The sequence below is a fragment of the Diceros bicornis genome, chromosome 6, assembly GCF_020826845.1.
Source record: "Diceros bicornis minor isolate mBicDic1 chromosome 6, mDicBic1.mat.cur, whole genome shotgun sequence".
Taxonomy (NCBI): domain Eukaryota; kingdom Metazoa; phylum Chordata; class Mammalia; order Perissodactyla; family Rhinocerotidae; genus Diceros; species Diceros bicornis.
This window is the reverse complement of record NC_080745.1, coordinates 46,468,685-46,757,042: the sequence shown is the minus strand read 5'-3', so window position 1 is coordinate 46,757,042 and position 288,358 is coordinate 46,468,685.

The window sequence follows — 288,358 nt, the reverse complement described above, 5'->3', positions numbered from 1 at the left end:
ATGCAAGAATTAAGTCTCACAGTCGTGAAGAGAATTGTATGGAATTCCCAGTTTCTATAGTCTTTAACTATTGTTAAATATATTGAGAGCAAAAGAAAATTAGTGTTTGTAGACTTTCATTAATCTGTACCCAATGCAGTTACCTTCTATGTCACTTACTATTGCAAACCATTGCAAGATTTCCCCTTAGTTAACCTTGACTCTGTCAGCATCATCTGTAGAAAAATATAGTAACTATTTTTAGTTATAGTTAGCTTAAACTATAGTTTAACTATAGTTTAACAGTTTAACTATAGTTAAACTATAGTTAGTTTAGTTAATTATGAGCATTAACATATTTTCTATTGGGTATATACTGCTAATCCCTTTCCAAAAAAGGCTCTGAGGAAGCTAGCCTTTGAACAATTCCTTTCCGTTTATAGACAGCTGCATCTGATTTTTTTATTAGACTCTCACAACAGCCCTGTTAATATATTTGTTATTGTGATAAATTTATGATTGAGAAAATTGTCTTGGAGTGGTCAGGTGACTGGTTCCAGACCACATGGCCTCCAAATTCCACAGCCAGGGGTCTAACCGAGATTAGCATAATCCAGATGCTATATTCTTTCCACTCCACCACGCTGCCTCCTGCAAACAGGCAGTAGTGGAGAAGATTTGTAAAAGATAAAGAGTCGCTTCTGCTTTTGTAATTAAGCTTGAGTCCATGACCAGGAACTCAGAATTACCAAGAATTTATGAACATGCTTAGTTTTTATGCATTCTCACTCAACAAGCCCTAGACTTTACCTAGGTTACATGGTCATCACAGAGCAGCTGGCACCAAACTCTTCTAACATCGCAGCAAAACCTGCTCTTGAAACATTCAGAAGCCCATATGGTCCTGGCATTGTCCAAGGGGACCAATATATCCTATATATATATATATATATACCCAATATATCCAAGAGGGACCAATATATCCAAGGGGACCAATATATCCCATGTATCATATCCATACCATATATACAAAGTACTCCATAATCTGGAGTACTTCATCTGGTACATTTGGATTGGAATCTGCTTCCAGCTTTGTCAGCTGTGATAGTAGGATCATTAATGACTTTAAAAATCTCAAAACAGTCTGGAAGCCCAATCTCAGGGAAATATCACGTATCATCCTTAACAATAACAAACAAAACTGAAGCTGATGCTTATACTCAGGCGAAAGAAGCTAGTATCCTTTCTGATCCTGAATGGATCATCCCAGAAAAGCCATGGGTAGTTTGTGTTCTTTAATTTTTCATGATCTGGGGCTCAGAAATTCCTCCACAATACAGAGTCTACACTCTTTACCAAAATTATAAATAGGTCACCTGGATTTAGATTAGAGAAAACCATGCTTACTTGGATAAGGGACCAGTATGTAAAACAACAGGATCATGAGCTAGTTTCCTAAGGATAAATTATAACTGGAAACAAATGAATTAGGGGAAATATAATGACATAAAATTTTATCTCCTAAGAAGATACCTCATTGTAATTGAAACCTAAGTCATGTACCAGGTCTAAAACTTTTCATTGTTAAAGAATCTTCAAAAGTGTCCTCTAATCTAAAAGCTCTCATTTAAAAAATCTATATGAGTCTACATGTCAGACAGATGTGGATTCAAAGTAGAATTTTCTAATTTCCCAGTTTGAAGAAGTTATCTAACTTCACTGGATCTCAATTTCCCATCTGAAAATGAGAATAAGAGTTGGTAGCTTTCAATATTGTATTTATCACGCATAGCATATGGTGAGAGCTCAGCAAATGACAATTCTAACATGATACCAAGTCACAAGAGAAAACATCATTGCTTTGGGCTGAAACTCATTGTCACAGTTGTAGGGTAGACATAAGATAAAATTTATTCTTTAGAATGAGGCAAAAAATGAAAGTGCAAGTTAGGCTACAATTTCATGCATGAGAAGGTTACATCACTGTGATGACTTGATGTATGGTACCCTCAGACCAATATAACTATGATCTCCATTTCAATTTTTTTTCTAAATCTGTAAAATAAGAGTTGGTATAATTTTTAGGCAGTTGACCAACCCACCTAAAAGTTGGTCAGCCATGAGAGAATATGATGCACATGGATAAGGTTTTGGGGATCCTCTTTTTATCTTCCAAGGGATATTGCAACCTATGAGCTAATCCCTCAAAGTCACCCACCTTGTGTGCCATTCTGGAACCGTGAGAGGAAGAAGGGATGGGATAGTGCAGATGTGTCACCGCTGTTGAGACTGGATGAAAAGAACATCTTCACACATGATGAAGAGCATATTTATAGACAGTTAAATCATAAGTATCCTCTAGGTTCCACACGTCTCAATAATCTTTTAAAATAATTGCTGCCACTTGAGTAATACTCTCAGAAAATTACAAAGCTGTCAATTTATTCTCTAGCTTTTAAAATTCCATCACCCATTTCCCTAAGGTAAGAGACTATAAGGTCTTAAATCTCCAAAGACAGGAAGTCACATTTGCATTATATATTACATTAACATTTTCCTCACTTCCTTGGTTAATTTTACAGAAAGTAAGTATAGACTTTTAGTTCATATTAATGTAGTTTGTGATTAATTATTCTCTACTTCATTTGGATTTTTTTATTGGTAAAATGGACATCAATGTTGAAAGAGGTTCAGTAGGGTAGAGCACTTTTATATTCATTTGCCACAAATTGTCTTCCTTATTACTTATTATAAAGAAAGAAGTACTGTTTTCCTAAAATTTTGAGGTTGCATGTTTATTTATCAAAACCACACTTTATCTTAGCATGCAGTTTTCAAGTTCATCACTTCAGCACTTGCTATAAGTTTTTTTTAATAGTATGTGCAAAATGGCTATTTAATTCATTGCTTTATAGAAGTATCTTGTAGTGCAACTATATGTGGTTCAACAACACTATTATACAAAAACCTTATAACTTCAGTTGAATTTTTCTTTCATCAGACATGTAAGTGTAAGTCTAGCAAAACTTAGTAGGATTAAGCTTTGTTAAAGCAATAGCTCTCTATCTGGCTCTTCTTCTCTTCTTTGCCGTATGTTGTGGAATGTTGAATGAATAATGAGTGAGGTCCACACATCACTGGGAAAGCCTGGAGTGCCAATTTTATGAAAATGTGTCAGAAACTGATTTGTCTCCAAATGTCTGTTCTTCTTCTTCATTACTTAGAATAAAAACATATTTTAGCTGAGCATTGGGCCACTCAGGAAAATAAACACATTACCACCCTCGCAACTCCCCTGCAGCTAGATGGGGGTGTGTTACTAAGGTCTGGCCAAAAAATGTAAGCAGAACAATCATATGTGACTTTCAGGATAGACCAGGAGGCTGTCCCTTCTGCCCTCCTTCTGTCCTCATATGCTGGAATGAGGTATGATGCCTGGCTTTTGTGCAGCCATATTGGCCCATGCAGTGATAGCCACGTGTTGAGAATGGCCAAGTAACCAGAGTGAAGGAGTTGGGTCCCTGATGATTGTTGATTCTCTGCATCAATCTTGGACTACTTACTTCCACTTTTCATCTATATAAGAATGAAAGACCTTTCTGTATTGTTTAGCCCTCGATATTTTGGGTCTTTAATAGTTTGTAGCTAAATATATTCCTAATAGATACAAAAGATAACAAAACACAAACACACATATACAAAAAATAATTAACTAAGAAAACCTGAACCCATCTAATATAACGTAAAAACCATGGTCAACTAAAGTACAAACAAATACAATAAATTATAAATAATATATAGTGAGCCTTTGATAAAAACCGAAACCACGAGTTATAAAACATGTTTTTGTTCTAATCTGATGTGGATGTCTCTCCTTTTTTTTGCCTAAAGTTTATAGATTCCTTTTGTGTGTCTCACACTCTTCTTTTTTCCACACCATTCATCAGTGGGCAAAACTTCTTTACAAAGAACCTTAAATATGAATTAGGGTCTCAACCCACAAAGCCTCAACACTTAGATATGTAATAGAGATTCTTTAGCCCCTTCGTTGCTGTGATAATCTCCAAAAGGTCTGTCACCAAGTCTATACCCAAGAATGGCCCCTTGCTCTATTCTAATAAGCTTTCTGCTTACTGCATCTCTGAGACTCTACTTCAGGTCCTGCTAACTCTGAAACCTGCCCCTATCTTTTGTTCCATACTTTATAGATGAGACTTTTTTAAGGCTGGGAATAGTGACTTCTAGATTGAGTCAGAGTTTAAATAGTCCCACTGGGCAGATGCATAGATGTGATGTGATTTTCTGGTAAAACAAAAAATATATATATTGTCTGATTGCAGCCCATGGTTCACTTTTGTCAATTTATGGCTACTCTAATGCAAGCTACACAAGCAGTGCACCTTTCATTAATACTGACATGCAGTCTACTCCCAAGGCACTGAGTGGGTCTCCAATCAAACCAAATGCTCACCTTCCCCTCAGGAGTAGACTTAAACAAGGTGAGGCAGGATAGAAATGGAGTTCAGGATCTCAGCCGTCACTGACATCATGACCGCAAGGCTGCCTGCCTCTCTGCCTTCTGTTCACATAGTCCAACACCAAAACAAACATAGACACCTATTTATTTTGAAAACAATTCAGGGTAGCAGGCAGACTAATGTAAAAGAGAGAGGCTACTTTTGTTGGGATCTTCAACATCAAAGAGTACTTCTATTTTTGCCTTTCACGATGTGGAAGTTTTTAGTATTTCAAGTATTTGTTTCATTGCAACTATTTTCCTGTGCCTTACTTTATTTTCTTATCCATCCCTCTGTGTACAAGAAAGGAAATCTGTGGCCTTTTTGAGATCTAAATACTTAATTTACTTCCTAAATCCTAATAGCCAAATTGTACCAGATATTTATCTCTACAATTTAATTTATAGGAGAACCCAGGCTTTAAATCTGTGTACTAGCTTTTCTTAAAAAGCATGCTAATACATCTTGGCTGAAAATCATAACAATAAATTAAATTTTGTTAATTAGATTTTTTTTGATAGATATGGTTGCACATAGCACTTCAAGAAGTCATCTAATCCAAGATAATTATGATTTAATTCAATTCAATCCAAAGAATGTTTGCCAAAATGAAAAAGGCACTGTGTTATCAACCTGAGATGTCACCATCAGTACAACCTAATTAAACGTCTAGTATTTCTTCTGATATGTAGAGGGAGAACACTGAAGAAGCATAACACGTCATCCTTATCTCCAAAAAACCTACAGCCATGGGAAATATATAAAAGATATTCATGCATAAAACCTTCAGATAACAATATAAGACAATGTTGACATGATAGAAAGAGACATCAGACATGTGAAATTTACAACAAGTAAATTCAACGTAAGAAAGATTGGAATAGTCTGAATATTAGGTCAAAATTTTGTGGAACAAGTGAAATTGGACAGGGAGGAGAAAGTCAACTTCCACTGGTTCCTAGAAATGGCCCTCTTTTTGAGTCATCAATGATTATGTCTGTAGATAGCATATGTCTAAGTAGGCGCTCAAAATTTAAATTTTTTCACTAAATTGTAAACTATATGAAGACACAAACTGTATCTATCTTGTTCAGTGCTGCAGCTTCAAGACTTTATATAGTTCCTGGTGTATGACAAATGTTTAATATTTCTTAAACGAATAAAAGAAAATACATACTAATTTTATAAAGAACACTCCTACATATATTACAAATAAATTACTATATTTGGAATAAATGTTAATATTAAGAATACAAACACTGGAGAAGCTCTGCCACTTATCATTCATATGAGTTAATTTTTCTGTGTCTCAGTGCCTTCATCTATAGATTGTGGATAATCACAATGTTTTCCTCGTGAGGTTCTTATGCAAACTAGCTCTTAGAAAAGTGCTTGGAATATAGAAGGTGGTATCTAATTATTATTTTTGTTATGTTTTTATCATTATGGGAAGGAAAGGCCTTTCCTTTTTTTACCAGTCCTCCTAAATTGCAAAGATCGCAGGGTATTATTTATACTTAAGCCTTATCCCTAAAATATCTAATAAAATGAACAGGCTAATTTGATTCCGAAAAATATCAAAATATTAATGTCATTTTTATTCAGTGCCTTCAAGAAATATTTATTAAGTGCCTATTATTAATTAACTTAATTTTGAACTAGAATTCATATTTTACTTTCTTTTTAACCTTCATCACCTAGTTTCTTCCATGCCCATCCATCTCCCTGGATAGGAAAGCAATATAGTCAGATAGTAGAAGTGAACAGGCTTCTTTGAGAATAACTAGAACATAAAATAACCATGTGGCCATTAATTCAGTTAAGAGATATGCTTTTGTAAAATGGAAAACTGAGATAGTTACCAAGATAATGTAAAGGAGAGACACTTATTTCTCAGTTTCTCAAATAAATCTTATACATATGTTTATTTAGGGGAATGTTAAAAGATTCAAATACTTGTTTCAAATCTACAATTCAAATTGTGTTAGTGGACAGGATGACAAGCAAATCTCTTGTCAGAACTGAGATATCTAAAGAATGCTTATTTTCTTCCTTCAAAAGAAGTTTTTCTCACATAGGGAATTAATTCTTAAATACACTAGATTGTAATCTGAAATATAATGCCACATAAACTCTTAATACGCACACTGGTACCAAACGCAGGCGCCAATATCCCTCCCTTTGAATCCCTCAAAACAATATGTCGTGAGTGCTCAAATAATTTCCACCTATATTTTGCTGAAGCCATGCTGGTTGTTGATATAGGAAATGAGAGGGCTAATGAAAGGGAACTGAGAAGCCTATAAAATTAGCTAAATCAGATAAGCTAGAGACATATCTCATGGGGAAAACAAAACTTTAAAAATACTCATATATATTCAAATCATGAGAGCTGAAAGGATCATTCATTAGTATTTAACCTGGATGTTACTTAGTGACATGGCACTTCTCTCTCCACCATCTCACTAGTTGAAATACATTCAGAACAAAGAGGAATACTCTGTCCCATGTTCTAGCACACTTTATCCAGAAGAGTCTGGAATACACTGCTCAAAAATGAATCATTCTTTAATGAGTAAATTAATCATAGGAAAAGTAACAGGACAACCATACTTTTTGTTATTCCTAATGCATTGTGCAAATGCCTGCAACATAGTAGGGTTTCATTTGCTGTTTGTAGAATGGTTGGGTGACAGTCAATGAAGCAAGTGCCAAAGAGTCACAAGTGCACAGACATGAGTCAGTAAAAGTTTAAGGAAAAGCTATCCAAGAAATCATATTTGGCAAATAGGCAAGAATCAAAGTCAAGGGATAGGAATATGATAATAATAGCAGCGTTTTTTTTCAAATTTCCTCATTTATCCCTCTCTGTTACCCCAGGAACTTATATTCTCATCCCCATTTCAGAGATAAGAAAAGTGAGCCATCACAGGGCTGTGAATTTGCCCAGCCTCACATAGGTTGCCAGAACCGCAGTCGCTGTGGTACACGGAAGCAGAACAGCAACAATAGCAAGAGCGTATAAGCAGGTAGACCCAAATTCACAGAGATCAAGTCAGCCCTTTAATGAGGTCTGAAATGACTAATAATAATGCTAAAAGCCTGCTGTTTAAACTATGTAGAATTGGCCTCAGCTCTTCCCTGGACTATGATACCAAATATCAATAGATTTGAAACCTATATTTAAGTATATTATTTTAGCAATTTCTTGACTTTAGTTGAAACAGAAATGAAGTAACTTCCCTCTTAAAAAATGTTCAAAACATCCAAATAAACTAGTGAGGTACAGTGGAGTCCCTTTGAAATGTATTAGAGCACAATTCATGACAAAGCTTAATCCTTGCTTAAGAATGTAATAATTATTGATTCGTTTAGTGACAAGTACAATATGTCCTTTATTTTATTTAGTTACCATGTATGTACTTTATTTAGTTACCATGTTTAGAAGAAGTGTCATAGTATACTCACAGAGGCAGGGTACCTTGGTTAAGGTGCTTAAGATCACAATCAAACTGGGACCAGCCCGGTTGCATAGTGGTTAAGTTCATGCGCTCTACTTCGGAGGCCCAGGGTTCGCAGGTTCTTGTCCCGGGAGCAGACCTACACACCGCTTACCAAGCCATGCTGTGGCAGCCATCCCACATATAAAGTAGAGGAAGATGGGCACGGATGTTAGCCCAGGGCCAATCTTCCTCACCAAAAAGAGGAGGATTGACAACAGATGTTAGCTCAGGGCTAATCCTCCTCACCAAAAAGAAAAAAATCACAATCAAACCATCTGGGTTATAGTACTTGCCAGCCGTGTGTCCTTAGAAAAAAGCCCTCAATTTCTCTGTACCTCAGTTTCCTCATATGTAAAGTGAAGAAAATAATAGTAACTATTCCAGAGAATTGTTGAGAGAATTGTATAAGTTAACACATGTAAGGTGCTTATAACAGGAGGTGGCATATATTAAGCATTCAGTAAATTTTAACAGTTATCATAATTATTACCCAATCTAAGTAAGCTATAATATGATGGAGGTCTATTCTGTTTCCAAAACGTGAATGGACTCATTAGCATTAAATAGTATAGACTATTAAAAAATAAAAGATTGGTACAAGAATATACCCAACTTGGAAGCATCCATCTTTTTCATTTTTGTTTTTCATACATTTGTTATATTTTAGAAAGGAGGAGGAAGAGTAAGAGACAGCTTAGAAATTGCCACAGTGAGAAATTTCAAAGGTTTAGAGCATTGTCTATATAACGTATTGGTCCATTATCCACTTTGCTTATTTGCTTTTTTTCTTGCTGATATTAAACCTTTGAACCTCCTTTCAAATCACCAAATCATTTTAGGAATAAGGCAGGATATATATTAAGTAATTTGTGAGTTAAATCATGCTCTATTTTGATGAAATTCACCAGGAAAATGATCATTCTCTGCTTATCCAGGGTCCCATTACATCGTCAGAGTCTGAAATGTTTTGGAATGCGTATTTTCATCTCGTCTATTGGACTCATGACAGTACGTTTTAACACCCAAACTATACTCACTAGTTTACAAAACATCACAGTTGAAACCATGCCAGTGAGTCAAAGGGAAAAATTTTTTTTACCCAGACTGGTTCATGGGGCTAGTCTGGCAAGTCAGTTAATGTCTGAGCACATATTCAGGGTCTCTACAAGCTCCTCATTGGCCAGCAACTTAAGAGCAAATTTATTTTAGCTCATTAGCTGTTGTTGATGAGGTTAAGTTGAAAGTACTTTCACTCAGAATAAACTTCTGTAACACTGGGAAAAAACAGTTATATAAAATATACTTTTACCTAACACAATGTAAGGACTAAATCAAGCTTGCTTAATCACGCTAAAAATCAAAGTTTGTTTCAGTCCCAATGCAGACTACTGAGCTTGAATCACTGGGGTGCCATCAGAGACTAAAATACCTGGATTTTTGTGTGTGTGTGTGAGGAAGATCAGCCCTGAGCTAACATCTGCCAATCCTCCTCTTTTGCTGAGGAAGACTAGCCCTGGGCTAACATCTGGCCGATCTTCCTCATCCACTTTATGCGGGAGGCCACCGCAGCATGGCCTGACACACGGTGCGTCCGTGTGCACCCGGGATCTGAACCCGGGTCCCCAGCAGCGGAGCGCGGGCACTTAACCGCTACGCCACAGGCCCGGCCCCTGATAATTTTTAACTATACACAACACATATGCTATCTGGAGCCGGTCCTCACAGCTAATGGGAACACTTGCACAGTCAAAAGATCATTTCAGAAAAAACTGATTCATTTTAGCTCTTGCCTCATTATAGCGATATCAAACATATTTACCCTCCCTCCTGAATAATATGTGACCCTATTGAAAGTGGATATGGCAGACATTTTGCTGGTGAAACTAATGAATAAATACATGTTTCATTGACCCTCGTTTCCAAGTCCTTCTTCACCCCTGCCCTTAAGGCATTGCCCATATTTGTTGTTAGCACACAACAAAAGCACCACAGGATAATCATCCTGTCACTTAAGAAGCAAATACAACTTTCTTGGATGGGATCTTGGTCTCTAAGTGCAATGCAGAAAGTTTCAAAAGACAGAACTGTTTATTAATATAAAGAAATTATGATTTCTCAGGAGAAATATGCATAGTCACTAAAAACGAAGACAATTAGAAATTCAGCCCATTAGTGGTAAAAGGCAAGCTGCAAAAAACTGATGGCAGAGGAATCCTAAACTCATTTTTCTTGATCTTCTTAACCTCTTCCTACTAAATATTTTTATTAAGCTGACAACAAGAATTACTAATTGACAGTTGCCATGTTTAATTTTACCAAGAGAGGGAGAGAATACACACACACACACACACACACACACACACACACACACGACTAAGGGTGTAAGTTACCAGAGAAATAGCCAAAAGGAAGACAGCCAAGGGAAGAAATAGAAGCTTTTGGAAGCCTGAATAATGTTAATCCATTGAATAAATGACATCAGAAAAGCACAAATGTCAAAACAGGTCTACAACCATCAGTGGATGAGATAAAGTTGATTATATAAAATTGAGAACTGAATATACGGAAGATTATGATTTTACTGACATCAAAGACAACAAATTTAAAGAACAGATTCTTGAAGGAAGTGATTGAAATGAGATTGGATGATAATCCATTTATAAGGATTTTTTAAAACCACATCAGGTCAAATAAAAGTGAGTGCCTACAAAGGAATAATCTGACAAGGAAGGGACTAATTGCCCTCTTAGCTTTTCCTGGATACCAGTTTTATGTTTCTTTTTGGGCAATTTTCAGCCCATGGAGTTAATATTATACTGAGAAATTATTTAGCAAGGTATATGCTTGAGATTTTTAAATTCACTGCTTTTACTGAACCAGGCTATATTCATAAATCACTGTTCCCATGCCACCTTACTTTTCATTTCAGGTCCAGTAAATAGTCTTTGGGTGTTCTCACTAATGTCCTAGTCAATTTTCAATTCTGTACAAATGCAGAAGGTAAGATATTTATCAACTAAATGTCAAAATTACATTTTGAATTAGCATGCCTTGCATTTCTGACCTCTGTTTTCACCTGTACTTCGTTTCATTTTTAAATAGTGTACTTGTGCTTCAGGTACAGTATTTGCAGAAATTCAAATCTCTAAATAAAAGAATTTCTTTGTACTTTTATGCATCTGTGATTATAGGAAGGTTTACAAATATACATGTTTTAGTATCTTTAAAAAGGAAAGGCTTACTTCAGACTTTTAAGCATAATTATTTTTCCATCCCAGAAATTTCTTTTTTAAAAAAAAGCAGTATTTTTTTTAAAAGCAGTATTTTTGACTTAAGTAATTAACATACAATAAACTACACATATTTATTATGTACACTGTGGTAAGTTTTAACACACGTAAACGCCATGAAATCATGACCATAATCAATATAATGAACATATCTATTACTACTCAAAACTTTCTTTTACACCTTGGTAATCCCTTCATTTCACTCCTTCTTGCCCCACTCTCCCCAAGCAACCACTTATCTGCTATAAGTTGGTAAACATTAGTTTGCAAATCTTAGATTTTTACAAAAATGTAGTCATACATTATGTGCTTTTTTTTGTATAGGCTTCCTTCACTCAAGTAGTTTGAGATCTTTCCATGTTGGAGCATGTATTGAGAACTCATTCCTTTTTATTACTGAGTAGTATTCAATCATGTAATATATCACAGGTTGTTTCTCTATTCACCTTTTCATGGACATTTGGGTTGTTCCAGTTTTTCACTATTAAAAACAGAGCAGTTACAACATAGTGTATGTTGGGACGGGGGAAAATCTCCTTTCTACCCTTCTTGTGTTCTTACGGCTGGACTAATAGTAAAATTGACACAAGATCAGATTGACAGGAGAAAAACCCAGTTTAATACATACATGTTGGAGACCATAAAGAAATGATGCTCGGAGAGTGAACAAAGCAGACAGTATATATATCTTTTACACAAAGAGGCGGTAAATTTGTGAAGAATTGACAAGACAAAGAAACTTAGGTTTGGGGTACATAATTAGCGAGGAATTTAAGCAGAGTTTAGGCTTGAGGTAGGAAGATTTGTTTATGCAGGCCTCTCTGTCCAGAATTGCCTCGCTCTGGTGACAAGGATGCAGGGAGACACATTTCACATGGGAGATTACGTCCTGCTTTCAGGGGGAACAGAGACAGGAGGGTCAGAATGCCTTTTTTGCTTCTCAAGAAAATTTTAATTCAAAATTATCAATATGCTATTGTGGGATATTTTGGTGTGGCCTGCCCTAGGCCCCAACATGTACAAGTTTTTGTGTAAACATAGTCTTTTAGGAGTGAAATGGCTGGATCATATGGTAGGTATGCATTTAACTTTTTAAGAAAATGCCAAAAGTTTCCCAAAGTGATTGCACTATTTCACTGAGTGCAATCTGTCCAGACTGTAAGAAAGTTCCAGGTGCTTCACATCCTTGACAACATTTGGTATGGACAATCTTTTTAATTTTAGACTAATAGATGAGTGATGGTATCACATTGTGGTTTTAATTTGCATTTCCTAATATATAATGATGGGATTTTGATTGAATTGTTTTGAATCTATACATCAATCTGGGGATAGTTGGAATTTTAATAATAATAAATCTTCTGAACCATGAACACAGTATATTTCTCAATTTCTTTCAGAAATGTTTTGTGATTTTCATTGTACAAGACTTTCACTCTTTTTTCAAATTTATCTCTAAGTATTTCATATTTTTTATGCTATTATAAACACTATTATTTCAATTTCTGGTTATTCATTGCTACTATATAGAAATAAAATGGATTTTTATATTGATCTTTTGTCCTACAACCTTGGCAAACTGACTTATTAGTTTTTGAAGCTTTTTCGTATAGGATTTGCTACATAGATGACAATGTCATCTGTGAATAAAGGCAATTTTACCTATTTCTTTTCCATTTGAATATGTTTTCTTTTTCTGCCCTTTTTGCTATATAGAACCTCCAGTACAATATCAAATAGAAATTGTGAGTGGATATCTTTGTCTAGTATTCGATCTTAGGGGTACAGCACCCACACTTTCACTATGTGGTATCATGTCACCTGTGGGCTTTCAATATATATCCTTTATTAGCTTGAATAAATTCTCTTATACTAGTTTGGTGAGTTCTTTTCCCTAGAACGAACAATGGATTTTCTTTCAAATGCTTTTTATACATCTGATGAGATGATCACAGTTTTTCCTTTTTAGTTTGCTATTATAATGAATTACATTGGTTGATTTTTTTGAATGTTAAACAAATCTTGTATTCCTATAAATCCTAGTTGATCACGAAGTAGTATTCTTTTTACTTATTGGTGGATTCAGTTTGCAAATATTTCTTTAGAACTTCACATTCTCATTCATGAGGAATATTGGTTTGTAGTTTTTTTTGTACTGCTATTGGCTGATTTTGTGTCAGAGTAATTCTGGCTTCATAGAATGGGTGGGGAGTAGTCTCTTCTCTTTTCTGTACAAGTTTTGTAAAACTGGTATTATTTCTTCCTTAAATGTTTGGTAGAATTCACCAGTGAAACTATCGAGATGGGAGTTCTCTTTGTAGGGAAGTTTTTATTTTTATTTTATTTTTTTAAGTTTGTGTTTGTTTGTTTGTTTTGGTGAGGAAGATTAGCCCTGAGCTAACATCTGTTGCCAATCTTCCTCTTTTTGCTGAGGAAGATTGGCCCTGGGCTAACATCTGTGCTTATCTTCCTCTACTTGATATGTGGGACGCCACCACAGCATGGCTTGATAAGCAGTGTGTAGGTCCACGCCCAGGATCCAAACTTGCAAACTCCAGGCTGCTGAAGTGAAGCCCGCAAGCTTAACCACTATGCCACCAGGCCAGCCCCTGTAGGAAAGTTTTTAAACTACAATTTCAATTTGTTTAATAGATAGAGGGCTATCCAGGTTATCTATTTCAGTATGAGCTTTGGTAATTTGTGTCATACAAGGAATTTGTTCATTTTATCTAAATTGTTAAATTTATTGGCAAAAAGTTATCCATAATATTCTCTTAATTTTCTTTTCATTTCTTCAGGATCTCTAGTGGCGTCACCTATGTCATTCCTGATATGGGTAATTTATGTCTTCTGTCTTTTTTTCACAATCAGTCTGGCTAGAGATTTATCAATTTTATTCATCTTCTCAAAGAATTGGCTTTGGGTTTTATTGATTTTCTCTATTATGTTTCTGTTTTCTAGTTCCTTGATTTTTACTCTCATCTTTGTAATTTCCTTTTTTCTACTGATTTTGGGTTAATTTGTTCTTTTTTCTAGTTTCTTAATGTGGAAGATGAGGTAATTGACTTGACACTTTTCTCCTTTCTAATACAAGTATTTAGTGCCATAAATTTTCCCTAAGTATGGATTTAGCAGTATCCCACAAATTTTGATATGCTGAGTTTTAACTCTCATTCAGTTTAAAATACTTTCTAATTTACTTTTAATTTTTTCTTTGTCCCATGGGTTATCTACAAGTTTGTAAGTTAGTTTCAAATATTTGGAGTTTTCCCAGGCATCTTTCTGCTGATGATTTCTCATTTAGTTCCACTGGTGTGAAAGAACACATGTTGTCTGGCTTGAATGCTTTTAAGTTTATTGAAACTTATTTGATGACCCAGAATATGGTCTATCTTTGTAAATGGTCCATTTAAATATTTTTAAAATATATATTCTTCTGTTATTGAGTGGCATATTGTTTAAATGTCAATTAGGTCAACTTGATCTATCATGTTGTTATATCTTTAACTTGGTTGATCATGCTGCTGTAGTCTTACTGATTTGCTGTGTTCTTGGCCTGTCAATTATTAAAAGAATGGTACTGAAATCTTCAACTATAATTGTGAATTTTTCTGTTTCTCCTTACAGTTTTATCTTTTTTGTTTCATATATTTGAAAGCTCTATTATTAGGGGCATAAACATTTAGGCGTATTATATCCTTTTGATGAATTGTCCTTTTTCTCATTATGAAATGATTTCTTTACCTCTGATGATATTATTTTCTCTGAAATCTACTTTGTCTGATATAAATATAACGCTGCAACTTTATATTGATAAGCGTTAGCATGGTATTCCATCCTTTTAATCTATTTGCATTTTTGTATTTGATGTATGTTTATTATAAGCAGCATAAAGTTGTGTCTTACTTTTTTATCTAATCTGACAATTTTATTAATTGGCATATATGGATCATGCCACTTCAGTAATTATTTATATGATTATATTTATATCTGTCACCTTGTTTGTTTTCTAAATGTCCCTTCTAGCCTTTCTTCTCTTTTTCCTATTTTCCTGCCTTCTATTGGATTAATGGAATAATTTTATCATTATATTTTTTTCTCCTTTGTTGGCTAATTAGGTATAGCTCTTTGCTTTCATAGCTCAATTGTTGCTTTAGGGTTTATAGTGTACATCTTTAATTCATCACTGTTGGCCTTCAAGTGGTATTATGCCACTTCACATGCAGTATATGAACCTTACAATAATATGCTTCCAATTCTTCCTCCTAACTTTGTGCTATTGTCATGCATTTTATTTTTACATATGTTAAAAATCCCACAATGCTATAATTTTTCTTTAAACAGTCTGTTAGTCTGTAAAGAAGTTATTAAAGGAGGAAAAAATATGATATATTTACACATGAGGTTTCCATTTCCATTGCTCTTTGTTCCTTTGTGTATATCCATATTTCTACTTGTTGTCATTTTTCTTCTGTCTGAAAGATTTACTATCGTATTTCTTATAGTATGAATGTGCTGGTGGTGAATAATTTTTTGCTGTTTTTGTCTAAAAGAAGTCTTTATTGTACCTTCATTTTTAAAAGATATTTTTACTGGACATAAAATTCTAAGTTGATGTTGTTTTCTTTCAGTACTTTAAAAATATTGCATCATTGTTTTCTCACTTATATTGTTTGCAACAAGATGTCTACTGTCATCCTTATCTTTGTTTCTCTTATGTAATGTCTTTCTAATCTGGAGTTTTTAAAAAAATTTCTCTGGGTTCAACTGTTTGAGTATGATGTGCCCTAGTGTAGTTATGTTTATGTTTCTTTTGCTTTGGGATCACAGTGTTTCTTAAATTTGTGAGTTTATTTGGAAAATAATTCCTTATTATTTGGAAAAAAAATGCTTTTATTTCTTCAACTCTTTTCTTTCATACTCTTTCTCTTCTCCTTCAAAGATTCTAAATACAAGTGTATTGTGTCTCTCGACGTTGTCTCACAACACTATCCTCTGTTCATTTTTTAAAATTCCCCATGGTAAGCTGAATAACAGCCCCCAAAGACATCCAGGCCCTAATACCTGGAACCTGTGAATATTACCTTTTGTGGCAAAAGAGAGTTTGCAGACTGATTAAGTTAAGGATCTTGAAATGGGGAGATTATCTTGAATTATCTGGGTGAACCCTTAATGTAATCACAAGTGTCCTCCTAAGAGGCAGGCAGAGGCAGATTTAACACAGAAGAAGAAGGTAGTGTGACCACTGAAGTAAGATGCTGTGCTGTCTGCTCTGAAGAGCAAGTGAGGGCCCATGAGCTAAAGAATGCAAGGAATGCAGCTCTAGACGCTAGAAAAGGCAAGGAAATGGAGTCTCCTCTAAGTCTTCCAAAGAGAGTACAGCCCTGCCATCACCTTGATTTTGACCCAGTGAAACTGATTTTGACTTCTGACCTCCAGAGCTGTGAGAGAATAAATTTCTGTTACTTGTAAGCCATCAAGCTTGTGGTAATTTATTAAAGTAGCCATAGAAAAGTAATACATTCCCTGTTCTCCCTGTGTTTCATTTGGGATAGTTTCTATTACCAAATCTTCAAATTCACTAATCATTTGTTCTGCAATATCTAATCTGATGTTAATCCCAATCAGAGGATTTTTCATCTCAGACATTGTAGTTTTCACCTTTAGAAGTTCAATTTAGATCTTTTTCATATATTCCGTATCTCTATTAACCTTTTTGAAGTATGGGCTACATTTATAATAACTTTTAATGTCCTACTCTGCTAATTCTAAAATCTTTGTCAGTCTGGGTTAGTTTCGATTTCTCAGTTTATCTCCTCAATATGGGTAGTATTTTCCTGCTTCTTTGCATGAATGGTTATTTCTGATTGGATGCCAGACATTCTGAATTTTACCTTGCTGGGCATTGGATATTTTTATATTCCTATAAATATTCTTGAGCCTGGTTCTGCAATACACTTAAGTTACTTGGAATTGGTTTGATCCTTTTGGATCTCGCTTTTAAGATTTGTTAATTGGAACCAGAGCAGTGATCAGTCCAGGGTTAATTATTCCCCTCTGCTGAGGCAAGCCCACTTTGTGTTCTCATATCAGTGCCCCATGAAACTCGAAGGTTTCCAGTCTGTGTGGTGGGAACAGGCACTATTCCCAGTCCTGTGTGAGTTCCAAGCCCTGTTACCTCTAATCCTTTTGCTACAACTCCTCCTATCCAAAAACTCTACTCTCCATCAAACAGAATAATTCATTATTTCCTAAATGCCTTCTGATTTTTCTTTCCATGTTCCTACCAGGAATGTTCCTCTTTCTTTTCTGCATGATAAACTACCATTCACCCTTCAAGATTCATCTAAAATTGTACTTTCTCTGTGAAGACCTCCCTGATTGCCCTATACACAATGGATGTGCTCTCTTCTAACATTCCTTAGAACTTTGTGCACCCTTGATGCATAGCACTTTCCATATTTTGTGTGTTTGCATGTTTTCTAAAAGCATCTGACTATCCAATAGATAGCAAACTTCTTGAGATCAAAGATCACATATTATTCATCCTTGAATGTGTAATCCCTAACAGAGAACTTAGTTATTGCTCATTAACTATTTGTTTTTATAACTACTTTTGTCATTAGCCCTTCCTCCTCAGATCTGATATATCAAGCTGTACAATGGAAAGCCATCACTTATGGATCTGACATCCCAAATGCTCCAACCCAGACCTCTCATTGGAGATTCTCCTTGGGCTTATTCTATTTATTCCACTACATATTGTCCTCCCCACCCACTCTCATCCAATAGGATTTATACTATTCATTCTCTTAAAGTTAGCGTCTCTATTTCTTCCAAGATGAAATAAACATGACGCATAAAAAGTATTCGTTTTCTAATAAGAACATGCTTTGGCAATCTCAAGGCCATTCTTTCTCATGATGATGCACTTGCATTTTAAAACTGGCAAAATGGAGACATCATTATTTGTATTGACAAACTCATAGCAAATATTTTAATTCGCAGAATTTTAGCCCACACAGCCAAGGCACATGGTTTCCTTTGAAGACTTGTAGATAAGATATTAGGGAAGAACAAAGCCTGATGCACCTTTCAAATAGCATTAGATAGAAGCTGCCTAATCAGCCCATAATTAGAGACTTCGATAATAAAACTATGTCTTTGAAAGAAATTGGGTCAGACTAAAAATTAATCAGATTAATCAGACTTAAGGAGACAAAGAATTATACTGATTGAGAAAAAAAAAGGGTAGAAAAGGTGGACTTATCCTCTGTTCCTTTCAAAGACAGTTTGTACAGGTAGGTGTGAGGCAGGCAGGAAGCTGGCTCTGAGCCGGGAGCGAGGTCACTCCAACAGGTGCAGCGTCCTGATTACCAGGCAGGGGCTCTCTGGACGTCCAGCACTCCCCCCGGCCCTGACGGAGAGTAGCCCCAAGCCTCACTCTACCCTCATTTGCATTGAGGTTTTGACCCCCCTTTTGGGAAATCACCATCATGACAGTTCCGGAGATGCCTATGTAAGGAAAAAAATCCCCCACTCCTGATATGGGGGTGGACACAATGCCCCCATTGCTCCACCTTCCAAGGCCCTCATGCACCCCAAGACCCCCACCTCCATAGCTCCCGACCACCACTACTTCGGGGCAGCTGCTCACCTGGAGCCTGCCCGCCCCTCCCCTTGGGGGTGTACTTGCACTTTGCTAATAAATCCTCCTCAGTCAAAACTTCTGCTGTGTGTCTGCTCTCAAATTCCTTTGTGTCTGTGGACCAAGAACCTGGGACACACTGCACCGATCTGACTGGTGCTGGAGACAGGTGCATGTGAAAAACACATGAAATATCATAGCCTCAAACATATATTTCTTCATGGCAAAATTTACCTAAACCTCCAGGTTGAAACTTCAAGCAAAGTTTTCTGCAAACACATAACTGTTTCAGACATTGGACATCAGCTATTTCATTGATCTAGATGGAGAGCTATGGTTTACATATTTAAAACTTTAATATCCAATTTGTCTTCAGTTAACCTCTCTTCAGTCTTCTCATCTTAATAATGTTCTTAAGAACACTGATGAGTGGGGGGTTCTTCAGGAACATAACAATACTACCTTTTCAAATATACTTTTCTTTCTCAATGTCATCTTTAAAATAGTCAATACACTTGCTGCAATTGGATTTGGAACTAAAGATCCCCTTTAAATTCCAAAAGGCAGTCGCTAGGAATCAGTTGACAATTAATTTTACTCTCCCTAGCTATTAAATTAGCCAGGATGTATGGATGTGGTTAAGCCTAGGGAAAAAAAGCAAAAGTCAAGACTTCACAGGGAATGTGATTTGCCTAGGTTTACGTAGTAGTAATAACACTTGGCCAGCCCCTTCCTCCCTCCTCTTAATTTTTCACATTACCTCCACCCCAGTGCTTTGCCTTTCCAACTACCACTATACTTGTTCCTATGCCTCCCTCCTCTTTGACAATTCACTGCTGTGCCCATCTAAGGGACCCTCCCTTCATACGATGCTATTTCCGACACCTGCTCTAACAAAGGTCATGCTAAAATTGAAATTAAATCTCAAATCAAGCTGTTTATTTAAACTCCCCTCTAACTTTTCAGAAATAGTAAAGACCACTACTCCTGCTCAAACAGCAGGCTTTAATTTCATTTTAATTACCTTCAGAGCCTTCATTCAAGGTAAATTTCACTTGGTTAACGCATAATTCATTCTCTTGCTGCTTTAATTGATATCCTAAGTATTTATTTTGCCCGGTGGCCTGTTAACTTTGAGAGCTGTTGTTAGTCTCTGCTATTCTGGATTCACTTGAAATCTCCTCAGGGGTCGAGGAAACCATTTCTATTGTATAGTGTGCATATTCAATCATTTCTTCTAAAGTCAGGTCTTACCTCCAACCCTTTCTTATTCCTTCTTTTCTCCACCCTGCTCCATACACTTCTTCAATTTGTGATAATTTGCATTCAATGTTTTTTTATGAAGGAAAAGAAGATGTTCATTTATCTGAGTATGGGCCTAAAAGTAACCTTCTGGGAAGCCTCCCTTTTTTAGAAATATGACAACAGTGAGTAGTGAAAATGAAAACTAAAATGAAAGCAAATAACTTGATGCCCAAAGGGTAGACATTATGTCAAAATCTATAGAGAAATAACACTTCACCAATATCTGCAAGTCATGAAAATGCATACAATTTTGTTCTCTATTAGAAGCCTTGAACTTACTTTCAAATTGTTCTCTATTTAGGAAATATTTTTATGATATTTTAAATAATTATTTTTTAATTTTTATTAAGACATCTTTTTATTTTTTTCCTTTGTGTCTTGAAATAAAAAGTGTGCATGTTTGTCATAAACTAGGGCTTAAATTTGCTGGTAATCCTCATCATCTTCCCCTCCCACGGTAGATGTATAATTAAAGTTTGCTCTTAATCCCTCCTTACTCTGCTCTTCAGTTTCCCAGTGATCTCCCAGTGTCAAGGTGGCTACCCACCCCTCAACACCTCTCAGATAACAGTAATAACAACAGGTGCTTATATAGAACATATTTTGTGTCAAGCACTCTCCTATGTGACATGTACATTTCATTTAATCCTCACAAACACCATAGGAAATAGGTACTATTATTATCCCCATTTTACAGAAGAAGAAAATGAGAAGTCACAGGGAAGCGAAGTAACTTGCCCAAAGTCATACAAGTAGCAGATGGCAGTGGTAGGACTTGAATCTGGAGGTCTGGATCTCTGAGCCTGCGCTACATAATCACTACCCTGTGCCTGTCACCAGTTCATTCACTTTGACTATGACCAGCTGTTTTTTATTTTGCTCATTTGCATTTATTTTCATTTTTTAAAATTTCTTGGGGCCGGCCCGGTGCCGTAGTAGTTAAGTTCACGCACTCCACTTCGGCAGCCCGGGGTTTGCAGGTTCGGATCCTGGGCATGGACCAATGCACTGCTTATCAAGCCATGCTGTGGCAGGCACCCCACGTATCGAGTAGAGGAAGATGGGCATGGATGTTAGCCCAGGGCCAATCTTCCTCAGCAAAATGAGGAGGATTGGCAATGGATGTTATCTCAGGGCTAATCTTCCTCACCAAAAGAAAAAAAATTCTTGACAACTCATATCCCAATCCTCTGAAAAGATTTCCTCAGTCAAATAAATGTAAAGTACAAAGTGTAATTTTGTAATATTTCTGAGATATTTTTCCCCCTGAATTTAATATATGATTTATTTCCTTTCAAATGAAAATTTGATTCTATTGTAAATTAGCATGGAAATGTCTTTAAAATTATATTATTTTTAAATGCAAGCAATATAATACAACTATATCATATAATACATTGTATGGCTGTAGCTTTCTGACATTTGTCTTTTTGTTTTCAAAGACCATCTAGAAAGGTTTTAGTTTTTAAAAAATCATAAGCTCTCATAGTCTTTCTGGCAAAACTAATGGTGAAATACATAAGATCATGAGAACGCATGACATGAGACCTTTACCAGGTCAATGGTGTATATTTGATTTGAGCTTTTTTTCCAAAGCTCATAGTAAGACTTTTATAGTTTTTCTAAATCAATTTTTATTAACTTAAAAACATATGTGCCTTCAAACATAATTCCTACAGCCTTAGGGAACTGCAATAACTTAACAAGTGCTAAATAGCAAACAGTAACCATTCTCTCTGTTACCAGCAGACACTCACTCTCTTACTTCCTGCGTTATCTTCACCTTATGTCAGTTCCACATTAAGACTAATAGCAGAGAATTGTGCCCATAGCTATCACGTCATATTGGAATTTCTTCTATCCTTCAAGTTTCCTCCATTCTTCATGCTCCTGACCCAACTCATGAGTTTTTTTAAGCATAGTATTGTGCTCCATTCCAAACTCAGTGTGTGCATTTGAAATAGTCATGTGACTTTTCTTTTATATGAGAGTATAGCACTTCACAGGATTTTGAGGGGGAAGGAGTTCAGAACAGGCCTCCCCAAGATGTGCCACTTTAGCCTGTGAAATATTTTGAGCTAAAGGCAATCGAGATCCTGTAGGCTCAAAAGAAACTTTTACCTCTCCCTTAAGGAATTTAAATTGGGGACCTTGCCCATAATAAGAGTTATTACCAAAAATAACTTTTTATGATCTATCCGTGTGGCAGGGCAAACGTCTAATTAGTGAACATCTGCTCTTCTTATCGTCCCATGAATTACCCTCCTCTCCTCTAAAGCCTCAGGCTCCTATCCCATTTCCTAGTTCAAAATAGTGTAAATACCTCATTTTACTTTTCTGTCTCTGAACCTTTCGTGTGTGTAGGGTCTCTGCCCCACTCATGTATGTAGGGTTCCCCTGTGTACAAAATCAATTAAATTTGATTTTCTCCTAATAACCTATCTCGATTTAATTCTTAGACCAGCCAGAAGAATCTAGAAGGGTAGAGGGAAATTCATTGCTCTCCCACAGGGTTAAATGATGTAAGGGTGTTTTGGCATTCACTCCCTGATGTCAATCGGCATGCCACAAACATATGTAAAATGAATAAGTATAATCAGCTTGTAGGATTACAAGAATGTCAGTCGTCCTTATTCCCTTCATCATTCTCCAAAGCAAGAATGTTAGGGGTGTCATGGAAGGAGAGGGAATTTTCCTTAATTTTCTAAGAGGACTTCCATTGCCCCCACTTCTCAATAGAAGACCATCTTTCCATTAACATTTTCTGTACCTGCTCTTTTCTTTCTTGTTTCCTATGCCTTCTTTTTGTCTTATATTTTTTCTCTCCCTAAATTAGGAATTTATATTAAGATTTTACTTCAGTAATGATTATAGGACTTAGTAAAAAACTTTGTTTATTTAATGCCTGTTTTATTAAGGGGATCAAATTTAAGAAAAAGAATTAGCACAGAACTCTATATATATATCTTTCCTTCTCAGCCTGAATCTGCCTCATTTCTAATCAAAATAATTTCTAAAGGATGGAGAGCTTAAGCAACACAAGTCATCCTAAGTCAGGAGTTGTGGTAAGTATTATGGGTGAGTTAAAGAATGTGGAGGAGGAAAAATAATTTTCCCTCTACCCTTCTAGGTTCTTGGCTGAGATCCTCCTGTAATAAAAGACAAATTAACAGGAGAAAAACAGAGGTTTAATAACATGTATACCTCCTATACACATGGGAGATACCCAAGAAAACTGAGTAACTCCTGGAAATGGCCCAATCCATCACCTTAAATACCTTCTCCAGCTAAAGACAAAAGAAGATGTTGTGGAGTGGGGAGCCAGTTATGGGAGAATTTGAGGGTATGGTTGTTACGCAGATTTAAGTCTCTGCCATCTCCACTGACAAGAGTTTCTAGAGATTTAGTCATCCTCCTCTTCCTGGTACAGAGAGGAAGATACCCTTACAAATGGAGATTTCCCTTATAAATGTAAGTGTATCTTACAGAAGGCTAACTTCTACTCAGTTTTCAGAGCTTCTCCCATGTCTGCTGTTTCTTAAAAATAATTAACCTAAAATAACCCTTACCCCAATGAAGCATATTTGGGGGTGACAAATTCTGCTCTCCTTCAAGAGCTATGAAAATATATGTAACGAGAGAGGAGTCAAGATGGCGGCGTAGGCAGACTCGGAACTCACCTCCTCCCGTGGACACAGCCAATTTACAACTACTCGTGGAAAAATTACCCCTGAGACAGAACTGAAAACTGGATGAGAGGAACTCCTGCAACAACGGACAATCCTAACTGGGGTAGAAGAGGTAGAGACTCCCTTCTGGAGAGGAAAAACGCCACCTTCACAAGCCACAGCGCCTCACGGCCGCAAGGAGCAGCTCACAGGTACGCAACCTCCCTGGAGGCCCGGGGCCCTGAGCCGCGGAGCACCCCAACTGTGGGCATATTGTGGACCCAGCACAATCGAGACCAGCGGCATAATATCTGACTTTGCCTGCTACTAAAACACTGGGGAGCACCCCCAGAAAACCTGGTTCACAAAGAAACTAAAACTGGCTCTTAAAGGGCCCGCGTGCAAACTCACCCGTTTCAGAAAGCATCCTAAAATCACCAGAAAGAAAGGTGTACAGTGCTTTGGTGACAAGACACTCACCTAATAGGCCCTGAGTGCATCTCGGTGAGGGGTGAGACCTCTCCAGGGACTGGGACATTGGCGGCGGCCATTGTTGTGGCCTGGTGTGGGCGTGCTGACACAGACGCCATTGGAGTTCTCCCTGAGGCCTGCTGGCCCAGGGTCTGCCTCACCCCCTAGAGCACCGATTTAATCCAGCTCAGCCAAGGCAGGCAGCCCACCCTAGAGACTGGCCCCACCCAACAACAAGCCCTCAGGCAACTTGTGGGCCTGCATAGATTGGTGACTGGATTCTCTGCAGCCTGGCAACTGAGCCGACTTGAGCAGGGCAGGGTGTGCACAAGGAGCGGGTGGAGAGTGTGGGGCGGTGGCAGAGTGTGTGGGGCTCCTGCCGTGGAGAGACTGGGTCCACTTGGGGAGGTCGGGGCACTCACACGGGGCAGGACTGTGTTGACTGTGTGTGTGGACCTGTGGGCGGCAGGGTTTGTCAGCTGCAGAAGACTTGTGCTTCTCAAAGACCCACATAGGAGGTTTGCTCCACCTTCCAAAACCTGAAACAATTGGGTGCTCCTGTGCCTGAGGCCAGCCCCACCCAGCTGCAATCCTCAGAGACCTGACAAGAGACCTAATAGGCTAGAGGCTTACAGCAATTGTAAGGCCCTGAGCCTAACAATCTGCCACGCTGGGGGCCTACTCACTTAGAAGAAATACTGCAACACAAATGTGGTATTAGAACTTGCAGCCAACTGTGCTGGGGATCCCCACACCTGATAAAGAGACTGAAGGGCCCACAACAACTACAAGCAGCTGAGCATTACAACAGCTGGCCAGGAGCATAACTCAGCCTCCCTGGGCGCCTACAGGGAGAGCAAACAGGCCACAGCAGAAGGATACACGTAGCCCACATAGGGGTCACTCCTGGAACATTCAGAACCGAGGGAAGCACACTGGAAGCCTCCTAAGCCATCACTTACATAAGGTCACCTATCCAAGAGCAGGAGACGTAGCTGACCTACCTAATACGTAGACACAAGCACAGGGAAAGAGGCAAAATGAAGAGGCAAAAGAATACATTCCAAGTAAGGGAACAGGACAAAACCCCAGAAAAGGAACTAAGTGAAACAGAAATGAGCAACCTACCCGACAGAGAGTTCAAACAAAGAGTGTTAAGGATGCTCACTGATCTGGGGAGAAGAATGGATGAACTCAGTGAGAATGTCGACAAAGAAATGGAAGATATAAAAAAGAACCAATCAGAAATGAAGAATACAATACTGGAAATGAAAAATTCATTAGAGGGACTCAAAAGCAGAGTAGAGGATACAGAAGAACGGATCTGTGAGCTGGACGAAAGACTAGAAGAAATTACCTGAGGTGAACAGGTAAAAGAGAAAAGAATTCAAAAGACTGAGGACAGTCTAAGGGACCTCTGGGACAACATCAAGCGCACCAACATCCGTGTTATAGGTGTCCCGGAAGGAGAAGAGCGAGACAAGGGATCAGAGAATCTATTTAAAGAAATAATAGATGAAAACTTCCCTAACCTAAGGAAGGAAACAGACATCCAGGTACAGGAAGCACAGAGAGCCCCAAACATGATAAACCCAAAGAGGCCCACACCAAGACACATCATAATGAAAATGTCCAGAATTAAAGATAAAGAGAGAATCCTAAACGCCGCAAGAGAATGTCAAGTTACGTACAAAGGAAACCCCATAAGGCTATCAGCTGACTTCTCTGCAGAAACCTTACAGGCTAGAAGAGAATGGCACGATATATTTAAAGTGCTAAAAGGAAAAAACTTACAGCCAAGAATACTCTACCCAGCAAGGTTATCATTCAAAATGGAAGGAGAGATCAAAATTTTCCCAGATAAGCAAAAATTAAAGGAGTTTGTCACCAAGAAACCAGTGCTACAAGAAATGTTAAAGGGACTGATTTAAGGGGAAAAGAAGAGGCCACAAATAGGAAAAATTATCTATTTCCATGATTAGAACGTAATGGATACAAATGCACAACAAAGAGGTTAGATATGATATCAAAAACATGAGGGAGGAGGGGAGTTAAAGAGTAGAGATTTCAGACAGAGGTCAAACTAAAGTGACCATCAATTCTGTATAGAAGAAGAAAAGAACAGAGAATGACTACTAAAACACTGAGAAAAAAAAAAAAGTTAAAAAAATGGCAGTAAGTACATACTTATCAATAGCTACTTTAAACGTCAATGGACTAAATGCTCCAATTAAAAGGCATAGGGTGGCTGACTGGATAAAAAAACAAGACCCATATATATGCTGCATACAAGAGACACACTTCAGACCTAAAGACACTCACAAACTGAAAGTGAAGGGATGGAAAAAGATACTCCACGCAAATGGCAATGAAAAGAAAGCTGGCGTAGCAGTACTCATATCAGACAAAATAGACTTTAAAACAAAAACTGTAAAAAGAGACAAAGAAGGGCATTACATAATGATCAAGGGAACAATCCAACAAGAGGATATAACACTTGTAAATATCTACACACCCAATGTAGGTGCACCTAAATATATAAAGCAATTATTAACAGACATAAAAACAGAAATAGACAGTAACACAATAATAGTAGGGGACTTTAACACTCCACTTGCACCAACGGATAGATCATCCAAACAGAAGATCAATAAGGAAAGATTGGCCTTAAACGACACACTACAACAGATGGACCTAGTAGATATATACAGAGCATTCCATCCAAAAACCGAAGAATACACGTTCTTTTCAAAGGCACATGGAACATTCTCCAGGATTGATCACATATTAGGCCACAAAACAAGTCTCCATAAATTTAAGAAGATTGAAATAATACCAAGCATCTTTTCTGACCACAACGGTATGAAACTAGAAATCAAGTATAGGAAGAAAATCAGAAAAGCCACAAATACGTGGAGATTAAACAAAATGCTACTGAACAACGACTGGGTTAACGAAGAAATCAAAGAAGAAATCAAAAAATACCTGGAGACAAATGAAAATGAAAATACGACATGCCAGAATTTATGGGATACAGCAAAAGCAGTTCTAAGAGGGAAGTTTATAGCGATACAGGCCTATCTCAACAAACAAGAAAAATCTCAAATAAACAATCTAACAATGCACCTGAAGGAACTGGAAAAAGAAGAACAAACAAAGCCCAAAATCAGTAGAAGAAGGGAAATAATAAAAATCAGAGCAGAAATAAATGAAATAGAGACCAAAAAAACAATAGAAAAAATTAATAAAACCAAGAGCTTGTTCTTTGAAAAGATCAACAAAATTGACAAACCTTTAGCTAGACTCACCAAGAAAAAAAGAGAGAAGGCACAAATAAGTAAAATCAGAAATGAAAGAGGAGAGGTTACAACAGATACCTCAGAAATACAAAAGATTATAAGAGAATACTATGAAAAGCTATATGCCAACCAATTCGACAATCTGGAAGAAATGGATAAATTCTTAGAATCATACAACCTTCCAAAACTGGATCAAGAAGAAGTAGAGAATTTGAATAGACCAATCACCAGTAAGGAGATTGAAACAGTAATCACAAACCTCCCCAAAAATAAAAGTCCAGGACAGGTGGCTTCCCTGGTGAATTCTACCAAACATTCAAAGAAGACTTAATACCTATCCTTCTCAAACTCTTCCAAAAAATTGAGGAGGGGGGGAAGCTCCCTAACTCATTCTACGAAGCTAACATTACCCTGATACCAAAACCAGACAAGGACAACACAAAAAAAGAAAATTACAGGCCAATATCACTGATGAACATAGATGCAAAAATCCTCAATAAAATACTAGCAAATCGCATACAACAATACGTTAAAAAGATTATACATCACGATCAAGTGGGATTTATTCCAGGGATGCAGGAATGGTTTAACATTTGCAAATCAATCAACGTAATACACCACATTAATAAAATGAAGAATAAAAATCACATGATCATCTCAATAGATGCAGAGAAAGCATTTGACAAGATACAGCATCCATTTATGATAAAAACTCTGAATAAAATGGGTATAGAAGGAAAGTACCTCAACATAATAAAGACCATATATGAGAAACCCACAGCTAATATCATCCTCAATGGTGAAAAACTGAAAGCCATCCCTCTAAGAACAGGAACCAGACAAGGATGCCCACTGTCACCACTCCTATTTAACATAGTACTGGAAGTCCTAGCCAGAGCAATCAGGCAAGAGAAAGAAATAAAAGGATCCAAATTGGAAAGGAAGAAGTGAAACTGTCACTATTTGCAGATGACATGATTTTATATATAGAAAACCCTAAAGAATCCACCAGAAAACTTTTAGAAGTAATAAACGAATATGGTAAAGTTGCAGGATACAAAATCAACATACAAAAATCAGTTGCATTTCTGTACACTAACAACGAAGTAGCAGAAAGAGAAATTAAGAATACCATCCCATTTACAATTGCAACAAAAAGAATAAAATACCTAGGAATAAACTTAACCAAAGAGGTGAAAGAGCTGTACACCGAAAACTATAAAACATTTCTGAAAGAAATTGAAGAAGACACAAAGAAATGGAAAGATATTCCGTGCTCTTGGATTGGAAGAATTAACATAGTTAAGATGTCCATACTTCCTAAAGCAATCTATAGATTCAATGCAATCCCTATCAAAGTTCCAACAACATTTTTCACAGAAATAGAACAAAGAATCCTAAAATTTATATGGAACAACAAAAGACCCCGAATAGCTAAAGGAATCCTGAGAAAAAAGAACAAAGCTGGAGGTATCACACTCCCTGATTTCAAAATATACTACAAAGCTATAGTAACCAAAACAGCATGGTACTGGCACAAAAACATACACACAGATCAATGGAATAGAATCGAAAGCCCAGAAATAAACCCACACATCTATGGACAGCTAATCTTTGACAAAGGAGCCAAGAACATACAATGGGGAAAAGAAAGTCTCTTCAACAAACGGTGTTGGGAAAACTGGATAGCCATATGCAAAAAAATGAAAGGAGACCCTTACCTTACACCATACACAAAAATTAACTCCAAATGGATTAAAGACTTGAATGTAAGACCTGAAACTGTGAAACTTCTAGAAGAAAACATAGGCAGTACGCTCTTCGACATCGGTCTTAGCAACATCTTCTCAAACACCACGTCTGACCGGGCAAGAGAAACAATAGAAAAAATAAACAAATGGGACTACATCAAACTAAAAAGCTTCTGCACAGCAAAGGAAACCATCAACAAAACGAAAAGACAACCTAACAATTGGGAGAAGATATTTGCAAACCATACTTCTGATAAGGGCTTAATCTCCAAAATATATAAAGAACTCATGCATCTTACCAACAAAAAAACTACCAACCCCATTAAAAAATGGGCAAAGGACCCGAACAGACATTTCTCCAAAGAAGATATACAGATGGCCAACAGACACATGAAAAGATGTTCAAAATCATTAACTATCAGGGAAATGCAAATCAAAACTACAATGAGATATCACCTGACGCCCGTCAGAATGGCTATAATTAACAAGACAGGAAACAACATGTGTTGGAGAGGATGTGGAGAGAAGGGAACTCTCATACACTGCTGGTGAGAGTGCAAACTGGTGCAGCCACTATGGAAAACAGTATGGAGATTCCTCAAAAAATCAAGGATAGAACTACCATATGATCCAGCCATCCCACTGCTGGGTATTTATCCAAAGAACTTGAAAACACCAATTTGTAAAGGTACATGCACCCATGTGATCATTGCAGCGTCATTCGCAATAGCCAAGACTTGGAAGCAACCTAAGTGCCCATCAAGGGACGAATGGATAAAGAAGCTGTGGTATATATACACAATGGAATACTACTCAGCCATAAGAAACGATGAAATCCAGCCATTTGTGACATCATGGATGGACATTGAGGATATAATGCAAAGTGAAATAAGTCAGAGAGAGAAGGTCAAATACCGCATGATTTCCTTCATTAAGTAGTAGATAATAACAACAATAAACAAACACATAGGGACAGAGATTGGATTGGTGGTTACCAGAGGGGAAGGGGGGAGGGAGGAGGGTGAAAGGGATAATTCGGTACATGTGTGTGGTGATGGGTTGTAATTAGTATTTTGGTGGTGAACATGATGTAATCTATGCAGAAATAGAAGTACAATGATGTACACCTGAAATTTTTACAATGTTATAAACCAATGTTACTGCAATAAACAAAAAATTAAAAAAAAAAAAAGAAAGAAAATATTTGTAACAATTGTCTACTCCAAAAAGTGCCAGCTCTACTTATCTCTCTGACAAAATAAATTTCCTCAAGCCATAAGGAGGTTATAATATAGTATGAATAAAACCCCACATGGGGTCATCCTTAAGAACATTTCTTAATATCTTAAATGTTGTACCAAAAATTAAAACAAATCGTATTTTGACAGAAAACAATGTAAAATGGGGATTTTCAGGTTCTGAAAGGAATTGGGCATTGTTCTGCCTCTCAACCAGAGACAACAAAATGACACTATTGTTAAGCCATCAAAAAAGTCAACATCCTGATTTAAACCTTTTGGTTGGTTAAGGGCAATTAATTCATTACCCTTTCTCCACGGCCACAGTCCCAGCCCAGTTAAGGTGACAGGTTTGGTGTAACTCTAAGGTTTTTGGTTATATGGAAGTCATCTTCTATCCCAGAGAGAAACTCGCCAAAGAACCGATTGGAATTGAATTTCTTCAAGGCAATGTTTTAGGAACCCACCTATACCCTATAACTTCAGTGTTATCTGAAACTTTTCACGTACACGCATAAAAAGCACACATAGGAACTGCAATAGCTTCTTGCAAATCAAAGCTTATTCCTAATTACTGACCAGGTCCAAAACACAGTCTTCTCCTCATTCCTACTTTCTTGATTTCTTATTTTCTTCCTATCTTCCTTCCCTCCGATTTTTCTGTCTGCCTTCCTTTCCTCCTTTACCCTTCCTTTCTTTCTTCCTTTCCTTAGAGGTAGTGTCAGGGTGGAGCAAAATCCGCTTTCTTCCCTCTTTGTGTTCTTATGGCTGGACTAATAATAAAAGTGACACAAGATCAGATTAACAGGAGAAAAACTCAGTTTAATACACACATATTGGAGACCATAAAGAAATGGTGCTCGGAGAGTGAACAAAGTAGGAAGTATATATATCTTTTACACAAAGAAACAGTAAATTTGTAAAGAATTGACAGGGCAAAGAAACTTAGGTTTGCGGTAGGTAATTGGTGAGGAATTTAAGCAGAATTTAGGCTTGAGGTACTAAATTAGCAAGGTTTGTTTATGCAGGATTCTCAGCCCTGAATTCCCTTGCTCTGGTGATAAGGATGCTGGGAGAGCACATTTCCCATGGGAGATTTATTTCCTGCTTTCAGGGGAACAGAGACGGGAGGGTCAGAAGGCCCTTTTTGCTGCTCAGGTAACTTTAATGCAAAATAATCAATATGCTATTGTGGGATATTTTGGGGTGGCCTGCCCTGGGCCCCAACAGTAGCAATGAATAATGGATGAAACATAGATTCTTGGGACCAGCCCAGTGGCATAGGGGTTAAGTTCGCACACTCCACTTTGCTGGCCCAGGGTTCGCAGGATCATATGCCGGGCACAGGCCTACGCACCACTCGTCAAGCCATGTTGTGGCAGGCGTTCCACATGTAAAGTAGAGGAAGACAGGCACAGATGTTAGCCCAGGGCCAATCTTCCTCAGTAAAAAGAGGAGGATTAGCAACAGATGTTAGCTCAGGGCTAATCTTCCTCACCAAAAAGAAAAAAAAAGATGCAATGTATTGACTATGAGATCTTCAGCAAATTATTTACCCTTTTCAAGCCTTAACTTCCTCATCCATAAAATGGAACTAATAATGCCTAGATCACAGAATTATTGGCAGAATTAAATTAGACAGTGGTTGTGAAGAACTTGGAATATATCAAAAACTCAATACATTTAAGCCATTATTTGGAAATATCATTTCCTCCTTGCTTTCTACATCCTTCCCTTCCTTCTTTTCCCTGCCTTAAATACCGTATGAAAGGCACAGGCTAGGTTTTGTGGTGAGAACAGAAAGAAATGCTGGTTTCTTCACCCAATTAGTTTACAATCTACTAGGGAAAATAAGACAATAACAAATATGGTTGAACAAGGCAAAATGAAACGCTCCAGGTATTATAAGACAGTTATAAATAAGGAGTCTTTGGAGATAAAATTCTACAGAAGCTGACAAGGAAATCAAGAAGAATCATCTCTTTACCTTTCTCTCCCTTAATAGCAGTAATAGCTGACAGTTACTAAGTGTGTGCTGAATAATGTGTCTGTGCCGAGCAATTTTATGAGCCAGCTAGCCAGTCAAAGTTCTTGTTTAGAATTTGCTTAGTTTTAAGATATTCTCTGCACAACCCGTCTTCCTCAAGATGAAATATTTGGGCTTTCTGGATGTTTGGATTCTGGATGAGCTGAATGAACTGCTGTTGATTTCATCCAAATCCAATTCAATAATAGTAGAATCTCTCTTTAAATACCTCCTTAAAACAGCAAGAAGATTGAGGCTGGCCCAGTGGCATAGTGGTTAAGTTCACGCCCTCTGCTTTAGCAGCACAGGGTTCACATGTTCAAATCCCAGGTGCGGACCAAAGCACCACTCATCAAGCCGTGCTGCGGTGGCATCCCACATACAACATAGAGGAAAACAGGCATGGATGTTAGCTCAGGGCCACTCTTCCTCACCAAAAAAAAAAAAAAAAAAAAGCAGGAAAACACAGGGTCCTTTTTTCTCCTGTTCATCTATTTTACTCAAGTTGTGCTTTCTTTTCCACTACTATTTGAAACCTGAAATAAATGAGCCTTTGCTACTAACTTTTGCTTATATAGAAGCTCTTTCCTTTTGACTCATTTAAAACAGCCTTGAGTCAGTAGTAGAATTCATAGCTGTCTTTCACACTATGCCTAACATATACTTTAGCCTCTCATTATATTATTTTCAACTGTCACTTAATTTGGTCAAAATAGTCATGAAGAAAATAAAATTTTTATTAAACCTCTCAGAATCCAAGTGGACAATTCATAGGTCATGAGGTTTGAGTGAATATGGTGGAAAGGACTTATGAATCAAAGAAACCTAAGCCCAGGTGTTGTTTTTTCTTTTAATAAATGTTGATCTCAAGCAAGTTCATTCATTCATTCAATCAACACACATTATTGGGGGCTTACTATGAACTGGGCATTATTCTAAGGAATATAGCTGTTTGCTTGATCTCTCTTATGCTCAGCTTACGAATCCGTTACTATCACTTTACTAATCTATTAAATGGGACAACGCAGGGTTCAGAATATAGTCTCCACCTGAAATGACAATGTTTCCTGGAATTGCTCTGTGGAAGCTGAAGTTCATGTCAAATTTAATACAGAATTACAATTTATGGATACAATATGGGGGTAATAACAAGCCCATTTTGAAAACAATCCCCTTCTTATTTTTGCTTCCTTTTTAATGCAAAATTCTTTAAATAGCAATAATTTGGAGTCCCAGAGCAAGACTGGCATCCAGGTTCTGTATAGAACATAATCTTATAGTTAAAAGTGTTTTATAATTGATTTCACAGTGGCAGAATTTTTCCCAGTGGTGAATATCATTATCAAAACACTCTGGCAATCTTTGTGATAAAATAATAATAATGACTGGTGGAGCTGTAAAACAAAAGAGGGAAAATCTGAGGAGAGAGGGAGGCCATGTGTTTTATGTCAGCCCATGGATATCAGAATAGATATGACAAAGAAACGCAAGTGTCATGGAACTCTTAGTAACCCACTACAGGGTGGTCCTTGCTTTCAGAAGCCAATTTATAAAATTCCCCATTGATGCAATGGTAATCATCCAAACTATAAAAGCATTAACCTGGGGTCTCTTTACGTAGCCAGCTTCCCTAGTGCATTTCAAATAAAGTTTGACTTACACCTGACTTTTCAGAGCAAGGGTATAAAATGAAATAAACCTCCAGTTAACTTAGTCTCTACAATTCAATTTGGAAAAAGATTCATGTTTTCAGATATACTCAGGGAGCAGCTAATTATTGTTCAGCTACAGACACATTGACCTTGAAACAGCTATCACAGAATTCCATCAGCGTTTTGTCTGCCTCATTGTAGGGGGAAAAGAAAAGACATGATGGGTGTAATGGGTGGAAGTAAGACATGGCCTCATCTTCAGTGTTTTGTACACATGGGGTGGACTAAAGTTCTGGGAAGGAGCACTCCTCTTCCCTTTCAACTCGTTGTTTCCATGCAAGACTAGATTGGAGGCTTCCTGGTGAGTCAGTTATGAAGTTTCTAATCTGTTCAGAAGAGAATATTTTTTTTAAAAAAACAACCATATCAGTTCAACTAGCATAAAAGAGCCAGGTGACAGTGATAGCAAACCAGTCTAAACTCATAAACAGAAATATGTTCAAACGGGCTTAGTATCTCAACATTTGAAACTAGGACAAAGAGCTCATTTAACGTTAGTAATTTTCAAACCATTCATCTCCTATTTTAATACTTGTAGTAGTTTTTTGTTTGTTTGTTTATTGCAGTAACATTGGTTTATAAAATTGTATAAATTTCAGGAGTACATCATTATACTTCTATTTCTGCATAGATTACATCATGTTCACCACCCAAATACTAATTGCAACCCATCGCCACACACACGTGCCGAATTATCCCTTTCGCCCTCCTCCCTCCTCACTTCCCCCTTGGTAACCACCAATCCAATCTCTGTCTCTATGTGTTTGTTTATTGTTGTTATTATCTACTACTTAATGAAGGAAATCATACAGTATTTGACCTTCTCCCTCTGACTTATTTCACTTTGCATAATACCCTCAATGTCCATCCATGTTGTCACAAATGTAGTAGTTTAAGAGACCAGCTTACCCCAAGACTAGATAATCCTATCCTCTACAATGTCCTTGGCAGGGAACATAGAATAATTAGAGAATAACATCAGAGAAGAAAATAGTTAGGGGAAAACTTAGACAGGCCAAATGCAGGGTAGAGGTTTGTATATCCACAATGTGGGGAAAAGGATGGCCCCATCACATAGTCAAATCTTCATGGTCAAGGAGAGGTGTTTTGAGTTTCACTGAAGATATGCAGTTTTCCTTGGTGACTACACTAGATTATCATTTAAATTACCACTTCAGAGAAGCAATGGGTAATGTCATTTGTAACCACTTTGGATAATTCCTTACATCAATTTCAATTTTTCACAAATTGGAATAAAAATAGCTTTAGAAAGGAGCAAGTTTTATTCAAAAATTGTCTGAGAAAAATATCTACATGTCTCGACATGCTGGACATTGCCAATAAAAAATTCTTCATTAGAATGTTCATAAGATAAAAATCCATCATAGAATTAATCACTAGAAGGAGCTTGCATGCATTTTGTCCCATGTCTTTGGGCATCACAATGCAGTAAAAGATGCAGAAGTCATAATGAAGGTAGGGGACAAATTACCACTGTACTTAAAGAGGTAAGTAATAATCAAGGCTATACTCTGTAGGCCATTAACAGCTAATTCTAAATAAGTGTTGCAGACTGGAGATGCAATGGGTCATCAGAGGGAAAGCAGATAAATCTTTCCCTTTGATTTGAAGCAATTAGGCAGGCTTCTCAAAATTGGTGGACCTATTTTTTGGACCTTGAGAAAAAGGAAGGCTTCTGACAGAGATGTAGAAATGTGGGCATCCCAGATTGGAGAACAGCTTGAATATTACAGAGGAGGAAGAAATTTTCCTCTATCCTTCTAGTTTCTTTTGGCTGTTAAAGAATTAAATTGACATGAGACAGAATAACAGAAGAAAATCCAACAAAGTTTAATAACATATATACATGGGAGAAACCCAGGAAAACTGAGTAACTCACCAAAATGGCCAAAGCTACCACCTTTAATACCAACGTCAGCTAAAGACAAAAGAAGATATTGGGGGAGTGGCTTGGGACTTCAAAGGGGAGGCCGGTAATTCACATGGAGATGGAAAAGCAAATATTTGATAAACAAATGTTTGCCATGCCATGCAGAGACAATGGGACAGGGAGAGGACGCTGATCAAATGGGCCTTGCTAGGTTCCTCCCTGTCTACCACACCTTGTTCATATTATACTATAGTTCTCTATGGTGATAGCACCTTCCCAGAACAGGCCTTCTATTTTAAATTCTTTCAGGCAGTTATGGAGAAAGTCAAAGTTTCTTCCTGAGTCTTTTGTTCTTAAAAATAATCAAGTCATAGAGACACATTTAGGGGTAGAAAATTCTGCTCCCCTGCAGTATAAATGTTGTATCATGCCGAGTAAATAATGCTAACTGCTATAACACAAAAAGATGACAATTCCAATGTGTTAGCACAATAAAGCTTTGTTTGTCACTCATGTTTCTTATGTGAATTCTGATATGGGCAAGCTCCTCTCATCTATCTTGGTGTTGAGTCATTTACAACACGTAGCTTTCAAGTTTGTCTTTTAGGGAAAGAGAGAGAAGAAGGAGGCACAACAGCTTCTAATTTCCTTAACCTGGAAGTGAGTCATGTCACTTCATTCACAGTTCATCTGCCAAAACTAGTCACTGGGTCCCTTAAGGAAGGGGTATAAGTCAGGGAAGCACTTGACTATCCGGGGAGCAATCACTGTGACAAGTTGGGATTTAAAAAAAATAGTTTCTTGTTCTAATGAGGGAGTAACAGGATAAGAACATGAAAATGTCGACTGAGTCAGAATGCACAGATCTTTTGTTAGCAAGCTGAGAATTTGATTTTATCTTGTAAGTAACTAAAAGCAATTCAAGATTATTATAATCCAGAAGGTATAATAAATGGGGACAGTGTGAATGGGAGTAAAGCTTCATATTCCAGATTATAAAAGGTAGGAACAAACAAGGTGAAACAAACAATTGCCTCTCTTTGTTTCTTCAAGACTGAAATTATACGTGTACTTGATTCCCTCCAGGCCTTCACAGCAAACCTCTGTGTATGTGCAACAGAGGGTGTGTGTGTGTGTGTGTGTGTGTGTGTGTGTGTGTCTGCGCGCGCGCAAGCATATGATTCAATAAATATGCGTTGAGAAACAAATACATGCCAGAAATTGTTAGGTGCTTAGAATACATCACTGAACAAAAGAGACAACATCTCTGCCCTGTGGCAATGGGAAATTATCTAATTTTTTACATCCCTAAGCATCGGAATGACCAGGATATTACACTCTTATATGCATGCTTCTATAAGGAGCAATTTACCCCAAGTCCCTCTAGTTTACATCAAATAACCTCTTCCATTAAGGACAGTGCATGTATTTTTGAAACAAAGATTACTCGAAGCAAAGATTATTGATTAAGCAGAGACTAATAATTAGCTAAAACAAAGATTATTGAGCAAAGACCAATAATCTTTGAAACAAATACTATTGAGCAAGTGGAGAAAAATAGTCTCCTCTTTCCCTAAAATCTTGATCTCAAGTATTAAGGTTTGATAAAGCCCATCTGATAAAGACCATAGGAGCAAATTTACACTCTAAAGAAGATAGGTTTATTTTCTTGCTGCAACAAGGAGGCCACTTCAGAGTAACTATGTAATCACTCTCATCAAACAAAGGAAGAGGCAGGGTTCTTGTAGGATTCGAGGGAAGGGTGGAGTTTAGGTGAAATTTAAATGAAACAGAGTTTTGATTGGCTCAAAGCAAAGCAAGGGTTTGATGTAAAGAGGTGTACATCCTGTCTGGACTGCAAAGTAGACTCAAGATTCTGTTACTTCGGAAACTACAAAGTTAAGATAAATTTAGAATGTTATACATAGAAACCACTCACCTATAGCTCTAAACATGGGTTAGCAATGCTAGTTGACTCAAAGTGACTAAGATCCTCTATGCAAAATGGGCTATTCCATTCTTACTAATATGGTTTCCAGATAGCAAAGTTTCTAATAGTCTATGATTTTAGGAAACAAAATAATTTCTCAGCACTCAGTTCTTTCGTTAGTCAACAAAATCAGTTTTTGCAGGTTCATAGTTTCCTCATTCTCACCTGTATTAAACCTACATAAAATTACCTCCTAAGAGGCAATGGAGAATTATAATTTCTATCCCCTTCCTCTACCCAATATCCTCAATATTCGTTGAATGCCTACTATAAACTAGTTTCTATACAATAAATGGAGGGAAAAAAGCAAAAACTCAAAACAAACAAAAATTGTCCCTGCCTTCAAGGAGTATCCCCTCACTTCACGTAAAAATGGTAAATAGATCACATTGCAGGACACTCTTTAGATGAGGTGATTTCTCTAAGTTTCTATATATTTTGTTGACCTGACTGATATAAGCAAAAGACCAAATGATAATTTGTCAATGTTGCCACAAGCAAGGATCCTAAAACCTAAAGTGTTGGTTTCAAACTGGTCCTGCTTTGCATGGCCAGACATAATGAAATTGAGGATACGTAAGAGTGGAAAACAGCTTTGGCATTGGGGGAAAGGAATGTATTTCTCAACCTTCCCACAGTAGGAAGGACATCTCTTTGCCTTCAATTTATCTAATTACTAATCATCTTTCAAGGCTCCTATGTGGTCCCAGCTTCTCTGCTAATTCTTTCCTAACTACCAGAGGCCACACCGATTTCCCTCATCTATGAGTTGTTTTTGTAGATGGGACCAATATCAACCAGTGTAAACTCCTTATCCTTCCTAAGTGACTAATTACTAAAGTTCTAAAGCAAGCAGGCTTACTGATAGATTTCGTGTAGTATAATTATTTCCTTGTTAATATAATACTGCATAAGTCACAGGCAATATGTAAAGTAGATCAGCTTTAATTGCTGTTCACCTTTGTATTCCAAGAAACTAGCTAAGGGAAATTCAATAAAATTCTGTTGACTAGATGGATGGGTAGATAGATATAATTTATTGCATAGTTTGTAATAAGTAACTTCATGCCCCTTTTGTCAGATTATATTTTTTAAAGTGGCAATAAATGGAAGTTTATGTACTTGCAAACATTTCAAAGTCACTGATCCAAACAGAATCCTGGATTCCCGACATTTAAAGGGAAACCTAAATTTCATTCTTTACTCAGGAAGGGTAATGAATGGTCTCCTTGAGAAAATGTAGCTAATAGGCCTAAATATATGGCAAGAATGGGATAACTCAGGCCTCAGGAAAGGGAACAGGAAGGAGATTTTAGGAAGAAGATTTTTACTGCATGCAAAAGATTAACCAATTTAGCCTAATTTTTTAGGTTGAGATAATGGAACATAAGTTAGGAGATCAAGTGAAGAGGAAAGGATGGGATGGGAGTAAGGAAAACAATTACATGGTGGTGGTGTTTTTAGTAGAGGGCGTAAATTTGGCAGAAAAGTAATAGGCATAATAACAAGCTTTCTGTTGCTGAATCTCAGACTTGGCGATTAAAAATTAGCTTCTAGACTACTACAGATTGATCACGTCAATTAATAGTAAGGGCAATCATTCTTAATGGTAGGATCTATCTTTTCCTTTTTGGTGTCATGGGCACATAACATATAAGCGCTGTCTTATGGAAACAGTAGTTTCTACCTGCTTCTCTTAATTGCATTTTGCCCTGAGTTTGGTATGAGTCACACAGACTTGCTCAACAACAAAGAAAAAGAGCTTGTGCATATCTGTCACTCTCAGGGAAACACATTCAGAGTCAATCTCCTGAATAGCTAGGAGAGAAGAGAGCCCACCAGTACCCTTAAGTCTAGTCAGTGGAAATCAAAATCAGCTAGTTCCTAGCAGATTCACCAGCTCCACAAATGAAGCACATTGTATAATTTGAACCCAAAGATAGATAATACTGAACAAGATAGTACTCGACATTCTGCATGAACTTGCCCTTCCCTTCCTCTCCAGCCTCTCCTCCTGCTGATCTCCCTCATCCTTCTCTGCTTCAGTTCCTAGTGGTTTAACAGGTACTTTTCCCAGGAGGCTCAGCTGTAATGTGGTTCTTGTGCTTTGAATCCCAAGATAGCTACAACTAAAAAAGTTAACAGCCTCCAAAGATTCCACGAGCATTGCTTTACACCTCTGCTGTAGTTCTCCTGCTTTTTATTATTGTTAGTTGCTTTGTGTTCTTCCTTCTAGGTTTCTTTAGAGCAGTGCATGTATGTCTCACTCACTTTGATATCATCTGCAATGCCTCTGAAAGTGCCCAGTGTATTAAGCACTGAACAAATGCTTACTGGATTTAATTAAATGAAGACAGGAATGTACACAATTTCCAAAGTCAGCAGATAACTCTTTTTGCTATTTTTACCATCAAGCAGTCTCATGTCTCAGAGGTCACTTGAAAACACCAAACTGAGGAATTGACTTCTGGTCATATATCTTCTAGGATGTTTTTTCTGCAACTGATTTTCCCTAAATCTGTTGTGCTACAATTACTGACCTCTTATTAAAACTTACTTAAAGCCCCAAGGGGGGGAATATTGAAAATGAAGAAAGAATCTTTTTATACTGTGGACAGAAAGAGGCCACGAGGGAGCCCAACCTGAAGGTCTGCAGCCTCTTTGGGAGCAGCTGAGGGGAGATAGAGCTCAACCTGGGAGCTATGGTTCCCCATCTAATGTGGGGTTAGTAAACAAAGCCAGACACCCAGAACAAATGATGATGAAAGTCAAAAACCAGCAAAAAGTCCAATTGGAAATCAGATGTCTGAAAGGGTGAAGTTAGAAGTATGCAGTCTAGGATGCAGCAAAGGTAACTGTTCCCTGATGGTTCTCAACCAGAGAGGATGAGGCAAAATTCCTTGGGGAGTTTTTCTTAGATCAAATTACAGATCCCTCCTACCATCAAGGGGCAGATCAGAATCTCTGGGGAGGAAGATCTAAGAGGTGTATTTTGAAATTTTCATAATTCAAAAATTCTAATTAGTACATTTCCCCTATTCAATCCCCCCTATACACAGCTCTTCCAGTCAAGAATTACTAGAGTAAATAAAGAAGACACAGTGAGTATGAGACAGTTTATCATAGTGGATAAATGTTGAGTTCTAGAGGAAGACTAGTAACAGTTTCATCTCCACCTGGTAGGACATGTGTAACTTGGAATAATGTACTTAAACTCTGAAATCCTGTTTCATTTTCTACTGACTAGGGAAAATAATAGTACCTGTGAGGACTAAATGAGATGATCCTTCCAAGGCACTTGACACAGTGCCTTGCATAGAATAAAGCTCAATAAATATTGGCTGTAAATAGTAAGGGCAAGACAAATTATAACCAAAAGCAACACACTATGGTAGTACAGGGATTTGTTCAGGGAAGGGCACCGGTATAGGTAAGGAAATGGAAATGGAGGTAACACAGGCATCTCCAAGATGCAGCCCTCTTCACAGCCAATGAGCCAAAGCCACCAGGAAGCTATTTGAGGTCAAGGACAGTCCCATGTTCACTAGTTTATCCCCTGTACTTACCATAACACTCAATAAATATGTTTTTTTGATAAATAAAAAACAAAATTAGCCCTTAGCAGGCTGTATCGTATGTCAGTACAACATCCCCATTTGAGCAATGCTAAGCACAACAAAAGAAATCTGAGGTAGCAACTTGTAAACCAAGCCAGAGGTCCCAAACACAGGCAATGAACTTCACAGCCAAGGTGTGAGTCACCTGAAATCATAGGAAATAGCACTTCCAGCAGGCTTCTCTTTAGTCATGTTTAAAAGAAAAGGAAAAATCAGGTAGAGGCCACAGATTACTGATAATTCTGTTCAAATAGAGTAAGTCTTTTCCCTCTCGGCTGTGGGTTTCAGTAATAAAGACATCTCAGCAAACCGTAAAAGTTCACCTATACCCATTATTCAACACCTTGATTCCCCTCATTCCTTTCTGCACAAGACCTAATATTAAGACAAAGAAATGTTTAGGTCCACATACAGACGGTCCCCCACTTACAATGGTTCCATTTACATTTTTTGACTTAACAAAAGTATGAAAGCAATATGCGTTCAGTAGAAACTGTATTTCGATTTTTGAATTTTGATCTTTCCTGGGCTAGGCTATGCGGTACAATACTCTGTCCTGAGGTTGGGCAGCCACGGTGAGCCGCAGCTCAGGCAGCCACGGGATCACGAGGGGACACAACTGATAAACTTACAACCATTCTGTACCCATACAACCGTTCTGTTTTGCATTTTCGGTACAGTATTCAATAAATTACGTGAGATATTCAACACCAGTATAAAATAGGCTTTGTGTCAGATAATTTTGCCCAACTGTAGGCTAATGTGAGTGTTCGGAGCACATTTCAGGTTGGCTAGGCTAAGTTATGATGTTTGGTAGGTTAGGTGTATTCAATGCATTTTTGACTTAAATATTTTCAACTTAAGATGGATTTATCAGGACACAACCTCATCATAAGTTGAGGAAGATCTGTGGAATAGGCTTCGAACACCCAGTCACTCAACAAAGGTTTACTGGGGTGCTTCTTGTGTGCACCTGGTCACCACTTGCTTGAGGAAACCACTTAATGTTGAGGAAATTATTAAAATGATCATGAAAGATATTGATATATGTAAACAATAATAAGAAGGTTATTTATAATAATATTAAATATTATTGAATGTTGAAATTTTTATATGAGTTGGAAATGCGTAACTTCTCTTTGATTTTATAGACTGAAGAAGAAGCTCTGAAATGATATTTGACTGCCATTGTCTAATAAAATTTGAAGTATTGCAAATGCAACATGCATATTTTCATTATCTAAAGCTTGAATGTACTAAAACAATGTCAGAATTTACATGCAGTGTAACAGAACTGCTGACAGACAGGTAGAGCTTTATTTAGACCTCTGTTAGTGCTTAACTACTCAGTGAAGGGCCAGTCTTATCTCTGGGGATAGTATCTTTCCCATGCTCTTTGTGCACACAGATTACACTTTAACTTTACTGGGTATTCATTATGCATAACGGTTGATTAAGCCCTCTGTGGGAACCATTTCAACTGCTCTAAATAGAGTTATTTAAGGCTTCCTCGTTCAGGGAATTTATACCGATTTTTTTCCTAGACGCAACTTTCACAAAAGATTCATAAATTCAATGCTTTTAAAGCAGACATAGGTTTCAACAAGGTGATTTATATTTTCTAGTGGTTGGTCAAAAAATATGTCATAGTGATTGTGGTCATTTTGCCAAATATTCTTGTTAGTTAATTTGTTTTAATGGTATCTATAATGTTAACACTGGACATTACCAAACTTAATTCAGCCTTGCTTAAATTTAACTGTTGGAAGTAGGGGAAGGGGTACTGGAGTGGAAATAGCTGATAAAAAAAAACTCAAAATCCGTTAATGTTGGTACTGTATCACACAGGTGCATTTAGAAATCAGGATCTGACAGATGATGGTATCACATTGACAATGTTTACAACAGCAAAATAAATTTTCATATGGCTCACTTGACTATTCTTTTTTGAAAATAACCAACATGAAATGTCACCCTAATCACTGACCGATTCTATCATTATATATAGACACCATTTAAGAGCAACTGTGAATTTCATATCTGATAAATATTGTCATGGTGATTCTTCAAAGCACTTATCATTGGAACCATCCTCCCACCATGGGCAACACAAGTGGTAGAGAAGTGAGATTGGCCCAGGGCTATATTAAGAAATGACCTGGGGTGCCATTTCATTTCATGTGCTGGTACATCTCCGGGGTTCTAAAACACCACAGAAATATTATAAAAGTGATCATCATAACAGCTACTACATAGAGTGTGCTATGTGCCAGACACTTTTCTAAAATATTCACATATATTAACTTATTCAATAGTTACAACTCCATGAGATACACACTACTATCCCCATTTACAGATTACGAGAAAGTGAGGCACAAGAGAAGATAAGTGACTTGTCCAAAAAGAATGTTGCATTTACCAGAATTCCTCTCAGGTCAAGTATTCTCTATTTTGGGGACGAACATTTTGATCAGCCACTTGGAATAAGAAGTGAGATTACCATTCTCTCCTAAACCCAAAAAACACATATAATGGACTTACTTTAAAAAGAAGGAATGGTCACTAATTACACCTCAAGAGGGTGGGTCACGTAAAGTCTAGGGCTTTGGTTTTGCTGAGTGGAGTAGGCAAATTTTCTTCCAATGCTCAGCTAATTAGTGCCACATTACTCCCTTCACTCCACTTAGAGAGAAGCCTTGGGTTTTGAGGGTGGTGGTGTTTCTGCTGCCTATATTTATCTCCTGTTCAGAAACACATTGGGCTTTGCCATTGTTCTTTAGATTAAGAAGTTGGGGCCAGATGAGAAGAATAAATGAAAATAAGAGAAAAAGATATAATCTCACTGTCAAATTTACTTTGTAAACTTCCCACCAACGCAGATACGTCAAAAGAAATTGTCCAGGAGCCAGCCCAGTGGCATAGCAGTTAAGTGCGTGTGCTCCATTTCTGTGGCCCAGGCTTCGCAGGTTCAGATCCCGGGCGTGCACTGATGCACCGCTTTTCAAGCCATGCTGTGGCAGCGTCCCATAAAAAGCAGAGGAAGATGGGCATGGATGTTAGCCCAGGGCCAATCTTCCTCAGCAAAAAGAGGAGGATTGGCATTGGATGTTAGCTCAGGGCTAATTGTCCTCAAAAAAAAAAAAAAAAAAGAGAGAGAAAAAAAAGAAATTGTCCAATGTGAAAAACAGAAAATAAAAAAGTTTTATTTTGAACAAAGTCTCAGAAGACTGTAGGACAAATTTAGATGTACCAATATATGTGCAATAATAGTCATAGAAAAAAGGGAGAAAAAGAAATAAGAAAAATTATGTAAAGAAATAATGGCTGGAGATTTCCCAGATTTGATGAAAAAAATTATTATATAGATGCAAAAATTTCAAGGAAGAGATGCACATCTAAACACATCACAGTCAAGCCACTGAAAGCAAAAGAGAGAGAAAATCTTTAAAGCAGCAAAAGAAAAATGACTCATGACATGTCAGGGAACAACGATATGATTAATGGCTAACTTCTCATCAGAGGCAATGGAGGCCAGAAGGCAGAGGAAGGACATATTCAAAGTGCTGGAGAAAAAAAAAATCTGTCAACAAAGTAAAACTATCCTTCAAAAATGAAGGTGAAACAAAGATGGTCATACATAAATGAAAAGTGAGATAATTCATTTCTAGCAGATCTGCCTTACAAGAAATACTAAAGAAAGTCTTTCAGGCTGAAAGAAAATGACACCAGACAGTAACTTGAAGCCAGAGGAAGAAATAAAGAGCATAGAAAAGAAAAAGAGGTGAGTAAATAGAAAAGACTATATGTTTTGGGCTGAATGTTTGTGTCTCACCCCCTAAATTCATGTTAAGATTCTAACCCACGATGTGACAGTATTAGGAGGTGGCGCCTTTGGGAGGTGCTTAGATTATGAGAGTGGAGCATTGATGAATAGGATAAGTGCTCTTACAAAAGAGACTCCCGAGAGCTCTCTTGCTCCTTCTATCATGGGAGGATGAAGCAAGAAGACAGTTGTCCATGAAGTAGGAAGTGGCCTTCACCAGACTCCAGATGTGCCAGTGCCTTGGTCTTGGACCTGCCAGTCTCCAGTACTGTAAGAAATAAATGTTTGTTGTTTATAAGCTGCCCACTCTATGGTGTTCTGTTATAGCAGCCCAAAATGACTAAGACACTATATAAATATATATTTTGTCTCTTCTTCTCTTAGTTTCTCTAAAAAACAATGTTTGTATAAAGCAATAATTATAGCACTGCTAGATTAGGTTTATAACATATATAAGTATAAAATATGTTAATATTAGCACAAAGTACAGAGGAGAAAATGGAGTTATATTGAAGCAAAGTTGCTATATTTTACCAGAACTACATTAGTATTAACCTGAAGAAGATTCTAATACGATAAAATGTATATTATAATCTTTAGAGCAATGACTAAATAACTCAAAATATATAGTTAAAAATCAAAAGAAGAATGAAAATGGCACATGGAAAAATATTTGCTAAACAAACAAACAAAAAGAAGACATTAAAGGAAGGGGGAAAAAATGACATGAGACATACAGAAGAAAATAAAAGAGCAGCTATAAATCCAAACACGGCAATAATTATAGTAAATATGAATGGACAAAATACTCTAATCAAAAGGCAGAGATTGTCAAATAGAATAAAGAAGCAGGATGCAACCATACGCTGTTTACAAGAATACACACAAAAAGGTGAAAAGTAAAAAGATGGAAAAAGACAGATTGCAAAATGCAATCATAAAAGAATTGGAAGCATTATATTAATAGTAGACTAAATAGACCTTAAGCAACATTCCTAGAAATGAAAAGTAATTTCATAATAATAAAATGGTCAATACATTAAGAAAATATAAAAATTATAAAGGTATATGCACCTGACAACGAGTTCCAAAATACATGAAGCAAAAACTTACAGAACTGAAGAGAGAAACAGACAATTCAACAGTTATAGTTGAATATTTCAACTATATTTACTCTTCTCTTAGTAATTGAAGGAACAATTAGACATAAGATCAGCAAGAACATTAAAGACCTGAACAACACTGTCAACCAAAGTGATGTAACTGGCATTTATAGAACACTCTACCAAAAAAAGAGCAGACTATGCATTCTTTGCAAACGTACATGCAACATTCTCAAACCACGTGCCACACCATGAATGATATCAGACTGACCATCTGCAGAGTCACTGTGGTTTAAGTCAGTTTGTTGTGATAGAATGAGAACATTGGGGCAGTCCTGGATTTGAATCATGGCTTAGAATTTACTAGCTATTAAATTTTGGACAAGTTATTCAAGGTTCCTAAGATTGTGGATGACAATATTGCCTACTTCACAGCTTATTGAAAGAATTCAAGATAATATATATAAGTATAGTGTATGTGAAATGGGAAGTGCTCAGTAAAAGGTAACTATCATTGTTATCATCACCATGAACACCCAGAAGTAGCTGTTACTATTTACTTATTTTGCCTTTTTAAGCAAGAAGTAGAAAACACCTTATCTACTATAAATGATGGGATGACAACCAGTGGAAACAAAAATTTGATATGGGATGGAGATGAAGTAATAGCAAAGTATGCTTCTGGTAGTTGAGAATACAAGCAAGGAGAAAGAGCCAATAAAGGAAGAAGTGAGTAATCTCAAAAAAAAAAAACCCTGGCTACTTTATACATTTATACAGAATGGAACTTTGAAGTTGTCCCTTCTATCACCTTTGGAAGAAGTTATCAACCCAAGTTCTCGAGTAATGCTCAAAACACACAAACACATAAACATTCATCCATGTGCATATACAAATATCCCACACATACTTAATTCAAACACTATACTTAATAACATCCCTATAAGTAAAGGCACTTACATGAAATATTTTTAGTGGAAAAAAGCAGTCTGATTAAATTAATATTTCAAATCTAGCAGTGGAAAAGTCAAGAATACTAATTTGTATAGCTGAATTATTTCGAACAGTAACTATTCTATTGTTTTTTAGCAGAAGAAATCTGAATGGTAGAAAGGAGCTTGGTAGTGAAGAGTCCAATATACTAAACATATTTCCATATATTGTGAGTCTTTGAGCCCAATCACAGGCTCAGTTATTAGCTTTAAATGTTTTATATTATGGTTTCTGAAGGCAAATGTTATTTTAGAATAACTAAGAAGTAAGTATTCAGTGAGCTCCATTGTTCATTGTAGGTAATTCATTAAAATGCATATACATTCAATCATCTCCAGTCTAAGAATTTCACATAGCGTAGTGCACAACAACAAAAAAGCTGATTTTACTCCTCTCTAGGGAATCAGATTTAATTATCCTTCTATTTCCCTTTGGGGCTCAGGCAGGAGAAGAAATGAATTTCCCAGGCTTCTCCTGTCCCTTAACCCTTACTCGCAGAAATGAGGTGAGAATATTTAATAAATCAGGTTTTCTAACAGCTATAAAGTGGTTACCTTATCACAAGTCAAAGTTCAAGAATTATATTCCAAGACATGTAAGAGGACAAAAATCCTCTAATAAAACATTCCTTAACTAGCAGTTTTATAAGATATTAATAGACGTTAAATGAAAAAAACAATCTCATGGATGAATAAGTTTAAAATAATAAGGTTGAACAAAGTTGAACTACTTTTTCTTTCTCAATTTTATTTTCCTTGTGTTTTCTTGATACAGAACGTCTCTGATTTTTTAATGAATGCATGCACTGTGGGAATTTCTGAGAGGCAGGTATAGAATGCACTATCTCCCAAATTTGTTTGACTAATGAACCCAATTTTTCTGGAAGATATTTTGAAAACTGTTGCTTCTGTTCAACTCACTCTGTACACAAAAGGAAACTGAATTTCCGAGAAGTTGCTCACTCAAAGTCACAGGTAATTGTAAAACTAGTACTAGGATCCAAATTTTCTGTGTCTAGAGACAAAATTATTCTCATATCAATTCTCGTTCTCCAGCTCATCTCATGGTCTGTTTTGAGAAGAATTCTACCTTGTCTTATTTTAAATCTTCAGAAAAAGTTTTTTACATTATAGTGAAAAATATCACTTCTATACTTTTATTGAGTGATCAATTGAATCAGCTTCTGAAGAATAAGAAAGTGGCTATAATTCTTTAACTTTGGAGATTCTCTTTTATCTTTGCTTCCTTTCTTTGTTTCTATAATTGTTCCCCACTTTTCCTCCTACCATACTCCACACTGCAGAGCATGTTTTCCATTGTGTATATAATCTCACATTAGTAAGAGCTTTCTTCTAAATAGTGCAGGCCCAATATTAACCCTAATTAATTATATTTGTCACAGGTTCTGTCTAAATGATAAATCCAGTTGGTTCTCAGGATTATAATTATTTTATGCACCAAACGATGCTAAATATTTTTACATTTGTATTTTTGTTTGATCTTTACAATCACCTTACAATATGGGCAATATTATTAAATCCATTTTATAAATCAGAAAAAAGAAACTTTAAAATGTTACTTTAAAACTTTAAAATGTTACTTGCCCAAGCTTGCACCACTAGTTCATTGTTGAGCTGCAGTCTACACACTGGCAGCAGGACTCCCAGAACTACACTCTTAACCACTCACCATATGGTTGGCTTAGCTTTTAAGTGCTCCCAGCAGTTGAATATCAAGTCACCAAGGCGAGTGATTAATTTGATGTGATGACTAAGAAGACAGAAATAATTACATATTGCAAGATCGATACCCAATCTGTCACTCAACAGCACGTCAGTCTCACTCTTCAGCAAAGCATCATTTTTATCTTCTGTCTCTCCCAACTTCCATACAAGGATGATGATTATATCTGATATCAATAATTTCTGGGTGCATTGCGAATGATCAAGTGAGGTGAATATTCAGCTGCATAATCAGTAAAGCACTGAGTTATGACAAATATTTCACTTTTATTTAATAGCTCACCAGCAGGAAGAAAACAACATTTGAACAGAAAATACCAAAGAATATTTTTGTGGATCAAGATTATTATCTAGTATAAAGAAAGAATTCAATGCCACATTTGAGAAATCATCACTGCTATTCTAATTGATGTGTAACCGGGTCTCATATTTAGGATATAGTTTTAACTTAGAATAACAAAACTTTTGCAGGCAGTTTTTCTTAGTTTGCCCTTCCAGTTCCATTTTCAGCCTTTCTGTGCCCTATTTTATGCCTCAGGAGGCTGACTTGCAAGGACTGTTGTCACTAAATTCCCTTGTTCTCTGGCTTCCAGTGTTCAACCCCTAGGAGGCTCTGGCAGGGGACAGAAGGTAAGAACATAAAAGGAATTTATTCCCCTTATTCCTTTTCTGTCAGGATGCTGTTTGGCAGTGGTTCATTCCTCTTGTCCACAGCCACAACTCTTGTCAGAGCTGTCTTTCCTGTGGGTTCAGCTAACTGCTCCTTCCCCTTGCCATTTTATGCCTAGAAGTGATGACAGCTTTTCACTTTTACTAGCCTGTGTTCCTTGTTGGTTTCCTTATTCCTGTCCATACCTCTATAAACAGCCCCTCCATTAAACTCTTCAGATATCCCTTTGAGTAAGGTATCTGTATGCTAGCTGAAACCCCGACTGATATACCTTGTTTAAAAACAAACAAACAAACAAACTTTAATCTTCTCTCCACTGTGGAAATGGCTTCTAACCACAGTACCGCAAGCATAATATATTCACTAAGCAGTCAATGAGTGTTTGCTATTCTTCCTCGTGTTCAACAACCACACCTGTGACCCACTGGAGAGCCAGCAGACTGTTCTACAATCTATTTGGTGTAACACTGAATTATAAAGGCCTGAATTATAAGAAATTTCTCCCTGAAGGTAAAGTTTCGATGAGATATGAATTGAGTTTAACCGAGATATGAATTGAGAATTAAGAGAAAATACTTTTAGTCACCATGAACTGTCTTCTTTTATTCTCTTTTGAATCAGTTCAAAGGTCACTTCTTTTTTGATAGTTGAAGTCATTTACTAAGAATTATTTTGTCTTAACTACAGAGACTATCGTTTTAATGAATCATGAAAGTCTTTATATCTTAATTTCATCAGGTATAGCTGTAAGAGAGAGTGAAGATATTTCTAATTTTCATACCATACGGGGAAGGCAGGAAAGGAAAAATGAAGAGAGCAAAGGCACAGGAAGCCAGCATCCTCTATATAGCATATATTGAAGGTTTTCTTTCAAAATGATATATTAATTCTTAGAAAACTGTGCTCCAACTCTACTGAAGGAAAATGTAAATATCATGGCACATTCATTTAAAGACATAAAAACAAAAGTTGGACATGAATAAAATCTTCAAATATGAGTCCAGAGCCAGCCATGATGATCTAGTAGTTAAAGTTCAGCGTGCTCCACTTGGGCAACCCGGGTTCAATTCCTGGATGTGGAGCCACACCACTCGTCTGTCAGTAGGCATGCTGTGGTGGCAGCTCACATAGAAGAACAAGAAGGACTTACAACTAGAATATACAACTATGTACTGGGGCTTTGGGGAGGGAAAAAAAAAGAGAGAGAGAGGAAGATTGGCAACAGATGTTAGCTCAGGGTGAATCTTTTCCAGCACAAAAAGAAAAAAGAAACCCAATTTAAAAAAAATGAGTCCAGATTTTTATTATTGAATAAGAGGAAACAATGGCAGCTTTTTAAGATCTTATATTATGACAAATAATTATAAATTAATAAAAAACTTTAACGTGGAATTTTATTTCAATCAGTCTTTTATAATTTTAGTTGTTCAAAAATTTATTTTTTGAGAACTTTGAATTCTTTTTAATGTTATTAGGACCACTTAACATGATTAGTAGGAAGAAACTAATATAATAATAAACATTTACTAGGCATTTATTATGTACCAGGCACTATACTATGTTTTGTATACACTATCCAATTTATCCTCCAAATAGCTAGTAACTAACATTTATTGAGCACTTAGCAAGTGCCAGGTATAGTTTTAAATACTTTACACACATTAACTCATTCAATTCTCACATCAAACCTATGAGACAGGTACTATTATTATCTTCATTTAAAAAATAAAAACACTAAGGCAGACAGAAGTTAAGCAATTTGCTCAAGGTTACACATCTATTAACTGGTGGAGCTGGACTACGAACTTGAGGATTCACTTCAGAACTCATTTTTCTGTTTTTATCACTCCCGTTTTACAATGGAGAAAACGAAGGTTTAAGAGAATTTAAATACTATGTCCAAGTCACACAGCTAATATATAATTGTATTAGCTTACTAGGGCTATCATAACGAAGTACCACAAACGAGATGGCTTAAATGACAGACATTCATTGTCTCAAAATTCTGAAGGTTGGAAATCCAAAATCAAGGTGTTAGCAGAGTTGGTTCCTCCTGAGGGCTGTGGGGAAGGATCTGTTCCAGGCCTCTCTCCTTGGCTTGTAGATAGCCATCTTCATGTTCACATGGCATTCTCCCTGTAAGTATGTCTTTCTCCAAACTTTCCCGTTTTATAAGAATACCAGTCATACTGGATTAGGGCCCATCCTATGACCTCATCTTAGCTTAATTATCTCTGTAAAGACCTGAACTTCAAATAAAGTCCATTCTGAGGTACTGGAGGTTGGGACTTTAACATGTAAATTTTGGGAGGACACAATTCAACCTGTAACAGTAATTTGAGCTAGGGCTCAAATCTAAATGTGCTCTCAAGGTTCTGACGATGCAATGAGATCAATGGAAACCTCATTCTCTTAGCATTTCAAATATAAAGATCACTTACTTACAGTCCCAGGACCCAAACATGTGCTGTGACTAGTGGCAGAGATCAACTCAGACCACTGTCCTCCAGACTCCTTTAACTGGGGACACCATGTTCTTTCTGGGACACAACACTATGACATATACATTTAGGACTCAAATTCTCCAAGTGAAGGAAGATGACAGATGAATGGAATGACCATTTCTCTTCTATTAGTCACAGACCTCTCTTTGGACAACAAATTATGAAACCTATCTAAGTTGCACATCTCTGCTCTTAAATCACTTTATCAATAGTCACAACCCTGGACCAATGGAAGGTCCAGCAAGAGTTGATGTCACCTGTGTAGAAACAACCTAAATTATACTCTAGCCAAAGCCCTGTAAGGACTAAGTGGCTTTAAATTAACCCAAATTAATTTTTCTAGCATTTCATGATTTGCATAAACTTATAGTCCCTTTATGCTAACAGACTTACAGTCTTAATTTTTTTATTTTCTCAAATAAAAGACAGCTTTTCAGTACTCAGCAACTAGGAGATGTGAGTCTGGGGGCGTAAAAAGCGGATGCTTCTTTTATGAAAGAACAGAGACCACAAGGCTGCAATATTCCCCTAAATATCATTTTTTACTTCCCTTATTTATGTATTACTATTATTTTAGGAGGAAAAGAAGAATGCATGCAAATGCTGAGCCAGTATTTTTTTATTTTTTCCCCCCAAAGCCCCAGTAGATAGTTGTATGTCATAGCTGCAAATCCTTCTAGTTGCTGTATGTGGGACGTGGCCTCAGCATGGCCGGAGAAGCGGTGCGTTGGTGCGCGCCCAGGATCCGAACCCAGGCCGCCAGCAGCAGAGCGCGCGCACTTAACCGCTAAGCCACGGGGCCGGCCCCTGAGCCAGTATTTTTTAAGTCTCAGATTAGCAAGCTTTTCTACAAGATTAGTCTTGAGTAGTCCATAAAACCTAAAGTAATTATTTAAATTAGGGCCTAAAACAGGAGATGTACTTTGCACATGCATTTTCAATACTGTTATACTTGTTCATTAGCAAGTGTGAAAATCTCACCATGTGTTTTAATTATGGTTTAATGATAATAAACATAATAGACACTCTGAGGAGCCAAAGCCGACTTTCTCATACAAGTGAGTATATGCTACTGTTTTCTGAGAACCTTGCCATATATCTAGAATTTTGGGGCACTTTGTATACGTTTTATCTAACACACATTCTACCTATTTGTCAAAGCAATTATGCAATATAGTTCTCAGTATTCCTGTTTTATAGGCAAAGAGAATGAGACCCAAAAAACTAAGTAACAGTCTAGGGAATGATATTAACTGTGGAAATCAACATTTGAAACCTAGTTCCTCTTTCCTGGTGCCTTGACCACAGTACAGGGCACCAGGCAGCTAGTTAGGAAGGGCTAGCCTTTGAATTCAGAAGAAAAGGAAGAGTTCTACATGTACCACAGGATCCAGTAGACAAGGGACCCAATCTTGGGACTGCTGCTAAAACATGAGAGGTCAATTCTGAACAAGTGCTCAAGTAAGCCTGCTCACGGAGCCAGGAACAGCACCGGTGAGCAGACCTGCATCTCAGACAGAAACTGCTTTTATTTTGCCTGATTAAAACTGCCTGCAGGTAGTCCTCAACTTGTAGGTATCGACTGCAGTTTAATGAGGATAATGAGACTTGTAGGTGATTCTTTCCTTTCAACAAAGAAAGGGACAGAGAAATGAGTGTTAACCCACAAAGTGCCCTAAATAAGACATGGCAGAGTTGGCAACTTGGCTCTACAGTGTTCCTCGCATCCTCACCGCTCTAGCACTAATGTCCCCAAGAAGGATCTTTCTTTCCAAGAACCTAAAAGCTGGATTCAATTGTTTTTCAGCCTTTCCGAATCTACTGCAAGTCTACAGCAAGATTCCAATTACCTAACGTCTTGAACATTCTGGCTAATTCAAGCCCTTTCCTATGTTGTTCATTTGTTCATCTATAAATATGCTAGAAACTTTACAAAAACAAAAATACTCCTTTCAAAAAGCAGCAATCAAGTCAGTTTTTACTAAATAGGATGTGTAGTACTTCCTAGGCAAAATGATTTTTAGGTGGTTGTAATATGTCTTATAAATTCATGTTTATAACTTATAAATATAGATATTTATAATATTTATAAATTCATGTGTATTAAAAAATACATTTTTTACTTGGAATACACTCCCTATATCTTGTTTAGTCTCAAAATGGTTAAATAATACATTTTTCTTCCTGGTTAGAAAGATTTATAATGGTTCATTATCCTGACAGAAGCCCTGGTTGGTAAGAAAGTTGTTTCTGTGACTGCTGCCCCAGCATAGTATCTATACCAATTTTTTTCTTCTTATAGAAAGTGCTCATTTCAATATCTCTGTCAAGATCCACTGCCCCCTGTAATGACAATGGAGTGAGGAAGAGGGAAAAAAACCATTAAAGATAACTCGTCTGTTCTTCAGATTTTCAAGTTGTTCCTTCAACTGAAAGGTGATTTTGCAACACTGGAAGGAGGCAAGTTGTTGATGCAGTGTTCCAGAGGCAATTCAATCCTTTCTGTCTAATACACACTGGTCTTCTGCGTAAAAGACTCAAGAACACTTCAGACAGTTTCCATTGTCCTGTGGTAATTTAATGAGGTAATCCTGACGCAGCTGGTCTAAGTAGAAAGAAGAAAGGAAGCATTTTTCCTCAAATAACAAAATGGATAAGGTAGTTTTTCAGGGTTTCTTGGTCTGATTTGTCTTGAAGAAAAGTAGAGAAAACACAACTTTAAGGAAAATGGAGGGGTTATTCACAATTTGGAGTTTAAACAGTCATATAGTAAAATGATTCTTCAGATCAAAGCTGCTTTGCCTGTGCGTAGCAGAGGCCCACGCACACCAGCTCAAAGATGTCAGATCTCACTGATGTCATGCGAAAAGGTGAAATTAGCTATCACTGCGCAAGATCAGAAGCTTAGCTGGGGATGGGTACCACTGAGGCTCTACCTCCCTTCCTCTTTGTCTCTGCTTCTCTCTGCACAACATTTCCCTTCTCCTCCTTTTTCTCCCTCTTTTAACTCACATTCTTGTTTTCTCATCTCTTCTTACATTTGGCTTTAGCTTGTCAGGATTCCAGCACCAGACTTTACCCAACATGATCTTTCATCTCAGCTTTCCCAAATTCAAATTCCCAGGAAAGAAGTGTTATTGGATCAACTGGAAACAGATGTCCATGTCCGGTCAAGCAGCTGTTGTAGGGAAATGGGTCAGAGGACACAAATCTGACTACCTGAGTTGCTATGAATGGTTCAATTCAGGAACCGGAAAATACACCTCCCAGCATATCTGCAATATTGAGGAACACCAGCCTCAAATTTAGGCCACCACCTGTCTACAAAGCTAGGGAATTACCCTTCTTTACCTTCAATACTTTCTTTACCATCAATAATGGGGTATATCTCTATCTTGGGTCCCTACTCTGCCTCACAGAGCAGCAGCCTCTCTTCTACCTATTGTGATTGAAAGAGCTACAGATCAACTATAGTAACCCGGGATAGTTCATACCTAACCAATCTGGTTGTATGGCCTTGGTTAAAAATACTTAACCTCTCTATGAGCCTCTGTTTGGGGCAGAAAGAAGGAGAAACTAAACTAAATAATCTCTGAGATTCCCTCCAGACCAAATGTGCTCATAAAACACTTTGTTCTCAGTTATTCTGATAGATTTAGTATTTAACTCAGTTTGGTAAATGTCAGAGAAATGATGACAGCTTCTCTCTTTATAAAAGATTGATCTATTTCCTAATTAACTCTGTCTCATCTCACCACATTTCATCCTATCCTGAACATCACAATATAAGACCACCTCTAGTGGCCTGAGCATGTCAGGAACATTCCTCTGTGTCCTTCTTATTGCTGTTCTCTTAGCCAAGGATGTCCTTTGCACTCTTCTCTGCTATTGAAATATTTCTTATCTTTCAAGACCCAGTTAAAAAATCACTCCTCTCTGCATCTTTCCCTGATAACAAGAATTAATTGTCCTTTCTTCTGAAGCACAATTTACTAATGCATCTCTTCAGCATGAATTTCATTTGGATTTAAACTATATTTACTTGGTAATTTATTCTATATCACTTACTAAGTCATAAATGCCTAAAGCATGTGGATTATTTTTTAGACATCTCTGTACCTCCCAATAGCACCTAGCAAAGCATTTAGAATAGATGTTGAATGGATGAATGAATGAATGAATGAATCTTCATTAAATAAAAATATCTGAAATCAGTAATGCAGCATTCATGAAAGCATAAAACGTTTAACAAAAAACGTTTTGGAAATTCCTTCATCGTGCAATGAGGAATTAATTTTTTAAAATAATATCATCACTCAATCTTGTCAATATTATATCTAATTATGGTCACCAATCCAAGTAACCAGGTCAACAGGAAATCAATTTAATAATCTTTCTCTTCACTTTTACATATGGTTTTGTATTCAAGCATTCAAACGTTTGAAATCAATTTCCTTTGTTCATTGTCATGCATCTTCATGAATTTCAATAGGAGTGTTGTGATCTATACTAAAATTCTCTACAAGGCAAATCTTTTATCTATCCTACCTTTTATGCCTGCTCTCTAACCGTGGGTACCTGACCTTGCTGTATTTCTGACTTCATCCTTAACATCATTTAACCAGTTGCTCTAGTTTCATCTTGTAAAAATGTGGCGAGGTCAGCATGCTTGAATATAATACTGTCACCCCTGCTGACGTGGACTTCTTGGCTATGTGAAGTTAGTTCTATAAAGACAAGTTATAGGCTTCTTTTGAGTTTTGCTCAATTGCATGAATGTATGTCCTCAGATCTCAGACTAGAGTTAAGAGTCTCTTCTGAGGGGCATTTAGAAAATACCAACACCTCAATGCATTGTAATCAATCCCTCATTCTGCTGTATGCCATCCCTATGGCTGCTTAACTTCAAAATGGACGAGCAGAAGATGCTGAGTACCAAGAGGAAATTCGCCTGTGATTTTTCAGATCATCAAGTACTTTATCCAAACTAAGTGGAAACTCAGTTTCTCCCAACAAGACTACTAATTATATTGCTCTGTCTTCACAGTTAGTGAAGACACTGCACTTTCTCTTCCGTTCTAGAACTGGTAAAAAGTAAGATAGGTTTTGAGAATAACTGTGTTATCTTCCTCGAAAACATTTCTTCAAAGTAGAACATATTCTCATCTAGTTAAACTGGTTTATGTTCATGTAGTTGGAACACAGAAATAGAACAATGATATTTTAACATTTCTTCCAGTTTTTTAATTCTATGTTATAAAGAAATGAAAATGGCTTGATTAACCACTTCAATAATATCAGAGATTTGTAAGAGAGACCACAAGTTAGCCCCAAAGAACTTGAAATTGAGATGGCCCTTTGAAGTCAGCAGCAATCAAAGAATATGATTAGTCATGTGGGGGAGTGCACTGAGAGATAGTTAATAAATATGTGACCAAAAAAAGCTGTGAATGTCCAAGGATATCATCTCAAGCAGAAAAAACTAAGATGCATTTGCAGTTGTCTGAAACTTCATCATATGCATTGCCCTCTACAGGCAATGAAAAAAAAAAAAAAAAAAGGTAATGTGACCAGAAGGAAAATGCTCACATCATTTTGAAAAAATGAAAAAAAAAAAAAGATGATATGACCAAAAAGAAAATAATCAGCTTGAAAATAAAAAATGAGAAGCACATAGAATTAAGAGAAAGCACTGTTTACATAGTATCCTCCAGAATGAGAGACTACATCTGGAAGATGTAGGCATTAGGAAAAAAAAATCTGTTATGTAAAAGAAATAAATCATTGGACATCAACATATTCTAAAGAAAAACTCCTTATTATTCACTTGCCTCTGCATTCATTCTATACTCACTGAAATCACCTTCTAATTATTAATTTGACAATAATAGAAGGGTTTACCTGAACAAGGGACTTGAATATTCCAGTTAATGAAAAAGAATATTACTCATTGTAAATTAATACATCTACCTTAATTTATTCATCAGTCTCCCATAAATGTAGTTAAAATGAATAAATTTTTCTTAATCTAAGCAACACAAGGTGCCTTGGCAAACATATGGTTGTGGACATGCAAATTAAGGATCACATGCTGAACCATGGGAAAAAAATGTATAAAGAGATTGCCAAGAACTGAGACCCTCCAACCATCCTCTGTTAATAAAACAAACTCACCATCACCCTCTTTGCCTTTTTACTTTATACTGAAGTATAATATACATTGATGGATTTTCAGATAGTTTTTGATTTGGGACTATTACAAATAGTGCTGCTATCAGCATGTGTGGGGTATATTTTTAAGAGTAGAGTGGCTAAGTACGAGTATGATCAGCTTTAGTAGGCACTGCCAAAAACTGGTCTTTCAAGGAGTTGTACTAGTTTTCACTCTCACTAAAGATATGAGTTACAATTATTGCATATCTTCATCAGTGTTTTATTATCCTCTTTTAGTCTACAATAAATAGTATGCCCCTTTGTGTTTACCTAATACATTGATCTACAGATATTTTTGAATCAAAAAATTATGAACTAAGTACATAATTTGTTGCATCAAACACTGTATTAAATTGTCACTGTTGTAGAAGCTCTCATGATGTATTATGGTAACTGATGCAGAGATTTAGGTAAACATATCTATTCTAACCAATCACTGGTAAATAACAACTTACAACAATAATTTCCTTGCAACTGGCGCTTTAAGGCAAACTAGAAACCTCATTCATTTCTTCAAAGGAGGAGAGAGAAATAACTTTTACCACACTGTAAAATATGAAACTCATTTATTCAAAAAATGTTTTCAGGAACTTTGATTAAAAAATTGAGAAGTCCCTAATGAAAATTCCTGTTTGGCTTGACAGTGATTAAAAGAATACCATCCTTCAGAAGTTAGCTGTCTAAGAATGAAAACCTCTTGTCTCTGAAAAGGAATGTTGAAGACAATTAGGCAAATATGCAGAAAGGGGGAAAGACAAGATTTTAAGCCTCTTAATATGGCCAAAGACTACATTTTCAAACCAAATTCAGCTATTATAGTTATTATTCTACAAATTTAAAAACAACGGCAAAACAAACAAATTAGGTGCACACCAGTTTTCTGATGCTAATCTAAGACAACTGTGACCCCTACTGTCCACTTGTGTTTGCACATTTAAATTCTCAAGGCAAATCTCAGCATTATTACTGAATATTTTTTGAGCTTCTAGTGAAAAAGTCCACTAGGCTGGAAACCAATGCAAAGTCTAAAAATATGCTTCTAATTCTCAAGAAAGAGACAATTCAGTAAAATTTAAAGGAAGTACAAATGTGTCAGCATGTAATAGCTCTATTTTTCCTTGAAGCTTTCCTGCAAACTAACCACAGGCATTGCACCTGTACCTCTCCAGCCCCCATTTGTGTATATCTAAGATTGTAATGTAAAAAGAATGGCTCAATATATTAAGTTAAAAGGGTATATTAAAAAAAACGTTGTCACCCATAGCTGCAACCCCTGTTTTGATTGATTGTTTAGATTTCTTAGTATAAACTTGGGAGTTAATACTAGTTTTCCCATGTAGAGAAAAATGTACTTAATTGTCAATCAAGCACGCTAGTAGTCCCTCCCGATACCTGAGTGGGGTTTTAATGTACCATTTAAAGAGAAAGAGTAAGTGAACATCTCATCAGACCAAAGCAATGTTTATTTCCATATGCAGTTTGGAATGAAGGGTGTGGAAAAAAGGAATTATTTTATTATTATTATTGAGCATATTCTACGTGACAGTCACGGCGCTAAGTGCTTTACACTTATTTTCTCAAGTTAATCCTTAGAGCTTTATGAGCTATTGATTATTATCTCAATTTCAGAAAGTCTGAGTAAATCGTTCATGTACAAGGTGATTGAGTGGAAGAGCCAAGACCAAAACCCAAGTCCGCCTGACTCCAAAGCCCACACTCTCACATTAAACCATCCTGCCTCCCACATGCTACAGTATTCAGGATTCAGCAAACAGCACGGATATCATCAGGTGTAGCAAATGTACCACTCTGGTGGCCGATGTTGATAATAGGGAAGGCTATGCGTATGTGGGGGCAGGGGCTCTATGAGAAATCTCCGTACCTTCTTCTCAGTTTTCTCGTGAACCTAAAATTGCTCTAAAAAATAAAGTCTAAAAAAAAAACAGCACAGAGAAATAGAGGAAGAAAAAGATAATTTCTTCGAAGACCAATAGGACCTATTTTCCTAACTCTATGAATTAAATTTAACAAATATCTATTGCCACTATGTAGCAAAAATGTTGCCTTACTCTAAACAGAAATTGAAGTGTAAAGACATACCATAAAGGGCAAAGGACAAGAACAAGTAATTCCCAAAGCAGAGAAATACCTAATAAACCTTAGAAAACATGCTCAACCTCATTATTATTAAAGGATTGAATTAAAACAATAATGAGATAACAGTTTTCATTTTTCATATGGGCAAAACTTAACATTTGGCCCTAGCAAGTATTGGCAAGGATATATGGAAATTTGTCATGCCATATATGGCTAGTGGAACTCTAAAATAGTTCAACCTATTGTGAGTTGTGGAGCAAGTTGGCAAAGTCTAATAAAATTGAAAATGAATACATCTCATGACCCAGCAGTTTCATTTCTGGTAACATACCCTTAGAGAAATTTTTATACAGAACCTTGTACAAGATGCATATAGAAGCATATTTTTGCAGCATTTTTTGTAATATTGAAGAACTAGAAACAACTTAGAAGTTCATCACTCAGGGAATAGATAAATTAAATATGGCCTATTCATATAATGAAATACTATACAGCAAGTAAAAGGCATGAACCACATCAAAAATATAATATTACGTGAAAGAAATAGATACAGAATGATATGTCTAGGGTAATAGCAAGAATATTCCCATGAACATGACGTGAATGGCTTCCCCTAGAACTGTGCAGTGCCTTAAAGAAGATTTATGGAGATTCGTTAGATGGACATTAATGATTGCTAGATAGATAGATAGATAGATAGATGATAGAGAGAGAGAGAGAAAGTCTGTGTTTGTATGTGCCTTAGTGTATATCTAGATACAGTGATATTTCTATATCTATCTCTATATCTGCCTACCTGCAGGGGAATAATGATGACCAGAAGAAAACACACCAAATTCAAGATAAGATTACCTCTAAGAATAGATGGAAGTTAATTTAAAACCAAGAGTAGTTGTTAAAAAGAACTTTAGTTTTGTCTATAATATCTTTATTTTCTTTATGAAATGATAGTAACAAACATAATGAAATATTAATTCTATTCCAGGTAGTAGAACTATAATACTTATTTTTATTCATTTGAAACAAAACATTTTTTTTTTGTACCTACACTATGCCATCTATCCTTCTTAGTGATGTGAGTAAGTGCAGGATAAAATAGAGAAATAGATCCTTCCCTATGCAGCCCATATTCTTTTTTTTATATTATTCATTTTACTTTTATGTATTTTAATTTATTTTCAAAACATTCAAAAATAAAAATATTTTCAAAGCAAGAGAGTGGGTATTTGTCAGCGAAATGAACCTACAAGGGGAAGAGCAAAAGTCAACTTATACACAGCAAATCACAGAAAATTCAGGAAACATTCATGACACTTATTCAGTACATGGATAGGCATCTTTGGGCTGAGGAACTCAGCTTTATTAGAACAAGGCCACCTCTCTGGCTTACTTCAACTCTGGTTACCCCTCACCTCAACCTGGTTGTAGGCTTTGAAAAGAGATGGAAAGTCAGAGGAAGGAAATCTACTCTTGCACCTTTTATGCTATTATTTTATGGTACCATCACCTCCTGCCAACCTGCTAATGGGTACTGCAATGGCTAACTCTCAGAGCTTGATTTTTTTTTCTCCTTCAGCAGTTTAAAAGATGTCACTCCATTGTCATATGGCTTATATAATTTCTGAAAGGAGTCTGTAATAATTCTTATCTTTTTTCTCTGCATATGCTTTTTTTTCTCCAGCTGCTTTTAAAATGTTTTTCTTTATCCTTGGATTGCAGCAATGTGATGATGATGTGCCTTGATGTGGTATTCTTTGTGTTCATCTTCCTTGGGCTTCATTGAGCTTTGTAGATCTGGAAGATTTTTCAGCCATTATTTCTCAGAATAATTTTTCTTCCCCTCCCCCACTCTTTCAGGGACTTCAATTACACATATGTTAGATTCCTTAATAATTTCTCATAACTCATCAAGGTTCTGTGTTTTTTTCCCAATCACGTTACTTCCTGATTTTCATTTTGGGTAATTTCTACTGTTATACATTCAGATTAACCAATTTTCTTCTGCAGTGTCACATGTGCTATTAATTTTACCCAAAGAAATTTCACTTCAGGTACTGTATTTTTTATCTCTAGAAGTTCCATTTGGTTCTTGTTTATAATTTTCATTTCTCTCCTCATTGTGTTCATGTTTTTGTTTACATCTTTGAGTACATGGAGCATACTTACAATAGTTGTATTGTCCTTTTCTGATGCTATTATCTCTGAATTTCTGTGTCCATTTTTACTGATTTTTCTTCAGGTTCTGGGTCACATTTTCTGCTTCTGTATATACCTAGGAATTTTTCCTTCAATGATGGACATTTTGTATTGTTGAATGCTAGGGTTTTTTTTGTATTCTTTCAAAAAGTATCAGACTTGTTTTCTGGCAGGCAGTTAAGTTATTGCATATCAGTCTGAGTCTTTCAGGTCTTATTTTTTATTTCTTTTAAGTCAGCCAAGAGAAGACTTTACTCTTGGGTTAATTAAATTCCACTTCCAGTCATGACTCTTCTGCAGTCTCCACTGAATGCCCCATGTATTCAATAAAATCTCTCCACTTTGGCTGTGGGAACTCAAGTGATTCCCAGCCCTATATTAAACCTGGGAACGGTTCAGCTTTCAGCTTCTTAATAATTCTTTCCACAGAACTTGTCCTTTCTTAACCTCATAGGGTTTTATCCCAAGCATTCTCAGATCTGTATTCAGCTAAAGCCTCACAGGGGTCTCTATGCAGGTTTCTGACACTCCTCTGTTCACCTCTCTCCTACTGGGTACTATGCCCTCAAAATTCTGTGTTGGCCTCCCAGAACTCTGTTCTCCATATCTTCTGTTTAGGTTCTCTCTTTCTCCTTCACAGTCTGGACATTACCTCTAGGTAGAAAGTCTGGCTTATGTAGAGATAAACTTATCTTATTTCCAAGGATCATAGTTCATACTGCTTATTTTCTAATGTCTGAAAATGCTTGTTTTCTATAGATTTTGTAGTTTTTTATTTGTCTGTGATGAGGGGGTAATTTCAAATCCTCTTACTTTCTTATAACTAAAAGCAAAAGCTGGATTTCTTTTTTATTAACAATGGGAAATGTAGGGTTCTAGCAGGACATTAATGCTACTGGGGAAAATACAATAAGCAGGTAACATTTGATAAAGCATAAGGAAGACAGAGAATTGCTAGAATCAGTTCCTCATGTGGGCAAAGGCAAGAGGATATAGTATTTGTAGAACTGAAGTGGTTTATCTTTGATAAAATCATGGACACTTCATGTGTGTGATTATAGGAAAGGAGGTATTAGAGGTTTGAAAGAAGAGAAGAAAGTATAAAATGATTATCTAGGAAGTAGGAGACTGAACAAACTAGCAAGATGAAGTAAGACTTCTAACCAGCAATAGGGTGAACCTGAGGTTAGTAGTCTTGAATTTTAAATGAGAAAACAAATGTGTGTTTTCAACCAGTCATATACAAACAGTGCAGCTGCAGATCCAAAGGGGGCAAAGATTCAGATTTAACCAGGTCATCCTGGTTAAAGTTTCACTTTAGTCATCCAGAATTATATGCCTTTCTATTTCATTTACTCATTTCTTAATTTATATGTTCGTTCCTTTGCCATATATATTCGTGGTCCCTATAATATAAAAAATGTATCTGCAAGGTAAAGCACACCATAACTTAAATTATTTCATTTGTGTCTTTTTTATGTTCAAGGATTGATAGCCATGCATTGTGTCCTGAAGGATGCTCAAATCTCACCTTTTGAACTCAATATATTAAATAATTTTATTGCATAATTCTAATATTTTTAACTTTCTCAACTTGTCCTGATTTGTGTCTAAGGGGAATAAAATATTCAAGAAAATATACTACTTTGCTTCTGATACTATCCTGATGGTTTCAACAAATAACATAAAGTATATGATGTTCACTTTAAAGTTAGTATAATTTTATTTTTAGGAGAACAGGATTTTTAATCCATAGTAGAATATGTTTATCATTAAATATTTACAGACAGATTGTTTTGCTATTACTGCTTTGTCTACTTATACTGGTTATAGGTAGCATAAATTTGCTATATAATCATTTTGAAAATATCAAGGGACACAGCTGCACCAATCCATTATTACATTACACATTCTTTGGATGTTATCTCATGCATTCCTGTAAGAGTGATTGTAACACAGCAGTCTCAAAGCTGTTTCTCTTTCACTTGAGGTGTTTTAAGAAGCAAGAAATTTTGTAACTTATTTCTCAATCTAAGGATATTCCATCATTTTTGGGGGAAAAGGGAAGACTTCAAGTCATAAAAGTATATCTATGCCCTTTGTTTGCCTTTAACTTTAAATTTATAAAGTACTACCTTTAAACTTATAAAATACTATCAATACATGAATACATATGATTATATAATAAATCAGGATTTGAACCAAATAGAAAACAAGAAATTATAAAGTGAAATCTTAGCAATATCCACACTTTCTTTATAAATCATTTTCCTATTCTCCTAAAGTCATAAATTATAGAAATACAACGAATTTCCAAACTCAAAGTCAGGACCTATGGTTTCATTAACAAAGTAGTGCTATTTTTCTTGAGGAAAATTCTCCTCTGCAATGAAAATCAATTCTCTAATTCTAAAGAACCACATAATTTGAGAGCCAGAATAGGCCAATGCATTCTTCACGTTAAATAGTTTTACACTTTTATTTCTTTGACTGCCTTCCTGAAAATATATTCATTTTTGTCATAGTCATTCTTTTAAATGTTGCACTAAGAACTGTAAATAATTATCCAGAGATGTTGACAAATACAATGAGGCCACTGGAATTATCCATTCCTTTGCACCAAACACTCTACTTAAATTTAAATAATGTCTTTACTTTCTTCGACATCATAATATGGACTCATTTTGAGAAGGTGTTGCCATTTCTGCATGATCTTCCCACTCTTGTCCTCAGACATTTGACTATATGAACTTAGTACAATCCATTACACTTTTTTCACTGTTAAATTTCCTATTATTAAGGACAGTTATTCCAACCTGTAAAGTTCTTTATACTTTAATTTTATTAATTAACATTTTCTGGCTTTTGTTCACAAGTATAATAAAAATGTCTCTTAGTCAATGATTCAAGATATATTTATTTAGTGTTTTCTGTGTTTTAGGCACTGCTAATCATACAGATTAATTCATCCCTAGCTATCATAAGGTTTACTCTTTATAGATTTCTAGGTCTTCATCCAAGTACATAATAAAATTACCGAATGGAGCAGATTCATGGCTCAGCTCAGCTCAAACATCAGTCTTCTGGCAAGTCAATCCTTTCCTCAGAGGCCAAGTGAAGTGTCCTCTGTGTTCCTGCAGCCCAACATGGTCAGAATCCAGTACACAGCTCTCAGCACACGGCACTCAGTACAACACTGAGTTCATCCAGGATGTGTCTTCTCTGCTACTGGATGCTGAGTCCTTGTCTTTTTATCTCACATCCCAATCACCAAGCACTGTGTCTAGCTGTTAGTACTTTCGGAATAACCGTTAGCTGAACTATTGAGCTGGACAAACCACGGAAAGCACAGAGACTTGGAGCATGATATCCATCCACACAACAATACTCTCTCCAGCTTTCTTCCAAACCATCAACTTTTGATTAGTTAAACAAGCTATAAATCCACGTAATTTTCTATATTCCTCTATAGATAGATAGATAAAGATATATATCAATATAGATGATATAGGTAGATATCGAGATAGAGATATCTTTTCTGTAAGACTATTCTAATAAATACTTCAGTTCTTCAAAATTCTGTTGGTCTCTCTAGTCTCTAGGCTCTTGCACATGAAGTTCCTCTGCCTCCCCTTCTCTTGTGACCCCCACTCACTTCACATCTCTGTTGTTTCCTTCTTAGCAAGCCTTCTCTGACCCGCCTTTACCAGAGTTGGCTTCACCTCTCTGTGCCTATATAATATCTTGAATTGTCCCACTATACTACAAGTACTAGTTTTAATTGCCTTATCTTCTAGAGTGTTGGCTCCATGAGGGAAAGTATGTTTATCTTCCTCACTCTCACATCCCTCATGCCTCATAGTGTTGTTATCATAGAGTAAGAGTTCACTAATAATAATATGTAAAATGAATGAACACTCTATACTATTGAAGGCAACTTTCTGGATTGCTTGTAACTCTGATTACAAGGGAAAAATTATCCATCCCTATATTGAAATATGAAAAGCTTCTTAGTCTCACGTGGTTACATACAGTTAAAATTAGAATCTTTGATGTGTAAGGTAAACATGGGGTACACACAGTATTTCACAGTCTGACTCTTCCCACCATTTCCATATTTTATCTCAATATTTCTCCATACGGACTCAAAAAACATTCATCTTTCTGAGTTGTCAGCACTTCTCTTTCTTTCATATATTTTAATGGGCACATAAACACAAAATTCTGAGAATTCCGTTTTCTTTTTACTAAACATTATGGTTTAACTCTTACACTATTAAGTTTGCAAGAGCATATGTCCAATTTCCCAAATGATTGAAAGCTTCCTGGGGGTAGGGTTTGCATGCTGCTTTATCTTCATACATCCAGATATCACAGTGCTCAATCAATATTGCATTAATTGATGCTTAAAAATCTATGAACATTGAATGCTAGGTATTTTTATTTTTCAAAAAAGAATTTATAAATTTCTTTTTTAAATCATAAGAAGCATTAAAGTCACTCTTTTACTTACTTCTTTGTAGACCCGCCCATATGCTAAATTTTGCTGAATTATATATCAAAAAATAAGAATATTGGTATTTTGAAAACATTATATGACTTTATATTTCAGGAAATCAGTTTAAGTTTGGAAAACCCTCATTTTCTTCCTGTCAGTTACTAACAACCTTTTATATTATCCACTAAAATGATCAGTGTTGACTTAAAAAATTCAATTCTTCCTGCAGTTGTATTTCTTAGAACATGACTATATCAGCTTTTTTAATGTTGTTTCTTTTTTCTGTGTTATTATAATACATAAGCACTATTTTGAGGGATGCATAATTTGAGATAATTACCAGGTCTGCAACATAACTAGATGAAGTAAGAGACCTTGTTGTTAGATTGACAAAAAAACTTGAAACTCAGGTGGGACTGTGGACCAGAGCTTCTCAGTTGCCTTCCACACAGCATCACCACGTGGCTTGGGCTTCTTACAGCAGGGTAGCTAAACGTTGAAAGGGAGTACCCCAAAGGCAAATGTTCCAAGACGACAAACTCCTTTGTCTGCATCACATTTACTAATGTTCCATTGGGAAAAGTTAAACCCAGAGTAAATACGGGAGGGTGTATACCCAGTGGGGAGGCAATGAGAGAGGTCCACCCCAGCCAGGAGAAGTATGCTATCTCTGACTTGGTTTAAAATTGAAGTACATGGTGATAACAAAAAGCAGACCAACTCTCAATTGATTTTATCATTATTTTTAAGTTGTCTACAAACAATGCCTATGTTCTAGGGCAGACTGCCCCCATTCCCTTTGGTACACCATTGGGACTATAAAAAGCATGAATATTGGAGGCATAGTTCATTTGGGGCTGCCAAAGTAGCAGTCTATCACAATGTGAGAGGTATTTTAAGGCAAAAGTCAAAAAGTTTGGGCAACTGATTAAATATGGGGAATAAAGGAGAGGAACAAGTCAAAATCTACAATGAAGAGTGTCAAATCTGAACATCTTAGGATATTGATTACTTCTCAGAAATGAAACAAATAGTAATAGTCCTGAGGCCAGGAGGTATTTTAGTAAGATAAGATGTGTTTAGTGTAAAATGCTGATAAAATGTGCAGGTGGAAGCTTCCCAAAAGTAACTGAAAATATGCTGTAATTTATGTTAGGAGGGAAAACTAAAAACATACGTTATCTGTATGAGATACTAAGCATGGAGAAGATGAGGTGAAGATAGTTGAAGCACCGCAGGGGTGCTCACATTTAAAAGCTAATTAGGAGGAAAGTGAATCAGGAAAAATGATTAGTGAGAAGGAAATGGAATTAGGAAAAAGATACCAAAGAAGGAGAAAGTTTCAAGAAGTAGAGGATAGTTAATTGGGCCAAATGCTAGGGGGGAAGGTAGTAATAGTGATATTCAAAATAGGCCAATTAACTTAGCTATTGGGATGTCCCTTCCCACAGAACATTTCAGTTGAAGAGTGCAGAAGAGTCAGATTACAAAGGTTGTGGAGGAGGAATGATGACAATCTAATAGTAATGTTACTGTACAAATGGGGTTCTCCTACCCGATGTGCATTAAAAAAAAAAGCCAATATTACAGCATCATCTTTTGGGAGAAGAAATGTAGGTTTATTTTGCAAGATCAATCTGCAAGGAGACAGGGGCATATGCTCTCAGATCTGTCTCCCCGATCCAGGGCTTGGGGGCACAATTTACAGGATGAAGGACAGTGCGGTCTGAAGTGTGGAGATAGACGATTGGAGGTAAGGAGAAGTGAGGTGACTGATGATCTGTGCAAGTGTAGTCAAGCTTCATGCCTCTTCATTGGACACACGTTCACAAAATGGCCAAAATGGCGGTGTTACTGTGATCTGAGGGTGGAGTTTTTAACTCCTTGACATCAAAAAGTTCACTTTTTGAGCATTTGCGCAGGCCCAGTTAAGGAGTTGGTGGTCTAAACCAGCCTGAACTGGACACCGGGTCTCAGTCCCTGAAAAACCACTCTTAATTACTCTGTTGATAAGATGGGGCCAGTTGAACTGGTCCTGGAGGGCCCACAGTTACAATAACAGCACCTGGCATTTGAGTGATCACTATATGATTCGTATGGGCTTAACACAATATCTTATTTCATACAACAACTTTGTAAGGCAGGTTAGAATAACCACATATCATAGTGTCAGAAAAATTATCTGAAATGTGGAAACAGGTAAAAGAGATGACTGGTTTTTCTTTTCAGTGCAACACTAGACTTGACTTTTATTGTCTGAGCAATTTACAAGTTTCAGACGCAAAGATTACTTTAAAGATTTTTGCCCAAGAGAAACACAAATAATTTCTGTCTGGTGGAACAAGTAATGTCTGTTGGACATTAACCAATTTGGTGTCTAAACAAGCAGTTTTCTTATAAAATTTGTCTTAAATTGTTGATTATTCCTAACTTTTCAAATGCTCTTTTGCTGATTCTAAAACCTTACCTGTTCCCTCACTGCAGTTTTCTGGAGGGAGTTGTTGTCAGTGACTGGGAAGGTGGAGCCCCACCCCACCCCCCAGGTTAGAGATGCTCATATGCATATCTGGGTTCCTAACCCAGGCACCCTTATGGGGGAGGGGGCCGTGGCTAAAGAACTTTTCTCCCCTCTGACTCAGTACTTGTCCACTCCTAGCCCTGCCCCCTCTGTCTATCCCCAGACCTGGGGTTCGTAAAAATACAGGACCCTCTTGTTCAGAGGCTGTGAGATAGTTCATCTGTGCTGCATCCATCTGAACCTCTCCAGGTGCTGTTCCGTGGAGGAAGCTGGAATACCGGGAAACTAGTGCCTCTCTTTTTTTGCCTCTTGCCTGCACTGTCGTAATAAGTGAATGAAGACTTGATTGTTACTTTCAGTTTGGAACATTAGTCTCATTGACCACCTCCACACCTGGCAGCCATCATGTGCAAAGCACAATATTAGCAACTTGATTAAGCCAGAAATTTCTGATAATTATGGATACTGAGAAAGGAATACTGAGTGACAAGCGAGTTTCACATATTGAGGTATGTGGGGTAACTATTCAGGTTCAAAACTGATTCGGCTTGAACTGAAAAGCCTGACTTATGGCCTGTCAAACATACTTTGTACATCTGCTTAACCATTAAAGAATGCACTCTCTTAAGATAAGAATGCATACTTCCCCTCCTACACCCGGATTAGTCCCTTTCCTGACATCATGTTCATGTTGACCTGCTAATTTGCAACTGGATACCTCTTTGAAATTTTGATGAAAATGTATCCTAGGTGTGTTTAGTGTATGTTCTTTGTTCTAAAAAGATAGAAGACTGTATTGAAAACCATGCTTCTCCTGAACGCTTTCTAAGGCCTTCCCGGGTTATCATCCTCACTCTGGCTCAAGTAAACTCACCTTATTTCTCTTATCTATAGAATGGTCATTGGTTATTTTGCATTGACATGGTTAAGGAAGATGGCTTAAAAAAATAATGATAATTAACATTTATTGACTGGTTACTTTTTGCCAGTGTAGGGGAGGAAAAATAATTTTCCCTGTACCCTTCTAGGTTCTTGGCTGAGACTCCTATGTAACAAAAGACAGAACAACAGGAAAAAAATAAACAGAAGTTTAATAACATGGATACCTCCTGTATACATGGGAGATACCCAGGAAAACCGAGTAATTCCCTGAAATGGCCCAAGTCATCACCTTAAATACCATCTCCAGCTGACGACAAAAGTAGACACGGCGCTGCTGGGGGGTGGGGGGTGGGGCAGTTATGGGAGGTGACCAGGAAAAGCACAGTAAACAAAGGCGTGGTGTTATGCAGATTTAAGTTGTTGCCTTCTCCGTTGATAAGAGCTTCTAGAGATTTAGAATCATCCTTCTCTTCCTGGTACAGTGAGGGAGACGTCCTCACAAATGGAGATTTCCCTGATAAATGTAAATACACAAAAGGGTAACTTCTACTCAGGGTTCAGAACTTCTCCTGTGCTTGCTGTGTCTTAAAAATAACCAGCTTAAAATAATCAATATGCCAAAGAGGTATATTTTGGGGTGGTATATTTTGCTCCCCTTCATCAGGCATGCTGTTTCTCTTATAAAGAGTCATTTATTATTTATTTAATCATTACAGCAGCCCAAATAGGTAGCTGTTATTGATCTGCTAACTTTACAAACAAGGGACCTGAGGTTTGGGTTAACTGAGTACTTGCCCACCTCACCTAGCTAGTACTTGGTAGAGCCAGGATTTGAAGGCCGGTGACCAATTCCTTGAGCCTACACATTTAACCAAGAGATTTGATGATTGCCTGAGGTATTTGCCATCAAGGCAGAGCAGGGTAAAAGGAGTTGATGACAATACCATCGGTAAGACTGATGAGAATAATCTGAACAGAAGAAAAAAAGGAATAAGTCTGGAAAGAAATGGGAGCAACAGAGATACACAAATCCAGTGCCCCCTTTCTTAAGTTACCAACATATTGCCAAGTAAACGGGGGATGTTTCCACCTGTACATGAGTTTGGTGACAAGAGTAAGGAAGTGGTAGATTAAAATGTAAGGGGAGACTCGGGATCTGGAAAAGATACTTTTTAGATTGAGTCCAGAATGTGTACATGCATTCTGGTACCAGAAAAGAAGTGAGCACAGAGGGAGAAACTGATGCTGCTGAAGAGAAGAAAGGAAAGAGAAGGAGTTCTGGAGAAGGAAGGAGAGGTGGGGCCAAAGCACAGCGGAGAAAGTCAGCACTGTAAAGGAAGCTTACTTTTTTTTTCTAAGTCAGGAGGAAAGAAAGGGGAATAAGCAAAAGTGCAGAAATAATTAGACAGCAGGGATGGCATTTTGGCAGGTAGCAAGGGGTGGAGGGATGAGGGAGTTCTCACTCGATGACCTCAATCTGCTCAGGAAAATGGGAGACAAGGTCATGCGCTGAGAATGAAAGGATTTGAGGTTGATTGGCAAAGACAGGACTGGAGCAACCACACAGGTGATGCATTAGGCAGTGAACGTGACCTAAATAAAAGGATGCTAAAATGCAGAGAGAGCAGCAGAGTTGTTACTTGGTCCAACAGGGAAATCTGAGACTGGAATGGATAAGGGGTTTGTTGGGGCCCAGGCTTGGAAGATCCTCAAAGTGGTCATGGGAGAGGGAAAGCGAGCCTGAGATTTGAGGGTACTGAGAAAGAAGTGCCTCTGGAATGCCCGGCCAGAGCATCCAGACAGGTGGAAACAGCAGTCTGGGTGTCCCTGCTGTGTGTCCCACAGCATCCTGTACTTCTGTCATCACAGCTTTTCTCCCAAAGGGTCATAACTGTTTATTTTGTAAGTGTCCCCCAATTCAACTGTAAACAACCCGAGGGCAGGAGTTGTGACTCCCTTGCTCACTTGTCCATGTCCAACATACCGCACAGCACTTTCCTCCCATGTAGCCAGGGACCGAAAAATAGTTATCTGCTTGGACTTTGACCAGCCATATTGTAAACCTTCTGGCATTTATGCTGTTCTGGTTCTAGTCACGTCTTCTCTCCTGGGTTTTTTCTCTGCAAGAGGCTCTGATTCTCATGATTTGTATATGTCCTGACTTTGACTTGCCTACCTGGCTTTGTCTAGTACACTTGTCCTTACCTTTCAGACTGAGTATCTGATTCTGGAATCATTTTTCTCTCTTGGTTACTAGTTTCCAGATACATCCCTATCTCAGATCATTGCTTAAATTCACTGCATGTGCTGCCACTTTTATGCCTAGAACTGACTATGATGCAGTTACATCAACATGACACGAGAAGAAAACATGGTGCTGAAACGTGGACAGCATCTGGAGATAGCACTAAGCAGGGGAGAGTTAGAGTCAGGAGAGAGAGCTTCCAGCTTCTGGCATCAGTAAAGAACGTAGAAACAGAGCTCGGAAATATATCAAAGGCTGAGAGCCAGAGGTCAAGGAGGGAACAGATAGAGAGTGGAGTCAAGGGTGACGAGACGCAATAAATTAGAGAATAAATATGACCTTGTGGGTCAGAGGAGAGAAGGCCAATGACCCGTGTAGCTCAAATAGCTCAGCTCTGGCATCTGACCATTTTTGGGAACAAAGAAGTAAGCCTGACACTTGAAAAGAGATCATATGTCCTCAATTATATTTATGCCCATAAGCATGGTACATTGTAATTACACCAGGGGAGCAATGGGTTCAGGGCTGTTCTAATATCTAGAGTCAAAGGTGTGAGTCCACGCATTCACAAGACATTTGTTGAACACCCACTGTGTGCAACTGCGGATACCCAGAGCAATAAGAAAGGCACAGCCACTGCCTTCAAGAAGTTTACAATCTCAGAAAGTGAGATGTGTGAATATACCTTGGTCTAGGGGCACTAGCCTGCACGCCCTTTAACAGCCGCCATGCATCCTTGAGGCCGCTTGTCTGGGCTATGTGCCAGCACTCATGATGATAAGATCCGGGCTTGGCCAACCCAGCTGTTTCTGGTGGGATAATTAGCACAAAGACCGTGTCCATCTGAGGGAACATGGAGGCCCTCGGGGGGAGCTCTGGTTCTTGGAATGCGGGTCATACGAGAACCATCCTCCTTGGCAAGCACGCAGCCTTTGTTCCTCTGCAGACTTAAGTAAGCTTTTCTCAGGGGGCGGTAACGATGCACAAATCTATGTCCAGCCAGCGCCCCCCTTGGATTCTCCCTGTACATAAGTCCCAATAAGTCTATATGACTCGCCTGCCATCTCCAGGTCGTTTCTTCAGTCTCTCGGCACGATACCACTCTGTCTTAGCCCAGCTGGGCGTGCGGCCAAACACTTGGGCAGAGGTTATCTTCAGATGGTAAGACAGAAGGGAGGGGAAACTTTCCTCCCCTGGAGGGATCACGGGGGACTTCTGGAGCAGGTGTCACCAAAACGAGTCCTAAAAGATGGTAGGAGTTTGCTGGGTACGAAAACTCTTCAGGTATAGGAAAAAGTATGTCTTGGAATATGTCACTGTGAAACAGCATGTTGCGTATGGCAAACCATGGGTATTTTAGCATGGTTGGCACATAGAAGAGATATCAGAGAATGACAGGAGGTGAAACTAAAGAAAGGAAGCAGGAATTAGATGATTAGCCTTGATAAGACATCTGAAATTTTATGCTGTGGGTGAAAAGAAAGGTTCCATAAAAGGATACAGGGACAGGAAATTTTCAGCCAAGGGAATAGAGGATTCATGGGGAACAGTGTGCTTTTTCAGATATTAATGGGGAGAATGCAGAAATATGAGCTTTCTGTGGTATTTCACAAAACTAGAGTCAATTTGTAGAATTTAAAGAAATGCTCTACATAAGGAGGATCTTATTTCATGGAGGCTCTCTGGCAATGAAATTAGTAGTATTGTGAGGTAGTGAGTTTTCTGTCACAAGAGGTATTAAAGTAGAGGCTGCAGTTTGCCTCTAAAAGGCACACTAGAAAAGGTGATGTGGGAAATAGGAAAGACAACCAATAATAACTGCTCCAACTCAGATTATAAGATTTTCTATTTCTTCCATACTTCAGAAAGCCAGGATGTTATACACTCCATAGATATTGAGCAGCTGATTGTTTATAGCAAAATTCAAAATTAACTCTGACATAAGCCTTTATTTATTTATTTTTTGTGTGTGAGGAAGATCAGCCCTGAGCTAACATCCATGCTAATCCTCCTCTTTTTTTTGCTGAGGAAGACCAGCCCTGAGCTAACATCTATTGCCAATCCTCCTCCTTTTTTTTTCCCCAAAGCCCCAGTAGATAGTTGTATGTCATAGTTGCACATCCTTCTAGTTGCTGTATATGGGACGCGGCCTCAGCATGGCCGGAGAAGCGGTGCGCCGGTGCGCACCCGGGATCCGAACCCAGGCCACCAGCAGCAGAGCGCGCACACTTAACTGCTAAGCCACGGGGCCGGCCCTGACATAAGCCTTTAACAAGCAGTTTCCAGGCCTCTGTGACTTTGTGGAAATAAACTTATACTCCAAACGTCATCATCCAAAGAACTTAGACTTCAGAGGCTGACATTTCAAGCTAAAGTACAAAAAGGGAAAGCTCCCAAATTATAGATAAAATAGTTCAGCATTCTTAAAAGTCCATTTCATGAAGTTAAGTATATTTTAGCCTTCGCAAAGATATTAAGTCAATTATATTCAAGGATTTTAAAGCTGCCTTTGCGCAATTGGGACTTACAACATGCCTGCGTTCTTTAACAAGAAAATTTTTTCTGTATTCCTCTTAGTCTAATTCCTCTTACTTGAATCATTTTCCACCGAGATTGAGGTGAAAAGATATGTCTACCTTATCATTTTTCACCCCAAATGTGACAAGTTCTCAGAGTTGCATTTAGCTTATCGCTGTGTTTAATAATATACAATTGTTCTTGCTCAGTTTTAATTATACAATTGTGCTCAAATAGATGAAAATCTATGAATAGTCCTATTACTTTTTTAAACTCATTTTTTTTGTCAATAAAAGAGTATTTAACAAACTAGTCATTTGTGTTTCAATGAAATTAACTCATTATGAGAATCTTGGAATTGGTTCTTTAATATTGTTAACGTTTCTCAAGTCTACCTGTTTTGGTTTTACCTGGAATTGCACCACACAAAGTAAATACTGGCTTAATCAGCAGAGTCTCCCCAGATAAACTCTGCAGTTCCTAATTAAGCTAAGCAAAAACACAATACAATCTGGAGAGCTTGTTTTTCTGTGTTGCATTTGGTGAGTCTCCCTTAAGGAAGTTTAACTCAGGAAACTGAAGGTCAGGTCTCTTTGGAGGGTCTGCACCTATGTGGCCATCTCCTCATTCTCCCATCACCAGCTACTTGCCCTCAGAAACTTTTCCTATACTTAGGAATTGTCTAGGGAGAGTTTCCCAAGCCTGGCTGCTCATCAGAATCACTAGGAAAACTTTTTTTTAAAAAAAAATTAGATTTCTAGGTCTCACCTAAGATCTAGAATCATTAGGTGTAAGGCTCAGAAACATATATTTTTTAAAAAGTACCCCTTGGGAAACTGATAGAGCAGATCCATTGACTGATGTGTCCAAACTTAATCAGAGTTCCTTGATAGTTAACTGGTTTTTTTGGACAATTCAAATTCTCTGCAAGTGGTCTCTACAGTTTTCCGGAAGTTCTATATCAAAAATGTCTTCTATAAAGTCTCTCCCTACTTCGTTGTATTGTATTTAAGTTTCTCCAGTGCTCTTCTACCACCTCCGTGGGCTCAACTTTGGGATATTTCCCCATCACTAGCCCTTAAGCTCTGAGATAACATCAGTGCCCTCCTTCTCCGTAATGCCAAACAAATCCTGTCCTCCATACTTCACCATCTAGAAATGCCTTCATTTACTTCCCAGTAAAGCAGCCCTGAACCTGTGCAAAATTTTCTCTTCTTCTAGGCTTTTTTTTTTTTTTAATTTTTAACATTTTTTAAAAATTAACTTTACAAAGTTGTGATTTGTGTAGAATAAGTGCACCCATTTTAAGCGTACCACTTGATGAATTTTGACAAATTTATATACCAGTGTAAGCACTTCTACGATCAAAATTTAGAACATTTCCCAGATGTTCCCCTGTGTCCAATCCCAAACAATTTTCCTCAAGCTCCAGCCCCAGGAAACCTCTGATTTGCTTTCTGTCACTATAGATTAAATTTGTCTTTTCTAGAGGTTCATATAAAATAGAATTATACAGCATGCATGCTTTTGTGTATAGCTTATCTTGTTAAGCATAATTGTATTAGAGTTTTCCAGAAAAACAGAACCAATAGGATATATATATATTTACACAGTCATTTGCCATTAACCCAACAGGGACATGTTCTGAGAAATGCATCTTTAGGTGATTTCATTGTCATGCAAACATCATAGAGCATACTTACACAAACCAAGATATAGCCTACTACACACCTAGGCTAGGTGGTATAGCCAATTGCTCCTAGGCTACAAACCTGTACGGTATGTTACTGTACTGAATGTTGTAGCAATTGTAACACATGGTAAGTATTTGTGTATCTAAACATACCTAAATATAGAAAAGGTACAGTGAAAATATGGTATAAAAGATAAAAATTGTACACCTCTATAGGGCACTTATCATGAATGGAGCTTGCAGGACTGGAAGCCCCTCTGGGTGAGCCAGTGAGTGAGTGGTGAGGGAATGTGAAGGCCTGGGACATCACTGTCGCTACTGTTGACTTTATAAACACTGTACACTTAGGCTACACTAAATTTATAAAAAATATTTTCCTTAAATAATAAATTAATCTTAGCTTACTGTAACTTTTTTACTTTATAAACTTTTTAATTTTTTCTAACTTTTTGACTCTTTTGTAATAATACTTGGCTTAAAAGACAAATGCATGGAACAGCTGTACAAAAATATTTTCTTTATATCCTTATTCTACAAGCTTTTTTTTTTTTCCTACTTTTTAAGCTTTTTTGTTAAAAACTAAGACACAAACACGCACATTAGCCTAGGCCTACACAGGGTCAAGATCACCAATGTCACTGTCTTCTACCTCCACATCTTGTTCCATTGGAAGGTCTTCAGGGGCGATAACATGCATGGAGCTGTCATCTCCTATGATAACAATGCCTTCTCCTGGAATACTCCCTGAAGGACCTGCCTAAGGCTCTTCCTGAGGAAGTGTCACTTTTTTCAGAAATATGTCCATGGTGGCTTGCTGGGTTTGTTTGTTTTTTTGTCACAGATTCACCTGTAAGCAGATAACGCACCATGAACATTCCTCTCTATTAATGAAGACCTTTTGGTGTTGGGGTCCATGTTTTCAAACTTTTTAGGGAGCTCGTTGAGGTCTGCAAAAGCTTCTGCTAAACCCTTCACTGTGAATTTTCTTAGGGGTTCTTCTTCTTTCTTTTTTTGTCCTGTAGTTTCCTCTTCTCTTGCCTCTTCTTCGGCTGTGTGTTCCTGTTCCAGTTCCAACAACTCCTCAGTAGTCAATTCCTCAGGAACCACCTCCGGGAGCTCCTCAATATCATCCTCATCCACATGCAGGTTAAAGTTGTTTGCCATCTCAACCACAGCCTTGTGGATTTTTGCAGCCTCCTCATCCTCAGCAAGGCCTTTGAAGTCATGGACGAACCTCTTGAGTGTCTTCTTCCACATGCAGTTCATACACTCCTTGGTGACATCACCCCAAGCCCAAGAAAGTTTCTTGATGCAATCATACATGTTGTAATCCTTCCAGAATTGCATTAGTGTCTTCTCAGTGTCTTCCTCCATTGCAGCAATAGCTTGGGCAAAAGTTCTCCTCGGGTAGTAGGCCTTCAAAGCTGCTGTAACTCCTTGATCCATTGGTTGGATCAAAGAGGTGGTGTTTGGAATGAGAAACACTGCTTTGATATTGGGATGAAGATCACCAATAAAAGGAGGATGTCTGGGAGCATTATCAATAATAAGCAAAATCTTGAAAGGTATGTTATTCTTTAAGTAGTACTTCATTTTCCTGGCTTAGCAATTCAGGAGGGCATCTTGGAAGAGGAGCTGGGTCATCCATGACTTCTTATTGCTCCTGTAGTACACTGGCAGTGTGTGCTTAGTGACATGCTTGAAGGCCCTGGGGTTTTCACTGTGCCAGATCATTAAGGATTTCAATTTGAAGTCTGCAACGTTGCCCCCAAGCAAGACTGCTATCCTGTCCTTAAAAGCCTTGAAATCTGGCATTGACTTGGCCTTCTTATGTGTAAAAGTCCTTTTAGCCATCTATTTCCAGAATAGGGAGGTTTCATCCATATTAAACATTTGCCATGGCAAGTAGTTTTCCTCCACAATCAGCTTATCTAGAGTTTCCAGAAATTCTTCAGCTGCCTTCACATCAACACTTGCAGACTCACCACTCACTTTCACATTATGTAATAAATAACAATACTCGAATCATTTAAACCACCCACAGCTAGCAGTAAATTCAACATCATAGTTGGGTCCAGCCTTTTCTTTCTACGTTGCAAACAAACTTTTTGCTTTGTCTGTGATCGTTATGGTGCTGAGAGGAATACGCTTCTGTGTCTGGTCTTCGATCCAGTGGTTAGAAGTTTCTCCATATCTGATATAGGCCCTTCTCAAATTTTTCTTAGTCTCTTGGCCTTCACTGAGGCAGATCCTTTAACAGCTTCCATCACGTTCTTCTTGTTTTTCAAGATGGTGTGGAACGGGACATGTGGCCTCTTACAGCCAACATTAGCAGTGGATTTTTTACCCTTAGAGGCCACGATGAACAAAACAACACCAGATTAAACCAAGAACTAGAGAAAATGATGCGGTCAAGAGACACGGTAAACACGAGATGTATGAGGCTGCTGCCAGCATAACACAGCATACTATTTTAAAGTAAACTTTTTTTTATAGGGAGAAAGAGTACACTCTAAAATAATGATAAAAAGTATAGTATAGTAAGTACATAAACCAGTAATATAGTCATTTATTATCATTATCAAGTATTGTGGATTGTACATAATTGTCTGTGCTATACTTTTATATAACTGGTAGTGCAATAGGTTTGTTTACACCAGCATCACCACAAACACGTGAGTAACGTGTTGCACTACAACATTATGACAGCTATGTACATCACTAGGCAATAGGAATTTTTCAGCTCCATTATAATCTTATGGGACCACTGTTATATACACAGTCTGTCATTGACTGAAATGTCATTATGCAGGACATAATTTTATATACATATAGAGAGAGAGAGTGAGAGAGAGATTTTAAGGAATTGGCTCGAAGGCTGGCAAGCCTAAAATCTGTATGGTGGACCAGCAGATTGGACACCCAGGGAAGGCCAATGTTGCAGTTGGAGTCCAAAGGCTGTCTGCTGGCAGAATTCCTTCTTGCCAGGGGAGTTCAGTCTTTGTTCTATTATGGCCTTCAACTGATTGGATGAGGCTCACTCACATTATGGAGGGCAATCTGCTTTATCAAAGTCCATTTAACATTAAGTTAAATGTTAACCTCATCCAAAAGCACCCTCATAGAAACATTCAGAATACTGTTTGACCAAATATTTGGGTGCTGTGACCCAGCCAAGTTGACACATAAAATTAACCATCACAATTATGTTCTAATATTCATTCATGTTTTGGGTATACCAATAGACTGGCCCTTTTTATTATTGGGTAATGCTCTATTCTATGAATTTACCACAATTTATCTATTCTCCGTTTGATGGAAACTTGGATACTTCCAATTTGGGACTATCACAAATAAGGCTGTTATGAGCATATACATATATGTATTTGTAAGGAAATAAGTTTTCATTTTTTTTTTTGGTAAATACTTATGAGTGGGATTGCTGAGTCACATGGTAAATGTATATTTAACATTACAAGAAATTCAATTCTTTTTTCAAAGTGGTTAACTATTTTAAATTTCCAAAAGCAGTGTTGCAAAGTTCCAACTGCTCCACCTTCTCACCAAATTCTTGGTACTTTAAGGTGTTTTAATTGCAGAGATTCCAGTGGTATATAATGGCATCTCATTGTGGTTTTAATTTCCATTTCCCTAATGACTAATTATGTGGAGCATCTTTTTATGTACTGACTGGCCATTTGTATATCTTCTTTTGTGAGGTGTCTATTGAAATCTTAAGCCCATTTTTTTAATTGAGTTAAGTTAGTTCATATTATTGAGTTAAAAGTGTTCTTTATGTGTTCTGGATACAAATCTTTTGACAAGTATAATATATATATATACACACAGTCTTTTAAAATTTTCTTGATGGTGTCATTAAAAGAACAGAAGTTTTTAATTCAGATGCAGTCCTGTTTCTCAATTTTTTCTTTTGGAGTTTTTGTCTTTATGCAATCTTTGCTGTTGGGAAAGAAAAATTTCTTCTCTACCATTATAAGCTCTTCTGGCTGGTCTAAGAATTAAATTGACATGAGACAGATTAACAGGAGTAAATCAAATTTAATTACATACATACAAGAACCCCAAAGAGATGAAGTTCCCAGACATTCAGGCAATTGAGGCTTATACACAGTCCTGAGCTAAGGAGAGGGGAGGTAGGGGTCTAGGACTTCACAAGGGAAGAAGACAATTTACAAGAAGATGGGGAAAGCAAATGTTTGGTAAACAAATGTTTACCATGCTATGCAGAGACAATGGGACACAGACAGGATCTCAATCAAATAGGCCTTGCTAAATTTTCCCCAGTCTATTGCACCTAGCTCATATTCTTTGCAGATATCTCTGGTGATAGTCTTCTTCCTAGAACAGGCCCTTTATCTAAATTCTTTTAGGCAGTTAAAGGTGAGGTAAAAGCTCTTCCTGAGTCTTTTGGTTCTTAAAATAATCCTCACGCCAAAGAGACACATTTTGGTGTGGCAAATTTTGCCCCTCCCCCCACCACCATATTGCCTACCATAGGTCAGGAAGGTTTTATTCTACAAAATTTTGAATTTTTGCTTTTACATTCATGTCTATAATCTATTTTGGTTTATTATTTGTGTACTGCATGAGGTAAGAGCTGATATTCATTTTTTTCTACTAGGATATCCAATTGTTCTAACACCATTTTTGATAAAGCTATTCTATCCCCATTTAATTGCCTTGTCACCTTTGATGAGAATCAATTCACAAATATGTGTGGATCTATTACTGGAATCTCTATTCTGTTCCACTGCTCTGTATGTCTATCCACATGCCAATACAACATTGTCTTGGTTACCGCAAATTTATAACAAGTCCTGAAATCAGGTAATGTAGGGCTTCCAAGTTTGTTCTGCTTTCAAAAAGTTGTTTTTGGTACAGTCTTAATTTTAACTCTAGTTGCCAATGCATTTTGTATTACATTAAGCCCATATTTATTATCCTTTACTTTAACGTTTCTATAGGATTAAATCAATGGATATGAAGATGCATAGGCAGAGACACAGCACTCTATTTTGGTTCTGCATAATTATCCTTTTAAATTTACTTTTTATACATAGCTAAGTCCTTCCATAGTTTAACTGCTTACGGTTTATGTATTATAGTCCATATCATTGCCCTCTATATTGAACTACTATCACATAACACTTTTGCTCCTACTCATTCACAGTGAATCTCTGCATCATAATTGTATTGCCTGTCCCTGTAATCTTCTTTCAAAACTCAATCTCCTCAATGCTTAGACATTTGGAGTTTCTTTAAACCCAGTATACGTGCTGTAAGTGCTGATTTTTTAATCTTAAAGACAGCATCTGAGGTCTAACCTTGCCAGAGCTTAGATACAGAATAATCACCTTTATGACATGTACAAATGCCGCTGCACATTTTGATGGCATTCTCACTGTGTCAGGGCAAATCTAATTTCTGGTCTGCTCTCACTAGAAGCTTTCTTCTGCCTTACTGATTCATAACTTATGGTAGCTGTTAGCAATCTTCCATACAATCATTATGTTTTCTTAAATCATTATGGGTGGTATGTATTCATCTCCAGTTATTTATTTTTAAAATAAAAGCCAAAATAACAACAGGATCGTTGAATTTGGATGCCCTATTTTGAAGGATACTCAGTTATTTATGAGGGATGAGATGAGCTAGGAGAATTGCAAATTTGAGAGCAGAGGGAAAAGAGGAAGAGGAAGTTCTTTGCTCTGGAACTAACAAGAATGGGGTGAAGATCAAAGGAGCTAGAATTCAGAGACACAAGATAGCCTCTCTTATGTATTTTGATTCCCAGCAGTCTTCCCACAGCCTTTTCTCAGTAGCCACAGTGTTGTTATTTGTCAGTACCATCATCAAACTGAACCTAATATGAAAGCTTATGACCCAACCCCACTCACCCCAGTGTAACTGCACAGGTCACTACTTCCATTTCATCCTGCAACTCTACCAGGACTTAACTTAAAAATATAGAGGGGAGTAGAGAATATGTTCTTTCTTCCTGATGGCCTTGTGGATCCCATAGTGCTAGAGGAAATGCACAACACAGTGATCCCACAGGTTACTAAAGCCCCCAGCGCCCACTAGGGGCTGAATGTACACTAAAATTAAACAACAGCAATGATCGAGGCAGTGACTGTGCAGAAAGCTTTAATAAATGCTGAAAATTGCTACTGATAAATGAAAGTAACCATGCTTGCTGTCTGTGAGCTGACAAACTAGACAGAGGGTGAACCACACTCATTTCTATAATCTCTATGAAAAACCAAAATCTATGTGTTTCAGAATCATCCTCACTAATACAACTATTTAATTTCTTGACAAGTCCTAAATTTTAGAATCAAAAGAGCCCTTGGAGATCATCTAATTAATTTTTTTACTGATGTAAAAATTGAGAATGAGAGAGAAGTTAAGTGGTTTGTGTAAGGCCACATACAAATCTAGTCCAAAAAGTAATTAATGCTAGTTTCCTGTTGCTGCCTTACCAAAACACTCTATACCAAAAATATTCTACACCATCATCTTTCCCAGATCCTTTTGGGGATATTGTCTCAAGCTTGGAAGAAGCACAAGAAGAAGAATGTTATTTTTCATTCAATAAGAAGCATGAAATTGGGAGTACTGTCTGAGAGCTGATTTAGAACATTGCTTCAATAAAGTCAAGTGCAATGGAATTAACGATTTTGAGATTTGCATATACGCATTTAATGCCATTAAAATTAGAAAGAAAATTTTCCCAAACTAGAGTAAAGAACTAAATTATCTTCAACTATGAAAATAAAAACCTGCTTCAATTTTCCAGATAAAATTATTTTTATTTTTAAAATTTTCCATCCATTATTTCTGTTTTTCATTTTACTCCACACACTTAGAAAAACAAACTTGTTGAAAGAATCTATCAAAAAAGGATTAATAATAATCCAAGGAATGTTTCATTAATTATATTATATAGGAAATTCAATGCAATGTCACCAAGATCCCCCCAGAATCTTCTCCTGTACTGCTGTACTGGCAAAATGGTAAAGTACGTGGGGCTTTCTACCTTGTACCAGTAGATTCTTTGAAAAAATTATTGTTGTAGTTCCAGGGATAGTTACTAATAATATACTTCAGGTTGCCTAAGTGTACCTCTATGTTCTATCTTAAATAATAGATGAAAATAAAGTGCCCACTTCCAGCACTTACTCTGCCAGGCTGTCTCAGCTGATAAAGAAATTTTTCTTCATTATCTTCACTGTAAGTGGTCTTACATGCTAAACAATACCCACCCAGAATGCAAAACAGCAATCACTATGATTGTGTCAGGGTCTTGAGAGCTTAAGACATTGTGGCATGACTCATTCCTGATCATAACAGCTCATAAAGTTGATGAATAAATACAATTTTTGGCAAAGGAAGGACATCAAGCCATATATATATTAGAATTCTGCACCCAGAAGTGAAAGCTGGGTGATCTTTTCATTAACCATTTACTGTTATTAAAGGACAAAATCAATAACAAATGTATTCAGCCAACTGAAAGGCAATTTGATGCAATTTCACGTGGGGATTTTGTTTTCATAGATTTTTATCCCTCTCCCTCAAATTCTAATTTAAAAAAAATGTGATCTGCTCAAATACAAAACAAATATAAAGCCTGAGACCATTATAGTCTTTGAAAGACATTGAATGAATTCACCTCTTTACAGTTGGAAATGGTCAGACTAAAGCTAACATTTTCTTCAAACCATAAGGCAGTTTATAGGGCAGCAGATTATTGACATGCCCCAAAGCTGGCCATGTGTGTGGTTCTGTTTTTACACAACTTTAGAGTGTTTACCTGAGTGCTACAACCATTTGCAATCTGGTTTTATGTCTTTTTAAAGCCACTGACGTAGAAGCAGTCATCATCCTCTTGATTTACATCCTCTTGTATTATTACTGGCAGTCTCCAAAGATACCCAAAGAGTTAGATAAAAAATGAAATTGTTCGGTCAATTACCAGTCAGCTGGTAATCATGTCAGTTCAGGTGAGCATTCTGCGAGCAGGTCAGGGTTTTATTTACAAAGAATAGCATATTTTCTGCCAGCATTCCTATATTAAAAAGTCTGCGTATCCATCATCCATTTTCAAACCAAGCTATAAGCTATAAACGAATGCTCAAGACTGTCCACAGCAACAAGAAGTCACCTTAATGTAAATGACATTTTTTAAAAAGAACAATACATTCGCCTGTCCATTTGAATTCTAAGACAGCACAAGTTTTATAATGAGAAGCAGCAGTGTTCTCCCGAATTTCCATGCCAACTATCTACTCCTCAGAAGTCATTGCTTTCAACCATTTCTGTCTTTACTTCTGGTTGTTACCTCCAAAACACTAAATAATATGCCTATGTCTTCATTTGTTTCTTTATTTGCTTTCACCAAATTCTGTTTACTCCTACTATAAAAAAAGGAGGATTTATTTCTCTATGATACCTTTACCTTCATCCTTTCCATTTTTGAGAGAGAGAAAAATTTTCAGTTCTTCGATTGGTTGCCTTTGTAAAGTTGAATAAAATGCCTAAAATTCTATGTATTTTGCTGTCAACTTTAAACAATAGCTCAGATGTTCACTATGTAAAATATTTGTCTTTATTCTTTTTTTCTGTCTTCCCAATTATGATCTCCCAATTTTTGCCATTTTCTCTATTTTTACCTTGTTAACATTAATAGCATATACATTTTATTTTATAAACATAATTACCTCATGTATGTTTTGACTAAAAGTTGACTGATTGTAATTTGAAGACTAATAAACAGAGGTTACATTAACATGTCTACATACTGATTGATCCCTACAGGAAAGATGAGGTTGATTCTAGGAAGCTATAGAATAACTGGCTTTGTTTCCTCAACAGCCATCTCTGACGAATAGCAAAGCTAACTGGGCTGTCTAATGGAAGGGATTTGTTGCCTGGGAGGCTAACTTGAGCACGCAGGGTGGGAAACCAGTTGATTGACCGCCATCTACCACCCCACGTGTCAAAATGAGAAGTGCTTCACTTTGCAATGCAAACACCCACCCTAAGGTTCTCCTTTAATTTCTTTAGAACACTGGTTCTCAGTGTGTGGTCCCCAGACCACTAGCAGCAGCACCTGGAACTTGTTAAATGAGTTGTAAATTCTTGTTGTCCACTTGAGACCTACTAAATCAGGAACTCTGGGAGCAAGGCGCAACGATCTGTGTTTGAATGAGCCTCTAGGTGATTATGCGATAAGCTAAGGTTTGAGAACCACTGCTTTAGGGGAGAAACCCCTAGGGTTTTGCATTGAGGTAAATGCCAAGTGGCATGCAGAAAGAGGGTAAAAGGGGTAAGGCTTGATTGGCACAGCTGGTCTAGACATATAATTACCCCTATTGCCTTTTTTGAGCCCCACCCTTCACTCTTGCCTTTTGGACCAGATTACCTAAAGCTTGGATCTTTTATGGGGTTCCTTACGATGATGTGCTGGTAATGCTTATCAACTAGCTACAGAGAAAGAAAATAAAAACCCTGATTTGTACTCGTGGGATGGCCAATTTCAAGCTACCAACATGACATCTCTGAAGTCACATTTGGAAAGAGATGAGCGCAATCACAGGCCAGTGAGACCTGGCTCCACCACGCCACTGGTTCCCCGGGAAAACTGATTCTCATGCAACACTCTTCTGCACGCTTTCAGCTCTTTTTCCTCTACCAACACGCTTTCATAGGCTTTTTGTCTTCCAGACGTTCTGCTGCTATCTCTTTCAACTGTTGACCCTTTAATGCTAAAGATTTTGTCACCTTTCTTACTTCTTTACTAACATTCCACTGGGGTTTTAAATGCATGCATTCACTCTACAACCTCAAAGCAGAAACCTAAAGACATAGTAATATCCAAAGTTTATGACCCATTTCACTGGACCAGGAAGACAATGTGGCCACTCACCAACGTGTTGTTAAGGTTACTGTTTGTATTTATAAATAGACAGTAACTCCCATGGTAAAGACAGCCCTGAAATTTAAGTAGTCCTCTATAGGTTAATCATTCATTTGTTCATCAATAAATATTCATTGAGTCCCTCCTATAATTCCAAGAATGATTATTAGTGTCAGGAATACAAAAATTAACAAAAGAGACTAAAATTATAGTGTTCCCTAAGATTTTCGTCCTGGGGACATTGGGATAACATAAACATGAAGGCCAGCCTGGAACGGGAAAATCATATAAGAGCAGCTAAGAGGAATGTGGTGACATGGAGAGGGACTGAGCCAACATTGCTTTCTCCCTGATAAAGTGGGTTGGAGAGAAATTTATGGGACTGATTATAACCATACAAATCACACATATTGTAAAACAAATATAAAATATATAATGGATATACATTACATATCATTTCTAGTAAGTTTCAGCCCTCAATCATGGCACACACGTCTTTGGTATATCAGATACAGTCATTATTTAGTCAGCTAGACGACAGTGGACAGAATCCTCTAAAAAGATGAAGCTTAAAATAATGTCATCAATCCTTCTGTGACTTCCTTGCCTCGCCAGCAGTGAACTCATTTCCAGATAAACCTCTTTTTGACTCTAGAGTGTAGTAAGTGTCAGCTTCTAGTGAGGGACATGGAGTTGGAGTCTCAGCCTTGGCTGTGCGTCCTGACTTGGCCCCTCTCAGCTTCATAGCCTCAGCACATTCACAACCTCTCTAAGTCGAAGTTTCCTCATCTATAAAATTAATTTGATAATAATACTTCAGAAACTTGCTGGAAGAGTGAATGAAATTATGCAAATAAAGCCGAGGTACACAGTATGTGCTTATTAAGTGCTTGCTATACATATTGATGTTGTCATTCTCTATTCCACTCTATCATACCACAGTCTATGCTGCCTTCCACCTACTCAACTTTAACATTGCTGAATTTTTTTGATGATTTAAACTTCTTTTTCCTTTTTTTACAAAATATGTTGGCATGCTAGCTCTCAAAATTCTTTGATTTATAATAAGGAAAGCATTTCCTTTTCCTGAACCTCACTCTGCTGAGTTCAGCCCCCTGCGCTTGGGACCACACATTGTGAGATTTCCCACAGCAGCCCAAAGGTTCAGAAACTGGCCTTTCCTAATTTGTCAGCTGTTCAGGTGGAGCATTCATTCTCAATGAAGACAAACTTTGGTTCCTGAAGGGGGGAAAAAAATCTTAGTTTTTTAATTATAAAGCACAAATATACATTCAATGTGGGTTGTATGATAAATAAACAAATGTTCTATTAGAGAGTATAAAACACAAAGAGATACACAGTTTATCCATGGTATTAAAATTTCATGGAGGGTAACTAGGAAAAAATTTTTAAGAAGCTAGTTAGAGGGAAATAATGAAAAAAAGTCTGAGAAAGACTAAGTTAGAGAAAAATATTCATGGTTCCCAACTTACAAAGAGGTAAATTGATCATAACTTACAATTTTCTTGGAAAAAATATCAGAAGGTCACAGGGCTTTCAAGTACCCAACAAAAGCCTACTTTACTCCATAATGCTTTTGAATTCTTCCCTGGCCAATCCAGGAAAGAGCACTTCCTTAGCTTCTATAGTGGCTGCTACAAAAGAAAGGAGGCTCTGTAGAGCCAGCAGGAAGAAGGGGCTCCCCATAGTGGTAAATCACAAGAACATAATTTGTAATTCAGGCCTGAACTCAGAGTGGGAAAAAGGATATGCAGTCAGGAGAGCCTAGGTTAGACTGTGATGACCAATGATTTCACTATTTCGGTGGCTTACAACAACCAAGATTTATTCTGACTCATGCAATCCACCTCTGTGGAAAGGTTGTGGCTCTGCCCTATGTCATCTTCACTCTAGGATCCAGAATGTTGGAGCAGCCTCTTTCTGGAATATTAACGGTAATGACAGAGGGAAGCGAACTTGGGGCCATGTGCTGGCTGTTAAACCTTTTGCCCAAATGTGACTCATGGTGCTTCTATTCATATATCATTGGTCAGAGTAAATCACATAGGTAAGTCTAATGTCATTAAATAGGAAGGTTTAATCTTTCCCCAGGAGAGAGAGAGCAAAGAGGTGTGCATAATCATCCAGTCTAGCACTCTTGGAGTAATAAGAATACCTTCAGGCAGATCTCCCTTCCCTGAGTACACTGCATTTTCTATATGCATCGCCTCATTTTATCCCTACAACGAGTTTGTGAGATAGGAAAGGCAGTAGTCATTATATCCATTTACATTTATATAACCGAAAACAAAAGAACTCAGTGTTTGGAGATTTTACTATTACTTAGAGTTATCTGAAAATGGACTGAGTTCCCTTGGGTGGTACTGAGGTCTCCATCATTGGAAGGAGTCAAACAGAACCCGGACATCTACTTTGTGCCCATGCTGAAGAACAGTTTCAAGGATCCTGTGAGTAGACTAGCAAGATAACCTTTAAGATCCCTTTTATCCAGGAGACTCTATGGTTCTGCATGTCATGGAAGTTCACACAGCTATTAAGCAGCTAGTAAGCGGCAAATGTCTTTCTCCTCCAAATGAACATGTATACCGAGAGGGTAAAACAAAGCCCATTGTAATTTAGTGATCTGGCATTCAGGTTCCCCTGCTCTGGTGTATAAAGGTTGGAAAAAGTTTTATCACATATCACTTCCTAATCAGTATGTATCAAATGTCTGTTGTTGGTTTGGTGAGTAAAATGCTATGAATTATTACTAAGCATTATCAAACTTTCTGAATACTCTGGGTTTGCAGCACTGATGTGGTTCTGAATAAAATATAAGCATATTGGCACTAACATGTCTATCAGTGCCCCAGACACAAATATCCTGTTGGGTTGCATGATAAATAAACAAATGTTCCACTAGAGAGTACTACAAAACAAGTAGAATTGTATGCCCTTACTTAAAGGAGAGATTGTCCTTGAGCAGATGAGCTATACTGAGGTCTTCCATTTTAAGGATATTTTTAGAACTTTACAAATAAACAATTCACTTACTGATGACTTCTTTTCCTCCTCTTATTCTCCTGTGAGTTGTAGGCTTTATTAGCACCAATTCTACAGCACTGTGGTTCTAATATAATTATTCGACCTAGTCATCTGAATTTTTACCACTTGTCAAATAAAAATGTAGTATTGGCATAAAAATAGAAAATAAACCTAACTGTAGTCTTTTAAGCACTTTTACTAAAAGAATAATCCCACCATTTTCACCTAATCATTTCCCATTATCAGAGCTAAGCAGGCATAAAAAAATGCAAAGAATGATGTGTATCTGCTTATTGTAAATGCGTTCAATCATTCGTTGTTCATTTCATGGTTGGAGACCTAACACTGAATAATCTTTTTGGAAAATTAAAATAACATTCTCATCTTTCAGGAACAAAGAAAGGTTCAGCATTTCAGAAACTCAAGATCTAACATCTGATGGGGATGTTGGCTCAGCCCATCCAGTGGTTGCTCATGCTAGCAGCTAGCAGCACAATGTTAGCAAATGAAGTTATTCTCAAGCTGGTCCTTAGCCAGTGACCCAGTAAATCATCTTCTTCAAACCTAATTGTAAGTGGAGCTAACCATTTAAAACAGAGTTAGGTTTTGGCTCTCAGAAAGTCAGAAGTCATGAATGGTACCAAACTGAGCAGGCCATCCAGAACGCAACACATCTCTGCCAATATTTTCCCCAAAAATTCCCCTTGAGTTCTGACATGACCTTTGACCTGTGGACACAGCTTGGATATAGCCAATACCAACACCTTCCTGGGAAAACTCAAGTCCCACTGCAAAGCATAACTCATTAGGAAACATAAATACATGTCATTCTGTTTCACTTGGTTTGCTCTGGGGAAATAGTTCTGAATCCCAGAGTGGTGCTTTTCCTAATGTAATAACTGCAGAGGCACACAGAGCCAGAAGAGGCACCGCTACGCTCAGACACAGGAGTCTGAAAGAAATGACTCTATGGCTGAAATCAGTCCAGCTTCTGCAGAATCCACGGGTGATTTTTCTGATAAGGTTTAAAATTGCATTCATTGTATGTATTCGACACAGCCAAGCTCAAATAAAGAGGACAGGGAGAAGATTCATTCCTCTTCAGGAATGTTTCAGATATTTTTAAAAGCTTAGGTGACTCAGAGGTGCTCCTTCCAAAACCAGTTTTAAAATAGAGAGTTAGGAGAGAAAATTAAAGACAATTTACTGAAAAAACAAAATCCCACATTTAATGCTTTAAAAAGTATTGAACTCTTTCATCACGGGAGTTTATGTTTATAGGTTTCAGACTAGCTTCAGGATTGGCCATTTACACCAGGTAAATATACCTCTCTAAACCGAGTAGACCAGATCTCATATTCTGATACGTTGGGGAATACAAAGCAAAGCTTTTTTATTAATATTACTTGATTTAGGTGATTTTCTTGGGATTTCTATTTATATAATTATATTAAAAATTCTATTTCGGTCCTGAATTGCTGCTCTCCCTACAGGTCAGCAACTGCCCTTCTTTTTTTTTTTTTTAATTTATATGCACACACATCTGTGATTAGGAGAACCAATCCAAAGAACAGAAGCAGAAGCCTAGAGAAAAGCAGGGATGCTAGAATAAGTCTTCTTGGGTTTAGATCCCAGCTCTGAAACTTCCTTGTTGGGTGATCTTCAGGAAACCACTTCATCTCTTTGTGCCTCAATTTCTTTTTTTTTTTTTTTTTTTTGGTGAGGAAGATCAGCCCTGAGCTAACATCCATGCCAATCCTCCTCTTTTTGCTGCGGAAGACTGGCCCTGGGCTAACATCTGTGCCCATCTTGCTCCACTTTATATGAGACACCACCACAGACAGCATGGCCTGACAAGAGGTGCGTCGGTGCACACCTGGGATCCGAACCCGGGCCCCCAGCAGCGGGGCGCGCGCACTTAATTGTTATGCCATGGGGCCAGCCCTGTGCCTCAATTTCTTACTTTCAAAATGTTGACTGTGATAATACCTACCTCATAAGGGTGTTTTGAAGTTAACATGGCTTAACATTTATAACGCGCTTAGAACAGAGCTTGGTACCATATAAGTGTTTGTTATGTAATTAAATAAACACAATAGAAAGCAAAGAAATAATCAGAACTTATATATATAGAATTTCATTTAACTTGCACTCAAAATTCATTTAGTAATTGCTATTTCTATCCCTTTTAAATCTATAAAATTTACTTTCTCCACAACTTTTTAACTGCGTGAACTTGGACAGGTTTGTAACACCTATACACCATCATTTCTTCATCTGCAAAATGGGGATAATAAAATAATTCGACACATCATAGAATTATTGTGTGTAATAAATAAAATTATACTGGTAAAATGCTTAACAAAGTGCTTATCAAATAATAAAAACTCAGCACATGTTAAGTAATATTAATACTCTAATTGTGGTCTTAAATATACAATAAATATGATATCTCATATTAGTGATGAATAGATGGATTACTCAGTAAGAGATATTAAAGGCAACCATAATGTCGGAATATAATGTAGTTAGATTTTTACATTATATCTTATCAGAATAAATACAAATGTAAATATTAAACCTTTAAACCTAGTTGGAAATGTAAGTACATATTTTTTTGATCACACCAAGGCAAAAACAAAAAGACTATTTCAGGCATTGGCAAACATCTTCTGCAAAGAGCCATATATTTTAGATTTTAAGGCCCATATAGTTTCTGTTGCATCTACTCAAATTTGCTGTTGCAGCAGCAAAGCACCTGTAGAAAATAAGTAAACAAATAGGTATAGCTGTGTTCCAGTAAAACTTTATTTGCAAAAACAAGCTGAGGGCTAGTTTTGGCTCCAGGGCCATAGTTTTCTAATCCCTGTCGATTTCATCCCAGTGTCCTAACAAAAACCTACATAACATCCAGTAAAAATCACATTGGCTTATGAAGTTTGTCTTATTATCTTGGGTCTAGACTCTACAGAAATCATGAAAAAGAAATAGATAATGTGTTCTCTACCTTTAAGAACTTTGGAATCTAGTCAAGTGGTTCCAAATAGTGATACATGAAAAGTTATAAAAAAAACTACACAGACGTGTGTTTCAAATTACGTATGGTTTATAGTCAACTCAAGTTATGTCAAAGTTTGAGGAAAACTACATGAAATTCAACTGAAAGCTTTCCCAGTGGGATAGTAATTCTATCTGTGGCTCATTTTCCATGGACACCAGCCTGTTTTTCTTCAAAAATTTGAAGGAATTTGAAGATTTAATGTTCTTTCATAAATTGATTCAACCTCTCATGTAAAATATGATACACATTTTAATCCACATCCCTTTTTAGAATTTTTTTTTTAAGAGCTCCAAACGTGAAAATATTCTCCCTGGGTTTTCCCTCCCAAATATCTGAAAACAAGGCAGCTTCGTAATCCCATTTGTTTGTGTTTTTCTCCTCCCATAATCAGACACCGCCTTTCATTTCTTTTGCCTTAAAGAATTGGATGGTAAATTGATTTTCTAAAATGTAAGAATGAGTTATCCCTCAATTAACTTGTTAAATTAAATATCAACTGTGCCATCAAGGAATTCTTTCCTAGTAAACAATTAAGTTTTACAAGCATTATTCTGTCTGTTCATTCTGGCATGACAAATATAACGCTTCAGGCATCAAATCTTCATAAACTGTCTGTTAACATGTAATCTAATTCAGTTTGAGAATATAAGTTTTGTCCAGTGAGAAGGCAGATTCTCCATGATGTACACTTAAGGAATGACAAAGCCGTGTTCTGCTATGAAGCTTCCATTAACCACTTCAAGTCTTTGAAACCATCCCGTTCAGTCTTGCAAGGAAGGTGTGGCTTGACACAATCTCTGATTCCCACAGAGGTCTCTATTTTTTTCCCACCCCAGAGGACAGTTCGTTTTTGACTTGCTTTTCTCCAAGTGTGGTTCACTATATTCCTGCCACACTGGGCTTCTTGAACCCCCAAAGTCACTCCTAGGTCTTTGTATTTACCATTCCCTCTATCTAGAAAACTTTACCTATAATCTTATTAATGCATCTTATTAATGAGTACTCCTCAGGTCTTAGCTCATCTTTAGTCCCTCAAAGTAGCTTTTCCAGATTACTTAATCTAAAGTTGTGACACACACACACACACACACACCCTCCATCAATCACTGTCAGATGGCCCTATTCCATTTTTGTTACCAAGATCTGAAATTATTCTGTTTGTTTATATATGTGTTTGTCTGTTTTACAGATCTCATCACCAGAATGTAAGATCCATGAGAGCATGGGTATATGTTTCATATTCTTTGCAGCATTTCCAGTTCCTAAAACAGAGGCTGGCACATAGTAGGCCCTCAATAGAAGGATAATAGAAAAAAAAAGAAGGAAGAAAAAAGAAAAGAAAGGCAGGCAAGAGGGAAGAGAGAAGAAAAACTAATAGACAGATAGTGGGTGAGGTCAGTCCAGCCTCTTCTGGAATTGCCAGAGCCACATGAACTCTTAAGAGCTCTTCCTTACACTGTCTCCTCTTGCAGGGTAAAAACTCACTTGAGGTTTTAGACGCAGGCTGTTTCTCTTAGGAAAGTCTCCTGCACTGCGCAAAGGCAAGACCAATATGTTAGAGCTGATATTCCTCTTTGCTTCTGAGTTCACACTCTGTGTGTGTGTATTCTTATTCTATTCAACAATTCATTGATTGCCTGCTAGGTCCATTGTTTTCTCAACCCTCTTACTCATTGCTTCTCTCACTTAAGGCCCATGACCTTTCCTCAATCTGCATGTCTCTACATAAAAGAAAATTTGATATAAATAACCTCTTTCTACTTTTTGTTTCAAATTCAAGCAAGAAAAATCAATTACTGAATGATTTTTTTATATTTCAGACAGCATATTTTGTCATTATGGCATTATGGAATTTCTTCCATTAACTTCCTTTTCCATATTTATACTAAATTAAGCAAAAATGTTTTTCAAAAAAGAGATCCCATAATTTAGTCTAGCATTGACCACATTTTCCCCCACCAAGAAAGTTGCAAAATGTTGCCCTCTTTTTAGTATATATTGTAATCACATAGATTTAATTTTTGTGTTAACTGTAATAGGAAAAAAAGGGCACAATTTGGATGTCTAATATGAGTGGAAGACTTAAGAAAATTATAGGACATCTCTTGAATAAAGTCCCAGGCAGCTAATAAATATATGATAATGATGTGTCAGTGTAGCTTTATCAGTTTGAACAAACGTACCACTCTAGCGAGTGATGTTAATCATGGAGGAAGCAATGCATGTGTACGGGCAAGGAGTATGTGAGAAATTTCTGTACCTTCCTCTAAATTTTGCTGTGATCCTAAACTGCTCTAAAAAAATAAAATCTTTAAAAATATAAAAGAAGTAGATATTATAATCAAAACTACAAAAAATTATTTGTGCATGCGATATGGACAAGGACGAGAAGTACCATCAGAGAAAATGATCAACAGTTTGATGCATTTGATTGATGGACTTAGAGATGTCTGTCTTTACTTTTTTATCCTTGAATTAATGTTATCACTAATAATAATTGAACAAAATTGTATTTATACCTGAAAGAAAGGAAATGCCTATCTAAAGTCATTTTCAAATCAATATGGAAAATCTGTTTTATTCACTGAACAAAAACAGAGCTTGGACCACCACAGATGTTGTAGGAATTTACCATGAGGTGTAAACATGGTTTCCGATTTGCAGAGCTTACGATGTAATAGAGGAGTTAAAAGACATGTACAAAAATTACTACTCTGCCAGGTAGCATGTGAAAAAGTTTTAATGTGAACTGCTGAACTGAAGTCATTTTGTATTTCAAAAGTGGACAAGAGAAGGCTTCAGACTGAGGAAAACAGGAAAGTTCCGGGGAGAGAAAGCCTTCAAGTTGGTCCTTGAGAGATGGAGGTAATCTCCACAGATAATGTCGGGAATGAGAGAATTTCTAGTTGAGTGAATGCAATTCTAGCTCTGATTTCCACAGAATCTTATTGAATCATTAGCATGAGCAATTGGTTAGATTTAATAACTGTTTTCTGCCAGAAGAGCAACATTTCAGCCTATCTATGAAATTTCTTTCTGGCAAGAATATACTGGTACAGAAGTTGGCTGCTTTAATAACTAGTATTAGCTCTTCTTGAAATGCATTTGCAGAATCTTGACTCCTGGAGACATTCCACCAAACCCACCCACTCCCATCGAAGATTAACAGTCCTCAAAGCTACATAATGAAGTCAACACTTCTAATCTGATATCACCACAAAATCCTTTTATGTTAATAGGTAACTCCTATTAACACCTTAGCAGTATAATAGAATTAAGAGGCATTATAGCATAGTGGTGAAAAGCATGGACTGTGGAGATGGACTACCTGGGCTGTAATTCCAGCTTTCCATCTACTAGCTGTGTGACCCCGAGCAAGTTACTTAACCTCTTTGTGTCTTAATTTCTCATCTGCAAAATGCTACTGATAACAAAAAACTTCCTCATAAAATCGTCGTAGGGGATCAAATGAGGCCCTGAATGTAAATTCCTTAGAACAGTTGCTGACACATGGTAAAGCACTAGGTAAGGGTTATCATTAGAGCAGCCTTCTCCGGATTCACTATGGGAAAAGCAAGTTCCTGAGATACAAGCAAATGTAAGTGGACACATCATTGCTGGTATAAAAATCCAAGAAGGCTGCTTCACCGATAACTGTGGCGCTTGGACAGAAGCTTCTGCTTTCCCCTGCAGCAGAGGACCTCAGGAATGAGAGTGGCATGCTCAGGTATATGACTTGCTAAGTTTGAGATGCCAGTAGTACAGACAGTCTGGTATGTGCAGTAGACTGCAGGCCATGTGGGTTTCCAGTCTAGAGCAAAAGACAAAGCTTTTAAATGAATTTCCACCGTTTCCTCTCCTTTGGGCATACTCCTAGTACGCTAATGGCTTTACAACTTGGATCCTGCACCCTCTTGTCTGTTCTATTCCTAGGGACTGGATAAGGCTTGATGATCTGCTGAGAGACTTCCCTAAAGCAGCCCTTTTTTTTTTAATGCTCTATGCACATGTGGATATTCCCCATTCCACTGTGATGGCCAACTCTGATATCAATGGCTGTGTTCTACTGTCTTCTACTGCTGCTTCTTGCCATTAACGTATCTGTTATACCTGCATAGCTGGCTGATGCCACTTTCCACCAGTGGGCAAATCAAAGTTCCAGGTGCTAGACCTGACAATATGTACCATCCCCCTGCATATATGACTGAGGATGCCCCTGGAAACATTCTCCCCAACGCTGACAAATTCAAACATGGTCCAGTCAAGTCAAATGGACCTGGAGTTTGGCTCTGGGGCTGGAGCTGGTTTGGTGGCAAGCCCAAGCAAATTTGACTGAAAATCTTAAGAGGCGGAGGATTAACCAGAGGCAAAGTTTTCAGAGAACACAAAGGCTCAATGTTGGGAAGCTGAGATCAACCATCAAATTCCAGAAGTCTTCTTGAGGCACTATAGATCCTTTGAACTGCTGATCCTTCTCTGAGAAGTCTGTAGGCGTCTTCTTATTTAAACTGATTATAACTGAAATGTTGTGATAATGTATTATCTTGGCTTGGACAAGAAGCCACATGTGTATTCCAGTGATTCCCAGACTTCTCTAGCCTGCAGAATGACCTGTTTCTGCTGATCAGGCAGGTATGGAAAGGCATGAGGGTTCACTGGTTGATGCATGTCCCTGATTGACAACATTTATTTGGTTCTCAGTTACCCGTACCTAATGACATGCTCCCATCAGCAACAGTCACACACTGGGTAAAACACACCCTGCTATGGATTGAATGTTTATGTCCTCCCCACCACCTGAAAAATTCATATGTTGAAGCCCTAATCTCCAATGTGATGTTATTTGGGGGTGGAGCCTTTGGGAGGTAATTGGGTTGAGATGAGATCATGAGGGTGGGCCCCCATGAGGGGATTAGTGCCCTTACAAGAAGAGGAAGAGACCAGAGCTCTCTCTCTTTCTGTCATGTGAGGATACAGCAGGAAGATGACCATCTACAAACCAGGAAGAGGGTCCTCACCAGACACTGAATCTGTCAACATCTTGATCTTGGACTTCCTAGCCTTCAGAACTATGAGAAATAAATTTTTGTTGTTTAAGCCACCTAGTCTATGTTATTTTGTTATGACAGCCCGAGCTGACTGGGGTCAGCCCTCGCCTCCCCAGGTCAGCATAATCTTAGAGCATTGAGTATATTGAAAAAGATACCCATGGAATCCTGATACTTCCTATGCTATACCTCTGGGAATCACTGTTGTGTACAAACGTGCCTAAGAGATGCTTATGAGTTACTAGTTAATCTGCCTGTGCATATAAAGATATTATAACTTTTTAATATGTAGTACCTTGTTTTTCTTTCTCTCAGTGAACTTAAAATACTGTAGCAGAGTGAAACTCAATAAGTCAAACATCATTAAGTGGCAGATAGAAATGTAGACTTCAAGAACGCTTATGTTTAGATTATTTCTCCTTTCCATTTTTCTGTCACAGGACTTTGCTATGTCTAGCAGGTCTTGCAAGACTTCAGTTTTCCAATCTCTACTATAGGGACAATGATATCTTGCCCTATCTCACAGTTATTAGAGAGAGCAAATTAGAAAGAAAAATACAAGTGCACCAAGAAATGTATAAAGTATTCTATCTAACTAAAATGGAATTTTCTTTAGTGTAATTATTATCATTATTACTATCAAGAAAGTAGTACTTAATTTTTAAAGTTCATTGTTTCACTAAGTCACTGTTGACACAAATCAATTCTATTAAGGGGGCCAAAGAGAACAAGAAATAGCCCTTCCTAAGTCCTTTACTAGCAAACACTAAATTGATATGCAAATAAATATGATAAATAGTATGATAAAAATAGTATTCACTAATTGCTTTGGCTTTGACCATAAAATAACCAAGCCATTCAGTGCAGTAATTTTCATGCTCCATCTCCAAACAGTGCAAGTGAATCAGTTGTGTGATACACAATATCAATCATTACATCTGCCACCCTTATAGACATTGCCTAGGACTCAATGCTTCAAGCACTGTGTTTATTTCCAAGATGATATTAATTACATAACAGTACTTTTTCCCTTGGGCAATTTGCTCCTATTTATCAGAGAACAGGAGAAATTCTGTAGTTTCTTAGTTGGGTGAGTGACTGTTGACAACCCTTCAGAAGCATGAAGAAAGTCAAGTTTTGAAGATCTGCAGTATAAACATAAGCATAGCATCGCCCCAAGAGATAAGAAACCTTGTGCTACTGAAACGGAATCAAGTCACTGGCAATATCGCAGCAAGCACACTGACATATTTTTGTTGTTGTAATTTTATGTGGCATTCTCTGAGGACATGCAGTATATGTCACACTTCAAGATTGCAAGTAATTCCTTAACCTTTAATCAAGAAAGCTGAAGAACGTTCCCCCCACCCATTGCCCTATTTCATTAAAAAGAAAAAGCTTTTGCTTAAAACTTAGCTTTGTTTGGAAATCAAATTATCCATTGTAAAATAACATTGAAATTTATAGCACATTAAAAGTATTCTCTCTGGAATTATTTTCATCATATTACTGAGAATATGATATTATGGGTGACTCAGTGGAAATAAATAATTGACTAGCAAGTTATAATGTCCCTTTCTGAATTTGACTGCGGATCCTGAGATATTATACACTGTTACGGGGGGGAAGACTTAGCATAAGAGTTAACTTTCATGAAGAAACAGAAATCTAAGCATTTGAATATATGCAGAATTTAAAGTTATCAAGTCACAGACAAAGTAGCTAGTAAAAGATAATTTTACACGTGTGAAAAAGCCACTGATTGATGCTCATTATGTGTCACATGAGCTGGCTAATTTATAGTTTGTCTTTGAAAAATGGAGAGATTTTTAAGGGCAAGATAGGGCCTGGCTGGAGTGCCAAAAGTAGACTTAAAGTTCAGCTAGCTTTCCAAAGATTCTTTAATGTGAATGTTATTTTTACAATCAGATATAAATAATAAATACTTTAAGTGATCGAGTACCTTTGCAAATAATGTTTACCTTTTGCATAATGTGGGAAATTTTTCTAATCATATTTGAGTCAGTGAACTTTGTAATAAAACATTTCTACCAGAGGTCTAAAATCTAATATATAAATGTATAACTGTCAAAGGGAAAAAAATTTCCTCAATTCTATGACTTAAAAGAACTAACCCACCTCTACACCCTACATCTAGTAATCACTAAATGTCGGGTTTAAAAATTTATCAGGCAGGGGGCCGGCCCAGTGGCACAAGTGGTTAAGTGCGCGTGCTCCACTGCGGTTGCCCGGGGTTCCCCGGTTCAGATCCTGGACGCGCACTGACACACTGCGTGGAAAGCCATGCTGTGGTGGCATCCCATAAAAAGTGGAGGAAGATGGCACAGATGTTAGCCCAGGGCCAGTCTTCCTCAGCAAAAAAGAAAAAAAAAGAGGAGAATTGGCAGATATTAGCACAGGGCTGATCTTCCTCACACACAAAAAAAAATTATCAGTCAGGGTTCAATTACTGAAAATGAAATGCATTCTAGCTGGTTTAAACAGAAAGGATACTGCATCACTGGCAGAATTATTAGGTGACTAAATAACAGACCACAGTGCTGAGCTTCCAGAATGGACTTTCAAAGCCACATCACAGGGCTGGGCCACCAAAAGGCTGCTGCTCCTCACAAGATCAGAACAGCCACTATCAAATTAGAAAGCCACAAGCCTAACTGCTGACTCGGAAACAATCACCTCTGCTTGGGAAGATACCAGCCAAATGGGGAAGCCATACTATCACGGGAGTCAGAAATTGTAACTTTGTCTCTAAAGAAAAACACAAAATTGAGAGATTCCAGCTTCTACACATACCTGATCACAGCAAAAAGCTGACTCACCTTGAGAAACTAATTCAATATCCATTGGATTTAATAATACCCAATCCCACTCTGTATATGGTTCTTAGCTTGTTTCTAAATGTATTTACCTGCCACCGGAGACTATCAAAGTTATTGGACAATTTGTTGAACCAAGATTCCAGGAAAATTCAGGATGGCTAACAGCTATAGATATACCTTTAACATTTCACTAAAATTTTAAGTAAAATCATTAATTCTAGGGTACTGTTCAGAAATCGTGGCACATAAAATTTTACTAACTGGTATGCAGGAACACATGGGACTATGTGTCTGCAAGATCGCAAAACCCAAGAGTTGAAAATGACCTCAGAGATCAGCTGATTCACCCGCTTTCAAGGCAAGCACGTCTAAAGTGTGGTCGCTCAGACTGTGTTTGCACACTTGTTGGTGTGGGGCACTGTGGTAGACACACTGTTAGACTCAATTCTTCACCCCTCCTTGCCATCACCACCACTAATGAGATGGAGTGTATTTCCCTACTCCTCTTTTCTCAAATCTGAAACAATGAGTTTACATATTTGCTTCCACAACTTCTTTCCCATCTTTCATCAACTACAATAGCAGATACTGTTGGTGCCATGGCCAGGTTCTTAGAATCCCTTTAGAAGTTATTGTGTATGTTGCCACTAACAGCTTTCTCCTGCCACTTTCTCTGAAGGAGTGCCCATGGACGATGGAAGCTATCTTGCATGGAAACACATGCAAGGTTATGACTACCCTCGCTTATGTCCAGAAGCCAGTGACTGCTTGGTGTGAGAGGTACAAAAGCCCAACTCTCCTCATAGTTGAGAACTCAACACGGGATCAGGCTGAGGCTAGATTTCCCCTGAAAACACTCCTTGGCTAGCTTGTCTCTCCTGCTTCCTCCCTCCCTTTTGGGTTTCTCTTGAAAGCACTGCTTTAACTCACTATCACAGAAATCTCTGTCTCAGACACTATTTCAAGAGGCCCACCTACAATACTAGCCAGCCCTGGTGGTCTAGTGGTTAAGATTATGTTTTCTCATTACTATGGCCTGGGTTCATTTCTGGTCAGGGAACCACACCACCCATTTGATATACTGTGGTGCCCGCATGTTGCTCTGGTATATAACTCCACCACATCCCTCAAGTGAACCCAACAAATATTCTATAAATATAGCTCTATTGCTCCTGACTTCTTAGAATATCTGTCATTGTCTATACTCTACACCACCAGACTTTCAAAAACCAGCAAGGTCACCCACAGTGGACAGGTTTTAGTGGTGCTTTCAGACTAAGACAGACTCGGAAGAAGGACCTGGCCACCCACTTCCGAAAACATTGGCCATGAAAGCCCTGTAAATAGCAGCAGAGTATTATCTGATATGGAAGGCAAGAGGATGGCACAAAAAGACTGGACAGTGTTCCCCTCTGCTGTACACAGGGTCACTAGGAGTCAGAACTGACTCAATGGAACTGACTACTAAATCTACAATGCTACCTTTCCTCAAATGCATCCTCCGAGATATTTTCTAAGCCCACTCCTTTGCTCAGTCTATATCCTCTAGCACAGGGAACGACAGATAGGAGGCACTCAATAAATGTCTGGAGAATGAGTATCACTGGCACTTTTCATTGAAGATTAAAAACTTGTTGTTATTGTTTTGTAGTTTTCTACGATACTTGAGTTTACTTTGTCCTTAACATCTCCGACCACGGGGTCATAGCTATCTTCCTCTGAATTGTTTGGTAGTTCTACAATATAAGATTGTATATCCTAAATGTATTATATTTCCTGTTAAACATAATTTTCAAACCATAGTATCATAGAACAAAGTTGTTTCTTCCTAGAACTTTTGTAATGCTTTTCTGCAGATTTTTTTTATTAGAAGACAAGAAGATTGTCTTTTCTAAAGGAAAATGTTGCCTTTATTTTGTGTTACAATTTGTGGACTGCAACAGGATTCAATATATAGGCAGACAGATATGCTAGGTAGATAGAATTAGAGTTCTGTAATCTTGGATGAAGAAGAATGCCACCTCCTTTCTACCAGAGCCCATGACAGCCTCACTAGAATAGTTGAAGTATTTCTCATATCCAGGATGTCCTGGGTCCTTCCATCTCTTTTGAGAATGACATAATAAAGACAAGAGATATAATATTGGACAAATACACGAATGCAAGCTTTTCAGATTATATGCAGTGCCATAAGACCCTGGAGAAAGTTGAGGTCATTCATTAAATAGATATTGGTCTTTCCAGCAACATTTCATGCTGGTCTTTTCTACCTTTCTTCTTTCTCTTTTTCCCCATGATACTATTTCTTTATCTCTATGAAAGAACATTTGATTGTAACTTTCTTTTCAGCTGTTTTAAGTTTTAATTATCGTTATACAGCCAAAATTCCTCTGCTAACACTGAAACTATGGTAGCACAAACTATCTTTGCCTGCCTACTCAAGAAAACAGAGGAATTTGAAATATCCCAGGGGTCTGCCTTGGTCTGCCTTCTTTCTTCTCCTGGTTACCATTTTCCTTTATCCTCTTATTTCCCTTTCTATGGTGTAGAGTCATTTTGTATCTTTGGGCTTCAAGCTTGTTACAGATTCCTTTGTAACTAGAGTATAGATAATGACAGATATTCTAAGAAGTCAGGAGCAATAGAGCTATATTTATAGAATATTTGTTGGGTTCACTTGGGGGATGTGGTGGAGTTATATACCAGAATTTAAGGAATCAGATGAAATGGCTATTCAGCAGTGGTAGAATGAACGCAGTATTCAAAAGTAAAAGGGAATACAAAATATTTATGAAGCATTCTCTAAAAATGGGGAAATCAGTAGGATATTGAAATCACTATAAAGCAAAATGAGGGTCAGAGGTTCTTTTTTCATACAATGTTTACAAAATGTGTTACTAAAAAAATTTTAATCAATTTCATTGTAAACATAGAGAAATACGTTTGAAACTTTCATAATGTAGTAAAGCCATACACATAATATGTTAGTATTATTGTATCTTCTATTTTGAACAGTCGCTTTTTAAAGGGAATGTAATTCATTGCAGGCAAATTTGTACTTGTGTTATGTGAATACACAAATTTTGAGCAATGTTATACAGAATTGCTAGTTGCTATTGAGGGAGTAAGAAATTCCTCTAAATGAGCCACATAAAGATAATCCCCATGTTAAGTTGGAAATGACACTCTAATATGATATTTTTTCAAGCAAGTAGTTTTTAGGAAATTTTTTATCTGCTAAAAGAGATTATTAGATTAACGCAAGTTGGTTTTGTTGAATCCTTTTATAGATTGTCTCGAGATATTTCTATCAGCTCTTGAATATATTTTGCATTTCTATAAATTTGTAGTATACATTGGAGGCAATGTCACTGACACATTTGCACAAATCAATATAAAGGGAATGCTTCTAAGGTAAAGAATATAAAAGAAACAAAGTTCTTTATACTAGATGAAAGAGTATTAACAGTTGTATCAAAAATAGCATCACAACTTAAAATGGAGTACTATAAAAACTCTGATTTTGAGAAGTATTTTATTTTGAATATATGAATAAGCAATGTAGTATGATTTCCTCTCTTAAGGGTTTAACATCAAGCCAAGAGCACCAGACAAAAAGCCCAGGATTTGAATTCTTCTGGCAGCTCACAACTACACCAACTTGACATATCTGCTAAGTGTTTTAGATGCAAAATCGACTCTCATGACCACGATCATGGAAAAAAAGAACAAACCCTGCAAGCAAATTTAATATTCACCTTAGCCTGAGAGAAAATCCCTGAGTTCTGGGACCAGAACTCAGATTATTTGGTTGTATTCAGCAACTTCACTAACTGATTGTGAGGCTTCAGACTATCCCCCGAATCTCAGATTCCGTCTGTCAACTGCAGGCGTCCTGCCCATCTACATCACATGAGTGAAGTGAAAATAAGATAAGAAAACAGATATGAGCGTGCTTTGAAAATGTTAACATTAGTAGCAACATTTGGAGGAAGTAGGGCAGGATGTGCTCATCATTTATTCCCCAAATTTAGTACAGCAACTGACACAATAAATATCTCAGTTAACCAGATGATTCACTCCCTTACCACATGCAGGTGTTTGCTCAAATGTCACTTTCTCAGTTACGCAACTAATTATTATGAGATGTGCAATTTACCAAACGTGTGACATGGATCTCCCTATTTCTGCCAGAGTCATTTCTTCTCATTAACATGGCCCCATGTTGCCTCCCATCACCTCCCCCCCAAGAAATATCACCTGAGTAATTTCAATTAACATGCATTTATTTTTTACTAACTATGTGCAAAATCTCATGCTAATTACATTGGTTTTGAGAATGGGTGAGTACAAATATGTTTAATACAAATTCACTTAAGGAGTTTACATGAAGAGTTATAACATAATTCACTATATGATATATGCTGAAAAATATACAAAATAATTTCTATAGAAGTTTAGTGGATGGAGAACTTGTTTGCTGATGCAGTGAACAAGACATCTCCCTAGTGAAGGCTGAATTTGACTGAACCAGGCAAATGGGTTAAGACAGCCCTGTAGAGGGTATTCTCTATAAACTAAAAATCATTGAAATTCACCACCTCTCCCACCAAAAAAAAAAAAAAAAAAATCAGATGAATCTACACTATCTTTTCAAAAGAAGTTAGACCACTAGAAGATATAAGATCCTTCTCCTGACCAAACCTCCCTTTCTTCCCCTGCACCAAAAAAAGGTTAGACTGAATTGTTAAGAACTCTATCTGACATACATGAAGTATTCTTCTGGAAGCCAAAACTCACTTCTAACAATTTCTGAACACAACAAATAAATAAATAGAAAAAAGTAAAACTGCACACATGATTCGTTAGGATTGATTAATGAAAAGTCATTTTCAACTAATAGAACGGACTTTATATTTTTTAAAAGAAAACCTGTGGGCCACTCCCATGGCCTAGTGGTTGAGTTCAATGTGTTGTGCTTTGGTGGCCCAGGTTCGTGGGTTCAGATCCCAGGCACAGACCTACACCACTCGTTCGTGCTGTGGTGGTGACCTGTATCCAAAATAGTGGAAGATTGGCACAGATGTTAGCTCTGGGCTAGTCTTCCTCAAGTGAAAAAAGAGCAAGATTGGCAACAGATGTTAGTTCAGGGTGACTCTCCCTCAGCAAAAAGAAGAAAAACTGTTTTTCTTAAACTTTCACACACTTATGAAAACTACAAAGAGGCTTACCAAGTATTATGTAGGAAAAGATTTACGATTACATTAGAATGTTTTTCTTTAGGATATAAGTTATATTAAATATTGTTCTTGTAGTTCTTGAAAATTATTCTATCTGGCAGTTTTAAATATTTCCTTTATACTCTTTAAATTATTGATACTTTACCAACCTTTTATCTACAAATAATATCAAATTTCAGTGCAACTATTGCTTTTAAAATTACAAATTCTGAATTTAAAAGATTTAAATAGTGATATTGTAGTTAGTTAAATTTCATTTAGTCAGACTGCCTTTATTTTTATATGTAGAAATAAATTTGTGGGAATTGTATTTTAATGGAATGAAATCATACTGTCATCCGAGTTGATCTTTTTTTTTCTAAAAGTTTCTTAGTTCACGTGGAAACATTGCAAATGCAGAAGCATGGCCACACAGAGCTTGGCAGATCTTTATCAGTTGGAATGTGTCAGAAATAGAAGCTCATTTTAACAGAGATAAACCAGGCTGGTTTTAGAAAAGCCAGTCCAGTCAACAGTGCCAAGAAACCTGTGAACTCAAACATCCCCAAGATAACTTTGACACGATACATTTTAAGAGGCAGCATTTTTCAAATTCCAAAGAAGAAGTTATTTCATCTGATTTCGTGAGCATGTCCTAATTATCATACTGATGTCTCCAGGCGGCTGTGACCCCAGGTTATGGCTCCCTAAGGATTCATATCAGGCAACTGAATGACCCCTCATTAGCCAAGGAGCTAAGTAATAACTTTCCTTGAATGGAGTTAGTTTTAGTTGGAAGCGAGGATTTATTATTTCTTTTTCTCTGGTCCAGGTATAAATGATAGTGCATTTAATCTCTACTTTCCTGGTTTTCCAGACACAAAGTTTGCAGATTTATTGTTCAATCCTTGTGCTTTGGTTTTATTATTATTACACAATTTATTTTCTGTTTAAATGAATGGCAAAATTATTTTCTTTGATGAGGAGCTAGGGAATTAAAGCATTAACACTCTGAGAAAAAGATTTTAATTTCTGATATTTATAAGACTGATAAATCTTTCCACCAGCATGCATTGCTGGTGGAAATATAAATGTTATAGCTTTTTTAGAATGCAGTAAGAAGTAATTAATTAAAACTTCTGAGATGTTATATCATTTCTGGGGCATTATCCCATACATAAAGGCACTGCTACAAAAGATACATGTAAAGACAAGTTTACAGCAATGATGTTTATAGTGCAAAAACAAACAAAAACCTAAACACAAAAAATAAGTGTCTATCACCAAGTAAAGGGTTTGAATAAATATTCATCCAACCCACAGTATACTATGTAGCTATTCAAAAGAGTGAGTTGTCTTCAAATTCCAGCAAAATAATAAACTTGCCAGCAAAAAACAAAAAGAAATCTCCAGGTGCCAAAAGCAAAGACGAAGCTGAAAACCAGAGCGGTGGTAGTTTGCCAAGGGTGCAGCCACACTAGGGAGTTATTGGAGCTGGCAATGGCTAGAGGTTCAGGGTTTAACAGCCCCAGAGGACAGGAGAGCAGGCCTCAGGCCTACATCAGGTAGCAGATTGGAACTCAGCACCCTGTAGATACCTGGGTCCTGAAGGGCTAAAAGTCCAGTGCAAGAAACACTCATTACTCAACTCACTGACCCAGGTAAATGGCAGGGAAGGTTTGACAGATGTCTTCAATGCCCTGTCTATGTCTCTAGAATGCTGACGGCAAATGCCTGAGACTAATAAAATGCAATTGTCTGAGGGATTGGTGTGGATTTTTGGCTTGGTGCATAAATAGGGCAAGCTTGAAGTGTTGGAGAGAACGTCCCTCAAAAGTACCCCCAACCAACGACGGGTGGGGAGTGGGTATATAAACATCTCACCATTTTCCCTCCTTTGCTGCGATGACTCTGTGGTAGGTTCTACATTATCTCCAGCAGGATTGTGCTGCAGCTGTCCTCAGTGGTACCCTGATTCTATATCCTAAAAGTGAGAATGTGGGAACTGAGAATAAAGACACAATACCACTTACAGTTGTCAATCTACCTTGACTGGTTTTCTTCCCTTCTTTGTCTCACTTTGGCCATCCCCCTACTGGTGTTATCTGGGATAACTTCCCAAATAAACACCTTGCATATGAATCCTTACCCTGGGGTCTCCTTCTGGGGGCACCCAAACTAAGACAAGTTAGGTCTGTCCTAGAAATGGAAGGGAAAAACAATCCTCCTGTCTACTTCCCACCGGTTTGGAGTCCAAATCTACTATGCACAGGTGGTACCCAGAAATATTGAGCCAATAAATTATTCTGAGAATTGGGAAAAGGCAAGTCATGCACCTAAGGCACCAGACAAAACCAAATTCAAAACCATTCCAGAAGAATGTTTCCCTAAAACTTGTCATATTTACCTTATTTAAAGGAGAACAATTTTCATGCTTAAAATGAGTTTATGACATGGAACTATTAAAACACACAAAGAAACAATCCACCATGAGGTGGAGTCAGAGGACAAAATAAATATGCATTAGTGCTCTCTAAAACCTGAAATAAAAACAACAATTTGAATGAATCCATAAAATAAATCTTTAAAATTATTATAGAGTGATTTTTTAAATTATAGAAACAATAAGGAAAAATACATAATAATATGATGATGATAGCTAACTTTTCTTTTTTTTTTTTTGTGAGGAAGATCAGCCCTGAGCTAACGTCCATGCCAATCCTCCTCTTTTTTTTGCTGAGGAAGACTGGTCCTGGGCTAACATCTGTGCCCATCTTCCTCCACTTTATATGGAACGCTGCCACAGCATGGCCTGACAAGCGGTGCATCAGTGCGTGCCCGGGATCCAAACCTGGGCTGCCAGCAGTGGAGTGCTTGCACTTAACCGCCACACCATGGGGTCGGTCCCAATAGCTAACTTTTCTTAATCTTCATGCTGAGTTAGTCAATCATTCATGGACCAAAGTAATGTGCAATCATAGGTGAGCTAATAACTTGGTTTTCATTTACTATTAATTTTTGATGCTGATACAGAGAAACTGGTTTTCTCATAATAATAAATGTATACATCACCACTCTTTTCAACACAGTACTGGAAGTTCTAGCCACTGCAATAAAGCAAGAAAAATAAATATCAGACATAAAGATTGGAAAACAAGAAATAAAACTGTCCCTATTTGTAGACAACATGATTATCTATGCAGAAAATCCCAAGAAACCTACAAAAAAATCTCGTAGACTAATAAGTGAGTTCAGCAAGTTTGCGGGATACAAGAAAAACACACAAAAAATCAATTTCTTTTTTATATACTAATCTCAAGTGAATTATGTTGAGTAAAAAAATCCCATCTTGGGGCCAGCCCGCTGGCATAGCAATTAAGTGCACGCACGCCACTGCAGTGGCCTGGGGTTCACAGGTTCAGATCCCAGGTGCCCACCGATGCACCGCTTCTCAAGCCATGCTATGGCAGCATCCCATATAAAGTAGAGGAAGATGAGCACAGATGTTAGCCCAGGGCCCATCTTCCTCAGCAGAAAGAGGAGGATTGGCAACAGCTGTTAGCTCAGGGCTAATCTTCCTCACACACACACACCAAAAAAATTCCCATCTCAAAAAATCACACACCATAGAATTTCATTTATATAACATTCTCAAAATATTTTAGAAATGAAGAACAGATTAGTGGTTGGCAGAGGTTGGGGATGGCAGGGAAAGGAGGTTGTGGGAGAGAGGTAGGTACGAACATAGAAGGACAACAGGAGGGATACATGTGGTGATGGAACTGTTCTGTATCTTAACTGTAGTGGTAGATACACGAACCTACACATGTGATAAAATTGCATGTGATAGAACTAAACGCATACACACCTCACGTGCAAATAAGTACAAGTATAAAGGAGGAATTAGGAATAAGACCAGTGGATTGTGTCAATGTTGACGTCCTGGTTGTGATATTGTACTATAGCTTGAAGGTGTTATCATTGGGGAAACTGGGTAAAGGGTACAAGGGATCTCTGCATCATTTCTTACAAATGCATGTGAATCCAGAAGTATATCAAAACAAAAGTGTAATTAAAAAACAAGATAATGAATACTCAAAAAAGGATAGAGAAATGTGTGAACTGAAATATGATCCATTAAAAATATACTTTACAAAACAGTTCCCACTTTTATGTAATTCCTGTCCTCTAATTTAGTTTGCAATAACCTGAACCAGAGAACTTCTAAGGAAGGGTTTACAACCTATGTAATAAAATAAATCACAGTAAATAGCACCACAAGATACCATAGTGACAAAGAACATGAGATTTTGAGCAGAGTGACTAGGTTTAAATTTGGTCTTTGCTACTTCTTGGCTGTATTATCTTAGGAGAGTTATTTAACCTCTCTAATCTTCAATTTCCCTATCAGAAAGTGGGGATAATCATAGTATCTAATTCACTGGGTGTTGTGAGGATCAAATGAAAGAACACATGTAAGGCACTTGGTACAGAGTCGGCACATAGTACAAGTTCATTGAACCTAAATATGGCTTGTGTTTATATTTGTTATGATGTCTGTTCTGGTGGCAGTACAGGTTACATGTGGATTCTGAATTGTGGTTTAATTGGATCTCTCTCTCTCTCTCTTAGACACACACACACACGCGCACACACACACAATTCAATAGAGAAATGTTAGGTAAATGTGATAAGGAAATTCACTCAATTTTTTTCAGACTCCCAGGGCTCTGTTTTATTCCATGGGAGAAGGACCAATTTACAAATCATAAGTCAAGTGTAAAATGACATATGCGCACCAAAATTAATGTGCCACATTTCTGATGTATTTCAGTGATGTTTCAGAGACGCTTATAGGCTGGAATTGAGGAAGCTGCCAGATGGCCTCACTCCTTATATATCTTGTATATCAACATTTGACATCCATTTTTATTTAATGCTCACAACAACACTATGAGGTAGGTACTGTCATCATCACTTTACAGGTGAGGAAACCGAAGCTTAGAAAGATCAAGCAACTTGCTCAAGGTTAGAGAGCTAAAAATCTTAAAACAAAAACCTAAACACACCTCCATCTGACCCTAAGCCAATATTCTCAATTATTCTATTAACATCAAATCATCAAATTTGATGTTTGATCAATCATCATCATTATTGATCATCAAATAACTAAACATCAAATCAGAAATTTATAAACTTTTGTAAATATTTCCCTTTCTTGTCTGTGAGGTGAGTTGCCTCATATAGGCAGTATTTCACAAGACGATAGATGTGTTCCCAAAGTTTAAAACTTGACTTACTATAAAAAGAACCATTTGGTAAATGCCACAGGAGAACTAATCTATTTGCACACATCTGAGTGTGTCCTTTTGTAATGAAGATTTTATTTGCCTTGTAAATTTAGATTCTGATATATTATGCTTGCTCAAAATATAATATACTACCTTATGACCAGCTATGAAAACTCATTGGGTTCTCATAAGTGAACCAGATTGGTCTAAGGCCTCAAACCCTAATAGGAAGCAGAGCAATATCCTAAAGTGTATACATGGTTTTGATTCCTAACTTTGCCCCTTTAATGATAACCTTCTTTGTGCTACACACGTCATATGTCTTGTCCCATTTTACCCTTACTGCAACACTTTAAGGAAAGTACTTTTTTATCCCCATTTAATAGGTGAATAAAATGATGTTACAAGAATTCATGAACCTGCTTAAGGTCACAAGAGCTCAGAGTTCAGATTTCAGGGTCAAGCTAGGTAGTATCACTCCTCAGCAGTGCTTGTAATCACCACCGATTCACTGACCCTTCTGCCCTCTCCTCAGCAATTTGTGTCACTTCTCTAAGCTCCAATTTGCTCATCTATTAAATTTTAAAGTAATACCTTCCCTAAAAGATGTTTTTGAGAATTAAAAGAGAGAATGCATGTAAATCGCCTTAGAAGGAAATATAGAATCTTCCCACCTCCCATCACTGCCACCATAATTGCCAAAAAGTGTCCACCAATAGAGAAATATGAACTAATGAATTGGTTCTAAATATATAAAAATAGAAGTATAAATAATATATATTCCTCCTGGGGCTGTTAGAATGGAAAGTTAGAATGTTCTCCCTGGCTCGCACAATATCAGCTCTTTCTTTCTTGGCCCATTCCTACTCCCAGAGCTGGAACTTATGCCAGATAGCTTTGAATGTGAGCATCTGTTTGCCCCTCCATCAGTCCCCACAAAGCAGTATATGAGCTTGCTATTGTCCTAGTTAATCCTCTGAACATGAAGAAAATTCCAAGGAAATTTCCTTGGAGTTCCTTTTTTATGCATGGAAACACTCGTCCTTCTGTCACTACTCCACCATCTGGCGATAAATGCTCTCACGAATCTGTGTACATTGTTCTAACAAATACGCCCCCATTTTTGCACAAAGGAATAATCTGGCAATTCTGGTTCCAAACAGGGGGACTAATGAACATGGGACATAGGGGATATACAAGCTTGCAATGACCCATCGAGGAAGACTGTGAGCTTCGGCCCTGCAATGATTCCACAGAACACTGATTAATATAGAGAAATATAAATAGTTGTCCACGTACAGTGAATGCTAAAGACGACAGTGAGCAGATGTCTTTCCTTATTCCTTCAGAAGTGATCATCTGGTTTCTCATCGCTTCTTGACCAGCCAAAGCCCAGGGTCCCCAGGTCTTTTCCTTACATTTTATCTCAGAATTCTCTTTACCTTCCCAATCCTCTCTCTGTGACAGCTCTGACTGCGAACTTGGAGAACTGTTTCCAGCTGGTGACCAGGGCTTTTCACCAGAGTGCACTGCCAATATCAAGCACATCTTGGACTCTATATAGAAAGCCAATTTAAAATTTTAGAACCAATTCAAATTTTTAAAACCCAGAACCACTCATCTCATTGACTGGTATTATTTTGTATACGTTTATATACATTCACTCGGGACCAGGAACAGAATATTATTCAATAAATTTTGAAGCAATGAATGAATATGTCAGACCTAAGCCCGTTCACTAGCTACTGGCCACTAAAAGTGAACAGTAAAGAAATGTTGGTGGACACTTTAGATAAAAGTCTGACAGACTAATGATTTCTGGATTCATTAAGATTTAATTGAAGCCTCAATCAAGATTGAGTTATACTAGTGTTAGTGATTTAGAAACTAAACAATAAAGCTAAAATGTGCAATTTGCTGATGATTTATTCACATTAGACATAAGATGGTCATTAAACTGCCTTAGGTATATTATTTTTGACTCAGAAATAGAAATGAGTACATTGATCACGATTTAACAATTTATAGGTCTAAGTTTTAATTTTATGCCTTAACCCAAGAATTAAATCCAAATTCATAGATAACACTTTAATCAGTTTTTAATTATTTTTAGTTATTATTATTAGTTATATTGGTTATTAGTTTCAACTATTGAAGATTTTTGATATTTTATAAGGGTTCTTAATCTATATAAAATATAAACATATAGATTTAGAACATATTGGTGATTATAACTATTCAGGAATTCAATACACAGGCTACTTTAATACCTTCGGAAAATGAAGAATAATTATCAGTTGTCTAAAGAGACTTTCATTTATCCAATCTTCTTTGAACATCTATATGTGCCACTTACTGTTCTGGGTTGTATGGATTCATTATTCAACAAAAAAAGTCTCTCTCTTTAGGAAGTTTACATTCTATTGAGTAGGACAAAGAAATGCAATCATTACAAGCAAAATTTACCTATTTTTTTACTCATAATGGTTATTTCTTCCTTTTTATATTGTTTATATTTTTGTTCATGCTTGCCAATCGAAATGACATTACAAATCAGAAATCATAATGGCATACCAATGAATAGAAATAGATTTTGATTGAATTTTCCCTTGATGACAACTGATCTCTAGTTTAAGAGGATATTTTGTTTAATTTCGCTAGAATTATTTTTAGTTCTGAACCTTAACATCAATAACAATTGCCAAACTTGATTGATATCTAATTCAGCTGTATTACATTAACAATCTAGATCTGACACTATGGCATTTAATCATGTGCAATTATTTTAAATATCTATGCATTAAATAAAAAAAGATTACTTTGCTACAAAACACATTCACATGAGAATTAATAACAGATTTTGTATGAGTTCATTGCAATTTGACATTTGTTCTGATTGACTAAAGAGTCAAGAGTAATTTGTTCTTTGAATAGCTTGGCTTATCTTAGCAGTCTTATTTTGAAAATATCACCATCCAATTCAATGTTTATTTATGTTTAGTCACATAAATGCAGACAATTGTAAGCCCCATATTCTAAAAACCCAAATCATTACCTTTCCAATCCTTCCCTGATGGCTTAAAAGGAGCAAGATTTGCTAAAATGGCTAAATATCCACTCACAAAGGAAGATAGTAAAGTAATATATCACAGGAGTCCTGCAATATCAAAATATTCATAGTTCCTTTACCCCTGTATTCCCTTTTACACTATAGTATCTTACGGACAGTCTGGTTGACTCAGAATCTCTTATATTTTTATGTCATCCACTTCATCTTTCAAAGTCTAAAACAATAGGTACCATTATCACTTAAAAATCAAGGTGATAATATTTGGTTCAAACATTTCTCCAGCGACACATTTTATGAAAAACACTTGACAGAAAGCAGGGAGTACCGTTTAAAACGAGATTTTTTTTTAATTCTATATCCATTATACCCTCGATCTTTGCGCTGTTGCTTGTGGCTAAAAGCAACAAATTCAGATCACTGAGAGTAGCAAAGCAAAGATATAAACATCTAATCTTTAGGGAGCAACACTGAAGGAAAAAGTGCTCATACCCAGAACATTTATCATCATTTGATGCAGTGAACATGTAGTGTTTCAAATTGTCAGCAATTTTTCACAAGAAGCAACAGCTGAGAAATGCCAAAACCCATTTGATTTGAACCTTTAAGTTTCATCCCAAGATCAGCTTTGTAGAGGAGTTGCCAGGATCTTTTCTTAAAAACAAGCTGTGTTTAATTGTTTGCTTTCAAATGTAAATATTTTTATGGCATTTTAAATTTACAATTTTTCATAAGATCTGTAGAAGTACACCAAATACATTACATCACCAAAATAACTTAATAATCAGTAGAAAAATATTAAAAGCTTTGAAACAGATTTACAAATCCTCTCTTTTAGAGTATAAAAATCTGAAAGAAAACTAAGGGAATCATGAGAAAATATGAGTAGGTGAAGGACTGTGCCAAGAATGGCATGCCTCCTTAAATGTGATTCACCAATGACTTTGGGTTATAAGACTCTCACTAAAAACAGCAAGGAAAGGATAAGAAGATCAATAGCTTAGTTACTCAGAACTTTTAATAAATAACTTATACTCTCCATTTCCTTAGGAGCCTGAAAACAAGTAACAGAACTAGATTGCTACTGCATGGGCCTATCCATTTGAAGGCAGTCAGTTTGGAGTTTGGGAGACTTTAGAAAGTCTTTCTTCATTGCACTATTAGGCAGTGACTTAGGTATTAGGAGACTGTACACATGGGAATCATCATTGTCACCAAAAACCCGAGGAAGTATATAGATAATACTCCTCCCTCAAAGCAAAACAATTGATTTTAAATTCCTCTAACAACTCTATGTGTTTAACTAAAGATATAATGGATTGCTAGACTGAATATTTTCTTATGGTAAAAATCGGAAATAGTATTTTTCTAGACTTAGTTCTTGATATAAACAGCAGTAACACAATTTTTTCTATATGTCATTGATTTTGGTTGTTTTCTTTTTTCTGTACTTATGAGAGGGATGGTGACTAATGCAAAACCCAGTGTCTTTATTTTATTCATGTAAACAGCATATAATGTATGCAGGCATGTTTGACACATGTGACTCCACATAATTGAGTTTTAAGTGGAAAGTGGGCAAATTTCATCCTTTCTACGATTGTGAATTCCAATCTCCATTGGAGGCCAAAAATGTATTTTCTACTACTGATATTCTGGGGAAGCAATTTATCTTGAAGAGAGATCTAAGAATTTCCTGTGCTACAAAAAGGGCAAGGCTTAAAAACATAAATTCATTCCATATAGCTGTGTCACAAAGTGTGAAACCAAGTTCCTCTTGATTTATAACTACAATAGACACCAAGCAGTATATTACTAAAGATACTAGTTTCCAAATATACTTAGAACATATTCTTTATGTCTGGATGTATTTCTTTCAATTGTAGTCAGCAAAATATGACTTACACTTCAACTGGCTGAAAAGGAAGCCATACCCTCTATCAAAGACAAACGGGTAAAGCAAAACTCCCAGATCTTCCTGCAGATGCAAATATTTTAGTAGATTTACCTGGATTCAAGGTCTTTTTCCCAACCTTTATGACAATAAAAAATATGATCTAATGAGAGCTTTGTTAGATTACAAGGCTTTGTTCAAAAATAACATATTGGATGTTGTCATCAAGCAGATTCTGTTCCAATAGGTTATTCTATTGATTTTGAAAAAAAGATAGGTACTAAATTATATAGGAATTTTTGTCGCAAATAACAGGCATCCATCTTGAATGAGCTTAGGCAGAGAGTATATTAATCATAAGGATGCTGGTTGCCTCAGAGAACCCAAGTTGAGGAATGGGGCAAGGCCTGCAACCAAACACCATTGTGACTCTCTCTGCTCTTCTACGTCCTCCTGTCTATAAACCTGCTCTAGTCCTCCCCCCTTTCCCCCTTCCAAAGCCATTTATCTCTTCCCCAAGACCCTCCCCTGGCATCCAATCTTGAATCACTCCCAACTCCAGACCTGAATGTGGTCAATCAACCCCTCTTTCAGAATTTGGGAGCAAGAGTTGAACCTCTAACCTGTAAACTGTGGAAGATTTAAACTGCTGATGTCGTTCTCGTTCATAAGACACTCTAGCCCTCATCTTGGGTGACCCCTCTGCCACATGTGAAGTGGCCAACTACTACCTCTTGGTGAAACTCTCCCTCCACTCCTATTAATAATTCAATTTAACATAAAATTTGCAGAAAGTGGTGGATGTCTCCTCAACCCTGATGGACATACAGATCTAGATTTTGAAAGGACTAGAAGTAGGCAGTGTTTCCATAATCCCTAGTTATTACAGGTATTTCTTGTTCCAAATCCTGCAGGGAAATATAGAACCACAGAAGTGACACGGCAAAAGATCCTCAAAGAAATTTTAAGGAACATGTTTGCAAAGCACATTCCCAAACTATAGGTTAGTGACTCACGACAATATACATGGAAGGACAAATAGGTGGTTAGAGAAATAAATGAAAGCTTAATATGAAATGAAAATTCCTGGTAAGATTTCAATATGAAATTTTAATTGGCTTTAGAAATGAATGCTATTTCTAATGTGTAAATATGGACATACTGACATGAAAAATGTACTTAAATTTTTAATTAGGAGTCAACTTTGTCTCACTGTCAGTTTGGATTATTAGTCAGTTCATAGCTGGTTTTCATAAAACCCCAGTAAACAAATATCTGATAGAATCAAATTCCTTGAAATAATAAAAGAATGAAAGATAAATAAGTTTAAATTTATTTCTGCAAGTTTCTGCTCAGAAGTTTTGAAGTTTATTAATTAAAAGAATTACATAATCCACGTAAATATATTCATGATTGTCATTTAGGAAATTCACGTCTATGGGTACCAAATCTGCATGCTAGTCATAGTCTAATTTTTATTTAATTAAATTTAAGAAAATTAAAAAATTATACAACGAATGTTCCTAAAATCCGTAAACTAGAATAGTTTAAGCATGGTATTGCCTTTTTGGAAGGTTCCTCCAGGAAGACATTGAGGATTAATTAATTAAGGGCAGGATTTTTAAAGCAATTTTAAGCATTCATTTAGCTAATAAATTTTTGATAAATGTGACATTACGCTAACCAAACTGAAATTTTCTTCAGGAAGCAAAAATAAATTAGTATCTACAAAGGCAGTTAGGGACATTCTGCAAAATATTGGAATTATGAAGTCTCTTAAGCAGCCTCTAAAAAACGTGATTGTGAGATTAAAATTCTCTTTTTGCAAATATGAGAAATCCAGGAAGAATTTTTCATGAGTCAGATAATTATTTAAACCAAATGAAATAGAAATCACAGCATCTAGACAAAATCATTTACTTCTAATTTCTTTATCTGATAATATATGCCAACATCACCATGATGTCGTGAGGCTCAAATGACACAATGCCTTGGAAAGCATATGGTTATTTTCTATGTGAGTGAGTGTGTTGCACTCTGTATGTTGGCTATTGCAGAGTCAATGACATATGGTTATCAGATACCATTTCCTTTTCCTCCTGGGCCTACAGCTAGACTACGTTCCCCAGCCTGTTCGTGTGTTTGCATTCCAAAAACAGTAATTCTCTGTTTGAATTTTGCAAATTGATGAATTTTAGGAAAGCGCATTGCATACTTTTTTAATTTTCCAAGCTTTTCATTAAGTAAAAATTGAAATATGAATAGTATGCAAATATGGTACCCATAAGCATGAATTTCCTAAATGACAATAATGAATATTTTATATGGATTATTGCAGTGGTACTTTTAATTAATGCACTTGGAAATTTCTGAGCTATAACCTGTAGAAGTAAATTTGATCTTTAATTTATCTCTTCAGTGGAATGTGAGCAGAAGCAATGTACGCCACTTCCAGGCTACAGCTCTAAAACCTTCTGACCGTCCACGGTTGGCCATATGCAGAGGACCCAGTGCAGGACTCCAAGGCCCTGGAGGATGGAGGAGACACTAAAGGAAAGGAGCCCCGTCTGTAAATGACTGTGTGGAAGAAGACCCACTGTAGACCTGCACTGGACAATCCAGAGAGTGAGAAACAAAATTGCATTGTATTAAGCCACTGAGATTGAAAGTCTTTAGTGGGCTGGCCTCATGGCTTAGTGGTTAAGTGCTCACATTCCAATGCTGGCGGCCCAGGTTCGGATCCCGGTTGTGCACCGATGCACTGCTTCTCTGGCCATGCTGAAACCACGTCCCACATACAGCAACTAGAAGGATGTGCAACTATGACATACAACTATCTACTGGGGCTTTGGGGGAAAAATAAACAAAGACATAAAATTATAAAAAAAAAAAGACAGTTTTTTGTAACAGCAGTTAGCCTACACTGATTTAAGAGCCTGACTTACTTCTAGTTAAAGTATCACTAACTTTAGGGAATAATGAGCTGGAGATTTTAAGCAAAGAAAACCCAAACCCATTACCATGTATGAGAAGTAAGTACACATAGAGGCTCAAAAGTATCATTGTCATATACTGAGTTTTTTTGGTAATAATATGATTTACTGAACTGTGATAGAATAATATTAATAATTGATATTTATTATGCACATATGTGCCAGATACTGAGTAAAGCACTTGACTTGTATGATCTCAATAAACCTTAACATCAATTCTATGGGATAAGCAATATCATCACTCCTCCAACACGAATATTTACTGGGTGATCTTGGGAAAATCACTTCATCGTCTGGACCCCAGATTTCTAAGGTTCCTTTGAATAGTGACATTTTGTAATTCTAACCCAGAATTAGGATGTTTAAAACTGCTCAGAGGGTCCGGCCCTGTGGCATAGCGGTTAAGTGCACATGCTCTGCTGCTGGTGGCCCGGGTTTGGATCCCAGGCGTGCACCAATGCACCACTTGTCAGGCCATGCTGTGGCGGCATCCCATATAAAGTGGAGGAAGATGGGCACAGATGTTAGCCCAGGGCCAGTCTTCCTCAGCAAAAGAGGAGGATTGGCATGGATGTTAGCTCAGGGCTGATTTTCCTCACACACAAAAAAAAGCAAACTGCTCAGATATCAACCTCTTTCTAAATCAGTTTTTCTCATACTTATGTGCTTCTTTCTGATATAGAGAATATTTCTTAAAATTCTAAGTTTGTGAAGTTGGGATAAAAATAAAGTTGGTACCCATACCAGTATGGGAATTTTTATAGTAGAGTAATTTATGGGTTTTTTGCCCCCTTGGAAGAAAACAAGCAAAAAGGTTATTATGTTAAGGATTTAGAAACTGAGTATCTTAGGCTCTCAATGAACAATGAATCAAAGATAATGTGAGAGAAAGCAATGTGAGACCTAGTTTGAGAAACTATTTCACTTGTAAGTTTGTGTACTACTTTGAATCTTAAGGATAATGATATTGAAATACGCTCATTTCCTAAGCATCAGTCTTTAGGTGGAAGGACCAGCCACGAAAAGACTGGACTCTGTCTGACAGGGCAGAAGTGGGGTTTCATGCCTTGGAATGTTCTCAGGGAACATCTTGCTTTTCAGAGGATTATTTGAGACCCAGCTCAACCTTAACATCTCCTCTGTAAACCAGTCAAATAATGGGGTCCTAGAACAAACCAAGAAGGGTCTCTGTACGTTGTAAGTCGCAAGCATTTTGAGAAAAAGATCCCTTCCTAAGAAAATTCCCAGTGGGAATTAGAATATAAGAATAGGGATATACGTAGATGATTGGTGCTACACCATCTTTTCCCATTTTCTCCTTAACACTCAATACATTTATTTTCCTCTTTGGCGGTACTTGGTGCTAATAACTTTTAAACTGAATATAACATGTGAGTAGACACGAGAAAATTGAAATGGGCTGTTTGCAACATAGTAGAGATAATCCAAAAGCAATTCCACTGTAGCTGGATATACACACTTTGTTCACACTCATCTCTTCTGTAAAGCATTTCATTGAAAGTTTCACTATTATCTACACTAGGATTCCTCTTGTATTTTTGTTGTTGTTTGTTTTTTAATAAACTTCTGGGATTGACTTATGGTGTATGTAACCAATCTAAACTAGAATCATGTGCTTCCTTATAACATACCATTTATATTTTATAATTCAATATGATCTCAAATAGTCTTACAGTAGCTTTAGCTTGTTATGGCATTTAAAGCTTCCTATTTTAAACAATTGGAGTGATTTTTAACTACAGCTTAATCAAATTTGTCTTTAAATCATGTTTTCTCATTTATAATGGGCGTTTATAAAAAATAAACTGCTTTCATCTCTGTCATTCAACACTAACCCTGCTTCTGATTGCACATGGATAGCTAGAAATGCCAAGACAGAAAAACAGTAAAATAAAGAAAAGAATAAAAGGAGGATGCAAATCTACCTGGAAACTAACTTCCGTGGGTAAGAACACAATGTACAAAAGGATTCTCATAGGAATTCATTGCTTTCTACAATCACTCTGCGAAAACATTTCAAATGCCATGAACAGCAGCATCCTGTCTCAACCTGGAACTGTCACACATCCCACCTGCAATACACTTGAGGTCTCTTCCAATAATGTTATTACAGGAATAGGAGATAAGGAAACCAGCCAAAGGCATGCCAAATCTGCCTTGGATCAAGTTGAGTGGCAGTAACTCCTTTTAATATGGAAGAGATGGGAATAAGCTTTAGCTTTCTTAATTGGATTAAACCCAAAGGGGAAAGAGGTATTTATCTTATCTACCTTGCTTGTCTAAGCTACTCAAGCTATCACTGTCATCAGAACTCAAGCTCTTTGCCCAGCCTCATATACTCAGCAGCTGTTCACTGCTTGTGTATATTGGTGCCACATTCTTGCTTAGAAATATTTTTCAAAAAACACAGCAATGTCAGAGGTTTCCCACCTGCTAAATGCTTACTATTTGGCTTTTCATTACACTCAGCTACAAGGCACAAATGAGGGATGGCTCATAATTATTTTAAGGATAAATTCTCACACTCCTGTCACAAACTTCTTTACCGGTTAACAGTTCAAGTCTTCGGGTTTTTATCTTTACACTTTCATTTATATATATATATATATATATATATATATATATATATATATATATGTCATATCTGGCAAGGTATTTGTTCACTCAGAATTTTCCCTCACACCTACCCCACCAGAATATGTTCCATACCTCTACATAAAACTATTAAACTAATAAATATTAAACATTGATGAGGAAAATTAGTCTAAATAGATGAAGAGATTTACCATGTCCATGGATTAGAAGACTCAAGATTTTCAGAGATCCGTCATAATTAAAACCTTCTCTTCTTCCAAATACACCATCAGGAAAGTGGAAAGGCAAGTTATAGACTGGGAGGAAATAGCCTCGACATATGTATTTAACAAAGGCTTGTATACAAGATATATAAAGAGCTCGAAAATAGAAGGACAAACAACTTAATAAAAATAAGGCCAAGGACTTGAACATACACTTCATAAACACAGAAAAGTTGCAAGTAAGCACATGAAAAGATGCTCAACATCATTAGTCTTCAGGGAAGTTTCAATTAAAAGCACAAGATATGGCTTCGTACCCTCTAGAATGGCTGCAATTAGAAAGACTGAAGATACTGACAAGTATTGGCAGGGGTGTAGAGCAACTGAAGCTCTCATATATTGCAGGTGGGAGTGAAAAAAGTGAAACAGTTTAACAGTTTGTTAATTATAAAGTTAAAGATACACTCCATATTACTTCTGGATATTTACTCAAAATAATTAAAACACACGTTCACACAAAGACTTCTATGCAGATATTCATAGCAGCCCTCTTTATCATATTCAAACATTGGAAAGGACACAATTGTCTTCAACAGGATCAGAAATTAACATATTTTGGTATATTCATGCAACGTAATACCACTCAGCAATTAAACTACTAATAAAAGCAACAACATGGATAATCTCACAGGCACAAAGCCAAGTGAAAGAAGCAAGAATTATTTTTTTAAATTGCTACGCAAGGATTCCCTTTATATGAAAATCTAGAACATGCAAAATTACTCTATAGTGCTAGGAAACAGGTCAGTGATTTTTTGGGGTGAGTGGGGATGGAGGCCACTGACTTCAAAAAGACACAGGGAACTTTCTGGGCACATGGTAATATCCTATATATTAATTGGCCTGGTGGTAACAAGACATTGACCAGTACACTTAAATGTGTGAATAGCATTGTATGTAAACCATACCTCAATGAAAACCCGGAGGGTAAAATGTAGAACAAACAACACTCTCCTTGCTTACCGGACCTGTGGTCAATCTCTAAGCTTCTAACTCTATGCTACGGAGCAGTTTACTGATGGAGTGAATCTGGAAACACCAGCATTAGTCATCTGTTAATAACAATACACATGTTTTTTCAATAAGATACTAAATCACATGTAGCTGAGATATTTAAATTAAGGAACCATGGGTAAAGTTATAATCCATAAAAAGTAATTATTATAAGGCCATTTCAAAGTCCCACTGCGCTGACACAAATTAAATTAACACATACTCTGATGAAAGAAACCTGCTTAGCCATTTTTTATAGCTGAAGAGCAAGCTTAGAGAACTACAAGAGAAAAGTTGGTTCCACATCATGAACATATCTTGTATACTGGGAGTTATTGAGCACTTTTCTTTGTTGTATACTACAGATGAGAGGTGGCAAATTGGTGGTATGCCTACAGACCTGTTAATGGGCCATACATTCTTGGCCTGCACTATGTTTAAATTTTTAAAAATTATTTGCAAATGTTTAAAATTTTAGAGAATTCTCAAACAAATCTATATTTCTTTCTTTATTTGAATAATTTGCACATTTGGCATGAGAGTTTCCTTCTCATATGCCGTTCTCCCTACTGCCACAGTCCCTACTACTCCTTATGGCTTTTCCTTATACTAAAGCCAAGAATCAGTTGTGTTATTGTTTTCATTTCAGTAGTAGAGTTAACAGGAAAGTGAAATAAATATTTCTTATACCCATATCTATGAAAAAGTGGAAAATGAAATCAAGAGTGTTTCTGAAAAATGGGAATGCACACATTTCTTTACAGTAGTCCTACCTGTTTAAAATGCAAACCAAGCATGTATGTGTCAAAAGAACTAATCTGGCTGCTGTATTCATGATTTCTATCTGGCTACTCTAAACTTACTACAGAAAATTCACTGGAAGGAGTTGGCAATTATTGCTCTCATGGACCTTAGAAGCAAATAACAACTAGGAGCTAAAAACTTTCAGTATGCAATCAAGTACTAAACTAGGTAAGAAATATTTGTAAATGTGGTTTAAAAATTTTTTTCAGTAAAGAAACATTTATAAATGTGGTTTAAAATTTTTTTTCAGAGAAGAGAAAGCTCAATGTTAACTAAAATGTTTGGGAAGTCTGTTGAGATATGCCCTGAAGATTATTTTTAAGTGAATATAACAGATAAATACTATATATGTTTCCAATATGTTTATGTCATCTAAGTCCTTAATATAAGTCATCACTTGCTAGGGAAAAAAATAATGTTAGTAATATTAATTACATTATCATGACAATGTCAACGGAGAAAAATAAATTTATAAAAAAATAAAAGGCACAGAAACTAGTAACTTTGGACCTTTATTTAAAATATTATATGTAACTTCATTTGATAACTCCCAGTTATACTACACGTTGAAGAGTAAGAATTGCTATTTTGTCACCTCAAAACATGATAATTGAAGTAAAAACCTGCCACTGTGTCATAAATAATGTATTGGTAAAGATGTAAAAAAAGTTTCTATGAGACATTACTGTGAAAGGTCAATCTTTTTATATGTATGTATGTGAGTGTGTGTAAATTATTTCAGAATACTTCTACAACCAAAGGGGAAACTTTAACCTGAAACAAATTATGATGGTGGAAAAATCACTTAGGCTCTATTTGCATACTCCGTATTATATTACCTATTGGATAATGGATATGAGATTATTGGATAATGTCTCTCTATTGACTTCATAGAAAGTCAATAAAACTCAATGAAGAACAGATTCTTCATTTTCTAACTGTAAAACCGTGAACTATGAGAATGAAAAAGAATTTTTTTTCTTATCAAGAAAAACTAGAAATATTTTATAGGAAACTGTGTTAAGTATGATTCATTTTTTTGGTTTTGTTAGGTTCTGGTAAGAGAATTTATATATATACGAATGTCTATATCCCCAGAGGACTATCAATTCTAAAATGATAATGTATCAAACTGTTGAAAACTCTTTTTAATGAACTGTAACAGCAATAATTGTGTTTCTCTGGGTCAACTGCATGGCAAATGGTGCATGAGTCAATATATGATGAGACATAGACAATTTATCTTTGTGTGATCCACAAGAAATTCAAATGCATAATTAGATTATCCACGGCCTGTCAAAACAACAAAATGAGTAGAGCTTGTTACTTGAGAAATAAAGAAAGAAACTGAATAAATACGGACCAGGGTTGCAAGTTTCTGGAATGGTTGAGGGGAAAGATGTTTCTTTGAAAAGGACTGGGAGCGGGCCGGCCCCATGGCTTAGCGGTTAAGCGCACGCGCTCCGCTCCTGGTGGCCTGGGTTCACATCCCGGGCGCGCACCCACGCACCACTTCTCCAGCCATGCTGAGGCCGCATCCCACATACAGCAACTAGAAGGATGTGCAGCTATGACGTACAACTATCTACTGGGGCTTTGGGGGAAAAAATAGACAAATAAAATCATGGAAAGGACTGGGAGCTACAACACTAAAAGGGTTATCACGTCTTAAGTTTGCGACTCTAGAGCTCAGATTTATAACTTTCATATGTAATATGATTATAGCTATGAATCATATAAACTGTTACAGATTTTATTATATAATGAGTATATAATATATACCATATATGTCCACTATATATAGTATATAATATAAACTATATATAACCCTACTGTATATATATACTGTATAAGTATATAAATACATTATAGATATATAATAATATGTATGATCAGTATCATGTGCATAGACTAAGACTAGAAAAATACAATTAAAATTTAACAGTGCTTTACTCTGAGGAGAGAAATTTAGGAAACTGAAGGATTTTTAACTTCCTACCATATAAATTTCTGGGTTGTTTGATTTATTATAACAAAAACGAATTACTTTTATAATTTAAAAAAAGATTTCCAAAAACCTGTAGTGAAATAAGCTAGACAGAGAAAGAAGAATACTGTATGCCTTCACTTATGTGTGGAATCTAAAAAAAAAAAAGAACAAACGAACAAACAAAACAAAACAGAAACAGTCTCATGAACACAGGAAACAAATTGCTGGTTGCTAGAGGGAAGGGAGTGGGGGAAGGGTGAAATAGGTGAAGGGAGTAAGAGGTACAAACTTCCAGTCATAAAATAAATACGTCATGGGGGTGTAACATACAGCATAGGGAATATAGTTAACAATATTGTAACAACTTTGTATGATGACAGATGGTAACTAGTTTTATCAGGGTGATCATTTGGTAATCGAATTAAATGTCGGATCACTATATTGTACACTTGAAACTAATATAGTACTGTATGTCAACCATACTTCAATAAAAATAAATAATAAAATTGTTATTGATTTTAAATAAATAAATAAAATAAAAGCATAGAGGGAAGATATACATCAAAATGGAAAAGTCTTTGGGTGGTAGAATTGTAGGGAATTCCTAAAAATCTTCCATTTTTTTCTTTAGTAAACATGTACTACTTTTCAAAGTGGAAAGTAATCAAGATGTATGTTTTAAATGTGCAGTCTGATGCTGTGTTTGTATACATACAATGTTTGCCCGCTGGTCCTCCTCGTGTGTCTGATTTTTCCTAGGCATCTGAGAATGCTCCTAGCCCTTGGTTTGAGTGACCCCTTCATCTTCCTGTCCCCCTCAGGGTGGATCTGAATTCGCGCCTCTGACATCATGATTGAAGACACATCTCACGCAGTTCTTTCGTGTAATAATAAGCTTCACTGCTTACTGAGTCTATGTCTTCAAGTATATTTCTTCAAATTTGCCTACAAAACAAAATTGTTTAAAAGAGTGAAGAAAAATCTTCACACCCTTGGTCTGATAGTCTTGTTTTGTTTGCTTGTGCAGTATTCCCAGAGTGGTAGAGCCTGTCACTCAGCAGTAAACGTCTCCTGCTGTCATAAGCACTCTGGTTTCATGTCTCACGGTTTATGAAGCAGGAGGAGTTTATTGCCTTACACATCATCTCCAGTTGTGAGATTATCATTTACAGCTTAGCCCTGTTTGAAAATGAGAGTGCGGCTCTTCAGAACCACAGGTGGGTATTTTTCTCAACAAGGAGAAGAGATTTATAACATGAAAAGAGGATAAAAATCTTATGCTGAGACATGAGTTTTATTACTAGCCCCAAAGAAAACATCTTTTATTTAAATACTAAACATGACCTGTAATAAGCAAAGATATCAGGACACACGAGTGAAAGTTTGTAAATATTTTCAAGGAACTTATATGAAAATCTATATTTCTAAAACTTTTCCAATTTAGGTTTCCTTAAATTATTTTCCTGTTTTATGTTAGTACCTTTCTGTGTTTTCATGTCATTCATAGATCTCAAAGCATGTAGGAGAGAGCTTTTAATCTCTGACTTCACAGAGAATAAAATAGCCACTCTGATTGAATTAGTGTGACATTGAATGTTTGTACTGCCATGATATAGAGTTCTTTCACCTAAAGAATTTGAAATCAAATATTTTGGAAAGATCCAATTCATGTTTCCAAGAAAACGTGTCCCCCACTTTTGTGTTTTCATTAATATATTATAGATGAGTACAGTGATAAAAATATTTCCCTACACTTAGTAAGAAATGTTTCTTTCCTCAAAGTATCCTCATAAAAAGTAACATTATGTAGAAGTTTCAAAAGCGGGGGCCAGCCCAGTGGCGTAGTGGTTAAGTTCATGTGCTCTGCTTTGGCGGCCTGGGGTTCTCAGGTTCTGATCCCGGGTGCGGACCTATGCACTGCTCATCAAGCCATGCTGTGGTGGCGCCCTACATACAAAAAATAGAGGAATATTAGCACAGATGTTAGCTCAGGGCCAATCTTCCTCAAGAAAAAGAGGAAGATAGGCAATGAATGTTAGCTCAGGGCCAATCTTCCTCAAGAAAAAGAGGAATATTGGCAATGGATGTTAGCTCAGGGCCAATCTTCCTCACCAAAAAAAAAAAAAAACAAGTTTCAAAAGCAACAGAGGTCTGTCAGAAAAGAAAAAGATATAAAAGTAAAGAAAAAAGTAATGTGTGGTGTTGGTGAAGAAAGCATTCTCTTACATTATTAAGGGGAATTTTTCTTTCTCTGTGGCAATGCGGCAATGTTCATTAAGCCCTTAATATATGCAGTTCTAATATTATTTGACTCGTCATTTCCACTTCTAGAAAATTTATCCTAAGGAAATAATTTAAAATATGAACAAGATTAAGCTAGTAGGAAGTCCAATTTAAAAAAATGCAACAGAATTTGGATTTTGAATAATAAATATTAAATAAACTATGCTAAAGGTATGCAGCAACATAATATGCCGTCATTTCAAATAATGTGAGTATGTGATGCCAGTGAAATTTAGTCACAAAATATTCACTGAAAACAAAACATTAAGAACTTTGTACACAGTATGATTTTATTTTTTCCAATATATATACATAGAAAGGTTATGTACAAAAATGTTAACAGTAATTATATTTGTCTCATGGTTTGTCATCATCATCATCACCATCATTATGCTTTTCAAATTTTTGCTGAAGGAAAATGTATTTATATCCATAGCACTAACCTCTCTCCCCTGAACTCCAGACTCTATATCCATATGTTTGTTTGATATCCTGACTTGGAAACCTATTATTCTTTTACTCATTCATTTTTTCACTCATTCATTCAAGAAATGTAGAGAAAGAGCCTACATTATGTGTCAGGCAGTGTTCAAGGTGTTGAGGATTGAGCAAGGAATTAAACAGACAAATACGTCTGCCCTGATGGAGCATACTTTCCAGCAGGGATCTATCTCAATCTTACCACACAGTTAGCGATGTCTTGATTTCCCCTTTAATTTTGTACTCCCACAGTCTTCTCTATCTCAGCAACAGATGTACCTATTAATTGAGTGGCTCATGTTAACATTTAGGATAAATTCTAACCTCTTTTCCCTGGTCTAAAAGATTCTAAACGATTCAGTTCCTACCTGAGTCTTTCATCTCATCTCTCTCATACTACTCTCCCCTTTGCTCATTATACATTGCGTACACTCAACTCTGCTTTCCTTTCAATAAAAAAAATAAAAAACTTTATAGCTGAAGACTGTTTATGAATGAAATAAGAAGCTCATGATTGATACATTAGACTATTGTCTGCAACTAAACCAGGAGCCGGGTCCTGGAACTTCAAAGTCAAAATTGGAAAAGAGATCCAGAGTTGCTCATGTTCAAGGAGGCAAATGAGAGTTTGGCAAACATCTGGCAAACATCTCACCACTTCATCTCTCCCAATACCCACAGACTTACCTCCATTATCTACCTTAAAAGCATCAGTGATAATTTCATAATGTACTTTATCCCGGTTTCTGTCACTCACCATGAAAAGCCCAAGACTCTCAAGCCATCACGTACCCCTGGACTCTAAACCCATAGGGCTCTGTCCATCTCTTTTTCTAACCTTATTCTCACCCCTCTCCAAAGTGACATTTGGAACACAAGGGCAGCCAACAATCTCTTCTTCAAACATTCTTTCTTGTTCAACAAGACTCTGGTTGACTCCTAAAGACTCTTGCAGCCCTCTCATAGCACAGATAATTTTTTCATTACTATGTCCAGACCATTCCTAAAAACTCTCAAGCTTTTGAACTTCATGCCATCAGACTATGCTGTCACTATCCCTACTTGTCAAGTAACCTATAGATCCTTGACTTGCTCCCTCTGACTCCCTGAAGATTTCCATTCCTGTTTCACAGTTACTTTCTCCAACACTACTCCTGACATAATTCTTTGTCATTTCTAAAACCATAAAAATGATTTTTCCAAAACCTGGCCTCTCAGTTCCTTGATCTCTCCTTCTCCAGTAATCCTATCCTTCCTGTTGTCTCATCCACTCATTCCCATAGTCATAACTAGATCAGTGCACAGATGCACTGATGTCATGTCACGTGTGCAAAGAAGGTGATTGTATGGCATGTCAGAGTAAGAGGAGGAGGCTGTCCTTGGGCCTGGAGGTTCTGACCACTCCGGATTTATCTGGCTCTTTGAATTCTTAGATTCCTGGATTAATCACTGGAGCAAAACTGTAAGCAATTTGTGTCACTTTGATTGGAAAGCTCTTTGTAGACCTTTTCATTACCAATAACTTCACCCTTTCCGTGATATTGATTTTAAACATCCCACTGTCTGACCATAGCCTCCAATCATTCTAAACCATCTCTCTAGTATCCAATTGCAATAATTCATCAGCTCCATCAAGAATAATTCTACAATAATCCTCCCACCTTTATCTACCCTTGACTATTTCATGTTCTTACTTTCCTCTTACCCAACTTAAAGTTCATAGACAATCACTATAACCCCACCTTTATGTATAGTCTCAGATCCTCTGTGTCTCTCTCAACTCTACCTTTGGTTAAACTCAGGTCTACCCCTCTTTCATGCCACAGCGTTAAATGCATCTGGAGAAGAACATAGCTGATTCTTCTCACTGTAAATGTGTGATCACTGACCCCAAGTGGATTCTCAGTGCTGTCCAGCAATATATATTTCCCAAGTCATTCACACTTCCACTCCCTCTAAAGTATTATTTCACTGTCTCCTCTTTTCAGACTTCTAATGTCTCTTCTCATATCTGCATCTACAGCTAATGACTCTAGTTCCTGGCTCACCGGGAACACAGAAGCAATCAGAAGATAACCTTCAGGCTTCCCACCACTACATCTAACGTCTATCTGCTACTCTGTCAGTGGACACATAGGTTACAACGGAGAACTGCATCAATCCTATCCAAGGTCAACGTCTTCACTTGCATATTTGATCTAAGCCCCTCCCAACTACTCATACATGTAGCTATGGCCACCATCCCCCATACAAGTAAATAAGCTGTTGTTTCTCTCATCTGGGGGAAAAAAAAAAGAGCAGTTTCTTCAATTTTGGAAAATTCTCAACTCTCTCTTCAAATATTGCTTCTCTTCCCTTCCTTCATTTCTCATCTTCAGAATCTCCTGGCAGATATATGTTAGAGTCGCTCAATCAACTCTCCTGTCTCAAGTGCTCTTTCATACTTGTTAACTCCATCGCTCTCCCTGGGCTATGCTCAGGATGAATTCCTCAGTACTATCTTTCAGTTTACTAATCTCCCTTTAATTCTGTATAGTCTAGAGTTTATCTCATCTACTGGTTTTTTAATCTCAATGGCTATACTATATATTTAAACATTCGCATTAATCATTTTCTCTTCTTTATCCCCTATTTTTATTTCTTATTGGTTTTATTTTATAACTGAAGGATTTTTTTGTTTTTAACAGAAGTGATTTCTTCATTTAACAATTTTCATACCCTAAGCATGCTTATTTTAAGTATTTAAGCCATTTTTATTTAAAAAAAAGTAATCTGGAGTGAACTCACTTTCCAAATAATGATTTTTTTCCAAATATTGATTTTGTTGCTGTCTTCCTCAGCATTATATTTTGTCATTAGTTTTAGAATTTGAGTTTGCAAGCTTTTTGTGGGTGGAAGGATTAGAGTGGAGGGGTTTCATATACTGATCCATCCCTTTCCAAGGAATTAAAGCTACCTGAACCCAGCCCCCAGGCCCTTAGTCCAGAAGCAGACCTTACACTGGCATTTCAGAAATTCAGTCCTGAAATAATTTGGGGCTTATCACCTGACTGGCCACCAAGCCAGTGGTCGGCTTATTCAATTACCGGCAAGAGGCTATCTTGCTGCTTTTTAAAGAGTCGGAACCCCAAGAGTGGATGAAACACAGCTCTTAAGACTGCCTTCAGAAGCAGGAGGAGCCCCGCCCTGTCTCTGGAAGTGAGTCTGGCTCTTGTCCCCTTACTCAGGAGAAACACTTTTAAATCTTGACAGGCACTGTAGGAACTGGATTCCCACACACCACCCAGGAGTGGGATGGCTGGATCATACAGTAGTTTTACTTTCAATTTTTTGAAGAACCTTCATACTGTTTTCCACAGTGGTTGTACCAATTCACATTCCCACAAGTAGTGCACAATGATTCTCTTTTCTCCATATCCTCACCAACGCTCATTATGCGTATTCTCTTGATGATAGCCATTTTAACAGTTGTGAGGTGATAATTCATTGTGGTTTTGATTTGCATTTCCTTGATGATCAGTAACGTTGAGCATATGTTCATGTGCCTATTGGCCATTTGTATGTCTTCTTTGGAAAAAATGTCTATTCAGTTCCTCTGCCCATTTTTTAATTGGATTGTTTCTTTTTTTGTTATTGAGCTGTATGAGTTCTTTATATATTTTGGATAGTAATCTCTTATCAGATTTATAGTTTGCAAATATTTGCTCCCATTCTGTAGGTTGCCTTTCCATTTTGTGGATTGTTTCTTTTGCTGTACAGAAGATTTTTGGTTTAATGTAGTTCCAGTTATTTATTTTTGCTTTTGTTGCTTGTGCTTTTGGTGTCATATTTTAAAAATTGTTGCCTAGACCAATGTCAAGGAGATTTTTCCCTATGTTTTCTTCTAAAGAAAGAAATTTTACAGTTTCAGGACTTATGTTTAAGTTTTTAATCCATTTTAAGTTAATTTTTGGGAGTAGTGTAAGATAGGAGTCCAATTTCATTTTTCTGTATGTAGTTATCCAGTTTTCCCAACACAGTTTATTGAAGAAACTGTCCTTCCCCATTGAGTATTCTTGGCTCCTTTGTCAAATATGAGTTGACCATATATGTGAAGGTTAATTTCTGAGCTCTCAATTCTGTTTTATTGGTCTATGTATCTATTTTTGTGCCAATACCATCCTGTTTTGATAACTATATAGCCTTGGAGTATAGTTTGAAATCAGGAAATGTGATGCCTCCAGCTTTGTTCTTCTTTCTCAAGATTGCTTTAGTTATTTGGAGTCTCTTGTAGTTCTATACAAATTTTAGATTCTTTTTTCTGCTTCTCTGAAAAATGCCATTGGAATTTTGACAGAGATTGTATTGAATCTATAGATGGCTTTGGGTGGTATGGACATTTTAACAATATTAATTCTTGTGATCCATGAATATTAATAGACTTGCTGAACATGGGATTTGATTTAATTTTTTAAATGTCCTAGTATGTGGATTTTATTTCAAGCTTTTAAAAATTTATTTCTGATCTTATTGCATTGTATACAAATAGTAGTATGCAAGACTTCTTTTATTCTTGGGAATTTAAAAAATTTTTTCAGCACTTAAAAATATATGATCAATATTTGTAAATATTCTACAGCTGAAGGGAGAATAGGTGAATGATATAATCCCTATTTACTACATATAGAATTTGAAATACATCTACTAAATAAAACTTAGTAACCATACTATTTGGATCCTCTGCAGACCTACTTTAGTTTTTATACTTAACCCTCCATAAACGGCAAAAACTACTTAATGTCTCACACTACTCTCATGTTTCTGTTTATACGTCTTACATATTTTGATGTTATTACTTGTTATACATACAGGTTCATGATTTTTTTATTCATACTTTAACTCATTCATTTAGTCATGCATTCAACAAGTATTTATTGAGTGCCAAGTACGTATCTCTGTTTGGGGTTCTAAGTGAGAATCAGCGAACAAGAGATAAAAGAGTTTTTTTGTTTGAAATCTCTGTCCTCATGTAGTTTTCGTTCTGGTGGAGAGTAACAGACCATTAAAAAAAGTAAAATGAAAAGTCTGCGAGATAGTGATGAGTTAAAGAGAAAAATAAAGCAGGAAAGGTGGCAGTGCAGGAGTAGGAGGATTGGTCAAGAAAAACAGCAAAAAGTATGTTATTTGATTGCTTATTTGAAGGGAGTAAGAAATTACGAATGAAGAGATCTGTGAGAAAAGCATTTCAGGCAGAGAACACACATCTTTTAAATCTCTTTAATTAATAGGAGAGTATATCTAATCTATATGTATTACTGTAACAAACATTAGTCTGATATTGCCTAGCATTTACTAAATGGTCATTAGAAATATATTTTAGCTGATGAAGTAATAAAAAGTTCTCTGATTTCATAGTTTTTTATTTGTATCTCCTCCTTACTCCATTTGATGAATTGCTTCATTTCTTTTATTCTCACAGCAAGCCCCCCATAAATATAGACAAATTCAGTTTGTTTTTAATTTTCCAAGTGATTGTTAATTTAAATCCAAACAACTTTCTTAAAACTATATTTCTCAATTTACGAACCTCAAAAACAAAGCACAACTTTTTATTCCTCCCCACAAAAGATGAAGAGGGGCCGGCCCGGTGGCGCAAGCAGTTGGGTGCGCGCACTCCGCTGCGGTGGTCCGGGGTTCGCTGGTTCGGATCCCGGGCGCGCACCGACGCACTGCCATGCTGTGCGTCGGCAAGCCATGCTGTGGCGGCATCCCATATAAAGTGAAGGAAGATGGGCACAGATGTTAGCCCAGGGCCGTCTTCCTCAGCACAAAAAAAAAAGAGGAGGATTGGCGGATGTTAGCACAGGGCTGATCTCCTCACAAAAAAAAAAAAAAAAGATGAAGAAAACAGTTATCATGTTACTGCTCTCCCCCCACTCACTTTCTTTTCAAATATTTGCTTGGGTTTTGGGTTTAGTCTATTTTTATGAAATTATTATCCTCATAATATGGAAATCTTTTACAAGAATTTTAACAATTATTTTGTTTCTCACATGTAATTGTCATTTAGATCTTCCTCTGACTTTTAAATAAATTCACTGTTCACCATAAATTCTTTTTGTTTTTTTTTCTTTTTTTGGTGAGAAAGATGGGCCCTGAGCTAACCTCTGTGCCGGTCTTCCTCTATTTTCTACGTGGAACACCTGCACAGCATGGCTTGATGATCTGAACCTGCGAACCCTGGGCCGCCGAAGCAGACCGTACAAGCTTAACCACTCCGCCACTGGGCCAGCCCCCACAAATTCTTTTCATAGTGTGGATTTTGTGAATTTTTTTTAAATTGTATAAATTTTTATAAATTCAGCTGGAATATGCCATCAATAAGCTTTTACAGGAGGTAGCATTGGCTTTATTTTCTTAATTTTAGCACATTTTAAAATATTTCTCTGTTCCCTTTATTTGTGAATAACTAGGAATTTAGTTACAAAATTTTGGGCTCTCATACATTTCCCCTCAAAATTCTGGAGATGTTACTCCATTATCTACTAGACTTGAAAGGTGCTAAGAAGTTTGAGACCAGCCTGATATTACATTTCCCTTTGTAGCTGGTAGTTTATTCTTCCTAGGATAGTCGCATCAGAAATACAAATAATCTATAAGTCAGGTCTTTGCTTTCTATCCTTAATGTCCATTATTTCCTCTTTATCATTTTTGGATCTTCATTTTTTTGCCCTACTAGGGTGGATAGAGAAAGAGAGAGAGCACATATATATGTCTTCTAGCCTGTCCCATGAATGATGGCCTGGTTTTCTCCTGTGTTGATTCTATTTCTTGTTTATAATGAGGTTTAATGTCTTCAGTGGTTTAAGTTTTCTCCTTTGTTTCTTTCTTTAATTATCCCAAGTTCCTTTTTATTTTAATTTTATGCTATTATCTTATTATCTCTTCTTAGATGTCTTACATCTCTTGCTTTCGGTTTTCAACTTATTTTAGAGTCCCTTTTCTCTTAAACTTTCTAAAAATGCACAGAAATTGGTCACTAATACATTTTCTTTATTTCCAAGAGTAAATCATTTAAAGGTTATTATTAACATGTCTTTTGCATGCTGCATTCCTCTGCTTTATTTTCTGAAGAACTTTTTCATAAGTTTCATATATTTGATTTCAATCTTTATCACTCAAATGAGAAGTCTTATTTCAGACTTATTAATTGTAAAGCAAAATTTGGATAGATTCTCCCTAACCTCCTCCCTAATTACCTGAGTACACTATGAATCTGCCAATTAAAGATCTAGAGTGCTGGATAAGACAGATTTGCATTCTACATTTAGTAATCAAGTTTCTTGAAATGAACCGGGGTGGGGGGCGGGATGAGGAGGAAATTGGAGCAGACAGCCATGGAAGTCCAGGAATGTTTCCTTTAACCACTTTTCCTTCAAACATGAATATCCCATCCAGGTTTACATAAGGGTTCAATTCAGGTTTCCGTTTTTCTCTAAATTTAGGGTAATCAGGAGACCAGACCAAATTCAGCGCTCATGACTCACTCATAGGACTCAGAGCCAATTTGTGCAAAGGTCTATGCAAAGATTCAGTCTGAAACCCACTGAATATTTACATTTCATCCTTGCTACAGGTTAGATGATAAATCTCCATTGTTTTCATTCTCAATTGCCTCATTTTTCTCAAGTAGAGAAGTAGACCTCCAGCAGCAGACTTCTCATTCTCCCATGATGAGCCCATGACCCCAAAGATAGTTTCCTAGCTGGGAGTGATTTGTAGAGTCCTTCCGAATGGTCTTCTGAAGGTCTGAGTGTCCTGTAGAGGCCTCATCCACCTCCTGCATGATTCATCATGCTCATAATTAAAGGACATTGTATTGAAGGTCTATGTTCCTCTATAGCTTAGAAAACAAAGTGCAAGGAATTTTAAAATGCTGAGACTCTCAAACTTTTAATTGCTTTAAAATAACTTAAGACATCTGATGATCCATGACTGAGGTAAAGCCTTGGTGATACTAAGCCAAATTGTTTATGGACCACACTTTGAAAAACAATGGGATATTATAAAGAGCAATAGACTTATAGTCTGTCAAAAATGGGTTCAAATCCCAGCTACCACCACCTGAATTTGGACAACTTACCTTCTCCATCCATAAAATGGAGATAATAATAGCTACATCAGAAGAGCTGTAGCATTAAAATAAATGTGGTAACGGAAGTGTCTGACATAATACCTGATCAATAAATGACAAGCAATAGGATATATTGGAATATATGAGGAAGCCATTTGGTGTAAAACTAATTCAGCCTGAACTTGTTTTTCCAAAAGGGCCTGACAAGGCCATTGAGCATGCATTGTATATCTGCTGTAAGTATTTACTATGTCCCAAAGACGAGAACAATGCCCTTAAAGATAAGGATGTAACTTCCCCCACATTGGCATTTCCTTAAGGATAAGCATATCTCTCTAAAATAAGGATTGATTGCTGACCTGCTGTGCTCACCTTGTGACCACCCACCTTAAGACCACAGACCTGCTGTGTTCCAATTGCTGTGCCAGTAAAGCAATCTTGTGACTACTGTAAAAGGGACATTGCAAGCATATGTGATACATGCTCTTTGACGGTATATAACCACTCTGTACACTCCCACTTCCTTGGAGTGCCCCATTCCTTTGTGAAAGGATCTCCCGGGCTATATGGTTCTCAGGGTTGGCTCATAATAAACTCACCTCAATTTTGATTTATAGATTGGTTATGGATTATTTGTGTCTACACACCTAATGCTCAAAAAATTCTTCCTCCCTTCTTCCCCAAATTTGCAAATCTGAACTTAGAAAGTGGTAGCAATAATGGCACATATATATGGACATTATTTTATAAAGGGTAGGGACTTTTTTGTTTTTCTGCCCCCTGTTCTATCTCCAAGGTCTAGAATAATGCTTAACATATCATAAGCATTCAATAAATACTTTTAAATGAATGAATGAATAAAAGGGGAAGATGATTTGGAATCAGGAGAATATGAATTAGAAAATTAGACCTTTTTAAAATTAGTTCCAATCTCTCTGAGCCTCAGTGTCATTATTTTTAAAATAGAAATGAGATTACCTACATTACCAAATCTGAGTAATGTTTACATGAGATTATATATAAATATGTATGTCATTAGGATATTTTTTATCATATAAGTATACATGCTTAAGAATGGCCTTTTATTAACCATTAACAAAGGATGGTCTAAACTGAAGCAATCTTATTTTTCTCAAATAATTCACTATTCCCTGGATGCCTAACATATGTCTAGAAATATCCCAGGATCTATGGGGAAACTTAAAGAGGTAAATAACAATTCCTGCTTCTGAGAAGGAAAAATTGGTAAAATGTGTTAAAGATGAGACACATAGAATGAAGAGCAAGAAGTCCAATATTTTTCACTGGAAAATCTAAGTATCAAGAAAGACTGGATAGTCATTGTTTGAAGTTACGATTCCTGACATACATAATATGAAACAAAAGGTTGCAACAAGTCTTATTCATAACAAGAAATATGTGAGTTTCTCAGCATTATGATGTGCCTACATGGACCAAAGTACAATTTAATTCATATTTGAGACTAAATAGAATATCAATACTAATCTCATGACCTTGGCTCACTTTTCATTTCTGAGAATAAATACCCAAAGGGAAGAGGTGGTGGGAAGTATCTGCACATACATGGCATTTCAGAGAAGTAATCTTCGTCTTGACTCAGTATTTACTGCTTCCAAACAGAAAGCACATAATAATCGTTTTTGTTTCCTAGGCACGCAATTTTTTTATTATTCCAAACAGAAATAGATAACAAACATTACCATTTGTGTCTTTGAGTGCTGGAAAGAACTTTTACCACAATTCATTCATAGCTACTAGTCTAAATCCTCCAACCAAAACATACATTCTGTGTGCCCTATACACACACCTTAACTGTTAATAAGCACTTAATAAATACTTGATAGATTGAAACAATGACACAAACTCATGGAAATTATATTAATGGCCAGTGAGGGGGTATTGTTAGAATATAAAATCATGTTGAAACAAACAAAAACCAGTCTATCTACTCACAGAACGCTGGAGGGGTTATACCCAACTTTTATTTTCTTTTACTTACTGTTTTCTTGTTTTATATACAAACCTGGATGATAAACACAACATTAACTTCATTCTATAGATAAGGAACTTCAGGCTTCAAGGAGTTAATTCTCTAGCCTGAGAAAGTTAAATGACGGGCTCAAAATCACACAACCACTAACTGGCAAAGCTGAAATCAAACCTAAGTTTCAAAATTAAGATTCAAACCCTAACTCCAAACTGAGAGCTCTTTCCCCTCAAAGTCTGGCTGGTAAAGTAGATATGTGGATGAATGATTCCTATTTCTTTTTTGAACAGTAACACTCCAATATGACATTCTCCAGCCACCTCACACTGGCTTTGTACAAATACTCATTTCAGAGATTACTGAGAAATTCTGAGGTTTTCAATTGTCTTTATTTAAACATTGTAATATTTTAGAGATAATACTTCTGTCTGTGCTTATGGTTCCATTTTTTATAACTATAAAGTATATCTACTTGTTTTCTGAGAAGGTCAAGTCTCGAATGCAAAGAGATCTCTTCTGCTTATTAATTTAAAATATGTAGTGTAAAAGATAATCCCAACTAGCTGTCAATGGCAGTTTGCCCACTTTGGAAAAACTGTCCCCTTGTTTCTGTGTATTCTGCTGCGTCAACACTGACTCCTCAAAAAGGGCCAACCTTGCCCAGGCTCCAGACGGGGAAGCTACAACTATGACATGGAGTTCAGCGTCAGAGATTTTCCTCCTAAAAAATCCAGATGTACCAACGTGAGCAGGTGACAAACAGCAGACACCTCCCGCTCTCCTGCCACTGCACTCAGGCACCACTCTGAGAAAAGGAGCTGTTCACTCTTACTTATCCTAAACTGCACCTTTTTATAAAAATTGCTCCAGAGAATATCAGCTACAATCTTTAACCTATTTACTTGTTTTACAGGATTATAAGGGAATACAGGAATTTTTGTACCTTAACTTTTACTGAAAAATATATTAAGGTGTGTATTTAAATTGCCATTTAAGCCTATGAAACTGTATTTTTGCAAATAATTAAAAAAGATTTAGGTTGTTTGGCACTTCTATTATCAAAATGCATTTAAAAACTATCAGTTAACTTAAAAACTGTCGAAAACTGCTAATGACAATAAAACAAATGAAAACTGTCTATTTTTACACAAAGCACTGTACTCTAGACAAGAACCTAAAACACTCGTACCACTGACAGATTGCTTTCGCCTTTTTTTCTAGATTATTTATTAAAGTACGTGAACTTCTGAGGTTAATACTTTTATTAAAATATAGCATATAAATTAAAACAAATATGTTTTGGATCCCAAATAGATTCTCAGTTCTTCACAGAGGGAGGAAATTTATATTATGCTATCTTGTTTATAGAGGAAGGAAACAAAAATCACAATACATTGTTTGATAAATTCTCTCAAAGATCTTTTTTTTTTTTAATAAATGCTCCTATTGAACACTGTACCATTTTGTCTTCTTTGGTTCTGCAATATTTGAGTTTAGTCTTTGTGTATATTTATGAGATCCTCAACTAAATTTCAGGACATTGTTTGCCAGAATGGATTTTTTTGGGGTTTTTTGAGGAAGATTGGCCCTGAGCTAACATCTGTTGCCAATCTTCCTTTTTTTCTTTTTCCTTTTTTTCTCCCCAAAGCCCCAGTACATAGTTGTATATCTTAGTTCACGTTGTTCTGGTTCTTCCGAGTGGGAGGCCACCTTAGCACGGCTTAGCACAGTGGTGCGTAGGTCCCCGCCCAGGATGCAATCCTGCAAACCCAGGCTGCCAAAGTGAAGTGCACGAATTTAACCACTACGCCTCTGGGCCAGCTCCTCTCAAAGATCTTAATAGGCTTTAAAAAGATAAAATTAGAGTGACGTCAGCATCATGGCGGAGTGAGCTTTCCCGTGAATTCTTCCCCCACAAGATACAACAAAAGCAACAGCCACAGACCAACAACGGAATCCCAGACAGTGAAAACCTAGAGCGGAGGGATCCACACTGCCGCACATCTGAGAGCGGAACGTGCTGGGCCCCCGGAGGAAGTGGGGAGAGGTAAGGAGAACTCCGCTCCCTCCCCATCAGATCAGTGATCCCGGTCCGCGTGGCTCCCAGAGAGTGGGGAGGGGCGGCCCTCGGCGGGGAAACCGTGGCTCTTCGGACTCTCTCAGCCAGTGGGAAACTCCCGCACAGAGGACTCAGAGGAGCCACAGGGCTTCCATCAACATCTGAGCACCCCAGAGAGCGGATAAAGAGGGGCAAACAAGAAGCCTCCCATGTCAGGGACCCAGAGGGCAAAAGAGAGAGCTCCCCCCTCCCCGCAACCCGGAGTCTGCAGCTCGACCAGACCAGACCTAGCGATCCGAGGCAGACCTGATCAAACTGGACTGGACCCGTGGATTGCAGCGGGAAAAAAAAAAAAAACAAAAACTGCGGCTCGCAGCAGAAAAACCAGGGCAGAGCGCAGGGGGCTTAGACTACACAGCCCTTTACCAACAGACAGTGGCGGCAGGTGGAAATTGCAACCAGAGACTTCCAGGATGAGGAAAAATAAAACCAACACAGGAACCACAATGCAAAAATATATGAAATCACCAGACCAGAAACAAAATGACAAGCACCCAGAAATCAACCCCGAAGACACAGAAATCCATAAACTAAATGACAGAGATTTCAAAATAGCTATCATAAAAACACTCAACGAAATACGAGACAACACAGACAAACAATTCAATGAGATTAGGAGTTTCTTCACAAAAGAGATTGAAATCATAAAGAAAAACCAATCAGTGCTGATGGAGATGAAGAACACAATGGAGGAGATAAAGGAGAATCTGGAATCTTTAAAGAACAGAGCTGACAATATGGAGGAAAGAATTAGTACTTTAGAGGATAGGAATACAGATATACTCCAGATGGAAGAAGAGAGAGAACTAAGACTAAAAAGAAATGAAGAAAGACTCCGAGAAATATCGGACTCTATTAGAAAATGTAACATAAGAATTATAGGTATTCCTGAGGGAGAGGAGAGGGAAAGAGGAACAGAGAGCCTATTCAAGGAAATAATAGCTGAAAATTTCCCAAATCTGGGGAAGGAGCAGGAAATACCAGTAAGCGAAGCCAACAGGACACCTATATATATTAACAGACAAAGGCCTTCACCACGACACCTAGTGGTAAGGCTAGCCAGGGTCAACGACAAAGAAACAATATTAAGGGCAGCTAGACAAAAACAAAAAATAACGTACAAAGGAACTCCCATCAGGCTCTCAGCGGATTTCTCAACAGAAACTTTTCAGGCTAGAAGAGACTGGAATGATATATTCAAAATACTAAAAGACAAAAACTTTCAGCCAAGAATACTCTATCCAGCAAAAATATCCTTCAAATATGATGGAGAAATAGTAACTCTCCCAGATAAACAAAAGCTAAGGGAGTTCATGGCCACGAGACCCCCACTACAAGAAATACTCAAGAAGGCCCTCAGGCCTGAAAAAAAGAAGAGAAAGGGAACACAAAGCTTGGAGGAAGGAGAAAAGTAGGTACACAAAATCAGAGAAATAGTAGATCTTTACCGGAATAGGTTAGCAACCACTTAAATACTAAACTCAAAGATCAAAGGAAGAAATTCACCAAAAATAAATTTAACCTCATCACTGTAAACACACAGCCACAACACAAGATAGAATAAGGCATAACAAGAGTAACTTAGAAGGGGAAGAGGAAAGTGACTGAATTGACTTAGTATAAGGAAATAGGAGGCTATCAGATGATGGACTATCTCATACACAAGATTTTTTGCCCAAACCTCAAGGTAACCACTAAACAAATAAACAAAGCAAAACCACATATGATAAACAAAGAGAAAACTAGAAGAATCATAAAACAGAACAACCAAACTGAATTGGCAGTCCAAAACAAATGGGACAAGAAACAAAGGAAATGCAAAAGAACCAGAAAATAAGTGACAAAACAGCAACATTAAGCCCTCATATTTCAATAATTACCCTAAATGTAAATGGATTGAACTCTCCAATCAAAAGATACAGAGTGGCAGGATGGATTAAAAAGCAAGACCCAACAATATGCTGCCTTCAGGAAACACATCTTAGCACTAAAGACAAGCACAGGCTCAGAGTGAAAGGATGGAAGACAATACTCCAAGCTAATGGCAAACAAAAGAAAGCAGGTGTTACCATACTCATATCAGACAAAGTAGACTTCAAGATAAAACAGGTTAAGAAAGACAAAGAAGGGAAATATATAATGATAAAAGGGACACTCCATCAAGAAGACATATCACTTATAAATATATATGCACCCAACATAGGAGCACCAATGTACATAAAGCAACTATTAACAAACCTAAAAGGAGAAATCAACAACAACACAATAATAGTAGGGGATCTTAACACCCCACTTACAGCAATGGATAGATCATCCAGACAAAAAGTTAATAAAGAAATATTAGACTTAAATGAAAAACTGGACGAGATGGACCTAGTAGACATATACAGAGCACTCCACCCAAAAACATCTGACTACACAGTCTTCTCAAGCACACATGGAACATTCTCTAGGATAGACCATGTGTTGGGAAACAAAGCAAGCCTCAATAAATTTAAGAAAATTGAAATCATAACAAGCCTCTTTTCAGACCATAAGGCTATGAAACTGGAAAAGAACCAGGAAAAAAAAACTGGGAAAGTGACAAAAATGTGGAGATTAAACAACATGCTACTGAACAACCAATGGATCATTGATGAAATTAAAGGAGAAATCAAAAACTATCTGGAAACAAACGAAAATGATAACATGCCATATCAAACCATATGGGATGCAGCAAAAGCCGTCCTGAGAGGGAAACTCATAGCGATACAAGCCCACCTTAACAAACAAGAAAAAGCCCTAATAGGCAACCTTAAATTACACCTAACAAAACTAGAAAAAGAAAAACAAACAAAGCCCAAAGCCAGCAGAAGGAGAAAAATAATAAAAATCAGAGCACAAATAAATGAAATTGAGACCAAAAAAACAGTAGAAAGGATTAATGAAACAAAGAGTTGGTTCTTCGAGAAGATAAACAAAATAGACAAACCCTTAGCCAGGCTTACTAAGAAAAAAGAGAAAAGGCTCAAGTAAATAAAATTAGAAATGAAAGAGGAGAAATTACAATGGATACCATGGAAATACAGAGGATTATAAGAGAATACTATGAGAAATTATATGCCAACAAATTGGACAATCTAGAAGAAATGGATATATTCTTAGACTTATACAACCTCCCAAAATTGAACCAAGAAGAAATGGAGAATATGAATAGACCAATAACAAGTAAAGAGATTGAAATAGTAATCAAAAACCTCCCAAAAAATAAAAGTCCAGGCCCAGATGGCTTCTCCAGTGAATTTTACCAAACATTCAAAGAAGATTTAATATCCATCCTCCTCAAACTATTCCAAAAAATAGAGGAAGATGGAACACTTCCTGAATCATTCTATGAGGCCAACATCACCCTGATACCAAAACCAGACAAAGACAATACAAAGAAAGAAAATTACAGGCCAATATCGCTGATGAACATTGATGTAAAAATCCTCAACAAAATATTGGCAAACCGAATACAACAATATATTAAAAAGATCATACACCATGATCAAGTGGGATTTATACCAGAGACGCAGGGATGGTTCAACATCCGCAAATCAATCAACGTGATACATGACATCAACAAAACAAAGAATAAAAACCACATGATCGTCTCAATAGACACAGAGAAGGCATTTGACAAGATACAACATCCATTTATGATAAAAACTCTCAATAAAATGGGAATAGAAGGAAAGGACCTCAACATAATAAAGGCCATATATGACAAACCCACAGCTAACATCATACTCAACGGGGAAAGACTGAAAGCCATTCCTCTGAGAACAGGAACGATGCAGGGCTGCCCGCTCTCACCACTCCTGTTCAACATAGTACTGGAGGTTTTGGCCAGAGCAATTAGGCAAGAAAAAGAAATAAAAGGAATCCAAATAGGTAACGAAGAAGTGAAACTCTCACTATTTGCAGATGACATGATTGTATATATAGAAAACCCTAAAGAATCTGTTGGAAAACTATTAGAAACAATCAACAACTACAGCAAAGTTGCAGGGTACAAAATCAATCTACAAAAATCAGTTGCATTTCTATATGCTAATAATGAACTAACAGAAAGAGAGCTCAAAAAGATAATACCATTTACAATTGCATCAAAAAGAATAAAATACCTAGGAATAAATCTTACCAAGGAGGTGAAGGACCTATACAATGAGAACTACAAGACATTATTGAGGGAAATCCACGATGACATAAAGAAATGGAAAGATATCCCATGCACGTGGATTGGAAGAATAAACATAGTTAAAATGTCTATATTACCTAAAGCAATCTACAGATTCAATGCAATCCCAATCAGAAGCCCAATGACATTCTTCACAGAAATAGAAAAAAGAATACTAAAATTTATATGGGGCAACAAAAGACCCCGAATAGCTAAAGAAATCCTAAAGAAAAAGAACAAAGCAGGAGGCATCACAATTCCTGACTTCAAAACATACTACAAAGCAATAGTAATCAAAACAGCATGGTACTGGTACGAAAACAGACACACAGATCAATGGAACAGAATTGAAAGCCCAGAAATAAAACCACACATATACGGACAGCTAATTTTCGACAAAGGTGCTAAGAACATGCAATGGAGAAAGGAAAGTCTCTTCAATAAATGGTGTTGGGAAAACTGGACAGCCACATGCAAAAGAATGAAAGTGGACCATGTGCTATCGCCATTCACAAAAATTAACTCAAAATGGATCAAAGACCTGAAGGTGAGACCTGAAACTATAAAACTCATAGAAGAAAATATAGGCAACACACTATTTGACATTGGTTTTAAAGGAATCTTTTCGGATGACATGCCTACCCAGACTAGGGAAACTAAAGGAAAAATAAACAAGTGGGACTTTATCAGATTAAAGAGCTTTTATAAGACAAAGGAAACCAGAATCAAGATGAACAAACAACCAACCAGCTGGGAGAGAATATTTGCAAAACATACATCTGACAAGGGGTTGATCTCCATAATATATAAAGAACTCACACAACTGAACAACAAAAAAACAAACAACCCGATCAAAAAATGGGCAGAGGAAATGAACAGACACTTCTCCAAGGAAGATATACAGATGGCCAATAGGCACATGAAAAGATGCTCAACATCACTAATCATCAGGGAAATGCAAATCAAAACAACACTAAGATACCACCTCACACCCGTTAGAATGGCTATAATCACCAAGACAAAAAACAACAAATGTTGGAGAGGATGTGGAGAAACAGGAACCCTCATACACAGCTGGTGGGAATGCAAATTGGTGCAGCCTCTATGGAAAACGGTATGGAGATTCCTCAAAGAATTAAAAATAGAGATGCCCTATGATCCAGCCATCCCACTACTGGGAATCTATCCAACGCACCTGAAATCAACAATCCAAAGAGGCTTATGCACCCCTATGTTCATTGCAGCATTATTCACCATAGCCAAGAAGTGGAAGCAACCTAAGTGCCCCTCGACTGACGATTGGATTAAGAAAATGTGGTATATATATACAATGGAATACTACTCAGCCATAAAAAAGACAAAATCGTCCCATTTGCAACAACATGGATGGGCCTGGAGCGTATTATGTTAAGTGAAATAAGCCAGAAAGAGAAAGACAAACACTCTATGATCTCACTCATATGTGGAATATAAACCAACACATGGACAGAGAAAACTGGACTGTGGTTACCAGGGCAGTGGGGGTGGGGGGTGGGCACAAGGGGTGAAGGGAGTCATATATGTGGTGATGGACAAACAAAAATGTACAACCCAAAATTTCACAATGTTAGAAACCATTAAAACATCAATAAAAAAAAAACATAAAATTAAAAAACACATGAAGCAAATGAAAAATGACATGAAATAATGCACAAAACAGTTTGGGTTGCACCAGCTCTGGTAACTGAGAAAACCATGGCACCAGCTGAGACTCTCTCTCTTGCTTTACCCCTGCATCCCTACTAACCTCTCCCTCTTTATCTAGACAGTCTCTCTAGATGTCTCTTCCTACAGCCCTCTCTGGTTTTCTTGCTCTTTCATGCTAATCCTTCTCTATCACTTAGAAACTGCATATGACAGAATGACAGAGAGCTCAAATACTATGGATTTAAACCGGATAAGGCTTTATTTTCTACAGACGTAAGAAGTCTAATGTTGAGATGGTAGCTCTGAAATTATCAGGCAGCCAGACTTCTATTTTTTTGCTACACCATCCTTAGAACTTGGCTTCAGTCTTCAGAGTTGACTCATTTTCCCATTTGGCTACCACAGTGCCAGCCACCATAACTGTATTCCAGGCAGGAAGAAAATGAAAGAATGGAACACAAAAGGAGTCTGCATCAAAGAAATAAGTTCCTTTTCTTTAAAGAGATTTCTGGAAAGTCCCTCTAAGTGATGTCTACCTACATCTCACTGATCAGGACTCTGTCAAACGACCACCTCTAATTATAAAGGAAATTAGCAAATACACTATTTCATTTATTTTAGTATAGAATAGAAGAATGGATATCAGTGAGGCAACCCTTTCTGCTCTATTTGGTCTCCTCCGTCTCTCATACTTTGTCTCCAATCTTGCACTCTACTTCTCTCTGTGGCTTCTATTCTACTACAAGCTCTTTCTTCATAATGGGAAATATGGCAACTAACCTGCATCCCCAGATGATGAAAGCACGTCTCCCTGGTAAGTCTGGCTCAAATCCCAGGGTGCAGTCTGATCCTAGTTTAGGAGATTTGGCCTCCCTGATCCAGCACCAATGGCTAGGAAATGGAGTACTCTGATTGTTCAGTCCAAAGTCAAGTGCCTCTTCTTCAGGCTGGGAATAAAAAGTGTCAGATTAATCTCATCCAAACAACATGGACAGAACAGGATGATCTTGGAATGAAGAGAGACAATCAGCATGTTTCCAGATAGACTGTGAATAATAAATTGAATACAGAATATAATCAAGAACTAAACTGAATGCTTCAAGCAAGGAATATGATAATCAAGGAGATAAACCAATAATGGTTTAAATGATTAATGACAACATCATAGAGGGGTATAGGACTTAAAAATGATTAGTATATTTTACTATTGACTTATTAGTAGGATTTAACTGAGAGCTGATAAAGTACTCCAGATTAGAGAAATAGCATGAAGAAATTTGAGTCTAGTGTATTTGGGTATTATAAATAAAACTCCCTCACTGAAAGGAAAGTACAAGTTGGAAAGTAAAATAGGATAAGCAGGAATTATATTCAAAATACTTAATAACCATCACAGCAGCAGCACAAGCATTCCAAAATATTCACTCTAAGGATACACAAAAAGGTAAAATTACAAAGAAATGAAAAAGATTATATAATCAAAGAAATAATTCAAGAAATTCAATAATTCAATGAGTCTCTAGATTTAAACGACCAAGTGCCCAAAATAATGAATAAGAATACTATTTGCACCAAAGAACATCATTATGAAAGTTCAGAACTCCAGGGATAAAAAGAAAATTTTAAAGCTTCCAAAGAGAAAAAAAATCATCTGACATCAAGAATAAGAATGAGACCGGACTTCTCAGGAGCAAAGTTGGAAACCAGGAAAAAAAAAAGAATAAATACCTTGAAAAATCGTGGCATTATTCTATACCCAACCAAACTATCCTTAAAATAAGAGAGCAGAATAAAGATACTTCAGAGATGCAATGGCTCAAATAATATGTTGCCTGTGCATTTTTCTTGGGAAACTAAGGAGCCCAGGAAACAAAATGAAGAAAAAAGTAATTCCCAGATTAAGGGCTTCATCCTAGTCCAGATTGGAGCAGGAGGACTAGAGCTCTCATAGGGTAGTCTCCAGAAAAAGACAACATGGAACTAACAGACAATAGAGCAGTTTTGACTACATTAAAAATTTTCAGGGGCTGGCCCGGTGGCATAGTGGTTAAGTCTGCACACTGCTCTTTGGTGGCCCAGGGTTCACAGGTTCGGATCCCAGGCGTGGACCTACGCACTGCTTATCAAGTCGTGCTGTGGCAGGCATCTTACATAAAATAGAGGAAGATGAGCACAGATGTTAGCTCAGGGCCAATCTTCCTCAGCAAAAAGAGGAGGATTGGCAACAGATGTTAGCTCAGTGCTAATCTTCCTCACACACAAAAAAATTTTTTCCAAGATATTTTACAGATTTATAGGATGTTTGAGACAGCCATAGGCTCAAAAAATTAAGCAAAAGAAAATATTAGGCCATAATCATTAGGTTTAACCACAAAACAGTGCAATTTTTATAGGTCAAAAATGGTCAAGTATTGGCAATTTCATATGTTCAACCTCACAACCCCCTGCTGTGTGGGTGGAGAGAAGGAATAGTAGACATGTCTAAAATGAATAAATCAAAAGAGAGGAATATATAGAAAATTTTAGCAATTTGGAGTTAAACACCAAAACCAATAGCAAAAGAAGTTAAAAATGGTTGTGATAGAGGAGCAGGGCTGGGGAGGAGGGAGATATAAAGGGTCTAATTTTTTAAGACCTTTTAGAACAATTTATCTCTTAAAACTATGTTCATGTATTATTTTGGTAAAAAATATTTTCTAAATAAAATAAAAACAGTTTGAGAAGTTTAAATTTAATATTTATTTTACAGCAATACATAAAGGGAGACAAAAATTACATGAAAGTATTTTAAATTGTAAATATGCCTATCAAGTTTCTGCTATTTAGCTTTAGTGTACAGGCCACTAATACAAGACATTAAATCAGACTTTTCTGGTGGTCTCAGATTTTCAGCAGGATCTTTAAAGCTGTGAGTAAAGGGTGTGAAGTGCCCACATAGTCTAAAAGAGGTGCCAGATCATCTAGACAGAACTCGCTAAGAGGTGACCTAGAAACTTTAAGAAAAAAAAAATTTTTTAAACATTTGATAAAACGCCATCAAAGCTTTTCAAATGTCTTAATGTCCTTAAAATATAAACTCCTTTAAGACATGCATAAATATTCTTTCCACTAAAATTATACTATTAACAACATTTCACAGAAAACCCTTTTTAAAGAGTAATATTAGAAAGCCTTTTTTCAGAATCTGTAACACCATTTTGACACATAATACACAAATTGCCTGCAAAATAATTTTCAAGGTAGCTCCATTCTAATTAGCACCAGCCCAGAAGTCAAACGATTCTTTATAAAAATATTGAGAAGTAAATTACATTACCATGAATCACATAACCACTGTATAGCATAGTGATAATGTCCCATATATCAGAAATGACAGCCCATTTTCCATCCACTATTATAAAAAGATATGGGTGATATAAAGTCATTGCATTTCTGAGTTAATGCCACATTCTAGAGCCAACCTGTCTCCTACTTTGTCAATTTTTCCCAAATAAAACAAATAAGCCTGCCACTGGCTCATGCAGATAACAGCTTTTATGCTGGTCTATACATTTCATCATTGATGTATTAGGCAGTTCACCAAAAAAAAAAAAAAAAATAGATTTTGACTGTCACTGCTTATTAGGTTTCCCTCCGTTGTTTTCCACAGGAGTTGTCTCTGTTATCAGGAAATGACTGCACATCGCATTGCCTCAAAGGACTCTTCCAAAATAATAGTCTTTGTATAATATGAAGATAATAAGAGAATCTAGCCAGCTCTGGTGGTCTAGTGGTTAAGATTCAGTTCTCTCACAGGGTAGCCTGGGTTCATTTCCTGGTCAGGGAACCATATCACCCATTTATCAGTTGTCACACTGTGGCAGATGTGTGTTGCTGTGATGCTGAAAGCTATGTCACAGGTATTTCAAATACCAGCGGGTCACCCATGGTGGACAGGTTTCAGCACAATGTCCAGACTAGACACACTAGGAAGAAGGATCTGGCCACCCACTTCCCAAAAAATTGGCCATGAAAATCCTATGAACAGCAGCAGAGCATTTTCTGATAAAGATCCAGAAGGTGAGAGGATGGGGCATAAAGACTGAGCAGGGTTCCGCTCTGCTGCACACAGGGTTGCTAGGAGTTGGAATTGACTTAACGGCACTAACAACAATAAATAATAGAACCTACCTCATAAGTCACTGAGAATTTTATATGAGGCTTTACAAAAACACTTAGCACAGTGTCTCGTACATAGCAAGTGTTCAGTAAATATTGCAATTATTAGTAGCACCTGAACTGGAGAATAGCATGAAGAGTCAAGACTGAGGAAAAGGTAGATAAAGCAAGGAACAAGAACTCAAGACCGTGGGGCTTGTCTTGCTGCTAAGATTTGTCTGTAGGCGTTTAAATAGGTAAAATGAATAAAGAGGACTTGTAGAAGAAAGGAAGTAGAGTCAGTCAAAGGCATAACCATCACTTAATATCTTCTACTGAGCTTGGGGTCCTGAAAACAGAGGCCATCATTGTGAGAGAAGCCTCCAAAGATGTTATACAAGGGCTAAAGTGGGTGCCTCATTCTGTGTATTCAAGATTTGCAAGAAAAGTTTTCAGGGGCCTCTCTGAGAGGGCCCCTCCATAATCCCACAAAACATTGCATGTGTAAATATCATCCATTTCAGCTAACTGCTATCGAATTGCAGGTAGCACCCAGTAGGTAAAAACCAATTATCCAACTTGTGAAGATGTTTTACTGTCTCAGTGAGTCTGGAGTACTACAGAAATACAGAAACCCTCATTTCTTTCTTGTAAAAGAATAATTGTTGCACAAAGAGGCTTAGTATAACAAAACCAGGAGAATGGTGAAGATGTGATTTTCTTTTATTTTAGGAAGGATACATTTGCATTTGCTATACAAACATTTCTGAGCCTCTGCTATGTGCAGAACAATGTTAGCAGATGCTCACTTAAGGGCCATATTACAAGAGCCAGCACTCTTCTCTTTGGTGGAATTCCTGCCACTAGATCCAACCCGGAAAAAAGGCACTATGAAGGCCACCAGCCCAAATCCTCAATGGGATCTCAGCAAGCATAGCCATGAAAGGTGACACAGAGCATAAAAACACATTTCTGCTTCTTCTTCTATTTGTTGAACTTAATTTTAGTGTCAAATTCTTCAAAGAGTTTGAGTACAATAAGGACCAGGAGAAAAATTATTTAATTCTTTCAATGGTTTGATAAGAAAAACCTCATTTTTACAGAGGAGGAAACTGAAGGTGTTACTGGGAGACATGGAATTCAACACTAACTCTAAAGCTCTTTAGCTCTACATTATGCTTCTTGCCTGTGTCTTGATTTTTCCATCTATACCAGGAACACAGTGGCACCTGCCCATCACCTAGTAATTTGTTAGACTAAAGTCACTAGATAATTTGACATAAGATACTGTCATCATGAGAATCTGTGATAACTTTATGAAAACTCAGATTCCAGGGTCTCACCCAAGATCCTATTGCATCAGAATTTCTTGAGTGCGGGGGCCCAGGAAATGATCTATTAGGTTAATAGGGTACTTCTAAATTTCAAACTGTTTGGTGAACTACTTAACTAGATTAAAGATTTTTTTGAAATAGAAAAACAGCATTGGTTTAGGAACAAATGGAATCTACTTATAATAGGGAACAAATACAGAATAAATTCCTGAAATGTTTACAGTCAGGAAAGGTGTTTGATTTTGCAACATATGACGTGTCAGAGTCCATGATCAAAGGAATATAATAGGAGTCATTCTGAGGTCATTTTCAAACTAAATTCTGATTTCTTTCTACCAGCATGTCAAGAAATGCGATGGAGTCGTAGAGGAATAAAGAGAGGGAAAAAAGAGAAATACGAAGGAGAGCAAAGTATACAGGGAAAAGAAAACAGGCATCTTGCAGTATGTACTAGTTTTAAAAATGTTAAATTCTAATTAATAAAAAAAGGCAATACACTTCACAAAAATTGTTTCTTAAGCCTTGGTACCTAGGTGCAACCTTTTAACAATAACATTCAGAGAAACTAAGGATTTTTTAAATTAATACTAAAATCCTTGAAAAAACATGCGTAATAGCTAAGGTAAGATGAAGAATATAGAAGAGAAGCAATATACTAAATGCAGATTCAGGAATGTGGGAAGTGGGAAGATTAAGCAGGAAGATTAAGACAAGGACAGAGATCTTTCCTATAGCCACCCTCAGCTGTAAGGTTTTCACTGGGTTATGAAGTTAAGAAAGGACCAGATTGCATATTATGATTATATGCATATATCTATTAAAATTAATAGATTCAGTAAACTACACACAGTTCTTATCATAGATTTCTCTGTAACGATTCACTAGTAATTCTTTTTTCTTTACATTAAAGTCACAAATTAAAGAATCCCTCATGTACTGCTAGAAATCAGATGTTCAAACTAAATTATCTAGGTTCTACTTTTAGCAATGGTTGAGTAAACTCCTAGGACTGACTCTCTCACAGATAACAACTATAAACTCTAGACAAAAAAAAAAAAAATTCAGTGAATATATCAGAGAGCAAACAAAAGCAGGAACATTCATCAGGAGAGCTGATATTTGAAAGAAGGAACTAGCACCAGGTGCATCGCCTGCTTTCAGAGCTTTTAGCTGAGAGCAGGCCCTGTCAGTACCATGCATGGTAGCTAAAACTCCAATAGAAAACCTACTGTCTTTCTAGCTCCAAGAACCATAACCACTGGAAAGTGAGAGAGAAAAACTGGAAAAGAGAGAGCCAGAGAGGGGGAGCCCAAAATTCTATGTATAAACTCTGCCCAAATCTCTGGCAAACCTCTGAAGAATGCACGTGTGGGCAGATTTCAAGCATCCCAGCTGAGGCTAAAGAAACTGAACTAATAACCAAGCCACTGTCCAAGAGTCAGAGCTACAGTTTGAGACCAGTCAAATAAATCACTACCTAAAACAGATTAAATACAATTTAAATGAATAGAGAGATGAACCATGTTCATGGACCAAAGATCTGATATCACTTAGATGTCCATTCTCCCCAAACTGATCTTTCAATTCAATACAATTCCTATCATAATCGTAGCAGGCTTTTATGTAGAAATTGATGAGTGTATTCTATAATTTATATATAATGGCAAAGAACCTAGAATATCCAAAGGATTTTGAAAAAAGAAGAGTGATGTTTAAGGACTTAGGCTACTTGACTTCAGAATTACTGTAAAGCTAGAGTATTCAGACAATGTGGTGTTGGCATAAAGACTGACAAATACATCAATGGAACAGAGTAGAGAGCCCAGGAATAGACTCATACTTATGCTGTAATTTGATATTCCAAAGGAAAAAAAAGCATCAAGCAATGCAGAAGAGAAAGGACATTTTTTTCAACAAAGTGTCCTAGAACAACTGGATACCCATATGCAAAAATACAATGACTCTCCAACCCCTACCTCCCACCATACACAGAAATTAGTCTGAGGTAGACCATAGGCCTAGATCCAAAATTGAAATATATAAAGCTTTTAGAAGAAAACATAGAAAAATATCTTCACCTTACAGGAGTTGGTAAATTCTCCTAGGCAGAAAAACAAAAAGATAAATTTCATCAAAATTAAAATATTTTGCTCTTCCAAAGCTACCATTAAGAAATTAAATTGCTAAATTATAGACTGGAAGAAAATATTTGCAAAACGTGTATCTGACAAACAACTGTATCCAGAAAATATGAAGAACTCCTACAATATAATTATTAAGAGAGAACAAATCCTATACGAGCAAAAGATTGGAATATACACTTTTCAAAAGATGATATACGAATGGTCAGTAAGCACATGAAGAAGTGCTTAAAGCATCAGTGTCCAGGGAAATGCAAATTAAAACTACAATGAGCTATTACATGCACCCATCGAGATGACTGGAATCAAGAAGACAGACAACATTAAATGGTGGCTAGGATGTGGAGAAACCAGAACGTTCATACTTTGATAGTGGGATTACAGTATAAAACAAGCTCTTTTTCAAAAGTTCTGGCATTTCACAAAAAAATAGACATACTCCTACCCTATGATCCAACAATTCCAGCCTTAGATATTTTCCCAAGAAAAATGAGAACATTCCCACAAACTGACACAAGAACGTTCTTAGCAGATTTATTCATAATAGCCAAAAACTAGAAAGGACCCAGGGGTGGGTTAATACGAGAATGTGGTATACATGGGAATACTATTCAGCAATAAAAAGAAATGAACACTGATACATGTAACAAAATAGATGAATCTAAAAAACTTGCTGAGGGGCCGGCCCCTCGGCTTAGCGGTTAAGTGTATGCGTTCTGCTACTGGCGGCCAGGGTTCAGACCCCGGGCGCGCACCTGCGCACCGCTTGTCCAGCCATGCTGAGGCGGTGTCCCACACACAGCAACTAGAAGGATGTGCAACTATGACATACAACTATCTACTGTGGCTTTGGGGAGGAAAAGGGAAAAAAAGGAGGAGGATTGGCAATAGATGTTAGCTCAGGGCTGATCTTCCTCACAAAAAAAAAAATGAGATAAAAAATAATAATAAAAAACTTGCTGAAGCCTCAAACAAAAGAGTACACACTATATAATTCAATTTACATAAAATGCTAGGCCAGGCAAAACTAATTTTTCAAAGGAAAAAAATAAGAATGCTTGGCTTGACGGAAAAAGGGAGAGTGGGAATGGGGATTGGGAAGCAAGAAGGAATTTTAAAGGGTGATGGTAATGTTTTATATCTTGAAAGGACTTTGACATAAACAAATGTTGCATTTGTCAAAACTCATTGAATTATACATTTATGATTCATGCATGATCAAAAGAAAAAGACTGTAAATAAATATTGAAATCTAGTTGATGGCAAGCATGCTGAAGCGTTTAGATAGAAATGTATTGGTTTCTGAAACTTACTTCGAAATTCATCAAAAAATAAGACAGGATGATGGAAAGAAGGGTGGATAGATGGTAACATATGATAAAATAAGTATAGAAAGTATTAATGGTAGAATCTAATTGGTGGATAAATATTTTCTCACTATTATTTCAACATTTCTGTGTATTTGAAAATTTTCCGTAATAAAATGTTGGAGGAAAAATAACAGATTAACCCAATAGCTATGGTAATCAAGATTTTTATGCCCACAGTGGACAGATCTGAAAATCAGCACATTTTACTGATGGTACTTGAAGAAAGGTTATTATGGTATACATACTCATACACTTCCATAGACAAGTTATAAAAATAACCATTCCATAAAATTAGGAGATGTAAATAACCTAGACAAAAAGTACTTGAAATTGCATATTGCTCAGAAAAGCAATTCGTAAAATGTGGAAAACAAAACATATGCATGATTTCTATGGGAGTCATTAGAACTGTCACCAATATTCCAGTTCTCCTCTTTGGGGAAATATGGTAGGATTACAATTTCTTTCCCTAATTGAAATTAAGCATAATTAACCAAGTAACTTGCTTTGGCCAATGAAATATGAGCAGGAGAAATATCTGTCACCTCCAGAAGGAAGCTTTAAAAATCAATAAATGGAAACTGCATTCTCTTTTATTTCTATCATGACAACTGGCAAGTTTAAGGATGGTGGTGGCTACAGCAATCTGTGTCCTGGAGTGCAGATGACGTTGAGTAGAGCTCCCTCTGACTCATGATGAACATGCTGTGTAGGCAAGAAATAAACCTTGTTTTAAGCCACTAAGGCATTGGGGATGTTCCTACAGCATAACCTAACCCATCTTGTTTGTCACCATGGTAAAGTCTTTTGTGCAGTTCCTTAAAATACGTGTGAACACAAAAAGTGCCCTTTTCAAAGTTGAGTTTTAAATTGGAAAGTATTTTACAAAAATATGTTAAAAATAGTCATTTCAAAACCAATCCACAAAGAACATTCAAGTTTTTCCACATGCGTAATCCTCTAATGACTAAACACCATAGGTCAGGGAATTTCATAATATAACATCATGAAGAAAAACTCAGTGTTGAGAGTTATATGCACTGAGAGTTGTGCACAAGGAACAGAGTGGAATTTAGCCTCGTTAACAGCAGAAAGCAATGGCTGCAAGACCTTAGAAAAGAGAAGGTGAACACTTCAGGCTGCAATTGATAGCCAGTGGCAGCAAAAGGATCTATGTTGGAAGGTTGGTTCAAAAACCAAATTGCTCTTTTATGGACAGCAGTCCTCTACTGAGACTAGTCTAAAGAACTGAAAGGAAGCAATGAGGTTAAAAAATTTTCAGGGAAAACGCAGTCATCTCAGGGGATAACATTTACAAAGATTTTTTTGTAAATAAATGGTCATAAAAACACTTGAAAATCACAGGCTCCATTCTCAACAGCTTAGTTAATTCCAAAATTATGAAACTATTTATCTTGCTGGCCTGAAGGGTCACAGCAGCAGTGATTCCCCATTTTTCCTCCCCAAGGACTCTTTTGACATTTGATTAAATTTCACAGAAACACTCCTCGACTTTCTTAAACTTAACTTTATCAGCCTTTAGCTGGCTTTTCTAGAACCTTACAGGTGCTGACATATTGAGTTTGTATAACGGTAAAAATAATTTGAAGTATTGGACCCACTTTTTTTTTTAACTCCCATTAAGTGATATGAGAGACGGTACATAAAACACTTGGCACATCTGGCACGTGATAGCCTCTCCCCGCTTCCCCATCCATACTTCACAAAATGCATGTCATCCTAAGTCATAAGTTCATTATTTCAGACTTCGGTGCAACAACAATTAACTTTCCACATAAATAAGAAAGGTTTAAGAAGCAGCAGTACAGCCTCCAAAATCACCTTCTTCTCAGTTGTCAGAACACATCTCTCCCATACACATGAAAAAAATAAGTGGTTTCTCAGGGTCATTTTTTTCTCAGCCACAATCTCCTATTTTACTCAAAATGTACTCAGTATATCTTATTCCAAGGTTTATGTGTTTGATACCAAAACCTGCTGGTCTTTTAATCATTAAAAACATGTAATGTGCCAATCATAGATTGCTGCTCTACAATACTACTTGTATTGAAAATCTCCTATGAAATATGCCGTTACCAACAAAATGTATGTCTATTTTGCTTATATTTTACAGCTCCTACCTTTTCAGTCTACAAACCCTTTCTGCAAAAAGTGGCTTTATCTTCCACAGTGACAGACGTCAGGATAAATTAAAAAACAAGTATCTAGTTCCAGAATTAGGTTCCCATGAGCTAGTAGTTTATCTCACAGACGACACATGACAGATTCTTTCTTGATGTTTTTCACTAAAGTGTAAGTTTTGAATCAGCAGTAATTTTTTTCTAAAGAGAAACTGAATAAGACTGTGCCATCTACCCTAACATATATTATTTATTTAATTCAGCAATATTTATTGTATGAATAATTTATTTACTAGTGGGAAACATAGGAGACACTCTGGATTCAAATCCTGATTGTACCACTGCTGGTTGTGTGACACACAGACAAACACTAAACATGCATAAGTCTCAATTTCATCATCTAAAAAATTAGATTATTAATATCTAGCCCGTAAGATTCTTGTAATAAATAACAGAAATAATATATGTAAATGTCCTATCACAGGGCCAAGTGTGTAGTAGACACTCAATAAATATTAGTTTCCATGGTAGCTATCTACTAGATTTCATCTCCTTCTGAGAGCACAAAAGAGTATATTACCCATCCTTTTTCAGTTAGGCAGCACCATGTGGCTCATTCTGACCAGAAGGCTATGGATAGAAGTATTAGCTAAAACATAGAAGAGTAGAGATAAGAGTTTAAATAAGTCTCTTCTGCTACTACAAATAAGGAAGCCTCATGTTCCAGAAAGTGCAACTGTAAGATGGAAGGGCCTCTAGCCCCCTGGATCCCTGAGTAAGCATGTCTGGCAGACTCACTCCCTGTCCAACCCAGGATATACATGTATTCAGGAGGGAGAAAAAAACTTTTATTCATTGTGATAAGCCACTTAGACCTGGAGACTGTTTCTAATCACATCACAACCTATCCTGACCGACACAACAATTGGTACTAGAAGTAGAGAACTACTGTGATAAAATAAAAAGCATGCCCTAGATAGTATCAGACAAACTCACCCACTAAGAACAACCAGAAAAGCTGGGTGAAACACAAACGATACCACAAAGCTGAGAAGGTAACCAAGACTTGGGAAGATCAGATCATGCGGAGAAGGGAAATGCATTTTGGCAATCCCAACATTCTGCACTGCATTTCCCTCAAAGTCTTTGTAAGCAGTGTGGACCAAGACGCTGCCAGTGGCTGGAGCAGAGGCAGAAAATTGGATACGGAGGGGCAAAAGAGTGAGGTAAATGTTCTATATCTTGACTGGGCATTGGTAGCCAAATATAACACCAGGTTGGTGTTATATTTGACAAAACTCATCAAACTGTACACCTAAAATGGAATTTTACTGTATATAAATTACACCTCAATAAACATGACTTTTTAAAATGTTTGATTGGTTTCACTAGTGATAAGAGAAGTAAAAATTAAAACAAGATTAATTTTTTCACCTATCAGGTTGGCAAAGATTTAAAATATTGATAATGTCTAAGAAGTTTGCCTTTATAACCACAAGGTTGTGAGTAAAGACACACTTTCATACACACTGTGGGTATAAATCAGTACAAACTCTCTAGAAATAATTTAGCAATATGTGTCAAAATTTTTTAAGAGCATTTCCTTCAATTCAGTATTCTCACTTTCAGAGAAAAACTGAATATATGTCATTTTGCTTGTATGGCACTGCACATGTACCAAAGCTGTTGGAATGACATATTGGCTAGTTATCAAAGAAACTTACACATTGTCTGTGAATTCATGCTTCACAGTGAGCTTCTGGCACTGCTGCTGGTGTTCACAGTACAGAGTTATTTTTAAATAACATTTTACTGAGAATTTTGTTAGGTCCTAAACAGTATAATTTCCTAGACAGAAAATATAGCACTTGTAGGTTTTAATGAGATTGCCACCTAACTAAAGCTCGATGAAGCGGGATTCTCATCACAGGTCATATTAAAAGCATCAACATTTTAAATATAAAATTGTATATTATCTCTAATATATGTTGATAACTGGGTTTTATGCAGATGACACCATTTATATGGGCCAGCCAACAAACACTGACATTTAATCTCCAGATTTTAATCATTGTAACTACAGTGAAGAAAACAAAATAAATTATTACTTACATACAAAATTATCAGGAGGCTTTTTAGAGAGAGGTATAAATTAGAAAAATCTCATAAGTCATAGATGACTGTAGCCAAAGTTGTGGAAGTATCTTTGTCCTGAAGTCACATTCCATACTTCCTCATTACTCCATCAAAAATGAAGATTAAACATATTGCTTTTTCATCAAAACCAAATTTGTTTAGATTCTAAGATGAACTGATACTGTTTTCCTAAAATAGTTTCTCCCACTCTAGTCTATCTAGGCTTCAAATTAATCCCATAAGTTTTTAACACATATCAAATGTTATGCATTTATCATGTTACCATGATAGGACCTTAGTAGAAAAGAAGGATTCGGAGGTAAAAAAGAGTTGGACACTGGGCTGACTGCCTTGCAAGTCATACTGAGGAATTAGGATGATATTCTTTGGGTAGTAAGAGAGAAGTAGAGTTGAGCAGGGCAGTTACAGGATCACATTTCTATCTTTGAAGAAATCACATTTCCATACATAGAATCGAAAAGAGCCAAGCTCATGAAAACAGAGACTAGAAGGGTGGTTACCAGGGCCTGGGGGATGGGGAAATGGAGATGTTGGTCAAAGGGTACAAACTTCCGGTTACTAGATGAATAAGTCCTGGAGATCTAATGTACAGCATAGTGATTATAATCAAATCACCATGATGTATACTTTAAATAACTTACAATATTATATGTCAATTATACCTCAATAAAGATGAAACTTTTCAAAAATTTTAAATAATAATAATACTGTATTGTATACCTGAAAGTTGCTAAGAAAGTAGATCTTAAATGTTCTTGCACAAAAAAGAAATAGTAATTCTGTGATGTGATGAAGGTGTTAGCTAATGCTATAGTGGTAATTTTACAATATATAAGTGCATCAAATCAACACATTGTATACCTTAAACTTACACAATGTTGTATGTTAATTATATCTCAATAAAGCTGGAAAAATAAATAAAATAAAATATAAAATACAATAAAAATTCATCATGTGGAAAGCAATCTGAAAGACTCAAGTCATCATCTGCCTAACCATGTACCTGGTTCCAGTATCCCATTACTCTTAACCTTGTACGTATTCAATGCTTGAGTTTTCCCAATACTTTTCCAGTCACATCACTACTAAGTTTTGACAAGTAGAAGGAAAATAGAATCGTAGCTTTTTGATTTTTAAAGTTTTCGGTGAAACAATGAGTACGTGAAGAAACAAACAAAGTTTAACTATTTAAACTACTTTCGGCTGCACAGGGCCAGTGGTTTGTGGTACTCCTGGCCTTGTCTTTGTCTTCCTCAAAGACGCCTCCCCACTGTGAGGCTGGCATCTAAAATCAAAAGATGAAAAGAGAGGAAGCATGCTTTGTCTGTCCAACACACACAGTAAAATACTCCAAAGCTTTTCTTATTGAACACATTTCCAAGTCTGCTTGAAATGATTTCTTTTCATCTTTAGTATTTTCTTATATTTCTATATGTACAGTGTAATAGTCTTTTGTTAACTGGTTTTCTTTTTTCATTTTTAGTGATCAAGCAGGATCATGTTGCTTTTAAGGCCTGATCTGAGAGAAGCAATGTCTTAAAGCGACATTGGGGAAATGAAGCTATGCACAAAACAACTGTCGTCTACTTATTCTGAACTTTTCCTTAAACTGCGCCAAAGTTCTGTGAAGACCTGCCAATGCTGCCAGGGAAATGCAGGAAACATTATAAGAATTATGCTTCTAGGTCATACCACTTACTGAGGTTTGCAGTGGGTAAGATGACACAGCGGTTTATCTTCCACGGGGAACCTTAAAACTTGACAGAGAAACAAGGTTAAACTTACTTCATCTGTCCAGTGACTGAAATTTTTCACAAGAGATTACTGGAAAGTACCAGTTCAAAATCAGCAACAGCAACAGTACCTACAGCTCCCCGCTTCTGAGAGAAACGTAAATGCTTTATTGTTTGGATAATTTATTTCTAAACCTGACTTACTGACAATACCATATATATTTTCATAAAATAAAGCTCATCATAACTGTAAGAAATCTGGAAAAAGAAGAACAAACAGACTTGAACACTGAAGCAACCTCAAGCATTCCTTTATTTGGGTGACTTTTTACAAGGAAAATAAATATTTACATGATGAGGGATTTATGTATAAAGGAAAGTAAGCAAAAGAAATAAGTATATGTGTTTACGAAGACAGCATGTGGGAATTTATGTATCAGGGCTTAGAATGGGGCTGGAGGAAGAGCTGGCATGTGGCCAGAGGCAAGAGGCAATGGAGATTGTCACCCACTGCAGATCTTGCCGGGAATGTTGGAGAACAAACAGGATTATTACAGGTGACCGAAGTGAATATCAAAAGCTTGACTTGAGGCTCTGCACTTGGTAAGTGGGAAGAAATATGACACATCTAGGCAATTAGACAACGGATCCAAGGCGTTGTGTTTGATGAATTTTGTTTTGTACATGGGCCTTGTTTACAGCTTTATCTGTGGTTCTATGTGAATATCAATAAATCCATCTTTATTTATTAATAAATGTATAAAATTAATAAATTTAATAATATTAATAAAATTAATAAATTAATAAAGCCTAATTCAGATATCTTGAGTTGATGGCTTTGTGATTTATCTAGGCAACCTATCTTTGTAACAGATAAAGATTTTGATTTATATTTCATATTTATAAAAATTAAAAAGTTATAGTCTAAAAACAAACAACAAGAACCGATGAGGATCTGGATGAGGCAGTAACAGTACTATTAGAGAGGTGAGGATAGGTATCAGAGATATTTAGAAGTTTAAAATCAACAATAATTTTTTGTTAAGTAACCAATGGATCATGGCAGAGAATTGAGAAAAAGCAAGAGTCACTACTGACTCCCACGTATATCACATTGCCTGCAACCAGATTTGCAGATGTAGGCGAAGATGCAGGCTTCAAAAGGAAGACAAGGAATTTGAGACACCTGTAGGGTGTTATCTTGAAAGTGATGATGACAATAACAAGAGCAGTTACCATAGTTACTGTGGGAGATCAAAATTAGCCACCCCGAAATATATCTCTTTACCTGGATTATTTTCTCTGACAGATGTTTGTCCTCCCCCACTAACTGCCTAAAGGAATTTAACTCTGGGTATGGACAGACTGGCAGGGTCCTTGCTAAGCCCATTCTTATCTGTTCTGTTTACCAAATATTTATGTTTGTAAAGGTATCTCCCTCTGTGTTCTGCGAAGAGGTGGGGATGGACTGATCTCTGGAAACTCTTATCAGTATGGAAGAAAAGGACTTAAATCTACATACTCTTGATTACTGTGATTTCTGTCTCCCTCCTGTCTCCTCCCCCACCCCCAACATCCTCCTTTGTCTTTAGCTGAAGATAGTATTTAAGATGAGAATCTCTGTCATTTTGTTGAGAAACTCAGTTTCCCTGGTTTCTCCCATGTGTACGTGTTATTAAACTGGGTATTATTTTCTCCTGCTAACCTGTCTTTTAATTATTTGGCCAGCCATAAGAACCGTAAGGGAAAGGGGAGAGGGGGATTCTCCCTCTTCCCCAACATTACCATTGCCAATTATCTACCATGAGACAAGTCTGTACTAAGTGTTTCATATGCAATATTCTATGTAATCCTCACATCTATCATTATTTCCATTTTGCATATGAGGAAACTGAGGCACAGAGAGATTTGGTCATTTGCCCTAAGTCACACAGCTAGTAGGTGGCAGAGCCAACCTAGATAGCCTAGGTCTAAATTTCGTGTTTCAGATACAGGTAAGAGGCCCAGAAGAATAATTTTATAAGATGAAAGAGAAAAGGACAGAAGGACATTAATGCCAAAATAAGAGGCCTGAGAAAACTACAAGCAAATCCCATCAGAATGAACTTGTCTAAGAACCATTTTATTCCAACCAGGGCTCTCCCACGCTTGTTTGGGATTCATATAAATTTTCGTCAAGCCTGAATCTCCTGTGTATTATTTGCTAGGTTGTGTAACCTGAGGCAAGTTACTCAATCTCCCTCGCCCTTGTTTGTTCACATGAGAAAAAAGACATTGTGCTTCATAATCACTACACTCCCTTCCAGTTCTAAACTTCTGATATTCAAAAAAGAGAAACTTGCTGAAACCCTTATGTAAGCAATAACTTGCAAGTTCAGAGGAGAAACGTTACAGAGCAGTGTAGATTTATATCACCAAGATGGCAAATTATCGCCATAAATGTGGAATGTTTTAATACCAATATTTAACTTGAAGTGAATATAAAACAAAACTTTTCCCCTTTATCATCCGATTTAAGGCTGTTAAATGAATTAAAATATTTTAAGGCAGTGCTCAGGAAATGAAAAACATTTTAGAAGGAAGCTTATTCTATTGAATCTGAACATTTGTCAAACAAACCAGGCAACCTTCCAGGACCTTGAGGCGCCCTAGTGAGGGAATTAACATGTTCTTCAGGGGCAACTCGTGTTCCTATATTCATAAGCCTCTTCTTTGGGTTTCTGATAGTGGCCGATGATAAAGTAATAGTGTCAAGTACTCAACCTCTTATCTTAGCTCTAAGCATCTCAAATAATTTATTTTACCAAAAGTAAAACTGTCCTCCTACTCACCAACATATTTTCATATCGAAGAGTAAGATCTTACAAAGAGGGAAAAATGACCTTCTCCATATGTACCTGTGCCTAGGACTACTCATCTCACAACCAACTAATGATTTCAGCATCAATAACGCGAATTTTGGCTATAAAGTTATGCCATCTGATCTTTTTAATTTTGGCTGATTTTAAAGTAATTGTCAAATGATCTCTAAAAACTCAATGTGACAGTTTATTAATGGAGTCTTCTAGGGGGGTGCATTGTTTTCCTTAGATCAGACAGTCAGCAGGAAACACGTGTGTGTGTGTGTTGAGCACTGTGGTGTAGTATCTTTGTCAATGTCTTATCATACCAGAACGGGAGCAATCAGAACAATCCTTCGTCAGATGCTTCTAAGGACCTCTGGGATTTAAAGAAACTTATTTAGCATTACTGGCATATTAGTTGCCAAGACAGCAGTAAAAAATTTGAAAAGCTTTGTTTGAAGGAATCATTTCAAAATGTCCCTTGTTCCAAGTAAAACTCAAAGGAGATTTTTAATAAACACTTGGCTGTTTATTAATAATAAAAATAAAGAGTGCTATTCACTCCTATTGTTTGCTCATCCTGTTCTTTCATAATTTCTCCATGGCAATGCAATGGTGGCGGCTTTCAAAAAGATGAATGTGAGAAGCAAATTATCTGAAACGAATTTCAGTTTGGTATCTATTTGTAACAGGCATTTTAGTCTTCCCCACATACCTATTGTAAGCATGAAGAAATACACGTGTCTTGTATTCATGCAAGAAACTGTGCTGCAGTAACGTCTGTTTCCCTCAATGTTGAATATATGTCATTATAAAAAGCCCAGCTTTTCTAGAGAAAAAAATATCATCCTTTCTGCCATCTGGGTTGCGTTCTTTAAATGATCATTAAAATGCATGGAAAGTTCTGTCATCTTCAAATGCAAAGTCAGTCTAAGTGTGATTTGCATGAAAATAGTTTCAGCACATGAAATGGTAGGTCTCATGGAACGTCAGGGCTATGTAGGGCCTCAGTGGTCAATCACCCAAAATATTCAAATTGCCCTTGGTTGAGAACTACTGATCTATTTGGATAATTTTAGTACTTTCACACGGACACCTTAACCAACATTTTTTGGGTAGTGGGAACACAATTCTTCTATCTCTCCATAAGAAGTATAAAGAGAGAAAAAAAAAATACATTCTGTATATTGATCTTGAAAAAACTCACTGCGTAGAGTTAAATAGAAATAATCTCCCTTAAAACTTCTTTCAAAATCCTTAAATAATATCTGTTTTATAATGGAATTGAATAAATGGTGATAATACTGGACTGTCTCACATTCTTAAGGTGAAATCAGTTTTGAAACAGATGGCAAAGAAAGCATTGGTATCATCACGCTAGTATGGTTCATTTTAGCATTTAAGTTCCTCGTATACATGGAGCCTGGTATTATCCACATTATCTACAAGGCAAAATTAATAAATATTTTAAGAAAGAAATTGGGAACACAAAAGTAATATACTGAGACTCTTAGTTAAAATCTCTTTTGATTTCAAGATACAGCGATCCATGCAGACTAGCTTAAGCAGAAAGGATAATATACCTAAAGGATATAGAATATACTGAAAGGATCAAAGGGCATATCACAGAACCTAGAGCAAAAAGCAGAGCAGAGCTTCACAGGGTACTGGAATTATGAACTAGAAGATCATTAGAAATCCGAACAACAATGCTTCCTTTCCTCTGGAATCACATGGGCTCTCTTCCCTACTTCTGTGTATCTATTTCATTCCTCTATCTACAACTAAACTGACTCTATTTCTCTAAATATGAGATCAAAAATAGTTACTCAGAGACAAAACAACATGGCCTTTCTGCTCCAGTGCCTCCAACCAACTAATTAGAATCTCCTGTCAGAATTTCAAATTCTCAGAGAGAAAAATCCAATGGGGCCAGTTTGAGCCAACTGTCTATTCATAATTCAAATAATTATAGTCACATAAGTACAGCCACATTGTAAAGAAATGTCCACAAAGGGACAGGACTCCCAATGTATAGGGAAAGTGATCAGAGACAGGGCAGCATAAGCTAAGAAAAAACGGAAGACAGTAGAGCAAAGTGTTAAGGATGCTGATTCTAGCACCATATGAATTTGAAGGCTGGCCCTGCCACTTACTATTTAACTTTGGGAAAGTTATTCAGCCCTCCCTGTGTCACAGTTTCCTCATTTATAAAATGGGGATAATCAGAGTACTACTTCTTAGAGATGCTTTGTAAACAATGCATATAAAATACTAAGCACAGTGCAAATGATAAATGCTCAACGAATGTTACCTATTATGTTATTAAAACCATTATACTGAGTGTGGTAAGTAGAATAATGGCCCCCCAAAGATGTCAATGTCCTAACTCAAGGAATTTGCAAATATGTCAGGTTTCATGGCAAATAGAAATTAAGGTTGGAGATGGAATTAAGATGGCTAATCAGTTTACCTTAAAATAGGGAGACTATCCTGTATTATGTGGGTGGGTCCAATGAAACCACAAGAGTCCTTAAAAGCAGAAAAAGGAATCAAAAGAGAGAGTCAGAGAGATGTGACAGTGGAAACAGGATCAGAGAGATGCAACACTGCTGGCTTTGAAAACGGAAGAGAAGGGGCCGAGAGCCAAGGAATGTGAGTAACCTCTAGAAAATGGAAAAGTCAAGGAAATAGACCCTACAGAAAGGAATGCTGCCCTGCCGATGCCTTGATTTTAAGCCAGTGAGACCCATAGCAGACATCTGGCTTACAGAACTATAAGGTAGTAACACATTTGTGTTGTTCAAGCTGATAAATTGGTGGTAATTTGTTACAGCAGCAATAGAAAATTAACACACTTAGCATTTTAAATGTTACTAAAATTTTGATCAGTTATTTCCATGATTAAAAAAATTTTCATGAATAATTACTAATAACACCAGAAATATATTCTAGTGTCTTAAAAATTGTAACATTATCCAGGCAGGCTCTGACAAAACAATGCATAAAGTTAAATTTCTCTTCAGTGTCTCCTCCCCAACTCCATTGTTGACTGAGTGCTTTCCTTCCTTTTCCAGCATCTCACTCAGCACACACAATCTTCCCACTGCACCCTAGCTGTTTTCCCCTCATAACCCCACCAGATAAGAATAGACACTTCTCTTTGGCTCTGTTTCAGTTTTTTAGTCCAACACACTCCCCCTCTGCCTAATTCCTTCAGAACCACATTCACAGCTGGTATTTAGTTAGTTAATTTAACCAACCAAGCCACAGTCCTGTGTTCCTGGGTATGTTGCATTTTAACAGCATCTTCCAGAGGAAAATATCTTACCTCAAGAAATCAGCAATACCACCACAGATGATAGTTAAAGCAATGCACAAACCTAGGGGGCACCATTCACACAGTCTATGTGAAGAGCATCCTCCAGGACTGCAAACTACACAACCAGATATGGTTTCCCTGCAAATGAGTCTAACAGTGGAGTCTGATCAAACCAAGAGTGAACAACTTGTTGTGCAAGCAGGCCTTTTGGCCCTCTACAAATGAAATGACCATGGCAGCCACTTACTCTGTCCATACAGAGGGCTGGACGAAGAGTCAGCCAGCAGCGAGCTGTGCTCTGAAGAGCTCACTGACACAGGTTCACTGAGAGGATACACATACTTTCCTGGCAGGTGTTCTGAGGCCTTGAGGAAATAGTACTGAAAATAGCAAACTTCACCCTGCAAGCCATAGACGTTTCATTAGTATCCTGGACAGTGGCCAAATCATCTCTTCCAAATACTAAACTACTAACCGACATTTCAAAATGTGTGCAGTGGCACAAAGGAGCAAAGAAAAAGAACCAACCTGCATAAGGAAAAAAAAGACTGTCTATTTTTCTCGGGCTAAAAAGTGGTGTCTGGAAAGGAAAGAAATTTTTAAAAATTTTTTCTCAGAAGAGTTGGCTGTTTTACTCTTAGTACAGGCAAATTGCAGTTAGCTCATTTGGGAAATAAATTCGTGTAAGAGAATAGGCTTTTTGCATGTACAAAGAGCTTCATTATTCCTTTTCAAAGACTTTAGGCAGCATAATGTTCAAAGAAGATCAGAAAAAAACCATCAATACAAGACATTTTAACACAAATGAAATCGAAAGTTGATAGTTCTGATCTCTTCCAAAATATTAGCCAAAGTTCTGCCATCATCTGAGAAGCCAGTATTATAGAATCAATAGATCCTTTCAGTTTATTAAAACTAAGAAAAATATGCTAGGTTTCAAATCTGATAATAGAGCCAAATAAATAGTATCTGTGGTATTCAACAAAGAGCATTTACATATGAATGTTGAGATAGTAGGTAAGTATCCAAGGTCCAAAGGGAACAGTAAGACCCTCCAAGGCAAGAGTAACAGAGAAATAATAACAGTAATGTTAGTAACAAAAATAGAATATCAATAAGTAGGGGAAAATGAATGGCATAGCTGGGCTCAGAAACAAACAGAAATTGATCAGAATAGAAATCAGTAATTGGTGAGTGGGATTGAAGCTGTAGATCTAAGGGGCTCACAGTCTGGAGTGAAGCAGCAGCTGGTGACAATTTGGTTTCTCAGAGTAACCAGGGCAAAGAATGGCTGCTGAGATAGGGAATAAGTCAGGCTCATCCCTAGAATCCAGGACAGGAGCTGGGGTTCCCAGCTCCTGAAAGGAGCCAGAAATCAACTCCCACATAAGAAATTGATTTAAATAAAAACAAAAGACCTATACAGGACAAAAACATAGCCTGTGAGCAAGAATAAGTTGTCACCTACTAGCTTTGTGACTAGGTCTACAATATCTCTAATATCAACTTGGGCGGGAATACAAAATAGCATTTAAAAACCCAGTATCTGAACTAGGGGTTGATGATGCCAGTGGGGGGAATGGCAAGACCTTACACAGGGAGAGTGCAGAGAAAGGAGGAGGAAGAGAGAGTAGAAGAGAGAAAACAACAACAAAAAAAAATCTCTCTTAAAATGAGCCTACTTAAACACATGAAGATATGCTCTCTAGCTATTGATGGGGTTCAGGGTGGGCTGCCCCAAGATGTGCCACTTTGGCACATGGAGTATTTTGAACTGAAGGCCATCAAGACCCCGTGGGCTCAAGAGAAATTTCTACCTCTCCCTTGAGCAATTTAAATTAAGGGCCTTGCCTATAAGGAGAATATTACCAGAAATAACCTTTTTATGCCCCATCTGTATGATACGGCAAGCATCCAATTACTGAACATGTGCTCTTCTTATTGTCCTGTCCTGTGAATTACTCTCTTCCCCTCTGAATCCTCAGGCCTCTATCTCATTCCTTGGTTCGAGACGGCATAAATAGCTCACTTTACTTTTCTGTTTCTGAATCTCTCATGTATGTGGGATCTCTGACCCTCTTGTGTATGTTTCCGTATGTACAAAATTAATTAAATTTTATAATCTCCTATTAATCTCCTATTAATTAAATTAACGAATTATATTTTACTTTCTTCTATTAATCTGTCTCAAGTCAATATAATTCTTAGACCAGCCAGAAGAACCTAGAGGGTAGAGAAAAATTTCTTCCTCCTGTACACTATCTATCTTAGCTAATACTAAAAAACTAACAAAATCAACAATTTAAGTGTGAATTTGCTCCAGATGAAATCAATGTGTGAAATAAAAGTATCAGAAAGGCCTTGAAAAAGGATAAATTAAGAAAAAATATCCATTAAATCAGAATAAAAAATTATGAAACAAGAAGAGGGATAAATGAAATAAAGACAAAATTAAAATAAACTAATGTATTTCATTTCTTGAAAATAAATAATATAGTCATTAATGTAAAAAATGATAAATGGAAAAATAAATCTAGCCCAGAAACAAATCAATAATTAGTGAAAGAGAAATAGAGAGAGAGAGTGAAAGAGAGAAAAAATTCGGGACCCCAGAAATAGAGTAGATATTCTTTTAAAGTACACAAGAGATTCTTACAAATATTGAAGATGTACAAGGTCATATAGGAAATCTCAATAGATTTCAAAAGGAAAATTAATATCATATAGGCCAAAACACAATTACTAAAATACAATTAAATCAGAAATCAACAATAAGAAATAATTTAAAGAAAAAGTTGGAGATTTTAAAACTCAATCCCAATGAACTATAGAAAAATTAAAGTTCTGTATGTCAAAACTTGTGGGATACAGTTAAAACAGACATGGAAATATTTGCTTCTGTTTAGGATGTAAAATGTTTCAAAAGACCATGGCTTCCACTCAGTAATGTAAGCAAGCTGGATAAGCTACAAAAATCATAGTTGTTTTAAACTCCTCAGAGAGCTGAGGATTCATACACAACAAAATAACCTAAATAAAATAAATTCCAGAAAGATGACTCTGGCTAGGAAAGAAGAGACCTACAGCTGCTATCCTCCCTAAAGACTCAACAGAAGGAGGAGGTATCTTCCATAGATGGGGATAAAGAGAAGCCAGATGAAGTTTTAATGAATATTTAATGGTAACATAAGGCACATATGTGCTAGTGTGATAGATTAGAATAATGAGCTCAAGCCAAGGAATGAGTCTTCATCTACTGGCAGATTCATTCCCGCAGACCTTCACTGAATGCACAGGGCAGTATGCTGAAGGCTGGGAGGAGGACAGGATTGTGGAGAGAGATCCCCCTGATATGCTGGGCCTTCCCCCAGTGCAAGCAAGTAGCTTCTGCAGGCTGAAAGTGGAACAGAAAAGCTGTTAGAGATTTCTCCAAGGTACACTGAGCCTTCCCAAAATGCAAGGCAGCTGCAGTCTAGAGTGAGTACAGCGCAGAACTGAAAGAAATTTCTCTCAGATGAAAACAGATCTCTGATCATAAGGCAGCAGCTGCTTGATGTTGAGGGTGGAGCAGGAAAGCTAAGGAAAAACACTCTGAAGCCCTGCAGGCCATCACCACGTGCACTTCAGGGGTCCTCAAAGGCTGGGGGCAAGGAAGCATGAAAGAGAGAGAGATCTCCAGAGGCACAGAAAGTCAAGGGAAGGGCTGAAGGGAAGATTAGTCCCTAATAACCCAAAAGCTGGCAAATAAGATATAGGGTAGAGAAATGTCCACAGTTCTGAAAGTTGGCCTGTGTAACAAAAAGGGATCTCCAGAGAATCACAAGTCCTCGGATCCCAAGTCTTTCTGATGGGAAAGTCCTGACTCCACCTTCAAACCATTTAATTAACAGTGGGAAACTGAACTAAATCCAAATTGTAGCAGAGCCATAACCAGCTCAGCTGTTGATAGGATTAGCTCAGCCCCCACACTAGTGACATCACAGGATTGCACCTTATTCCAGGGGTAAATATTATTTACTTCTGTGTTTATTGATTTTGCCTACAATCAAAATACGTGAGATATATGTAGAAGAAAATATGATTCCTGGTTAAAAACGATAAAAGTCAAGAGAAGCAAACCCAGAGATGGCACAGACATTGGGATTATAACACAGGGGCTTTAAAATAACTATCACAAATATATAGACAACATACTTGAAAACAGGGAATTTCAGCAAAAATGTAGAAAAATTTTTTAAGAAAAAAGAGTTACTAGGAACAAAATATACTAAAAATGAAGAATTCATCGAATGGACTTACCATCAGACTGGAAACAGCTGAGAAAAGAATGAGAGCATTTGAGCACAGCCAATAGAACTGTCAAAACTGAAACACAAAGAGAAAAACGAGTAAAAAGTTGAACACAGCATCCAAGATCTCTAGAGCAACTTCTGGTGTCTCAGAAGGAAGAGAGGAAAAAAAATGCTTCAAGAGTTAATTGCCACAAATTTTCCAAAATGTATTGAAGATATCAACTATGAATTGAAGAAGCTCTGAAAACTGTAAGAAGAATAAATACCAAAAAAAAAAACCACATCTAAGCACATCATACTCAAATTGCTGAAAACTAAAGAGAAAGAGAAAACCTTAAAAGCATTTTGTGTAGAGATTTTTTTTTTTTTTTTTTTTTTTGGTGAGGAGTTCACCCTTGTGCTAACATCTGCCAATCCTCCTCTTTTTGCTGAGGAAGACTGGCCCTGAGCTAACATCTGTGCCCATCTTCTTCCACTTTATATGGGACACCGCCACAGCATGGCTCTACAAGCGGTGAACCCCGGGCTGCCGCAGCGGAGTGCGCGCACTTAACCCATTGTGCCACCGGGCCGGCCCCGAGATTTTTTTAAACGATAAAGAAATATTATAGCTGACTGCTCATCAGACCATCAAATGCCAGATGTCAAGATATGACATTCTTAACATGCTGAGGAGGGAAAAAACTTTCACACTAGAATCCTATCTTCAGTGAATATATTCTTCAAAAATGAAAGTGAAATAAAAACATTTTCAGTGAGACAAAGGTCGAGAGAACTTTTCTCCAGCAAACCTACATTCTAAGAAATGCTTAAAGAAGTAAATTAAGTTAAAATGGTCAGAGATCATTGGAATGTTTGGGAAGAAAGGAAAATCATGAATTAATAATAGTCTTTGATAAACCAAGAATTTATATTGTAACATCACTTAGTGTATAATCACTAAGACTAGATAAAAAGAAGTATACAGTTTCCAATACGTTAAAGAAGGGAAAATAAAACAAAAAAAATTAATCCAAAAGGAATAAAAAAAGACAAGAAGGAAATAGACAAACACTTATTAGGATGGTGTATTTAAATTCTAATATTTTAGTAATTATTTTATATATAAATCAACTTAAAATCCAATTAAAAGATAAAATGGAAAAAATAGATAAAAAATTTATACGCAGTTTGAAAAAGATTCATATAAAATAAGAAAAGTTGAAAGTAAAGGCTGGAAATATATATATACCATGCAGAAGCTAACAAAAAGAAGGTTGGAGGGCTGGCCCTGTGGCTTAGCGGTTAAGTGTGCACGCTCCGCTGCTGGCGGCCCGGGTTCGGATCCCGGGTGCGCACCGAGGCACCGCTTCTCCGGCCATGCTGAGGCCGTGTCCCACGTACAGCAACTAGAAGGATGTGCAGCTATGACATACAACTATCTACTGGGGCTTTGGGGGAAAAAATTTAAAAATAAATAAAATTATTTTTAAAAAAAAAAGGTTGGAAAATCTGTATAAATATCAGACAACTACCAGACAAAATAGACTTTAAGGGGGAAAACACGACTGGAGATGAAAGAAGATGCTGCAAAATGACAAAATATTCAAATACTTTCTGCACCCATACTCCCACCCGCCTCCAGCTAAGCTCAAACCATTACCTGGATTGCTTTGAAACCTATTTACAGCATGGAGGTCTCCCAAAGACAGCCTTCTCCATTTCTGAAATATTAATAACAATTCTGCAATGACAGCAAATATCCAGTTTGTGTTCATATTTCTCTGAAAATTCAAAATTATTTTCAGCAGTTGGCATTCTAATAGGAATCAAAGTCCACAATTTGGCTGAGTGTGCTATCTCTTAACTGTCTTTAATACATTGCTTCCTTCTTCTCTTTTTTTTTCTTTCAATTTATTTATTAAAGATACAGAGTTGTTTGCCCTATAGAAGTTCCTCATTCTAAGTTTTGCTGATTAAATCACCATGGTGCTGTTAAGCTGGTTCCTCTGCCCTGTATTTCCTATAAACCAGTGGTTAAATCTGGAGGCTTACATGATCAGGTTAAATTTTTTGGCAAGAATATTTCATAGGTGATTACATGAATTACCAGGAGAACCATATTATATATTTATATTATATTATATTATATTGTATTATATTATATTATATTATATTATATTATATTATATTATATTATATTATATTATAATTATATTACATTACATTACATTATATTATATTATATTATCTCTTTGTGATATTAGCAGTGTTCGTGAACTTTGCCAAGATCCATTATTTCATTAGGAGGCTGTAAAATGGTGATATTCTAATTATATTTGATACTAGTTTTGTTCCAGTTGCAGAAATACATTGCCTGTCTATTGGGCACTGATCAGAATGTGCCAGTGTTATGCTCCTAAAAAGAATGCCCTGTTATGGCCCCTCCTTAGTTAATTTATTGAACATTTAATATGTGACTGGCTCTCTTCTAAACCCTAAAGACATAGCAAGGAACAAGAGAGACAAGATCAGTGCTCCCATGATTCTGGTACTCTATTGAGGAGAAAAGACAATGAACTGGTAAATAAATAAATAATCAAGGTAATTTCAGATTATCATAAGCAGAGTGAGAGAAATTAACTAGGTGAAGTGATAGTGACCAGCAGAAAAGCAGTCTTTAAATAAGGTGGTCCTGTCTCCCCTACTGTCTTCTCTGACCCTGTGCTAATCCCCAAAATCCCATATGTAAGACTATAGGTGCAGAATGAAAAATATGGTCTTAAGGCAGAGAGAAACCGTATAAAAATGAAGTGGTTAGTTCAGGTATGGAATAAAGAAAGGGAGAGGGGAAATTTTTTCCTGATATTTATCATCAGAGCATTTGCTTTTAATTTCATCTTTTTTGAAACTCCTAAATCCTGATTTTTAAAAGTTGAAATATACAGAGGTGATGGTTTGATCTATTATGATCTCCTATCTTAGTTATCAGAGCAAGGTACTTGAAAGAACTGAGACTGAGCTTTTAAAAATCAAGTTTATTTTTTTCTCTATGGACAAAGCTTGTGATAAGAGACCAAACCTTCAAGGAGAAAATCTTGTCTTCCTTTTCTCCTGACTTCCTCAACCAGAATCAACTCCTTTCAAGGATCCTTCTTATAAAACAGGAGAAGGCAAGGTGGGAAGGTTACGGGGACTTCAGATGGAGATTGTGTCTTCCACTGGAAAAGTAATGGGAAAACTTCCACCTCATATGTTTCTACTCCATGGTCTATCTTTTCATGCTCAGAAGACAGAATTCCTCAGTTACTACTAGGTTGAAAATTAAAATCTCTTTGAGTTCATATAGGGAAGATATTAGGTTAGGGCATAGATTTTGGTGTCCTACAAGTCCTGGTTCAAATTCCTTATGTACCACGTAAACCTGCATGTGACCCAGACAAGTGATTTAATCTCCCTAAGCATCAGCTTTATCATCTATAAAATGGGGGAACCTTTTGTTATGGTTAATTGTATGTATCAACTTGACTGGGCTAAGGATGCCCAGATAGCTGGTAAAATATTATTTCTGGGTGTGTCTGTGAGGATACCTCCTGGAGAGATTTAGATTTGAATCAGTAGACTAAGTAAAGAAGATTGCTCTCACCAATGTGAGGGAGCATCATCCAATCCATTGAGGGCCTTAATAGAACAAAAAGTGGGAGGAAGGGCAAATTAGCTCTCTCTGCTTGAGCTGAGATATCCAGTTTCTTCTGACCAAGGACATTGGTGCTCCTGGTTCTTGAGCTCTCAGATTCAGACTGGTACTCACACCATTGTCCTCCCCATTCTCAGGACCTCAGACCCTACTAAATTACACCACCACCTTTCCCGATACAACAGCTTCGCAGGTGGCAGATCGTGGACTTTGTAGCCTCTATAACTGTGTGAGCCAATTCCTATAATAAATCTCTTATTACATATATATATGTATCCTACTCGTTCTGTTTCTTTGGAGAATGCTAACTAATAACACGCTTAAATCTCATACTTGGGTTTCTTGTGAGGATTACATATAAAGCAGACATCACAATGCTTGGCACATAATAAACATTCAGAAGAAACATTCAGAATCTGGGGGCTATTACTTTTGTTACCACACAAAGGGCATGATCTGCTCACCACAAGACAAAAGCCAATCGTCAAGAGGCAAGATGGTGGCAGAGAAAGGGCAGTTTATTACAGCTTGCTAGCAAGGGGGAAGATGGCCAACTAATGTCCGAAAGAACCATCTTACAGAACAAAGACACAGACCAGTTATATAGGGGGCTGGTCTCCGGGTGGAGGCAGACATCTAGTCTTAGGGTGGGGGCATCCATCTGATCTCCAGATGGAGGCAGATATCTAGTCTCAGGATGGGGGCATCCATCTAATCTCTGGGTGGGGGCAGACATCTGTTCTTAGTTCTTGATAGTCCTTTGTTTTACTGGATATGCATCAGAAACCAGAGCAATGCCCTATACCCTGATCTTTTAGTTGTCATTGATGATGGCTATCAGCATAGACTCTCTGCCCGGGGGTCATCACATTCCTAAGGATCTCAAGCGAACAAAGTTATTCACTTATTGCAGCTGGGAGGGGCCATAAAATCCGCAGAGCATGTCAGTTAATCAGAGGTCACTCAAAGTTACAATATGCTTTCTTTTCTACAATATGGCTTCCTTTATGTCAACCTTGTGTTGATATCACTTTTACAATCCCAGGACTACAAGGGCCACACTCACTCTCCTGGAAAGGAAGTGCTATGCACTGCATGGAACTTCCGGACTACACTTCCCAGAATCCCAAAGAAGTGCTAGGGCGACAGCTGTGCCCGCCTGGGACACAAATACTTCCAACTAAAAGGACCTTATGAAGGGATTTCATTCAGCTTTCTTTACCTAAATCACATCAGTCGTAATGCAGCATTTCCATTTTTTAAAATTCTTTTCATAAAAGACAAAGTAATTTCATTAGAAGCACCTAAGATTCATATATAACAAAATGGTGTGTGGAGGGGCCCAGGAAGAATGAGGGACTCTTGTTTTTTCTTTCTTACCAGAGAACAAAACTCTAATAGAGTCTTATTTTACTGATACTGAAAGTTTTCCTGCAGTATACTGTATTGACAAAAGTGCTTAAAACTCATCAACTTGTTCTCCTTCCTTCTTGACATAGTTTAACAGGATATGTTAGAGTCCTATGAAGAATTTGAGTCCTCAAATTCACACTTAAATCTCACATCAGCAGAAGGAGCCAGAGATGTGCCTTAAGAGCTTCAGTGTCATCATGATTCCACCGAAGAGGAAACAGAGCCCGAAGATGGAGAAAAAACACTCAAGCGTTTCAGCAAAGGTGATGCCTGCCGGAGAGGTGAGAAGTATTTGCTGCTTCAGTGAGTCAGATAAAATTTACCAGACTTGATGGAGGTGAACAGCCTTTGAAAAATATTTGCCTAAATAAACCGTGTCCCTTGCACGGCTGCTTGCGGCCTTCTCTTTGGATAATATCCCTCTGAGGTACAAAGTTCCGCATCCACGTTCAGTCTAACTGTCAGACCTTGGCAGAGAGGTTATAGAACTGCCTTTGGTGAGTGAGGAAATTTGGTTTACTCCACACTGACCCACCAATCCTTCAAGGGCTATGTCAATATAAATTTATAGAGCGCAAAGCCTGCACCTTAGACAGGTGGCATGTGTGGAGAAACTGAATTTAAGTATATCAGATGAACAGAAAAACTTTTCATAAGTATGCAGTGCCTGAGAGATATGACAGAAAGTGGGCATTACTAACCTAATTTGCATATGATGGCTTTGAGACACAGAGATGCAACATTGCCCAAGTTTGTGTAAAAGAAGAGAATGCACAGGAAAAAATTCAGCTTTCTCAATATATATACTCGTAATAGTCACTCTGTATCATATAACCTGGAAAGTTCGAAGTCTCGTTTTCAAGTGCCACCTAAATTCTAATAGAAAGTAAATTAGAAGTCAATTAATTTAATCAATTGAATTTTTTTTTTTTTGGTGAGGAAGATTAGCCCTGAGCTAACATACAATGCCAATCCTCCTCTTTTTGTTGAGGAAGATTGGCCCTGGGCTCACATTCATGCCCATCTTCCTCTACTTTATATGGGACACTGCCACAGCATGGCTTGACAAGCAGTGCATCAGTGCATGCCCGGGATCAAAACCCGCCAACCCCAGGCCGCCGAATTTTTTGAGACATAAGAACTCTATTGATACATGTTGTAGAAATTAGGCCATGATTAGCACTATTCTTTACAACAAACAATTTTGGACTTGCAAGTAGACTTTCCCTTATTGTTGTACACAAAACATCCTTGGTTTTTCCCAAATGAGAAAATACCAAAAATGCCAAGGAAAGAAAACTGAATCTTATTTGCACTCAAGTACTTGATGAGCTGATTGTAACCCAGGACCTCAATCAAAATTCCCTTTAAGTTGCACGTGAGCACAGGCACACGTTTTGTAGCACCATACAGTCTTCAGTGGCTCTTCCAACTGGTCTTGAATCTAGTCCTGAGATGTAGCGAGCGCTGCCTTTCTCATTCAGGGCCATATCACTCCAGACATACGGAAAAAAACAGGAAAACAACAAATACAGAGCCCAATTTTAAAGTAAATTTTGTTTTTTGTTCTGTTTCACCTGTGTGCTACTCGTACCTTCTCTTAATCTCTCGGTTACTCCACAAGAATTCAATGCCTTCAAACTGCCCTTTGGCTATCAAAATTTTTCTTGGTGTGAGTCCCCTGGGCCTGTCTATCCTCCAATGTCATATGCTCCACAGTTGCATCTCTTCTTCTCTTTTCCACCAAGCTCCCCACTCCTCATGCAGATCTAAAATAGATGTTAGGAAAGCAATCTGATTGGGCTAAAGCACCTAAGCAAAGAATTTCTGTGATACTTTCCCCTCGCCCTATCCCCATGTCTTCCCTAACACGTGTATGTATTAATCCTAATGATGTTTAAATTACAGAAATCACAGGCATAAGATATTTAGGAAGAGATCTTTAAAAGAAGTCTTGGTTTAATGATTTTCAAACATCTTTTTTTAGCTCCAGAACATTTTTCTTCAAACAAAACTTATACAGAATCCCAATGTACAAAACAGATTAAAAAAACAGAACTTCCTGTTGAAGTAATGGCAGGGGGACATAAAGCCCAGCCCTCTTAGTTGCTCTCTCACACAAAATAGCACGAGACACACACCCTCAGAATCTTTGAGGCTTACGTTCATAGTGAACTTTGAAAACCACTGAAGAATCAAACATGTCTCAGCTTTCTCTGAGCCATAGTTAGTGAGAAGAGAAAGAGGCAGATCTTTAGCCACTTTCTTCCATCGTGTCGGATAAACTAAAGGCTATAAACACAGTTACCTTATTCTCATCCAACACCAACGTCCTATCTATGGTCTACTCTTAGCTTAGAAGAAGGAATCATAGAAAAATCTCTACTTACACCCTTTTCCTTCCACTACCAAAATTATTTCTAAACTCTGATGCCTGGAGGACTCCCATTTAATCGTTGATCTACTGTGTGAAAGAGACAAAAGCTACAAGTGTTGAGGAATACCATACTCTTTTAAACGAAATATTCTAAGAATCAAACTATGTGAAACACAATCAAAAAATCTGTAGAATGGTGGAATAAATAAATTATATTTAAAAATAGATACATTAAATGTATTTGAAACTCCTACTTTGAAATCTTCTTCAATTTTATTTTTGTAATATAATAGCTTCATTCACACCAAATACCTTTCCTTTATCATTAGTTCCAAATTGGGGAGCAGTCAAAATCATACACGGACACATGTGATGAATAATGCATTTTCTGGATGACTGGTAGATTTTTACTCACCCCAAATTGCCAGATGGCAATGATATTCTCAAGTTGAGTGCTGTTTAAAATGTAATACTTTTAAAGAAGATTTCCACACTGAGTGGCCAGCAGTAATAGACTTGTGAGAAATGTGAGTAGCATTTCCCAATTAAAACTGATTATGTTTCAGCAGAACCATCCATTCAAAATCTCAAAGCAGGAGTAGTAGTAACCTTATGGAGTAAACTTTACAGCCTGAGTTTTTTGTTTGTTTGTTTGGTTGGTTTTTTTTAATTTTTTGTTTATTGCAGTAACATTGGTTTATAACATTGTAAAAATTTCAGGTGTACATCATTGTACTTCTATTTCTGCATGGACTACATCATGTTCACCACCAAAATACTAATTACAACCCATCACCACACACATGTGCCGAATTATCCCTTTCACCCTCCTCCCTCCCCCCTTCCCCTCTGGTAACCACCAATCCACTCTCTGTCCCTATGTGTTTGTTTATTGTTGTTATTATCTACTACTTAATGAAGAAGCTGTGGTATATATACACAATGGAATGCTACTCAGCCATAAGAAACGATGAAATCCAGCCATTTGTGACAACATGGATGGACATTGAGGGTATAATGCAAAGTGAAACAAGTCAGAGGGAGAAGGTCAAATACAGCCTGAGTTTTAAAGATGGTCATGTGAAGAAGAAACATATTAAACTTTCAGGAGAGCAAGACCACAGATGCACTCACAATCAAAATGACAGAATTATGATTATGCAATTTCTTTACTCACAGTTTCATACCTTGAATCTTAAGAAGCCAAAGAATAAGAAAAAAGTAAGATGGAACCATATGTGAAGAAACATATATGGAAAATTCCTTAGAAAAAAAACATTATACAAAATAAAGCTACTCGAAAAAACGTAGATAAAGAATTTTTGGTGCTAAACAAGTTGAAGATCACAAAATGTCTGTTCATCTTAAGAATGAGGAGGGAAACAAAAATAGCATTTCTAAGTACAAAAAATCAGTGGAAAGTCTATATTGAATTAACATGAATTATGTAGTAAAAATAGCCACTTAATTATCAATTTTATGACAATGTGTATATGTAATCTATATATGTAATCAAGAATTTGGCTGGCCTGTGTCTCTAGTTCCTGGGATGTAAACTCTAAATCCTTGGAATTTCCCAAGTGATTGGAGTATCTTTGTTAGTCATGATGAGCACCTGGGACCACATCTGGTCATTTACACAAACAAGATGACTCGGGATGGTGCCGGCCATGCTAGAAGGACCAACCATGTGATTAGTAAGTTGGGCTTTCAGCAATATGATATCAGCCCAATATCTGGGGGGGCTAGAGATTGAGTTCAACCATGTGGCCAATGAATCAGTCAATCATGACTACTTAATGAAGCCTCAATAAAAACTCTGGACACCAAAGCTAAAGTGAACATGCCCAGCTGGCGAGACTCTGAGTATTGTCACACTTCAGTGCTGAGAGGATGATGCATCCCCAAAAATGACAGAAGCTTCACATTTGGAACCCTCCCAGACTTTGCACTTTGCATGTCTTTTCCTTTGGCTGTTCCAATTTGTATGCTTTTGCTATAATAAAATTGTCATCTTTAAATACAGCATTTTCCTGAGTTCTGTGAGTCATTATAGCCAATTTTCAAACCTGAGGGTAATTGTGGGAACCCCAAAATTTATAGCCAGCTGGATAGAGTGAGCATGGCCCTGGGAACCCCCAAATTTGTGGTTGGTGACTGAGGTGAGAGCAGTCATATGGGAACTATTCCCTCAGACAATGCAGTTTGCCTAACTCCACGTACTAGCCCAAATTTGGTATAAACTCTAAAATATTTTTTAAACTGATATTTTATAGTGGAATCTAATTTTTCTTGTTACATATATATGCTCAAAAGAAAAGTCAGATAATGCTACTAATCAGTCCCAAATCTTAGAGGGACTCCCATCCTACTCAGTAAAAGCCAAAGTCTGTTCAGTGGTCCATGGTGCTGCACAGTGAACAGGGTCCTGGGGCCCCACGACTTCTCTGACCCCATTTTCTCCTACCCTTCCTCTTTATGAGGCTCACTCCTTTCTGACAAACTGGCTTCTTTGCTCTTTGTGGTGGCCGCATGGCTTTTATGCTTGCTGTTTCCTCTACCTGGACTCTCTTCTCCCCAACATCATCATAGCTCACTCCCTCATCAACTTCATGTCTTTCCTCTGGCTTCTTACAAGATTTTCCTTTTTTTTTTTTTGGTGAGGAAGATTGTCCCTGAGCTAACACTTGTACCAGTCTTCCTCTATTTTGCATGTGGGATGCTGCCACAGCATGGCTTGATGAGTGGTGTGTAGGTCCGTGTCCAGGATTCAAACCCGCGAACCCCTGGGCCACCGAAGCGGATAGCATGAATTTAACCACTACGCCACACGTGGTTTTTTTTATCTTTGATTTGCTGTAGTTTGAAAATGATATGTCAAAGTGTAGTTTTTTGGCATTTATCCTACTTGATGCTCTCTGAGCTTCCTGGATCTGTGGTTTGGTATGAGTAGGTCTCAGTAGTGTAGTGAGCCTATGCCTCTGAACTTCACACAAGCTTCTCAACCTCCCTTCCCTCACCACGCTTAGGTGAGACAGGATGGCTAGAGTGGGCTGGAGTTGGGTATTTCCCTTCCCCCAGCTCAGTTACACTCTGATAAAAACCCCAGCAGGTTAGGCTCTGGATAAATAGTTTCTCCTGAAGGCAGACCTTGTTGAGAAGAACAGATGATCTGGGTTATTTCAAAATAATTCCTTTTCCCTCCCCCTGCTGGAAGCATGAGGGGAGTTTTCTCTGATAGTCACTGTGAAAGCTAGCAGAGCTTTAAGCAACAAAATTCACAAAAATAAAAGGGTCCCCCATAACTGGGGCCCTCTAGAGTTGTTATCTCTCAGACTTGCCCACCCTGAGCCTCCAGCAATTAGTCAATTATAGTTCAGGTTTTCCTACCCTGGCATTGGTTTCTTCTTTTTTTTTTTTATGAGGAAGAGTAGCCCTGAGCCAACATCTGCCAATCCTCCTCTTTTTGCTGAGGAAGACTGGCCCCTGGCTAACATCCGTGTCCATCTTCCTCCATTTTATATGGGATGCCACCACAGCGTGGCTTGACAAGCGGTGCGTTGGTGCGCGCCCAGGATCTGAACCCCAGGCTGCTGCAGTGGAACATGCACACTTAACCACTATGCCACCAGGCCAGCCCCTGGCATTGGTTTCTGCATAAGTTTCTGCTCTGGTGGGTTGTGATTATCTGTATTCACCTGTCAGTCTCTCATATTTGGGGGGCTGTTGCCCTGTGACCTCACTTCTTTTATGGATCTAAGAAGAGTTATTGGTTTTTCAGTTTGTTCAGATTTTTACTTGTTACAACAGAGTAGCGACTTTCAAGCTCTTTATATATGGAACCAGGAACTAGAAAGCTCCTCCTTCCGTCTTTGCTGAACCTTGAAAGTGAAACCTTACTAACCATACAATGCCCACTCATTACTCACGCTGTCCCTGTCCCCCTCAGAAAGGGATTCTCTAGCTACAGCCCTCTCTGATGACCCCATCAGACCCTCTGGGTGCAGGATATTTCTCACTTTTCTTTCCATGTATGCTCATTTGCCATGAGGTCCAAAAATGATTGTCTATACAGTGACATAGCCATGGGCCACCACCAGTCTCCCTTGTTTCTATCAACAGGAACCTCTGACTCAAAAGAACACAATGTAATAGAGATTCTGTCCCTAGATCCCAGTAGGAGTTGATGTTAATGGCTCATATACCTCTTTTATGATTCACCCGGGCCTTGAAAACAGAGTAAAGAAAGCCAGAGCCCCTCAGAATGACAATGGGGACTCAATGACCCCAAATATAAAGCAGAGACCTTCACAGGAGAGAAAATATTCTCTCTCAGTATGAAATAACATCGTACTGTCTCTTTAAAAATAATATTTGTCCTTAGAAGAGAGATGATTACTTTAATAAGACGTTAACTTAATAATAACAGTAAAGGACTAGCAGGCCTAGAGCTCCAACTAGAGAAAGTATTAAAAAGGCAAGTTGAAGGAAGGGTGTTTTTCTGCCTTATTTGATGGGCAAAGGAACCCACCTTCCCCACGTCACCTCCAATTTTCCCCTACCCTCAGTAACTGTGAAATGTGTGGCCAGACAGCATGAATGCTGGGTATTTCTTTGAGATTCTGTAGCCCAGATTTGGGGCATTGTATGTGAAGGGTGGAAGGATCCTTCCAGAGCAGATTTCTCACCATGGAGAGGGATTGGAGCTGCATGCTGAGGAGTGTGAATAAGGGCTGCTCAGGAGACACGGCAACCTGAGGGCAAGAGAGCCAGGTCAGGAAGGCGAGTGGTGCCCCTGGAGACTGTCTTCCTGGGTCCAAAGGAAAGACCGAGTTTGCTGAGACTTTAACTGGAAATTCTTATAACGAATGCCTTTCTGAAATTGCCCTAATCTTCACCAAAAAAAAACAGTGTATAATAAGTACAACAAAAATACATTTTAGTCAAATGCTGAATGGCAGAGTATTTAAACCAAACTTCAACCAAGCAAAGTCTGAAGCTGAATATCTTCATCACAGAATAACTTCTGAGATGAGAGCCTATCTTAACTTATGTCCAAAAATTGTGAAATAATATTTGACTATTTACTATACTACACTATTACTATTATAAAATATAATGGTCCAATTTTAAAAGTTTACCATTAAATCAAAAGGAAAAAGGTCTCAGCACCATCACCAGCTAACTGCTTCTGCAGCCCCTAAATTGCACATTTGCAACACTGAGTGTATGTTCACTTCTAACCAAGGTCAGTGGAAGAAGCAAAATAGATCAGTTCTGCCTCCATTGTTTCTTGTGGCTGCTGCTAATGTTCCCACCAAGTTCTTTTGCAATTCTCTTCCTCTAATATCTCCTCTTCAACTCCTGAAACCAATGTTGATGGTGATTATGATGATCAATTTTGTGTCAACTTGACTGGGCTACAGGGTACCCAGATATTTGGTGAAGATTATTCTGGATGTTTCTGTGAGGGTATTTTTGGATAAGATTAACATTTAAATTGGTTGCCTGAGTAATGCAGATTGCCCTCTCTAATGTGTGTGGGCCTCATCCAATCAGTTGAAGGCCTGAATAGAACAAAAAGCCTGATTCTATCCTAAGTAAGACAGAATCCTCTTACCTGACTGCCTTCAAGCTGGGACATCAACTTTTTTCCTGCCTGTGGATTTGAACTTAAACATTGGTTCTTCCTGGGTCTCGAGCCTGCCAGCCTTTGGACACCATTGTCTCTCCTGGTTCTCAGGCCTTCAGGCTTGGACAAGAACTAAACCATCAGCTCTCCTGGGTCTCCAACTTGCTGATTCACCCTGCAGATCTTGGGACTTGCCAACCTCCATTATTGCACAAGTCAATTCTTTATAATAAATCCCTTGATATATATATGATATATATCTCCTATTGGTTCTGTTTGTCTGGAGAACCCTGACTAATATAGTGATGTTACAATTTTATTAATGCCATCCCCAAAGCAAAGCTTTGTGCACTGCTTGCTGAAGATGCTTTCTGTCTATTTTCAGAAGCAATTTTAAGGCCTTTACTTACTTTTATTTCTAACATATCCGCACACCGTTGATGTTTCATACAATCACTTGGGGGAAATTTGGGCTTAAACCTCAAAAAGAAAAATTCCACAATGGAGATATAAACTTGAGTTTCAAGATAATAAAATTGTCTTCAAATTTCCACCTGCAAGTCAGCTTTCATTGCACACAACACCCCCATTTTAGCACTTTTCCTGGAGTAGAATGGTAGGAAGATCAAGCAAGCATTATGTTAACAAATACTTGCCCTCACAAGAAACGTCAGCAAGTTGTGGTAACATGAACTATTTTCTCTAAAGCCAGTATTGATCATTTATAAGTCTATTCTGGTATTAACAAACCACCTGGTTCACAGCTATACAAGTTTTATTACCATAACAATTTTAAAGCTATTTATCTCAAGCACTTTTTTTTACATGTAATTGCATTTATTACAAATTATTTGGATATCATTAGGCAGTTCTAAAATTTCTTGCATATCATGCAGTTTGTCTATGGCTGAAGAATAATGATAGAAGAGACCCATTATCTTTCTCAGCTATGACCAGTAATTCTGGACTATGTTCTGTGTTGTACTTGCTTTCTGAACATCCAACTGAAATGTGTGAATAAACATGAGAGACTTCCCAAATCCTTCATAGCCCTCACCACGTGTGATATGTCATCAACGACATTTGCATGATGTTCAAGTCCATACGCGGTTCTTCAGCTACCCAACCACTAAGCCCTATGGCAGATTTGGGCAAATACTGAGACAAGATGAAAGCCAAAATTCACTACATCCCAAAAGTTGTCCTCTGAGACTAAAGGAATTAGGAGGCAAAAATATAGGAAAGGCTGGCCCCCTATCTCCTGGCTCCAGCAAAGGGCAGGCACTTGCCTAAGGAGGAAGTAATGGCTCAGAGCTCTGGGTGGTGATCAGCGCTGCCAGAGGTGACCACAGCTAACGCCCAACAACAGTGCACTGGAAGGACATTCCAGGGACTACACAGGCCGGAAAGAATCCACAACACACAACCTTTTGCTTATACCCACAGGTTAAAGGACAGTTTCCTTTAATGAGAGAAGGGCCAGCAAGTAACCGGCTTACAGATCGGATTATTTTATTTACAAGGTGACTGACATACCTGTTTCTACATACACTCCTAATGGACAAATAGCACAACTTGGCAATAAAAGAAGAGAATTTTGATGGTAATGTCAAGGCTTCTCTTTTTAAAATCTCTTTTTACTTTTCTTTATAAAGGAAAATGAACTCAACCTGATTAATTAAAAAATAAAAGTAAGAGGGGCTGGCCCGGTGGCGCAAGCAGTTAAGTGCGCGCGCTCCGCTGCGGCGGCCCGGGGTTCGCTGGTTCGGATCCCGGGCGCGCACTGACGCACTGCTTGGTAAGCCATGCTGTGGCGGCGTCCCATATAAAGTGGAGGAAGATGGGCACCGATGTTAGCCCAGGGCCGTCTTCCTCAGCAAAAAAAAGAGGAGGATTGGCGGATGTTAGCTCAGGGCTGATCTCCTCACACAAAAAAAAAAAATTAAAAAAAAAAAATAAAAGTAAGAGCTAAAATGGCTACTTGTCATAATCATCTAGACAAATGGCCTCTAAAAGTATAGATGTTCCATTCTTGGGGGAACACGAGCATGTCCCATGATGGAAAGTTTGCTTCCTTGTTTAATTTGGTCATGATCAAAAGTAATCTGGAACTCAAACTCAGGGTAGTAAATAATGGATCGCTGAATTTTTTAACCAGTTGAGCCATTTAGATAAGAAAAAAGGGCTTATCTTTTAAATGCTGCACTCATTTCAGACATTCTCCTTCACTGATTTTGGGAAGTAAGACATTTATGTGCTTGTATGGGTTTTGTGATAAGATTTTATACGAACATGTTATACTATGTATTTGCTTTACTAGGAGAACAGCTCTTAAAACAGTGAAAGAAGACCGCAAGTCACTATCACCATTTCTTTCTGCATGTGAAGTTTTCTGGCATATTTTCTTGAGAGCCTGTTAAGCCCACCTGGCTACTGTTGACCAAAGAGATCATTTATTCTATCAATCAATAGCTGAAGTTGAGTGTGGGTAAATTTAACTTCTCCTGGGTTGTTACAAAATTCTCACTTGTTAATATAAAAGTTTATTGATTTTTGCTTACTGCCCAAACAAATATATGTTTAATAGAGAAAACTTAGAAAATATGGATATGTGAATAGAAAAAACAAATATAAAATAAATATGACAAATTCTACCATCAAAGATAACAAACACTAACATTTTAAACTTTATTTTTCTAATTTCTCTGCTATAATTATCCAAACAATATTTTTTATAAAAATTAGTTATTTTATTTCATAACTTTTTTAATACCTTGCTAATTTGAGTTAACTACATATTGTGTACTGATTTCCATTCTATTAACTACTCTTGTACAGAAGCATTTTAAGGTCTATATAGCATTCTATCATATGTGTATGCTATAAGAATATTTAACTGTGGAGTTACATATTTGTAATGTGATGATGGATATGTCAAAAAATAGTACAATGATGATTCAAATTGCATCCTGGATGCATTTGGCCATTTCACTTCTAATTACTGAAAGTCATAAAATTGGTAGAGATTTTAAGTTATCCACCAAAGTCCATTCTCCCCTTCTTCCTGGAAACGTAGCTGGGGGCTGACTACAAGCAATTCCCCTTGCTTCTAAGCATTGAATGTGACCTGAAGGATATGTGCCATTTCCAGGCCTAGACCTTAAAACAGGTACATGTGCTTCCTGTATTCATCTCTCCCCCAACACATCCCACACAAGCCTCAACTGAAACCAAGAATTAGCAGCGTCCCAGCTTTAATCAACGAGATGACAACATACCCTAGGATAGAGCACTGGTTTGAAAGGAACCTGAGTCCTTGAATGACTGAGTGGAAGATAACTGCCTCATACCATTCCAGAACAATTGTGAGGGAGAGAAAATAATGTTTTTGTTCTTTAAGTAAATTTTTATTGAATCTCTTTCTTGCAACACCAGTTACACCTAATTCACCTTCTACCTATCCAATGGTGGTTTATCTACAGTCAACGGTAACTCCATTTCAGCTTAGTCTGAAATTCAGTGCATATTGGAACTTCCTCTTCCTAAAGTCTTTAGATCTATGCTTTAGGAGCAACTCAATCATAATTTCCATTTCTGAATCTCTGGCAATAATATGGAATGAACAACATTCTTTCGTTTGGCGACAAATCAGGAAAGTTCCCAAGGTTTTCTGCTTCACCTAGAGTTTACTGACATTTGACAAAACAAGGCAACATCCATCCTCACGTGAAGAGGAAGCTCACCCAGGTCAGGAACTAGCCCTGTCACAAATATCAAGTTGCTTTTCATATAATGGTAATACAGAGGCTCAAAGAAACCCTGGAAATCAATTTTAGAGCCTTCTTTTCACAAATGCAGAAACTGACATCCAGAGAGGGTACGAGACTTGTCCAACAGCACACAACAAACAGCAGATGCCATTAAAGAACCAGATTAGAACTTAAATCCTGATTTCTAGTTAAGAATACTTTCCACTGCTCTAAAGTGCAAAAGCATAAAGAGGAAGAATTCTTTTCCAAATGTTTTGACTTTGAATATCCAGCCACATTTTCTTTTCTGTAATCCTGCCCCTCCTTAAAGGCCAAATGTACTGCAGTCCAGTGCACACAGTCCAGTCAGTTCTTCTAGGCTGAACGATAAGCATTCATCCATTGAACAACTGTTACACAACCAGCATGGGTTTAGCACTGGTGAGTCAGATACAATTCCTGCTGATGGAAGCAGACATCTGGAAAGCAAGCAACTATAAGACACCATTCTGTAGGATGCGGAAAATACAAAATGTTTACAGTTTTATATAATTACAAACCCTAACCCAGTCTTGAAGACCATGGAAGTTTTCCTGGAAGGGGTGCCATGAAGTTGATTTCTAAAGAATGTGTAGATGACAGCCGGATAAAGAAGAGAGGACTGGAACTATCACATAGAATGGAACTCTAGGGGAATCCCAGGTTAACATCTGCTCCCATCTCCTTCAAATCCATTACCCTCTCACCCCTCCCCATATTCTTTTTCCCATATCCAATTTCTGTTCCAAGTGGTGAGACAATACTAGCCATAACCCTGAGAAATTGTAAAACCCTACAGACACCGTGGACTTTGATTTAAATAAAAATTGCTGAAAATAATTTTACTGCCAATTCACACTTCTTCTTTACCATCACATTAATATTCTGTGCAAAACCGAAATATATGATGCTGAAAATACTCAGATTTTTCATGCATGAAGGATCATGATTTTGAAACTTTTCCCTGTAGCTCCTTAAGAGATTGATGAAGCCTGTAATCGTTTGTCTAGATGGAGGAGGTAAACGGGCCTGCAGTGGGATCTCTGGGTCATGTAATCATCTGCTTCTCCAATCTCTAGAGTTAAATGAGGAACATTCCTGATTGATAGCACAAGTGCAAATTATTTCACACACCACTGACCTTACCACAAAACCTCTTAATTACAGATGTGGAGGTTTGTTGCATTTTATTAAATGTTTAAATAACTATGAAAATGATTGATGTTCCATGTTTGAGAATAAAATAACACATTTAAGTGTCTGTTAAAATAGTACCATAAAGCTTTAAAGCAATTTAACATAAATAAGGCAATATGATAATGTATTAAAAATATATCATGGAATACATATTTAAAATGCATAGTACCTAATGTGTCAACATAATGAAGTCTTCTTTTCAAGGATGTACAGATACAGAGTAAAAGTTCACTAATGATATACTCTTGTGATTATACCGATTTTAACACATTCCAACTTGACATAACACAATTTTAAACAATTATTAGAAATATGAGATGGAGTAAGATCAAATGTTTTCTACCAATTATTGAATAAATAGTAGTTTATTAACAACGCAGACCAAAGAAACTGTTTTGGAAAGATGTGGAGAAGATTAATTAAAAGTAAGCATGTATTAGTATTAGTGAAAAATCACTGAATGACTACGTTAAAATTTAAGACCAGATCAAGTGATCATATTAGAATAGTTCAGTTTTAAAATAAAAATTAACACAATGCAAAAGCTTCATTAAGAAATCTTTATGTTAAAAGCCACAGGTGTAATATCTTCATCATATAGATGCAGTTCTTATGAACCAAACATTTCCTGTTTTGTGGGAAACAGTGCACTTAAAGAGCAAGGCATTTAAAAGGTTCCTTTTTTTTTTTTTTATGGTGAGGAAGATCAGCCCTAAGCTAACGTCCATTGCCAATCCTCCTCTTTTTGCTGAGGAAGATTGGCCCTGACCTAACATCCATGCCAACCTTCCTCTGCTTTATATGTGGGATGCCTGCCACAGCATAGCTTGATCAGCAGTGCCTAGGTCCACGCCTGGGATCCGAAACTGTGAACCCCCAGCCACGGAAGCGGAGTGGGCAAACTTAACCACTACGCCACCGGGCTGGCCCCTAAAATGTTTCTTAAGAATTAAAGCCTCCGTTTCACAAATAGCAAAAGGGCAATAATAGTGCTGTTTCCATCACTACTGAAAAGTGAAAGTTGTGTGCTATTGTTCTCAAGACAGAGTGAATGTTCTCTGACAGGTTCAGCTATTCTCTCTTCTGCCTCCAATTAATTGTCACCTCGTTTGAGAAAATTAGCAGTTACATAGGTTTAAGCATAGAAAGTTAGAAAAACAGCAACAAGCTACCACCTTACATGCTCAGTGTTCTTATAGAATGTCATATAATATTTACATAAAACAAAGTTCTTTATTCACTTTTATACGTAATGAGATAAACCAAAGAGGAAAAAAACCTTACAATTTAAAAGAGTGGACTGCATAATGTCTCACCTTGACTGTAATAATTACCTTGATGCAGATGCAGATGTCTCTCAATTGTTTGAAGTATCAACTTCAAGTGTTAAAATCGTACATTAACAAAACATTCCTTCTATGAGATAAATTTATTCCTTCAACCCCACCTCATCTGACTACGTCTCTCAGTTTTATCGAGTGTTTGAGATCCAAACAAATGCCATTCCCAGGAGCACATCCCCAAGAATTTGGAGAACTCAACTCCTATTCACCTCCAAGAAGTTCCTTCTTCGCATTAAAGTGGTGGTTCTGCTTCTTGAGTCATACTTGATGAACTCTAGTAATTAAAAAAAAAAAAAGCACATCCTTTGCTCTAATGACTAAATCCTAAAAAAGCTAAAATATCCTACCCAGAGTGTTATGTACTGGTTGATTACTAAGTACCCCTTCTAAATACACCATTTGAACAACAAGCCTTTAATTGCATAATTAGTCCTTTGGGAACTATACAATTTATTGTAAGGCTTAGTGTGGTGGTGTTCACCTCCTTTCCCTCTATCAACATCAACCAGATGACTATATCCCTAGCTGTCCCAGTGCCCTGAATGGACAAGGTCCCTGCAGGCATTCTTACTCCCGTCAACCAGGTGGTCCTCTAGCTTGCCTTATTTTGCTTACCAATATCAACCCTCCTTCTCTGACTTAACCCAACTCAGTCCAAGCACTTGGCTCAAATTCAACTACTCTCTGAATCATTTCACACACGATTTGATTCTTTCACAGTCTCAGAGCGCCTGGCTTGTGCTCAGCTGTGTACTCCCGTCTGGAGCCATCCTGCGCATCTGGTCTTGCTCTTGTGATGCTGACACCTTTCTGCCTATTAACATGGAGGTAGATAATGTCACTACCTCCAGACAACCTATCTAAAACATCCTATATTATTAAAGGAGCCACACTGTTTACAAGACAACGATGTATGTTAAAGTGAGGTCACTATCATAAACCATAAATCTCAGGCATTTTCTTTTCTTTTGTGACCAGTGACATATATTTGTGGCATGCCAGCAATGATAGGACTAAGATCTCAAAGCAGGAGCAGCTATGCTACTGGCTCTCCTGACTCTCCACCTTCTAGGCACATGGTAGGACTGCACTTCTCTGCCCCCTCTGAAGTTAGGCATGGTCATGTATTTCCCTTGAAATAGGAGTAAGTGTCAATTCCAGGCGGTAGCTCTAAGAGCCAGTGTAAGACCCACTACCCTCTTTTCCTGCTGCCGAGATGATCATGGAAGCAGGTGTCAAAATGGAGCTGCTCTTATCCGTGTTGAGAGATGAGCAGAGCCCCGTGCTGGCCCATGTTGGACATGTAGTGCGAGCAAGAAATAAACTTTCTCAGAGTCAAGCCACGGAGATTTTTGGAGTCTCTTCTTAAACCAGCATAACATTGCCAATTCTGTCTAATATAGGAATTAAAGGAAACCTACAGGGTAGAGTTAGACAGGATTGTATATCTGAGAGGATCTTAATTAGTTAGAACTAAGGGAGTCCTTTTAGCATGAAGCAGTGAGCCAAAATTCAGTCACCATCTCCTTCATTTTAAATAGAAATCGATTGGCATTTTCTCCTCATTTCAACTGAAAAAAATGGTAGTATTTAGACTCCAAACCTTCATCATTTCTTCTAGATTAATAGTACAAGAAATCAAGGCCGCTCTTTTTATTCTTTTTATTCTTATCCCATCCGTACAGACTACATCTCTACAGGTCATAATTAACCTTAGGGACATCACTCAAGTTAGGGCTCTAATCACAAATATCATATTAAACTAACTATAAATTAGTTAATCTGTAGATTTGCTATCTATAGATTGATTAAGATTATAATTTAGTGCATTTTATGGAATTACTGGAAATCTGTCTCTATTTCTAATAAAAATAATATAATATTCTGCACATTCTTAGTTATTAATAAAATGTTAAAACATTTTACTTATTTATTTTTAGTACAGAATTAACAGCTTCATGATCAAACCACCCAATGATCACATTCTTTAGAGCGATATATGTTATCTTTGACTAAATACTGATCCCTGAAAATATCTGTCAAAGGATATTTAGTCAAAATATGTACCCATAGCTTGTTAGTGATGTTAAAAAAGATAAATTTTGGAACTATCATCTTTTGACTATGAGGGACACATGTAAGCAAATGAAAAGAGAGGTACTTGCAGCCAGAAAAGCATATCCAAATTCATTGCAGTGCTCATAACTGGAACATTTATTTCCCATTTTACGTTTTACCACTTTGTTTTAAAGTGTTTGCATCTAGTACTTCTATTTAAATAGTCCTTTAGCATCTTGCTTTTCTTATTTCTTTTCTCTTTCATTTTTCTCTGTTCAACTTAGTCATCACAGAATTTCATTTGACTTTTACAATCTGATATTTCCTCTAATGACCCAATAGTTTTTGTGTAGCCAGGATTTCCATGCAAAATTCAGCCATGTTTATAATTATTCATAGTTTTAATACTTTCTTTAAGTAAGTAAATATTTGGAAATATATAGAATTCTTGTATTCACACGTATGTTCTATATGAATTCAAAATAAATGACGCTTCTGTTAAACTTTACATATAGACATGCTAAACTCAATTCTAAAATTAATAAAAATCTCAGAAATACATACAATTGTTATGAGTCAATATTTATCTGTCATCTCTAGTATCAATTGATGTGATTTTTCACATGATTGGATGAATTATTTTTTAAATGCACATACATTCGTCCTAATAGCATACAACTATTTAACTATGTGCATATCTATCATTTCCATTAGACTGTGAGGTCTTCAAAGTAAAGGAGATTCTCTTATTGATTCCTGAATCCCTTGCACCCGGCACAAGTTTAATAAAAACTCCTTAAATAGAATGATGTTTGAATCAATATCTTTCACCATATTTGAGTATAATCAACCAGAGGATTTGAATTTGGGAGAAAGAGGTTTTTTCCTTTGATCATTGCCAGAGAGATGGTTTCCATTACAATGAACCCTGCTCATTCCATACGTTTACATCCATACTGTACAACTCACTAACTATCCCCTTCTAGCCACACTGTTGGTCTAGCTGGCCTGTCACTTTGTCTTGAAAAGAAAGCTGGCTCCACACCAAAAGAAGAGCATGCACATCACTTCGGAACTATACACAGTGTGCTGGAGAGAGACACCCAATCACAGAGCAGATCTCCCCACCTACTTTCTAGCCACTCTTTCATTCAAAAACCAGGTCTTGATATATGCCTCTAGATTTTCACATATCCAGGTTGGGCCTGGTCTGAATAAATCTCATTAAATGTGGGTGAGATTTACATATTCATTCATTCATTCAAATTACTTATTGAAGTTTTCTGTATCTGAATCAATTTGAACTAAGATGCTACCTACCTCCCATAATGGAGAAACGCATTTTCTAATTTAAAAGTCCCCAGTAGGCAGAGCACAGAGGATTTTTAGGGCAGCAAAACTTTCTGTAATTATAAGAGTGTCTACAATGTTATTATACATTTGCCAAAACCCACAGAATGTACAATACCAAAAGTGAACCCTAATGTAAATATGGACTTTGGGTGATAATGATGTGTCAATGTAGGTTTATTGATTGTAACAAATGTATCATTCTGTTGTAGATGTTGATAATGCGAGAGGTTTTGCCTGTGTAGGGGTAAAGATTATATGAGAACTCTCTGTACTTGCCATTCAATTTTACTATGAATCTAAAACTGCTCTAAAAAATGAAGTCTATCAAAAAAATTGGCCAAAGTCACTTAACAGTCATTTGGGGGCTCACGATTACCACCTTTCAAACCTCTTCATCAATGGCGTATTGCAGGGAACCACAGGCCCTAGAGAAATGTCCTTTTCCAGGCTTCCTGGGACGAGTCCTGGGTCCAGGCCTGTAATGATAGTACGGGCCATGGTTGGGGACTTTTGGGGGACATACAGGCTGGCTGTCTATGTCCATCATGCTCCAAAGTAGAGTTGCTAATTCCTCTGAAGTCAGATATCAAGGGATTTCAGAAGCCGTTCCAAGCCTTACTAGGGCTGCAGGCAATGGGAGACACCTGGGAATCATGATTGCCAGACAGGCCCCAAGTCCCATAAGGACAACAGGGCCATATGGGTCTGACAGTTACCACCATTCAAACCTCCGCATCAATGGCACGTTGTAGGGAACGGCAGGCCCCAGGAAGATGGCCTGGGCCTGATGATAGAGGCAGGCGCAGGGAGGGAACTGCACGTGCTCGTAACCTTGTGGGCTGGACATCCAGGATCCCTGGGATGGGTCCTCTGATCCAGGTCATGTAGGGAAAAACCGGGCCGCAAGTAGGAACTTCTCAGGAACACACCAGGCTGCTGGGGTCCATCCCGCTTCTAAACAGAGTTGCTAATTCCCCTGAAGCCAGATCTCCCATGAACTCCTTTGCCTTGCCCTCCTGGGCAGTGCCAGGGAGTCCACTGATGAGAGACACCTGGGAGACCTATCTCCCACAGAGGGCCTGTGGATTTTTCCAGAACAGGGTCATAAGTGGTCTTGCTCAAACGACCCTCCCTGTTCCAAAAAAAGGAAAAAAATTGCTAGTATTCTACAAGACATTTGTGTCTTTATTGTATTAAGCTAACCCAGACACCCCTAGAAGGCCATGGCTACCAAAACAGGCATGGATATGGCATGAATAATAATAGACAAAATCACAATTATGATTTACTCTGAGCTTAAAAATTTTTTTAGGGGGGCTAGTAATGACCCTAAAGTTAGGCATGGTTATTGTCCTCATTTAATAACATCAAAATAGTTTTAGTGAGGCTGAGCAATTTGTCCAGTATCATACATCGAGTAAGAAGAAGAGCTGGGAACTGACCCCAAGCCCATCTGATGTCAAATCTGATGCTATTAGCCATCCATTGATTCAAGATTTATGGAGAATCTGCTGTCCCTGATCCTTTTCTAGGTGCTGTAGACACAGTGGTGAACAAGACAGACAGGAACTCAGATTCCATGGAAGTGATATTTTGAGGAGATGCAGTATGAGTCAAGCTAAAACTATATAGAGAGAGATGATATAGATATAGATACAGATAATTTGTGTATAATTTATATAAATATATGTGTGTATATATATATATATATTTAAAACACACACCAAAAATTTTTTTTTCAGCAAATATGAGGGCTGAGTAGGGATTTGTTAGAAAGTGACTGGAAGGCCACCTGAGGCAGTTAGTCAGAGAAGTCGTCCCTGAGGAATCTGCATTTTTTTTTTTTGCTGAGAAAGATTCGCCCTGAGCTAACATCTGTTGCCAGTCTTCCTCGTTATACTTGAGGAAGATTCACCCTGAGCTAACATCTGTGCCAGTCTTCCTCTATTTTGTATGTGGGTCACCGCCACAGCGTGGCCACTGATAGACAAGTGGTGTAGGTCCGCACCTGGGAACCGAACCTGGGCCACCAAAGTGGAGCATGCTGAAATCTGCATTTTAAACTGAAACATGAATGACAGATAACAGACTTCTGAAGATCAGAGGAAGAACATCCCAGTGCAAAATTCCTAAGGTAGAAATGAACTTAGTGTGCTTAAGCAGCCAAAATAAGGACAGTATGATTGGAGTATAGTGGAGCAGGGAGGGAGAGAAAGGCAGGGGCCAGGGGGAGGAGTCTGGATTTAACTCCAAATGCAATGGGAAGGAGCCACTGGTGGTTTTAAGCAGGAAAGCGACATTCCAGGTACTGTGTAGATAATAGATTGTAGAGAGGCATACATGGAGACAGTCTAATTACAAATGGATTAGGCTAATCTAAGAAGAAAATAATGGTTGTTTGGACTAAGGTGCTAATGGTAAAAATGGAAGTTAAAGGGTAAATTCTGGATGTGGAAATACAGACACAGAGCTTATGGTCCTGGCTCCCCACTGAATGAACATCCTAAAAATCATTATGTTGACCAACAGCACTGTCATCTTCCATGAAATACTTCCACTTTAGTGGATTCAGCAAAGAGCTAATGTCCTATTGAATTTTGGTTTGAGGTGGTATAAAGTCCTTGGGGGAATTAATCCTACATGTCAGCATCATTAAACTATTTGCTGTGTTCATCGATGATGCCATACTATAATGGTAGAAATAAAATTAAAGTGCAATAAAACCTTAAAAACTCTAATCATCTTAATAAACACATATTTTTAGTTCTTCCCTGCATTGTATTGCATGATTTTAAAAATAAAAGTAGACTCAGAAACCAAGTTATCCTTCTTTAAAATTGCCTGCCTAGTGCGTTTTGTAATATATGAGAAGTCTGTAAATCTCATTAAATGATACAAGTAAAGAACCGATAAGAATACTGGCTGCTTATTCCTGAATGTTTACAGAGGTCCCATTTTCCTTTACAGGCTCTTAATGAAGTTGAAGTAAAGTGATTCCCAGCAAAGTGAGAAATTGTCAGTACAATTATAAATTTAAACCAGGGCATTAGATCATTTTATAAACCTCAGGAAAAACACATCTATGGATAAAGTTCCTATCATCCCACTTAATAGGAATATCACAAGAACTACTTTTACATAAATATGATCAGTGAAATTCTATAAAATCACAATTTAAGTTGAAGATTTCTGCATTTTCCTTTCACTACCAAGACTAGTGAAGTGAGATCAACAGTTACTCTCACCACATCCAAACTCCGTGTAGAGTCTCTATCTTCTTATATTTTAAAGTATATTTACTGATATGTCCCTAAAAGTTTTCTACTTACCCTGCTTCCCTTGTTCTACTTATAGTCATTTATCCCATAGAACTTCTACGGTTCTATTCTCTACCTGCTTGACCTTGTGATCTGGGTAGGCAATTTATAAACATGTATTATTAATGTACAGTTTGTGTTTTTATCTGTGTTTCTGTTTCTGTCTTCTGACTCTTGTATAGTTCTTGATGTGAGAAATTTGGGGCTGATAAAGACTTAAATGTTTAGTTGTCTATTTGTCATGGTATTTTAATACCTCTTGTAGGGGAGGAAAAATAATTTTCCCTCTACCTTTCTAGGTCTTGGCTGACACATCCCTGTAATAAAAGACAGATTAACAGGAGAAAAACCAACAGAGTTTGTTTTTAATAGCATGTATGCCTCCTGTATACATGGGAGATACCCAGGAAAACTGAGTAACTCCCCAAAATAGCCCAAGCCACCACCTTAAGTACCATCTCCAGCTAAAGACAAAAGAAGATGCTAGGGGATGGAGGAAGGCCTGTTAATGGGAGGTTTTCAGGAAAAACACGGTAAACAAGGGTATAGTTGTTATACAGATTTACATTGTTGCCTTCTCCATTGATAAGAATTTCTAGAGATTTAATCATCTTCCTCTTCCTAGTACAGAGAGGAAGACACCCTCACAAATGGAGATTTCCCTTATAAATATAAATGTATCTTACAAAATGCTAACTTCTACTCAGTTTTCAGAGCTTCTCCAATGTCTGTTGTTTCTCAAAAATAACCAGCTTAAAATAATCTTTATGCCAAAAGGCATATTTTGGGGGTGGCAAATTCTGCTCCCCTTCACTTTCAATGTCTTAATCTACAGAAAGTAGAGCTCTAAGGAAAGAATGTCTAGCACTCTCCAATGAGTAGGAGAAGATGCAAGAAGTCTGGGTTTGAAATATTTCTCTTAGAACCACAGTAAAAACACATCACACTATAAATGAAAAAAGGAGAGAGAGCCTTGACTCAAAGCCACATGAACTCTATCAATCTACACTAGAATGTAGATTGTCTTATACTTTCTTTACCTATCCCCTCATTATTAGTTTTCAGACCACCATCACCTTTCACATTGTTTGTGTAAGGAAAAATTGTGAAAGTTAGTGGTTGCTGTAGGGGAGGAAGAACTATTCCTCTACCCTCCCACCCTCTAGGTTCTTCTGGCTGGTCTAAGAATTAAGTTGACATGAGACAGAATAACAGGAGGAAATCAAACAAAGTTTAATAACATGTATACATGGGAGAAACCCAGGAAAACTGAGTAACTCGCCAAAATGGCAGAAGCTACTACCTTAAATACCATCTTCAGCTAGGAACAAAGGAGGATGTTGGGGGTAGTGGTTTGAGACTTTAAAAGGGGCGAAGGCAATTCACATGGAGAGGGAAAAGCAAATGTTTGGTAAACAAATGTTTGCTGGGCCATCTATAGACAATGTGAGCTGGGAGAGAGAACTATGACAAAAATGGGCTTAACAAGGTTCCTCCCAGCCTACCATATCCACAGTTATCTATGGTGATAGCTCCTTCCTGAGATAGGCATTCTATCTTAAATTCTTTTAGGCAGTTAAGGAGATAGGTTAAAGTTTCTTTTTGAGTCTTTTGTTTTTTAAAAATAATCAAGCCAAAGAGACACATTTTGGTGTGGCAAATTCTGATCCCCCACATTGTCCAAACTCTTCCATCTGGGTTATTTCCACCTTTTATGAACTATTTTACAACTCTGCAGGCTATTTTATAATTCCATAGAAAAAGAAGGTAACTTATAGAAAACTGAGAGTAATGCAAATTCTGTAGAAATGCAAATTATGTCCAGTGGGATACAATTGTCACTCCCTAAATATTGACCAGTTTTCCAAGTTTTGCACCCATGTGTTAATTTATTTCAGCATTCCTAATCTGTCTATAAATATGGAGTACTGAACTAAAAACTCCCTCATTTATTAACATGTTAAATAAAATTTTTGACATGTGTTAATTTTATATTTGTATAAGAGTTATGATTTTCTCCTATCTTAAATTCACCTTTTCTAACATTCTGGCCACTGTAGGAAACCCTCTGCCACTTCCTTGAGAGAGGATTATTCAGTCTTTGCTTCAGCAAGTCCAGTGAAGGAGAGCTCAAACAGCACACTGAGCCATTCATTTTTCACCCAGCTAAGCTTCTGTTGAAAACTGAGTCAAATCTGTTTCCCCATATTGTTATCCATTAATGTCAGTTCTTCTAGATGGAGGGAGCTCTCCAGAAAAAGACGAATTTCTTTTCCATGTGACAGCCATTCAAACACTCTAGAACTGTGCTGTCCATTATAATAGGAACTAGCTACAAGATAGTTGTTGAGAACTTAGAATGTAACTGGTCAAAATTAAGATGTGCTGAAAGTGTAAAATACACACCAGATTTGGATCACTCAGTACAATGTGTGTAAAATACTTCATTAGTATTTTTAATGGATTACATGTTGAAATAATATTTTGAATATATTAGATTAAATAAAATACATTAGTAAAGTTAATTTCACCTGTTTCTTTTTACTTTTCTAATAATTTTATTTATTTATTTTTTCCCCCAAAGCTCCAGTAGATAGTTGTATGTCATAACTGCACATCCTTCTAGTTGTTGTATGTGGGACGCGGCCTCAGCACGGCCAGACAAGCGGTGCATCAGTGCGCGCCCGGGATCCGAACCCGGGCAGCCAGCAGCGGAGCGTGCGCACTTAACTGCTAAGCCACTGGGCCGGCCTTCTTTTTACTTTTTTAAATGTAGCTACTAGAAAACTTAAAAGCACATATGTGGCTTGCATTTGGGGCTTACATAATATTTCTATTGGAGAGCATTGCTCTAGAACTCTAATCCCCTTCCCAGCAAGTCTCTCCTTATCCAGATTAAGCCTCTCTAGATTCCCCAGCCATTGTCAACAGTCTGGTTTCCTGACTCCCTCCAATTCCTGGCGCTCTCATCTGGTCATATTTCAGCTTGCTGAAATTTGAAATAAAGCACATGCCCGAGATCAAATCACTAGGGTATATGAGATTTCTTTATCACTTAATTGAGATCGTCTACTTCCATTAACAGAAATGTATATCACACTATATTTTAATAGAAGATTTTTTCATATAACTAACTTGTGTGTGTGTGTGTGTGTGTGTGTGTGTGTGTGTGTGGAAGATTAGCCCTGAGCTAACATCTGTTGCCAATCCTCCACTTTTTGCTGAGGAAGAGTGGCCCTGGGCTAACATCTGTGCCCATCTTCCTCTACTTTTTTTTATATGGGACGCTGCCACAGCATGGCTTGACAAGCAGTGCATCAGTCCGCGCCCGGGATCCGAACCTGCCAACCCCAGGCTGCCAAAGCGGAGCGTGTGAACTTAGCTGCTATGCCACCTGGCCAGCCCCTCATATAACTAACTTTTAAACCAAATCTTTCCCTGTCCAGTATCTAAATTATTTAAATTTTGCTCAGTATATGTGTATGTGTGTGCATCTTCTTACAACCTATAATTTGGCCCCCTCGCGTAAGACTTTTAAGTATCCCTATTATCTCCTGCTATCTATAAATGCAAAAATACATGTAACTTCTATTCTGTGACTTTACCCACGTTATAGACCAGCAATTTTCAATCAATTAGTTCTCATACACCAGTTTCCTATGAAGGTGTTGACCTTAAACAAATAGACAGCCAGTTATTTTTCCAGCAAAAATGGGTTTATTCTGGATCAGCAAAGAATTGCAGTTTGGAGCCTGAAACCATGGAGAGCCACGTGCAAGTCCCCCAGCAGCAAGGGAGGAGAAACTCTTTGACAGAGGGAAAGAGGAAGTTGGCAAGGTCATTGGAAACAAAGAGTCCATTGGAAGAATGGAGAGTTTGATGTGTAACGGTTTTTACTGGCTGAGTTGTGACAGTCTCTCACTGGCTGAGATTTTACCAGTCAAGAAGAGGAAGTCTGTCTTCTTCCTGTTGGGCTCTGCTATCATGGTAGGCTGTGAGAGCTCCCCCTTCTGGCTTCCAACTCCAATTCAATGAGGTTTCTGTTTATTAATTTGACAAAGTCTTCATAGATATGCCACCAAAAAGGTTAATCGCTAAAAATTTGTTTTTGTAACAAACAGTCTGCAAAACAGCTCTATATACCTATCTGTCGTATGGAGCATTGAGCTGAGAGGGTAGAACTGAAAGGATGTACACATTTACATGTAACACTCGGGGTATAAGGTAATATCAAACAGGCACCAGAGAACCAGAACATACAAAAATGTTCCTCACACGTAAATATGAAAGTGGAAAAGCAGACGGGGCATTCAAGAGTTCTGTTCTAATACATCTATTCTAATAAGGAACTGGGAGAAAAGAGTGACCAGGTGAAAAGTCCAATAACTTTGACTATCATTTAATTATTTCAATCATACTATCAAAAATTCTAGGTTTAAAAGTGTGCCACAAGTATAAAACCATTGAGAACTGGGGCCGGCCCCATGGCGTAGTGGTTGAGTTTGGCGCACTCTGCTTCAGCAGCCTGGGTTTGTGGGTTCGGATCCAGGCGGGAAACTACACCACTCATCAGCCATGCTGTGCCAGCGAACCACACACAAAGTGGAGGAAGATTGGCACAGATGTTAGCTCAGGGCTAACCTTCCTCAAGCAAAAAAAGAGGAAGATTGGCACAGATGTTAGCTCATGGCTAATCTTCCTCAGCAAAAAACAAAAACAAAAAACATTGAGAACTACTGCTGTAAATTATAATTTCAGAGAGAGGACCAGACCAGATCCATGGGACCCAGCACTGGAAAACTTCTTTCAGGATGACATTGAACTTTAACTGCTATACGGTCTGCGTATAAATCCAGCCAATTCTGTCATAAGCAAGTCTATATGTTATTATCTTTTCCACAATTGTATAATCTGTAATCAAACTATATCTACCATATTCATCTCTTCTACCAGGTTACAACACTATCTTTATGAAACCAGGTTTAGCATTATCTATTTTTAATAAACCAATTTTGACTTTTAACGGTTCCTTCTTTCTTTTGTAAGTGTTCACAAACTAATAATTGATTTAAATGTCTGGACAACATCAAGCTTATGAGATTTAGCTTCTGGGATCCAAATTTTCTTCTTTTTTTGAAATTTGAAATATTAGTCCATTTCTAGGCTTTTGATAGATTTCCAAAACAGTTTGGTGTAGTACAAAGAGGACATCCTTCAAAATCAAACTAGTGCCATCTTTGGCACTGTCTATAGACCTTTAAGCAAGTTCCTCCACCACTAGAGCTTCAGTTTCTTCATCGGTAAAATAAGAATAACGAAACTACTTGCTGAGTATTTTCAAGGACAAATAGAACTTAAAATTGTGGGCTGGGAGGCTTTAGATAGATCTAATTCTTAAAAAAAAAAAGCTGAAACAAATATGGCAAAACATTAAAATAAGTATATGTGGATATATGGTACGTTATTTTCTGTACTTTTCTATGTATTTAAATATTTAAAATACATCATCATTTTTAACACATGAATGATTTAGCGTAGTTTGTCATAATAGCAATATGTTGGTAATTTAACATAATTTATTAGTTACCTCAATCATTACAAATTTTTTCAAAACTTACAGGTAACAAATCCATAAGGTTTTTCAAGTATAATAGAGGCCACATGGCAAATAGAAAAAGAACAGACCTTTAAATCAGACAGATCTGTATTTTAGCTCTTGTTCAATCACTAATAACCTGGATAACGCTTGGGAAAATTTCTTCACCTCTAGGGGCTTTGTTTCTTAATTTGTAAAATTAAGTTAATCATATCTACCTTGAAGGGACATTGTAAGAATTATACATGATATACTCTATATAGTGTTTCCCTGAAAATTCATGGTTATTATTTTTATTATTATTACCCTGGGATATGATTTTTCTGGACCTGTTAATACATACTTATTTAAGTTAAAAATATACTTTTTCTTAATGCTTTTAGTTTTACAGAGCTTTTAATATCTCATAACTACTTCCTTTTTCCTTTCCAGCTTAAACTTCATTGTTATTCCCCTAGCCATGTTAACATCTGCCTCCCGCCCCTCCCATATTTCTCACATCTAATTAGCCAATCAGCCCTATTCAATCAGCCTAAGTGATGTTTCTTGCCACTTTCCCTCCTCTCCTTCCCCACTGCCACCCTCCTTCTTCAGATACTCATTCCCTTTCATCTGGACTATTTCAACAAATGTCTAACTCCTGTTTCTTCCCCATCCAATGAATTCTAGACATCAATGTCAAATTAATCTTCTACAGTTCAGAACAAGTTTCTCTCCTGCTAAGAAACCTTCAAAGACTCTCCATTTCCTACAGAATAAAATTCTTACTCTCACTTTCTTACCCTTCATGAAATGGCCTGAAATTTCTTTTCCAATTTAATTTCCCATAGCTTCCTGAAGTATACCTTCTAGGCAAGTAAGCAAAGAGCCACTTCAGGAAATAATGGCTATTTCTGATTTTCTAACTTATATGAGCTATTTAGCATAAAAAGAAAGTCGAGACAGAATTGATTGCATGACAAATAAATTCAATGAAAATATCAATTTATCAAATTCCTTAGCTGAATTTCCTGGTTAATAAGTATTAAACATATTGGTGGGGAGCCTGGGCTATTTTAACCCAGGTTACTTAAATTTTCTTTTACATGTTGAGGATATTTTCCTGCCTTATTAAGTAGTAGATAAGATAAGAGCATTTTCCTTTTTGCTCATCTGTTGTCTGACAGGATCACAGCGATTATATTTTGAATCACAGAGTTAAAAGGAGCATCAAGATATGTTGCTCCTATTTTGCAAATGACAAAATGAAAGCTCACAGAGCAACCATTTGAATTGCTCTGGGTCACCTTCCCACGTAAGGGCACATGGGACATTGAGCTCAGGGTGTATACTAACCACAAAATTTGTATATTATTTTTTCCTTATTTTTGTTTGCTGGAATGGTTTGTATACTTGTTTGGAAATACTTCATATGTATGTGTACCATTTCCATTTTCCTATACACTCTAAAAATCAAATATAGTTGAGTAAGGGATAATTAAAAATTCACTATTTTGGTTAACTCATGCAAACAAAGTGTTGTTATAATAAATAGATTCTAACAAATAGACCTCTACTTCCAGTAAAGAGAGCTGTTTCCAAAAATTCTTTAGTGTCAAAGTTGTTAATAAAATATTTGTTGATTTTCTCTGTTTTAGGTCTGACTCTTATCTTTCTCCCAAAATCATAATCATTGATAGGGCAGGGAACAAGCTATGAAATTATTTTTTAGCAAATATAATTTTCAACATAGGGCTATGCACTCAATAAATATGTCTTGAAATGAGTTTTGTTTGCAATTTTCTCAGAGTTTCAGGCAGTTATGTAGTTGTTCACATCCTAGAAGTTGTCATTCCTTGAGAACTTGGAAATAAAAATGCAAACGTGGGATATAACTATAGAAGAGGCAAACTTTTACCTCTACACTCTTAGGGTTTTTCTGCTGGGCCTGAGAATTAAACTGATGTAAGACAGATTAACAGGAGAAAAGCATACAAATTTATATAAATTTCATGTGACACAGAAGCCCTCGTAATGAAAGGAAGACCCAAAGAAATGCTAAAACCTACATACCTTTATATTAGGTTGAACGAAGAGAGACAATTGTTGAAAAGTAACTAAAATATACAGGGAGGCTAAAGGGAGATAAGAATTATTTTTAACAAGGTCTGTTTGCATAGAATTCTCTCAGCTTTGACACTGTCGAAGAATATTTTTTCCTCCTGTTCAGGAAAGGCATCCGTCACATGGGAGTTTTTATCTCCCATTTTCAGAAATAAAAGGGAAGATTAGAATGCCCTTCTTGCACCTGCCTGTTTTTTTAAGTGCCTTTAGCTCAAAATAATCCTTATGCCAAAGTGGCGTATGTTGCAGTGGCGCATTCTGCCATCCTTCATAACTAACATCCATTTACACATAGTAAAAAAGAAGGCACACACGCTCTCTCTGGACTCTTAAATTCCAGATAGATTTGATTTAAAAAAAACCCACCAGCTTGTTTTGGACTGCCACAAAAATGGATAGACTTGTGGCTGGGTCAGTACATGAGCAAGGAGCACTAACACAGGTGAGCGAACTCCGTGCACTGCATCCATGTTGCCTGGATTGCTCTTAGGAGTAATGTATCATCGTGCCAACATAGGAAAGCAGACGTTATCTGTTATGTCAGGTTTACAATAGACAAAGGAAAATGAAAAGGATTTACTTCTTGGTAAACATGTATCATTTTAGGAAGACAGGGAACATTTGATCCGGGTCTCCACTAGGCCGACAGCTCACTTTTGATGTCCTGAAGGTAGCAGTCTGCCTAGAGACATGTTCAAATGAACCAGTAGGTCCACTGGCCAAAGACATGCAAATTGTTTTTTGGTCAACATTTTTATTCATCTCATTCGGTATAATGCGCAGGCTACACCAGGTCTAATGAATGACCCCACCAAAGGGTCAGATGATAAGCACTTTTTCAAGAAACGAAGAAAAGGATGTCTTTGCAGCCTAAATCACTAGTACCTCATCTTACCACTCTCCTGCAGGGTTGCAATTCTTCTCTTTGTCATAACTTCACACAAGTCCAGGGTCCAATCAATTCTTCCCTCGAAATTTGCAGCAGGCTTTTAACACTCCCATTCCCTACCCTCACAATGACACATTCCCTCTTCCTCTCCTCAATGCGTTCTGCACACTACAGCCAGAAGGCAGTTTCTAAAGTACAATTCTGATAATGTTCCTCCCCTGCTTAAATCTTGTCATGGTTTCCCATTGCCCCTAGGACAAAAATCAATGATCTAACATCACTGGAAGACTTTTCCTATCCAGTCCTCAATCAGTCATATGGTCCCATCTAGTCTTATGGATGCAATGGACGTGGTACCTAGAGTCCTGAAGTTTCTCAAGTACCTATGGAAATGTTTGAAAGATGAGTAAAAAGTTAGCTTCAAAATATAAAAGAAAAGAATCAATATCAAATTTAGCAAATATTGCATGAAATTTCCCTAAAACATAACATTTTTTCATCTATTCAATTGCATAGGACCTCAATAGAGGTCCTATGAACTAATTTATGAGATATATTTAATGTGGGTTATGAATGCTGGATATAAGTGAAATGTCACCTTGAAGGTAAAAATGCCTAGGGACACAAATGTCTTAAAATCACTCTGATATCTTGCCACTCTCCCAGCCTCCGCCCTACTCTACCCTTACTCTTCACTCTAGTCAAACCGAACCTCTTTGGGTACCTTAATATGTCTTGCTCCTTTTTTTTCCTCAGAGGTTTCATCAATGCCGTTCCTTCTCACTGGATGATTCCTTTATACATTTGGCCCCTAGTCACCTGGCTGACTCCTCCACCCGCCCAATCTGGATTCAGTGGCCTCCCATTTATTCCCATGGCACCCAACACTCGGCTGTTTTTAACAATTAGCACACATGGTTGCACCTCATTGTCCAGCCACTCAGCGTCCCCTCTGGAGTGTAAGTTCTGGACGAGCATGCACTGTGTCTCTGTTTCTGTCCTGTGTGCCACCAAGTCCCCAGAGCCTGACATTTAGTAACAAACATTTGTTGATTGAATATGCAAAACCCTCTGCCTCACCCACTCATAATTCCACTGTTTTGGCTAAATCTTCATATTAAACAACTGATTGGTATTTTTATTTTTATTTTTATTTACTGACAGTTTGCGTTGTTGATCTCACTGGCCTCACATAGCCTGCTAAGTGTGAGGACCTGGTCCACGTCTCTTAAATTCGGTCTGCTTTTATTTCTCTTTCAAATGTGCCCTTCCTAACAGGAAACACTAATGTTTAGGGTCTAAAAATTTATCTTTACTGTGTATTTTTCTTTACACTAAGTTATTATCTGCTTTTGAATTATTTATATGTCTATAAATTGGGTCTTCCAAAGACTTTGCAAATTATACTACCACTGTTTCACAATAACAGATTTTTGATTATTTAAAGGAATTCATTTCAATCTGCCACTGAAAAGAACAATTGATTTGTATCTCAAAGAGCTATAATTTCTCAGTAAATCCTAACTTCTGTCGTGAGGCTCTCACATGGATCTGGAAACAGCCCTTTCTTCTAAGGTGGCAAGAAGAAAACAATGTGATAGAGTGGAAAGAACAGGCAGGCCTGGGTTCAAATCCTACCTCTGACATTTATAATCCACGTAACCTTGCCAAATTGCTTAAGTGCAGCCAGTTTCCCCATCTGTAAAATGGAAAAATAAAGCCCACTTGGCACAATTTCTGCGTAAATAACAGATAACTTGGACAAAGCACTTTGTTCATTTAACTAAAACTAGCATTTTTTTACTTATGCAGATTTAAAGATATTTTAACTCTGTGCAAATAGGGTATTCTTGAAACTGATTTTTGTAACACAATGTTCTTTATTCAAATTCTCTTCATCATATTGGCTTTAATTACACTTTGCAAATTTGGTGGGGGGAGTAATTAAAAAACATGCCTTAAACCTTTTTTTAGGCCTATGAAATTTTTAAACCAAATGTTTAAATGGGAGAACACGATCATTTTGGCTAAGGGAAAAATGTTCAAAGTCCTAAAAGCTTATCCAAAAGGTACAGAGTAAATTTTACTTGGGGCACAATAGTTTAAAGTTTAGAATAGAACAGTTTAGAATGGAACTTGAAGTATATAGCTCAACAAAACCCAGTGGACTGAAATAACAATTACATCACAGTCTGAATAGACTTGAGCCGTTAACTGAAGCTATAAAAAATACTTAATCTTTAAAAATAAAGTAAACCATTGTGCTCAGATTGTCCTGCAGTATTTTGGGGTCTTAGTCTCCCCCTTTTTCACCAGATAGCTTTGGTTAGGATAACGTCAGTGGTCCCTCCAGCTGTAATATTCCCTGACTCACTTATCTGATGCTAGAGAGTATGAGAAACGTTGATAAAAATAAGGTTGGTCATTATAATCAGCCTCAAGGATAATGGTTTTGTGCCAACTCCAATAAAGCATCACAGCCTAAAGCAGCTGTTCTTAACCTTTGGGAGGTCACAGAACTCTTTAAGAAGCTGAGGGACGTAAGATGCCTCTTACGAGAATAAAATTCATAATTCTATATAATACGTCAGGGAACCCATAAACCCCAGACTAAGAACCTCTGCAAAAGGGAGTTTCCGGCTTTGGGGAATGTCTTAGTCAGCTCAGGCTGCTGTAACAAAATACCATAAACTAGGTGGCCCATAAAGGACAGAAATTTATTTCTCACAGTTCCGGAGGCTGAAAGTCCGAGATCAGGGTGGCAGCATGGTCAGGTTCTGGGTTACAGACCACCAACTTGTCATTGCATCCTCATGTGGTGGAGAGCAGAGAGAGGATGCAAGCTCTCCCATGACTCTTCTATTCCATTCACGAGGGATCCACCCTCATGACCTCATCTAATCCTAATTACACCCCAAAGGCGCCACCTCCAGTACCATCACATTGCAAGTTAGGGTTTCAACATAAGAATTTTTAGGGGACACAAACATTCAGTCCATAACAGGGGAGTTCCTGGGTACTGTGCATGTATTCCTAAGAGAAGGGATGTAGGGGGTTAGATGGACACCTTGAGGGAAAATCACTTGTAGGTGTTCAAAGGCAAATATTGCCTCAAAACTTTGAGATTCGCTTGAGGTTATTCATCTAATTTGTTTTCCTCAGATTTATACTTAGCTTTACCTATTCTCAGATTCAAAATATTTTTTGTTAATTGAAAACGAAACACAGAGGTCAAAAGGATAAAAACCTATCAAAATAATTACTTGAGAAGAGGTATTTCATGAACTGCTCCACTATTTTTCCTTCTCACTTGAATGTCTTGATTTCTTTGAATCTCAGTTTCCCCATCTATACAATGGGAACGATAACATGTCCTCTATCACCCAGGATAGCTGTGAAGATCAAGTGAGCTGATTAGTGTAATAACAATAATAGCATTAGCAGTAGCTAACAGTTATTGTGAATTTAGGATGTGCCAAGCACTATGATGAATACTTCAGGTAGGCCATCAGTGAGGCATAATGAATACTTCATTTAATCCTCCCAGGAACCCTATGAGGTGCCATAATTTTTATTTCCATTTTACACATTAGGAAAAAAGGAGGCATAGAAAGATTAAGTAACTAGTGCAAACTGAAAGAGCTTATTAGGCGCCGAGCAGGATACAAACCACAGCCATCTGATGACAGAATCTAGGGTCCTAAACTCTACACTCAATTGCCTTCTTAGCAGGATACAAACCACGACCATCTGATAACCGAATCTACGATCCTAAACTCTACACTCAATCGCCTTCTGTAAGAACTATACATTCAATTTATATGTAAACCATTTGAAAGCAATTATACCTACGTGTGCTATCAGATGCAATCTCTATAATGCCACTGGAAGTGCAGAAGATAATGTTTTATTTTATACAGAAGAAAATAAGCAATCACATACAAGAAACATGGCCAACAGACTTGGGTCTAAATCCCAGCTCTGCTACTAACCAGCTATGGGACCTTGGCCTTGTCCTTTGGCTCTCTGAGCCTCTGTGTCTTTGTCTAGTTTCCCTCAGAAGCAGATCCTGAGCAAATAGTTTATTTAGAAGAAAATCTCAAGAAACACTGGTAGTTAAGTGGGGAAGTAACAAGGTTGGAAACTGTAGCTTAACACCATATGGGTACTCCAAAAGCCTGTGTAGAAGAGATGCCCTAAGCTGCCCAGCTGAGGGATGGGGGAGCTGGGGTATTTATACACCAACTGCCAGCAGTCTTTTGGTGAGAGCTGCTCCTGGGGTGTGTTACTTCTTAAGTATTTCTGGATTGTCATTGCACAGATCTGCAGCCTCCAGGTGTTGGGAAACGTACTCAAGCAAAGAGATGCAGATGCTGCTGATAACTGAAAGTCTAGCCTGCCTGCAATGGTCAGGCCCAAGGGCATATGTGCAGGGCAGAAACAGCATTTGCTACACTCCATTTCCTCAAAACCGTAAAATGTGGAAAAGACCTACCTTCGGGGTTGCTGTAAAATGCGCCATAATGTATATTACTTGCCTGGAAATCAGAAGGCCTATAGGATCTAGTCTCTGTGCTTCACCAATAATGCCAATGTCCTTTTGGCAGCTACACAGTTCCTATCTGTGTAAATAGGAAATCTGTAAACAGACAAATCCACATGGATCACATGCATAATGTGACAACAACAAATGTAACACATAACAAGTTTGGACAGTACTATTTAAACTCAAACTACTCCATTATCATTTATGTTGTAAAGGGAATTAAAGGAAATAAATAGAAAAGTAAACATCCTTGCAAATGGGTAAATGCTTACTTCTGCATACACTTCAAAACATAGTGGAGATAACTCATCGGGAATATAGTCAATCTAGCTGAGTCATCTGGTCACTCACACTGTGTTTAGCGAGGAGAGAGCCTTAGGCAGGTTGAATGACTTGTCCAAGATCACACAGGGAGTTTCTGGCATAGCACAGCTCTCAGTTCACTGCCCTTTCCCCTACACCATTCAGCCTTCTGTGGTTTTCCTACGACTGCAGAAGTGAAGCCTGTGATTTTGTGATTTCCTGGGGTGATTATTTGCTTTAGCGTTAACACATTTCAGGTCTGGAGAACTTCACAGGAGCTGCCCTCTTATAATAATTTTTTTTCCCCCAAAGCCCCAACAGATAGTTGTATGTCATAGCTGCACATCCCTCTAGTTGCTGTATGTGGGACGCTGCCTCAGCATGGCCGGAGAAGCGGTGCGTCGGTGCGCGCCCTGGATCCGAACCCGAGCCCTGGATCCGAACCCGAGCCGCAAGCAGCGGAGCGCACACACTTAACCGCTAAGCCACAGGGCCGGCCCAGGAGCTGCCCTCTTAATTGGCTTCTCATTTCAACCTAAACAATAAGTGGACATGGATTTTCAGTGAGCTCATCTTGCAAAAGAGTAAAAAAATGTCTTCACTGATGCCTACCAACAAAAATCACATCCTGAAAATAATACATATTTTCCAAATTAAAACACATACTAAAATGTGTATTACCCTAGCAAACCAGGAGGCATTATTCAAATGAAGTACCACATGCACAGCTTTGTAAAACTGTATTTCTTAAATGTGGCTTAAGTAAAACAGCAGGTATTACATAACCTTCCAAAAGACTCTGTAAGTTCAACATTATTTGCATATTTGCTTTAACAGCAGTGAGTAAAAGAAAAAGCAATTCAATTAAAATTCCCTGGAGATGTCCTTGGGACCTGCCTTGTTGCAAGGAAAACATCTTCAAAGAGCTGTGCACTGTAATATCTTTCTTCCAGTGAGAGGTTAGCTCAGAAGTAATGTCACCCTTCAAGAGGAGTTACTGTCAAGTCATAATCACTCATCTTCCCCGATAGGCAGTTAGACCTTGAAATGACAACGGAAGAGGAAGGCTTTTATCTGACCTGACTTAAAAAGGGACAAGTAGCAGAAAGAGCAATAGGCTTTGGGTTTGTTCAAATAAAAAAGTGTCATTTACTAACTGTGCAGCCTTAAGCAAGTCACTTGACTTCTCTGTGCTTCAGTTGTCTTCATCTGTGAAAATGTAGATAACAAGACCTGATTGTTAAGGTAGGAGGACCAAATGAGATAATATATAAAGATCACACAAAACAGTGATTGGCATGAAGTAGGCCTTTTTTTTTTTTTTTGCCGAGGAAGATTAGTGCTGAGCTAATATCTGTGCCAATCTTTCTCTACTTTATATGTGGGTTGCCACCACAGCATGGCTAACAAGTGGTGTAGGTCTGTGCTGGGGATCTGAACCTGCGAACCCGGGCCGCCAAAGCAGAGCGTGCTGAACTTAACCACTACACCAGGGGGCTGGCCCCTGGAGTAGCCATTTTTTAATAAAAGTTATTAAGAAAAATTATCTAACTTGGGGGAGGAGATAATTATATTATCTTCTACTATCATGTTAGGGACATTTTTTTAAAAAATCAGCCTCAGAGTCCCTTGACACTCTAGAAGGAGTTAAGTGTGTTTGCATAACTAATTAGCATGCAAACATTTTACAACTCTGAAAACTGTTAAGGCATGTGTAGTGGGTTGAATAGTGTCCCCCAAAAGTTCATGTCCACTTGGAACCTCACATACAGCAACTAGAAGGATGTGCAACTATGACGTACAACTATCTACTGGGGCTTTGGGGAAAAAAAGAAAGAGGACTGGCAATACATGTTAGCTCAGAGCCGGTCTTCCTCAGCAAAAAGAGGAGGATTGGCATGGATGTTAGCTCAGGACTGATCTTCCTCACAAAAAAAAAAAAAAAGAAGAAGAGAAGGAGTGGACACAGAGACAAAGAGGGAACAGGCCGTGTGAAGATTGAGGCAGAGATTGGACTGCCACAAACCAAGGATTGCTGGCAGAAGCAAGCGCTAGCTTACCTTGCCTAGGAAGAGGCAAGGAAGGAGTCTTCCCTAGAGCCTTTGGAGGGAGCATGGCTCTGCCAACACCTTGATTTCAGACTTCTAGCCTCAAGAACTGTGGGAGAATAAATCTGTGTTGTTTAAAGCCTTCAAGTTTGTAGTAATTTGTTACAGCAGCCCTAGGAAACTAATAGAGTCTGATTATTTTATTTTCTGTTTAATAGAGAAGAAAACCCCAACAATATGTTTTTATTCCCCTATAAGACATGAACCAGTTTTGTTTCTAATTTGGCAATCATATCTCAGCATTCTTTTTTATTTTTACTAACCAAAAAATAAAAGTTTCTCCTATTCTCTTTTGAAGTCATTCTACATGCTGGGGGGACCATCATTAATGCATTAAATAAAAGCTGTACCCTTATATTCTGTATGCAAATTATGACTTTAACATTTTAAGAATTATACTTAGGGGGTCAAAAGGAACAAACTTCCAGTTGTAAAATAAATAAGTTAAGGAGTACAGCATGGTGACTGCTGTTAATAATACTGTATTGTATATTTGAAAGTTGCTAAGAGAGTGGACCTTAACAGTTCTCATCACAAGAAAAAAAAGAATTATACTTTGACAAAGTACTTACTGATGATAACTGATGATGGTGATACTGTTAGAGATGGTTCTGAGGACAGGGAAGATGGAGATGATGATGATTCACTGTTTTCCCATTGTGGCAAGCCTTCACAAGGGACAGAAGAGAGGGCATTACTCTTAGGCTCCTGAGCCAGCCCATGCATTGACACAGAGGCCAGGCCAGTGTGAGAGCTCCTCAAGCCGACAAGGATGGTGCATATAGCAGAGACTGAGCTGTGTGATGGCCTATATCTCTGATTTTAGGAAAAGAATAACTTAAGTTCCCACCAGTAGCCTTTGAAAAGGCCATCTTAAAGAGGCCACTTCTCACAATGCCCAATCTACATTTTAGCCAAGTGCTCACTCTTGGATCAGGAACAACCCACAGAGACTTCAGGGGAAGTTCCACCCGATTCTCTGGTGGGTTTTGTGTGGGATAATTCAATGTAAATGGTTGCCACAGGTACAGATGCTCTTTTATGTGGATATTGGTAGTCATCAGTACAAATTTTATTACAGTTAAAGCCCATTTTTTCCTCTCTCAGAACACAGAATTTTGAAAACCATGATTTTACCATCCCGATCAATGAAGAAAGGATTCAATTCTCAAAAATTCTAATAAAAGATAAATTTACCACTATGGAAAAGAAGCTCTTTTAATTTTGTGGGAAGCTGTATATTTTTTTCTTCTAAAAGGAGACAAAAACAAATGAATAGATGCAGACAAATAACAAAACAATTAATTTATTCCATGTTCTTTTGGCCTCCAAAACCACATCTTGCTGGGTCATGATTGGTTTGGAAAGAGAGAAAGATGCAGGATAATAACCCTGGAAAGAAAGAGGATCATGTCATTACAGCACAAATCTGTCACTCTCGCTGCTAGTTGGAGGTGAGACCCCTATTCCATCCCCTTGCCTGGTCGTTTCCCTAACCTTCCTGAAAGAAATCTGTGCTGATTACCTAAGAAATGGGAATGTCCATCTTCCTTTGTTTCATTTAAACTAAACGGATGGTCTTCGGCTGTTGATCACCCTGTGAAAAGCATTTTGTCCGTTTCACAGCAATGAAGAGTGGTAATTGCTCTAGGGCCATTTTTTCCCTCTTCATTTCTCATGGAGAGAGGCTGGCAGCGTGACCTCTCTGCCTATGCCCTCCACCAAGTCTCTTGAGGGCTCAGAGCAGGGAAAGCAACACTCCAGGCCCACGCTCCATTTCGACAGCAATTTTCTCACTTATGCTCCCCTTGCTGCAGGCCAAATCCCCCATCAGATCAATAGCCCCCAAATGACAGTCGCTACAGAAATCCCTGAAGGTGTGGGACAGGGTGTCAGCAGCAGGGGTTGGAGGTGGGGCTACTGAACTGAGCATCAGACACAGAAGGTGAGGCCTTGGTTCTATTTTCAGCTCTGCTCCAGCTGTGCTGGAAACTTAAACAGGCCATTCACCCCTCTGTGTCCATGTAATCTCATCTGATCTATTTCAACATCTCTTCTACTCATGTCTCACGATAGAGATGATTAGTGAGGTTTTGCCAGAAACACATGTACATTTTAATTTAACAATCTGAATGAAAGTTTAAAATCACAGTCGATCCAAAAGATGGCATAATGTAGCAATTAAAAATAATGTTTATGGATGAATTTTATTGAGAGAAATGCTCACAACATAATATTAAATGAAAAAACCTGGGCCAGAACTTGCTTTACATTATGCTCAAAACATGTTGAGAAGGAAATGCATCAAAGTGTTAATATGTGGTTATATCTGGCCATTTTTTTTCTTCTTTACACTTTTCTGAATTTTCCACAAAGGAAAATAACTATTTTATTATTAGCCAAATAGTTACTGAAATACATGTATTTATATACATGGAAAACAGCTACATGGAAGTGTCTTTAGAGTTATTCCTCTTTTATCAATTTCTAAATCTCACACTATCTCTTTGTCCTCCCTTTCTACCCAAACTGGCAAGTTCAAACTATATTCTCCCCAAAAATACTTTTCTTGAATGTTACCTGTACAGAAAACCTGGAATTAGTGACATATAGAAGCAGTAAAAAGAGAGAAGCTGTGTTCTCTATGCTCAAAGAACCAAAAGAAAGATTTTGACCAACATGATGCATACTTGGGAAACAATCATACCCTCTGAAGGATTTACAGATTGCCTTGGGCTCCACATCCAACCCCAATGACTTAAAATCCTACTTCAAAAAGCATTTCTCTCTCTCTCTGTAATTCCAACCTTTAAAAGCTTCATACATAGTGATGATCCTATTATCTCAATAACCCACTCCTGCCTTTATTCCCAGGTTGCTTTCAACTGGATATTGGTTGATGGCTAAAATATTGTACAGCTAATTAATATCCAAACAACATTCTGTGGCAATGTCCTAAAGTGTGACCCACTACTCTTTCACTAAACATGGGGCTTTGGAGACTAGGGCTAAGATTCCTAGGTAAACTTTCCAGATCAATTTTAGTTGGTAAACAACAAAAGTAAATAGATTCTTTTACTGCAAGCCTTCTGAAGACCATCAATACGCCAATGTGCATTGCTAACATAGAGAGTGAATATTGTACCTAGCATTTCCCCAAAATATTTAACCACAGAAACTTTTTTTCTTCTCTTGAGACTCTAACATTCTGAGGGAAACAGTTTTGAAATTCCTACTCTAAAGGGTTAAATCAATTTGTGAGGTTTAAAAGATGAGGCCCAAATGGATCACCCCATGACATGCCATTCTACGTGTGGTACCAACTCAGAGTGAATGGAGCAGCCTGGCCAACAGCCTCCTGTTGAGTGGTCAGTTGTGGGTAGTGAATTGACACACAACAGACCAAGGAGAAAGGAAAATTTCTGCCTCTCCCATTGTTTTAGGTATTCACAAGAATTGCTCTTAAAGGAGGAACTCAGTGAACTTGATCTCTCCTAGAAGGACCCTAGAGACCCCAACTTGCATGAGCTTTTTAGTGTCTCAGCCTCCCTCCTCCCCTACCTGCAAGGTTCATGGCAAAACTGAGGATCAGTTGAAAACTGCTTTGAACTGAGAATTACTGGCCACTTAAGAGAATCCCAACCTCAAGTATTTTTTTCAGACTAGTAGACTAGTTGGGCTGAGTGAGGGAACTCATGTTACGCCTAAAAGCAGCAGCTGTTCAGTTCTTAGTGATGGCTACTATGTGGGAATGTGGGTCCAAGATTGCCAGATAGTTTGGATTTTTCCAGAGAAACTAGAAATATAGATTTGTAATAGCTTTATTGAATATAATTCCTGTATCATACAATCGCTGCGCTTAAAGTATCTTCACATAGTATATTCACAAAGTTGTGTAACCATCACTACAATCTAATTTTATTAAAATTTTTCAATTTTTAAATGTTAGTTCAAATGTACTAGAAATGAAGTACAAGCCAAACAAAGTACATCTATCATCCATGTTCAGCATGTAGGCTAGTGATTGATGGCATAGACAAAAAAGGAAAAGAATCACCACATACTTCTGGCTCTTTCTGAAATTATAACCAGTAGGACTGAGCTGGGACACAAGAAATAAACAGTGTTGACTAATAGTCTAGTTAATGTGGGACAATTTTATATACATCTAGCAAGAAAACACATGGGAATGCCCCGATTTTATGGGTTATCTGTGAGGAATTTTCAAGTGCTAAAATGCAATAACAGAAAGTCATCTTTTGAGGATGGGAACCAAGTCTGATTCATCTAGGTGTTACCAATGCCTCACATGGCATCTGGCACATAAAAGGCCTTGTTAGACAGTAGTATAACTCTGCTAAATAATTTGTGTGCAAAAGTGGGATTGTTTTCTTTTCACTAATGACCACCTGTTATCTTTCAACAGAAATGTAAGAGAAGATATTCTGGGACTAGATGAGAAGTTACACAAGAAAACCCTTGGACTACATGATTCTGCTCCCTACTAACATTTCCAAAATAACGAATTTTGGGGTTAATATGAAATATAAGAAAACTTTCATCAATGGTAACCCAACATTCAATGTTTCTAGGTCACCCTGTTAACAAAGATAAACATAGGATGCAGAGGAGTAATAAAGCCCTTGAAGCCACGAAGTCACATATTTGGGGATAGCAAGTGAATAATTTGGTCTTGTTGAACAGGCCAGCAAATTGGCCCATTGTGGCCCATGTGATCCAGGACTGTTTTTTTTCTAGCTTAGCAGAAGCCTAAGAGTGTAGCCAGGTGAGAAGTCAAAGTAACCACAGAAGTGGGGTTGATATCCATTTTAGGTCACATCCAGAGCGACCATCAGCCCCTTCAGTAATAGGACGCTTAACTTAACTTCAAATGGACATATACAACCAAGCCACACACAGAGCAAGCCCAGCTTCCTGAAGGGATTGAGTCAAATCATTTTGACCCATTCCAGATTGGACAAAAATCTCAATTTATCAGTCAGTCTTAATGGGGGGGAGGATTGACAGTGTTGGCTGACCAGGACTTAAAAAGCCTGGTGAGAAAGGAGAGACAACAAAAAGAAACCAGTGTTTTCATTTTAGGCAATTAATCTAAATCCAGCAATAATGTACCATCAAAAACACTATCAGAGCTGAATATATCTGAGTTCTCTAATCTATGAATTTTTAACATTAAGGCCAAGCTAACATCCTTTGCAAAATAGGAAGAGCTTGACTAAAGACAAACATAGGCTCAGAGTAAAGAGATGGAAGATGATACTTCAAGCAAATGGCAAGCCAAAGAAAGCAAGTGTTGTCATACTTATATCAGACAACACAGCCTTCAAGATAAAAAAGATGATAAGAGATAAAGATGGGCAATATATAATGATAAAAAGGACATTCCACCAAGAGGACATAATATTAATGAATATATATGTACCTAACACAGGAGCACCAAAGTATATAAAGCAATTATTAACAAACCTAAGGGGAGAAATTGACAGCAACACGATAGTAGTAGGGGACATCAACATCCCACTAACATCAATGGATAGGTTATCCAGACAGAAAGTCAACAAGGAAACGGTAGCCCTAAATGAAACACTAGGCCAGATAGACTTAATAGAAATATAAAGAACATTCCATTCAAAAACCACAAAAAACACATTCTTCTCAAGTGCACATGGAACATTCTCAAAGATCGACCAAATGTTGGGAAAAAGGGCAAGCCTCAATAAGTTTAAGAAGATTGAAATCATACCAAGCATCTTTTCTGACAACAATGCTATGAAACTAGAAATCAACTACAAGAAAAAAGCTGGGAAAGTCACAAATATGTGAAGACTAAACAACATCCTACTGAACAACCATTGGATCAATGAAGAAATCAAAGGAGAAATTAAAAAATACCTGGAGACAAATGAAAATGAAAACACAACACACCAACTCTTATGCGAGGCAGCAAAAGTCGTGCTAAGAGGGAAATTTACAGCAATACAGGCCTACATCAACAAACAAGAAAAATCTCAAATAAGCAATCTTAAACTACACCTAACAGAACTAGAAAAAGAAGAACAAACAAAGCCCAATGTCAACATAAGGAGGGAAATAATAAAAATTAGAACAGAAATAAATGAAATAGAGACTTAAAAAAACAGAAAGGAACAATGAAACTAAGAGCTGGTTCTTTGAGAAGATAAACAAAATTGACAAACCCTTAGCCAGAGTCACTAAGAAAAAAAGAGAGAAGTTTCAAATAAAATTAGAATGAAAGAGAAGAAATTACAATGGACACCACAGAAATATAAAGGATTGTAAGATGAATACTATGAAAAACTATATGTCAACAAATTGGACAATCTGAAAGAAATGGATGAATTCTTAGACTCATACATGCTCCCAAAACTGAATCAAGAAGCCATAGAGAATCTGAACAGACCAATCACAAGTAAAGAGATTGAAATGGTAATCAAAAACCTCCCAAAAAAAACCAAAGTCCAGGACCAGATGGCTTCTCTGAAGAATTCTACTGAACATTCAAAGAAGATTTAATACCTATCCTTCTCAAACTATTCCAAAAAATTGAAGAATATCAGATGCTTCCTAACTCATTCTACGAGGCCAACATTACCCTGATACCAAAAACAGACAAGGACAACACAAAAAAGGAAAATTACAGGACAATATCACTGATGAACATAGATGCAAAAATCTTAACAAAATAGTAGCAAATCAAATACAGCAATACATTAAAAGGATCATACTTCATGATCAAGTGGGACTTACAGCAGGGATGCAGGGATGGTTCAACATCCACAAATCAATCAATGTGATACACCACATTAACAAAAAGAGGAATAAAAATCACATGATCATCTCAATAGATGCGGAGAAAGCATTTGACAAGATCCAACATCCGTTCGTGATAAAAACTCTCAATAAAATGGGTATAGAAGGAAAGTACCTTAACATAATAAAGACCATATCTGAAAAACTCATAGCCAACATCACACTTAACGGTGAAAAACTGAAAGCCATGTCTCTGAGAATGGGAACAAGACAAGGGTGCCCACTCTCACCACTATTATTCAACACAGTACTGGAAGTTTTGGCCAGAGGAATTAGGCAAGAAAAAGAAACACAATGTATCCACATTGGAAAGGAAGAAGTAAAACTCTCGCTGTTTGCTGATGACATGATTCTAAATACAGAAAACTCTAAAGAATCCACCAGAAAACTACTAGAAATAATCAACAACTACAGTAAAGCTGCAGGGTACAAAATCAACTTTCAAAAATCAGTTGCATTTCAGGCCAGCCCCAGTGGCGAAGGGGTTAAGTTCAACACACTCCACTTCAGAAGCCTGGGTTCAGTTCCCGGGCACAGACCTACACCGCTCTGTTAGTGGCCATGCTGTGCTGGCAGCCCACACACTAAAACATAGAGGAAGATTGGCATGGATGTTAGCTCAGGGAGAATCTTCTTCAGCAAAAAAAACATCAGTTGCATTTCTATACACTAATAATGAACTAGCAGAAAGGGAAGTCAAGAATACAATATCATTTATAATTGCAACAAAAAGAATAAAATATCTAGGAATAAATTTAACCAAGGAGGTGAAAGATCTATACACTGAAAACTATAAGACATTATTGAAAGAAATTGAAGAAGATATAAAGAAATGGAAAGATATTCCATGTTCATGGATTAGAAGAATAAACATAGTTAAATTGTCCATATTACCTAAAGCAATCTACAGATTCAATGCAATCCCAATCAGAATCCCAATTACATTCTTCACAGAAATAGAACAAAGAATCCTAAAATTCATATGGGGCAACAAAAGACACTGAATAACCAAAGCAATCCTGAGAAAAAAGAACAAAGCTGGAGGTATCACAATTCCTGACTTCAAAATGTGCTACAAAGCTATAGCAATCAAAACAGCATGGTACTGGTTGTGTACCATGTACACACATGGATCTGTGTGTACAAAAACAGACACACAGATCAACGGAACAGAATTGAAAGCCCAGAAATAAAACCACACATCTACGGACAGCTAATCTTCAACAAAGGAGCCAAGAACATACAATGGAAAAAGAAAATCTCTTCAATAAATGGTGCTGGGAAAACTGGACAGTCACATGCAAAATAACGAAAGTAGACCATTATCTTATACCATATACAAAAATTAACTGAAAATGGATTAAAGACTTGAATGTAAGACCTGAAACCATTAAACTCCTAGAAGAAAACACAGGCAGTACACTCTTTGACCTCAGTCTTAGCAGCATCTTTTCAAATACTGTGTTTACTCAGGCAAGGGAAACAAAAGAAAAAATTAACAAATGGGATTACATCAAACTAAAAATCTTCTGTAAGGCAAAGGAAACCATGAACAAAACAAAAAAAACAACGCACCAATGGGGATAAAATATTGGCAAATCATATATCTGACAAGGGGTTAATTTCCAAAATACATAAAGAACTCATACAACTCAACAACAAAAAAACAAACAATCCAATCAAAAAATGGGCAGAGGATATGAACAGACATTTTTCCAAAGAAGGTATACCAATGGCGAATAGGCATATGAAAAGATGTTCAACATCACTAATTATTAGGGAAATGCAAATTAAAACTACAATGAGATACCTTACATCTGTCAGAATGGCTATAATGAACAATACAAAAAATAACAAATGCTGGAGAGGATGTAGAGAAAAGGGAACACTCATACACTGCTGGCAGAAATGCAAACTGGTGCAGCCACTATGGAAAACAGTATGGAGATTTCTCAACTAAAAGTAGAAGTACCATATGATCTAGCTATCCCACAACTGGATATTTACCCAAAGAACACGAAATCCACAATACAAACAGATTTATGCACCCCTATGTTCATCGCAGCATTATTCACAATAGTCAAGACATGGAAGCAACACAAGTGCCCATCCATGGATGAAGAGATAAACAAAATGTGGTACATATATATAATGGAATACTACTCAGCCATAAAAAGACAAAATCATCCCATTTGCAACAACATAGATGGACCTTGAGGTATCATGTTAAGCGAAATAAGCCAGGCAAAGAAAGACAAACACCGTGTGATTTCACTCATATGTGTAAGATGAACAAATGCATGGATAAGGAGAACGGATTAGTGGTTACCAGATGAGAAGGCGGGGGCGGGGGAGAGCGAAAGGGGTAAAGGGGCACATATGTATGGTGATGGATAAAAACTAGACTATTGGGGGCGAGCAAGATACAGTCTATACAGAAACTGGTTTTTAATTACATACACCTGAAATTACATGTTATAAACCAATATGACCTCAATAAAATAATTTTTTTTATAAAGTACCAAGAACTTGAGATTGAACTCCCTTACTGACACTGGACTCAGATCACTGTCCAAAAGGCCACAAGTCATCAATTTCCAAAAAGGAAAATATCAAGTGCAGGTATTTCCTCCCACAGGAAAGCAAGTATTAAAATATCCAATCTCACTGACAAGTATATATTTGTGTTACAAAAAAATTCTTAGTTATATCGGAGGATTTATAAGGAGAGTGCTTTTTAAAATAAAATGTTACACATAAAAAAATTGAATTACATTCCAGGAAGACTTCTATATTCTATAAATATAAATATTCTATTAATATATAAGTATAAATATTCTATAAATATCTAAGTATATGTATAAATAAATACAAAAATACATATTTATAAATGTATAAATATTCTATAAACATATTTATACAGTCAGAGATATTACCATAATCTAATAGCACTTTTTTTCCAGATATTTCCTGACACACATTCCATTGCTGTGGACATTTTTTTTTTTTTTCCCGCAAAGCCCCAGTAGATAGTTGTATGTCATAGTTGCATATCCTTCTAGTTGCTGTATGCGGGACGCGGCCTCAGCACGGCCGGAGAAGCGGTGCGGCGGTGTGCGCGCCCGGGATCCGAACCCTGGGCCGCCAGCAGCGGAGCGCACACACCCAACCGCTAAGCCACGGGGCCGGCCTGTGGACATTTTAAGAGAGCAAAACTTCCCACTCATTTTTGTTGTTCAACTTTTCCTTTGAAAGCTTTATATGCCTATCGTAGAGAGCTCAAACAGTTTCTCAACCAATAGACCGTCAGCTACCAGCAAATATGAACCGCTAATCCAGCATCTTTCTCCAAGCCAGTTTTTACTCTTTTGCTCTCTCTCTCCAAGACTTCAAAATCTGACCAACAGGAAGAGAAAGACAATTGGCTTCTAGTCATCAACATGCATTTTCCACACTCCATCATCAAAGATATTTAGAACTTGGAGCAATCAAAGGATTTGGAAAATCAAAAGGAAATTCCTAATCTGAAATAGATAGAGATTCTTCTCTCTCTGTGATATGGTATTTTGTGAGAAGTCTCCTTTCTGCCCATCTCACACAGGATCATCATCACCCCACTGAAACTTGAGAGAGAGAGATTTATTAGAAGTTTAATTTCATTTTATACCCTAAGCCCTTTTCTTCTCCATGACACTCACATTGACAGTTTAAAGAAAATAGTTTTGTGCAAAATTCTTTCTAGGGCAAAATTAGCCACAGTTCTTAACTGAAAAGTGAATTTTATGACAATGTCTGATCACAAAACTTTGCCGGGGTTAACACGGGCAGTGAGAAATACTTTAAGTGAGAAATAAATCAAGACAGCTCAATTGCTACAGTCTGACAATCTTTTGATGTTCATTTAAATTCAGGATAATTTCACTTGTCCATTACATAAATATTTTGATCTGTAAGACCCAAAGGGGAGAAAAAGGGAGACTGGGACTCTAGCATCCGCCCTATAACTTCCATCTAATTTTAGTCCTAAAACTGTCATTATTTGTCAAGTAGCTCTTCCAGAGCTGCTGTTTTACTTTTTGAATTGGTGTGAATTGGTATTATATTTGTAGCATATCAAATTATTTCATTTATTTTTCCTTTTTTTTCTGCCAAATTGTTCTGACCACAAATGGATATGAATAGGAGAACATTAATCCTCAAATTCACACAGCTGAGATCTTGATGGTCAAACAGAGAAGCCAAAGTGAGAAGACTTGTGGCCTTCATCCTTTTAGCGGTGACCCGGGAACTTATTAGAAAAGCAGAAGAGCCGGCCACACCCACCCCAGGCCTACTGAATCAGCCTCTGCATTGTAACAATTCCCCAGAATTCCCCAGAGGATTCCAATGGGCCTTAAAGTGTGAGAAGCACTTCTCTAAGTCACTTAACTGACAAACGCTATTTGTCATAAACTGTAGTTTTCAATATTTAAAGTCAGTAAAGAATATACACTAAGTTGTTTTCACAATCATGATGCTGGATTACATAAAATCCAAGATTTTTATAGGTGGAAAAAATTAGAGAATAAATATGTCTATTTATTCATTCAAAAGCAAAACAAGACAAAACTTAATCTAGGTCCAGAAAGGGTAAGTGATTTGCCAACAGCCGCACAGCATTTTAGTGGTAGAGCAAGGCAGAAAGCCAGGTCTGCTGATTCACAGTCTAGTGCTATTTCTACCAGCACACTGCTTCCCACGAAGCAGACCAAAGTTGGGCCCTTACAACAGAACAAAAAAGGGCTAATATTGATCAATCACTTACTACATATCAATTTGTTACTTGCTCTACATGTATTTTCTCATTTAATCTTGACAATAAGAGCATGGTACAGGTAAAATTATCATTTCCATTTTACAGATGAGAAGACTGAGGCTTAGAGAGACTGAGTAATGTGTCTAAGATCATATACCTAGAAATGGTTAAGTTAGCTGTTTTTAGAAAGCCCGTGCCTCTGGCTACCATGTCATTAACATCACACTTTTTCTGATGCAAATATTCATTCTCCTTTAATCTTTAATCCACAATATCCAACATACTCGCTAATAGAATTTATCACAGTGTACTCTAAAGAAGTGTGCTGCTTCACCAAGTAATGTAGTCTTACTGCACTTGATTCCATTGTGATTATTTCCAAAGATAAACAATAGAGAATTTAAATTCAAGTAAAGTACCCCTGTGAAGATCTATTTTTTTCAGGAACCCCTTACTTCACATTTCCAGGCAAAGGAATCACTGCAGTATCACACGAGGTGTTTGTGACTCCAGCAGACAGCCATGACCTGTTTTATGAAGCAATGATTCTCATTTTCTTTACTTGTCATATAAATGAAAATGGCCAACATCCAGTAATGCTAGATTCATTTTCTTGGGAATATCACTTCACATTTACTTTAAGACTCAAATAAAACAGGCCACAGGAGGGTCATGCAAGGCAGGATGTGATAACTCCTGTGTTGAGGAGAGGGGACAAGGAGGATGTGCTCCTAAATCAGGTAATTCGCAAGGATTCACTCCCCTGAATATTAACAAATATGGTCTAGTGGCCTGAACATAAAGGTAAAAAGATGGTGTCTGATCCTAGATTCGGTACTGACTCCCATCCCTTAATAGACTGCTCAACATGCACTCCCTAGCACTTTCATAAATAATTGCATTACCTACAAACTTCTCATATACAAAGCCATGAATATATTTGTTGCTTCTGAAACTTGGATGTTTGCACAAAAAGAGTGTGTTACGAAGTGATAATGTCTTATACAATGTTCCAGAATTCATCATAAACATTTTTGTGTATGCATTACACAAAAATTCTGTGAAGGCTTTAAAAATGGTTATGGAAAAAAGTGCCTGAAAAAGTAAAAGGGGCTGGGGAAATTTAGGAGAACACAACCACAGACTCTTAGCATGAGATCGAACCGTAAAGACTCTAGCTAGTGCTTGAATCCTGTCTATGTAATCACTGTTGGAACATTTCTAGCCCGCAGGAGGCTCTCAGCTCATCTAATTGTTGAATAGCCCTAACGCTTAAAAAGATCTTGCCTTACTATTTGAGAAATCCTCTTCAAGGGGCATGAGATCATCTGTTGCAAACAACAATTTTTCCTTCTTATGGGAACCAATGATTATTATCTGGTTCTAAATAAGACATCAAAACCCCATGTGCCCCTTCACCGAGGATAGATCACATATCTGCAAAAGCTGAAAGAAATACATACTGTCTGAAAATCCCCTGCTTAAAGCCCATTTTTTTAGAAATTATGTGTGCTGTACTTTTACATTCCTGCAAAAGAATAGAGAGAAACGTATACTGCAGTTTCCCAAGTGGGAATTGTATTTGATGTCATCCTGGGCACACAATTTCCACACTGAATGAAGCAATACAAGAGCAATACCCTCCACACCCACCCTGCACCCCCACCCACACCCACCCTTACTCCCAGAATGATTTCTGGGCAGTAGTAACAGGTTGGCAGGGGGTTTGCTTCACACGATCACTCAGAGACCAAGACTGATGGAGGAGTTATCATCTTTTAGCAGCACCATCCAGGAACAAATCTGATCACCACAGCGGAGAAGATGGCACTGGAGGGCCTCAGACCAGGAATAAAATACTGCAGCCCGGAAGTGACACACATCCCTTCTTCTCCTGGTTCGTTAATCAGAACCACTCACATGGACAGCTCAGCTGTGAAGGGGCTGGAAAATGCAGTCCTCCAAGTTCTAGGAAAAGGAGAACTGGATATTGGTGAGCTCTGATCATGACCGTGTCATGTCTCTCTGGGACCTTTCCCTCTCCAAGTTAAGCATCTATAATTCCGTCAACTGATTTTCATATGACACAGTTTCCACAGCCCTCATCTTTCTGATTGCCCTCCTATCGGTCATCTCCACTTGAAGAGTTCTTGACCTTATATGTGATTATATGTGATTTTTGTGATCATGTTTAGATTCTGTGGAGGAAGGATGTAGCCTTCAAAGCGGTGAGCCTGAGAAAGTTTAGGAACCACCACTTTAATTCTTCATTATGACCTTTCAAGGCCATGCTTAGGGATGTAAGAGTTTAGCAATGATCTGTCCACTGCTGAATACTATTATTTTACTACATCTTCTCATATGAACAAAAATATAACATTTCTATGTAAATAGCCTAAGATTCCATTAATTTTTTGACAGAATACTGGACTACACTGAGTTTATGAGCAATTAAAACACCCAGGTACGTACCATTTGAACGGCTGTCAAGCCAGGTACACCAATCCTGAACTTATGCAAATTCTTTGGTGTTGTTTTAGTTATTTCTCTTAGCTCTAGTCTCATTTTCACTCATTGCTTTGGGGTCAAGGTTCACATCTGGGTAAATGGTTTTGAATCTTAATGCTATCATTAAATATATTATGTGTTCTTTCCTCTAATACTTGTGTTTTCTGATCACCATCTCTTATATAGATTCATCTAAGTCAACTACACAAAACACTAGACAGTTTAGTGCAAAGCACTAAGCCAGAGAGCACATCACATGAGGAGTCCCTCGGGGAAGACACAATTGTAGTCATCAGCACACTGGATTTTCTCCCTGTTCTGCATCTACTCCTGGGTTTGTCAGTCTTTATGAATGTGTTTACCTCCCTATCATGGTACACTTCCCTGCCCTTCTGTGAGTGAGTAATTTTATGATACCATCCCACAGTCTTAGTGATAACCTTTAGTCCAGTTGATTTTTTTACTGTGTTTTTTTCAAATTTCCTTCACCAAAAATGTGTTTTTTAATATTAATATTTCAATCACAACTTTTACAGCAAATCTGAATTTAGGCAAATTACTTAATGACTCTGGGACTCATTTTATTCATCGATAAAGAGATAGTTGGACCAGAAAACTTACAGTCCCTTGTAACTCTAGAAATGTAAAATTCTCTGCAGTTTGCTAGACATTTTCATCTGAAAAGTGAAAAACTTCCTAGTTAGAATTGTAGTGATCTTGTGACAACAAAAAAACTGGAGCATGCAGAGATGATGGGGTTTTCCAAATTGTTGTACACAGTCCATTGTAGAATCAAGAAGATAATCCCACCCCATCTATATTCCTTCTAGAATAATAGCACTTCCTCCTCTTGCCAGACATTAAAATAGCCCGTGTGTTACCTAATAATAATAACCGTTTAACCTTGGCTAATGCTGCCTATCAATTCACATTACTTTGGCCTATTAGCTTCAAAAACCCTCACAAGGTTAACTGTGCAATAATTCAGTGACATTTATCTAAGGATCAAAATATTATGAGATTATAGTACAGAAAATAATACAGATGTCATACACTGTTATAGCTATTCAGCAAAAGTAGAAAATTTACAGCTGTATTGCTCTGCCTACTGTTATATGAAATATTTATCCCAGCCAAACACTGTTCTCAGATAAATGCCATTTAATCTTATTTCAAAGGGTTGACATTCGTGCCCCTCCTCCCTCTCTGCCTGATAATCACACAAATGTTCCAGGAGGACCTCTTGTATTAAGTCACCAGAAGCCATTTTACAGGTTTCAAGGAGCTCCCTTCCTTTCAAGGTGAGAGAGAGGACATCAGTTTTACTTTGCCATGTAAAAAACCATAGCATACACTCTGGAGCTCAAATGCATAGATAGCTTAAATGCATTTCCTGGTGTATTCCTTGTTAAGAAGTTATAAAATCTTAAATAAACTCTATGCTTGAGATGACAGACCAGACACTGATGCCCCAGGGAAAATCGGAGTTGTTTTCAGGAAGAAATTGAATTGATCATTGTTTTTCCGCCTTCTCGCCTCTTGTCTCTACACTTTACACAAACATTCCCTTATAGTTTCTCACTGAGGGAGACCTAAACACGTCAAATAATTACCTTTTACTTCACTGTAAGAATGAACAAGTTTATTGCTGGTCTAGGCTTAAGAGGGCCACATTCTCTCCCATCTCCAGTGGAAATGAGGCCACTTTGAGTTAAATATTTTTTAAAAGCTTTCCTCAGGCCCTTCACGGGTGAAAATGTGAGTCAGTTATTACAATGACCTCTATGAACTAATCATCCAGCAAGCAAAATCTTTCTGGAACCAACTACTTCCTTCTAGGAGAATGGAAAAACATTCCTTGCTAATAATCTAGGCAGAAATAAAATCCTTAATTATCATTTCTACCAACTGATGAAGCAACAGTGGGTTGCTTGCTGCAGGTCCTCAATAAATATTTGCACGTGTGTTGGCTGAAGAATGTTTATTTATTCAGTACCTACTACGTTTCCAGGACCAGAGAAAATAATTTAAAAGTGTAAGACATAGCACTTTTCTTAAAGGACTTAAAGGAATTTATAGCACATCTGGGGAAAGCAATGACATACTTAATATAATTGGAAGTCAATGTTAGAAAAAGACTTTAATTGTAGACACTTTGAAAGGCTTATGTTATAGACTTTAAGTTCTTTGTAGACTTTGGAAAAGAAAAAGAAAGCATAAGCTAGGGTAAACACTAAAGGCTTTGTAGAAGAAGTGGATATTGAGCTTCTATTCGTTTATGCTAGGTTATAACACTAAAGTTAATAAATGACCAAAAATCTCAATGGCTTACCAAACATTTATTTCTCACTCAAATACATGATTACCTGAGTTGGCTTCAGCTCTGCTCCGTGTCTTCTTTATTCAAGAACCCAGGCTAAAGGAACAGGCTTATTTTAATCTGCTGGCACAGAGAAGTAATTGAAATAGTGAAACCACATGATGGCTCTTGAAGTTTGGTCATGGCATATATTACCTCCACCCACATTCCATTGGCTAAAGCCTTCCAAAAATGTTGTAATAATTTACATGCCCATCAATAGTATATGAAAAGATATCTCCAACCCTATATATCGATAATATATTATACACTGATTTAATTATATGTTGATAATATTGTGTGTTGACATAATATATAATTCAATATGTAATTGAACATGGTAATCCATGTTCTCATTTCCATCTCTCTGATTATGAGTAAGGATGAGCATTTTTTTCATATTTTATGGCTATGTATTTTTCCTATTCATAGCCTTAAAAACAAAAATCTTTAGTATAAAAAGAGAATTTATGCAACTTGTTAAAATTCATTATACAGTTATGCACTGCATAACAACGTTTTGGTGAACAAAGGATCGCATAAATACCGGTGGTTCCATAAGATTAGTACCTTATAGCCTAGGTGTGTAGTAAGCTATACCATCTAGGTTTGTGTAAGTACACACTGTGATGTTTGCACAATGACGAAATTACCTAACGATGCATTTCTCAGAACGTGCCCCTGTTGTCAATTCATGCATGACTGGAATCTGCTCAGCGTCAGATTTAGGCTTTGGTTAGTGGGGTCAAGGCTGTACCCTAAGTGAAGTAAAATGGTTCTAAAATTAAGAATTGTGCTTTCTGCATATGTGTCAAAATTTATTCTGTTTCTTTATTTAAAATACTTTTCAGGGTCCAGCCCGGTGGTGTAGTGGTTAAGTTCACACGCTCTGCTTGCGCAGCCCGTAGTTCAAAAGTTCGGATCCCAGGTGCAGACCTAGGCACTGCTTATCAAGCCATGCTGTGGCAGGCATCCCACATAAAATAGAGGAAAATGGGCCCAGATGTTAGCTTAGGGCCAGTCTTCCTCAGCAAAAAGAGGAGAATTGGCAATAGATGTTAGCTCAGGGCTAATCTTCCTCACACACACAAAAAAAAATTTTTAAATACTTTTTTTTTTTTTAATTTTTTGTTTATTGCAGTAACATTGGTTTATAACATTGTAAAAATTTCAGGTGTACATCATTATACTTCTATTTCTGCATAGATTACATCATGTTCACCACCCAAATACTAATTACAACCCATCACCACACACATGTACCGAATTATCCCTTTCACCCTCCTCCTTCCCCCCTTCGCCTCTGGTAACCACCAATCCAATCTCTGTCCCTATGTGTTTGTTTATTGTTGTTGTTATCTACTACTTAATGAAGGAAATCATACGGTATTTGATCTTCTCCCTCTTATTTCACTTTGCATTATACCCTCAATGTCCATCCATGTTGTCACAAATGGCTGGATTTCATCGTTTCTTATGGCTGAGTAGTATTCCATTGTGTATATATACCACATCTTCTTTGTCCATTCGTCCCTTGATGGGCACTTAGGTTGCTTCTAAGTCTTGGCTATTAAATACTTTTCAATACCACCCCATGCACATTTAACTTACTTAGCAGACATGGAACAAAGCCACCTGGGAAGAAAGATCATAGATTTTAAAATGCTGAATCCTGTCCATAAACATAGCATATCTGATTCCTGAGATGAGGATGGATTGCCCTGTAGTTGGACTTACTGGAATGGCATTCTTCTATGGTGAAAAAGTACAAACCATTCTGCAGTGCCCTGCTCAACTCTCCTCCACTTTGTCCTCTCTACTCCGACATTTCCAAAACTATGTCTCATGGAACATTAATCCCATGAGATGCTATAGGCAAAAAAGAATGGAGAAAGGGTATAGTCAAACAAATTTGAGAAATGCTATATACTGATCCTGCCCTCAAACTCACACACTGGGTGACATTGGGCAACTGACTTATTTCCTCTGGCTTCAGTTCCCCCAGGTGTAAAATGGTGTGATGATAATAGTACACAGCATAGTGTTGTTGTAAGAGCTAAACTAGCTAATATATGCAAAGCACTTAGAACAATACCTGGCATATAGTAGGTGCCCAATATGTGTTTATTATTATTATTAGCATCTACAGGCTCTCAAAAATCTTGCGGCAAACAAACCTGTTTAACTTTGCTTAATTCAAATTTTCTCTTAATATTTTTTTTTTCACTTAATGCATCCTGTCTTTGGGCATTCTACTTTTACCTAATACCTGAATCCTCAAATAGAAAATGAGTAGGAGTTGGGGACAAAGAGACCATGCTCAGGCCAGTAGGAGAACCCATCCTGTAATTTTTTTTAACCTCAAGTGTTCCCTCAAGTGCCACCACAAAGGAAAGCTCCTGCTGCTTCTTTACTGAATTTCACCAGAAAACTTGGCACACCCCGTCCACATGCAATGTTTCCAGTACAATGATATCCATCTGTCATAGGAGGACAATGAAAAACCACTTGAGTTCCTATCTTTCATCTTCTTGTTATGCCAAAGGATAACCATTTCTGTGTACATCTTTGAATAGCATATAATCCTTGCTGGAAGATTTCAAAAAGACGGATAATTCTTTTCCTTGCCATGGTCTCAGTGTTAAATAAGGCATAAATTTCTCTTCACCAAGGGTAAGATAGACTTCTTTTATGTAGAATCCAGGGCAGCATGAAACCCAACACTTACTTCCTGAATATTAATGACAACTGCATGAAATTGCTTGTGCGGGACATAGAATTGCCCACCCCTCCTGCTTTTCCAGTGTTAGTTTCATAAAGAGTAAGCAAACTTTGTCCTTAACAAAAAGGAAAGCATCTCGGGAGCCCCTCAGAAGGAGCCGCCAGGCTGGTCCCAGTGCTTTCAGTGGAACCGAGCTCACCCTGATACCCAGGAGGCCCCCACTGCTCACTGGCACGACGTGATTAGATACTTGGCACTTTGGGACTCTGTTATTCACAGAAGGTATTTGGGAAAATTGAATATCCCTTTATCAGAAAACACATAAAATATGAATTTAATAAAGGATTTTAATTTATCCAAACTATAAAGAGAAATTCTGAGAAGTTCATCTTTAATCTGATTTTTTAATAATAAGTGAACATACAAGGAATATTAAGTATTATAAACAAAACCAGAAACTATCTGCTTAACTATTGTCAATATTCCTCAAAAGTGAAGATGCTCTAGACCTAATGTTGATGGTTGTCTAATTTAAAATGAAGGATTAGAAAAAGAATAATAATAAATTAGACCAACTGGAAAAAAATTTTAAATGAAATAAAATAAAATTTAAAAAAGGACTGTCTAGTCTATTACTCTTCTATTGTTGCTGTGACAAATGACCAAAAACTTGACAGTTTAAAATAATACCCACTTATTATCTCCAAGTTCTGTAAGTTAGAAGTCCAACTGGCATCTCTTTGAGCTAAAATCAAAGTGTCAGTAGGCCTGCGTTTCTTACTGGGGACTCTAGGGAAGAATCCACTTCTAAGGTCATTCAGGTTGTTGGCTGAATTGAGTTCCTTTTAGCGGTAGGATGCAGTCCCCATTTTCTTGCTGGCTGTCAAGCCAGGGGCTGCCATCTCTCCAGTTCTTACATGTGGCCCTCTACATCTCAAAACCAGCAATGGAGCATTAAATCCTTCTCATGCTTGGAATCTCTCTGATTTCCTCTTCCTTCACATCTTTCTCACTTTAGCAAGAGAAAGTTTCTTTTTAAGGACTTGTGTGATTAGATTAGGCCAACATAGATAAACCAGGATAATCTCCTTATTTTAACATCTGTAACCTTCATTATATTTGCAAAGTCTCTTTTGCCATATAGGATAACATATTTATAGGCTCCTGGGATTAATACATGGACATTTTGGGGAGGAGGGGGGAGATGGCATTATTTGTTCTACCACAGCTAGTGTCAATTTAAAGGTAAACTGGGGGCCGGCCCGGTGGCGTAGCGGTTAAGGTCACACGCTTCACTTCAGCTGCCCAGGTCACAGCTTTGGATCCCTGGCGCAGACCTATGCACTGCTCATCAAGCCATGCTGTGGTGGCGTCCCATATACAAAAAAAAGGGGAAAATTGGCACAAATGTTAGCTCAGGGACAATATTCCTCGGCAAAAAGAGGAGGATTGGCAACAGATGTTAGCTCAGGGCAAATCTTCCTCACCAAAAAGAAAAGGTAGACTGTTGCACTTCAAGAGGAAAACACACACACAAACACACACATTTTACCCTAGAGAGAAAGCACATAGTTTTGCTGATTTAGAGATCACATTTCTTCATTTAGACTCAGTATCAATGGAAAAAGCCATTCTTTAAGGGTTGACCTCCCTTAATGAACAGTTTACTAATCAGCCAGGCTGCCTCTACGGGTGGCAGTTTTAGTGGACTTATCTTTTAGGGGGCCAGCACTTAGCCCACTATACAGGGGGATCACCATTTCTGTGCAGATTACTCCTCTGGGAATCCTCCAATTCCTGGAGGCTGAACTCCACCAAAACGTAGATTATTTTTCAAAGTCTGTAACATTCACATATTCATCACACACCTTTCTTCACTACTAGATGGAAGGTCTATGATGGCAAGTTTTGTGTCTGTCCTGTTCACCATGAATCATTAGTGCCAAGTACTGACCCTGGTCCATATAGGTGTCCAGTGAATTTTTGTTGAGGAAGATAATGAATGAATGAATGAATGAACACAACACTTGAAGGAACAACTTAGAATCAATAAAAGTAAACTGCAAATAAATTTTGATAGATTGTTTGATCATTTACTGCACCAAAAGAGTACTGAAAGGCTTCAATCAGATTCACAATGTGCTTAAAGATAAGAGTATAAACTAGTTTGGATGAAACTTGCATTGCAGAGGTTTTAAACTTTCATTTCTATCTTAATATACATCAAGGAGTAGCTGAACCAACTCTGAGGTCATACCTATTCTACAATAACCAAGGACATGTCAGAGCCCAGTTTAAGCCTAAATCTTCAGGTTTACTAGCTGAAAAACAAAATTAACTGAAGAGTAAGCAAATATTGCATTTTTGTTGCATGATAGAGACATAATATTGAAGAACCAGATTCAATTCTACTAAAAAATATACTCTGTCAGAGGTCCCCAAAGACCACGCCCAGGTTCAATGATTCACTAGGAAGACTCACAGGACGTAGCACAGAGTCCTACTCATAGCTATGATTTATTACAGTGAGAGGATACACAGCAAAATCGGCAAAGGAAAGAGGTGCATGGGGCAAAGACCAGAGGAAACCAGGTACAAGCTTTCAAGGGTCTTCTCCTAGTGGAGTCTCCTCGTGGAATTATTTGGATAAAACATGTGGAATGTTGTCTGCTGGGGAAGCTCATTAGAGACTCAGTGCCTAAGATTTTTATTGGAGGTTGATCACATAGGCAGCCACTGACCAGCACGTACCAGAAATCCAGACTCCCAGAGGAAAGCATATGTTCATCATTAACCATATTGTTTGCACAGTTTAGTCACAGTGAGCCACTTTGGGTGATGGGAACCCTCTCAAAATCCAGGTTCCCAGATGCTAGCCAAGGGTCAACCTTGTAAGCAGGACTTTCAAAGGATACTAGTCAGGCCTGCTCCATTAACTCTTTTCTGCACAATACTGAAATTTCCACAGGTATCTAGGATCCTCTGCCTTCACATACTAGATGATATATATTTTATTCTTCCACTGTTCTTAAAGCTCTGAGTCTTGCACATATTTTGAGAACGATTGCTGATGCTAATAAACAAACAGGGAGGCATTCATACAAAAATCCTTAAGCCAAAAACTGGGTAGCATTAAAATATTGATAAATTTTACATTGTTATGGAAATAAATGTATGTGGCATCAAGAAAGATGAATATTATCATGATATTAACAGATAGTTCTGAAATATGTGCCAATTTAAATTCAATAATGTGCAAATGTTTTGTTTAAAGTGATATATTTTTATGCTAGATGTTTGAGGAAACATTTAAGAAAATAAATACTTATGAATATGAATGTATGAATAGGAAAGTTGGCATAAAAAAAGGCAAAATCTAATTTTTAGATTATCAAAGCTACAGTGTTGAGCAGATAATTCAGTTTAAACACCTTTACTTACACAGGTATGACTTACCTCACTCTACATACTTGGTACACAAATTTGGCATATGATTTATGCGTTTTATTACCACTCTTCCTCCCTACACCTCCTTTACAATATCTATTGGTTTGTCTCACAAAATCAGAACTTATAATTCGTACAAGCCTGGGCAACATTTACCTTTGTACTATCTATGAAAAATAAAAATAAAAAAACAAGTAAACTAATAATATTAGCAAGATTAAAGGTGAATGTTTACCTATCTAAAAGAACATACTGTCTTATTAATTTATTAGGCATTTCCTAAGCAAATACTATATGTCAGGAACTGCACTAGGGACTAGAGAAAAATACTGAATAAAACATAGGTTCTTCCCTAAAAGAAAACCTCTAATGGGGAAAATGGGCTCTTGAACAAATAAATTGAGTAAGTGTGATACCGTTTCAACAGAGGCGTGTGCTAGGCATTATGTAAACTCAGAGAGAAGAGAGGGGCGACAGAATCAGGCAAGGGAAGGCTTGGTAAAGAGGATAAGATCTGAGTCTCGAACAATGAGAAGCTTGGGTGGCAGACAGAGGAAGGAATGGCATGTTGAATGCACAGGGAAGTTCCTCAAAGGTAGCCTCCAGGCCTCCTGGGGGCAGGGCTGTGTTTGTCCTGCTCCTTGGCCCACACCAGAGCCAGGAGCAGGGTGTCCCTGCAGCTGCACACACTTTCGCCCTCCCTCATGGGCTCTCTGCTGTCCCAAATACCATGGGTCAAGGACATGTTGCCACACAGCTGTTTTATGTCTTTATCTGCCAGGCCCCCAGGTACTTCATGAGTCAGAATCCAATTTTAGTTAGAATTTCTTGGCTTGGAGATTTCAATACCATGTGAGTATTATTAACTAAGACTCAATTTGCCCCTGCCACAGATGGGGCTTTGATTTCCTGTGGTTAAACTTGTTTTGCTATTTTTCTGCCTGGATTCCTGGTCAGAGACTTGCTTCCATGAGTGAGAATGGTAGTTTTTTTTCTATTATTCATAGACTAGTTCCTATACTATGCATGGATCCCAGTAAGTAGAAAGAATACCATTTAATTGGCTTTAACATACTAATTATTCACCATTGTTATCTATTCTTAGAAAAGAAATTCTAATTAATTTTGAATTTCTATGCTAAATATATGCTAATTTTGTTAGCATATATCTGGCTAACGTAAATTTTTTTTTTAAAGATGTTCTTTTTTCTTTTTTTAATTTTATTTATTTATTTTTTTTGCCCCAAAGCTCCAGTAGATGGTTGTGCGTCATAGCTGCACATCTTTCTAGTTGCTGTATGTGGGACGCGGCCTCAGCATGGCCGGAGAAGCGGTGGGTCGGTGCGCAGCCGGGATCCAACCCGGGATCGAACCCGGGCTGCCAGCAGCGGAGCGCGCGCACCCAACTGCTAAGCCACAGGCCGGCCCTGGCTAACGTAAATTTTAAAGATACAAATCTATACTTCTTTTAAAAAATTCATAAATCTCTCTTTTCATTAATTTGGCTGCAATATTCCCCTATTAATTAATTCTCGTTAACTAGTGGAATTTGCCATGCACCTTTACTATAGCTACTCAGAAAAGCTGCTGTGGGCATGGTGCAACCCAGTAGTAGAGACATGTTATAATAATAATAACTAACATTATCAAGTACTTACTAAATACTAGGCACGGAACTCAGCACTTTACATGTATTGTTTCACTCAATCTTCATAACAACTCTGAATCTTGGATTCTTTTAAAATTCTCATTTTACAGAGGCTTAACAGTTAAGCGACTTGCCTAAGGTCACACATGGTAAGTGTCAGAGCTAGAATTCCAAAGTAGATTTGTTTGACTGCTACATCCAAGAGATTGAACATACTTCATGGCCCTTCAATATGAATGCAAAGAATTAGAAAAAAATTCCATAAGTAGATATCAGTCCTTCCACACAGTGATAACGTTATCTGTGTTAGCACAACACCTGGCAAGGATAGATGTCCAGTAAATATGGGATGGATAAATGAATTTTTAAAAAATTGTACTCTTGGGGCTGGCCTAGTGGTGCAGCGGTTAAGTGCACGCACTCCACTTCGGCAGCCCAGGTTCGCAGGTGTGGATCCTGGACGCGCACCAATGCACCGCTTGGCAAGCCATGCTGTGGTGGCGTCCTAAATAAAGGAGAGGAAGATGGGCACAGATGTTAGCCCAGGGCCAATCTTCCTCAGCAAAAAGAGGAGGATTGGCAACAGATATTAGCTCAGGGTTGATCTTCCTCACAAAAAAAAAAAAAAAATTGTACTCTTAAGGACAAATACTGCACCCTGTCACTGATAATGTGGACTCTAAAAAAAAAGTCGAACTTATAGAAACAGAGTAGAACGGTGGTTGTCGGGGGCCAGGGGATGGGGGAAATAGGGAGAGGTTGGTCAAAAAGTATAAACTTTCAGTTATAAGATGAATGAGGTCTGAGGATCTAGTATATAACCTGGTGACTATAGTTGATAACACTGTATTGTATAACTGCAATTTGCTGAGAGAGTAGAACTTAAGTGTTCTCACCAGAAGAAGAAAAATAAAGGTAAATATGTGAGGTGAAGGATGTGGGAATCCTTTCACAATGGATATGTCTATCAAATCATCATGCTGTACGCTTTAAATATATTACCATTTTATTTGTCAATTTTACTTAAATAAATCCAAAAAAAAATTGTTCTCTCTTACAGTCTTGTTCACACTATTAATTTACTCATATTTTTTATAATGCGTAGTCACGTTGAGTGGAGAAATGAGAACAGGGCTCAAAATTCCACTCTGCTGATTTGCTTCATTTTTATTTCAGGGGGTAGGGAAAGTGAAGGAAAAGGATAGTGGCTGGGAATTATTTGCATCAATTTTGCCGCATTCATGCCAACAGATCATAGTCTAACTCCCCAGAAGCAGTCTCAGTCACTGGTATTTTAAAGAAGATAGTTGAAATGGGAAATCAGAGACAGCAATATTCCCATCTGGTGTTACTACCTGGCTCTTTAAACTGAACTGAGATCCTTTTGTAAGGAACAGTCCCCAGTGCCCTCCTTATGAAAAGAATGATATGTATCTCCATTTAAAAAGTCATCCCTGTCCCCTCCTCTATGGCAAAAGTGAATGTCCTGGATATTCATTTCAAAACCTGTGATTAATTTGGTTTGAAACTTCTTCACACAAATATGCTCATGTGTATTGTATTTACTGCTCTGAGATAAGAATTGCTGTTATAGAACTGTGATCTCTAATGAAATCGACATTTTTTTCCCTGATGATTAATAGCTTCAGGCGCCAGAAACAATAAAGAGTAAAGTAGTTCCTGAAACTCAGCTGGCAAGCAGCTACTTCAACGGAGCATGCTGAGGGAGAAACTAGGGGCTGGTCTTGATTCAGAGGTGACCTATAACTATGAACCACTATGCCCAGTGGGGAGAATCCAAAGGCAGAAATGGCACCCTCAACCAACCCTATTTTCGCTGAGTGAAGTAAGAAATTGCTAGTTGTGTCCATTTCTAGCAATAAAAAATGAGAGTTGAAAGATGAGGCCGTGGAAAAATCTTTCCTTCAAGTCAATAGTTTTTTAAAAATGTATTTGGAATAACCAGTTAAAATCAGAAATGACTGATGGTCTTATTTTCTTAAAATGACTCATGATAAGCACAATTAAAGGAAATTAAAGGTCATCCATGATATAGATGAGCAGAGGAAGTATACCTAAAAATCATGCTCATTTTTTATTAAACAATGAGCAGCTGTGTAGGTCATTGTCAAACCACCACAGAGTTACGGTGAAATCCCAGGCAGCAAGAAAGCGACAATTTATCCAAAGAACCACATTAAATCTTACTTCCTCCTCAATCCTCCTCACTGTGAGGAAGATCTTACAGACAGAGGTATCTCCCTTGTCTTTGCACTTGGCCATTCTCCTCAGAGGATCACTTAATAGCTCATTCATGTACTCAGAACAGCATAGTGGTAAAGAAAAAGGGCTCAGGAGCCAGATGCCTGGGTTAAATTCTGCCTCAGCATTTTGACTTGAGCAATTTACTCAGCCTCTATGGGGATGATACCTACTTTAGGGTTGTTGTAAAGACTGAATGAGAGTCTTCCCATCTCATCTGTAGAGTATTTAGAATGCCTGGCACACAGTAACTGTTGTTGCTGATACTGCTGTTGCTTGGGGTTTGTCACTGTTGTTATTTCAAATGGGATATAAACTCTAAGCCATGGATTTCTAAGTCCTAACCTCTCCCCCCATTTACCTTGATCTTCTAGCACGCTCTACCTTAGTAGTTTTCAAAGCAGGAGTCCAGGGAAAGAGCACATGAGAATCACCCAGAGTACTCTCGTCAAACACTCACTTTGCATCCTCACTCCAGACTACATGAATCAAAATCTCAAGAAAGAAAAAAAATTTCAGGAGGCATTCACTGGACATACACAACCTGAAAAATCTCCTCTGGTTAACTTCTGGATAACTGTAAATCTGACTTGTATTCAACAGGCAACCCTAAGACTTTGAACAAATAATCTTTCCATAAAGAATAGTTTATCCTCTCATCTTAAGAAACCAGGCACAAGCCTCATTTGAAATGCTATTAAGCATCACCACTTCTGTGAAATCACCCAAAATGTAACACATTTCTATCAACTATTTTGTTTACTCTGATTCCCAGACATTTCCGTTCTATTAAAGCTCATTCAGCATGCACTATAAACTTTGTACACTAGAAACTTTTCCTGTGGCAGCAGTGTTGGCAAATTCAAATGCCTACAGGAGCTTAGGCCCGCCATATAAGTGAGTGAAATGTACCACCCAGGTGTGAAATGATAAATGGCACATGACCCTCAGCTTCAGTTTCAGAGATACAATAGGGATTGGCAGGGACTATGGCACAATGAAGAGCGCACTAAACATTTTTAGGGCACTCTACAGCTCCAACAATAGGAAAACAGTAGGAAAGCAGGCCCAATATTGCCAGAAATTCCAATTTTTCAAAAGGAACTAGAAATCCGGAACGTTACATGAATTTCTGCATTTTAAAAAATTATTAACAAGTAAATTAAATTTAAAATCCTTTATGCGCAAGCAACGTAGATCCAACAGCATATATCTGCTGGCAAAAATCAGCTTTTGGGCTAGCAATTATTATCTCTGCTTTACATGCTCTTGCTCTTCCTAGCAGAATGTGAGATACTTTAAGGGTTCTCAGACACCTTCTTCACAACACTCCTCACACTGCACATCGTTGTTTAGTATCTGGCTCACCACTGCTAAACTGTAAGCTCCTTGAGGGAAAAAACAACTTCTACCTTGTTCACCAGGCACAGAGAAGGTGCTTGACAAATATTTGTTGACTGTCTGATTGAAGGCAGTGGCCTCATCTTTATCTTCTTTTGTTAACTCAAAAGTACCTAACAGAGTGTTCTATACATAGTGCACCATAGAAGTATAGATGGCTAATTGTTCCACCTGGCTAATGTCCAGATTGAAAGTACACAGGACAGTAACTGTAACCATGGGCCCATTTAGAGCCAGTTCGAACAGACCCCGTCTCTTATCAACAAAGTGATTATGGATTGTCTTTCAGAAAACTGCAAAGTCACGTAGCCAGGGCATGCACAAGGGAAGAAATCATGACCTGAAACGACCTCGGAACCAAAGATCCTGTCTATGGAACCCAATGACGGGGATGCGAGTGGAACTTGAAAGCCAGACTCTTATCAGAAGCGAGGGGTCCCTCATTCAGGAAGACCTGGTGTTAAAATTCCTTCCCAACTTCATCATAAATGTTTAGAACTTCATCATAAATGTTTAAAACCTTACTGTAAATACCTGAAGCCCGCCAATCAAAACCTGTCCCACCAGCATTTCTACATGCCAACTTGTTCTCCCTAACCTCTTAAATTTTGCCCCAAATCTTGAATCGGGGAGATAGATCTGAGGGCACACGCCCCTAGTCTCCCTGGAGATTGACATTGCAGAATAAAGCTGATTTCTCCCTCAAAGGCTGGTGCCATAATTAATTGGCTTGTTTATGCACATAGGCCAGAGAACCCCAATTTTGTGTGGTAACATAACCAACAATGTCCACTAGAGATTATAAGACAAACTTTGAACCGTAAAAGCAAACTGGAAACTAGAGGAATTTGAACAAATCCTTGGAAACTAAGGTCAAAGTTAACATACTTTGGGGTTGACTTTCCTTGGTATACCAGAAAATCTTGGGCAGTCCTGTCTCAGTGAACAGAGACTTGCCATTTTCTATATGACAATCCTTCCTTCATCTGGAAAATAGATGTGCTTGATAAACTGTCACCAAGAGTACAAGGTACCACAGGGCTTAGGCTGGTCCATTCCTAAGAGATAATATACATAAGTGAAAAAGGAAGGAAATGAAATAATGAGAAGTTCTTCAAAATTTTTACATCTTGTATTGTATCATGAGAATTTTTTGCCTTTTTGCTGCTGTGCAACATTCTGTTAAGCAAGAAAGGAAGCCTGCCTCTCGGTACGTCAAATGAGGGATGGAGAGATGTACCCGCATGTCGGTCATCTTGGGTATAAAACAGGGAGTCAGGTCATCCCTGGCCCTAGGGGAGCAGTGGCCAGGTTATACAAACAAAGCTAAGACTGTGAGTAAAGGGAGAAAGGCGGGGGATACATTTTGTCATTTGAAAGAGTTCAAGGAACAAACCTTCACAATTAGAGAACTGACAAAGCAGTTAATATGTGATTAATTAATATAGTCAGGCACCACATAATGGGGTTTTCTCTATTTGTTTTTTCATTGGAGACACTTCATTGGTGTTGGTTAAATATTGAATTTAGACCTTTGATAACAGCAGAACACATACCTATAAAAGAAAGCATGTTTTCCTCAATTCTGCCTTTTTGCAATCCCCTTGAGTGTTGTAGGAAACTCACTGTAAATATTGGAACCTGTAGTATTAGTTTTCTATGGCTGTGTAAAAAATTACTACAAATGTAACAGTTTAAAGCAACAAAATTAGCTCACAGTTCTGTAGGTCAGAAGTCCAGCACCATGTGACTGGATTCTCTGCTCAGGGGTCTCATCAAGTCAAAACCAAGGCGTCAGCAGGGCTGCATTCCTTTCCAGAGGCTCTAAAGAAGAATCTGCTTCTGAGCTCATTCAGGTTGTTGGTAGAATTCACTTCCTTGCAGTTATAGGCCTGAGGTCTTCGCTTCGTAACTGGCTGTCAGACGGAAGCCACTTTCATTTTCCAGAGGCTGCCCACATTCCTTCTCATGTGGCCCCTTCCATCCTCAGTCAGCATCAAACCCTCCTTGGACTTGGAATCTCGCTGACTTGCTCTTCTTTGAAAGACCTGTGTGATTAGATCAGGCCCACCTGGATGTCCTCCCTCCTTTGAAGTCCAACAACTTGGAACTATAACTACATCTTTAAAATCTCTTCACACCAGCACCTAGATTAGTTTTTGATTGAACAGCCAGGAAAGGGTAATTGTTGGGGGAGGAGGGGAGCAGGGAGGAGGCATTTTTAGAATTCCACCTACCACAGGACCATTTGTTAATTTTCTGAAGCTAAACTTCTTGGCAGCAAGATGCTACTCTATACAATCTGGCTGCAAGGCTTTCACCAAAATGAGCCTTCAGGTTTCTTACCAGGGATACTTACCGTGGCAATGTCAGCAACGGCCCCACCCTACCCCTCTAGCCACTCATGGTATTTCCCTACCTCCAGGCCATACCCATAGCCTAGAAATGGGGCTTTGTGAGACTAGTGGATAGCTTGTGTCTGAGAGTCAAGCGAGTGATCTAATCTAGGGAGTGCGCAGCAAGGAGCAGCGTCAGTTGAAGCCTCGTCCCAGCTCCCCATCACTACTTTTATATTCTTCTGTATGTCTCAGGAACACTTTCTTCTCTGGTGCAATTTGGCGTCTCTGGACAGAATTTCTGCCTTCCCTTGCCCGCTCCTCCCAGTTTTTCCCCAAAATAAGCAGCCAACTTTATTTTTGTCCCAAAAATAAGCACCCAACTTTCGGATTACTTACAACCATACAAAAATACATGAGGAGAAAGAAATCTTCCTATGGATCCTCCCTCACTCTTCCTTCTTCCTTTAGATTCTGGGCACATGAGTAATGACAGTGAATCTGTAGGTGGTCGAGAAGCAAAGATTAATTTACACATCAAGGAAAACAAGACTCCAGGTATCCTGGGCTTCTTAAACTTTGTAGTTAGAGCAGGGGAACCTAAAATAAGCAGCAGGCCTGCGTCCTGCAGAAAGAACAGAGAAATAAATGAAAGAGAGGCTGAGAAAGCTGGTACTGGGAGTGGGGAATTTGCAACTGATGAGGGCAAGAGTCAGACAGCGATTTCCTTCCTTCCCCATTATTGCTTTTTCCATCCATACAGGGCCAGCCCTGGGTGGAGAAATGGGAACTGGGAAGGCAAGCAGGAGTTTTGTTTTCAGGTGTAGGGGAGCAGAATTTGCTACCCCCCCCCCAAATTTTTTTCTCTTTGACTTGACTATTTTTAAGAACAAAAGACTCAGAAAGAAACTTTGACTTTCCCCATAACTGCCTAAAAGAATTTAAGATAGAAGGCCTCTTCCAGGAAGGAGTTATCACTACAGAGAACTATAGTATATTATGAACTAGGCTTGGTAGATGGAAGAAACTAGCAAGGCCCATTTGATCAAAGCCCTCTCCATGTCCCATTGTCTCTGCAAGGCATGGCAAACATTTGTTTACCAAACATTTGCTTTTCTATCTCCATGTGAATTGCCTTCCTCTCCTTTGAAGGCCCAAACCACTACCCCCAACACCCTCCTTTGTCTTTAGCTGAAGATGGTATTTAAGGTGGTGGCTTCGACCATTTTTGTGCATTACTCAGTTTTCCTGGGTTTCTCCCATGTATACATGCTATTAAACTTGTTTGATTTTCTTCTGTTATTGTGTCTCATGTCAGTTTAATTCTTAGACCAGCCAGAAGAACCTAGAAGGGTAGAGGAATATTGCTTCCTCCCCTAAACAGGCAAGATTTAGAGCAACAACTATTATTCTCACAAGAAAGCGGGCTAGTGTTTGCACATCCTTTGTCCCTAGGCTCTTAGGAATTTCATAGCTAAAAGACATGCCAAGTCAAGGACTACTGCATCAATCTGACCTTGTTCAATCCCAAATCAACTCCACGTTCAAAGCAGTTTCTTATAATAGGCTCTGCAGTGTAATGAACAAGCATTTCTTTAAGGACCTATGTGTCATTTTTATTTTTAATTGATACGTAACTTTTTCAGATGGCATCCTAGAGCTTGAGTAGTAACTTCAATGTTCCAACTATAAATATGAAAGAGATGAAGAGTGAAAGCCTTAGCTGTACAGGCCACATCCTGAGAGGGCAAAGAAGCCTACCAAACACCCAGGAAGGTTTTACATATGTCACACACTTGCTAAAATTTAGTCCCTGTCCAGTGAGTCTGATGCAGTTACACAAGAACTCCAGAATTCTTCTATCATCCCTCAGTTTCTAAAGGATCAAAAAGATGGCACAGCTTTGGACTCTCTGCAGCATCTTACCACATCCTGAGGTTCTATACCAGGTTTCAACTTCCCAAAGAGACTTAATTCTTTTAGCAGTGGGAAGTTCATTTGTTTTCCCTCCCTAACTGACACACAAGAAACCAAAGGAAAAATAAGCACTCCACACCCAGGCTCAGAAAGTGGAAAGCAATTTGCTTTATTGGTTAGACGATGGATAATGATGGAAAGGGATCCCACTGCTTCTTGGTTCATCTTCACCAAGGTGAATTAATTATAACTGAGGACTAATTTCTAATTGGTTTATTTACACCTAAGCCTATTTATTAAAAGATCATTTTTACTTATGAAAAGTGAGAAAGTGAAAAATAGCCCCAGCACATGACAGCTAGGCCTCAATGTTCCCAAGAAAAATAACCAACTTTTGCAGAATATAAAAAAGAATTGGGCAAGGCTGCACTGTAAGATAATGCAACAACACTGAGATAAGGGTACTCTGTGATTGTGTCTGAAATCAAGCAGAGACCAGGATGCCCTGCAATCCCACAGACATCTGACCATCTCTTTGTGCCGGTTCACATGGGATTACTGCTTCCTGACCAAGGAACAGTGACCTCACTTTAATCGTCCACCTCCAGATAAAATTTACCAAAATACTCTTTCACTTCCTGACAGCAGCCAATGCAGAACTGTACTTACCTCCCTTAAATCAGACTTAAAATTACCCAACACAGGCCAAATTCTACAAGTTCCCCCAACTCCTTCTTACCAAAATGCCCAACAGTTCCTCTATATGTCTCTTCCTGGCTGCAGTAAGTTAAATAAATCTAACTTTGTTTGACCCCAGGTGAGTCCCTGGTGGTCTTTGGCTGATGGGCTTCTTCATATAACTAACTATCTGAATGGTAATAACTCAAAGACCTGCATACGAAGCATTTACTATCCTAACCAGAAATTATTACAACGAGTCTTCAGAAAATTCCCCTTTCCGTGGATCATTTGATAAAGGATTTTTACACAGTATGGAAGACTGTATTTTCCAAAGATGGCCCAACGATATTTCCCATATTACTTGCTCTCTTCAATATGATGTTGCCATTCCCCCCTCATGAAGTAAAGTCTAATCCTCCTCTCCTTGAAGCTGCACTGGCTTTACTGACTCTCTAGTAATCAGTAAAATGCAATGGAAGTAATGATATGTGACTTTATAGTCTATATCTAAAAAGATCATGCAGCTTTCACCCAATTCTCTTTTAGCATTAGCTGTCTGGATGATCCCTCCCTAGACACACCTTCTTAGAATCCAGCCACCATGCTGCAAAAAGCCCGAGCCACATGGAGAACCAATGTTTGGTACTCCAGTTAATAGACTCAGCTGAGCCCAGCCTTCAAGCCATCTCAGTGCAGGTGTCAAAACATGTTACCACAGAAGCCTCTAAAATGATTCCAATTTGCCCAGCTAATACCCCAGACATTATGGAGCAGAGAAAAACCATGCCCACTGTGCCCTATACAAATTCCTGGCATAAAAAATAAAAAAGGTTGCTGTTTTATGGCACTAAAACATGTATCATTCATTGGTTTGGGGACTGGGCAGGAGAGAGAAGTCTTATAGGCCTCAAGAAGACAATCCATAAAAGCACTGAGGAAAATGTTTTTGGAAGCTGGAGAAAAGGGGGCCTTTGTCATGTAGTGGTAGAAAGTTTTGCAAAACTATTACCTGAGGCAATGTGGAAATTATCTGATGAAGCCATGGATCGATCTAAACGATTTCCAGGCAAAACATCACAAATGTCAACTGGTTTCTCTTAGCTGTATATAACCAGATACAAATAGAGAGAGATGTGCTAAAAAGGGAATTATTGCATTTTCAAGAAGAATTTAGAGATACTATAAAGAAGATAGGACTTGCTGGAATCAATAATAAAACAGATTCTCAATCCCAGTCTCTCTAGAAAGCAAAGATTCTCAAATTAGGAAGTGGCTTCAGTGCAAGATCGAATCCAGGTTGGGCTGTAAGAACCTTGTTAACCCTCAGAAGGTGGTGTCTCATGGAATGGTTGAGCTAGATAAAGACCTTCTAAGGAGCTTAAGGATGTGTGGGGAAAACTCTTCCTGTTAAACAATAAGGTTCCCAAGATAGAGAAGGGCCTGACTTAAAGAGATTTGTGGTTATGGCTTTTGTCTAATGGACTGAACTCCCATAAAGTCATAGAATCCACAAAATTTTTAAGAGATGTGTCGGGGTATAGGCACTATCAGCTTGAACTGAAAGATACAGGGACAGTACAAAATGCAGAGAGATTTCTGATCCCTCAAACTTCTGTGGGCAGGAACCAGGCTGAAAAAACTGCTCAGCTGAAAACATAGCCTAATTTTTATAGAACAAATTGGATGACTCAAAAGGCTAAACTAAGAGACCAGGATGGAGCCAAGAGCCACAGAAGCAGTACTAAGCCCAAATCAAGTAACTGAGGACTTGTGACTAGCCAAATTTCAGAACTGCTATGGACCAGTGACTACTATGCACCTCCCATCACCTCCCCCCGACCCCCTACCTCTCTGAATGGGGATGTCTACCGCAATTAGCCTATCACCATGCCTGCCGTGTATCCTGGGTACCGGGGGGGGGGGGGAGGGGGCAGATAACTGACACTTTAGCTCACAGAAGCACTGCATTTAAAGAGGAACCACAGCCAAGGAGCCACGCTAGCACCTGAACACATTTAGATAATAAGATCCTAGACTTTGAGCTAATGCCATAACGGGAAGAAACACTGGGTTTGTGGAAGGGCGACTGCGTTTTGCATGTGGGAGGGTTGTACATTGCTGTGACCACAGGACAGACTGCGGCAGATTGTATCTTCAGAGATGGTCACCACAATATCTCCCATCCCACACGCTCTTCTGTATTGTTATCTTGTCACTCTTGCATCAAGAGGTGGAGTCTAATCCCTCTCCCATTAAATCTTGGCTGGCTTTGATGGCTTGCTTGTAACCAATAGAATGAGGTAGACAGAAGTGACATTGCATGACTCCTGAAGCTAGGTCAGAAAAGGCCACACAGCTTCCCTGTGGTCCTCACGGAACACTCACTGTCTGGACACTCCCTCTCAGAATCCAAGCACCATAATGTGGCAAGCTCAAGCCACAAAAAAAAGGCCACCTGTAAGTGCTCTGGTTGACAGTCTCAGCTGAACCCAGCCTGTGAGTCATCCCAGCCCAAGCAACAGACATAAGAGAAGCAATTTCCAGGTGATTCCAGCCCAAGCTGTCTGTCTCCCCATCATTTGAAACATCTCAGCTGAGGCTTCAATGAGCCATCTGTGCTGCCCTGTTTGAATTTCTGACCCACTGAATCTGCGAGCAAAATAAGTTTGGGTTGGGGCCGGCCCAGTGGTGCAAGTGGTTAAGCGCGCGTGCTCTGCTGCAGCGGCCCGGGGTTCACCGGTTCCGATCCCGGGCGCACACCAATGCACTGCTTGTTAAGCCATGCTGTGGTGGCGTCCCATGTAAAGGGGAGGAAGATGAGCACAGATGTTGGCCCAGGGCCAGTGTTCCTCAGCAAAAAGGAGGAGGATTGGCATTGGATGTTACCTCAGGGCTGGTCCTCCTCACCAAAAAAAAAATAATAATAATAAGTTTGGGTTGTTTGTTGCACAGAAATAGATAACCTGAACAGACAGTCTAGATACTGCATTGTCCAAAATGTTGGCCGCTACCCACATGTTGCTATTTCTTTCTCTATCTCTTTTTTTTTAACATGGCTATTTAAGCTGAAATTTAAATTAACTCAAATTGAATAACATTAAAAATTTAGTCTTCCGTCACACCAGCCACATTTCAAATGCTCAAAAGCTGCATATGGCTAGTGGCTACCATATTTAACAGTAAAGATATAGAGTATCTTCATTAACACAGAAAATTCTACTGGAGAGTTCTGGTCTAAAAGATATAGTTTTGCTGTGGTTTAACACGGGGTTGCAAAGTCAAATGTTTCACGATGCTAAGGCAGGTAATGTAAATGAGTGAAACAGACTTGATGCAAACAATAGAGGCAGCCAGGATCTTGGCAAACTAGATATCACATGCCCAAACTCATGACTGAAATTTTAAACATCTTATGGGACAAACAAAATAAACATAATAAAATTGTTGCGTATGGTCAACAGCCCAATAGTTTTTGATCCTCATTTTTTATGAGCAATGGAGTAGTATTTTAAATTTATTTATTTAGTATGTGTGTGTGTGTGTGTGTGAGGAAGACCAGCCCTGAGCTAACATCCATGCCAATTCTCCTCTTTTTTTTTTGCTGACGAAGACTAACCCTGAGCTAACATCCGTGCCCATCTTCCTCCACTTTATCTGGGACGCCGCCACAGCATGGCACAACAAGCAGTGTGTCGGTGTGTGCCCAAGATCTGAACCCAGGCCGCCAGCAGCAGAGTGCACACACTTAACCGCTAAGCCACAGGGCTGGCCCCTGGAGTAGTATTTTAGAAATCAGGCCACCCCTGAAAATTCAAGAACGGTCATAATAGACATAAAAACTTTACAGAACGTTGAGCTGATCTGTAGGGATATTTATTTATTGTCCCTTGTGCATTGTAGATCTACCATTAAATTCTACTTTGAATTGAATTTGTTAAGTTGCAACTATCGATAATTGCTTTCAAGATCAAAGTAAGAAAAAAATAGGAAATTCAACAAGACATATTAAATAAAAGATTTAAAACTCCAAGATCAATAGATTGTTTGAGTTGAAAAGATCTTAGAAAACGTTAAGTCCAATCCATTTATTTTATTTGTAGAAAGAAGGAAAGCCAGAGAAGTTAAAGTGGCTTGTGTGATATCAAACAGGTAGCTATAAGAAGAACCATCAGGGGCTTCTATCTGCAAACATTCGTGAAACAATAAGAGGTCACTCATCTGATGGTTGAAGACTTGAGTGTTGAAGTAACAGGTCACTCGCCCATCTTTACTCCAACCCTAACATAATACATTTGCATTTGAACTGGGTTTTCAGTAGAAAGTGTCTTTTCAATTTAATAAATAAATAAGACTGGTTTCAGGCCCCTTGACAGGCCACTTGTGAAATGTCTTGCATCAGAGAGATTTCAGGACCCCTCAAATAACATTCAAAGCCAACCTTGAACAGCCAAAAGGACTCTGAAAAATAAATCAAACAGAGCTGTGCTAGATTATTGAAATGAGCTTTCAGAAATAAAAGACACTCAAAATAGCCCTGAGGTTTGAAGTCATTCCTTGTAGTCTCTGGTAGGTTTGTTGTACTTTGTGACTCGAAACCTAGATGCGCCTACAAACTCACATATTTTCTCTATGTTTTCTAAAAGCAGCGACTGCATATAGCCGCCTCAAGACCTCTGAAATTGGCTTCACTTTCATGGTAATGTCTGATTCTTGTCACCATTCTCACCATGACACAGTTCTGACAGCAGAGAAACTGTGAGCACAGAAAATGCCTAAAAATTATAGGAAGCAAATGTATGTTACGTTTCAGTTGCAAGATATGTAATGCTCTTTTTTGCCATGTGAGCAAATTGGTGCCAAAAAAAAAGTTCCTTTGGCAAAGCTTTTTCAAAAGGTAAGATGTTCCTCATGCTAATTAAGGCTCTGTTAGGGGCCTGACCTTCAGTGATGAAGTGCTTATTAAATTCCTTTGATTTCAGCCTCTGACTGTGATGGAACTAGATAAAAATCTTACATAAATGCTAATAAGAAACCATTTTAATTGAGAACTTTGATGTTACATGTGCACTGTGGGTTGGAGATTCTCACTTAATACATAATTAACAGGTTGGGTTTGGTTTTTTTCACATGCTCCCCTCTTCCCACGAACTACACTGCCGCTTTTTTGTTTTCTTTAATATCATTTCTTAACTCAGTTTAAAACAGACGTGATTCATTCTGTTTTATCTACTAAGGTTATTTTGTTTTGTTGTTTCCTTTTCTAATTACACAATTAAACAGAGACAAGTACAACTTGAGAATTTTAGGGTCTAAGTGATCAAAAAACCAATTTTTAGGGGCTGGCCCAGTGGCATAGTGGTTAAGGTCACGCGCTCTGCTTTGTCGGCCCGGGGTTCACAGGTTTGGATCCCAGGCATGGGCTGACGGACCAACGCACCGTTTGTCAAGCCATGCTGTAGCGGCATCCCATATAAAGTAGAGGAGGATGGGTACTGATGTTAGCCCAGGGCCAATCTTCCTCAGCAAAAAGAGGAGGATTGGCAACGGATGTTAGCTCAGGGCTAATCTTCCTCACAAAAAAATAATAATAATAATAATAATAATTTAAAAAAAAATACTCTGACTCCAAAAAAGATCAGGATCAGATGGCCATATTTAATACATAATATTGAAATGCATCAAAGGCAACAAATAAGAAAAAAATTGCATATTAACAACAATTCACTACGAAATCATGAAGTTGAAGACATGGTGCTTCTTTTTTTAAGTTCTGAGGACCATCTACATCAGAATCACCACAGGTTCTTATTTTTTCAAATACAGATTCTTGGCCTCTGCTCTAGATTTATTAAATCTCTTTCCTAGAATTGCATTTTAATAAGTTCTATAACTGACTTGATATAAAATTTTTGAAAGTATACTTTATAGAGAGACATAGAGCGCTATTTTCCTACCTCCTCAAGTAAATTTAATCCAATTTTGTAGTTAGGATTTGTCCTTGGGATAGAAAACTTATTTTACTGTAATAAAATAATCAGTCAGGAACTGGTCTATTGGGTTACCGTGCACAGAATAATTGAATAAGTGTTATTAATAAATGCAGTTCTATTAAGATCTTCAGCCATCTAATGCACTAACTTATCCATTTCTTTCTTTAGCAACAAAAGCAAAGACAGAAAAAAACTGAAATGACTTTATTCATATATTATCAAAACCAAACTTACAGACCTCTAAAAGAGTTTCTAAAGATGACTTTAGAAGAATAGGCTGTATAACACAGAAATTAATTAAGTGAGTTTGGGTTAATTGTGCAAATGATTTGTCCTGAATGGCTATGTAAAATAAAGACTTAGTGGAGAAGGAGGACGTCAGTGATGGAATAGAGCGGAGAGGTACAATGGTTTGGCCAGCTACCTCCCTTCTGGAATCCTGGAGATGACAATTAAAATTCTATTGCAGTTGTGAATGACACGCTTTGTTAATGTGTTTCCAGTAAACGTTTGCTCTTGACAGTCCTAATACAATTTACTGAAAGGGAAGCCCTTGCTTGAAAAAATTTCTGTGTTTCACAAAGGGCTGATTTTGATTCTCTACAAATCATTATTTCTACCTCCCCTGGCCTGGAGAGACATGTTTGCTATTACCTACAAAAATGAGGAAGTGTTTCAAAATAAATACCTATAAAACCATTACAGTAAATGAATCATTGGGAACTTTTATACATATTAGCACAGTTTTTTTTTTAAGAAGATAGTTAACAAAGTAACTTTACATTTACGCCAAGAGGTAATGAAATAAACAAGTTACGTTAATGTTATAATGTGATTTTAATAGTCAGTAAGAACTTCGAAAATATCTGCCTCATCAACTTCAGCCCCCAAGTAACAAGTCATTGCTCTGGTCATTAAAATCACATAAGTACATCGTGCAAAATTAGATTAACTTATTAACTAAGATTAAATTATGACCATTCATTTTGTTGATTTTTATCAATAAATTAAGTATTGGGAGCTTCAGTCCTACTCAGTTGGATGCAGTTTTAATTGGAAAGGGACACATGGCTAAGGAGTAGCTGATCTAAATTGATAATTCTTGATTTAACAGAACTGTGAATTATTGTGATTCATCACCCTCAGAAGGCTTTAAATAATAGGAAAGTCTTAGTGTAGGAAAATTTGCTTCTAACATTGACTCATTTTTTTTCCTGGGAAGAGTAGAGAAAGAAAAGTAGACATTCTAACATTACGTCATTGCCTGCCAAGTTTTCCCATTATTGAGAAAATTAGGCCTGTGAGAGTTCTGAAAGCCAGGGCTAATAGCAAGATCCATGGACCCAGAATCAGCAAACTGGTGCCTCTGCATGAGTGGGGCTGCCAGTCGGACTGCTCTGCCCATGTGACACAGCAGTCAGGTTCCACTGAGTCGCCCGCTGGTATCCCAGCACAGTTCTACTGACAACAGCAAGACCTTATTTTCTACTTTAAAATCTCACACGTGGCATGGTCCACTGGGTGTGTGGGGCCATGGCAATTGTTCTTAATAATCCCAGAGTCAATCTCTCAGTCATGGAGGAATGAGACACCAACATGACAAGCAAAAGGAGCGCACGGTGCAGAGCCCAGTCAGGCCAAGCAGAAAAGGCAGATGTGGGAGATCAAAATTTGGCCACCCCAAAATATATCTCTTTACCTTGATTATTTTCTCTGACAGATGTTTGACCTCCCCCACTAACTGCCTAAAGGAATTTAACTCTGGGTATGGACAGACTGGCAGGGTCCTCGCTAAGCCCACTCTTATCAAAGTTCTGTTTACCAAACATTTACATCAGTAAAGATATCTCCCTCTGTGTACTGGGAGGAGGAGGGGATGACCTTATCTCTAGAAACTCTTATCAGGACAGAAGAAGAGGACTTAAATCTACATACTCTTGATTACTATAATTTCTGTCTCTCCAGCAACATTCTCTATAGGTGGCCCTACAAAGAATTGTCTGACAAACGTTTACATTTCCCTCTCCATGTGAATTTTCTTCTTCCCCTCTGAAATCACAAACCACTACCCGCCACCAACATCCTCCTTTGTCTACCTGAATATGCTATTTGAGGTGAAAACCTTCGCCATTTGTTGAGAAACTCAGTTTCCCTGCTTTTTCCCATGTATACATGTTATTAAACTTGGTATTATTTTCTCCTGCTAACCTGTCTTTTAATTATTTGGCCAGCCATAAGAACCTTAAGGGAAAGGGCGGAAGGGGATTCTCCCTCTTCCCCAACACAGAGCACTCCTGTGCCTTGGCAGCTCCTCTTGCTTCCATGTGACTTAATTTCCTCATGCAGAAACAAATTCTTATCATTGGGAGGAAAAAGACCTTTCAGGCACTTGTTGTGTGTTGGAGAGCAATGCTACAGAGACAAAATGGTTAATGTGTCTAAAATATAGAGACGCTTGAGGACATTCAGAGCTCAGTGACTGTATTGTTGCTCAATCATTTCAGGATCTACACAGACACACAGCAAAAATGAAATGGCTTAACACTGATTTCTTTACCATGATAATGTATTATTCTGTTAACCATCCCTATACATTTGAAGGTAAGTCAAAACTATGTTACCAAATATTGCAATCATTTTATAAAATTTAGCATAAAAGTATTCACAATACTTTTATTATTAGTATTCACAATAGCCAAAGGATGGAAATAACTCAAATTTCCATCAATGGATGAATGGACAAACAAAATGTAGTATATCCATATAGTGGAACATTATTCAGCCTTAAAAAGGAATGAAGTACCAATGCATGCTACAATGTGGATGAACCTCGAAAGCATTACGCTAAGTGAGAAAAGCCAGTTACAAAAGGTCACATATTGTATGATGCTATTTATATGGAATATCCTGAATAGGTAAATCTATAGAGATAGAAAGTCTATTAGTGGTTTCTAGGAGCTGGGGGTAGGGGAGAATGGGAAATGACTGCTTAATGGCTACAATGTCTCTTTTGCAGGTGAGGAAAATGTTTTGGAACTAGATAGAAGTGATTCTTGAACATTATCATGAGTGAACTAAATGCCATTAAATTGTACACTTTAAAATGGTTTATTTTGGGGCCAGCCCCACGGCTTAGCGGTTAAGTGCACACACTCCGCTGCTGGCAGCCCGGGTTTGGATCCCAGGTGCGCACTAACACACCGCCTCTCTGGCCATGCTGAGGCCGCGTCCCACATACAGCAACTAGAAGGATGTGCAACTATGACATACAACTATCTACTGGAGCTTTGGGGATAAAAGGGGAGGAGGATTGGCAGTAGATGTTAGCTCAGAGCCAGTCTTCCTCAGCAAAAGAAGAGAGGAGGATTAGCATGGATGTTAGCTCAGGGCTGATCTTCCTCACAAAAAATAAATAAATAAATAAAATATTTTTTTAAAAATGGTTTATTTTATGTTATATGAACTTTATTTCAATAAAAAATTATCATAAAGTAAAAATTACTTGACTAAAATTTGATTAAACTGAAATAAGATTTGAAAGCTTTTTTAAAAGCAATGAGAGAAAAATAACAATTTGATATCCAATTTATTATGGATTCTAAATGACCCAACATTAAATAATAATATGAATAAATATATTTAATTAAATAAAATGACAGTCTCTCTCTACTAAAGTACAATTATTTTTCTTTTTTTTTTAAAGATTTTATTTATTTATTTTTCCCCCCAAAGCCCAATAGATAGTTGTATGTCATAGCTGTACATCCTTCTAGTTGCTGTATGTGAGACTCGGCCTCAGCATGGCTGGAGAAGCGGTGCGTCAGTGCGCGCCCACGATCCGAACCCAGGCCGCCAGCAGCGGAGCGTGCGCACTTAACCGCTAAGCCACGGGGCTGGCCCCAATTATTTTTCTTATGTCAATTCAACAGGTACTGTACTTTCATTTTAAGCATATGATATGTGACTACCACTTCTTTCAAACTCTTTGTTCTACCTTACCTAGGGGACATTTATTGTCAAAATGGTATGTTGACAATCAGTCATCACTCCTTTTCTACAGGCAGGTTTGCGGTTGGTAAACCATTCAGTGTTGGATTTTTCTTTTCACTTACAGAAGCAATACAGAAACTTCCACTGACAGTGGCGCACCTCAACCTTCAACCTTCAAATCCTTCAAACCCTTGCTCAAAACCAGAAACGTCAAAATAGTGTAGAAATGATTGATTCGATATAAAAAATAAATATTTAAATACCCAGCGCCAAGCTCAAAGGTAAGAAAGGAAAATCTCCAAATGACAGAAATAAAAATGGAATTCAAAACCAGAGCAGTGAGTAGCACTTGAAGCTGTATCAACTGATACACTCTTCAGGAGGCAGGGTTTTAGCACCCAATTAAGGAGTTTTAAAAACTACATGCTCATTCTTAGTGGAGAGCCCAAACTGCTTCCTGCGTAAACTAAGGAGCCAAAGAAGAATTCCCTTCCCCAGACCAGTAACTAAAACAATCTGTCCACCGGTTCAAGGTCTTAACTTGGAAGTGGATCGCCCCGAGTTTTTGATGAAGAGTCGATATAGAGAATTCAAAACACCAATTTGCCCTACGTGTAGGTGGGGAGCCCAAATTCTTACCAGCTTTTCACTACCCAAAAAGTATAAAAACCCAAGTGGAGAAACTAATGTAACAACTATCTCTATAGTCCAGGGTACCCATTGGACTCCCATAAAATTCCCACTGAAGATGAGCTCATAGACAAAATTAAAAAGAGCAAGAGGAAACCCACCAGTACGAAAGACAGCCAACCATGCAATAAACGAGAGAAATCACGCATAAAGTGGTAAATATAGAACAATTTTTTTAAAAAGCCTTAAAATAAATGTTTTTTAAATGACCACAGAAGTCAAGGAACACATCCAAAGGTTTTTTAACTTTTTTTAAGCATGACATTATGAAAAAACAACAAGCATACTTGGGGAAAAAAGAAATTCTAAAAATGAAAAAGAGTCATTGAATGTTTTTTAAAGTTAATATAATGGTTAAATAGTGAGCTAGACAGATTTTAAGGGAGAATTAATGATTTTTGAAGATAGAGCTGAAGTAATTACCCAGAATGCAACACAGAGGATTGGAGCAGCAATACAGGGACAGAGTGAGGATGTTTTAAGTCTAAATATTGCTGGTAAAATATAGAGTAATCTAATCTTAAAGAATATTGTGATATCAGAAGAAAAAACGGCTGCTTTATAATAATCTGTTAATCCAAATAGTTTGAGGAGAATGCACTGCTGAGTGCAATTTGGTCCCTGAGGGCTCCATTTCAAGTGTCACCAACCTGCCTCATTGTCCAGGCTCCAGATAACTCTCTCGACTATTTCCCCTTGTCGCCTCTTGGTTGTCTATTAGTTCCTATCTTGTTACTTCTTCTTAATATTTTAGATTTCAAATTCATAGGCTTGAGTCACAACTTTACAGCCATAACTTAACCTCTCCTTAAATTTGCTTAGAAGGGTAGACTGCCCCTAAATGTGTCCACAAATGCCGGGTTTCATTTCACGGGATGGAGCGTGAGTTTTGGGCTACTGTGGCAGCTCTCAGTTTCTTTTAACATAAAGAGACTTACTTATAATCTGAACCAGCAACTACAGTTTCTATCTGTCTCTCACTTTTACTCTTTTCAATGAGATTCAAATTTTCTACATATTCTTACTTCTCTCTGAAAGAAATTCTGTGTCCAAGACTCCTATTTAAAGAGAAATCTCTGCTTTTTTCAAGACTGGCACAATATAACATGTCTCAAAACTTGGAGTCACACAATCACATGAGAAAGGATGGGGCCTTGTAATTTGAAGAGCAAACTGAAGGAAGCCAAGAGGCATCATCTGGCATCTGTCAGTCTGCTTGCCAGGAAGAGGCAGGGAGCCTACAAAGATGCTGTTGTGCAGGATGATCTATATTAGGACCAAGAGGACTGAATTCTTCTGCTTTGGAGTTACTCAGAAGTTGTTAAAGTGTCACCAGTGTAACAGAACCAACAACACCCATCACCTTGGGACAGATGACTGGGATCTGAACAAGAGTGAACAGACACCCAGCAGGTATGCTACCAGGTTGGTCTTCCTCATGTAGGGGAGTAATAAATTTTCCTCTACCCTTCTAGATTCTTCTGGTTGGTCTAAGAATTAAATTGACATGAAACAGAATAATAGAAGAAAATCAAGCAAGTTTAACAATATGTATACATGGGAGAGATCTAGGAAAACTGAGTAACTCACCAAAATGGCCAAAGCCACCATTTTAAATACCATCTTCAGCTACAGACAAAAGAGGATGTTGGGGGTAGTGATTTGGGACTTCAAAGGAGAGGAAGGCAAGTCATATGGAGATGGAAAAGCAAATGTTTGGTAAACAAATGTTTGCCATGCCTGGCAGAGACAATGAGACATGGAGAGGACTTTGATCAAATGAGCCTTACTAGGTTCCTCCCCATCTACCACACCTAGTTCATAAAATGCTATATTTCTCTATGGTGATAGCTCCTTCCTGGGACAGGCCTTCTATCTTAAATTCTTTTAGGCAGTTATGGGGAAAGTCAAAGTTTCTTCCTGAGTGTTTTGTTCTTAAAAATAATCAAGCCAAAGAGACATATTTTGGGGTAATATATTCTGCTCCCCTACACTTGGAAATGACAGACATAATTAATGCATCACAACAACTTCACATGACCCCAATACATATGATCCAGGAAGGATAAGGAGTGGTAGGGAAGTTAGATGTATCTGGGTATTGTTCCTGATGGTTTCTTCATGGGAGAACTCAGTTCACAACCCAGTGCTGCAGATACCTATGGTCAATCAAGCAACACAATTGTGCTAAATTATACTGATTTGCCAAGCAGGATCTAGCTTCTAATCTGATAAAGCAGAAAAACACATCTAGCAAGTGGAAGCAACTTCAGATAGGATACCACTGCAAAAATCAAAGGAAAGAAAATGCATGGTCAACTGGAAAGGGGAATTATGAAAAGTGAAAATATCACTTATAGTTTTATTGTATCTTTGAGTTTTCAAAATGATCTCCCATATACTTTCTCATCTGATCCTCTCAATAATCTTGTGAGGTAGACACAGGAGTATTATCTCATTTTGCAGGTAAGTGAACCCAGGGTCAGAAATTTTCAATGACAGGGCAAAACTTGGTGGATTCAGCGGAAGGGGAGTAGAATTTTCCACCCCAAAATATGCCTCTTTGGCATATTGATTATTTTGGGCCGATTATTTTTAAGAAACAGCACACAAAGGAGAAGCTCTAAAAATCAAGTTAACCTTTTGTAAGAGATTTACATTTATAAGGGAAATCTCCATTTATAAGGGTGTCTCCCTTTTTGTACCAGGAAGAGAAGGATGACTGAATCTCTAGAAACTCTTATCAACAGAGAAGGTAGACACTTAAATCTGCATAACAACCTCACCCTTGTTTACTGTGCTTTGCCTGAAAACTTCCCATAACTGGCCTCCCCCACCCCAGCGTCTTCTTTTGTCATTAACTGAAGATGGTATTTAAGGTGAGAGCCTGGGCTATTTTGAGGAGTTTACTCAGTTTTCCTGGGTATCTCCGATGTATACAGGATGTCCCCATGTTATTAAACTTTTGTTTGTTTTTCTCTTGTTAGTCTGTCTTTTATTACAGAGAGTCTCAGCCAAGAACCTAGAGGAGTAGAGGAAAAATTACTTTCCCTCCCCTTCAAAGCCATTGGCTGGGAAGAAAAGTTCAGCTTTAAGAACAACAAGGATTTGTCTGCATCAGATGCTCTGCCCAGTTTATTAGAAATAAGCAGAGGGAGGGGAGGAAACATAACTGAAGTGTATTTTTCCCTACTTCAGTCAGGTCTTTGCACAAATGTCACCTCAGAAGCAACACGGTGGTTTAAAATAGCAGGCTGGTGCCTAGCACCCTCTATCCCATTCTGCTGCCTTCTTTTTCTTCTGGCATCAATCACCTTCTGACATACTCGTATTAACTTGTCTTCTGTTTTCCTCAATGGAATGTAAGCTCTATGAGAGTCAGAAGTTTTTCTACTTTGTTCACTGACATATCTCTAGTATATAGAACAACGCTTTAGGATATGGATAAATACGTGTTAAATGGATGAATGAATGACTTGAAGGGCTACCATGTGCCGATAGTTTTTTAGGCAGTTTATGAGTCATCCCATCCAAAGGAACCAGATCTCTGAACTACAAAGATAAGACTTGCCAAGCCTTAAGAGGTAAGCTCCAAATTGCTAAGATGATTCTATTCATATTTAAACAGAAAGCATTTGTGTGTCTCTTTCATGGGTGGTATGGTAGGGGAGACCTCAGTGTATTGTGGTTTATTTGTGGTAGGAGATTGTTCCACAAATGAGGTTAGACTATTCCCTTCTCTCACTAATTCTTGAGAGGAAGGTAATGCAAAAAAAAAAATATTTTTATTGACTGTGTAGGAGAGGAAGAAATGTTCCTCTACCCTTGTAGGTTCTTCTGGCTGGTCTAAGAATTAGACTGACATAAAACAGAATAACAGGAGAAAATCCAACAAATTTAATAACATGTATACATGGGAGAAACCCAGGAAATCTGAGTAATTCACCAAAATGGCTGAAGCCACCACCTTAAATATCATCTCCAGCTAAAGACAAAAGAGGATATTGGGGGGAGTGGCTTGGGACTTCAAAGGAGAGGAAGGCAATTCACACGGAGATGGAAAAGCAAATGTTTGGTAAACAAATGCTTGCCTTGCCTTGCAAAGACAATGGGACATGGAGAGGACTTTGAGAAAATAGGCCCTCTAGGTTCCTCCCTGTCTACCAAACCTAGTTTATATTATACTACAGTTATCTATGGTGATAGCTCCTTCCTGGAACAGGCCTTCTATCTTAAATTCTTTTAGGCAGTTAGGGGAAGGTCAAAGTTTCTTCCTGAGTCTCTTTGTTCTTAAAAATAATCAAGCCAAAGAGACACATTTTGGGATAGCAAATTTTGCTCTCCCAAAGTTTGCTCTACAACTGCAAGATTATCTCTGGCTACTAAAATTAGAGGCATTAACTACAGAGAATTAATGGCTGAACTTTTGTTCCATAGACTAGAAATTAAAAAGGCACTGTAGTGTTAACAGAACAAGCATAGATTTGGACTTAGAATACGTATGTGGTCCTGAAATCTGTTACTAATAAATGCATGACCTGAGCAACTCTCTATAAAGTGACAATAAAAAGGGGCTATGTGGGCTAAATGAGATCTTTCCTGTGAAACGATTTTGAAAACCAAGAAGGATTACTTACACCAATAAAATTTGTGTTTATTCATTTGGAATCATGATAAGCACATTTTATCAAGTACTTGGATACAGAAAGCAGGGTGGACTTAATTCAAGACAGGGAAACAATAAATTAAAAAAATTCAACTTAAACATTTTTAAATCTGACACCTTTTTCTTCCGTTAAACAGACAAACACACTCACATTGTTGTCAAGAACAAGATCTCTTTCAGGAAGATTCAGAGCCTCTCTCGCCTGATGCCTGAGTTCAACTGTGACCTCTCAGAGGTCCTTCCATCCAGGATTCTCCTACCTCAAAACAAGTTACAGAACAACCCAGAAAGTGTCTGTTCCTCAGCTTCTGAAACACTCAATTTCAAGGGAGCCACTTTGAAAGATTTCTAGGTGGACATTAAATCATCACAGTCTCCATTTAATGGTGGAAAAGAGGCTTAGGAGCATGGTTTCTACACAGCAGCTCTTATCAAATACTGTTTAGAAAGAACCCTCTCTTGTGGCACCAACTTGAAATACCAAGAAATGTCCCCTAACTTTTAAGAAAGTAGGGAATACGTGTATATGGTCAACAGCTGCAGCCTCCAAATCAGCAGTAAGTCATGTGGAGCAATGAGTCAAGAGACTGACTTCATTTATTTTATGTGCTTTGACCTTCTGGACAGAAGAGAAGCTAGTAAAAAACAAATACGTCATCAGATGTTACTCTCTTATGTAACAGATTGTATAGATAAATGTTTGCCTTTATTGCTTTATAATTTAAGCTCTGAAGAGAAGAGTGGTTTGTTTGTTTTTTGATTCCAGAATACATTTAGCTTTTTTTTCCATGCACATATAGGCCTATACAATATATCTTATTTATATGTAGTAGCTTTTAGAAAACAAGGATTATTTTGTACTTTCTTTTACAAATTGTGTATGAGAGAAGTCTTCAGTGTGGAAATAAAGTAAGTAATTCTGTCGGATCAAAATCCTAATAATCATCAGCATAACAGTTGCCATTTGCCCTACCAGACCCTCCGTGCATTGCAGGCCTCATCCCATTTAATCCTTCATAATCCCTACGAGGTTGGTCCCATTATTATACCCACCGTGCTGACCAAGACAGCCTTAACATCCTCTGAGCTTGACTAAATCTTAGGCAGGTTTCTTCCTGACTCTAGGCCCCTGACTTCTCTCTTCTCAGAGCATTTACTTTAGAAAACTTGTGATGTAAATTCTTTCTCTCCCCTTTGAGATGCTAATCTTCTCTCAAGGATCTGGGAGCCATCCCTTTGAAGGGAGCACCCCTGTCTCCCCATCTCTATGGGAGGGTAGGAACTTAACTTCTATAAGTGCCAATCCGCAAACACAGATGGCCTGATCACCTTTACCAACCTCCCTTTGATGTCCTCCAATACTTTTCCACTAACTCACCCCAGCACTTCAAAACTCTCCCCATTTTCAGCCGAGTGAAGTTCTCCCCTGTTGCAGTACACCCAAAGTCTTCCTTGCCTGTTTGACTCTGTTTGGCACATTTTTTCTTTGACAGTTCACTTGAAGAAACTGAGCTGTATAGAGCTTCCTTAACTTGCCCAACATCATCCCTTTAGCTGTGAGGCTAGAACTCAATCCTTATTATAATAAAGGTTAAAGGGGATGCCTAGAGAGAAATTTCTGAGCCCTCTATCCTCCATTTCATCAGAGAAACTGATGAAAACCAAGGAGATGCTGCAAGGGACAGCTCAGACTCTGTTTCTATCCTGATTCCCTTGGACGCTCTTTTCTGCCTGCTGAGTGCCTGTGATTTCACCTCCCCCGCTCAGTTCCAACCGCCAGCCATGCCGCGCGTGGAGACCCAGGGAGGACGTGGGGCAGCGCACGGACTCCTTGCTGGTTCTTCTCTGATCCTCAAGGTAGCAGCCTCCTCCTCTGACTCTGCTCCCCAGAGTGCCAGCTCCAGGAGAAGCCCAGAGGGATGCTTCAGGAGCCAGCTACCCCTGGGAGCTAATAACACGGAGGGAGAAAGCCCTTCCCGCAGAGCTGGACCTGCTCTCTACTCTCATTCCGGAGTCATGAAGAAACCTTTCTTCCTCTCTCTCTCTCTCTCAAAATCTGTCTCTGTCTCTTTCTCTCTCTCTCTCTCTCTCTCTCTCTCTCTCTCTCTCTCTCTCACACACACACACACACACACACACACACACACACACACACACATAGTTTAACTCCCTCAACCTCCAGAGGAACAGCTGGCTCTTTCCACCCTTAATGTCCACCCACACAGCTGCAACCTCCTGACCACCTCCCTCCAGTATCTGAATTCTTAGTTAATGAGCTCTTGTCCTCAGCCTCAAAAGGAGACATTTCGTAACAATGATGAATTTAGATAAAACTTATAAGACCTTGGACTCTTTTCCCAAATGCCAATGCCTCTACCCAGACACCCCCAGCTGTGCACACAAGCCCCTACAGGGGTCTGAGCCCCAACTGCACCCACCCCTAGCCCCCAATCTCCTGGCTGATTCTACATTCTCAAACAGCGGAAATTTCAGTGTTTCTGTTAGAGAATCCAGAATCTTTCCAGTTTATTTTTTTCAAGCTATAGTTTGTCCCCTAAAAAATATATTTAAAAATTTTTTTAACAAAATTCAGTCTTCTCAGTCAGTTTTAGTCCAGGCTCCTTATAGAAAGGTTTCAGCCTGACATGACTGCAAAATCTCTGCCTTACAAAAATGACAAGCCAGGCAGGATCTCCCATGGTCCCAGAGTGCCATCTAGGGTCTAAAAGTTGAAATGACAGCCCCCAGATCTCTTCTACTGACCTTTTTTCCTGCAAAAAGCCGTGCCGAGTGTCAGGACACACTTGTCATTTTCTTCACAGAGTCCAATCAGCTGGTCACAACATCCACGTACATGGTGAGCATAGGGGGATGGGAAGCCCTTAGGAGCTTTAGGACAGAAGAATGAAATGATTTAATTGCATATTAAAAGGATCTCTCTGGAGACTATGTGGAAAACAACCCTAACGGTATAAAATGGAAGATGAGAGAGCAGTTGAGAAGATACGGGAACAGTTCAAGCAAGAGCCAGTTATAGGTTACAGCAGAGTAGAGGTACACAGATTCTGGATATATTTTGAGGAAGAGCTGACAGGATTTGCTGAAGGGCTTGATGTAAGGTGAGAAAAGAGAGAAGTCAAAGACAACTCCAAAGTTTTTAACCTCAACAATTAAAAGAATTGTATTGTCATTTACTAAGTTGGGACAGACTGGGTGAATCTCAATCTAAAGAGTCCTGTAACTGTACACATAAAATCCTATTCCCGTGGGCTTAGATGCACCACTAACTCAAGGCACCTGTCACTAAAATAAGGGCTGATGGTTGTGGAGAAGATGGGTGAGAAGATGGATCCATGGCAACCCATCAGTACCATCAAATATGCTCAAGAGCTTAAGAGATTTTTCTACAGCAATGATAGCACATTGCTCAGAAAAAAAAACTTGCATGAGTCCTTTCACAGAGGTGTGCCCAGCAAAAGCATCCCAGACCATAGCCTGATAGGTTAGCCCCACTTCTCTAGACTGGATTAAAAGAAAACTCAACAAATATGCAAATCCCAATAATTGAACTTTCCACAGCCTCTGAATGAACTACAGCCAGCATCCATGAAGCTGGCCTTACAGATAATGGGTCAGATTGTGATAATGTGGATAATGGGATTATGATCTCCATGCAGCAGAGGCAGCTCTAGCAGTGACAGGCCAAATAAAAAGACGCCCTCCTTCTAAGGTTTATCATTCTGTGTGAAGCTTAGCAGCTCCTACTTGCTTAGGTGCTCCCAGAAGCAGGTCAACCTGAACAGCTCATTCACCCCCGTGTGTTCCAGGAGGGACTAGAACACACACTATAATTGCAGAAGGGATAAATTCAGGTGTTCATATGTTGTGCTATTTATTAAGGACTTATCATGTGTCCAACACTGTGCTAGATTCTCAGGTTGAATGATAAGACAGTCCCTCTTTTAAGGATTCTGATGGAAGAGAAAGCCAAGATGAGACAAAAACAGATCTTTAAACCTGTGTGATATGATTTTATTTGTGAGATTAAATGAAATAATAGGTGCTTCATATTCTGCTTGGCATATAAGCATTCATTAAATATTAGCTTCATGCAAAATCTCAATTAAACATATTTTACCAAAATTAAAAAGAAGAGGAAAGGGGGCCCTCCTCCCTCCATCTACATTTCCCTCAGTGGTAATTCATTCTCCCAGTAACCCAGGGTTTTGAATTCTCTTTTCCTCTCTCACACCTCATCAGCTGCCGGGTCCTCTGATCCATCTCTATAATGTCTCTTGCATCTCTTCCCATTTGTCTTTGCTTACTCCCTAATACCCTCTAAATCCAAAAAAATCCTCACCCTGGCACTCTAGGTCATAGTATAGCGGCAACATTTTCAGTCTTATTGCCCACAACTCCACTAACCATCCTCTGCATCTGTCAGACTGGGTTCTCACTGGTCCCAAATCCACCCTCTGCTTTATTCTCACTTTGCCATGGCCAGGAATCCTTTTCCTGCTGTCTTAACCGGTAGAGTTTCCATTCATTTTTAAAGACCTATCTCCTCCGTGAAAACTTTTCTTATTTCCCAAGTGAGATGTGTTATTTTTCTCCTTTGAACCTGCCTAGAATTTTCTTGATATGCCTATTTTGTTATTTCATGTCCTATAGTTATTTAATTCTTTTTCATCTCCTCCCGACCAGACTGTACACTTCTCAAGGGTCCGTCCTGTGTCTTATTTATGAGAGGAGGTAGAGCAGTGATTAACAGCACGGGCGTCAGATTCTAATTGTCTGTGTTTAAATTTGGCCCTGTCACTTGCTAGCTGAGTGAAACTTGGCAAATCACTTAGCTTCCTTGTATCGCATTTCTTCATCTGTAGATTTTCTGTATTTGAAAGAGTTAATACATGTGAATCTGAGGCCAGCACCTGGCACATAGAAAACAGACTATTAAAATGGGCTTTCTCTTACTTAGTTTTGGTTGATAGAAAAAGACAATAGATGCCATATTCCAAAATAAAACCACCAAACAGGACTTACAAAAAGAAGATGGAAGAAAACCAGTATTGCAACACTTAGCTGACCATCTACCTCCAGCTATAAAATGTTTAGAGAAATTAAAAAGGAAGACAATAAGACAGTTTTTGGAATGGATAGTTGGTATGTCAAGGGAAAGAAACGGTGCCTGCCCTTTTCCCTCAAATCCACTGTGGAGGGCTTCCGGGAGACCACAGTTGGAAAACACAGTGGACCAATGTAAGTTACCCACCTGAGAAATCTGTACCCAGCATTTGTACTTGCCAGGAGCTGATGACAGATGAATCAAAGGAGAGGAGGCTGCATCAGTTGCTCGGTAGTCTCAGAGTTCGTGAGGGCACGGAAGGGTATTTCCTTGAATGAGAAGTAGGTCAGAAGAGAGAGAGAGAGAGAGAGAGCATCAGAGAGCCAACCAGCATTGGATTGTCTTAGATCCTGCCTGAGAGGGTGACCTGGAGCAGTAAGTAAACCTCAACAGAAAGAAGCTGAAGGTACCACTGGATGCCCGGCGGCTCAGGAAGGATTAGCAACAAGCTAAAAAGAACACACCACCCACGCAAAGCGAACTGCAGGCAAAAGGCCCCAGTTATTGGAGGTGGGACTAGGGGGTATGGGAGAGGCCAGGGAATAAATCTACAAAGAACCTACAAACGAAAAAGTCAGCTTAAACACCTCCCTTGCCCAGAGAGCATGGCTCCCACTCATGACAGTTCTGGCCAGGTAAGAACTTTCTTGTTCCTCTTTCTCTTGTGGACATGCCAACACTGAGGGTTCAGAAACTGTGATTAGCAAGATGGTTGAAGGAGAAAGAGAAGCATTAAGTGAGGAACCAGAAGAGGCCACCAGATGCCCTTCTCTAACTGCGTGTTTCCCCTCTCTGTCAGGCCTGAGCTGAGGAGGAAGAGACACCTCAATGTTAAATCAAGTTCAACATTTTTACTAGAACATAAGAATGAACATTTTAATTACTTATCTTACTGAAACATAGAGGGATAGAAGCATAAGTCAAGGTAGTTTATAATTGCATCCCATGAGTCATGCTTGTTTAAGGCTACAGTTAAATAAGTGCTCAGAGAGTGTTAGTCATTTGTATCATTTTTGTTCCTCCTTATGTTTTAGAGTGTCTTGCATGTAGGAGGTGCTCATTTATTTACTTATCCTTTAAAACAGTTATGGAGCCACTGCTATAAGCCAGCACAATGGCAAAGAAGCAGAGATTGAGAAGTGACAATGACATGGCCCCTATCACAAAAAGCTAATGAATCACTAATGGGTAACTAGAAAAATGAAAATAGAGAGCTTGAAATGCTCTAGAGAGATGTACAAAGTGCCACTGGAATAGAAAAAGGAGTGACTAATGCCTGGGAAGTTGGAGAGGTGACACACTGAAGGAAAGGGTTGAGCTGCTCAAGATATATTTGTCAAATTTCAGCTATCTGCCTTTTGCTACCTTGAAAATACTCGAATTTAGAGGGGGCAGGAAATTTGTACGGTCCCCCCAGTGAAGGTCAAGGAAATGCTGGTGGAGAAAAGCTGAGTTTCTCTCTTCCACTGTGCCAGGAGTCCGGCTGTTGTTCTCAGACGCAGAGTCGGATGCAGGTCAGGGAGAGCCTCACCTCCAGGAGACCGCCTGTGGGGTGGCGTTTCAGAAGCGCCTGGGTAGTACCTCCTTTCAGGCACCCAGAAATACTCCCCCACTTAATTGCCTGAAATTCCACATAGAGCCATTTATTGCTTAGTCCTAAGGGTCTGGCGCCCATTAAAATGCAAATACTTCTGAAGGAGTAGATTATTACATTTACATTTACATTTTAGCAGGAAGGAATTATTGGACTGTTTCCTGAGGACAAGTTTTGATACAGAAAAGGAGGAAAATACATGATATCTCAGGGACCAGAGGGAAGAAAAAGAGCACTTTTCCCAGGTTCTCCAGAAAACAGCCTCTTCTTCTCTGAGATTTGCATGCAGGAGGTTATAAGAGATTGCCTTGGGGAACAGAGCTGTGAGGGATGAGAGAAGCAAGACTGGACAGAGGTAGCACTGAACTGCAAAGCAGTTGCAACAGAGGCATTAGTGGCTCCTACTGGAAGCTCTAGATCTGGGACTGCCCTTCGGAGTTGTCACGCTTGAGGCAAGGAGGCCAGGCTTTTGTATAAAGCACCGACCAGCCGCTGGATGAGGCTGCCTCTAGGGAGAGGGTATGAGCTTGGCAAGGCAGCTTTCTTCAGCCAAGGGCAACTCCTGGAGAAGGCCTCAGCTATGAGCCATCAGCAAGTGGGGGGCATGTGTGCCTCTGTCGTAAAGGGAGGGCTGGGGTTATACCACAGTGTTCACTGCAGGCACCACTGAGGCTAGTAGAACACAGAAAACAAAGATCATATCCACAGCTGAACACAAATTTCTGCTACTCTATCATTCAGCCACACTCTAATACAGTCGTGTGCCACGTAATGATGTTTCAGTCAACGATGGACCACATATACGATGGGTCCCCTAAGATTAGCACCATATAGCCTAGCTGTGTAGTAGGCTGTACCATCTAGGTTTGTGTAAGTACACTCTATGATGTTCACACATGACAAAATTGCCTAACAATGCATTTCTCAGAATGTGTCCCCATCATTAAGCAATGCATGACTGTAATTCATTTCTCTACTCATTTGAAGTCCTCCCAGCATTAACTGTCTGTCAATAGTTTCTCTTAGCTCCTGAATATTCACGGCTCTTCAGTGTAGCAGAGGAAGAAAAATTTTCCTCTACCCTTGTAGGTTCTTCTGGCTGGCCTAAGAAATAAACTGACAGGAGACAGAATAACAGGAGAAAATCAAACAAAGTTTAATAACATGTATACATGGGAGAAACCCAGGAAATCTGAGTAACAAAATGTTCAAAGCTATCAATTTAAATACCATCTTCAGCTAAAGACAAAAGGAGATGTTGGGGGTGGTGGTTTGGCACTCAAAGGGGAGAAAGGCAATTCACATGGAGATGGAAGAGCAAATATTTGGTAAACAAATGTTTGCCAGGCCTTGCAAAGACAATGGGACATGGAGAGGACTTTAATCAAATGGCCTTGCTAGGTCCCTCCCTGTCTACCACATCTAGTTCATATTATACTATAGTTATCCATGGTGATAGTTCCTTCCTGGAACAGGCTTTCTATCTTAACTTCTTTTAGGCAGTTAGGGGGAAGGTCAAAATTTCTTTCTGAATCTTTCGTTCTTAAAAATAATTAAGCCAGGGCCAGCCCTGGTGGCCTAGTGGTTAAGTTTGGTGCACTCAGCTTCGGCAGCCCAGATTCAGTTCCTGGGCATGGACCTACACCACTCATCTCTCAGTGGCGGCAGCTCACATACAAAAAGAGGAAGATTGGCAGTGGATGTTAGCTCAGGGCAAATCTTCCTCACCCTGAGGAAACTGCCTCAGTTTCCCCAGTGAGTTCAGGAGATCAAAGAGAAAATGACTCAGAGATTAAAGTAAGCATGAGGTTTATTGGCCCCTCTGCTCAGAAGTCCCCTTCTGAGGACTGACCCATGACATGCCAGGGAACAGCTGGTGCTCAAAGATGTCTTCACATACATCACCAGCATGCCCTTGAGTTATTATTTCTAATCCTATAGGTCTCTGGATGTCATTAAGGAGCTTTGTGGGCCATAAATTCCCATCGTACATGTTACAGTTCTCTAATGCCAGGAAATTTGTAGTAGTCCAAAGGCCAAGCCCATTGGGCTTGGAAGAAGCTGATATCCAAAGCCCCTTTCATGGGCAAACAATGCCTGCATCCATTTATTCACCAAACAAACATTTCCTCAGTGCCTACCATGTGCCAGGCAATGTGGTTGGCACTGGGGATAAAGAGATAAGCAAAACACAATAGCTTTCTAGGGCCTCAAAACACTCTCATAGAAAGGGCATGGATAGGACTCAATGCTATCAAGCAGGGCACTACTAACACATTGGAAAGAAAACCATTCACCAGGCCAAGGCAATCCATTCTTCCAACAACGCACTGAACTCTGCCAAATTATGCTAGCATCTCTCGCCAAAATCTCAACAGGAAACACTATCGCCAAGCAGTGATGTGATTTCTCTGAAATAGGGCAATATTTAAATTCCTCTGTACTAGTAGGGAGTTCTTTGTGAATCCTACAATTGGCTCTATGATGGTGGGTTTCCATTTTCCAAACTATCAAGTAAATTGCATCTTCGTGCCAGATCCTTTCTTCCAAGGCAAAGTCAAGCTGTTGGATTCTGCTCCAGTTTAAGCAAAAGCACTGAGATTTGGCAGCATCTGACCAGGAATACGGCTGTGTCTCAAACTCTGGCTGCCCAGAAGAAGGAAGTAGAATGTATAGCCACCTGTTCACCTTCCCAAATTTTCAATCAATAATTAATCTGTAACTCCAAACAATATAATTAATGTAGGTCACAGAAAATGTCATTTTACACTATTCAAATCATCAAAATTGGAAATTGAAATTGTTAAAATCCCTCATTCTCTATGAAGGAGAATTTTTTAAAGTTATTTTTTATTTCTAGATGTGTCATTAAAGGAATTACTGAGTAGCTTTTATAAGCTAGGCCTATCAATTACTCAATTCGACAAGTATTTATTGAGGGCTACTCTGTGTGATGCAATGTGCTAGGCTCACAGTGGGAAATAAGACCGGATGGCTCAGATGAAGCCGGATAACGGAAGGCCCAGGAAGCCAGGATAAATGATTTGTACTTGATTCTCCAGGAGGTGAAGAGCTAATGAGGCTTTCTGAGCAAGCAAGAAGCTTGATGAAAATGAATTTTGGAAAGAGCAAATGATAGAAGGGGGTACAGGGTGCACTCAAGTGGAATCTGGGCAAAGAGTCCAGATTGTGACCTGTTTCCAGCACACAAAGATGGTGGAATGTAAAGAGAGGCAGAAAGGAAAGGTGAAACAAAAGAAGGAATTCAAAGAAAGAAATCCAATGTATTTGGATTCTGATTTTTTCCTAAAACTTTCTTACATGCTCTATCGCTTATTAGCTGAGTTACCTTGAGGAAGTTAATTAGCTTCTCTAGGCCTCAGCTTCTTCATCTGTAAAAAGAGGATGCTAATAGTACCTACTGCATAGGGCTACTGTGGTATTAAATGAAGTAATATACTGAGAGAGAGAGAGAGAGAGGGAACGCCTGCCACTTAGCAAGTGCTCAATAACGTACAACTAATATTTTTTTTAGTCAAAATACAAATGAGATAAACCTAATTTTTCCCTTTTGGATAATATTCGGCCTTTTGTATTCACTATATTTTTAAAAGTTCCAGATGCATTTAAACAAATATATTTCTATATAGAGGTGCACATGATATGGTAGCACTGATTATCTGGTAGAGGGGATGGAAACAGGGGATGAGAGAGGACTTGGGAACAGGGATGGAAGGAGAGAGTTTTTACTCTACATTCTTTAGTATTGGTGGAATATTTTTTACCATGTGAATTTATTACCTATTCAAGAAAATAATTATTTAAAAAGGATGTGGCCACACAAGAAAAGATTTAATATATGATAGCTAGATGCCTACATAGAGTGAGAATAATAACCATAAAAATGACAATTAATGTGTCCTGAGCACTTATCATAGGCTTCGCACTGTTTTAGGCTCTTTCACATGAACTCACTTGATCGATTCCCACAATACACATGTGGTTAATACGATCAGTGTCCTCAAGTACAGATGATGTATTGTTAGCACCCTCAAGTTACAGATAAGGCACAAGAAGGTTTAATAACTTGTGAAAATTTACCCAGCTAATTAGTAGCAGAACCATGACTGGAATCCAGGCACTCTGGCTCCAGAAATGTACAGATTTACATAGACATCAACTGAAAAGACATTTTTTTTAAGTATCTGTATGGAATAAGGAGACATTATGACCAAATGCAACATGGGTTTTTGGATTAGATCTTGGAATAGAAAAAGGACAATCGTGGAAAACTGAGGAAATCCAAATACAGTCTGTATTTAGTTACAAGTATTGCATCCTTATTAATTCCTTTGTTTTTAATATAGCACAGTTGGGTAAGATGGTCACATTAGAGGAAGCTGGGTGAAGGCGGACTCTCTGTGCCGTCTTTCACAGCTGCAAGTACGAGCACAATTTCAGAAAGATGCTTCTGTGAGGGGAATGCTCACGGGTCTGTTCCCATGCTTGATCAGCCCACCTCCACAGCCCAGTGACTGGCTACATCTGAACAGCCTATTGATATCTCTGGCATTTTAGAGGAATCTACAGAATCTCTCTCTTTTCAGGAGAAAGAATAAAAATCTAATTCATCTTCTTAAAAAAAGTAATAAATATCTCTGGTGCCAGAATATGCTGAAACTATTGATCCTCCTTGTATCCAAATTAAATGTCAGAATCCGAGAGAGAGTAAACAGTAAGCATTTTCCTTGTTCTTCCAAGATGATGTAATTCCTTTTTAGATGTGTCTACTCTGCACCTGCCAACCGGATTATTGAATATATGAGAGTGCAGCTGAGCCAGAGCTACTGACCAGTGACATTGGGTGCAGCAGAATGGAAGAGCTGCGCTGCGGAGAACTCCGGCTAAAGGAACATCCCTCTGAGTGTACACGGCTCTGCTGTGAGCACAATACACTACTCGGATGCCTGGATGTGTAAGGCTCAGGGGAAAGGTTATTTTAGGAGCCTCGTGAAACTTCTGTATGACGCTGGGTCCATCGTTCTCCAGTGACATAAGACTAGAGTTTGAAAGAAGTGTGACCTAACTATGGAACTCAACTTTGTCAAGATGTTCTATTAAACCCCACTTTCCGGAAAATAACACCTTGAAATATTTTTATTTCCCTTTTGAGAACTATCTAATTCACAATCTTATATTTAACCAACATCAAGCAGACTCTAGAGGAAAAGCAAATGTCACAAATGTGTGCGTAACCCTAAAGCGGCCAATTACACATAACATTCAGCCAGGGGTGATGAAGCATTGACTGCATGGGATTTACCCCCAGCTTCGCACAGCCTAAGGTGCACTCTAGAGATCATAAGCCCCTAGGAAAAAATTCTGATCCACAGCTGCTCATTTTGCTTTCAAATAAAGACGGCTACAGGCCTATGTTGTGGCTCAGAGTCTCAGGATATCTATGGGAGCTTCTCCCGCAAAGCACAAGCTTTTATTTTTGTGTGAAACCACAGGCCACTGGTTTGTAACCTGCTAGGACAGTTATGAAAAGGTTTTAAGTCAGGTTCCCTAGATGCAACTCCTGAGACGAGAAGAACTCATGTGCAAATGGTTCATTTAGGAAGTGCTTCCAACGGTAACCGATAAAGAAATAGGAGAAGCAGGGTAGGAATGCAGAAGTCAAGCAAGGACAAGATTTCAGGCAAAGTCCCCCAGAAGGTAGCGTCAGCCGGATCCTGCAGGGAACTCAGAAGTGTAAGCTACACCCCAGAATTCGTCCTGATTCTAGGCAAAGTTGCTGGGCTTTGGTACTGACTGGGCACCAACCAGTTGTTGGCTAAAAGCTACCTCGGGTGCATGTAAATTCTCAGGCATTTCTGCATGTACGGTCAAAGCAGCTCCAGTACCGGAGGGCAGGCCTGCAAAGAGAAGCACAAGTGTGTGCAATAGAAGCAAAAGCACGGAAGCCCAGGAAGGGATGCGCAAAGGATAAGAGGATACGAGAGGTACTGGGCAGAGCTGGCAGAGCACCACCAGGTCTGTTGTCATTACAAAATTTGGTACAGTCATGAGCCACATAATGACGTTCCGGTCAACGATGGACCGCATATACAACAGTGGTCCCATAAGATTAGTACCATAGAGCCTCAGTGTGTAGTAGGCTATACAGCACCTACGTTTGTGTGAACACACTCTATGATGTTCACACAATGACAACATTGCCTAATGATGCACTTCTCAGAATGTGTCCTCATTGTTAATTGATGTATGACCAGTCCTTTGCTGCATGTTACAAAAGTTTACTGAAAAACAATTTCAGTATAGCAAGGCTCTCACTAGGCACCTGTGTGTAACTTGAATTCCCAAATTTTCTTACTAGAACATAATAACTGTTGTGCTGTTTTTCATTGTTTTCAGTTGTTGCTACTTTCATTTTAAATTATAAATTGCTGTTAATAATACTGTATTGTATACTTGAAATTTGCTAAGAGAGTAAATCTTAAACATTCTCACCACCAAAAAAATATGGTAACTATGTGAGGTGATAAATGTGTTAACTAACCTTATTGTGGTAATCATTTCACAATATATACGTATATCAAATCATTATATTGTACACCTTAAACTTATACTGTGTTATTTGTTAATATCTCGATAAAGCTGGAAAAAAATTTTTCATAAATAAATAAAATAGAAATTAATAGTTTTGTATCATCATTATAGATTTAGTCTGTAGTGGTTTGTTTGTTTAACCCTATGGTGCATGGTAAAGCCTATTTACATCAACAGTACTTTGGGCCTATAATTTTCCAATATCTAGACTTTTGTGATTATGTATATATCAGGAAGAAGCATATGAATTCTCATGTGCCTATTGCTAAAGCGCATGTATGTATGTATAATCTCCCAAAATGTATTTGTTCAGTGGCACATCACTAACACCTTTTTCAAAAACTGGGAATGGGGAGGAGAGGGAGGGAGGAAGGGATGGAGGAGAGAGGAGTCCTGAGTCTGTGGCTCCTTGAAGGTTTGACATCCACTCTTGAAGGAGGTGATCTTGAACCCCTGGGCATCAAGCTACCAATTACACCATCAATCTCGATGTGAGGGAAAAGGCCATCCATTCTGTCAAGAAATCCACGCTTTTGAAAGGAAAGGAGACTGGATTTGGTAGAATACCACAGGACACCCATTCCCAAAAGAAGAATCATAGATACTTCTGGTTTCCTCTCTAAACTTCTGCCTGCTCAAACTAAATGAAAAATATACTTCTAGAAAACTCCTAAACCTATAGAAAACATCACCTCCACTCCCACCAAAAACATTTGAAGCTGTTATTTTCCACAACAACAGTTTATAAAATGTTAAAATGGAAGGAATTTTAGGCATTATCTATTAAGACACCTCTTCATTTATCAGTGGGAAAACTGAAGCTCTGAATAGTTGTGACTTGTCCGGAATATAGTTCTATACATTTTCCAAGCCAATGATTTCCATATAACTACAACCAAAATTAAGCCAGCAATTGCACCTTGCAAGAGTCACAATTAGTAATCAAAGAGAAACATCCAACATTTAGCAAGTCAACTCAAATATTTTGGTTATCTTCACAAAATAAGTCTATTACATGAGAGCTGGAGTTAAAGAACTCCATTAACAAGTCCCTAGCATTGTCATTCAACTAAATGCTTACCAAATAGAAAGTTTCCAGTATAATTTTCCATTTGCGTTCCCACCATTAGGCTAAATTTACCAACTGCCCCTGCTGTCCCATTAGCTGCTGGCACTTCTTTTAAATTGGAACTGTTTCTCAGGGTTTTTTTTTTTTTAACGGACCACAAAGTGAAAAGTATAACACAATGAACCCAGAAATTCAAATTTAAAAATCAAACGTTTTGGATTTTTTTTTTCAGTATCTTTCCCCGAGGATTTATAAGTTAGGATTTGGAAGTTTCTGATGTGTTCCAAGCCATGGCAATTTATTCAAGTAGCTTTTGCTCATCTCCTACCTACACAGTCTCTTGACCACAAAGTCAACGCTGGAGCCCCAACTTGACTAATCATGGGGCCACAGCCTCCAAGTTCGTCCCATTCTTCAAGACCCACACATTTTGAAGAGTTGGTTTTCAATTTAAAGCCTGTACTCGTGGAGACCCTATGTATGCCCACCTCCTTGCATTATTGAGTCTTAGAAATGCTCAATTAAATGACCAGAACCGACATGAGATGCTGATGTCTTGCAGTCAGGCATTTCTTTGTTCAAATCCCAAGTCTGCCAATGACTTTCCCTGTAACTCCTCTCATCATCAGTTTCTTGATCTATAAAATGGGAGTAAAATTAGTTACTTCACAAGATTATGGTGAGGATTAGAAATAACGATTGTAAGTTGCCTTATAAATGTCCCTTATGTAGTAGACACTCAATAGATGGAGGTTAATAGCAGTGATTTAAATGTTGGTGAGCTAGAGAAAGGGAGAGTGGTCAGAGGCTATTGAGATGCCTCCCACCATACATAATTTGGGTACATTTGACTGGAAGCCACCATGGTGGAAATGCTGGTAGTCCCTAGCACAACTATCCACCACTTTGCTTCAACTTATTTGTTATATCTTGAAAGGAATTAACTGCCCACAGATGACTCTGCTCTGTGGTCAGGAATAGCAACCATTTCAACACCACAAATGAGTTCTATTTGGCCCAAGTGAAACAAAGCCAAAGACTGTGGATCCTGCTGTAAATAAATCAATGACCACGACGTGGACTGTTCCACGCCCACATTTCCATCTTCAACACTTGGCAAATTACCCCTGTACTAAGTGTTCAGAAATCTTTCTTAGTGAATGACAGAGGAGCCCCACATCACACTGGGGAGAAGCAGAGCGCTACAAGAAGGATCTTGGGCTTTGGAATCAAACAGAGTTTCATCCAATCCTGACTCTACCACTTAGTAAACCAACTTAGTGCAGCATTTCTAACATGTTTTATGGCAGTCTATCATACTGCCCTGTTATTTAACCAAGTTATTTAGAAAGCAATATTCCTTTAGTATCCAGTTGCTTATCATCTGTTACCTCTAGTCCTCATCTATAAAATGGAGACACCTGCCCCCCGGGCTTGTTGTAAGGGTTAAATAAGATTATGTATTAAACGACACACTACAACAGATGGACCTAGGAGATATATACAGAGCATTCCATCCAAAAACCGAAGAATACACGTTCTTTTCAAAGGCACATGGAACATTCTCCAGGATTGATCACATATTAGGCCACAAAACAAGTCTCCATAAATTTAAGAAGATTGAAATAATACCAAGCATCTTTTCTGACCACAACGGTATGAAACTAGAAATCAACTATAGGAAGAAAATCAGAAAAGCCACAAATATGTGGAGATTAAACAAAATGCTACTGAACAACGACTGGGTTAATGAAGAAATCAAAGAAGAAATCAAAAAATACCTGGAGACAAATGAAAATGAAAATACGACATGCCAGAATTTATGGGATACAGCAAAAGTGGTTCTAAGAGGGAAGTTTATAGCGATACAGGCCTATCTCAACAAACAAGAAAAATCTCAAATAAACAATCTAACAACGCACCTGAAGGAACTGGAAAAACAAGAACAAACAAAGCCCAAAATCAGTAGAAGAAGGGAAATAATAAAAATCAGAGCAGAAATAAATGAAATAGAGACCAAAAAAACAATAGAAAAAATTAATAAAACCAAGAGCTGGTTCTTTGAAAAGATCAACAAAATTGACAAACCTTTAGCTAGACTCACCAAGAAAAAAAGAGAGAAGGCACAAATAAGTAAAATCAGAAATGAAAGAGGAGAGGTTACAACAGACACCTCAGAAATACAAAAGATTATAAGAGAATACTATGAAAAGCTATATGCCAACCAATTCGACAATCTGGAAGAAATGGATAAATTCTTAGAATCATACAACCTTCCAAAACTGGATCAAGAAGAAGTAGAGAATTTGAATAGGCCAATCACCAGTAAGGAGATCGAAACAGTAATCACAAACCTCCCCAAAAATAAAAGTCCAGGACCAGACGGCTTGCCTGGTGAATTCTACCAAACATTCAAAGAAGACTTAATACCTATCCTTCTCAAACTCTTCCAAAAAATTGAGAAGGGGGGGAAGCTCCCTAACTCATTCTACGAAGCTGACATTACCCTGATACCAAAACCAGACAAGGACAACACAAAAAAAGAAAATTACAGGCCAATATCACTGATGAACATCGATGCAAAAATCCTCAATAAAATACTAGCAAATCGCATACAACAATACGTTAAAAAGATTATACACCACGATCAAGTGGGATTTATTCCAGGGATGCAGGGATGGTTTAACATTCGCAAATCAATCAACGTAATACACCACATTAATAAAATGAAGAATAAAAATCACATGATCATCTCAATAGATGCAGAGAAAGCATTTGACAAGATACAGCATCCATTTATGATAAAAACTCTGAATAAAATGGGTATAGAAGGAAAGTACCTCAACATAATAAAGACCATATATGAGAAACCCACAGCTAATATCATCCTCAATGGTGAAAAACTGAAAGGCATCCCTCTAAGAACAGGAACCAGACAAGGATGCCCACTGTCACCACTCCTATTTAACATAGTACTGGAAGTCCTAGCCAGAGCAATCAGACAAGAGAAAGAAATAAAAGGGATCCAAATTGGAAAGGAAGAAGTGAAACTGTCACTATTTGCAGATGACATGATTTTATATATAGAAAACCCTAAAGAATCCACCAGAAAACTTTTAGAAGTAATAAACGAATATGGTAAAGTTGCAGGATACAAAATCAACATACAAAAATCAGTTGCATTTCTGTACACTAACAATGAAGTAGCAGAAAGAGAAATTAAGAATACCATCCCATTTACAATTGCAACAAAAAGAATAAAATACCTAGGAATAAACTTAACCAAAGAGGTGAAAGATCTGTACACCGAAAACTATAAAACATTTCTGAAAGAAATTGAAGAAGACACAAAGAAATGGAAAGATATTCCATGCTCTTGGATTGGAAGAATTAACATAGTTAAGATGTCCATACTTCCTAAAGCCATCTATAGATTCAATGCAATCCCTATCAAAGTTCCAACAACATTTTTCACAGAAATAGAACAAAGAATCCTAAAATTTATATGGAACAACAAAAGACCCCGAATAGCTAAAGGAATCCTGAGAAAAAAGAACAAAGCTGGAGGTATCACACTCCCTGATTTCAAAATATACTACAAAGCTGTAGTAACCAAAACAGCATGGTACTGGCACAAAAACAGACACACAGATCAATGGAATAGAATCGAAAGCCCAGAAATAAACCCACACATCTATGGGCAGCTAATCTTTGACAAAGGAGCCAAGAACATGCAATGGGGAAAAGAAAGTCTCTTCAACAAATGGTGTTGGGAAAACTGGATAGCCATATGCAAAAAAATGAAAGTAGACCCTTACCTTACACCATACACAAAAATTAACTCCAAATGGATTAAAGACTTGAATGTAAGACCTGAAACTGTGAAACTTCTAGAAGAAAACATAGGCAGTATGCTCTTCGACATCAGTCTTAGCAACATCTTCTCAAACACCACGTCTGACCGGGCAAGAGAAACAATAGAAAAAATAAACAAATGGGACTACATCAAACTAAAAAGCTTCTGCACAGCAAAGGAAACCATCAAAAAAACGAAAAGACAACCTAACAATTGGGAGAAGATATTTGCAAACCATACTTCTGATAAGGGCTTAATCTCCAAAATATATAAAGAACTCATGCATCTTACCAACAAAAAAACTACCAACCCAATTAAAAAATGGGCAAAAGACCTGAACAGACATTTCTCCAAAGAAGATATACAGATGGCCAACAGATACATGAAAAGATGTTCAAAATCATTAACTATCAGGGAAATGCAAATCAAAACTACAATGAGATATCACCTGACACCCGTCAGAATGGCTATAATTAACAAGACAGGAAACAACATGTGTTGGAGAGGATGTGGAGAGAAGGGAACTCTCATACACTGCTGGTGGGAGTGCAAACTGGTGCAGCCACTATGGAAAACAGTATGGAGATTCCTCAAAAAATCAAGGATAGAACTACCATATGATCCAGCTATCCCACTGCTGGGTATTTATCCAAAGAACTTGAAAACACCAATTTGTAAAGGTACATGCACCCATGTGTTCATTGCAGCGTTATTCCCAATAGCCAAGACTTGGAAGCAACCTAAGTGCCCATCAAGGGACGAATGGATAAAGAAGCTGTGGTATATATACACAATGGAATACTACTCAGCCATAAGAAACGATGAAATCCAGCCATTTGTGACATCATGGATGGACATTGAGGGTATAATGCAAAGTGAAATAAGTCAGAGGGAGAAGGTCAAATACCGTATGATTTCCTTCATTAAGTAGTAGATAATAACAACAATAAACAAACACATAGGGACAGAGATTGGATTGGTGGTTACCAGAGGGGAAGGGGGGAGGGAGGAGGGTGAAAGGGATAATTCGGCACATGTGTGTGGTGATGGGTTGTAATTAGTATTTTGGTGGTGAACATGATGTAATCTATGCAGAAATAGAAGTACAATGATGTACACCTGAAATTTTTACAATGTTATAAACCAATGTTACTGCAATAAACAAAAAATAAATAAATAAATAAATAAATAAATGCTATTGATATAAAAAAAAAGATTATGTATATAGAGTAATCAATATGGTATTTCCCTTGTATTGATAAATAACTATTATTTTATTATCTTTATTCACTCATATAACTCTATCTTCTCTCGTATTTCGGAACATTCATTTTCTCCTCTTTCTAAGTTATTTTCACTAAAAGGATGGTCCACTACCTCACAAATCTCTGAGGCAGAACCTTTACTACTGCAGCTCTCTCGAGGAGTCTTGGCATCATAGACTCCCCACAGGGCTGGAAATCAGGGATGCTGACATTACAAGCATTCGCCTGTGATATGCCACAGTCAAGACAAAATGCCCACCCATTTCTTGGATCACCTATAGGTCAGTATTCCACTAGTGCCATCCAACATTCACCACTAAGTCTATTTAACTGACAACTTCAATATGGAATTAAACGTATATTTTTATTTATATACCTCAAGGATTTACTAAGGCTGTTCATTTCCTTTGATTTATCTATATATGACCTCCATATTCATTTCACACTAGGTATTAAAGACAGGTATTTCCCAACGTGCTGTCCCAGGCTCAAGATGGCCCTTTCAAAATGGCTGGATTTCGGGCCGGCCCCGTGGCTTAGCGGTTAAGTGCGTGCGCTCCGCTACTGGCGCCCTGGGGTTCGGATCCCGGGCGCGCACCGACACACCGCCTCTCCGGCCACGCTGAGGCCGCGTCCCACATACAGCAACTAGAAGGGTATGCAACTACGACATGCAATTATCTACTGGGGCTTTGGGGGACAAGAAGGAGGAGGATTGGCAATAGATGTTAGCTCAGAGCCGGTCTTCCTCAGCAAAAAGAGGAGGATTAGCACGGATGTTAGCTCAGGGCTGATCTTCCTCAAAAAAAAAAAAATGGCTGGATTTCAGCTACGTCAAGATTAGAGATGAACTAAGCGTGCTGAATTCACATTCATTAACTGACTGACAATATTAATCATGTATAGCATTTATGGAGTACTTACTATGTGCTATGCTTTACTTATATTTACATGTATTCATTAAATCCTCACAACAATCCTAGGTATTAGGTATTACTATCATCTCCATTTTACCAACAAGAGAACTGAAGCAAAGACAGGTTAAGCAACTCACCCAAGGTCACACAGCTGGCATTTGAACCTTGTCCTCCACTACATCATACTGCCTCCGAAAGATCACAGAAAAAAAAATGAAAATGATTCATCTAAGCTGTGCCTACAAGACTCTCTGAAAAATGAGTTCAAGAGTAATACAATGCCATTGACTCCTCCTCACAACAGTCAGAGACTACTGACTGAGCACATTCACTCTGCCAGGTGCTGGCTGTTTACCATTATTTCTGGTTAATTTTGCATTAAAGCCTGGCCCTGATCACTGAGTAGACCGAGTGCTGTGCAGGGCTATACAACAGAACACCTGTGTCAGTGCATACTTCCATGAATTCCCTCTGCAGTTAGTTTCATGGAATTTTGCTTTTGCTAAAATACGCTGAGACGCCATCATATCCCTACCCCTGGCACCCACCAACCTGCCCAGCATTCCTGAGAGTAGATGAGCTCTGGGTCAGACATGCCTGTCAGTCCTCTGACTTGTTACAAGGTTATTGGAATAGTGTTGGGACAAATCTTAATTAACAGAAAATTACATATAATACACAGTAAATCAGTGAATAACGTTAGTAAGAGGAAGCTACACATCCTTATGCCACCAAAAGCGAAATATCCTTTCAATCATAGCCACTCTATAATGAGAACATTATGATGAGGCCTGGAGAATCATTTCTTCCTAACCAAAGATGACTCCTTTCACGTTAATGGAAAATTAGATCCACAGAATTCAGTCTCTTTCTCCCCTGAACACTGGATTAAACACTACCACTTTCTGCATCTTTGAAAAATCTCCATTCTTTGAAGGCCTTTACTGGGCTTACAATGGCTTAAGATAGAGGAGTCTTCTTGGTTGGGTTGCATTCTCTGTGACATAGCCACATGGCTCCCTGGAGTTCTTCCAGTCATTCATTCAATCAATAATTACTGAGAACCTGCCAGGACCTGTGCTGGTATCGGTAGTCTCTATGCTTGAGGAGCTTACAATCTATTGGGAGATATGGACTTTTGAACAATATGAACAAGTATAGAACGTGATCATCGCTTTCAGTAATTCCAAGAGCCGCAGAAAGTCCTATCATTGTTGTTACTCTCACATCTCTTGGATTCACTGATTATTTTAAAGTCCTCTACCCTCCCCCTATGTCCTATATTTTCTTTCCCTAGAATGGCTGCAAATATACCATTTGCCCTCAGACCCACTCTCCACCCTTCCCTACAATGCTATGTATCTCAGGACGTGTATAGAGTATATCAGAAGGCTCCTTTGCCCTTGGCTTCCTGTTGGGTTCAGCCAAAGGGGAGCACTGACCAGAGATTTAAAAGAGGAAAGAGAGAGAGTAAGCTTGGGGTATTCTTCACCAACTCTCTCCCTCAGCATCATCGTGGGGTGGCTACAACCCTCAGCTAAGCTTCTGTCAGGCAACCCCCTCCACACAGCTCTCTTTCTCTAACCCTCCAATTCCTCTCCTTCACCCCACTCCAGGTTCTGGTAACAATACAGGCACCCAAGTATTTTACTACCCCTTAGGTTTTTAGTAAAATCTCTCCACACTTTTTTAACTAGTCCTTTATCAAATTCTCCTCAAATAACCCATTTTGAATGTGCCATCTATTTCTTGCAAGGACCCTGACTGATACAGCTGCTTTGAATTTCTCCTTCAATATGGCTTTTTCCTGTGCAGAGAATTATTTTTGACATTTCCTGAAGTATTTTGGCCCAATCAGTTCAATAAACCTTTACTGAGTGCCCACCATATGCTTCACTGTTCAAAATGCTGACAATAGAAAGATGACAAAGACATGGCCTTTGCCCTGAAGGAACCTGGTCTAATGGTACAAGTAAGTGCATAAACAGGGGGCCCCAAACTTTATTCTCTAAACTGCAACAGTTTTGAAAAGAAAGGAGTTGCTATTAATAATTACACAGGGACAATAGGCATAAACTGTAACAGTCCCAAGCTCATCCTACCCATAAACAGATCCTAGCGTTTACTATAATGAGCACTCACATGGAGTGTGAACAGGCTATCATAGGTGAACAATGCTGAGCCACCTAACTCAGCCTGGAAGAGAGGTCAAGAGAAGGCTTCCTGAAGGACCCTTAAATCTGTCCCTGAAGCCCCCACCTCTCTGTAGTACCTGTATGTCACATCATCTCCTTTGCTAGAACTCACCTTGGCCACAGCTGAGAAATCAGGGCTAAGTACATCCTTATTTCAACAAGAAATAAAAGATTGGCTCTCTGACCTCAGAAATAAAATATTTTTTAAAGCATATATTTAAATATACACACAATGACAAATATTTGTAGCTTGTATATCCCTTAGTCCACAGATTAAAGAGTGAAAGCATTATTACTTTTCAAATTTTCTTAATTCCACTGGATGGTGGGTACATTATCTGAGTCAATTCAGGTCCCCCTGAGCCATTTCTCAGGATTTTGGTGTGTGTGTGTCTGTGTGTATTGGGGTGAGGCTCCATAGTACTAAGGGTATAGAACTATCTGGTCCTTGATGCTGTCACCCATCCATCGTTCAGTGGTGTTTGGGCCCCAAAAGTCACCCCTGATTTCTCTTCATTCCTGCCCACAAGGTCCTTCATGTCCTCTCTGTCTCTGAACTCTGTCTACTCCCCTCTCTGATGTGTGGGGATCACGTGGGGCTTGAAAAGGGGGGACAGGAAGGGCACAGAGCCCCTTCTCTGGATCTCACTGCCGTTGATGTACTGGCAACTCCTAACACAACTGGGAGAATCTTCATCATGCCTGGGGCACACTTACGTATTTTGTATTCTTCCAAATCTTTGTCTTCTGCATCTTGGCCTATGATACTGAACCTCAAGACTCAAGGTTTTTTTCCTTTGTTATCATGATCTGCTTCATTATTCCTTCAATGAGAAAATTAAGACAGAATGCTCAGCTGCCCAAAGGAAGGAAGGGTGGCAGTAACAGGTAATAACTGGTGGGCGGAACAGGAGAGGCATCAGTTAATATTTATAACATTTTCCCACCCACCTAAGACTCACTGAGTGTGATCTGTACGCCCAAGAACTAGAGATACAGAGATGAATATGAGAAAGTGCTCGCCCTCTGGAAGTTCAGAGCCTATTAGGAATTGTAAAACCGAACAATTTTTTCCAATGAAATAAGTACTTTTGAAGAAATGGAGTTTCCAGAAGACTGGAAAACTGGATGAAAAAAATATTATTCATGGATACATGGACATTAACTCTGCTTTCTCCCTGCTGTTCTGTTCAAGGATCAGGAATGTCATAGACATTCCTTGAAACTGAAGCATATGGATTGCCAGAGTAAGCTTTGTCCTAAACAGTTCAAAAACTGCTGAACGCCCACCACATACTTTGCTGAATTATTATTGTAGCAATAATTGAAGTTTCCAGATTCGGCAAGACTCTGTCATGAACGATATCACCAGCAGTTCTCAAATTTGGTGATTTACAGTCTTGCTGGCCTGGAATAAGCATGTCCTAAATGAGATCCACTGTCGGGGCATCTCTGCTGAGGAGCGAGGATTCTGCTTCAAGAATCACTTCAGGAGGTATGCTCAACTCCCCAATATCTTCAAACAATAGTTCACTTACAAAAGAGTAGAGCTGGGAAGGCAAGCTGAAGATCTGTGCTGAGTCAATTAATAATGAAACTACCATCAACATATACAGGCGACATTCCTCAATCTACTGGGTGGGGATGTATCTTAATTCTCAGTTCCATGCTAGGTCCACTTCTTTTAGGAGTTCATTTCTAAACTCGGTACAAAAGGAAAGGTGGTTAATATATGGTCATTTTCCCTTTCTCTCAAGAAAATCATTAAGGACTAATATTTTTATGACACGTTTGGAAGCTTTCAACACACTCTGTGCTGTAGCAATTTGACACGAAAGCTCAGCAGTGCACAAATGGAGATTTGGCTGCGTTTTCAGATAGAGAACTTCTAATACCCAGGCAATCTCTAGGATTAAATGCCCTATAGTCACCAATTTATATACATAGATAGAATCTGCTCTCAGTCATAACATGACAGTGGCTGCTTATCACCCACGTAATCCCACTGGATCAGTAAACCAGCCAGGAACTAGAGTCTAAGAAGCTTCTGCCCTTCAGACCAAAATATCTGGACATCAACTCTGAGGAGACAGTATCCTAGATTTAGAGTTCTGGTTTGATTTAATGTTAATTCTTTTTATAAAAGAAAATCCATCATTTTCCTCCAAAGAACATCAATAGCTATCTGGCTAACTAAGAAATCTTACTGACAGTTATAGAGCAACCAGTGTGAGAGTAGCCGTGGAGGAAATGACACAATTGAATCATTATAATCTTTGCTGACAAACAAAATTCTAGAAAGTATGCCCTTGCCTTTGAGTAGCTACAATTAATCTGCAAGCCTCAGGGCTGGAGGAGCTGAGAGGTATTTGCAACTATCGCAAAAGAAACAGAAAATAATTGGCTGTCCCCTTATTCCCCCTCCGGCTCACTCTAAATTTTTACTGCCTAGGCAAAAATGGTATTCTGAATATTGAGAGGCTTTATTTCATGGGGATGAGTCAAAACTTTCTGATAATGTTATTAAAATATCAATTAGTGAATTGTCATATGTTTGAAATAAACAAGATCAGCCTAAATTTATTGTTCTGTCTTCTAAGTTAATCCCTAGCATTCTCATCAGCCAAAAATTTAATGGGGGTACATGGATTTTATCCATATTTATAGACAGATTCTTAAATATAGGACACAAAAAGAATCAAAGTTATAGAAAAAAATGGTCTGTGGTCATCAAAC